Raw genomic sequence first — 220000 nt, 5'->3', positions numbered from 1 at the left:
TCATGCTGAAGAGCCACTTAAAAGTACGTTTTTGATCTCTCTCGTAAATGTAAACTAGTGTAAATGCCAACATCATAATGTCGAAATGTTTGATTTGTCACGCAAAACATGAGCTCATTGATGTCATTAAAGGAGTCTGCTTTTTTAATTAATCCGTTACTCCTGGTCAGAGGCTGCCGTAAATATTTAGTTTATATGTAGGGTTACGGCATACTTAAGTTTAATGGTGCAACGCTCAAATAGTTAGTTGTGTGTAAATTGTGACTAATGCCGAATTTGCACTACATGATTTTAGGCCCGATTTTCACTCGCCGACAGTTTTGTCGAGATCGCTGACAAACGTCCAAAATCGTAGTCAAATCGGAGCTCGCTCCCGTGAGTGACGATCGCAATGTATGAACTATCAAAGACGTGATTTGAGAGAAGCGCCGATTCCAAATCGTGCAATGTGAAATGTGTTTTGACTGAACACAACAGCAGCGTTGACCTACAGCAATGAGAGAGCAAGAAACGGGGCACGGGAAGTTTCGGTGGGAATAGTCCTGATGTGCCTGCAACAGAACATCAACTAGTATGTCTGCAGTATCAAGAAAGTCTCATTGGACCGAAGAAATGGAGGAAACCTTTGTGGAACATTGGCAGGAGCACCAGCGCCTATTTGATTTTCATCTGAACTGTACCACAACCGGGTGGAGAAAGAGATAAGACTCATCACATGTTTGGCTTAAACTCAAAAAGGCATCATAGACCTTTCCATATGTGCAGCCTACATACCTCCATCATTCTCTGTACTACAAGGACAATCATTTTGATCAGCTTCAGAAGGAAACCAGCAACTTCCAGGCCCAGGGGAATGTGATGTTATGTGGGGACCTAAATGCAAGGACAGGTTTAGAACCTGATTATAGATACCCATGGGAATAACCACATACTGAAAGCCAACACAGATCTAACCCCCACCACTACAACACGGAACAATCCGGACCGTACAGTCAACAAAAATGGTAAGGGTCTCTGTCGAGGCCTGGGTATGTATACCCAGGAACCGAGGGGACTCTTTAGGTCGATTCACATACTGCTCAGCACTTGGGGTTAGTGTAGTCGACTATGCCATTACAGACATGGATCCCTCCTACATGTGCATTCACTGTCAGACCACAGTCTTCCTTATCAGACCACTGTGAAATTAATGTGTTCCTAAAGAAAATCCAACACCATAGAACAGACCAATTTGGTTTAATAAAGAATGTAAAATTAAAAGAAAACTACTCTCTAAACAAAAACATAGAGGGCCACAAGTAGCTGAAAATTATTGTGAAGCATTCAGGGATAATAAAAATACACAAAAAGCAACAACACCTAAACCACACTCTTAATGAAATTGAAGACTCAATTAATAATAATCAGTTCTGGGAAAAATGGAACAGTCTGAGTAAACAACACAGCCATACAAAATGGAAAATGCAGATGCACAATGCAGATGCACTTAAGAAACTAAAACCCAGAAAGGCATGTGGTTTAGACAACATTAGAACAGAAATGCTGAAGCGCAGCCCTGCAGTAAAGCAGGAGGCCTTGTTAAAACTGTTCAATCTGGTTCTGCAAACTGGCTATTTTCCTGACACCTGGAGTATGGGCTTAATACACATTATATAAGAGAGGAGACAATTTCGAGCCCAATAACTACCGAGGCATTTGTGTGAGCAGCAATCTAGGGAAGACTTTCTGCTGTATCCTGAACGCCCGGATACAGGCCTTCCTTACCAAGAACAATGTCTTGATTAAGAGTCAGATTGGACTCCTACCAAACCACCAACCACATTCATACATTACACATGATAGTCAACCAACACGTTCAACAAAAAAGCAAATGTTTTGTTGATTTAAAAAAAAAAAAAAAAAAGCATTCGATTCCATTTGGCATGATGGTCTATATTATAAAATTCTACAATCCGGCATTGAGGACACTATCAAATCTATGTATTCAGACAACAGGTGCACAGTTAAAATTGGCAATAAAAGAACAGAATTTTTCACTCAAGGGTGAGGAGTGAGACAGGGCTGCAGTTTTAGTCCAACTCTTTTAAACATTTACATTAATGAGTTAGCAGTGCTACTGGAACAATCTGCAACACCCGGTCTTACTCTAAATAATTCTGAAGTTAAATTGCTTCTCTAAGCACCTGGACCTGCTGGAGAACTACTGTCAGAACAGGGCCCTGACAGTCAATCTGAAAAAACCTCAAATTATGATTTTCCAGAAAAAAGCCAGATTACAGGACACCAGATACACATTCACTCTGGTGAACACTGCAATAGAACACACCCAACACTACAACTACCTCAGTCTAAAAATGTGCTTCAGGGGGTTTTGGACTGGCAGTGAACGCACTAAAAGAGAAAGCTAGAAGAGCATTCTATGCTATTAAGGGCAAATTTACCCAAGTAGACATTCCTGTAACAATATGGTGCAAGATCTTTGATAGTATTATAATGCCTTTTGCTCTGTATGGCTGTGAGGTTTGGGGTCCACTCTGTCTGGCAGATTACTCGAGATGGGACAAACACCCCATAGAATCCCTGCAGGCAGAATTCTGTAGAAACATTCTAAGAGTTCAGAGAAGAACACCTACTAAAGCATGCCGGGCCAAACTAGGCAGATACCCCCTTATTATACATATTGAAAAACAATCCCTCAAATTTTGGACACACTTAAATTCAAGTTCCCCTAACACATTGCAACATGAAGCCCTTAAAAGGCTGGCTCTTAAACTCACAAACCCACTAACAACTAACAAACACCAGATTCAGACCAGCACTGCTGAACTAAACCAAATCAGAATAAACCAAATCATAAAAGAAAGCAAAAATTCAAATTTGGACCATTGGGAAAATGAAAGTAAAAACCAAAGCAAATTGGAATGTTATCGGGCCCTAAACAGAACATATAATCTGGCAGAATATCTGCACACTGTAAGAGATCCAAATCCTCACCAAATACAGACTCAGTGATCACAGTCTGAACATAGAAAAAGGCTGACACAGACAAACATGGCTTACAAAGGAAGAACGAGTCTGTGCTCACTGTGACAGGGGTGAGGTCGAGACAGAGACACATTTTCTCCTTCACTGTGAGAAATTTACAGAGGTGAGAGAGAAATACCTCCACAAACTCTCAAACCTCATGCCACAGTTTTCCAGTTCAGCAGAAACCGATCAGATGCTGGTGTGACTGGGGGAGGACCATCATGCATCAGTTGCAGCTAAATTCATTTTTGAGATGCACACCCTCAGAAACCAATTACTGCCTTAAATGTACTTCATTCACAGTACGTTTATTTTCTTATGCTCATTATGTCCTGTTAAATGCTTATTTTAATATTATATTGTATAATGTATATTGTTATTATAGTTTTTGTTTTATATTATTAATTACCTGGCACATTATTTTAATTCTATCTTATTATTATTTGTCTTGTCATTATCTGTTTTGTGTATTAATGCTTTGGCAATATTGTATGTAAACACAATCATGCCAATAAAGTACTTTTAAATTGAAATTGAATTGAAAAGAGAAGAGTTGGAGAGAAATTGACAATTCTCTTGGACAATCAGGTAAGCAAATAGGTAGATTTTTCAGTAGGAGGTACCTTTTCATATTGTAACCAATAAAATATATGATGCCTTTAGGCGATTAAAAACATACACATCATATTCTGAAATGCATAACATATGATCATGTGATACTCTGTTGTGAAATGCAATTAGGAGTCCATGCGGAGTCGTCGAGGATTCGTCAATAGTGAAATGTCTTGTAATATGTTCATATAATAATATGTTCTATTTCTCGTGTAATTTGAAAACGCCACGACTTCCATGAGAAGACAGACAGTTTTGTAATACGAACGGTACCACGATCTGACGTCTTTGAAAGTCGTGTAGTGTGTAGGAGGCATTAGTGCCTATTTATGCCACAACTAGGCTAAGTTGTAATGCACGTATAGCTGGTGCAACCGGCCCCAGAAGACTCGAGAGGTGAACTAGTAATTTCTGTTTCCTGTGTGAGCAATGTATAGCATATACAACAGTCACATGACAAAAGAAAGAACGACTTGGACCAAAAGAGTTGAAATGTGAACTAATAATTTCCATTTCTCATCATTTGTCTTTGGCTGCTTTATACGTTTTTCTTATTGGGACTATAATCAAAGTGTGTGTAAGTAGACGTGTAGGGGGGGATTTGGCTTTTGAAAATGTAACATTTAAATTTAATTCTGCACAAATGAACAAAATTACTTGAATAAAGTTTCGTTAATTTTGCTGAACGAGACTCAAAAATTCAAGTCAGTAAAATGATCCGATCTTCCCATCACTAGCAAGTAAACAAGCTGACCACAACACTGCTAAATGTCCAATCAACCAGCTGATTGGCTTGTGCAGGTGTCAGTCATTTACAAACAGCCATCACTTTGCTATAGTAAGAGAGCGGTATAACAGGCTGTGATCCTGCCAGCCTAACAGACCTCCATATGTGCAGTTACTGCATGCTTATGGGGTTTACAATAACAAACCCTGTCACACTTCCTACATCAAGTTTTCACAATTTTGATTATTAATTTAATAAAGCTTACTACAGTTAGACCTTACCAGAAGGTTTCAAGAATTGTTAAACTATGTAAGGGTAATACGAAAAAATATATATGCATTTTATACCATACAATTAAGTTACAGTTCTACATACTTTCCACCTAATGCCAAAAGCTCCACCAGTAACCGGCAACCCCTGCAGTGTAGAACAGATCCTAACAATACTAAGTCAGAAAGATGTGTGATTGGAGCATAAAGGGAGTTCACCCATAAATGAAAATGATCTCATCATTTATTCACCCTCATGCCATACCAGATGTGTATGACTATCTGAGGAACACAAACCATTTTTTAAACAGAATATCTCGGCGTGAATGGGGACCAAATTTTAAAGCTCCAAAAAGAAGCATAAAATGTATCCATACAACTCCAGTGTTTAAATCCAGGTCTTCAGAACAATATGATTAGCGTGGGTTAAAAAAACAGATCAATTTTTAAGTCATTTCTTTACTATAAATCTCCACTCCAACTTCAACATACTTCATCTTTTTTTTTTTTTTTTTTTTTTTTGGAGATACGCATTATTCATGTAGATCACAACCTACTGGTCGGGGCTGGTCAAAGGTGGAGATTTATAGTAAAAAACGGACCATATTGATCTGTTTCTCACCCACACCTATCATATCAGATATGAATTAAACTACTGGAGTCTTAAGGATTAATGTGCCTTAATGTGCTTTTGTGGAGCTTCACAGATTTGGTCATCATTCACTTGCATTTTGAGGACCAAAAGAGCAGAGATATTCTTCTAAAAATATGAATTTATGTTAAGTCATACACATCTGGGATGGCACGTGGGCGAGTAAATGAGAATCTTCTCATTTCCAACAACAACGGACTAAATAAACATGTCCAAGTCAGTACCACGCACCAGCACAATCAAAATGAAAACTTGTAGGGATAGTTCACCAAAAAATGACAACTATATTAATCATCCTCATGTTGTTCCAAACCCATGTGACTTCTGTGGAACACAAAAGGAGATGTTAAGCAGAATGGTGGTCTCAGTCACCATTCCTTTTCATTGTTTACAAAACAAATGCAATAAAAGTGAACGGCAAGAGGCTAACATTCTGCCTGACGTCTCCTTTTTGTGTCCCACAGAAGAAAGCCATACGGGTTTGGCACAATATGAGGGTGACTGAAAACAGAATTTTCAAAATATCACTTTAATTAAACCGAGTAGCTTAAGGCATAGGCTTTAGACCTTCATATATGTCTCTGGACATTGATTTGGCACTGCAGCCTATTGCCCTTGAAGATTAAAACCTCACAATCCACATTGTCCAGGGGCCTTAGGTCTATCCCAGCAGTCTGGCCTCAGATCGTCTCATTAGCCAGTGTCTCTGTAGAGAGCCAGATCTTGGCTCCATTGAGGAACTTGCTTAAAGGAGACCCCAGGATTCCAGGGCGACACATATTACCCACAGGAGAGAAAGGGAATGAAGAGCTGAGGTACTCTGGAGGAGCAGGGGACTGGTGAGGAGTCAAAGTTGCCTTAAAGTACATTTTGCTATGATCCACATGAGGGTTGTTAGGAGTACCTCCTGCCGTGTTATACTGCCTCAGCTGGTTCTGGAGCATCTCAATCTCGTCTGTAAGCACAGAGAGCTGGTGGAAGGCAGTGATGGGGCCACCCTGCGTGATCTGTGCTTCAGGGACCCAGCGCAAGAAGTAGAGCTTCCAGAGAGAGAGGTGAGATGGTAGGAGTTGGGGGAGCAGCAGGCCCTGTAGGTTGACAGGACGAGAGAACCAGTCGAGAACGAAGCGTTGTGAGGGTGTCTCCTGCTGCTCTCGCACCTGAGACAAATCAGAACGGAGACGCAGCACGAGTGAGCTCCGCCGTGTCAGGGTGTCATGCTGTCCCAATGATCCATTTCGGAGGGTGGAGGGCACACCTCGCAGTGTGGAACTGTAGTTTTTCTAAAGGGAAAAGCACAAAATACATCACATTCTTCTTTTTTTTCCAAGTAACTTTTAGATATCATCCGTAAATGTCAAATGCTTTGAGTTTTGATTTTATTTTATAAATTAGTTATTTGTGTATGTTGAGCTGGCAGGGATACTGTAGAGAGTTCACCTTGCTGCATCTGTGTGAGAATGTCTTTACTGTGCCGTTTTGTACGCAGGTGGCAATCTTGCCCACATACAAAGGATTGTTAAAGAGAGTCTGGTCTTTAAGACTGAACTGTTGAGACCAGTCCCACACAGGAGGAAAGCGGAGAGCCTGGTCCTGCCCCAGGTGAATACTCTTGCTACTGGCAAAATCCTGAAGAGGTAAGAAAGAAAGAAGAAGAGAGAGACAAAGAAGGATAAAATTCAGATAAAGAAGTCAAAGTGGGGAGATGGGGTATTAAAAAAAAGTTATAATACCCTCACAAAAAGGATAGCCATGGCTCTAAATTCTGATTGGATGAGCCACGTTCTAAGGAGTTCGCAAAATAGCGGATATAAACTATGACCGTAAATAAATTTCATTTTATATTATTGCACCAAGTAGTTGATAAAACCACTTTGCTTGGCAATCGTAAACAGGCAATTGTTAGGTTAATGAACAATGATTCTTGGTTGAAAATTTTTATATTTTGATTGTTATTAATAAAAAATAAAAAAAACTTACATTATTAACAGTGTTGCGAGGGTACTTTTCAAATGTATTCCACTACAGATGTAAAATGTAACTTGTAACATATTCTGTTCGATTACTCAAGGTCAGTAATCTAAGTAAATACTTTTAATTACTTCTTGAACACAGATTTTTTTTCCACTTGTTTTGAGTATAAACAAGTAAATAAGTGAAAAAATCTGCCAGTCCAGCAAGACAAAATACACTTATATTAAAAATACATTTTCAGAATAAAGCCTAAACATAAGAACATTTAGAAAGTTTAAATATTTAGATATTTTTTACTTTTAAAAAAAGTTTGTGGGAAAAAGGGCTCGAAATAGCATTTTGATTCTAAATAAAACTTAATGTCCACATGACAATTTACACAAGTAAATTTAATATTTCTGCTGCTCTAAACTTACTTCAAAACAACATAGTGTGTATACAACGACATATTTTACTGATCATACGGTTTAGATTCTCTCTATTAAGCTCCCAAAGCAAAATTTCCCTAATGATGTAATTTCCACCTTTTCACTCATAACAGTATAAAAGGCACCCTCTGTCTACACATATGGATGTAACATAAGAAAATGTTTCACCACTGTTCAAATGCTGCTCCTCAGATCCTCAATAAAATCCAAAGTAATCTCTTCTGTAATCAAAATACTTTTTGAAATGTAACTATATTCAGTTACCAACCATTTAAATTGTAACTTTAGTGGATTACAGATACTAATATTTTGTATTTTAATATACATAACGCTATTACGTGTATTCCTTACTGCCCAAGCCTGATTATTACTACATTAATAAAGTATTACAATTTTCAAACTTGAAAGCAACAAGTCTCGAATTAATAAGTCTCATGCATTAACCTGTCAAGGCTTATTGATTTAATAAACTTCCATACTATATTAGTTAGTGAATAAGGGTGTTTAAAGCACATTTAAAAAGGTGCACTCATTAATTTCTCACCATTAAAAATGTTTTACTCCTAAAGAGATCAATTGTAATTTTGAAAAATAAGTATAAAATCATGACAGCTCACATGAGATGAGGACTCTAGTATCAGTAACCTTATAAAAGCAGTTTTATTCTACATGGGGCAGGGGCGCCCTCATGGGGGCTGCTATTTTAGAAATCACATGACCAGCTGAATACAACTCACTTAATCTCAGTAACCATCTTGTTATTGGACACTTTCACTCTTGGGTTAAATGAATCATGGTTGATTATGAACAGTAAATTTCTACAATGGAAATACTATTCTGTAAATAAAAACTATTGATTTGGAATGATTCAGCAACCACACCACTAGGTGTCCCTGGAAGCCCAAGATGGCATAAACAAAAGGTTACTGAGTGGCCCTTTAAACCAAATGAACAAAATCAATAAAACTAAAATCAAAAGAAACCCAAAAAGTAAATCTAACCCTGCTGTGCTCTGCTCTCTGTTGGGGGCAGTTAAAGAGGAAGGTACTGAAGACGGGAACCCACATACTGTCACCCAGCACCGTCAGGTACACCTCAGTGAATTCAAATGCTGCTGGATACTGATTCCATAGCTGCCACACACAGTTCAGAAACAGCAGGAACAAAGGAGACTACAAAGAGCAAAAGCATGAACAATAAACAATTAAAATTCAATCACAGCCTTGAAGGAAGCCGTGGCAGTTTAGTTTCCCAAAATATTGGAATTTCATTGATAAAAGCTGCACTACCTCCTCTTTGTCATTCTTCTTAAGGTGGTTGCAGCGGTCCAGGAAAGGATGTCCAGCCATCACCCACTCCTTTTGAATCAGACCCTGAAAGCCATGCAGACTCCTGCAGTGAGGATCACACATGAGCTGCACCAGACAGGAAATCACACAACTCAGGTCCCGGTCCTCCTCCTCTGTGTACACACACACACGCACACACATGGATAAAGGTACAAGATAAATTCTGACTTTATAGAAGATTTATATATTCTGTCTAAAAATAGGAGTTTCACATTTTGACCCACATACTGTTAATGCATGTTAGTTTTTTAAGGCAAATTTTTGGTGTTAAGTGTTACAGATGACATTAACAGAAGTTAAGTAGACATTGAGTTGTACATTAACCAAAAAACTCTAATGTAAACTGCCACTTACCTAAGAGTATGACAGAGACATGTCTGCTCTCTAGCATATAGACAACCTCTACTGCATGCCTCAGAAAAGTCCTGTAAGAATACCACATACCTAACCAATCATATAAGTGTATACAACTTCTATATCGGAACAAAGTAAGTTGTGGAAATGCACAAACAAAACAAACATCAGAAAATGCACAACAAAAAACTATACTTGTTTCCAAGAATTTCTAGCACAAGTTCAAGCTGTTGTTAGCTCAAATTTTCTCAAGTCATCATACCTGACATACTCCATCCATCTTGAGCTTTCCAAAGATGACAGCCACTTCTCTTCAGACTCCTCAAAGGACTCTGGACATGCATATAAACACAAAATAAGCATTAAGACTCAAACTCAAACAGGATGCTGGAAATTACCACAAATATCTGGTCATTCCTGGCCCTACTTTCAGCCTGTTAAGAACCAGCTCCAGAGAGTCTCATTCAGTTTAGTGTCTTTTGCTAAATAATCAGAGTTTCCACCAACAAGGAGTGTCCTGGATTACCTAAAACACAGATTTGTCGTAGTTTCAGAACAGCAGCTTGAATATCTTGGATGTTTGGGAGGTTTTTGTCCAGATCTGACTTGAAGACATCACTGCACAGCGGGTGGCTTTTAGTTATGGCTCTGGAAATCCTGCAGAATCACAGAAGAATGTTTTCTTTTAATGGATTTCAATCAAAAACAACAATTTGGTAACCTCAGTGGGCTATTGTGCCAGAATATCAAGAGATTAAAAGGAACGATTCATCCAAAATGAAAATTGTCATTATTTTCTCACCCTCATGCCATACCAGATGTGTATGACTAACTTTCTTCAGCAGAACACAAATGAAGATTTTTAGAAGAATATCTCAGCTCTGAAGGTCCATACAATGCAAGTGAATTGTGGGCAGAACTTTGAATCTTAAAAAAGCACAAAGGCAGCATAAAAGCAACCCATAAGACTCTGATATGATAGGTGTTTTTTTTTTAAATAAATATCCAACTTTGACCAGCCCAGACCAGTAGGTGGCGATATGCAATAAAGAATTTGAATCACCAAAGACATAAGATGTGTTGAAGTGAAAGTGCAAGTGCAGATTTAGAGTAAAAATGGACTTAAATATACAGTAGATCGGTTTCTTACCCACACCTATCATATAGCTTCTGAAGACATGGATTGAATAATTGGAGTTGTACGGATTACTTGCTATGCTAACTTCATGTGATTTTTGGACATTCAAAGTTCTGGCCAGCATTCTCTTGCATTGTTAGGACCAACAGAGCAGAGATATTCTTCTAAAAATCTTCATTGGTGTCCAGCAGAAGAAAGAAAATCATACACATCTGGGATGGCATGAGGGTGAGTAAATGATCAAATAATTTGTGGGTGAACCATCCCTTTAAGCAGACAAGCACAAACACAACATTTCTAATACATTTAAAACAGCAATAAAAAATAAATATTTTAAGAACATAACTGCTCCACAGAAATGCAATCTTCTCTTACAAAAGTCCTTCTGATTATTGCTTCATTTAGCCAAACCAAATCTGCGTCTATTCTCTCTTTCTTACCTCTGCTCCACCTTCCTCTGTTGCTGCAGGTCACTGATGTTTGACATTCGGACCAGAGCGCTCCCGCTGGGGTGATTCCAGCACCATAACTACAAACCAAAGCACACACATTTACTCTTCAATCCAAATGTCTAACATGGGCCTACATATTACGGTGGAGCACAAGTTTTAACATACACTCTCACACCAATTACATGCAAATCCATCAACCAATTTGATGCTTTAAATGACCTAAAATTTTGGTCTCTCATTTTGCAATGTTTTAAACATGACACAATTTTATTTTATTTTTTTAGAATGAGAATAAAATAAAGTTGTAAATGTGATTTGTAGATTCCCTCCCCTCTCACTCAAAAACCAATAATCAAGTTTTTCCACAGCACTTACTGGGATACGCTGGGAGTTAAAGCAGCAGGCGTAATGCTTCAGATCCTGATCCGCAAGAGATACCGGAACCACAAAGAACTCTGGGAGACTGCAAACAGCAAGAAAAACCCATTTAATCTCAACACACAAACCGCCTCTGACGCACAACTACTGTCAAGCACAACTAAGCAAGTGTCAAGGATGTGGTTATATTATTGCTTCTTTATATCAGTATCATAACTACAATGATCCGATTCTGAACTCTGTATGTGAATCAGTGGGATCAGTACTTTCATTCCTGAGGATTATTACAGAAAGCACAACACCCCTGTCTGTTTTAGCAGATTCACACAAACCTCCCATAATTCAATCAGTTATCTCCAATCATCCTATTAAACAATTTATTAGCATGACTAGTTCACTTACGCTTCAACAATAGTCGTTTGTACTACATACACACTAATATCTGTGTGTCCATCTCACGGTCGCATTAAATATGAATTATTATCTAACTGTTTATCCTTTACACATCCTTTTGTTGCTGGCTGCTTGAAGGTAGTGAGCCTAATATGAATTCATGATTTTTAGCCTAAACTGCTCAATCCAAGCTGTTTTGAAAATTTACGATTGCACACTCACATATACACACTCACCTGGGCGAGATTAAATAACCTTGATTGATGGTACACACCCTCCATTCTGAGGCGCCGGTGCGCTTGATCTCTCTGTCCCAGTCAGAAGAACAGTCAAACAGGGGTGTTTGCAACCCACCCCCAGGGTCAACACCATTCACCCGCTCACCTAAACAAATCACACATGTACATTACATGTTTAAACTACAGTGAAGGGCTGCAAACTCATGAGGGGAGAAAAAAAAATATTGGTTAATATTTATTTATTTTTTCAGAATACCCACTTAATGTAGTTTTTATTACTAAAATCAAGAAAACATTTAAATATACACTGTCGGCCAAAAGTGTGGAATAATCTACACATTTAGCTGTTTCAGAAGGAAACTGGTACTTTAATTCACCAAAGTGCCATTCAACTGACCACCAAGTATAGTCAGGACATTACTGATGTAAAAAAAACCCAGCACCATCACTCCAACACCTCGAGTAATCATGCTAAATTGCTAATTTGGAACAAAAAAAAAAAAAAACACTTGCCATTATATGTGAAAGCTATTTGGTTTGTTAAATGAAGCTTGCTACAGTATGCAATAGACTGGCATGTCTTCAGGTCAATATCAAGAAAAAAAAAAAAAAAAAGGCAAAACAGTAACCGCTTTCTCTAGAAACTTGACATTCACTCATTGTTTTGAGGAATGAAGGCTATACAATGCTTGAAATTGCAGAAAAACTGAATATTTCATACAAAGATGTTCACTACAATCTTCAAAGACAAAGTACAACTGGCTCTAACAAGGACAGAAAGAGATGTGGAAGGCCAGATGTACAACTAAACAAGAGGATAAGTACATCAGAGTCTCTAGTTTGAGAAAAAGATGCCTCACATGTCCTCATCTGACAGCTTCATTGAATTCTACCCACTCAACACCAGTTTCATGTACAACACTAAAGATAAGACTCAGGGGTTGCAGGCCTTATGGGAAGAATTGCAAAGAAAAAGCCACTTTTGAAACAGAAAAATAAAAGAAAAAGGTTAGAGTGGGCAAAGAAACAGACATTGGACAACAGATAATTGGAAAAGAGTGTTATGGATCTTAAATCCATTGAGCTTTTGTGGGATCAGCTAGACTTTAATGTGCGTGAGAAGTGCCCGACAATACAGCCACATCTAAGATAAGTGTTACAGGAAGCGTGGGGTGAAATGTCACCGGAGTATCTGGACAAACTGACAGCTAGAATGCCAAGAATCTACAAAGCTGTCACTGCTGCACGTGGAGGATTGTTTTTTTATTATTTATCTTTTTATATATATTTATTGAATTGTCAATTTAAACAGATTACAAAACACAAACAACGTCACTTAAACAGCTTGGCAATATTCACAGTCAATTTCCTTTCAATAGTCCATCACAGTAAACACTTGCAATACAATCAGTTTAGACAGGATAATCTGCTCATTGAAAATCAGCTTGGGGTCTAGTTATGTAGGGGTACCCTTCCATAAAATAGTTAACAGACTAGTTTCCAGGATATTAATATAGGGCTTCCAGATACTATAGACATTTTCTGGCTGACCGTTGAGTACACAAGTTAAGTATTCAAGTGGTATTAGTTCCATCAAAATCTTGTGCCAGCCCAATATGGTTGGAGCCTTATCATTGATCCATCTCAATAAAATGTTCTTTCTGGCAGCAAAAGTTATTAAATTATACAATAATTATTCCCTTGATGAAATTAAAGCACTGTCTGCAAGCCCAGAATCAAAAACAAGGGGTTCAAATCAAGCTTCTTCCCTAGAACAATTCTGATTTCAGAAACTATCTTAGCCCAATATATTTGCAGTTTATGACATGACCAAAATCAATGAGTAAGGTACCAGTTTGTGTTTTAAAATTAAGGCACAGAGGTGAGAGGGAGCTATTGGAAATGACCACTGATAAAACATATTAAATATTAGGCAAATCCAGTCACCCCATAGACCCTGGTAATTGTAATACAGAGAATTTGAGCCTTGGTATACATTTGCTCCAAATAAAAGAGCTCAGCCAACTGTTCAGATCTTTCAGAACTCTTCGAGAGAACAGAATCTGGATCATTTAGATTGGAAAAAGGAGCTTGGGAAGGATAGTCATTTTCAAATGAGCTATACACCCAAACCAGGAAACAGGCAGTGTATCCTAACATTTAAGATCTGCTCTAATCCCATTAAACAAAGGTTTAAAATTATCTTTAAATATCTGCTTCAACTTAGGACTCACAAAAATTCCCAAGTAATCAAATCCTCCAGGGGACCATCTAAAATGGTAAGTAGAATTAGCAAATGGTAATGTTTTCAAAGTGCCAACATGCATAGCTTCTGAGTTACTTAAATTAACTTTATACCCTGAAAAAGCACTGAATAAATTAATAATATTAAGAAGAAGTGGCATTGAGTTCATTGGATTTGAAATACATAAGAGCACATTGTGGTATCTCTCCTCAGTCCACAAGCCCTCAATTGCTACATCGCTTCTAATTGCTTTGGTCAGAGGTTCAATCGCAAGTGTAAAGAGCAATGGCGACAGCAGACAACCCTACCTCATCCCTCTATGCAGAGAAAAAAAACTATAAATCTAGAGTTATTTGTAAGAACAAAGGCCTTTGGATCTTCGTAAATTATCCTTATTCATTTGAAGCTATGTTCTTTGCCAGTTGGGTGTAGCGCTCTCCATACATCAATAAACCCCAGATCCTCCCAAATACCTTAAATTTGATCAGCTACCTTTAAGTGGGCCATAGGTTTATGTGGAAAGCGGTCAATGAGACGGTTAAGTATGCAGTTAAAATCTCCTGTTGCAATCATATAATCCACTCTCAAATCATGAAAATCTTGACAAGAAAGTCGGCGGGATGCCCTGGAGGATAGTAAACATTAATCAGGGAAATTGTTTTACCATATAATGTACCATTTAAAATTATAAAGCGCCCTTTGTCATCCTCTGTCAATTTGACAATACTCAGTGAGATGCATTTTCTGATTAACACTGCCACCCCTCGACTATTGTATAATGTATAATGTCCTGACTACACATTATGATCAGTTGAATGCCGCTTTAGTGAATAAAAGTACCAATTTCTTTCCATAAGATTAAAATCTGTACATTATTCAAAACTTTTGGCTGCCAGTGTATAATTCTGTTAAATTAGTGACACATATAAAAGGACATCTTGCTGAGGAGCACTTGCGTTTGTTACACAAATCTTAAATCTTTAAATCTAAATCTTTATATAGGCCCTGTTATTCATAACCAGCACTCTGTCCACAGGAACACTGCATTACCTGGAAAGTCTTCTCATGTCTTGACTTGCATGCAGGTAGAATGTATGGGCAGTTTAGCTAATTTGGCAGCTCGAGGAAACAGTGAGAAACATTTGCGCCAAAGTCACAAGTGCATGTACCGTATGTGTGTTGTCATACCTGTTGAAGCATGGTATTGTTTTCCAACATAATCGAAGCCAAAGAGTAGCTGTGGGTCAGCAGGATGCGAGTAATGAGCGATGGCCAGACATACCTGAGAGAGCAAATCACATTCACATGACTGATGTGCTGACATTACATGACTAACACACAATCACCTTTACTGATAATTTCACTGCCATTTTCTCAGAAAACAGAACTGCGATACAATTACAATAATTTCCCTTCTTTCTCTTCACAAAACAACTGTGTAGACATTTACTAACAAAATGTTTTCAGCCCAATGTTACCCTCGGAAATTCCAAGCTTTTTGCAGTGACACGTCTTGTTTTGTCATTATTCATGGATTAAACAATGTTGTTTAATACAAGTCTTCTATCAGGATATAGGCATCTGGCAGAGAAAACTAGCCAATGCTTCAACGTGTGATGTCCCTCAACAGCAGAGTGCCATTCAAGAAATATTTCTGCCTTTTCTATTGCTCGTCTGCTTTCCTGCACACCTGTCAGTCAGCTTTGCGGTTTATTAATTTAAAACAACCTGGCTTAGCTGTAGGATAACAGGATAACTTTGTATGCAAAGCTTGGGCTGGGCTACTGCACAATTAATAACAAAGCAGAAGAAATGCATCATACAGCTTCTATATTTAAAACAGATGAGTCTTAACAATACGGATGCGTTTTCTGCATGACCGACGTCTCACTTGGATGGGAAACAGAACAATGTAATAGAAAGTTACACATTTTATTCTTTTGAGGATATTGACAAAACAAAAAGCAAAAGGTAGATCACTCAGAATGTGAGGAAGAGAAACATGTGCATGTTAAGTAAGCAGAACCTTTGTAATTTCCAACTGAATATTATAAAATGACTGCCTGTTTTCCATCACTTGTAAAGAAAAACATGGAGTGCCCTTGCATTAACTGTACTCACTAATTAGCCATGTTTCCCTCCCCTTACATGGCACAAACCCAAAAACTCCATGCCAGTCAAGCACTCCAAGACAGATACTTGCAAATACAGACTCTCTAATTGTATAGCAGGCCTAAAACAGGAGCAACATTAACTGACATTTACTTTAAGCAAAGAGGCCTGAGACAGAGTCAACACTGACTATGTTTACATGGACACCAAAAAGCTGTTTACTGTAAGAAAGCTGCTTAAGTATCGAAATCGGTGTATGGGTTTACATGAGCTTTCATGTTAAAGGCTTTCTCTTCACTCTGTAATCAAATATATGCGGCTCGCGGTCAGTAAGCAGCTTTCACCACATAAAATGTTTCTGTGATGCTTGTGTAAATAAAAACAAGGGATCCGAGGAAGACTTTGCTATTTTGTTTTCTGATGCTTCGCTTTATTTCCAAATATTCCAGAGTTGTTGCTGTTTTTGTTTCCTTTACTTTCTATCCTGACCTGGAGTGGAATTGCGCTGGAATAGTGGGGTTTCCCCCTTACGTAAAACTCCAAGATTCCCCCAGTGTAACGGAATGGTAAGTTAATGCTTTTTTTTTCCCCATTCTGCTCTAGTGTACTGAGGGGCTGTCGTGCCTTGTTAAAACTATATGTTTACAGTTTCAATATTGTTACGGATGTTGCCTATATGCTTATGTAAAATATAGCCTATTGCAACAGTACTTGCTAAGAGAAGAAATTATAAAGATAGTGAACAATTTCGGGTCGGGTTTATATTCTGACGGTATCATTCAGGCCAGACCACACAGTCTCGGGTATGGGTCGGGTTCGAGTTTCATTTTAAGGCCTGTGCAGACATGTAGCAGTTGCTTCTGGAACACAAGTCGGGGCCTGATCAACCCTGACTGGGTTGCCTGGTTGAGGGCGTCTTATGTTGAAAGACCCAAAACACCTGAAGACCCCAGGTTACATTACTGATGATGCATCCCAGCGGATCCACAATATGTATCTAGAACACATCATTTATGTGATTTTTCCCACTGTACTCCCAGAAATGTTTAATTCTTTAATTTTTAATTCCACTGTGTTGTTGTTGGACTCATACTATGAAGTATTTTTACGCACATGCACATTCCTCAAAAACCTGTTAGAACGCTGCTTATGCATTTACATGACCACAATAAGCCGCGGTCTTCAGGAGAAATTTAGGTCTGTTAAACTGCTTTCTCTTAATCCCTTAAACGTCATAAGGAAATCAGCGTTCTTGTTTATATGACGTTTCATAATGCCAGTTTCTTAAAAAACCCTGGTGGTTACTCGTGGGAAGCTGCCTGTATTATATTCCCTTTGGCGAGCTTATATAATCCATAACTCTTGAATCCCACTTATATATGACTATGTGGTGTGTGATTCAATGGGCATCAGTGCAATCTACAGGCCCTTCACATAAGCTCACATAGCTTAGCGTTCACTCGCACTGAGGAACAAAAGTGTCAGAGAAGCTCTGGAACGGAACTGCAGGATAAATGCATGTGTTTGGTAAGTGCTCAGAAAGTGAGAGTCGTGCTCAATGGGCTTTTTGTTTCTCTTGTTTTTTTGTGGTGCTTTTCTTGCCCCTCTTTCCCCCTTCCTTCACACATTCTCAGGAGCTGGCAGACTGTCTTGAGTTGAACTCTGGCACCTCTCTTTTCCTCCTCCCCCTTTCCTTCACTCCAGTCCTTCCCCGTTGTTCCCCTCCAGTCAGGCCTCTGTTGCTGAGAATATTAGCTGGGTAACTGCAGGTGAAACGCTGTGCTTCCCTCATACAATGAGCCATTACAATCTTACATTTCCTGTTACAGAAAGGAAACATCCCTTTTCCTCTCTCAAATACAAACATGTTTCAGTGCTGACTTCAAAGCTGGAGTGTGTGCACAACATCTTTACCACTAGCGTCACCAAACGGTATTGCAAAAATATTGTTTCAAACAAGTTTCCAGTACACTCCTCCTGTTTGCAACTGGTCAGACTAACAGATAATCCCACTAAAAAATATGCTGGTTAAACTAGTTGCTGTGTTGGGCTGGTCGGGAGCCACAGTGTTTACTCTTTTCAGGGGAATCAATGTACAAATGGCTTACTTTTTGTTGTGCATATTAAGATGGATTAAAATAAAGTTTTTACATAGAAAAAATTACACACATCAGAATCTAGTGACTATGCAATGATGACCCATAATAATTCCACAGATACTGTGGAAACCTTTCATTTGCTCTGAGTCATGCTACAGGAATGGCCAATCAGGGCCTGCTATGCTACAGGAATGACAAACAGAAGGCTGTTATCCATCTTTGACAGTCACTGAGTCAGGAGCACAATGTGGAATGTTCGTTTTACACAAAGTTCCAGGTTGCCAGGCAACAGCAGCTGTTGAGAAGCAACAGGATGGGTTTCTATGCCGGTTTGAGTCACAGAGCTTGGAGTTCATTGAATGATCATATCAGCTTGTATAATAGCTCTTTTAATCTGCTTTATGGTGCCAATTTAACAGGAGGAAGAGACATTCCTCAACAAAGCATGCTTCATTTTATAGATGGATTGAGCCTCTGATGGTTTTGTTTGGAACATCAAGCAGTCCAGTGAATTTATTTTACCTTTTAAGTCTATCTTTGGGGGAAAATAAAAAGACATAATTAAGATGCAAAATGTTTGCATGACCAGAAAAATGTAAAAGCTGAAGAGAACATTCGTTTCTCCTCAAAGGCCACTGAGGGCAAGTCAATGAGTATTTACAAGGGCAGTTATAATCAAACTAATGCAGGTTTTTGCATTGTCGAGCTACAGTCTTAATCTCTCTGTGCAAGTACACATTACACAATGTGCAATCGAATCACTGAAGAAAGGACATCAAATGAGAAAGTGATGTAGACGTTTTCTGGTTGACCATAGTAGTGCGCCGAAGTCGTCAGATACAGCGAGACCCACACATAAAATGGACAAACTTACAGCCCTGTGCATTTCTTACATTTGTTACACATTGATTTTGGTTCAGATCACATGTACGTTATACGTTGTGCTTATGTCCAAAGGCAGAAGTTGATGCAATTTTCTCCTGGATTGTTCTAACTACAAGCGCTGCTTCACTTCCATCCTTATAATCTCAGTGTAAAGCGTAATAATAATAATAATGTTCAAAATGTGGAGAGATGTCTCAAATAAATAGCCGATTAAGAAAATATACGGTTTGTCTAAAATTTCCTAGCAATTGCTGGTATTTTTATACAGTACTTGTGTTGTCTGTACTGTATGCTTCCACAGTTCTTTACCTGTCATTTGCTTCAGGCTTCATATTCAATAAAAAAAATCATGCTTTCTGCCTCATTCTATGAATGGAATCCACATTAGATCAAGCTAACCACTCGATGATAATTGCAAGTAAGTTGATTATTGAAAGTAAGATATATGCATTAGATAATGTGTATTTATTTATATTCTGCATTCATAGCGATACTGCTAGCATGCTAATCTTTGCCATAGTACACCATGCACGTTACCCTCTGTTAATGAATTAATGTGAAAAGTGTCCACATAAGATCATGAAAGTTTTTTTTAACTTATTTTATTGAAGACATTTATTGCTACAGCTAAGATCAGCGTTGGTGATAAACATTGACATGAATGATATGAGTGTTACTGTGACATACAAACAGGAGGTTTAGACAATGGACAAAAGAATACTTATTACACACTAAAGTGACACACTAAAGTGTCACAGGTGTGAATGGTTTACAGACTGATGATCCATCCAAAAAGAAATATTTCTAGCACTCGCTATGTGTCCCTGCTTTACAAACGAGCCTCTAAAACTGCACTTTGAAGGGAGAACAATCATAGTAGCCATTAGGGGTGATACATTTAGTCAATGTTACTGATAACGTCGACAATAAAAATGTGTCTATAAAAATTTAATTAACCTAGTTTCCATCTACTTTTCACGCTTTTTTGTAATCTACAAAGTGAAAATGCGTAAAAAAATGTTTGCAAAATTTGCCGTCTTCTGCCGGTTTCCATTCAAATGGCTTTTTATTGATAACAATTATGCAGTTGTGTATTTATTTTTAGTTTAAAACATTGTTGTTCACAGAAATTATATGTTTTTTTGTATTGTGGGGTAATTTCATGACTGCCATCTATTATTTTGAATGGTGTGGAAAACTTTAATAAATAAACGGATGGTTACCGTGATCCAATTAATTGCAAATATTATGGGAAAACTGCCACGGCAATAATCTGTTTCTCCTCCATTTTGTCTTCGGAACTAATGTTTGGTGGGAACCAAAGTTTACACTGTTGAGTTCTCTAGACTTCGCTAGAGCGGAGCACTTCTATACTCCAATAGGTTGCCGCTGAACTGCGTCAATGCTCATTAACATAATGTTGGCTGCACTTGAACTTTCCTCTGATGCCCACACCGCCCAAGACTCGCCACGGCGCTTCTCGCCGCTGAGAGACACTGGCTGTCATAGAAAATTAATGACTTCCGGTCGATTTGACGCTCTCGACGCCACTGGTCTGAATGCACGGTTACACTTATCTGTATGCCCCAAAATTTTATATAGTTTCTGCTGTAATGAAGAAAAAATCCAGCAGGACCCGCCAGCGCGTCCGTCGACCCCAGATGGTTAAGAGCCAATGATTAATCGTTAAAATAATTGATTATCATTCTAATAATCGTTTGATTAGTCAATTATCAAAATAATCGTTAGTTGCTGCCCTAAGTAGTCATGCAGTAAGAGTTTCTTTTATGACACTTTCAGCTCACGAATGGCTTACTTGTAGTTGTTTTTGTACATTAAACCTGTATATCAGGAAGTATCCTTTAACATCGTACAATTACACAGTTCACCTTTCAGAATGGTTATTTGTGTCCCATTTGTAAAGGAGGCAGTATAGCAGCGCATTACAGGTTTGCTGTGAGTTCAGTGTCCACCAGACAGAGGGTGAAACGCCACCTGGGTGAAGAGACAAACTATAATCCCCTCATCCTAAAACCTCTCTGTAGGGGAAAGGAGGGGGCGAGAGGAATGGCTTGTCTTCTTGAAACACCACAGGCCGAGAGTTCTAGGAAAAGTTTCTCCACAGCTTAAGTGGGGCATTGATAAAACAAAATGATGAAGGCTAAATATATAAAAACCCTACACAAACAGGCCAAGCTCAAAAAAAAAAAGATCGAAATAAAAACAATTCATAATTCCACTTAATTCCAGAACTGGATCCAAAAACATGCAGGAATTCCTCATACGTGTTTACAGTTTTACTTTGATGGGAATAAAAATAAATTAATTAATTAATAAAAAAAAAAACAGTCAGACTTCAGCAGGGGAGCTGCAGTAAAAGCCATTAGCTCTTAATGCTCTCTCAGACTAATCCACAATCGCCTAAATTGTTGTTGAGGTGTGTGGGCATGTGCATGTGTTTTTGGGAACAAGCTAATTCCTAAGTGTGTGTGTGTGTGTGTGTGTGTGTGTGTGTGGTACCTTTTTAACACTCTCAGGTCCAGCCTCATCAAAGCAGAAGCGGATGATGCGGAAGTCCTTGCAGTACAAGATGAGCTCAGTGGGGTTAAACTTCAGCTTCTGATTGGATCCTAAAACCTTCTGCTTACCCTTGGCATCATTCACTACAAAAGGCACACACAATTTCTTTTAAGTCGTTTTGTAACAAATTTTTAAAACAGGCTGTGAAATGGGATCCAGATATGACACAAGCCAGGCTTGAACTAATGACACTTGGATGTGCATCACTGCATGTCTACTACCCACTAAGCCACAGCTCCATCCAATCACAGATTTAAACTAATCTCATTATTGGATTGCACAGGTGCTAGTGAGCAGACGAGTATAATCTGTATTATGTGCATTACCTAATATTCAAACAAACTGCCTGAATGCACAAAAAAATCATGACCAGGTCCTGAAAAAAAGTAATAACGTAATAATTGACAGGAAAAGAATAAAGGCAGTTCTCTTTTTCTAAAGTAACTGACACATAATGACCTCTTTACAAAATGGACAAAAGAAGTGGCAAGTACTTTTAAAATCAAGACCACTTGTTCAGATAATAACTTTTTTTTCCCTTTTTCTCCCCAATTTGTCTAATTCCCAAAAGTCCTTGTGGTGGCGTAGTGACTCACCTCAATACGGGTGGCGGAGGACGAATCTCAGTTGACTCAATGTCTGAGACAGTCAATCTTATCACGTGGCTTGAGCGCGTTTCCGCGGAGACAAAGCATGTGTGGAGGCTTCATGCTATTCTCCGCGGCATCCACGCACAACTCGCCATACTATCTGTTTTTATTTGCAATGAAGATACTTTTGCAACATGAAGTGTAACTTTTTACAAGTCTTATAAAATCACTGTGTTTCAGATAGTTATAACTTTTAATATTAATAGAAACGTCGGCCCAAAATGTAAATTCTGTCATCATATACTCAACCTCATGTCCTTCCAAATCCATGTGACCCCCAAAAAGGTATTTTGTATTCCATATAAGGAAAGTAAATGTGAGCAAAATAGCTTGTTTTGGTCACCATCGACTTTCATTATATGGACAAAAACATTCTTTAAAATGTCATCTTTTGTCTTCCACAGAAAAAGTCATACAGGTTTGGAAGGACCTGAGGTTGAGTAAATAGCTGTGCGTAAGGTCTTAAGTTGGGGTATAAAGTTCACACTAAGGGTTTAGTTTCTACTAGTTAGTTTGTAACTAAGTCGGTGCTTAATTTGGTTGCTCCACCTGTTCTTAAGGCAAGTCTTAAATAGTAAGTCGTAAACTCTCCGTAAAGTGATGCGTAGTTGCATAATATGACGTTTACCTGCATTGATCTATTAAGCAGCGTTCATATTTGTACACAGAAGTATTAAAAAGCCATGAACTTCAATTTGATTTTGTTACGGTTGATGTACAAACCTTGTTTGCTCACGTAACAGTCACTGCGGACGTCACAAGAGCAGATCGAGAGACATATTTTGATAATTATAATATTATTTAAATTATTTAAAATTGTATACTTTTATATTTGACTGTCATTCAAATGTTTTTGAAGCCTGAAAAGGAAATCATACCCTTATTTTATTATTTATTATATGACCTAAGCTAAATTTGTATAAATGACTCATGAAACACCTAAAACAGGCAATTAATTGTCATAATCACAATTATTTGCTTGACAATTAATTGTCAGCCAAATTTCACAATCGTGACCCCTAATTTTCATTATTAGGTTCCTACCTTGTGAATTGTTTTGTTACAAATGTGTACGAAATTTCAAAAAGTGACAACAGCTTGTATCATTATTAAAAATGTGTTTTCATGACGTCATATAAATTGATAAAATGTGACATTTTTACATTTTTAAAAAGCTAAAATGATATTCAAATCACAAAGAAAATTATTTAAAAAAAATTGCAAAATACTATATTGCGTGAATATATATGAAATGTCCACCCTCAGTTTGCTTAATATATATTTTAAATTATATTATGTTTACATGTCGTCAAAACTGGTGAGTAAAAACAAAAATGTATTAGCCAATGATGCTTCTTTCAACCCTCTACGATCATGTTGGAGAAAGTGTCTACTAAATGTACTAAAACTGTAAAATTTTGCATTTTAAATACTATTATTACATGCGGTTAATGCCGACGGCACAATTTACTGATAAAACTAAAATTGCCAATCAGAATTTAGGAATTACAATGATTCATATTTTATCCATTCTCAATCTGTCTGGGAACTGCAGTGTAAAAGCACTCTTCTGTCCATGCAAACGTTTCTTGAAAGAGTGTTATTCCACAAAACAAACTCAAGCCCCTAGGCAGGGAGTTAATCCACTCTGGAGCTACACCAAATGGCTTACTCACCCATTGTTTCTATGAAGGACAGTGCTTACTTGGGACAAATAAATACTTTGCAGCCATTTGTAGTATCTATTCTCAGTTTGTCCGGAAACATCAGTGCAAAAGCAATCTTCCATTGATGTAAGAGTTTCTTACATTCATTGAATCAATCACATTTCTCTCTTGTCGAATTCGCAAAGTCAGCGAACAAGCAAATATTGTCATTCTTCCAAGAATGCTATCCTTTGCTCCTCGCCTCATGCAACAAGATCTTTATTGAATGATCTCAGAAATTTGGCCATGATTGATCAGGGTCTGTCCCCCTCAGCAGACCTGCGAGCCGGGACTGTGACCTCGCTCGATTTCCAGCTTATTGCCTATGTTGAGCAGACTCGTGAAGAGCTCTCCTTGGAATTTCACCATACCTCTGCCTTCTTCATGCTCAGGAATTCCAACAATCCGTACATTATTTCGTCGGCTCCTATTCTTCCGTTTTTCCCAAAATGTTTTCCATGTCTATTTTGGTCTCAAGCAGCTTAGCGGATAATTCCCTTTCCTATAACTCCAGATAATTGATCCATTTCTCAACATCTGCCACTCTTGTAACCAACTCAGAGAATTTTGTTTCCATCGTTGTAATCGATCGATATATTACAGCAAGATCTTCCAAGTCACCAACAACCTTCATCAGCATTACAGACATTTTGGACAGTTGATGCTAGATTTCTCCCGCTGCACCGTTAAAATAGAGTCCCTGGTTCACAGACCCATCAGAAGTTTCAGCTTGAGCACGTAAGTGGATGGATTTTGACTTCTTTGCCATGTTTACCTCAAAGAACAAATATGTAGCTGGATGTACTGAATCTCACTGGATTATAACATGAAAATAATAAAAAAACTAGCAAAGTGCACAGAGCTCGCCGTTTACACATCTGCTCCTCACATGGCGTTATATGATCCTCCAACTTTTGAGGGAATAATGTCACACAATACACATACTGTATGCGTACATCATGATTTTCAAATTAAAAATGAAAGATTTTCATATTAAACAAAACTAGAGACAATATTGATTACACCCAAACAGGTTTCAATGAAAAAACGTAGGTTTCCTACTAGATGCACTTTTGTTGGCTCTGTGCCCGTAGAAGCATTCACAGATACCGACGCCATGCTGTTGTGTCACGTGACTCGATGCATCAGAAGTATAACCCTTAAATGACAACCTAGAGTGTTGTGAAGAGTATTCAGTTGGATTAAATCAATTTAAGTGACGCACTGCATATTGCAAAGCCAAAATACAACGTCCACGCTGGGTCGCACAAGGTTATGGACTGAACCCATTCACTTCCATTGTTGTAACTGCCTTACTGCGACCATTTCTTTTAAACAAATGGGAGAGTCTTTTCTTTTTTCAAATTAATCAATATTATGCAACAACTGCTGTTGAATGAGCTTAACTTGTATTGAACCTGGAACAGTTCTTTAACATAATGTTTAAATAACTCTATATAAAAGCAATATCACATTTGCAATTGTGCGGTACTGAATATAAGCACAATTGTGATTCAACCATAGGTACGGGTTACAGACCTCGGTCTCACGGCACTCTTGCTCCTTTTTTTTTTGTTTTTTTAGGAACAATATTAACAGAAAAGCTTTGCTGGATATGACAATCTCTTATGAAAAGTACAGATTTAGATTTCAGTCCTGAAATTAACAGTATTAAAACTGTATTAGACTCCAAGGTCACTATTCCAGACTGTGGGGGACACTCTGCATACCTTACTTGACAGACTGGATCTTCAAAGCACAAGCAGTGTGTTTTTGCCAAGCCTGAAACTCTTCTGAAGGTATTCTGTTGAAGCCACACAGACAGGGTAAAAAAAGCTGGCTTCATGCTCTGTTTAGCACAACAATTCGATGCTTGGGGGGCTAAGTCAGCAATGAGGGGAGTGCAAGGATCTAACACAAACAATATTAGCCATGGCCAGGCCTGGACTGCAGTTTGGCTGGATGAGCTCATCTATAGCTATGCTAAATCCAGCCATCAAAACAAGTTCTGCAGCTACGCTACACTGTCACAATTGACCGCATTGTTGGTGGAGGAGTTACGATCATTCATTTAGGACACACAATCCTTTAGGGCTCCAACAACTAATCGACAACGAATTTCATTATCGATTATTTGGATATATGCAGCCAGCATGGAGAAGCTCTGCAAGTGACGTCACTTTACAGCCCAGTGGAAATGTGTTACATGATGAAATTCATTTGAAAAATGAAAGAGACAAATTGAAGTGGAAAAAAACCAACAAAGTTGTCCAGCGCACAAGAGCACTTTATAAACACTTCAAAAGAAGATCATAATAAGCAAAGGGAGCGCAATCATCTTGATTTAACTTGAGCAACATAATACCGCGCATTCAGTTTCAATGTGATCAATCGTCCAGCTTTCATAGATGTCATGGGCTTTAAAGTGTTTTATATTGTTTCTCATCATGTAACCGCATGTAATACAATGCACCAGGATGAGAATTTTCAGCGTGAGAGTGAATCTGCACTGTGTTTGCAGATGATTGTACTTTGTTAAACTGTATATAATACTGAATATAATTTATAATAATGTTAAGGGTCCAGATATTTGATAGTCCTGATTGTTATGGTTACCCTGTCTTGTTTCACTGTTGCCCTCTTGTTTTCCATCTTGTCACTTTTGCACTTCTTAGTTTTCACTTTAGTCCCTTATGTAACTCCATAGTCCTCTGTTAGCGTTCGTGTTCCCTGTTATTGATTTCACCTGCCCTCATTAGTTTGCCGTTTGCTTCTGTTAATCACCTTATTATCTTGTTTGAGTTCTGCTCGTTCATTGGCCCCTTTTTCCCTTGTTTGTGTATTTATACCCCGTGTCTTTGTTCAGTCTTTGTCGATCGTCGTTTGATGTCAACCTGGTGTGTGTTTCCTCCTCGAGTCCCCTGTTGCTTACCTCGTGTTTAATTCGCTATTTTATGTTTCATTTCCCCATCGTGGGTTGTTCCTTTGTGTTTCCCTGTTTGGTTCACGTAATAAAGTTCAAACTGCGTTTGGATCCGCATCTCCTCGTCTGCCTCGTTACTCAAGCATAACACTGATAGTGCCAAATGTAATGTCTAATTTCACCAGTAAATTTATACCATGGCAAATATTATTTTGCTGGATAACCATGCACTACACTATTTTGCAAAAGAATACTTTAGAAATGTAATCAGAGACAATATGGTTTTAAAACGTACAATATTATATCATATCAATATAATATAATATCAGTGACCGTGTACAAGCATATGTATATAACATAATTATGCATTTTTCAGCTGGGCAGAATTATTCATATTTCTGTCCTGTTGCCACAAATGCCTTCTGCTGGGCTGATTTTTTGTCCCACTCCATCTCCGATTCATAATTTTTTAGTAAAGGAAAGGAACTGTTTTGCATAAGTCCTAAAATAAATAATAATAATAAATCAAACATAACTATTCAGGCTTTGTTCAAAGTTTTGTGAGAGTATAGAATCATTCAGTACAGTAAACCAAACCAAATCCTTACACTCTTTATCAATTCAGTTTCTTAAAAAATATCCTTTTAATAAAATACAGGAAATGTAATTATTTATCCGATTAATCGAAGAAATAATCAAAGTTTAATCGTTTATCAAAAAAATTGTTAGTTGCAGCATTACAATCCTTTTTGTTATGCTACCACAAGTATTGTAGCAGTTTGTGAAAAAAAAGAGGAAGCAGAACAAAAAAAAGAGAGAATAAACCAATCTCTGAGGTAGAAAGAGAGGGACAGTGACCAGAATTAGCAGAGAAAGATATTAAACAGCTAAACAAAGACAGCAGAACCTTGCACATTCATGAAGGGGCAGCTGTTAAAAAAACATTTCTGGCACAGAAGATGTGGAGAGTGGAGACAGGAGAGAAGTATAGGAATAACATGTGTGGAGACATTCTATATAAAGCTATGTAGGGTTTAACCAATGAGAGGCCTCAAAATATTTTCATCCAGGCTATTAAGAGCATGAAAGCATATAGTGGATGACTGAAGTTCTGTAGAACATTTAAGTACATCCGTATTCGTGCCGTCTGTAGTGTGTACAAAAATGAGCTTATATTCTGCCCTTAAACAGCCTGTTGAATATCAGTAGACTAGATCAATAATACAAAGGCTGAATGCAGTGCAGTGTGGCAGGTGGTTGGGAAGCGTGGTGCATGATGTTCAGGTGCTGCAGAATTACCTGTCACTACCTGGTCCACACAAGCCAGTGGTATATCGTGGTCGCCCATGAGGCGGTGGGTGCACTGGAAAATCTTTAAATGAAAAACAAAAGGACAAAAATCTGTTTTAATTTTTGATTCATTTGATTTCGATCTACACTGTTTTGTCAGGTAAAGTGTGCTTCATGTGGCAACAGATAAAATTTAATTTTAAAAAGTCATATATGTACTTTAAAAAAATCAACCTGACAACCAACAAAAGTCATCTGTATGGGTTAGATGAAGTAGAAATAGATTCTGGTTGTAACAACTACAGGTTATAACATTTATCAGCATATGTGATCCGTATGGGATTTTCATATTAACTGCAATGTTTAAACTACAACATACTTTAGTAAAAATAGATCATGTTGCTGTGGATGAAGCCTGTGTAACTTTTGACCTGTATTTTGAAGGACTGTAATAATTGACCTTCTTTTCCTTGTAAATCATCTGTAATTGCCAACTGAGTGAAGCAGATGAAAAACGTGTGAAACACTAAACTGAGATACATAAGAGAAAGAAGTGACTATACAGGTTCAAATTTGCATTAGTTTTCACTGCTATGGAAAATAAATTAAATTCTTTCCATTCACATGGTCTGAAATGTCTTTTTACTTCAAAAGTAGATGTTTAAAGGTAAAGGGTTACTCATTTTCCATTCTACTGTACATTGAAAGTAGCAAAGCAAGCTAAATAAAATTTAGTCACTTGTATTTTTTGCCAAAAGTCAGTATTTTTATTTTGTTAGTAAGTCAGCAATTCCCAAAATGACTCACAAAAAGGGGCAAATAGAGACAAAAATGCTTAATAAGGGAGGATGGACTGCCATACAAACCTCATAACAAAATATTAATATTATAAACTAATGTAAATTAATGAAGTCTTGCTTATCCAAAAAATAATTACTCAATTATGCAGCCTACTTTATTCCCTGCTTATTATTGGTGCAGTGCAAAGCTACATGTATTTATCTTCAGGCTTCACAAAGTTTTGGAAAATCAATGCAGTCAGAGTACTGACTCTCAGATAAGTCTTTGCTTACCTGTCGTGGCAAGGAATTATGTGTAATGAAGGAAACCTTGAAGTTGGTACAAACAAGTTTCCCCCATAGGTCATCCTGACAGCTTTCTCCTCCTATGCATTTCCTCACAAAGTTTGCCTCATTCACGACTATTTCACCTGAAACAAGGAAGTAAGAGTCATAAAAAGGAAACATCCACAACTACATTCATCTGAGCAGAAAATTGTGTGTTCACTTTTTTACTTGTGTTAAAGTTAAACTCAAAAGCTAGACTAGGTAATGGGTCCAGGGATGCAACGATATGGAATTTCTGGGCTGATCCAATTAACTCACAGCTCACTGTGACCGATACCAATAACCGATATAAAAAATAAAAAATAAACTTTTTAAAATGTTCATCCTTCAACCTGGAACCGCTTGCTTATTCATTAGAAGCTTCTCATTTTAAAATGGGTGTAATTTAAGAGCTTGTAACTGGACTGTTATTTAAGGTTTAAGGATGTAACAAGAACAATAATGTGCCTATATTTCAGATGTATGCTGATTTAAATGAGAAATAAAAAATAATGCACTTGCATAAATGATGGTGCCCATTTACATAGGCGTTTATGGTAATCTTGTTGACTCGCTCACAGAGAAAGAATAAATAACTTCAAACAGCTGTAATAAATCCATTAAACCAAAATGAGCCAAATAAATCTGCATGTAGCGATTATTTAACAAGAAAACACACAAAAGAAAACCTAATCTCTGTATACATGGTCTATTATTAGTGCCAGCAGCTGGACTGCTAGTGCAGCATTTGTTTGTGTGTGTTATGAATGTGCTTGTTTGTGCTCATTCACAGACACTTGCTACAGCGCTCATCTGTGACATTTACATTGTATAACTTATTAATTAAATGTGCTGTTTTAGGTTTTGCTAGGACTATTAATCTCAATGCTGCAATGTAAGTAACAATTTGCCATTTCCCACATTCTGTTTATGTTTAATGAATAAGTAAAAACTATAAGCTTATGACTATAACCATGGTTCCCTGAAATAAGGGAATGAATGCTGTATCATAGCTGACACTATGGGTTTATCCCCGCAGATGTAGCCAATTTCTGAATCTCTTTTAAATCTTGCCAAGTTTAATTGGCAGATAGCGCTTTGTGCTCCCTCATGCGTGTAGCGGGCATATTAAAAGGTGGCGCATAACATTATCTCTACAGAATATTCGACTGAAGGGTGCAAGCGATGCTCGACCCTTGTAGCGAAGATTCAGCAGCACGGCCAGCTTACGCAGCATTCATTCTCTCATTTCAGGGAACCATGGTTACAGTCGAAACCTTATCATTCCTATCAATTCATTCATGAATGCTGTCCCAAAGCTGACACTACAGGGAATGAATACCATAACGCTGTGCTACTGATTCACACGCATAGCAATGTATACTAGCCAATGGGATAGCAAAAAGCACCAACAGAGCCTCTTCTTCGCATTGTAGAATGATGAATGGATGGATATACATGGCAATGACACTAACCGGTTCGGGTAGTGCAGTCATCGCAACATGAATTAAATCACTACCATGTGTGAATAAGTATAAATAAGGGTTGTGAAAACTTATATAAAGTGACCGTTAACTGCAGGTTATTATGGGATGACCATGTATAAATAAGCTGGTAGTATGCAATAGGACACATATTTTAACTCTCCTTCACAGTAAGCACCTGGGAAGAGAGACATCCAGGTAGTAAAAATCTGGCAAAAGTGCTAGGGGAAGCCTAAAATGCAGCCATGCAGATGTCTTCAAGGGAAACACCATTAGACAATGCCCATGAAGATGCCATGCCTCTAGTGGTGTGAGCTTTTACTCCAATAGGGCATCGTATGCCTTGCGAGTCATATACAAGCACAATGGCATCCACTATCCAATGTGAAAGCCTTTGTTGGAGACAGCCAACCCTTTAAAGCAACCTGTGACCCAGACAAAGATCTGATCCAAAAGCAGTATTTGCCTCGTGCAATTGCTATATGCACGGTGTACTCTTATAAGACACAGTTTGTGTAATCTCATCTGCTTCTTCCGAAGTGAACAGAGGGGGGGAGAATGCCTGGAGGGTAATAACCTGCTTAAAGAATGGCTTTTGATATGCCTGTCCAAACTCTAAGCAAGAGTCATTGACCAACAGTGCATTCAAGATCTCTACAGTTAATATATTAATTCTGGGAACAGTAACCAACAGTACCGCTTCCTCATCCTCCTGAATTTTGCAAAATACTTGAAGTAGATGGGAGGGAATTCATACTTGAGTCCCGCTGGTCAATTGTGGGCTAGAGTGTACAGGCCAAGCAGGGCATGAGTCAAGGCATGCCACAGACAACAGTGTGTTGTCTCCGGTGATGCAAATAGATATAGAAATTTTACATTCTCCTTTTATAATGCCAGGTCATGAGAGCAAATTTGTGCCGTAGTTCAGGTGACCTGGAATCACATCGCATGTTTCGATAGGAGACGTGGCTAGACAGTGCCATGTCACCAAAAGACGTGTCGCTATGAATGATGGGGTTCCTTCGATCTGAGCCAGCACTGAAGTGGTCTCACCCACAGTAGACCTAGCGGGTTGACCACTGTTGCAGAGGCCATGAGGCCCAGGGCTTGTTGAAAAATTTTCAATGGACATGTTTTTCCGAGGTTGAAAATGTTCAAATACCGGTGAATGGAATGAACTTGTTCTTCCGACAGGCGTGCCGTCATAGATTCAGAGTTGTGATTCATGCCCAGGAATTAAATCTGATGGATGGGCGTTAACATGCTCTTCAACCGGTTGACTTTCAGTCCAAAATGCTCCAAATGTGCAAGTAACAGGTCTCTGTGATTGCAAGCTTGTTCTTTTGACTGTGCTAAGAGCATTCGTCAAGGTAATTCATAATGCGAATGCCACTCAGCCTCAGTAGGGCATTACTTGAATGTGCGAAGAGCCAGGGATAAGCCGAAAGGCGGGACTTTGTAAGCAGTCCCCTCGAAGGTGAATCTCAAGAATGGCCTGCAATGAGGGGCTATGTGTACGTGAAAGTAAGCATCTTTCAGGTCGATCGATACAAACCAGCTCATAGGACGAACTTGAGACAGAATTTGTTTCGGAGTAATCATTTTGAACGGAAACCTTGCGAGTGCTCGGTTCAGGCACTCCGATCCAAAATAGGGCATAATCCTCCGTCCTTTTTGGCAATCTGAGAGGAGTGTAATTTTTGTGCATCAGCATCACCAAAAATAATTTTAAAAACATCAAACTTTAACCTCATCTTCCATTGTTCGGGAACAACAGACAACATAGTCCTGCCCCCGAGTCCTGAGTAAATAGACCTTATTCATGATTTGATTTTTAATGGGAATGACAACAAGGCTGTGAGGGATAGACACACAGTCTCTTGAATGGGCTGTAATGCAGTTTAAAGTATATTTGGATCATTCCACAGACAAAACATTGATAAAATCTGTCCAAGAACATTCAGAATACAAAGAATTCCAAACAACATGAGTAGTGGAAAATTTGATTTCCACAGCTTTATACCATTCGTGCCATTGAAGAGATGTTACGATTATCCCTCACAACATCTTTGTCATTCCAATTAAAAATCAAATATGGTGCTAGCATGAATGAGGTCTGGTCAGGATGCTCAAACAAACAGAGCAATGTTTTGACAGCACTAAAAAAGCCAGTGTTTACACTTTTTGCAAACTCAACCTACAAATGGGGCACTTAACGTTGTGCATAATAAGGTGAATAGGATGAAGTATTTAACACAGAAAACAATGGCACACTTCACACTTTAAAGAGGGTCCAATGCCATTCTAATGCTGTCTGACATCTCGAACTCCATCTCTGGTTGGGCTCCACAGAGTGCACATGTGTGACACCAGTCACACAGAAAACACACTGAAATAAGGAAACCCACATTTTGCTCAGTTCTAAACATAGCACACTTCCTCCTTGCTTCACTCTAAGAAACATCCAGACACATTAAGAGGCAAAAAATGAAGCAAGATTTGTATATGATGGACAAAGTTGCTGAGAGGAAGAGTGAGGGAGAAAAAAACAAACTCAGAACTCAAAAACAAACTGCTGTGAGCACTTTGTGTGTGAGAAAGGGATAGGAGTGTTTGTCAGTGCCTCTCTCCCTTAGAGCTCAGACTATTTTCAGAATAGATAGAGTAGGGCAGTGTGCAGGCTAATTGAGATGGAGGTTAAGTCCTGTGGCAAAACAGGCAGAGCTTTTGCAACTCAGGTGTAATATTGGTGAAAGATTCACAAAGAGATTCAAGCCAACAAACAGCTGAACTATTAAGATTTTTTTTTAATTATCCAGATTCCATGTGGGTCTTCTTGACAACTAATGTTGGCCCATTAGACCTCGGTATGAAGATCCACAATCTCTACTACCCTCTATTGTCTTCGGTTTCACAAACTCACAGATGCCTGCTCACTTATTTCACACATCTTTCTCCTCTAGTGACTCTGCCACATGCAGCCTGGCTTGCCATAGCCATGCACTGGTCTCTAATGCTCTACATGCCATGTGTGTGTCAACGTGTGTCTGTTCGCTGCTCTACAAGGATCAAGCAGCAGCTCAGACTCTCTGATCTACCAGTAAACGGCAGTAGAACTGGCTAGACTGCTGAATGCAAATAGCGGTGTAGACATTAATAATGCAGCCAAATAACAGCACAATAATGAAAAAGCCTACTTGTTTATGAGACTAACTAATAAACATTCAGTCACTTTGGATAAAATTGCCTGCTAAATATTTGTTTTGTAAATGTAAAAATGTCTTATTCTATAGATTTAATAAAAAAGTGAGTACATTTTAAAGCAATGGACAATGAATGAGAGGCTTCCTTGTACCTGAAGGCATAACCATGTAATTTGCAGTTTTCTGGATTGGTTACATGTTGCGCTGCTTGCTTGCTATATTGACAGTTAAACAGACAATATAGTGACTGTAGGCGATTGCCACAAGGCGAGTCCCACAACAAAACTACAATACAATAATTTTTAACCCTCTGCACATAGAGTTTGATTGGTTCTGCCAAGATGTCAGACTTTCTTGTCTTGTCCAACTTGTCCTTGAGCAGGTCCATTCTCCATCCATACAGTTATATAAAAATGTCAAACAAAAATATTACAAGGACAACTCTGGAATCTGACAAGTTGCATTACATAATTCCTAAAGGATGTGTGGGAACATGCTAGGGTGATTTGTGTGGTTCTTAGCATTGCTAAGTTGTAGCTTACTAGCAAAGAGCCTAAAATTAGCTCACCCCCAAGTCACTATGGTATTCTAGTCCTTGAAGATATGACTGGCTCTGGTTCCTCAAAATCTGTTTTTTTTTTTACGAAAAGTTTGGCTGTTTAGAAGTAACAGCTCTGTACAATCAACTGTAGAATCAGAATATCACTCACACTTAATATGAACACCTCTTAGGTGTTAACTTTGACCAGGAGTTATTGTGTACTGAAAGGCATAGCAAACAGTCACACGAAACCATTTGCATTTTAATGTAACGCCATCAAATATTTCTGTAGACTCATGAGGTAGGGCTTCCTGTGTTTACATCCTGTTGGGCGGGGACATTTCGGCACCTTGAGCTTGGACAAGAAGTGACACTGAGGTTGTGCCTCAATCATATCTCCTCCTACACCTGAGGATTAGCGCTAATTAGCCTGCTGCTAGCATCTTTAGTAGGGAGAGAGGATAGATAACTTGCTCAATGAAAGAGAACATTATTCTCAAAGTGCTGGATTATTTTTGAAGCATCTGTTGACAAATTGACAAATCTCGAATGATCCTTGGTCTTGAAGGATTAGGCTGTTTATGGAGGCTCCTTATATTATCCTATAACATGACTGCTTCACCTGTTTAACATCGCTTTGTTATTTGATCTCGTCAAATTGTTATTAGTCTTAAAATGCCCGTCTCAACTTTTATGGAGCGTGTTGCAATCATCTGATTTGAAATGACTGTACATAAAAAAATTAAGAAATTCACAATGTCAAACATCATATAATGCATGGTTGTGGTGTTTTCAGTTTAGCAAAGGGTGAATATAATTTACAAATCACTCCTTTTTGTTTTTATTAGAATTTTTCATACTGTCCCAACTTTTTTGTAATTGGGTGTTGTACAAAAAACACAGAAGTAACAAATTGGAAGTTTGATTTCATTTAAGAAGAGCAAGTGAAAAAAGACTTGCAGTGTGTCTATTTTGGAAACAGGGAAGGTCCGTGTTATGCAGCTTAATTATAAGGAGTGAACGTCTAAAAGCAGAGTCATCTAGAAGCAGATGCCACAGCGCTACAGTCGCCTTTCTGTTTGTTTCCCAACACTTCCAGGAACAGAAAACCCATCTGATTCCATTAAGACAACTCTTTTCAATCACAGAGTTGAAGATGATGCACCAGTTCTTCACAGTTAAGGACTGAAAACATTCTGATTCTGCCATTGCATGCATAGCAAGGCAACACAAAATAAGTCAAGGTGGCTACCAGCTGCAAGTTTGAAACTGCACATCAGAGCAAGCACTGCCTATTAAGAAGGATCTAGGATATAAGGTTTGGAGGTAGAATGTTACAGACCCAGTGCAATTGTGCTTGGTAATGGTGGTTACAACAAGATATACAAAAACAGATGTGACAACAGGTGCACATTTCTGAAACCAGGATGAGATGAAACCAAATCTTTTAAAAACAAATGTGGTCATGATAATGATCTCAATTCAGCAAACATCCAACTGTTAAAGAAGGCTGAGGAAGGCTTCTATTTAAGCATTTTCCTAAATGTTGGCAAAGAAGCACCAGATTTTGGACTCCGCACAAGAGCTTATTTGAAGAAAAAAGGGGAAATGACAATTATTTCAGCTTAGCCTCACATACTCTACCCACAGTCACATTTTAAGAAGTGTGGCACTTAAAATGTCTGCTGAAGCGGTGCACCAAAGACCCTCTGTAAACACTTCAGCTGGCATCAAAACCAAAACAGAACAAACCAGGGCAGATCACAGTCTCTTTATGTGAAGCCACATATAAAAAATTAAGAGGGAACGCAAGTGCAGAAAACAGGTTGAATAAGACTGTTTGGTATATAAGAAGGACCTGTGTAAATATCATATTCAACTGATATTCACTCAATACATCATTTCTGTCTCCTCTCCTGCAGAAAGCACAGTACACGTTCACCTCACAACAGCAGAAGCTCATTGCAGTGGTGTATGTAGGGGAAAGAGCAAAGGAACCTAATTGCTATGGAAACAACAGGAGGCCCTCTGTTAATTCTCAATGTACCAAGATGTGGTGAAGTGAAACATAAAAAGAAAACACAATGATATAACCATAATAATGGACAACAAATGTTAAAATTACATTACTAGACTTGTAATTTTGTAAGGGCAGACCCTAATCAAGGGCACTGAATCACCCCTTCTGAGGTTTGAACATTAAACTTGTACAGTAGGTGTTTACCAGACCAAATCTCAAAGAAATGGTTCACACATGAAAATTCTCTCATCGTTTACTCGCCCTCATGCAATGTTAATCTCATCAACAAAATCACTGACTAAAATGTTTGTTGACAAAGGGTTTTTTGATTCCGTCAACGATAATGAAGATGAGATGAAAAGACGCATCATGTCGATAAGTAAATGATTTGAATAAAGCATACTGTTGTCGAAAATATGATGATAAAAATTATACTGCAAGATATTAACAGAGCAAGATATAAACAGAAGGATATCTTGTGATTCTGTATGTGGAAGAATATATTAGACATGGATTCATATGGGGGACCTAGGTAGCTCAGCGAGTATTGACGCCGACTACCACCCCTGGAGTCATAGAGGGTAGAGTCACATGGGGTAACCTCCTTGTGGTCGCGATTAGGGGTACTCACTCTCAATGGGGCACGTGGATAATTGTGCATGGATCGCGGAGAGTAGCATGAGCCTCCACATGCTAAAATGCACGGATTAAGGTCTCAGAAACGGAATCAACTGAGACTTGTCCTCCGCCACCCGGATTGAGGTGAGTAACCGCGCCACCACGAGGGCCTACGAAGAAGTGGGAATTGGGCATTCCAAATTGGAAGAAAATGTGATAACAACAATAAAAAATTCATGGATTCATCTACCACATTAATCTAGTGTTAATCTAGTTTGAATATTTTATTTAAGTTTGGTCTGTTACAGTTTGACATACTTTTTGTCCATTTTGCACATCATCAACTAAAAGATATATTTTCGTTGACTAAATTTATATGTCAAGTAAAACTGACTAAAATTAATGAATATGACATGACAAAATATTGACTAATGTTAAAGGACTTTTTTGTCAAAAGACTAAAACAAAAACAAACTGTGAAAAAAACCTGCCCTCATGCCATTCCAGATGTGTATGACTTACTTTCTTCAGCAGAACAGAAATTAAGATTTTAAGAAGAATATCTCCGCTCTGTAGGCATTGACTGGACCTCCAGAGCTGAGATATTCATCTAGAAATCTTAATTTGTGTTCTGCTGAAGGAAGTATGTCATACACATCTGGGATGGCCTGGGGGTGAGTAAATGATGAGAGAATTTTCAATGTGCTATTCCTTTAAGCACTAAGCCAAGTATGTGAACTTTGTAGCCTGTGGGATCTCATCTAATTCACCTAAATTATTCCAGAGAAAATATGTTTTAAATAACTTACCTGGTAGAAGTTTCGCTTCTAGTTTCTTGATGGGCAGCTGAGGACTTTTCTTCAAATCAGTCTGCGTGAAGCAAATTTAAAACACTATCAGGACAAAACCACCTTAAACTGATCTTTATCCTAACCAAAAAGTAATGTGGTGGCATGGAACAGTGGTGGTTTCAGATGGTAATAACAAGGATTGGCGTATTAATGTACACAACATGCTCTGTATTTGCATAGTACCACCACGATAGATGTCCAAAAACATGGTACGTTTTAGTCAGCCTAAGATGAATACTTATGAATGTTTGTATTACTGCGAATAATAACCATGTCACCACCTCAATCACAAACAGAGAGATTACGTCAAACCATGTTAAAACTGGACTATGAAGTTAACATGCGTACATAATTCAAACATGAGTTGTGACGGTTTTATAAATATTAATTGAGCCCAGGGAAGTTTTTTTAATTAATCTGTCTTTGGCTGCTAGTCGTCGTTAGCATGCTACGGTCTCACAGCTGTACACTCACCTGAAGAGGAGGAAGATAAGACTTAAAAGTCGCCTTCGTTTGTTTACCAGAGAACATTATTTAGCAGCGACGATCCGATGAAAATGCGAAATACAGATCAAACTGCAAATCCATCCAAGATCCGCTTAAAAACACACATACCCACACTTCAGTCAGATTAAACTCTGTTCTGTATGACTTTAGAGCACAAGTCCAGGGTTCCTTCCGTAGAGGGTGTGTTCAAAAACATGATTTCCATAAATGCAAAAGCAGTATTTTGTCTCTAGTGTTCATGCAGCAGTCAAGTGCTCATCTGGATCGGATCTGAGACTGTCCTGCTCAAGTCTCTTCGTTAGCGGCTGTCAAACTCTCAACTTTTAGTGCTCTTGATGCGATAGTTTCCCCGCAATATAAACATTCTCGCCACGTCCAGTCTTCTCTGTGAGTCCTGTGGCGGTGTTGCTGGAGGCGGGTTCAGTCCTTTAATTCGCCGTCCGCTTCCAGTTCAGCCATCCTCATTGAAGGAGGAATGGGGAGGAGGTGCTTGAGCTCTGTCTGGACCACACAAAACAAAACAAAAAACAGGAGTGAACTGTAGGGCCCCATTTGATATTTTCCTTTAATTATTCATAATATGTTATTGTTATTTAAAATAAATCAACAACTTTCTCGTTGGATTCCCTTTAGGGTCGTTATACTTGTGTTTATATTAAGATTTGAACTTTATACGAATATAAAATATATTGGATTCATTCATAGTGAATATATAAATAATTGCGCTGCAAGGTCGAAACCTGCACAACTACATTTGCATAGACAGTTCTCATAGTTTGCTGAGCTCGCGTGTATTATTGGCTTGAGGGCGCCACCTGTTGGAGTGATTGAATTCCTGCACGTACAGACTGAATAAGGCCAGTCACACAAGCAACAACGATAAATCATCATTATTACTCAGAACGCCCTCGTTAGATTAATTTTACCCTCATATCTAATCGTTACATTTTAATTTAACATTCGTATTTTTTTGTAAGGGTGTAAGGTTTAATATCAACTGTGACGTAGGCTACTCAAAGCCTAGTTTACTGCAGATTTTTAAAGTGTCTGTAGCAAAACCTGATTCCGTACTCTTATGCGTTACAGTGGCTAAGGTGAAACTGTCAAAACTGGTTAGTCTACTGCAGATTTCAACCCCATCCCAGACTGTTGGTGGACAATCAGTGTTCCTCTCCAAATGTGGTCACAGGTTCCTCTAAAAATGTGAACTAAATGCTCTTGAAGGTTCCTCTTTAACTATGACCAATTAAACGGTGATAATATATATGTATATATATATATATATATATATATATATATATATATATATATATATATATACAGAAATTACATAAATAGTTTTCATTAATCAATTAACATCATACAAAGTCCAGAAAACAGAAAAGAGCTAAATCCACTGATATATATAGATCAGTGCTAAATCAATATTTGGTGTGAACACTTTTGCCTTCAAAACAGCACCAATTCTCCTACTTACACCTGGACACAGTTTTTCTTGGTTGTTGGGAGATAGGATGTTCCAAGCTTCTTGGAGAATTTACCACAGTTCTTCAATCTATTTAGGCTGTCTCAATTTGGGGGGGGGGGGGGTTCTGCTTTACAGTGGCTAAGGTGAAACTGTCAAAACTGGTTAGTCTACTGCAGATTTCAACCCCATCCCTAACTGTTGGTGGACAATCAGTGTTCCTCTCCAAATGTGGTCACAGGTTCCTCTAAAAATGTGAACTATGTGGTCACATGGTTCCTCTAAAAATGTGAACTAAATGCTCTTGAAGGTTCCTCTTGAACTATGACCAATTTAAAGGTGATGAGATGTTCAGTGGGGGGCTCTGTGGGGACAATTCCATCTGTTGCAGGGGTCACTGTTCTTCTATTCTAATCTTTTCTACTTGCAAAAGTAATGTTTGGGAGTATAAAATGTATATTTCCTATTGACACACTAAAGCAGCAGATATAAATAACCATCTTAAGACAAATGTTTTTTTTTAAAACATCTTAAGTGCCTAAAGCTTTTGCACAGTACTGTATATATATATAGAGAGAGAGAGAGGAGAGAGAGAGAGAGAGAGAGAGAGAGAGAGAGAGAGAGAGAGAGCTCCGTAATATTTCTGGAATGTTTTCTACCAACAGTAGCCGTTCTGAATGGTCATGTACACTCCAAAAATAGATTTGAAGTTAGAAGTTACATACCTACGGAGCCCCCGAAGTGACCTGTGCAAAAAAAAAAAAAAAATCTAAGAGACTATCGCGTGCGAACGAGATACTTTCGCGTGCGCACGCGTTACAGTTTCCGCTGTGTGTATAGCTCTTTTCCGATTGCGTCATTGCCATCATTAATTTACTCAAAGATACTGAGAGCATGGCAATTAAAACATTGAAAATTTGTAATTGCTTTAATATCTTCATATAAATTAGCAATAGCCCCTAGTGTGAAAGTTATATTTTTTGTTATATCTATGTTGTATGTCAATGATGTATACACAAGTGTTTGTACAAACTTTGTTGATAATAAAAAAAAAATTATATTTTTATGTACACAAAGCGAGGCACGCACCTTCCGGGGCAGTCTAGCTGCTAATATATAATATATAGGCCTATGTATTTGTATAGTCTAGCACTATTATATATTACAAAAAAAGATCTTATAATGTAGGACTATCTGCGTTCGCTTGGCGCTCCATTTGATCCATATTATTCTATTTTATTCAATACATTTTTAGGGTGATGACGATATAAAATATGACGACAGACATTAGAAGCTTCATTCTAAAACCTCAATAGAAGTTATGTCGGGGACATTAAGAAAGTAGTCAGGGTTCCCAACGACCCAGAACAACCCCGAGGCTGTGCACTCATTGAATACACAGCAGAGCGAACAATATCCAGACTCGACCCAGTACAACTAGGTATAGCCTGCCCTGCCCCAATGATCCAGCAGTTACATGGTGTGTCAAGACAGTCCGTGAGCTATGCCAGGAAGAACTAAGACAAGAACTCGCTCAGAAATGTTTAGCTGAGTTGAGCTCTCTTGCTGAAATTAGTAAAGCTGGCTTTTGGGAAGCACTTCAAAGTGAACTGCAGAGTGCCCATCCCCAGACAGAACTCGCCCCTCCGCAAAGCCCAGATACTCAGCTACAGCCCTCTGAAAATCCTGTTGCTGTTTCCACAAATGGTAGCAGTGCAGATGGTGATATGCAAACCAACAAAGTTATTGTTGAACAATTTAATTTGCAGTGACTCCACACTGTCTAGCTACAGTCAAAGCAAGATCCGTACATTCTCGGGGCAGCTGCCAAAACCAAATGGAGAAGTTGATTATGATTCCTGGCGTACTCAGGTAGACCTGCTTCTTAAGGACGAGTCTGTCTCTAATTCACAGAAAGTAAGGAGAATATTGGAGAGCCTCCTCAGCCCAGCAGCGGACATTGTTAAGCCACTTGGGATGGGTGCAACCCCTCAAGCTTACCTCACCCAGCTCGAGTCAGCATTTGGAGTGGTCGAAGATGGAGAGGAGCTATTTGTTACCTTCCTGGGCTCTAACCAAAACTCAGGTGAAAAACCCTCTGTCTATTTGTGCCGTCTCCAGACTCTCCTCACCAAAGCCGTAACCAGAGGGGGAGTTTCAGCTGCAGAGTCTGACAAGTACTTACTCCGGCAGTTCTGTAGGGGATGCTGGGACCAGAGTCTGATCATTGGCCTGCAGCTCGAACACAGGAAACCCAATCCCCCCTCATTCCCAGAATTGTTGTTGCTTTTGAGAACGGAGGAGGATAGGAGAGCAGCAAAGATGGATTGCATGAGAAAGCACCTTGGAAGCACGAAAGCTGCTGTACATGTTCATTCAGTTATGAGCATGCCAGTATTCGAACCTGAAGCTGCCCCCACTACAACAAAGAAACACGAGACAGATTCTAAACTAGAAAAGGAAGTTGCAGAGTTGAGGATACAGGTTGCAAAGCTAATACAGCAAGGAAAGAAAGGAGAAAGGCATGAGGGAGTGCAGAGCCGTCCAGCCCAAAGTGAACCGCCTGCTAAGACTGAAAGTTTCCAATAGAGGCTCAAACCCCCTATCTACGACACCACCTAAGCCCTGGTTCTGTTTTAAATGTGGGGGTGATGGCCACATCGCTGCAAAGTGCACTTCTGAACCCAATCCGGGCCTTGTCCGGAAAAAGAATGCAGAGCTCAAAGAAAAACGAAGTAAATGCTGGGCCAAGCAGGCAGCCAACAAAACATCTTTAAACTTCTAGAGGCTCCTGCCTTGGGGCGACCAGGAGCTGAGGACAAAGAATGTCCCATAGCAATGACTCACAATGACTGCTCTTCTGAAAGCAGTAGTTCTTCTGGCTGCAAATTGCCGCCTGGGCTTGTGGGACCTCGTTGCATTTCGAACATCTCTGTTGGAGACATGAAATGTGGCTAGCGGTCCTATCAACCTTCAGATTCAACATCAAATATTGAGCTGGACGTGCTAATGGTGATGCGGACGGACTGTCAAGGAGACCTCAAGCAGCTCCTCAAGAGGATCATGAGTATCTGCAGGAAAAAGAACGGATCAACTCAATGACAAAACGCCTTATAGAGGGGGAGATTCCATCTCATGCAGTCTCAGCTGTATGTCAACGGCATTCAGTAACCATGCACTTACCTGTCCTTGCTGAGTCCCTTGTTGTTGACGCCTCCTCCTTACCTGATCTATTCACTGATACTGGACAAGACATTGTACCTGGCATGATAAAAGAAAACTGGCATGAAGCACAAAGAAATGATCCATCAATTGAGAAAGTCATCACCTTGGTCAAAAAAAGACAAAAGCCCCACTTCAAATCTGTAAAAGCTGAGTCACCTGAAGTCAAGTTGCTCCTTCGGGAGTGGGATAAGCTTGAGCTCATTGATGATGTCCTTTACAGGAAGTGTTTTGACAGAGGAAACAAAATTCATCAGCTCGTCTGACCCGAGGAATTCAGAGAAAGAGCTCTCAAAGGCTTTCATGATGAGGTTGGTCACCTAGGGCCAGAGCGTGTGTTCAATCTTGCTCGTGCCAGATGTTATTGGCCTAAAATGAAAGAATCAGTTGAGAGGAAGTGTCACACATGTGAACGTTGTTTTAGAAGAAAAGCTCCGCCACAAAGAGCAGCACCCATGGTGAATATTAAAACAACTTACCCGCTAGAGCTTGTTTGCATGGACTATTTGTCCCTTGAACCCGACAACCATGACATCAGAAACATACTAGTCATCACTGACCATTTCACCCACTTCGCAGTAGCTGTGCCAACAAAAGACCAAAAGGCCAGAACTGTTGCTAAAGCTCTCTGGGAAAACTTCCTGGTCTACTATGGGTTCCCTAGTCGCCTACATAGTGATCAGGGACGCGACTTTGAATCCCACACAATCAAAGAGCTGTGTTCACTGATAGGGGCCGAGAAAGTGCGCACCACCCCATACCATCCTCAGGGGAATCCTGTAGAGCGCTTTAACAGGACCCTTATCAGTATGCTCGGAACCCTTGACGAGAAAGACAAACATCACTGGCGAGACTTTGTGAGGCCTGTCTTACATGCGTACAACTGCACCAGGAATGATGCAACAGGTTACTCACCGTATGAGCTGATGTTCGGCAGGCAACCGACTCTGCCAGTTGACCTCATACTTGGCCTGAAACCCCCAACTGAGACTCATACAACTCACTCAGAATATGTCCAAAACTTGCGCCAGAGACTCAAAGAAAGCTATGCACTAGCTGCAGAGAACTCCAGAAAGTCTGGGGAAAGAAATAAGCACAGATTTGATTCCAAAGTGAAAACTGCTGAATTAGAAGAAGGGGACCGTGTCTTGGTGAAGAATGTCAACATCCGTGGCAAACACAAGTTAGCCAATAAATGGGAAAGGCCCATCCACATCGTTGTGAAACGGATTGACGGTGGTCCTGTGTATGTAGTCAAGCCAGAAACAGGAAATGGGCCTCGGCGTACACTTCACAGGGACTTACTTTTACCATGTGGATTTCTGCCAGTTGAGACTACTCCTGATTCAGTGCCACACCAAAGCAAACAAACTCAAATGCGCCTGAGGAGTAGACAAAACCAAGAGATGGAATGTGAATATTCGGACAGAGAAGAAGAGGATGATGGCTACTATGTGAATGAACCTCCACAGTTTACCACATGGGGACCCTATGTGCAAGAGTTCGAAGTTATCCCTGTCAGTAGCTCTCAGTCTTCTCTGAACCCCATGGCTCCTGAGTTCAAATCCCCAGAGCCCCCACCAATTCCTGATCACTCAGTTGCACCTCTTGACACAAATACAGCTGTCCATCAGTCCCCAACCCAAAGTGACCATGTCATTATAGACATTCCAGGAAATGAAATATTGCAAAGCAGTGGTCACAGACCCGACACCAGCTCACGACACGGACAATGCTCAGAACAGGTTCCCTGTAACCCCTAAAAGGCACTTAGAAGTTACTTGTGGGGAAGAACAAGGTGAGCCCAGACGTTCACACAGAGAAAGACATCCCCCACCCAAGTTCACCTATGAAGAGCTAGGGAAACCCCTAATCCTTGCCCTTAGTCAGTTTTTTAGGAAACTCCCAGACATTATTCCTGACCGTCAGATACCTTGTCAGATTTAACACACATGCAGGGACTCATGTGTTTTAGAGGGGGAGGATGTAACCCTGTCAATTTGCCAATTTTGCCCCAATAAAGTCCTGAAATGACCTTTAATGCAAACACTTCAAACTAGAGTAAAGTACAATATCTAGTTCGCCACTAGGTGGCAGTGCACAATGAACCGTTCTTTTTCTGCTGTTTTTGGCATTCGCCTTGTCTAAAAAAAACCTGGAAAAACGGGAGCCAGAGCAGAAGTAAATTGAAATTGATTTAGAAAATTAAATATATCCTCGAGGTTCAACTACATTGAAAATTAGATGACACCTGTTGTAAAACAAAGTTATCTCGACTGTTTTTTTTTTTTTTTTTTTTGGCTTCTTCTGGTCCCGGATCCCTGGTGTTCTTTCCACCGAAGCTGGATTCCTCTCTGTTCGCCCTGGTTCCTGGTTCCCTGGTCCACTGCCTCAGCTAACAGCGCTGCAACGGTTCCATTGAGTTGTTGATATGGACGCTAAGTATTGAAGGGGTGGTTGGACAGTTAAATATCTGAGTGCACTTAAGGGTATCTAATTTTTCTTTGAAAGATTTTCCCTTTTTGTTTTTTGTTTCATGAGATCTCAAAAGTTGTGGCTGATTTGTTAACGTCAATGGTAGCCTACTAATGCTGTGTGAACTGAACTGAATATTGCATTTTTGAATAAGGAAATAAGAAAAATAATTTGAATAAGAACTACATTTAAACTTTGATCTATTGTTCTGTACTTCCTTTGGAGTGGAATCTATGAGTCTTTTGACCATATGATTAGTACATAACCAACCTCCTCATCGAATCTAGATTTAGATAACTCCGGTTCTTAGCCTGCCTATAAACAGAACTACCACCGGAGTGTTACACTTGACATCGTTTTCTGGAGTTTTCTAAGCTGCTCAAAGACACAGTTAACTTAGTGAGGAAACTTCTGCCCCACTGGAACTGTGTGATAGTCAATTAAAAGTGAAACAATCTGTGTGTAAACAATTTTTGGAAAAATTACTTGTGTCATGCACAAAAGATGTCCTAAAAGAATTGCCAAAACTATAGTTTGTTAATATTAAATATGTAGAGTGTTGATTTTTTTTTATTAATGACTTCAACCTAAGTGCATGTAAACTTCTGACTTTAGCTGTAGTCTGTTTAAGATTCACACATTTCACTAAATTCAAATGTAACCGTTTTTATTTTGATGTTTGAAAAATTGCTTAAAATTCAATTTGATGGTATTTTGTTGCGAAAATTAAATGCGTACACCATAAAATATTTTTTTTTGTGTGTATTTTACGCAGCCTCAATGCGCATACAGCACACGCTTTAACACACCCGGAATCATTTGGTGGGATTCCCTTTGGAATGACGCGCAGGGAGGCGCTCCAAAGCACCAATTGTCCATTTATGGGTTGTTTCTTGCCTGGCTCATTCCGTCAACCAGCAGCCACAAAGTTTAACTTTCTAGAGCAGTCGCTCACTGTAGTACAGTGCGCTCTGAGCGGCTTCCCGGTGCGGCGTACACTATTATGGAGCGGCGACACTGGTCCTGAGGAGACATTAACATCACCAGAAAAAAGAAAAAAAAAGGACATCGCGCCATCACCTTGATACTTCCACAAAGGTTTTCTTTATTTTAATAGACAGTTGCGAAACGGATTATAACAAAGGATCAGCTGCGGTCTGATAAAGGAATAAAAATGGTGAGTTAAAATATGTTTAATCTCAGTCGCATACAGTGTTTACAATACTTAGTAAGTGGAAAAACACCATGGAAACAGCCTCTGTTTGAAAAACGTTTTCCAGCATCAGTATTTACATGTAGGCTGTAACATGTTACTGTTGTTTTGAACTCAATTCTGTAGTCACTGAGACACATGACACCGCTCAATTATACGAGTTGAACAGCTACAACATTCATAGAATTAACTAGAAATGATCTGATCCTTATAAGTGTGACATTTAACTTAAAGTTATAGGGCTAATTTATGTAATTAACAGCAACTTCTGTGAAAAATTGCACAAGATGAACAGGAAAAAACGCTTTAGGATCATAATATCATATGTGCCCAAACAAGAACAAACTTGTAAACATTGTAAACAAAGTCATATTCTGTTGTTTTTACTCAACATCGACAAATAAAACTGGACAAGGATGTGTGACAAGGAACTATTCATATAACCTGTGTATCGTAGTTATTCCATGGCCACATTGTAATTATGAACTTTGCATGAATGTAAAAGCAGGTCTACTGTAGAAACACTCTCAGCTGTGTGTCATATTCAGCTATTGTTTGTCTTCCAACTCTTGTTCACTTAGACCGAATCAGCCTCTCCCTCCCAGGATGTACAACCGAACAGGTTGTACATCCACTGTTCCTAAAACACACATGATGTCCTGTCACTTGCTATTTAATTTTGCCACCATGTGCTTTTGTGATTATTTTTGCAGTTTATCAAGGAACAGTATCCTTGATGCAATTATAATGTTGTTTTATCATTTTTTGTTTATTTTTTTTGGTCATTCAAACTGCCTGATGGTTATAGGTATCAAAGGCTAAAATGTGTTGGCTCAAAGAGATAGATGACTATTTAGTTTTCTCTTAACCTGATCAGCATGCCCATAGTTAACAACACACAATGCAGTTGTTTTTCTTGACTCACTATGAACGTTAGATTGGTCTTGCCAACCTGGCGTTGTCTTACTATGGGGAAAAATATAAGGGGCATGCATTAGTGTCCATGGTTACAGGAAATAGAGAAATGAAGGTATAATCACATGTTCCATATTAACTTCCGTATTAATGCCCATAAAGATGGGTTGGGTTCTGCTTTGAATAAGTGTGTGTATTTTGCAAGTATGTGTGTGTGTGTGTGTGTGTGTGTGTGTGTGTGACAGAGTGTCCACAATGAGATCTTTTCCTCTTGTGGAGAAAACACACAGTTTTTAATTGCTCCTAAAGCAATATTAGGCATCTATGTTACACTTGATTGTGTTATGTTTTGTATGAGCCTTGGTTCCCATGTCAAAATAATTTTGTTGTCTCTTCCATACTGTCAAATGATAAAAAATAGATACAGATCAGGTGAAAAACAAGTAAATCCAGTTGAACCATCTCATCTGCACGCGCATATACATTCTCAGTGAGCTATGCAGCTGGTAGAACTAGTTTCCTCCTGGGCTTTGTGCATATGGAACAAACCACTTACAGTAGATGCTCCATGCTGTCTTTGGCATGTAGTATGTGTGATTGTAAATGTTTTCATTCAATCTTCTTGCCTCGTTTTATTTTGTTTCCTCAAGCCACTGAGAAGCTATATGGCTGAGCTATTTGGCAAACACATGTCATTAACAATATCACCGATATTGTAAGTGATGCATTACGATTTTAACATGCTGAAGGCTTCTAAATTAGGCTGAAACCAACGCTAGAAGATAGTCAGTGTACCAATGCTATAAGTGGTGTATGAAAGGTATTTGGAGATGGATGTGTGAGAGCAGCAATTCAGTCACTGGCAGTTTTTTCTCTGATATTGATGTGACTGTAAAGTCTTCACACATTTCTAATGATAGAATATCAGGTATGAGGCCATGCTCTGTGCGTCTCGCTGGCATTTAAAGAGCCATCTCTGAAATGAATAGACTAGGGGGAATTTTGAGATATTTTTGTTTTGACTACAGTTTTACGTCAGCGTTTGCATAAGGTGGCTGCTCATTTGGTCATGGCAGCCCAAAGGAAATGGAATGATTTCCTAAATTTCAAGTAGCGGTTAACAGTGCCTGATTTTCTGAAGTATACCAGCTGTGCAAGAGACATTTTGGTTCAGTAAGATCTGTCTAGAGATATGATTCATACAACTTTAGATTAAGCTATGCGGTATGAGAACACTTTGAGACAGCACACACCAAAAGCATTGCATTATCACTTTATGCCTTGTAGTATGTTGTTACGAAAGCAAACCCAGAGATGTTGCTGACAAACAGTGTAATGAAAATGGACTCTATTTAAGTCTAGATTTGGTGTATTAAATATCAGACATAGATATTGAGTAGCTACTTATCCTCTCTCCTTTCCACTGTGAGGTTGATCTCTGTCTTTCAGGGTTTTTACAGGTTAACTCATGCATTGCATGGTGCCTTTGCTCTCTCTCTCTCTCTCGCTCTCTCTCTTTCTCTCGCTTGCACTCTTTCTTTTTCAAATCCATCTCTCCTTTTTACTCTTTCTTTCACTGCCAGATCCTGAATCGTAGGTCAGTATGGCAGCATACATTTTGCATTAGGAGCTGCAGAGGGGCGGTGCATGCTGAGTAGGGATGTCACGATTACCCGATTTCACAATTAACCGCGATTTAAAATGGTCACGGTTATTCTTTCAGTGTGGGTCTAACTACATGCTCCGTGCGTGTGTCCTGCCCTCTGCCTGGCTGGTCTGTGAGGCTGTTACTATTGTAACAGAGTTCACAAGGTGATCGTCTAGGTAAGGTGGAGCACGCGCAGTTGTGAACTTTCAGCGCACTCGAAACTCTCAAAATGAAAACATGGCGATTTCCCGGAGTTGTATCCGCTGAAGAAGTGAATTAAATCAGCTATGTGGGAGCATTTTGGCTGTATGAAAAACGAGACCGGAGCTGTTGAAGACCTGATATCCAGTATGCAAAACGCGCAGATGAAAAGTGCCAGCAAAATGGGTGAACACATCTAATATGTTCCAGCACCTGAGGGATCACCATCCAGAGAGCCCAGATGAAGATAATTATTTTACAAACACTGTAAATATTAAATGTAGTGCACTACTTAACTTTTGGTCAAGTCAAACACTGAATTGAAACTGTAAATCCGAAGAGTTGTTTTTATTAAGTTTAAAAGAGGAGTGGTTCAGCTTTATATTGTGAATGAGATGCTTACAAATAGTTTTTCCTACTTGAATTAGATTTCAGTGAGCGTAAAAGTGCTGTGATTATCCGGCTGATCATTAGATTACTCAATAAAGAAAGAAGGTTCTCCTAGCCTGACAATGTTTTATTTTAAACATATGGTTTAAGTTATAGTTGTTTTTGGTTATTTATTTTTAATTTATAATTAATTATATTTGTATTTATTGAAAGGGTATGCATATGTATAGGTATAAATGGAAAGGAGGCGAGAACCGGCTTGACAATATAAATAAGTTTAATGAAAAACTAAACAAAAAGACAAACACACAAAGGTGACGGACAGCTGCCCGTAAACGCTCTCTCTCTCTCTGTCGCACCACCGTCCTTTACCTACTTGTTTTCAATTTAGAAGTAGGAATATATATGTTAAGTGCATGTCCTAACGAATGCTGCAATAAAACTTAAGTTGTGATATGTTTGTGGAGGGTTTTATTTATTTGCAGATAATCGAAAAATCATGAAATTTTGACTTTTTTTTTTTATCAGACAATCATACCATCCATATATCACATTGTGACATCCCTAATGCTGAGTAACTTCCCCCTGTTCAAAGCTTCTCTCTCATTCCAGCACAGGACTGCTGAGGAATCCGCACACTTTCTGAAAGATTCAGCAGCACTCATCTAAACATGAGACAGGTCTAAAAGGATTGCCGAAGTTCTACAAATATATAATCCCCTTCAGTCAGACCATTAAAGGGATCATGACATGCCTTTTTTTATTTTAATATGTTCCTTGAGGTACAATTATAATATAAGTAAAACGTTTTTCACAAAAAAAATGTCAAATACAGTATTTGTAAAACATAAAAATGTTCCACCCTTATTATGACTCAAAGTTTTGGTGCTGCTTCTCCTTTAAGACTTGACAGTAAACTCCCACTGTTATTATGACTGGTAGCTTGGTTTCAACAAATGCTCTCTTTGCTGTGAAGTTTTGAGTTCTGAAACTCACAGTATGTTTTTATATTACAATAATAAAAAAAACAACCTATAGATTTTACTCCAAAAAAATAGAGGCAGCAATTTGAATCAACTTTCTTTGAGTTAATTTTCTAAAATTTTCCATGCAATATATAGATTAAGAATATTAGGTAAAGTCTACCTTATATAACTTGGATAGTTAGTGCATTTTACCTGTGCAAAATTTACTTTTAAATATTAGGTAAAATTAACCTGAATTTTATTTAAATTTTTTATATCAATTTATTCCATTTATTGTTATTGCAGATTTTTTTAGACTACACTAAACTAAATCTATTTCAATTACGGGATTCACAAGAACACAAAAGTGGTTTGTCCAAAAGTCTTTTATGGAGAATCATCTTTGAATCAATGTTTAAATGCACAATATGTTAAAACTTTAATACATAAAAATCACATCTGATCTGGCATCCAGTTCTTTAAAAAATGTCTTATTAACAGTGCACAAGCCTTGATGCTGCATTTAATCAGAACGTCATTGTCCTCAAATTGATAGCAAAAGAAAGAAAGAAAGAAAGAAAGATTTTCATGACACAGGTGTATAACAGCTAAATCTGTGTTGAATTCAAATGAGGGCATGAGCACACGCTGCGCTGCTCCGGTGAGAGAACTGTGGTGTCCCGTTATGCTTTCGCACTGCGGCCAGCGGATGCGCTGCACGGTTTAATGCCGATGGCTTGTTCATCCTTGTATCCCAGTCCAACAGTGGCAGAACAAGTGGGTTGTTCTCAGTGGGTTGCTGGCTACTCTCCGTGATTTGTTTTTAACTGCAGGGCCAACATGATCCATAACACAATAAACATGCATTAAAATAGTCATGTCTTCAGTATCTAAACAAAAATTCCCTTTTCTACTTACCTGCGACATAAAAGCATTTAGTCTGTCAACATTTCTGGCCTTGCTTGATTTGAATTCCAAAAACCTGCAGATTCTAAATTTGCACCACACGATAAAGTAAAGCTTGGTCACACTTTAATAACAAAACAACAAATGTAATATTACTTTAGCACATTATCTTAACCCACGATAAAGGATGTCATTCAGCCCTTTGTAAAATGTTCCTGAGCTGGCAGCTGGAACTTATATGAACTTGTAAAGCTCTTCACTCATTCACTCTTACATGTGAATAGATCAAGGATAATTGAATTCCTCATGTCATGACCCCTTTAAGGGTGGGTTATTTTTGTAATATATAATAATAAAATATATATTGAGTGTCAGATGGCTTCATTGATGCAGTTTTATTTTTTGATTTGAACCAAATTGAACTCTGTTTAACTGATGATCCAGAAGTTCACTCGCAGTAGCTAACAAATAAAAGATGAATAAAGATGATAGTGCTGGAGCCTATTCCAGCTATCTCAGGCCGAAGGCAGGGAAACACCCTGGACAAGTGGCCAGTCCATCACAGGGCAGCACACACAGACATACACCTTCACACTCTCACTCACACCTACGGGCAATTTAGGGTCTACAGTTAACTTAACCTGCATGTCTTTTGGACTGTGGGAGAAACAAGCACCCAGAGGAAACCCATGCAAACACTGGGAGAACATGCAAACTCCTTACAGAAAGGCCTAGTTGACCCAGGACTCCTGTTCTGAAAGAGTTTGAAGTCATAGGCAGTCACGGAATGAGCTTCAAATAGGTAGAACTATCTTTTTTTCATAAAAGGAGGCTATGTTTTGAGAATTAGTGGTGGGATGACTAAAATAGATGATTGTGAAGCACAAGGTTTGTTTTTGTTTTTTTCATGTGAAATACTTCAAACAGCACTCAAGTTGTTGACCGCCGGTGTATATGTATGGTGTTGGATAATTATTGCTATGATGAATCTCAGTCTTGATTTAGCTTTGCTGTTGGTAGCGTGCCAACAACCGCTTATTCTGTTTATTGTGCGTACTATGAGATGAAGTTCTGCTGGCGCACCTTCGAAATTGGTACAAATTCGCCTCCTTGTACTATTGGGACAAATGATCATGAGATCAGTTTGAACAATCTATAAAAGCCATTGCAAGATAAATGTGTTTGGCATATGAGTATATGTGTGTGTGTATATGTATGTATGTATATATATATATATATATATATATTATTCATATATAATTTTAGCAATGGAAAGAAATAGTTTTCTCCGGAACATTTGCTAGGATAAATATACATCATTTCAGTGATGTCAGGCGATTATGGCCAGAGCAACTGAAGATCATTTCAGACTGTTTTTATAATTGATAACAATGAACAAAAATATTTTTTCCTTTCTGTTTTTAGCAGTGCTTTGCTAAGCCTTTGAACTCTTTGAACTTTTTTTTTTTTTTTTCATTTTCAAAGTGAGTTGAGAGATCTGAGCAAAGTCTGATAAGCAGCTGTATGGGATCTGATAGATGTCCATGATCCACATGCTCAGAGGAATGTAAATATTTGTGCTTTTGATATACCGCTGGAAGTGCTACATAAAGCTAGTGGCATGTGTTTGGGTGACTATCCTCATCAAAACCCCTTTAGCTCAGTTCATGTGACCTTCACGACAGCACACTGGCCGGTTGCCATATTGAAGCAAGAATTACGATTTGTTAGCGTATCGCCAAACAGGTCAGCAAATGTGCATTGCGTTCACTGTGTTGTTGCCATGTCATGCTTTTTCATGTATCCTGCACGTCCTTCATGGACAATATTATTAGGAAACTGTTTAAAATATATGCTTATTAAATTGAAGATTTTTTTTTTTTTTTTTATCAACATTTATGTATAGTATTTTTAAACGAACAACAGACTGCTTATTGTCTGTATGACATGTTTTCACACTTGAATGGAATTATATGAAAATAAATCTTTATTTTGAGTTTTTAATGTGCAAATATATACTATTTAGGCACACAATAAATTCATTTCAAGCAAAATAGCAAGGTTTAGCTGAGGTTAAAAATAGTTTGTCAGAGCAATGAGTCACACAATGTGACACTATGTTGAAAGTTTTAAAAAGCTATTTATTTGAATACTTTTGTGCTGATGTGGTCTTTTCTTGAAGGAAGAAGGATGTTGGAATGTCAATGTTAGAATGAGGTAAACTTTTTCATTGTCATTGGTATATTTTTAAAACATTGCAAAGATTTTGACACCAACTTAGATTTTTTTAAATTGGTATTAAAGCATTTTCCTAGAATAATTCACTTCAGTCTGTTTCTCAGTATGGCACAAATAGTATGAAGTTATAAATAAAACCAGCAACTTGGATGAAAAGGAGGTGATAAATAGATCAGTAACATTAAAAAATATTTGAATTGGTTATTATCAAAAATCATGGTTAAATTCTTAAACTCAATGTTTTAATTCTGTTTATTAACCTTTTAAACATATATATATATATATATATAATATATATATATATATATATATATATACATATATGTATATATATATATATATATATATATATATATATATATACATATATTTTTTTTTTAAACAATTTGTGTAATGAATTGTTTTTATTATCAAATGGCATGGTAAAATTAAAAAAAATGTATTCATTGGTACAAAACAGCACATTGATCATAATAATTACTAAAGATGCATGGTATTGACTTGTTTTGTGTTGTTATCGGAAAAAAAATCAACACATTCACCAGTTAATATACTTACAAATTTGTGATCTATACAGTGTCCTGAAGCAGTATTGTATTATTATATTCATGAATGCTATGGTTATTTAAATGTGTAATTATGTAAATAAATTTTTCAAAGTGTTCAAGCTGTTTGCTTGTCAGTAGCTCTAAAGTGAAACTCTCTGTTTACTGTTACTGATCAGAACCATTAACTCGGCTGGGAACTGGGGACTTTCTAATCCTCACTTGCCTACTCTCATTTCCCATTGGCTGTGAGTGAGAGCTCCTGACCCGCAACATTCATGTACTGGTTCTGTTTGCTCTTCCCAGATTCTGCCATAACGGGTAACTCAGTCACAATCCGGGTCTAAGGCGGGGGGCAGGCAGGCATTGCTCACCTAGATTTTCCTTGTGCCCCTCAGAAACTTCCCACCTCCTTGTCCAATGAAGAGACAACCACTTGCCCACCCTAAAAATCATAATGTCCCAAAATGCCCCATGGTATTTTGTCAGCTACACACTTCCACACCATAGATATTACAAAAATAGAACTGCACTAGTCTGATATTTGTCCATCATTGTCTATGAAGACCTTGACATTTTATTAATTCGATGACCGGGCTCTGTGCATCCGAAGATGATTGATCAGTCCGATTCGGGCAAGGAATGTCCTCTCACATACAGTCAGCTCTGGACTTGTGCAGGTCATGCTTTCTTTCAGCCTTAGCAGTTTGCTGTTTAGAGATATTACTATGATAACAAAGCTGTGCCATACTGGATGGTTTACAGTGAGTGTGTCCCATGTGGCTGTGTTGATCTCAAGGGACTTCAGAGAGGCCTTCAGCATTTCATTGAACCGCTTCTTCTGTCCTCCATGGGAGCACATTCCCTTGGTGAGTTCTCTGTAGAAGAGTTGTTTAGGAATGCGCTCATCTGATATTCTCACAATATGTCCAACCCATCTGGTCTGGGCTCTCATCAGCAGTGTGTAAACTGACAGCAGTCTGGCTCTGGTAAGGACTTCAGTATCAGACACGTTGTCCTGCCATCTGATTTTTAGAAACTTTCACAGACAGGTCATGTGGAAGTGATTTAGCCATCATGCATGACTCCAGTAGACAGTCCTTATTTTGCAAGCATACAGCAGGGTTGGAAGCACCACTGCTTGGTAGACCTTCAGCTTCAATGGTAGGCTGATCCCTCGACGTTCCCAGACGTTGGAGCGCAATCGAGCAAAGGCAGAGCCGGCTTTAGCAATTCTGCTGTATACTTCAGCATTGATTGATTCTGCTTGGGAAACGGTACTGCCCAGGTACATGAAGTTGTCCACTGCCTGAAGTCTCTGTCCAATTACAATGATGCGCATAGCCTTTGTCATCCTGACAGCTTGTCTGTCTCTGCTCCTGATGATGACATAGTCGATCAGATGGGGTTTGCTTGGAGCAAGTCTAAGATCAGCTTGAAAGGACAGCTCCAACAAATGCCAATGTCATAGACCTGCCCAACTGACCTGTCCATTGCCTTTCTAATGTGTGCTGTTGTATATTCAAAAGCATTCTCCTCATTGTTATGTAGATGTGTTGGAGGGTGTTGCTCAGTCCGGGAGGGATCTCGATCCTTAAAGATCAACCCAAAATAGACCACAGCTAAATGGCTTGAGGGAACTTGGGCTTTGCTGTTGTGTTTAATCAAGTTCCCACACATGTCTGACTTTGATTAATGTTCTCATTACCGGCTTGTCATTTGGGCTGGTAATGTGGCCCTGTGTTGTTTCGGATCTCTGTGAATCTGTGGAAAATTGTTTAGACATGACAGTTTTATGAGGAAACGGTTATTTATGCATTGGAACACTTGTAGTACACTAGGAACCATGAATAAATAAATTTACATTACACATATATTTAGTTTCTGACACTACTCTCAAAGAGCTTTTTACATGGTGACCAGGGGACTCTCCTAAACCACCACCACCTGTGTGCAGCATCCACCTGGATGATGCGATGGCAGACATAATGCACCAGTAACCTCACCACACACAAAGAGAGTAAATATAGCCTAGACTTTGGCTCTTAAAGCAAATATTGATTATTTTAAAAGGTGCTTTGTGTAAAGCCCAAAACAGGTGTGGAGTTGACTAGATCAATTTAATTTCCTGATCAGCTGAGACAAACCAAATTATGAGGTCACATTTGTTTATATACACAAACAAGTAGCAGGCAGCAAGAAGATGCATGAAATGGTTATACTCTGCTTGCCTCTTTATTAAATTTAGTAATTTAGCACACTTTTATCCAGAGCTACTTACAAATGAGGAATATAACAAGCAATTTGTCATACAAAGGTCAACAGTACATTCAGTATCGCACTGCTAAGTTCTCCAAGTGTTTGGAGTTGTATAGATGCTAGCACAGAAGAAATGTGGGATATATGTGGGAAATCAAACACTGTAAAAGCCCTCCTGATGAATGCTGTAGAAAGTTTGTATGTGTGTTCATAGAGAAATTGCACCTCCCTGAAAGTATAAAGCAAACCATATAACAATAAATCTGCCCTATGAACATGACCTTCAGCTTTACTAATTCATTGGCATGTATTTTTCACTCACAAGACTTCTGGGAAGACCCCTATATTCATGAATATTTTAAAAGTAGACAATGAAGACCATAAGCCATTATCTCTTGCGGAATATAAAGGTTATATATCTACAAAGCATGAGCATGTATGACCAGTTTTGCCACAGATTTGAAAACCAACCGACTTGGTAGCCATTTGAAATAACTGACAATGAAATGTCTTGCTCCAACAGCCTACATATTGGTTTCTCTGAGATGGTGTAGATTTGTTGTGTAGTTGGAAGAGCAAGGTTTTAAAATGTTGGTTTAAATATTCAATTGGTCTAATGTATGGTCGTTTATCCTGGAAAACAAACTTACACCTTGTAAAGAAGCATTTATATTATGTGTTTGCAGGGCTACTGTCTAAAGTCCAAGACCACCCAGGCTTAAAGGGTCTCACATCCAAGAAAGCAAACCCTTCCTCAATGAATATTCAAAACATGAATGGCAACACAAACTGTGCCTGCTTAAATGGTTTGAACTCTAGTGCTGCCTAGCCAGCTAGTAGATATATATATATATATAGATATATATATAAAAAAAAAATAGACCCTGTCCCAAATGTTGCAATTGACACAGATATGTTGTCTTATGGTCATTCTTGCACGAGATCGTAGTTTGTCCCATTTGTCATTTTATTGATCAAAGTAAGCTCAAACTCCCCTTATGCAGCCATGATGTGTTCTCAGTGCACATTGTGAAGCCCGAATCGGTGAAGACTCATAAGAGGACCGCCGAGGCTGAGGGTGCTATTTAGGCCAGCACCAGTATTATTTTTATTTGACTTTCAGCAATTGTCCACCTAAAAATGCCAAGTACAGTTATGCTTGTGTAACTTCTTTTTTAAAACAAATTCTGAAAGGTATATCGAACATGAAATAGAAAGTACTCCAGATGTTCTTTGCTGGATTGATTCAGGACATGAGGTGCAATGAAAACAGTTTATTCTGGCTAAAATCTGAATTCAGAGTTTTTTCTTTTTTCAATCAGAATTAAATGTCTTCCTGCAAATGTCTCCCGGCAAGGAACAGTGAACTTCAGAATAAATACTGTCACTGTGTGTGAAATTAATATAGGGGTATGGATGAAATGATCAATATGCAGTGAACTGACAGGAGAAAAGATGACCCCGTTGATCCTGAGTTAACAGCTTCCTTCTTTTTGATGATGCACTGCCACCTTGTCTTATCAACAGCTGTACTAATAGAATTTCAGCACCATTTTTAGAATACCAGTCTAAACATAATCCATTCCTATGTGTACTTCTGGGAAAATTATGGCACTCAAGACTTCTCCATTATGCAGAAAGTGCTACATTCTTTTCAACCACCTTCAAAAACGAGCAGAAATAATATGGCTGTGCTGAACTTTGAAACACTGGCACAGAGTTTGCCTGCAGTAGCCAGACGTTTCAGAGCCACTCCTTTCTCGGGTTACACAAACCCTCTGTGTCTGCTGTCTCTGGAGACACTATAGTCATCCCTGCCTCCATTGCCCTTTCTTACCCAGAAGTCTCTCTCTGCTCCACTGAGTGTTTGTAACCTGACCAACGCCCCTGGAGGTGTTTTACTGAATGCGAAATCAAGAGGGGTTTATTACACATGGATTATTATGTAATGCTTGAAAAATCGAAATCAGCAAGGATCTACAGGTACCTATTTATTTTAACATATTTAGTAATCACCTATTTAGTAAGTATTGCACAATTATGTTTACTCTCATCTCTGGGCTTGATTCAAAACCACACTTCAGTGTGATTTACTGTAGTGTTTCACAATTGATCTTGGGCAAACTTACTAGAAACAATTTGTGATCTGAGGTTTTCAATCCTGGCTTGGCTTGGCCTGCTCCTCTTTTAGTACAAAGCAGTGTTGAAGTTACTATTAGGCCCTTTCCCTACAGTCCTGGTGCTTTTCCCTTAGTAACTTTGTAGATGAGAACTCTTACGCGGAACTGAACACCCGAGGACACATTCATAAAGTAACGTAGTGATTCAGACATTATTTGCACGTGCATTTCAATAGCAACAAGACCAAAATCAACAACACCGGAGGACGACGCCAGGATCCGAGCTACACTTTTTTTGTTTGTTTACAGTTTAAACTGGGCACGTGAGCTGTGCGTGCGGTGCTCTGTGCTGCAGCATATGAGAGATGAGACGAGGCATCGAATAGTGCTCTTTAACCATGCTGCACACACTGAACTCAGCGGACGACATGTTGAAAATGCACTATAAACCTATTTATCAACACGCTCTTTTACAATAAAGGCTTTATACCGAAATACTCACTCATTGCCTTAATGCAAGTTAACCACACAGTAACAGGCACGCAATACTTCCCCCAAATAAACTAGATTTAATGATGGTTTAGTGTATCATAAAGTTAAATTACCCACTCTCGATAAACATCTGATTATTCAGCCCTCTACTTTGCAAGTAAATCACTCACATATGTGAGTAAATTTTGCACTATGCAACCAAAAAACTTCTGTAATTAGCCACTGGCAAGTAAATATTAACAATTCACTCGCCAGTGATAGAGTTGTGTAGTGTCGAAGCTCCGAGGCCCTTTTACTGCATAAAAAGCAGTTGATTAAGAAGCAAACTCCCGTAAAATATAAAAATATAAAGGTATAAATGCATTAACTTTGTGAATTCAAAGTGCGCCAGTTTCACTTAACAGCCATGTAATGTCAAATATCCTTGGTCATTGTGGGTTTATTCAAGCAGTGTTAAGATGACAGAGGAGGTGCCCTGCTCTATTTCTGTGGAGATGATCAAATGCAAGAAACAGAAAAAGTCTTCCTTCATGTGAAATAAGGTCTTGTGAGTTAATCAGAGAGCCTTAATATAATGAGTGAAAGGGAAGAATTTAAGGCAGGAATATTTTACTATTGCATAATATAATACAATATAATATATTATTGCTATACAGGTTGGCTGATTTACAAAATAAGTAAAAGAAAACAAAACATTGAAAAAGTCCAATGGATCAAATGTAAATCGGATAAAAAAGAGAGATATTTTAGTTATGTAGACATATTTTGATAATTAAAATCTTATTTTAAATGTTATACTTTTATATTTGACTGACATTCATAATTTTTGAAGCCTGAAAAGGAAATCATATACCCTTATTTTATTACATGACCCCAGCTAAATTTGTATAAATGACTTTGTTGTAAACTAAAATTTACTAGCCAATGACGATTCTTTCTCCAACATGATCATAGAGGGTTGTTATTTATTTCTGTCATCCCATGAAAAAGTTGATGTAGTTAACCAGAATTTACTTTATTTTCTGAATAGTCACACAGTACAGATGCATTGAACACTCAAAGTGCAGGGTCTCCCGATGACTGACACACACACACACACACACACACACACACACACACACACACACACACACACACACACACACACACACACACACACACACACACGTGAAATGGATGATTTTCTTTGTATACTTTGTTTATTATATGTTATTTCTGTTGAGGGAATTGTAAAATTAGCGCAATCCTCTCAGTAGCAGGCTAGCAGCTAGTTTATTTACTATAGCGGCTGTGGAGCTCCTTTCTCAATGCAGGGTTTTGTCCAGTCAAAGGCTGCAGCACCTCCCACAATGCCCCCTAAAACAGCTTTGAGGAACTAGTTCCTTAGGTGCGAAAGTGACGAAAAGCACTAGTCCCAGGGGAAAGTGGGAAAGGCCTTATTGTGTCTGGTTTATTTCCACTCAGTGCGCAGTCTTACCAGCATAAACATAGTCCAGACCATTTCTGTAAGGCATTTTCCAGGGCCACTTAAGACTGTAAGGGCTTCACAACTGTCTGCTGTGTGAAGTGTGTCTAATGAAAATGCCATTAGACACCTTTACGTTTTGTTTGCTCTGGAATTATGCTCTGGAATAATTTATAGTTCTCTTCTGGCATTAATGAAACCCAACTTTTGGGGCCACTTTCTGAAAGATCAAGACAGTTGTGCAACAGATTAAGCATAGCACAGGGCAATGAGCCAATGTTTTTGGTGACTTTGGGCCATGAATTCATTCACCTTTTTTAACGTTCTAAAATGCTGAGCACAACTGAATTATTTATTTAGTCAAATCATGCTCATTCTTGAAATTCAGTTTGGCTCTCATTAACATGCCATTCAAGTTTAATACATCAAGGTGTCAAGGGTTGTGACTTGAGGAGCTGACTGAAGGGGTTTTTCTGACCTGGTAATGACCCAGGTTTCAGAAAGGACATATGTTGCTGACTAACCCTGAGGGGTTACTGCTGTAGGCGCATTTGGACCTGTTGATGGTGGTCACATTTTGGGCTGTAAGGTTCCCTTGTTTGCTTACAGAAGTTAGTAAGAAGCCCACAGGTGAAGAACTAACACAAATTAGGCTTTGGTATGGTTAACCTCTCTTACTTTAAATGTTATGAATCATAATTGGCAATGAAAGTAATTATTTATGGCCACATCATTTTGACTTTATATGATATATCATTTTTGTTTGTTTGTTTGTTTGTTTGTTTGTTTGTTTGCTGTTCTTGATCTTCACTTGCTATTACTGATGGTTCTAAGTGCACTTTAAAGTTAATAGAAATGTTAATTTTCCCTCTAAACCTGTAACTAAATCAGAAATCTGTATCTAAATTATGTTAAAATAGATTCTTGAAATAGCTCTAGCACTTCATTATGTATTCCTCGCTTTATAAGGCTTTTAAAACTCCCGGGCCTGAGCTGGATTCTCTGCCAAACCACAGCACTCTGAAATTTATCTGGGATACATTTATTAAAAGAGACAGAACACTCCCCTTGTAGCTTTAACTGGCCTCTTATTTTATTCATACATTGAAAACATTTCGAGTTGAGTAGCATGCATTGTTTGGGGATCTGGGGCAATCAGAACCAACCTGGCTAACCTGATCCTACATAAGCACTGTCATTGCGAAAGCAGGTCCTCCAAATTGACGGAGAAGATAGTTGAAGGGGGTCAAAAAATTGCCACCTTATTGATTCAAACCCAGCCATTTCCTGTGCCTGAGCCCGTGCTGGAACGCAGCTCAGTTCCACACTCTCCATATAAGGCAAAGGTATTTGCATGAGGGAAGGCTTTTATGGATCTAAGACTGGTGCTGCTGACATTACTTCTGTAGGATTACAGCAAATTATAGGTTTAATTTCAGGTGAAAATTTTGCAAAGAGAACTATGGATTTTCCCTGTTCATTTTTATGAATGAAGCATTTTCTTTTCTTTTTTCACCATGATGTTTTTTTTTAACAACATGCAAAGGCAGTTTCCTAAAACCTGTGGTGCTACACATGTAATAAACAGGTATGATGAAAGGCAGATCTTCATCTGTGTACATGCAACAGCAGCCAGACCACTGGCATAGCCATGTGTCACCCATTGGCATTCAGGTCCACCCAATCATTGCCACTATTCCTGCAACAGCCAAAAGCTTGCTCCTAAAATCCTAAAATCCTAAAACTCTGAACTCCATCCACTTTATTTTTTAAGGTAAAATAATGTTAATTACAAATATCATATGTATAAATTGATAATTAATTGTTATTATTCTAACTTCTATTTGTTGCATCAAAAGCAACCCTTGACGGCAACTATATATATTATTACAGCATTTATTCATCTTAGTTAATGATAGTTAATGAAAATACAATTGTCCAATGTTAGATCATAATGCATTAACTAATGTCAACTTTACAACTTTTGATTTTAAATGTATTGGTATATGTTTTAATTAACATTAACAAAAATTTGTAAATGCTTAATAAGTATTGTACATCGTTAGTTCTTGTTAACAAATGGAACATTATTGTGTTACCAATGAAATTAAACAAACAAAATCTCCATTAGTTTGATACAAATGCTGTATATTAACATGTATTTAGTTGGTGTATTTTGGCTTTTTTGAGATTCTGAAATGCACCATCTTCCCACTATTTATAATAGTGAGTTTGAATGATAGTTAGGTCAGATTGAGGCATTTTTATTTAAAATGCTGCTGATTTCCCAGCCTTTTCAGGGAGTTTTTGGAGCTTGACCTTGCATGGTGCTGATGGGTACCATTTTTGTCATGGTTTAAATTATTTCTGCTATTCCTGGGTCAACCACAGCACAAGCTTATAGTGAATTTTAGCCTCCCTTGTTTCCGGTGTTCCTTTACAAAACTGAACATTTTCATCCCTAAATAAGCCTTAGGGGACCAACTATAGCTCTTTAAGAGGAGAGATGTTGCTATTTTTTAGTTGTTGGTTGACTCTTGTGTGGTCCTTCATTTTTGAGTCTTGCTTAGACTTATTCTTGTATGTAAAACTGTGGTCTTAAAGTCGAGACTAGGTATTGTGCTCTACCTAGTCAGATCTGATTATGTTTTTGATACTTTCTGCGGTCTGGGGATGAGTTTGATTGTGTACTGACAATGGTTAAGGGAGTCAACACCTTGTTGACCAATTGAGGATCAAGTCCACACTTTAGAAAGAATTAAACAAACTCCAAAGTGAGCAAATGTTGAGTGCATACCTCTTCATGGTTTGACATCAAAAGCTGAGAATAACATGATTATTCAAATGACATTTTTGATTTTTTTTTATCAGTATTTAATAGTAAATAGCCACACGTAGTTAATGGTAATTACTGTATTGGTATGCATGTAAACATGCCCAGTGATTTGAACTCAAACATGGTGAAGGAGCTGCATCTATAGAATTAGAGAAACAGCTGCAGGATAATTACATTTCTTCACTGAGCCTTGTATGTAATAATAAGCTAAACAATCTGTAGAGATCTAAAAAAAAGTGTTACTGTTTTAGTTTAGAACAATTCCTCTCTCCTTAATGACTCTTTATTTGATCTACCCCTAATGTTCAGGTTAAGTTCCTTATTGCTGTCATTGTTATTTCCTGTAATTTACCTTGGTCTTGTACTGCACTCATTTACGATGGCAAGTTAAAAGGAGAATGCAATTTTCTTCCGTACTTGGTCTGCTTGTGCTTCCCTTTACCACTTCTCTGTGAGTTTTTCAGACAGTGGAATGTAGAATATTGAGGACATTACATGTCTTTCCAGTTTACCTCATAGCATGGCATTCCTTAGCTTAGGAAAATTTGCTGTAGGAAAAGAATAGACAAAACTGGCCTTCACATCTGCACTAATGATTGAACATTACAGAGGAAAATGTTTAAAACAGCAGTGCAGTTGGATCATGTGCTCTCTCTCTGTGTCTGTCTGGCACTCTTTCTGTATCTGACTTACATACTTGAGTCATACTCTTTGTATGCATCTCCTTGATCTCCTCTCATCTGTTCTTGAGGCTTTTTGTTTTTCTGAGAGAGAATGGTTCCTTACAGTATATTGTGACCTCATAACGGTAGCCAGATGACTCACGCCCCATGATGAATGTCCCAAGCTCTCCTGAGACACACCCTCTGCAAAAACATTATCAGAGCGGAAGAAAAAGGAGACTGAAATGGGATGGGAGGTAGAGGAGGGGAAAAGAGTGAAGAGATTAAGGGTAGATCAGAAAAAAAAGATCTAAATATGTTTATGGGAGCATTAGGGAGACTCCTGACCATGCAATTTTCATTGGTTTAGAAAAACAAAATCAACATCTGCTGCGGCGAAGAAGAAAAAACTGTGTTAAATATGCCACATGAGGTGAAATGGAGTTGATGTGGTCATTTTGCTGAGTGAACAGTTTGCTCACATTAACTGTTGTCAGCAATGTAATTTCTTTATCAGCATTCATGACTGAATGAGTCTATATATCATTTGGTTCAGATTAAAGGTGATTTTAAAATGTTTGTCATTCCAGCGTTATGTAGCTGGATGTTAAATGTATTTGCAGTCCTTCCTCCAAGGAATGCTCCTATTGCCTCTTTTGCCCCACAAACCATTGGGCATTGTTAAAACTAACAAAGGGGTCAGGATTTGGCGTTTGTGTATAAGGAAACCTTCAATCTGTTGGAAAGCTCGCAACAATCACATGCAACACCCATACACTGATTATTGGTTTTATTTGGAGTTCCACAGAAACCCTACCCCTAACCCTAACTCCTAACACTTGCCTTTGTATCAGCTAATGAGACTATTTTGAGACTTTTACCAATCAAGGCATATCTTCTGGACATGACTGGGTTTAGCTGGTTAACATGGTCCAGTTAACCCCTGCTTGTAGATGCTGTAGCTACTCCATCTGGGCCCAAAAACAAGTTTTTGCAAGCAACAATCACAAATATTTCTTGACATTATAGTGGATGTTTTACGGTAGCCAATTTTGTGTTGCTCCTAAATGATTAGTCACTTATGGCTCTGGTGATTGGCTCAAAAAAACCTGTATCTGGAACTGAGTCCTCATGAGCAGAGATGGCAGAATTTGAATTGCGTACTTCTGGGAAATCATGCACCAGCTGAGCAACTGCCATTGAGATGGATGGGGAGACCTCCTTGAGACAAATGGCTTATTACAAGTAGTCCCGCACCAAACTTAAGCTTTTAGTTTAAATGTCAGATCACTCAAACTAACAGACAAAATCGAAGGCACCACAGAGTTGCAGTGTTTACAATCTTCAGAGAAATCAACCTGCCAATTACATTATTTATAGTTGCCTCTGAATATTAAAATGGAATAGGAGAAAGCATTTTAACTTTGAAAAAAAATTACTCTCTTAACTTTCCTTCAAGGAGGAATTTAGTCATTGAAAACTTTCAAGTGTCAAATAATGTCTTTGAAAATGTAATTGCTAATATATATGCTGCACAGTTTCTGACAGTTAGCCTGGTTGGTGTAGTTCCTTACACAAACACAATGGGTGTGTCTACTGTCTAACAAGAGTGTCTTGTTGATGTTTGCTTTCACAGGGGAGCCGGGGACACTACCGGTACCACTGGCAAAGCCACAATGTTAAGCAGAGTGGTGTGGATGACATGGTGCTGCTCAGCAAGATCAGCGAGGATGCCATTGTGGAAAACCTAAAGAAAAGATACATGGATGACTTCATTTTTGTATCCTTGTCACAACTATTAATAAATCATAAATCCACCAGTCTCTGATATTAGTAACTCAAATGATTATGTCTCAATTCATTATTAAAACTGGCAAAAAGTAGTTTTGTTTCTTTTTCCCAAGAAATAATTAATTATTATATTAAATCACCTACTATTTCAATATTGTGATTAGTAATAATCAGTCTATTGTAATATCAGTTTATGTTAGGGAGGCCTTGCTGTGCTAGGTACACCCCCAAACACACACACACTCCTAGTCAGGAGATTTTGCTGTGGCCCACTACAAAACTGCTCTTGGACATCATCTGCGTCAGTAGAGATTTGTGTTGTGTTTAAACTCACCAAACACTGACATTTATCAGTAATGAAAGTTGTCCTTAAAGTCTACAATTCAACTTCCGAATCCAAGCTGTCCTATTTTCCCACAGTAGCAGCGGCTGTTTTTGATCAAAGCCTTATGTCCCTGTGCTGCAGTCTTAAGAAAAGATCACCGGGAGTTGGTGCTTTGCCATACAGCCAAGGAATGCTGATTTAACTCCAATGTGCTTGGCAGGGTTCATGTCTAATTCTGAACATATTACTGGCTCTAAAAAAATGACCCAAGTTCAAAAGAACTCATATATTGCATATATTGATGAAAACCTCACAAGCTATATGTTCCTCATTTTTACCCTTATTAGGATTATAGAGTCTTAGCAGACTCTTGCCCTTTTAGACTTTTAGTCCCAAATCATTCCTGTGATTGTGGGCAGAGAATAGCAACAGTACCAAAGTGTTCCCATTCAGCAGCATATGGAACTGAGGTCACTGCCCGCCAAGCTCAATACTTCCTTTATTTGCTTTTAGAAACTACGGCCAGTCAGCCAAATACCTCCAATCACTCACACAGCACTCCTGTTCCCTTCCCATTGAATTCAAAGCAGAGAGCAACAGTATATTAATTAGGCTCTGAGCCAATAACCAAAATTTTCTCTGCTACCACATATAGACTTTTCACTAATGTCACCAGCCCATTATTCATACATGGGCCATTATTCATCAGCTAGTCAAGCAAATGAAAACCCTCTTGATTATCAACAACCACAATGAGCAAAATGGCCCATGACGTTTTCCTCTATTGTCTCTAACCTCTTAGTATTTTCAAAGGGAGGGAGCCTTAGAGTGATCTGTGTTTATAGAAATTGTCAAAGCCACTTTCTCTTTCAGAGATCTTTTGACCTTGACTCACACTCGCAGACGTACATTGGTCCTGTGCTCATCTCTATAAACCCTTTCAAGCAAATGCCTTACTTTGGGGACAAAGAAATTGAGATGTACCAAGGCGCAGTAAGTATTTAGGGCCCATTTCATGAATGCCGTTTAAGTTTTAGTACTGACTCAGGAACGGAATATTTACATTGGTGTCCAAGAAACTGAAATTCTTTAGCCTCTGTAAATCTCATTAAGCGCTCGTCTTATGTGAATTTTGAGACAAAGTTTAGTTTTCCTCGATTGTTAGTGTGACAAAGCTCTTGTTCACCCTCAAATGAGGAAGCAGGAGACAGGCAATGTTCCAGCTCAAACAGGTAATTTATTTTTATAAACTCAAACTCACTTTTCAGCACACTCTCAATGTCCAACAGAAACAGCACAGTCTCGAGTTGTGCGTGGTAACTCTTTACCGGAGCTCTGGCGTGAGCTCCTCTTATCGCTCGTCCCGAATTACTGCAACAAGAAACAGCTGTTAGACTTAATTATCACCCAGGGATGAATCCTTACCACTTCCCCTCTCCCTGAACGGATGCTCAACCACACCCTCGCTACAGTTAGGTATTCACCAAGCATACTAATTAGGCAAACTGTGTGAAATCTCTTTGTGTACTCGCCGATCTGTATTGAAATTGTCCTGAAAAAGTTCTTTATATAGTTCTATGCTTAGAGGTTTCTGTAGATTATAATTGCTCAGTTAATGATTTTAGTGGTTTAAAATAGTTTTTAAAGGGTGTAGGCGTGGTGTAAATGTTTGTAATAGTTGCATTCTTGGTCAGAAAATTACTGCACAGACCTGCCTTACCCATTGAAGCCACCTGGCTGTACCTCCAGAGAAAAGGATGTACAAGTCTATATTCTTAACCACACTTGGCCAGTGTACTGACAAGTTTCTTGACTCCTCATCAATTTTCTGGTTCATTTCAATAATGATTACCTTGAGGGGGTTACAGTAAAAAAAAAAATATCTTCTGTTTTGGCTGCCAGTAGCTTGTTCATTAATTCAACACCAGTACATGACATGAATCTTCTGGGGGGTGGGGGGTTTCTCTTTCTTCCTCTGTCCTCTCTCCCAGGCTCAGTATGAGAACCCACCTCATATCTATGCACTAGCTGATAACATGTACAGAAACATGATGATTGATCGTGAGAACCAATGTGTCATTATCAGGTGAGGACAAACTTTTTAACTTTCTCTCTTTAAATATCAAAAATTTTATCAATGTGCAATAAGTGCATTTAGTTTTAGTAATTATCATGATCTGCAGCTTTTTATACTGTACATGATCGCTTTGGACTCACTGGCCAATATGCAGCTCCTGAATGATGAATGAATATTGTTAGTACTCATTTTGTAAGTTATTTTGTATAAATTTGCTTACTAAAATATTAAATGTAAATGTGCAAAGGGTGTGTTTCTGTTATTATGGTTGGTATGATTGCAATGCAAGCTGCATTGAGAGAGTCAACTGGCTGTCAGAGTGAATAGATGTTGATAACACTGATGAGATTTTACAGTTAAATGGATGTGACTTTAGTTTTGAATAGAACAAACACAACAAGCCCAACTACCTCAGTCGGCACCTTGGGATGCCTAGAGAACAGAGTATGCATACAGTATATATGTTAATGTGTGGTTTTCAGTTACAAAAAATTATGAATATAACTTTTTACCTTTTGGTCACCTGTCGTATCAAAATATACAAAGTTATGTTATCACCTTTGTTTTTAATTTGAATCAGACAGACTGTTTAAAAAAATATTAGTCTCGACTTGAAAAAGTTGACTTGAGACTTAACTTGGACTTGTGGATTATAGACTAGTGAATAACTACGTTTTTAGGCCTACGAGAAGGAAATTGTTCTGCTTAGATTCAAGGGAGTGTTTCGTGCACTTGATGTTGCTCTCTGAAAATGTGTGCACTTGTGTTCATGTATTCCACAGCAGTGCAGTTTCTTAAATAATGCCTAGAATTAATAGTAAGAATCCCTAGAAATAATTCATTTGTCCAGCACTTTACTGAAACTTGTCATAAAAGGCTTGTGATTTGACATGGACTCTGTGTCAGAGACTTGTAAACATGTCTGATTAGTATATTTGGCCTGTGTATACTGTATGCGCTCCGTGATGTAAGAGGGAAACAAAGCACAACAGCTTTTGTAACCTGTGCTTCCTGCTTGAGCACAGAAAATGCACTTGTGTATTTGTTCAGAGGTACATCTGCTACTGTGGGCAAACTCCACTCACAATCAGTTGTTATGGAGGTAATAAGGTAAAATGCTAGAGGTTCATCATGCAGTAATCCAGTCAGTACCAATGCTAGTAGAGTTCTGGCCCAAGAGTTTTTTCACAAAGTATCCCAAGTTTAGGATATTTAGATACTGGCTAAAGCATTGATCAGTTTGATGATTCTTCTCTTTGCATCTGTTTTTTGATGTAATTGTTTTTGGTGATGAAATACTGTCTCCAATCCCAGTCTAATTTGCAGAGATGACTAAGTAAACCATTCGTAAACCATTCATATGAAGAATGTAAAACACTGTGACTTTGTTTCACTTTCAAAACATTGTCTCTTTTTGTTTGAGCGTTCTGACCAGTCAGCTTTTGCCTCAGCCAGTGGTGAGTTTGGGACTCGACTACCTTTAATACCAGTTTACCAAGAAAGTTACTAGTTGGCCAAAAGATGGAAGATTAAGTATTTGTGGATTGAGCCTGACCGATATGGGATTTTTGAGGCCAATACCGATTTTAGAGGGGGGAAATTCACCGATTACCAATATGGTGGCCGATATAGATAATTTTTGAGCTGGAATGAAAACAGACATTTTCTATGTGGTTTGTGCATTGATATGACTATGCAAAAGTACTCAAAATGCTGCTTTCTTAAAACATTTTTTTTATCAAAGAATAATTTACATTATTATTATTATTATTATTATTATTATTATTAAAAATGATCAACAAATTCTAGAAATGAACACTGAGAAAATAAAGAATAAATAAAATACAATAAATAGCTAAATAAACATCAGTACTGTATGTTTAATATCAGTCAAATGCTGACTATTTTAATACTGCCAGTCAATTATTGGCAGGTTGTAAAACAAGAAGCATTTCTACCTGCCGAGACAAGAGATAAACAGCGCCAGCGGCGTTACACCGTATTCTGCTACACAAGTTCAGGGGAAACTTTCAATTGTGGAAAACCAGACTTTTGTAAACGCAACGACTGGAATTGTTTGCTTGAAGGGGGTACCAAACTGTGTACATGTACATGTCTACATGTTTACACATTAGCTTCCAATCAGCTGACAAGCTATGAAAGTAGCTACGTGGTTAGCTAGTTAGCTATAAGCTTGTTGTCACAGAGAGTAAAAGATGGATGTTGTTTATTTTACTTTCTAGCATTGTGTCTCACCAACTAGGTAACAGCATAGCGTGAAATCAACACTCAACAGACACAATCCACCACTGCCCGGTTGTCTGCTGAGCTGCAAAAATATGCTCTAATGGTTTCCTTTCAATCTGCTATGTTATTTAATGCACTGACAAACTATAGCTAGCTAACATAGCAAACCGATGTGATAAACATGAGTGACATGGTAGTCAGGGACAGGGTTAATGTTATATTAGTTATATTGAAAAGAGAAAATGATGGCTACAAACTAGTTAGCAACCTTCCATGTAGACACCTCTTAACACTGCACTGTTTACCTCTGCACCGTTTACAGAGCCACATCATCTAAGCTCTGTAAACAACAGCTCGCTCTGCTGGACAAGCTACATTTATGACACCAATTCAAGCATGTTTTCTGCATTATATGCTCTGAAAAAAGTTTTCATATCTGCACGTATCGGTAAACATATATGGCATACATATACGATAATATCGGTGGACTGATAAATCGGTTGTGTACTATTTGTGGAAACCTGTTTTTAAACAATAATTTTTAGCTATCCTGTTTGTTGATGCCAAAATTGCACACTTCACATTTAAGGTTGAAAAAACTTCACATTTGTCCTATCTGATTGGAAAATATATACTTCCCTATAGTATGCCAAAAATCAGTATGCAAGTGTACTATGTCTGAATCCGTAGTACCCATAGACATACCCGGATGACCTACTACTTATGGCAGGAATCTGAAGTGTGAGTCGTTGAACACTTTCCTATCCCACAATGCATTGGGAGCTGAGGAGACGTCACGTTCAAATGCTGGATTTTAAACAAATGGCGGAGAACCGTGAGGCGGAAGCCGGTTTTCAACAATAAGTGCTGTATACACTTATTATATTAATTTCATGGTTGTTGTTGCCACGTCATATATTCTAGTCATGGGACCATGAGTACATTCCCAGATGCATTCAAATACAGTACATACTGTGACAGTACGCGATTTTGGATGCAGAAAGAAAGGAGGTTTTTAATGCCGAGTCTGGGTTCTTTCCTTCAGATGTGATTGTCACCTGTGGGTTGGACAGTGACTCTAGTGCTTACTGCATAGCAAAATTTTCTGTTCAGCTTTTTCCTCACACATTTGTTTGCATAGCAAGTTGCTTCCAGTACAGTTAGACCACAAAAAGAGACTGGAAGTGAAATTTTGATGAACCAGATTAATAAACAAAGCCTTCCATGAAGTTGTTGCCCTGGCAGTGTGTGGTCAGTGGATTATGGTTAGGACATGCATAGGCTTTCCAAAAGGCAATTACTCATCAAGAAAAGATCCATTTCACATGTTTTTTTTTTTTTTGCAAACTTGTCTGAAAATCTTTTGAACGCCTTTTTCTCTTTGTCAGGTCAGGACATCATCTGTAGTTTTCAAAGCTGTTTCCAGGCTGAATATTGTGGTTGTCTGTTTGGTGTTACAATGTCTTATGATTTCTGATTTGGTTGCAGTGAAAAGATTGTCCATTTCCATTCACGTGGAAACTGGCAAACTGGGGGAAAATTGGCTTGAAATTGAGAGCATTAAATATCGCAACATCCTTGGGCTTCGTTCTTTTTTTCCATTTTTGGAGCGTTTTTGATCTTCATTGTGTTTAATGGCATAGAGGTACATTAGATCAGTATTGTTTAATGGGAACAATGAGGAAGGATGTGGGGGTATCAGTTGTTTCAGAGCAATCTCTCTTCCCCAGCAGAGGAAGCCAATTACTGACCAAATTAGGCTTTTCCATTACTGTACAAAAGAAGATAATTCATGAACAATTCAGCTGAGATCATTAAAATGTCATCATCTTGTTTGTTTGGCTGTGTATGGCAGATGGTGCATTCTCACACACACCTTTGCCCATACTGTGTTTGCTGAGCTGCTGTTTCTGCTGCTGAATAATCAGTCTCATGACTCGTCACTTACTGGACATTGAATGGGACTGAATGGCTGATACATCTCTCTGTCTCTCACTCATTCACTCACTCACTGTGTCCATGTTTGGACTCTAAATGCATGTAGGTATTTAAAAAAAAAATTGTGTCACGTATTACATCATACAAATTACAAATCCCCCTGATTCAGAAATAGCTACGGACCAGTTAAATGGAGTGTAAAATGTGTACAGCAGTGGACAATAAGAATGGGTTCTCAGAGTTTTCATCGCCTGTAGAGCAGGGACATTTCCTTTAAGGTGGAGACTAGCCTATAAACTCGCAAGACAATGGAATGAGAACCACATGACAGACTAAAGGCAAATTTAAACTTACTGGGCGAACAGGCTTCTTTTAGCTCGCCTAAATATTATGACTAAATGCACTGACATTCTTGTTCTGCTAAGGTCTTTGTTTGGGGACTGTTCGCGCACGCACCTGAAATGTTTTACTTACAAGAACTCCACTAGTCTAAGAGCGTTGAGAATTGGTTAAAACTAATTGTGGGTTTGGATTGAACGTGACTTGTTTTTTTTTTATTTACAATTATAAAGTGGATAGTTCTGTTCCTGGATGTTGATTTGTCAATATCTGTACTTTATTCTCAATAAAGCACAGATATGAACTCTTCACTGAGCTAGTCGTGTCTCTGTGCATCTCTCATATCTGACCTAACAATGGCTTTCAGCCCTGACTATATTACCAATATAGCACAGCATTTAAGTCTCATACTTAATTGCTTAATTGTGCATGCCAGCTGAGGAGATTGTTGATAGCTAGGTTACTGCCTTAACGTTAAATATTGATAATTTCCAAGACTATTGTAAAATGTGTTGTCTGACCGAGGGGTGATAAGAAAAACTTCAGTGAAGTCACCCTCAACAAACCAATTTTAAAACGACTGTGCACATAGTATAACACAGGTTTCATTCACCTAGACCACTGTAGTTTGTTCAGAAGGTAAAGTTTGGCTTCTTCTATTGTATAAATTAGGCTTAAAGCTTTTATAAGAAGTCTTGGAACTTGAGCAAGAAAGTGTTTCTGAATATATCGTGAGACTATATATTGCAAGACTAGTTGGATGCATTACATTACATAGCAGATAACTTGTCATGATGAGAGCGAAGTGAAATTAAAGGTGTATAACTTTAATGCCATTTGACGTAATGGAGTTCTTGCTGCTGACTCAGAACTCTTTTAATGCTCCGCAGCTGTTCCTTCTCAAAATGGCATTACTGACATGGGCAAGAGACAAAGTAAAGAAAAATAAACCAGCTTCTTCTGTCATCATCTGCCAAACCGCATAAATCTCAATGTGTATGACCCTGCCAAATATAAAGGGCAGGCAAAAGGAGACAAGTAGAGGCTTGAGAGAAAATTGAGCCAATGTTACCAAACAGGATTAATTAATGGCATTCTCGCCCACTTCATTGAGAGTAGGGCTGCACCTAACGATTATTTTTTTTTTTATCGATTAATCTAACGGTTGTTTTTTTTTTATTATTATTATTAATCTAACGATTGTTTTGTTTTTTTATTATTATTAATCTAACGATTATTTGTTCTATTAGTTGCTTAATCTAATGTCTGATTTGCCGATTTTTTTTTTTTATGATTTTTTTTTATTAATATAACAATTAATTCACCCAAAATAAATATAAAAAACTTGTCTCATTAATATTTCAATATTTTAATAAATGATCTTCTCTTAAACACAAACAAATGTACAAGAAACAAAGTGTGCACTGCAGGGCATTATTCTGCAACAAAAATAGCCCTGTTTTAACTGGTTATCTCCATTTTACAGTCCAACATTAATTTTATTTTGGAGAGGTTTTATGTTGGACTGCTAAACTCGAGGTTGCACAATGTTTTAATATTCCTCCTGAAAGTGACTTGAATTTTACATTTGTTTCATTTATTTTGCTGTAGATTACTTTAATTACATTTTGGAGTGATTTTAACTAAGAACTTGTTCAATTCGAGTAAAAGGAAAGCGCAATCTACATTTAGCAATCCAACAACAAAATAAATTAAACAAAATGTAAAATTCAAGTCACTTTCAGGGGGAATATCAAAACATTGTGCAACCTCGAGTTTAAAAGTCCAACATAAAATTATTTTACAGTAAAATTTGTACAATTTGAGTAACACTTTGTTTTTCTTACAGGAATAACTAAAACTTGTGCATGCTTAATCAACTCTCAGTAAAAGAAACATTTGTAACAAAACAATTCACAAAGTAGGAACCTAATAATTGAAAATAGGGTCACGATTGTGAAATTTGGCTGACAATTAATTGTGATTATGACTATGATTACTGTTTTAGGAATATGATGATTAATTGTCTGTTTTAGGTGTTTCACGAATATGACGATTATTTATCATACAAACTCACTATGTGTGCTTCATGCACACAACAAAGACATTTATACAAATTTAGCTTGGGTCATATAATAAAATAAGGGTATATGATTTCCTTTTCAGGCTTCAAAAACTTATGAATATAAAATTATGAAATAATTAAAGTAATATTTTAATTATCAAAATGTGTCTAAATATCTCAAATATATCTCTCTTATTTGTCTGATTTACTTCTGATCCATTGGACTTTCAATGTTTTGTTTTCTTTTACTTATTTTGTAACCCAGCCAACCTGTATAGCTAATATTACATTATATTATATTATATTATATTATATTATATTATGCAATAGTAAAATATTCCTGCCTTAAATTCTTCACTTTCACACATTATATTAAGGCTCTCTGATTAACTCACAAGACCTTATTTCACATGAAGGAAGACTTTTTCTGTTTCTTGCATTTGATCATCTCCACAGAAATAGAGCAGGGCACCTCCTCTGTCTCACTGCATCTTAACACTGCTTGAATAAACCCACAATGACCAAGGATATTTGACATTACATGGCCGTAAAGTGAAACTGGAGTGCTTTGCGTTCAGAAAATGAATCCGTTTATACCATGTTATATTTTCGCGGGAGTTTTGTACACTGAGAAGTGGTTCATCTTCACATACTCTCAAGAGAGCTACTCTTGTGACGTCAGTGGTGCGGTCCGCTGAGATGTTTGGAGTTCAAGTGAATGAGACACAAGTGCGTTTACCTCCGCGCTGTCTGGTGAGTTAAATGTTAAAATGTATTTGCCAGTGGCTAATAACAGACGTTTTGGGCTGCATGGCCGTCAAAGTAAACAGAAAATATAAAACGGCCAAATAACAAAATTATGTTAATTAATTATATGCATGGTGTAAAGTTACATTAGCAGCAGTACAAAAATTACTTTTAACATGGGGGTGATAAGGAAACATTTAGAAAATCTATTTTAAGTGACTACTACTAACAGAAACACGTGTTGTAATACTATATCATGTTTGGGTGGGGACAAAAAGTAAACCGGACTTACGGTGCTGCCATCTTGACAAGCGCTCCGGGATGCTTTCGCTTCAAGTGTGTCGTTCATGGCGGTTGTATGGTTGTGATAAGCCATTTCCAATTTGCATATCTTACACAGCACCACATCCTTGGTTCTCCGACTAAAATACTCCCATGCTTTAGATCACCTTGGGCAAGTTTTTTTTAGCTGCAGTTAGTTCTTTGGGAAATCCATGCTTAAACCGGTCACTGCCATTTTAATTATTCCATTGCGACGCACGTTATGCAAATCGACATATTTCTGTAATCGATGATGCCGATTACGTAGATGAATCGTCCCAACCCTAATTGAGAGTTTGCAAAGCTTTTCGCAAATGTTTCTGCCCAATTGGCTGTTTTGCATTTGATCCTTATTGTAAAAAATATTAATGTTGTGTAGTATAGCATACTGTATATTATAGTATTAGTTTTATAAGTTGTGTAAAAGTGTTGTGTGTTCGATATAAGGTCTGTTCAAGAAGGCATTCATCTGCATTTTCGATGAGAGGGTTTCTTCTGGTAATTTAGGAAGGTGAAGAATGCTTTCCCTTTACTGAGTGCAGTTAAATGCACAATCCGATTATGCTTAATAAGCTGATATGTAGGTCATGTTAATGCCTTAAATGGTGTTCTTTTTGCAATTGTCATAAAGTTTCAACCAAAACCTGACTGACACACCTACATAGTTCCTCGTTACCCCAAATTTGATTTGCATGCTGATCTGTCAGCTTATTCAATGTATGCCATGTATCTGAAATTGTAATCGATTTGATGCCAACCGGTGAAAAATCTGAGAATTTCAAAATCTCATGTAAATATTACTTTTTTGTATTTTGGATTGATTTGCATGCAAATATGCTGATTTTTGATCATTAGCTGTTGGTGTTTGTGTGAAGTGAAGGTCAGAGCGGGTGTGGGGTGTGAGATTGGGCCTTTCAAATCTACAGTTGAACACATTCAGGTTGTCAGCCAGTTGTTGGTCCATCACGGGGTTGGGGGCAGGAGTAAGTTGCTACATGCCACTTCATACTGATGCGGGGTCCTTAGCTGAAAACTTGTTTTCATAAAATACTGATACATAAAACACATCTTTATTTCATCATTGCTTTTCCATTTTTTTCAAACAAAACAAGGTTGTACAAACTAGAGAATCAAAAAGAAGTTCACAATATATTATTTATTTTACAAAAAAGAAGATATATCAGTAGGATATATCAGTGCTTTTATTCTTAAGGAAATTGGTTCATCAAACATTTCTTTGCATTAATGTACATTGTGAATGTAGCCCTCTATGACCCACTGAAGATGTTTAGACAACTCTCTCTCTCTCTCTCTCTCTCTCTCTCTCTCTCTCTCTCTCTCTCTCTCTCTCTCTCTCTCTATATATATATATATATATATATATATATATATATATATATATATATATATATATATATATATATATATATATATATATATATATATACATTGATCAGCCGTAACATTAAAAACATTAACCGGTTAAGTGAATAACATCAATTATTTCATTACAATTGCACCTGTCAAGGGGTGGGATATATTAGGCAGCAAGTTCTTGAATTTTATGTGTTGGAAGCAGGAAAAATGGACAAGCGTGAGGATCTGAGCGACTTTGACAAGGACCAAATTGTGATGGCTTTATTACTGGGTCAGAGCATCTCCAAAATGGCAGGTCTTGTGGGGTGTTCCCATATTCAGTGGTTAGTACCGACCAAAAGTGGTCCAAGGAAGGACAACCGGTGAACTGGTGACAGGGTCATGTGTGGCAAGGCTCATTGATGCGTATGGGGAGCGAAGGCTAGCCCGTCTGGTCTGAACCCGCAGAAGAGCTACTGTAGCACAAATTGCTGATAGAAAGGTGTCAGAACACAGTGCATCACAGCTTGTAGCCGCAGACTGGTCACAGTGCCATTCTGGCCATTGCCCACTGACAAAAGTGCCTACAATGGGACGCGAGTGTCAGAACTGGACCATGGAGCAATGGAAGAAGGTGGCCTGGTCTGATGAATCACGTTTTCTTTAAAGATCATGTGGATGGCTGGGTGTGTGTGCGTCATTTACCTGGGGAAGAGATGGCAGCAGGATGCACCATGGGAAGAAGGCAGGCCGGCGGAGGCATTGTGATGCTCTGGGCAATGTTCTGTGGGAAACCTTGAGTCCTGGCATTCATGTGGATGTTACTTTGACACGTACCACCTACCTAAAGATTGTTACAGACCACGTACACCACTTCATGGCAACGGTATTCCCTGATGACAGTGACCTCTTTCAGCAAGATAATGCACCCTGACACACTGCAAAACATTTTCAGGAATGGTTTGACAAACATGACAAAGAGTTCAAGGTGTTGACTTGGCCTCCAAATTCCCCAGATCTCAATCCAATTGAGCATCTATGGGATGTGCTGGACCAACAAGTCCGATCCATGGAGGACCCACCTTGCAACTTACAGGACTTGAAGGATCTGCTGCTAACGTCTTGTTGCCAGATACCACAGGACACCTTCAGAGGTCTTGTGGAGTCCATACCTTGACAGGTCAGAGCTGTTTTGGTGGCACGAGGGGGATCTACACAAAATTAGGGAGGTTGTTTTAGTGTTGTGGCTGAACGGTGTAATTACTAATGCATACATGCACGGTTATTCCAGATACAAGTAAAATATTAAGGTAAAAAGTAAATTTCTCAGCTGTTTCCAAGTCTTGACTGCATTATTGTTAGATATGATGATGTATTAAAACATGTTTGATGCTGCCTGGTTCTGACCGAGAAGCAAATCTGTAATTAATTATAATAAATAAAATAATTATTCAATATTTAAAATAAACGTTTTGTCCAAACCCCCCGAAGCAGTATGTGCATGCATGCAAGAGAGATAGATTTTTGCTATTAATTGATTTTAGATGGCCAGATGAATGTTTTAAATATTTCTGGGGCTATATTTAATATTAAGAATACAATTGTTGAAAATACGTTATTTTATATCGGCTTCTGTATACTTGGCGTGTTATGATTTCTATGCTGATAATTCACCCACATGCTTATTTTCACTTATTTTGGTTAAGGAAAGTCCCTTATTTTTAGCTTCTTTTTTTTCCAGACTGGTCCCTTTTTTCTTGAGAGATCTGCTAGCACTGTAACTAGTATATCACCCACCATTAGCACAGATTACTGTCATTTTATTAAAAGAATGTTATTAACTGTTCTTTTACTTGTTCTATCCATTTACCATTTGGAAAGGAGGCTGCGAATCACCGTATCTGGAACGAAAAAATGCAGTATCTGCTCAGAATGAACCAAAATGAAAAACCTTTTGTTTATAGTTGAATTTGTAAAGTATGAGCAATATAAATATTGATACTTGCCTTTGTAAGAACCACAAATTAAAGGAATTCCCCACTCAACAGCATAGTTCTACTTGATCTGTATTAGTTGGGGATAAGAGTCTTCAAATATGGCCACATTAAGCCTTCTCTGAGCCTCTTAAAAACCGGCTAAGCAGATTTTAGTATTGTGTTGTGGGGTACACTGGGGTCTGCTGTTGTTTGTTAACACCCTCATGTGCTTGTTTATGTTGTATGTGGGAAATATTTAGTCTGGTTTATAATTTAACCAATAAAAAGTCCACATTTCGACTAAGTGTTATAGATCTATTATATCAATAATTTTTGTCCTTAAGATTAAAAACGTAATTTTGTTGCTATAAAATCCTGTTTTCTATAATAATGTGCTTCCTATGTTTCCGATGACCAAAGAAAGTTTTTGCTTATCATTTTTTTAAATGTAAATTTGTGTCATGCAGTCATTTTATTCTTCAGAAATATTAAGGATGTTTTATTTGGAAAGCAATACATATTTGTGCATGTGTGTTGGTATTTGTGCAGTAGAGTTTATGTACCCATTACATTATGAATATTAATGAAGCTTATTATTGTCATTTCTGGTGTTTTTCTTAGTGGTGAGAGTGGAGCAGGAAAGACAGTAGCAGCAAAGTACATCATGAGCTACATCTCCAAAGTTTCCGGTGGAGGTCCTAGAGTACAGGTGAGATGGGCAGAATGAACAGGCATAAAACTCTTTAACATGCACAGACGCTATCAAATTTAGTCAAGGCATAAAGTGGCTTCTGACTGTTTGGATTAAACCAGAATCCTGATCTATTATAAACTTTACCTCATCCCACATCATTCTTCTATCCCCCATCTCTCATGGTCATCCCTTTATCCCCCAAACCCCTCCAGCAGCCATCTGTCCCTCACAACAGCCACTAATTGATTGCATTAACCCTTTGTTGATAAGTATATACAGTACTTTGTTTGGCAAAGAATAAAAACTATGATTCCATGTGTATCAAATCTAATGAATCTAGCTGAGCCTTGTGTTTTGATGGTATTAAGGTATACCTCATCCCTGCTAAAAAGATCACACTCGACTAGCATGAGTTTGCTTGCTGGTTTAGGCTGTTTTATGCTAGTCAGTGCTGGTTTGGTACTGGTCTAGCTAATTTACCTATTTTCAAACAAGAAATGCTGGTCAACCCAACCTTTCAGTCTTTCAGATGAAGGTGGTTGAGCAAGGAAGTCTTTCTGGCTAAGCTAGTTAACAAACCTGATGGGGACATGCTGGTGACAGCATCCAAATAACAGTGTAAGCTGGTGACCCATGTTAGTCTTTTCAACAGGGATGTGTGTTGTGCTCTTGAACAAAGCAGAGTATTGTAGTGGAACAGTAGGCCTATCTTTCATGCCTACTCTGTTTCTTTGCTTTGTCAGATGCCTCTAATGTCGTAGTGCCTCATGACCATATGACCGCCATTGCTGTATGGTGCATCCTGATACCTATGATGTGTTACTTGGGCATTCCTCCATCTTTCTATCTGATTGTCTGTCTCCCTCTTGCGTCTGTTTTTGCCTTTTATGCCTCTATCTCTCTTTTTCTGTCTGGCTCTATTTTTGCTCTTGTAGTCCACACAGAAGTTTTCATTTGGTACCCCCGCAGTACTTCTGCCCATATGCAAAGTATTCATGCCTGTTTTTCCTGGTTTGCAAATGCAAACAAACCCTTGGCTGTTGTTTGTTCACACTAGCAATGTGACTGCATTGTAACATTCTTGAAATATTTGTATGTGGCTTGTATGTGTTGGCAGGTACCCTCTTAAAAATAAAGGTTCTTCTTTGGCTCTTTGTAATAAGTTAGGTTCAACAAAAACCCTCTTCTTATCAAGAACCATATTTTACTGAATAGGGTTTTTGAGTCGACTTAATACTGTAGTTCCTTGTCGATTTAAAAAGCTCTTGATGTTACATCATAACAAAGTCTTTATTGGAATAAGCCAGTTCACTCTACTGCCTTTTTGGCATGCAAGTACAGCTCCTAGCTACTTGTATGGAGAAAGACAGAAATCTCCAAAACTGTGAACCAAGCTAATGTTTCAATAACATACATCAAATAAAATCTTTATAAAAAGATATGTGTGACAACTCTAAATAAATTGTTATGCTTATCAATATTATGCCGCAAATGCTTTCAATTGAGTTGTACTGTACTAACTAACTTGTACTGAACCCAGAATATTCCTTTAAAACTAGGGAAACACATATTTTGCTGGGTTGACTTGTGGCCCTATAATATGTATTAACTTCCAGGACTCCAAGTCTTTTGTGTGTTTGGAATGTATGAGCATACTGATATTTGATGTGTGTATGTGTAGGTTATGTGTTTATTTTCATTGCATAATGACACTTGTTGAATGTTATGACTGATCTTATTCAGTTCTAGATCTGCCAAGGTGCTGTACTCAATGCAACTCTCACAGTCTTTCTCTCATGTTTATATCCTCACAGCATGTTAAAGACATCATTCTGCAGTCCAATCCTCTGCTGGAAGCCTTTGGAAATGCTAAGACCGTGAGGAACAACAACTCCAGTCGATTTGTAAGCAGTGAACATCCTTCTGTAGATATATTTTATTGAGGAAAGCAGACAGCAGAGTACTTGTTGTGTGCTGCATCTTGTCCCCAGCATATAAAAAGACTGTTCCACAATTATTCTGAAAAAAAGAGCCATCACCCAGTTTAAATACACAGACAGGAAAGCAAGAAAGAAAAACCATGCAAGCAAACAAGAAATAAAAAAGGGTTAAAAGGCTTTTAGAATGGGTAAGAGAAGAGCCCATGTCCAGCCACTATGGCCACTGGTAAAATAAAGATAGACAGTTAAATATTATGTAATTTTAGGGCTTTGACCAAAACTTAATTTAACTTTAGACTTAATTGAGAATAGTTTTTGGCTGCTTTCCACAAGTCCAGAACACACTTAGAAAGCATCACACACCGAAGCAGCCATTACAAAATATTATATATGCCACATTTACATTTGGTTCTGCCACATTATTCCCAGACATAGACATATCAGTCTTGTTTTTGTTCTTTTGGGTTTGGTGTAGTTAATGTTATAAGAATGGATTAGACAAGACGCAAATGGATTATGTAGAGGACGGTAGAGTTTGTAGATGAATAACATATCTGTAAGTTTAGTGGTCTTAAAGGGTCTGGTTGTGTGTGCGTGCGGAACATATTTCCTCTTGCTGCTGTTGGCTCTGGGCATACACATACACCTGCAGTCCATCATGTGTGTGCATTTGAACATTAATCTCCCCTGACAGGGGAAATACTTTGAGATTCAGTTCAGTTCCGGCGGTGAGCCAGATGGTGGGAAAATCTCCAACTTCCTTTTGGAAAAGTCACGTGTTGTTATGCGGAATCCTGGAGAGAGAAGCTTTCACATCTTCTACCAGGTGAGAACCAGGAACTAAGAGCTCAGGGCTGCATTTCCCAAAGCATCGTAAGCCTAAGTAGATCATATAAACCATTGGCGGCAATCAACTTAAGCTTGTGATGCTTTTGGGAAACGCAGCCCTGGTGGAATTCTTCCAATTGTCACTGTGACCAGCAGTAGTATAAGTTTGTTATGAGGAAAAATTGAATGAATACTAACAGCAATGAAGTCCGGGAAAGGGAAGGTGGAGACATTTGGCTCTGAAAAGCAGGTCATGTTGTTCTCAGTTTACCATCTGAAGACTTTGGAAGAGGTAGAGTCTGTCTGATCTCTTTCTGTCTGGTTTCAAAAGTTTGGGGAGTTTTGAAGTTTTGACTGTTTTCAGCTAATGATTGTTGTTTAGAACTTAAAAAGATAGTTCACCCAAAAATGCTAATTCTGTCTTCATTTACTCACCTGCATGAATTTCCACATCCCTTTGACTTACGTACATGGAACACAAATAGAGATGCTATGCAGAATGTTAGCCTCGCTCACCATTCTCTTTCATTGCACCTTTTTTTCCCCCATACAATGAAAGTGAATGGTGACTTAGGCTAACTCTCTGCCTAACATTCCTTTTGTGCTCCACAGAAGAGAGAAAGCCATATGAGTTGAACAACATATAACTTATTAAATTTATGATTAACTATCTCTTAAATGTTTTAATGAAACTTTTTAAATGTATTGGCCTTTTCTTGTATTGTTGTATTTCTGTATGCAGTTAATAGAGGGAGCAGGTGCAGACCAGAAAAGCAGTTTGGGCATCACCAACTTGGATTACTACTCTTACCTCAACCAGTCAGGTTCCTACAAGGTTGAAGATATTAATGACAAGCACGATTTCCAGGAAACCATGGTATGACTTCGGTATCTCGGTATTTGAGTTAGACTGTTTTCCTGGGAGTCTCATTTAGCTGTGAAAATTTTGCCTGATCAAATATGACATCTATTTTCCATATTCACACACAGTGTTGTTATAACGTCTCTCTCCTCTCTCTCTGTCTCTCTCTCTCTTTGACCCCAGCATGCTATGGATGTGATCGGTATCTCAGGGATGGATCGCAACATGGTGCTGCAGATTGTGGCAGGAATTCTTCACCTTGGCAACATTGCCTTCAGGGAGGCAGGGAATTATGCTGCTGTTGAAAATGATGAGTGTATGTACCCTCAAAAGACCCTCAAAACCGCACATCTGAACCCTGACATCCTGTTCAGTGTAATTTTGTGTATTTGTAGCTGTGTTTGTTGTTCAATTTTACTTGAACAACAAGTGGTGTCCCCATTTTAATTACTGTATAATGTGAAACTGTACATTAGATACTTTCATTGCTTCAATTTAGGGCTCATGCCTGGCTGTCTTGCCACACTATATTACCCTAGAAAAAAAAAGCTCATTTTATGTGCCTGATATCTGCTTATTACATCATAGCCTAAAATTACACAGAGAAATGCAGAACTTCCTATTGCCCTGCCCACCCCTCTAGTTCCTCTCTCTCTCTTTCCCTGAGAGTGTCCCAAAGCTCCTAGGTGGAGTAATGCATTTGAATGACAGGGGCTGTTTGCTGTGGCATGAAGCCACGATATGCTGGGAGCAGACAAAGCTAATCTGTGCTTTTCCTGTTCTGCCCCCCAACCAGCCCCCAACCCCACTTCCTGTCTGCCGCCAGTGACTTTCACACATTTAAAGTTGACTAGCCAATGTAAAAACCATACGCAGCACAACAAAAAGCCGCCTTCATTTGGCAAATCCATCTTTGCGACCATTGCATTGTGTTCGTTGAGCAATAAGGGTCCATGTAGAGCCTGAAATTATGAGTGAAATAAATGCAGTTGCGATCACATTCTGTTGCAAATTTAAAAATGAGTTTTAATAGAAGTCTTTGATTACGTCTTGTAGTTATACTGAGAGCCATAGAAACTTCCAGATCTTTTTATAGTTGAGTTGTTTTGGAAGGCTGGTTAGTGTGCTTTGTTCTACCACACCCGTTTGTCTGAATAATTAGGGATATTTTAGCACTATGACGAACTACATTGCTGTCTGATGCTGAATGAGGGCAGTTCCTTTTTTGAAAAGATGATTTAGTGATGATGACTCAGGTAGGGGTGCTTCAGACATTAAAAGAGATGCTGTGCTTCCATTTGAAGGAAACCACAAATAAAAGAAAAAAATGCACATGAGTCATATGTTTTTAGATTTGGTAGTATGTACCCAGAAAACGTCTAGAGTTTTCTGTTTTCGAAAAGAGGTGTAATACAAGGATCGGTATCAGACATGTCTGGATTCGGTTTTTTTTTTACGTGAAGCTCAGTGTTTAAAGGGGTAGTTCACCCCAATATGAACATTCTGTCATCATTTACTCACCCTTATTAGTTGTTCCAAATCCTGTTGATTTTCTTTCTTCCATGGAACACAAAAGATGTTAGGCAGAATATTAGCCTCAGTCACCATTCACTTTCAGTGTATGGTTAAAATAAAAAATGCAATGAACGTGAATGGTGACTTTAGGCTATACTTCTGCCTAACATCTCCTTTTGTGTTCCATGGAAGGAAGAAAGAAAGAAAGCCATTGGTGTTTGGAACAATATGAGGGTGAGTAAATGATTTTGACCCATATTTAGGATGAACAATCCCTTTTTTAAATTACTCTAACTAATTCTAATTCTAACTATTAAATCTTTGTTTTGGCTCTTTTCTCATAGTTCTGGCATTTCCTGCCTTTCTTTTGGGCATCGATCAGCACCGTCTGAAAGAAAAACTCACCAGCCGTAAGATGGATGGCAAGTGGGGGGGCAAATCAGAGTCCATAGACGTGACGTTGAATGTGGAACAGGCTTGTTTCACACGAGATGCTCTCTCTAAAGCTTTGCACTCTCATGTTTTCGACTACCTGGTAGAGGTACAAGCCATGTGCATCTAGATCCCTTTCAAAAACAGGAATGCTAATGTTGTTAATAAAGGAATACACACTTAACTGAATGAGTTCTTGTTTTTTTTTTTTCAGTCAATTAATAAAGCTATGGTGAAGGACCATCAAGAGCTGAACGTTGGAGTATTGGATATCTATGGTTTTGAGATATTCCAGGTGAGTGTATTATCTTATTTAAATTACAATGTAATATTATTTAGTCAGTAATCACCTTATTATTTTAGATGTAGTTATGTAAACACAGGATGTGTTGCTATCTTAATCTTGAGATGATTAGATTGACTAATCTGATGGTTTAGCATGTAGTATTAAGGCCTTTCAGATAAGTAACTGCATTGTCTACTAAATGAAGGATGAAACTGGATAACAGGGCTTTTAATTTGAGCCTGTTTATGTCTCTTCCAATTAACCACGGAAGAGCAGAATTCCTGAGCAGCAAATGGTTGTTTTTTGGGCTACTGTTGATGAATAATTATGATGAGTCATTGTTTGTGTTTTCTACTTCGTCCACTATTTGTTTCATATTTGTCAACACTATAATTAAATTTTTTCACAAGTAGAGCCTGACCGATATGGGATTTTTGAGACGATACCGATTTTAGAGGTGGGAAATTCACAGATTACCGATATGGTGGCCGATATAGTTAATTTTTGAGCTGGAATGAAAACGGACATTTTCTATGTGGATTGTTCACCGGTTTTGCACCGATTTGACTATGCAAATGTACTCAGTAGGCTGCTTTCTTAAACAAATAGATTTATCAGAGAATATTTGACATTATTATTATAATACATTGTCAACAAATTTGAGAAATGAACACTGAGAAGATAAAGAATAAATAAAAATAAAATAAATAGCTAAATAAACATCAGTACTCTATGTTTAATATCAGTCAAATGCTGACTATTTTTAATACTGCCAGTCAATTATTGGCAGGTTGTAAAACAAGAAGCATTTATACCTGCCGAGACAAGAGATAAGCAGCGCCAGCGGCGTTACACCGTATTCTGCTACACAAGTTCAGGGGAAACTTTCAACGGTGCAAAAGCAGACTTTTACATATTACATTTTATAAATGCAACGACTGGAATCGTTCAGTTGTAGGGGGTACCAAACTGTGAATCCTGAACAAAACAGTGGTGAATACATGTTTACACATTAGCTTCCACTCAGCTGACAAGCAATGAAAGTAGCTAAGTGGTTAGCTAGTTATCTATAAGCTCTTTGTCACAGAGAGTAAAAGATGGACCAGCATTGTGTCTCACCAACTAGGTAACAACATAGCATGAAATCAACACTCAACAGACACAATCCACCACAACACTGTTGTCTACTGAGCTACAAAAGATGCTTTAATGTTCTTTCCTTTCAATCTGTTACATTACTTACTGCACTGACAAACTATAGCTGGCTAACAGAAAAGACAAGAGTGACATGGTTGTCAGGGACAGGGTCAACTTGTTAGTTTTATTGAAAAGGCAAAATTATGGGGGTTTTATTAATTCATTTTCCAGTATGTATTTCACAAACTAGTTTGCAATTTACTGAGAAGACACCGCTTAACACTGCACTGTCTGCAGTGCCACCATCAGCTCAGAGTCAGCTCTGTAAACAATGGATTCGGAGCACACTCTGCTGGACAAACTACTTAATGACACCAATTCTAAAGCATTGTTTTCTGCATTATATGTTCTGAAAAAATTGTCATAGCTGCGCATATCAGTAAACATATACGCTGATACCGATATATCGGTGAAAATGTGATGATATGGGCTGACAATATATCGGTCAGGCACTAGTCACAAGAATAGTATTTGTGTTGAGTTCATAATTATATACTCTATATTAGTGTTGTTGTGCTATGGTTTGTTTTTTTCAGAAAAATGGATTTGAACAGTTCTGTATCAACTTTGTGAATGAAAAACTGCAGCAGATTTTCATTGAGTTGACTCTTAAAGCTGAACAGGTAACACTTCTTTAATCCATCCTCAGTGGCATTATTTTTGCTCTTGTGTGGATTTGCACATCTACTGTTTTTGAATAGGTGACAGTGATTCTTATAATTTAAGTATAACATTTCCATTAACCTCATTCTTGAAAGATAAAATGTAAATTTCTGCTCCACCCAAGTATATTAATCATCAGTTTTAATTTCTCTTCTTTTATTTTTTTCCTCTCTTCAGGATGAATATGTACAGGAAGGAATCCGATGGACTCCTATAGAGTACTTCAACAACAAGATCGTCTGTGACCTCATTGAGAGTAAAATTGTAAGTTTTGCTAACTAAACAAAAAACTGTACGTGATATGTCCATCCTAAATGCATTTCAATTTTGTCTTCTGGCCAAAATGAAGCGATTCATATCCACATAAGCCTCTGTTCTCTTTCCATGACTCTTTGTCTTAAGGCCTCAAACAGGCTGATATGCCCCTAATTCAATTTGCTTCTCCCATGAAATTTACAACAAGGGACCATTTGAATCATACATATCGGTGTGACAGCGTGTGAGAAAGTGCTTCTTTATGAAAGGCCTTTGTCCCACATACCTCTATGAGCCACACTACTAAAAGATAAAGGCTTTGAGAAATTTACAAGTTGTTTTCTATGCAGTGGGAGATGTTCACTCCCTTCGGTTTGGTCTCTGGGTGGATAGAAAGATAATGAGTAAATTTTCTCAGCTGGGTCAGAAAGTCAGTAAAACAAGATAAATCAAATTGATCTTGTTTTAAGGATTTTTAGATATTTTTACAGAGTAACTCACAAATGACTCGAAGTATGCCTGCTGTCATCATTCCACATTAAAAACAATGTTTTCGAATATTATTATGACATCAAACTTTTAAAAAGGGATCACTTGTGGATCTATTTTAATAATATCACTTTTTATTATAATAATATAATAATAATAATAATATCACTTCTTAATATTACTATATCATAAACATTATAATATTGACATTGACCTTTAAAAAAAGGTATCATCTAAATCGGGGTGTTTTCATTATTGCAAAATTAGTTAGAGATACTTTAGAGTGAACCGAAACAAGCCAATTACACCTGAGATAAGTTTTGACAACGTTGCACTCTCTTGCCACAGGCAAAGGGAAACTGTATAGTGCAGATGAATTGGGAATTTATGGAATTTATCTGCAATATCATTTATTAAACTATAAATGCCTTCTCCCAACCGCACATCGTCCGACAACTCGCAGTGTTTGCTTTCCTGTGGATGTGCGCTTGCTGCAGAGAAAAAAGCCAACATTCACGGCCATCGCGGGGCTACACATTGTAGTTGATGCAGATGGCACGCACACTTGTTTCATTGCACCAACACAGAATGAAGAAATATTCATCAACCGAAAAACAATCTTAATCAATTAATCTATCAATCAATCTATTTATCAATCATATATCTGTTCTATATATATATATATATATATATATATATATATATATATATACCCACTTACTCTTACATTAAGATTTCCTTAGTAAAACTTACTCAGTTTTGCGAATAGATTTTAAGCAAAGCCTCTTAGCTAGGAAGTCTTTGGTGAACTCCTGTAGATAAGATACAAATCTTTATGAATACAGGCCCTGATTTTAGTCATAACTAAATTTTGGCAAAATTTTTTAAATACAATTGTGTTACGTTATATATTAGTCATTGACAGATGTGTGTTTTTCAATGACCTTACTCAGAATCCTCCAGGGATCATGAGTATACTGGATGATGTTTGTGCTACGATGCATGCGAAGGTTGAAGGCGCAGATCAGACTATGCTGCAGAAGCTCAGAATGCAGATCAATAACCACGAGCACTTTAACAGCTGGAATCAGGGCTTCATCATCCACCATTATGCTGGCAAGGTATTTATGCCTCTCTCCGGCTCTCACACTATCTCAATCTTCTCTTTATCCACCTCCCTCCCACTCTTCTGCAGTTAAGTTAAACGTTTTGCTTTTCCTTATTTTTCCTCATAGATTTTAACATTTCCTTCTTTGTGTTTCTTCTGTGTCTTGCTGTTTCTTTCAACACATTTCTCATTTTCAGTCTCTCATTTAATCTTTGTAGCCCAGAGGTAGTTCAGTATGTGTGGTACCAAACCACATACCCCATGCTTAATGTGGCATGCTTTGAGGGGAGGCAGGGAGGTCCTATCCACATCATGGACAACCATTAGATTTACAATAAGCTTGCTCCAAAGACAAGGGATTAAAAAATTGAAATCTAAATCTTCAACGACTCAGCATTTCACTCACTCATTGCACTAATACACAGAATACAGGCCAATATGTCAGTTTGATCTGTATGGAAGGACCTTTCTTTTTCATTGTCTTTTTAAGTATGTGAAAGATAAGAATGTGATATTTAGATCATTGGTTCTTAACTGGTTTTGCTTCATGATCCAGAGTTTTACTTTGGACATAAATTGGCGACCAATTAACACTTTACCAAACATTTTATCAAACAGAAGTAAATGAAAAATGTCCTCAACAATGCCCTTTCTTTCATCTTGCATAGTTTTGTTTGTTTTTGAGGTTTCTGGGATGAGGTCATGCCACACAGTCTATCTATGTTGGCATTTGTTTAGTTTGGCTAGCGTCGTGCAAGTGAGATGAATTTACATAAAATTGCATCTGGACGCACAGCCTTTGACGTCAACATTTTTTCAAACGTTTTCTTCTACATTTCCTAACTTATATTAGTTGCATTTTATTTAGCATTATTTTTACCCTGTTTAGAATAAACAAGAAACAATTGTTTTGGTTATGACCCACCAGTTGAGAACCACTGATTTAGATTATGCTTGAAGACAATTGGTAATTGTTTTTTTGCTTGAGTTTCAGTTTTCTAAATTTACATCAACACAAAAAGAGACTGTTGTGTGCTTTAATTGTCTAAAATGTGTGTGTGTATGTTTAGGCAATGTTTAATTGCTTAAAAATACTAAACAATGTTTTTTTGTTTGTTTGTTTTTTAATGCATGAAGTTTTTTAGGAGGGTTAGGTTTAAGGGTAGGGTTAGTGTTAGGGCATAGAATCTATAATTTGTACAGTGTAAAAATCATAAGGATAGCCGCACCAACATGTGTGTGTGTGTGTACGCACTCTCTCTCCAGGTGTCCTATGATGCAGAAGGCTTCTGTGAGAGGAACAGGGATGTGCTGTTTACGGACCTGATCGAGCTGATGCAGAGCAGTGAAATGTAAGTGTTACTCCTCCATCATAAGTGCAGCCAGTCGGTCTGAGTTTCCAACAGCTGCCATTAACAGACACTTCCAGCACCCTGGAACATCTTAATATATGTAAATCATAGACTTAATCAGTCCAACTAAAGGCAGAGGGCCCGTTATTGAAGTGTGCTGGGGGTTGTTATCATTTCTCTGACCAAAAGGCCATCTATCTCTCAGGGGAGTTGGGCTGGAGAGAGTTACCCCTGCTCTTCTGAGTTCTTGGGCCTCTTTTGGGCCCCAGAAGCCATCTGTGCAAATGTGTCTTTTCTGTCTCTTTGCAACCTTGTTGTATGCAGCCCTTTAGTAAACCTTTGGGGGTTGGCATTCAGACTGGGTTTAGACACATGCTGTCATGCATAGACTTACATGCACCCACACAAGCTCAGAGGGAAACATCCTTTGCATCCAGCAGGTCTTATATGAAGAACAGAAGAAAAAAAAAGGAAAGCAAAATCTTAATTGTCAGTTGTGTGACAAAGCAGGGCTTTCTGTCCATCTGCGCAGACATAGCCCTGCAGTTTCACCCCTGACCCTTGACCCTATTAAAGGGTTTAAGAACAAAGCATGCTACTGTTGTGGTGATTTGAAATTGCAAGTTGATTCTTTACATCAGAAATGTACTGATGGCATCTGATTACTACTGTTGCAACAGTTGGATTTGTTCTGATATTATACTATATGGAAATGCCATCACATGTAACTTGTGTAGCTTTTTAAGAGGTGGAAGCAGTATAAATAGCATTTTAGCAAAGAAAAGTAACTTAAAAGGGATAATTCTTCACCACTATTTTCAACATTCTTTTTACTGACATCACTGTGCTTATCCCTAAGGAATTGTTCAGGTACACATGTCCTTCCAAACTCGTATTACTTTTTTCTTCTGCAAAATACAAAAGTATATATTAAAAGAATGTTGCACTGATTTAAATACAAACTATGCTAACAAACATGCACTAAAATCCACAAAACTCTAACCCAATTTTAATTTAATTGGGACTTTACGCACAGTAAAAAGTTAATTCAGGAGCTAACGGTTATTGAGTGCCAAAGATTAAAACCACACGTATTTAAACTCTTGACACTGTCCAAGTGATGATGAACTCCAAAACGATGTGCATTGTGGCTAACTGGAATTCAAGTGACCCTGATTTACTGTGGAGAGAGCCAAGTTCAAAACATTCCTGTCTGTTACACTGTATTTCATCTGTTATGTTATTCTCGCTCTGTCCCCATTATACCACCCCTGAATAATTTCTGTCTGTTTGGTTCTCTTCAATAGACCTTTCATCCGTTCCCTGTTCGTGGAAAACCTCAATGCTGAGAAGAAAGGCAGGCCCACTACTGCAGGGAGTAAAATCAAGGTGAGTTAAGCTGAGACACTTAAGCACTCTCCACCAGGTGTATCTCCCAATTCAAGACTCATTGTAGACTCTCTGCTTCTACTCATATTCTACACAGCTTCTTACACAGTTCAACACAGAAGGACTAATTAGGCCAAATAATGCAATATTGTGGTTGTCGATTAAATTATGTTTGCCAATCTTGCACAAATGCATTATGTCTGTTAATACGATTTTAGCTGTTTCACATCCTTTCTCTGTCTCACTTATGGTAGAAACAAGCGAACGATCTGGTGAGTACGCTAATGAAGTGTACACCTCACTACATCCGCTGTATCAAACCCAATGAGTCTAAGAAGCCCAAAGACTGGGAGGAGAGCAGGTGAGTGGCTACTGTCAATGCAAGGTTCATTTCTCACAATTTCACAAGGATAAATGTGTATTTATTTATTCAATGTTAAAATACCTTTTCTTATCCCAGTTCAATGTGAACAGACAACTAGGCCTCATTTATACCTTGATATATGTATTTCATATTCAGATCTGGATATTCTTTAGCTAGATTACATTTAAACCTTGCAGTCAAATGTGCCTCCACTGTGATCGGATATAGATCCAACAATAGTTACCCGCACAAAATGAAAAACGCTACACACATTTTACATCAGAGGCTGTGGTAATTGAAAATTCTTCGACTTATAGTGAATTTTAATGGCTGCCAAAGCTAAATTTCAGGCTGCCGAAGCAAATGTAATGATATTCATCTAGCGTTTAGGGCTTAATAGGCTTCTCATCTGAAACCCGCAAGTGATGCCTGGTTTCATGTGAGTGTTTCGTAAGCCACATTGTGGTTAGAAGGCAGGAGGGAGATGCGAGAGAGTGGGATTTGAGGAGAGAGACAAGATATTCCAAGAGTATTCCATTGGAATAATTCATGAAAAAAAAATAATAAATTGTTCGTGTGACAAGATTGCATGATTGCAGAGTCCGTTGTGCTCTTCACATTGCAATGGCAAAATAAGCAGACAAATGCAAGAAACCGAAACACAGCAATTTAACAATGGATGATTGTTGTGTAATCTCATCACTTTATTAATTACTAACATAGTTGTATCCGGATAATGAAATCACTTTGAATGTGATCAGAATCCATCCCTGACCACCTCAGAATGTGGTTTTAGTGACCTGATCTTGATCCGACCACAATGCATCTTTGGTGCATTTACACCTGTCATTTAATGTGGTCAAGCGCTACCCCATAGGAATCCGATCACTGAAAACAAGGTGTTAATGGGGCTTAAGTGAGCCATTTGTTGGTTGATTTCCCTGAAAATAAAACTGCAGCTCTGTGACATTACAATAGTTGGTTTGAGCATCTCGACCTGCCTGACATACCAACATTGCCTTAAGCAGTGGTTTGAATTTAAGGCGGGGTTATCAGTTTGTCCGACCGTGGCAGATGGGGGGAGTGTTCGAAAAACCTGTCTGAAAGCCTGTCATTATTTTTTCAGTTCCCTTAAGTGCCACTACTGAAGTGCACACAGTCTCATTTAACTTTGTCTATAATTGTGTTACAACAGCCAATATATTTCAAAATAAATCTTCTTAGAAGCTTGCGCAAATAGAAGCAGATTGTATTTCTCATGCAGTTTGGAGTTTTTTTCATTTTTTTTTTTCACTTCTCCTGCCCTTTTTCCTCCTTGAATCGGATTGTTCAGGCTATAATGGTCTACCTGTTATGTGAGCATTGTTCATATTGAGCAGTATAATTAGCACTCACACATTAACCTTCTCTCTCTCTCTCTCTCTCTCTCTCTCTCTCTGTAGAATGAAGCACCAGGTGGAGTATCTTGGTCTGAAGGAGAATATTAGAGTGAGGCGTGCCGGTTATGCATACAGAAGAGTCTTTTGCAAGTTCTTGAACAGGTAAAGACCAAATTCATCCTCAAAAGCTCACAGGGAGCTCTTGAATATAATCGGGACAAGAACACATCTGGCAATTTAGTTGTCCAATGAGAAGAAATATTCTCAAGGAATGGCTTCAAAGGAGAAAGTGACAGAATCAGAGAGTCACAGGACCCAAATGCAGAGTAAAAAACAAGAATTTTTATACAAAAATAAAGGGAAAAAACTCACTTCCACAAGGGGGAAAAACAAACATAAACTACCCCGAAGGGGAAAAAGGTAATCCAGGCTGGGTCTAGTCTGAGACTAAAATAGGGAGAGAAATCAACAGGTTAACAAGACAGGGCGGGTGTTACTAATAAACTAATAATGGGCAAACAAGTTGGCGGGGTATGATGTAAGAAAGGGAAATGGCCTTTGTGGCCATGATCACTGGCAGAGACTGAGGAATGGCTTCCATGGACGTGAGCACAGGCAGAGACTGGGATACGGCCTCCATGGCTGTGAAAACTGTCAGGGAAGGGGGAACGGCCTCCGTAGCCGAGATCACTGGCAGCGGCAAGGGAGCGACCTCGTGGGTACTGGCAAGGAAACAGGAAACAGCCTCCGTGGGTGTGAGAACTGGCAATGACAGGAGAATGGCCTCCATGTCCGTGGACTCTGGCAGCTGGAAGGGAATAGCCTCTGTTGCCATTGGTGCTGGCAGTGACAGGTGAACGGCCTCCATGGTCATCGGCGCTGGCAGCGGCAGGAGAACGGCCTCCATGGCTCTGGCAGCGGGAGTCCCCTGTGTCCTTGCATTTAAGGGCAAGCCTGACTGCCTCGGGAAACTGCATCCTCACCCCATTCTGGGACAATGGATCTAATGGGCTCATTCAGACCTGCCCAAAAGAGATCGGATCTGATTGTATCCCAGACCCAAGGACAATGACACAAATTCAAGGGCATACCCCAACAAGGACTTATTCGTAATGTCAGGATCAAAGAGGATCAGGACCCAAATGCAGAGTAAAAAATAAGAATTTATTCAATACAAAAATAAAGGGAAAAAACTCACTCACACAAGGGGGAAAAACAAACATAAACTACCCTGAAGGGGAAAAAGGTAATCCAGGTTGGGTTAGGGGAAACGGGGAACAACAGGACTGACTAGACCAAGTAAGGAAGGGATTGTGAACAGACGGTAAAAAGGACCAAACAACAAAACTGGAAACGTACAAGACCAACTTGAAAACAAGACGAACTGGCACTGGAGTGCAAACACGAGGAGACTAAAATAAGGAGAGAAATCAACAGGTTAACAAGACAGGGTAGGTGTGACTAATAAACTAATAATGGGCAAACAAGGAGGCAGGGTATGATGTAAGACAGAGAGACATGCGGCAATGCAGAAACAAAACAAAGCCACATGCTCTCACAAGACACAAAACACCTGAATTGCATGAGTGCAAATAGCTAGACAATAAGGCAGTATACGCTCATGGCAACTGACAAACAAGACGAGGGAATGCATAGTAATACCAAACAATGCGATGCCACACATTCTCACACTAAACAAAACCTGAGCGTACATCGTGAGACTAACATCACGTGATGCACGCAACAGGCGACAAAAACAAGAAAGGACACCTGAGAGAGTTCAGCCACACACAAACCCGAAACCTCAGACCAAAGTGACCAAACCTCAGCACAACGTGAAGACAGCTCATTAACCGGGCACATAGCGCGTGCGATAAGCGCGTGCAATATGCGTCTGCAGTCGCGAGAGACAGGCATAGATTATTGACGAAAGTGCATGCTGCCAAGATGACAAGCACAATGCACTCACGGCAATACAATACAATACAAGACAAGACAAGACATAGAACATGAGTGTCCGGATCCCGACACCAAAACTGAAACTGAACCAGACAGAAGGGTCAGGATCCAGACACAATGCTCCAGACATGAAACAAGACCGACCGAAGAGCGCACAGCATGGAAATCAACCGAAGCCATACACTCACTCCAAGATAGACAACAAAACACAAGACATACATGGTACTATGATGTCACAGTCCTGTCAGACAGAAACCCAGATTGACAGGACTGTGACTGAAAGAAGATAGATCAGAGAGGTGAAAGTGTGTTTTTATGTAGATAAATTAGGTTGCTCTTCCGCTGTGAGGATAATAGTTGGCTTAAAAAGATCTGAAGCAGTTTCCTCGGTGCATTCTCTTTTTCTGTGTGGTGGACAGGAGCCATTGCTTGGCACGTTAGAAGAGCTCTGATGAGATGTGCAAGTACAACTGACAGACTCTGAGAACTGAGCTCAATGCTTGAAGCACTGTATGCTAAACCCCAGGAGATATAAAAGAGATGATGTTCCTGATGTCCTAGAGAGTTAATGAAGCTCAAGTTACTTCTTTTTGCCATATTATTACATTTATCTGAGGTGCTAATTTTAAAGAGCAGACCTATTTATGGGTGGTTGGTTTATGTGTCCATAGACATAGAATTGCACTTAAATCTGTTTTGTATACTATTATGATGATAGTGAAACTTTGTAATAACTTTTTGTACCACTGTCTCACTAAGATGATTCGCTGATGTTCTTCCTCTTTTGTAAGTCGCTTTGGATAAAAGCGTCTGCCAAATGAATAAATGTAAATGTAAGTTGATGTCAGCACACCTTGTTGGTTTAAGGGTTCAACTCCAATATTGTTTCACATGCTTCAGTGGGTTATTAACCTTTTTCTTAAAGTAATCAGAATCGTCCTTTGGTGCATTACATTTATTGGCGTGAGAGTTATTTTTTTTTACTCCACCCTGCTAGTGTTTATCTTGCACACACGCACACAAACACACATTCTCTCTTACATATATTTACACAGGGCTTGCAGGGCATTTTGTAGATGAGTTAAAATTTTATGTTTTATTAAAATATATGCTTTCAGTGACTCGTTCTAAGACTATTTGAGCTTTCCACATAATTTGGTCTCCAGAATTGATTCAACGTATTTTATAAGTTGATAGCTATATATCTTCCTCTCTCATGGGTGTGATGTGTATTTGTCTCACTGATCAGCAGACTGATGAAACCTTCCCTCACCCTCCACTCTCTGTTCGGTGTCTCAGGTATGCCATTCTGACTAAGGAGTCCTGGCCAACGTGGCGCGGGGATGAGAAGCAGGGTGTGCTGCACCTCCTGCGCTCTGTAAACATGGAACAGGACCAGTATCAGCTTGGACACACCAAAGTTTTCATCAAAGCCCCAGAGTCGGTAAGGCCTGACAAGGGTCTCTCGCAGTGCTCCTCTGTTTGCTAACTCCCACATTAGTTATTTTTTCTCAAATCCTATTTCAATTCAGCTGTTTGTAGTGACAAGTACTTGAAGCAGTGGACAATGAAAATACAAATTCTAAAGTACCTAAAAACACTTTTTTACAAAAATGTTCATTAATTGAAAAATGTGATGTTGATTTACTAAAAAAAAGTCTATGGACACATAAACCAACCACCCATAAATAGGTCTGCTCTTTAAAATTAGCACCTCAGATAAATGTAATAATATGGCAAAAAGAAGTAATACTGTGTTTGGACACTTGATGCATTAAATTCAACTCGGAAAGTTGGATTTCCAACTTTCTACTAGGAAAAGGGCAATGGAACACCACTTGAAGTAGGTGCATGATGTCACACAACCATGTCGGCACCCAGAGAGATGTACAAAGTAAATGATAAACATTCACTTTTATTAAATAATATTGATAAATGAGTCAAAGTTCCTACATTACGAGATATTAAAGCCTGCTTAACAAACATTTTTAAATAAACATGGTAAATTATACTCTCTTTTGATAATCGTACACCTGTAGCATCAACGCTAGCGTTGAAGCATTGTTTATCAATTGGGTTGCTAGGAGACATTCCAGGTGACAGTCAAACACCTACTAAGATAACGTAAGTGTTGCAGTTTTGTTTCCTTAAGCATCATCATCTGAGCATCTGGAAATGGAATGCCTTTTATGATCTGAAATATCAAGTAGAAATATCCCAAATCCGACTTGAATGGAACATCTTTGCATTAGATAAAATAAAAATGCCATTTATTTTAAAGAAAGATAGCACAAGCAAACATTTCACAAAAAGAAGTTTGTTCGATTTTAAAACGAGAAAGCAAGAAATATACTTAAGACAAAAAGTATTAGTGGAAGATGTCATATCCACAGTTAATGTGATTAACTCTCTTTAGTGAGTTTTCTAGGGCACCTATGTGAACTTGAGGGGAACTGATGTCATGTATCCATTAAAAATTATCAGTTGGTTAAAAGTAATTGCAAAAATATCTAAGAACATTGAATGTTGTTCCTTACACTCTCCTTGCTCTCTATGTTGTTCAGTCTCTGTGTATATCACCCTCCAGCTGTAATGGCAGTAAGGTTAAATGGCAGAAGTGCATGCTAAGAGTGCTAATGAATAATGGGCAGTCAGCAGGGCAAGAGAGGGACTCTGGGTCAAGCCCACGTCAGCACTGTTAGGTCAACATTACACTGGTCAAGCAACTACCGTAATATATAAGAGACTTTTGCTTTTTCCATTGCTCTTTTTTTCTTATATTGCTTATGAAAGCACTGCTTGTGGCTTTTCAGTAATCTCACTGGTGACATTTACATGCAAACACGTATGCACAGAATGTGGCTCGGCATGTATTTACCAGATTATCCAAAGATGTGTGACTTTGGCATGTAAATGTTCAAATGTGGCCTTTCGCGTGTGTGGGTGTGTGGAGATAAGGTCCTGACACTAATTACTTCTTGGTTCATAACTAAAGGAATTTTTTTGAATTCTTTAGTGACAGAGCAAGAGAGAGAGAAAGTAAGAGTGACAGAAAGTATGTTCAGTTGTTGCTCTGCCAAAATGAACCCTGTGATCCCAATGAGAGGTAATGAACGGCTCTTTCGCACTGTTTGCACGAGACATCCTAGCAATCTCTAAATTAAAAGAAAAAATATAATTATATAAAGATGTCTATTTTTAAGATGGTAATGAGTAATCATATTTTTGTAGGAAAATGTGCTGAATAAAAAATATTTTCACAATGCAAACAAATATTAATGGTGCAATACAAGCTTCATTTTCTGAATAAATGGTATTTTATTATTTTGATTTTGGGGTGAAATATGATGTGGACATTTCTTTGTGAGATTCACCCAAAAGCAGAAAACTGTGTGCCAGTGGGTGGTTTGAGTGTACTGTATGTTGGCACATGTGTATATATTTGCTTGTGTCTGTGGGTGAGACAGAGAAGGGGTTTCATTGTACATTTGCCCATAATATCTCATCAGTCCTGTGCCAACAGTGTGTGAGAGATAGAGTCTGTGCCAGACCTTTGTAAAAATGATAGAATCTGATGTTTATTCTGGAAAGCAGCAGAGCTGTGGCAGTGTTTTCTGAGGACACACTAGAAACTGAATGGAGACTGCTGTTTTAAAGCTACACCAGTCGCTCATAGTGCTCACAGCTAAATTTTAGGATGCCCACAGGACATTTTACTGGCATAGCTGCTTGCAGAGAAAGAGAGACATGCAATCTGGAGAAAGAGAGAGGCTGCAGGGAGTGACAGGCAGGACAGACTGAACCAGCGATATGCCATGATGGGCCATGTCTTTCTTCGACTGTGTAATATGTGTAATACAGCCTGTGAAGAGTGAACTTCAGTGTAATGGACAGGAATAATTAAGCTCTATTCACTTTTGTTATTTGCACTATTAGCTACCTCTATTACTCTTTTGTGTAGTTAAAATGAGTGTTTTTAATTTGAATTAGTAATTGAATTATTATTTTACTGTTCACTGCTTCCTACAGAATTCCTACCCCATACAATTTGTCCTAACTAGTTACTAAACAAAATAATAACTATTTTTTTAAACTATTTCTATTTTTATGATTAGTATGATTAGAAATTAGTATTTTTTAAATACTATTTATTTAAACATAACACTTAAAGGATTAGTTCACCCCAAAATTTAAATTCTCTCTTGATTTACTCACCCTCATGCCATCTTCTGCAAAACACAAATTATGATATTTAGAAGAATATCTCAGCTCTGTAGGTTCATACAATTAAAGTGAATGGGTGTCAAAATGTTAAGCTCCAAAAAGCTCATGAGGGCAACATAAAAGTACTCCAGACAACTCTGTTGTGTAAATCCATATCTTCTGAAGCAATATGAAAGGTGTGAGTAAGAAACAAATCAATATTTATGTTCTGTGGATTCTGGAGCTTCAAAATGTTGGCACCCATTCATTTGCTTTGTATGGACCTACAGAGCTGAGATATTTCTCTAAAATCTTCATTTGTTTTCAGCAAAAGAAATAAAGTCATACACATCTGGGATGCCAGGAGTGTGAGTAAATCATAAGAGAATGTTTTTTTTTGGGTGAATATACCTTTGTGAATTTTTATATTTAAATCATTGTTTACTCATTATATCACTCATTGCAATAGATTAAGTGCAATATAAAGACATGCTGTCTATTTATTTTTTTGGTACCGGTACCCGTTCTTTTTCACTCATCTTGAGAAAATCTTCTCTTGTAGGAAGCACTTCATTTATTTACTTCCTTGTGTTTTGTATGTGCTACACACAAAATACAAGATTAATTTTGGTACATCTACTGTATCCTTTCTGTAATATCAATGTCCTGGGTCTGACCTTGACTGTGATATGTTCAACTTGTTGTCTACAGTGTGCATTATATTTTGTTTTGTGGCCTTACAGCTCTTCCTGCTGGAGGAGACGAGAGATCGTAAATTCGATGGTTATGCCAGAGCCATTCAGACAGCATGGCGAAAATATTGTGCCCGCAAGAAATATGTTCAGATGAGAGAGGAGGGTGAGTTCTCTTTACAGCTGACTTGTTTTAGTGAGGTTAAAGTGTTTAGTTTACATAAATGCACTCACATGCAATGACAAATGCATTATGAGAAAAAGGAAAACCAAAGTTATTTTACATGGAAGAATGTGTCCTAGGCAGAAAGGGGAATTCAGTGTTTTCCCCGAATGTGTTTGGAGTCTGACCTCATCTGCTGTATTGAGTTGAATTATTTTTATTAATATAGAGTACAAAAACCTCACACGCTGTCTGATTTTTCATGTTTGTAGAGTTGTTTATATTTTTATGGCTTACTTTATTCTGAGTATGGTACTGTGGTAATACCATGGTTTTGAGACATGCACTTTGCTGATACCGTAATCATAGATCATTCTGCCATGATATATGAATATGTTAATAAAGTCAGTAGTCAGTACCATGGGATTATAATGTGAAACTGTCACTGCACCATGGTACCACCACAGTACATTTTCTATGTACATCCCATAAGAACTGAAGCCCGTTAAGTAAAGCACTGAATATTCATTCTGTCTTCCAGCCTCTGATCTGCTGCTGAACAGGAAGGAGAGGAGAAGAAACAGCCTGAACAGGAACTTTGTGGGTGATTATATTGGTATGGATGACCGGCCCGAGCTGAGGCAATTTTTGGGCAAGAGGGAGAAGATTGATTTTTCGGACAAAGTCACCAAATATGACAGGCGATTTAAGGTGAGGATTCCAAAAAATGCTCTCAGATGTGTGTCCCATGTAGTAATATGTCCTAGACATTTTGCCCTCTAGGCAAGAGAAGCATAAGGGTACAAAATGAACACTTGCCAACCACCAAAAATGAGTTACTTGGCAGCTGGCAGGCAACTTTAGTTGTATAGAAGTACAAGTATAGAAACTCCAACATTACATGGTATAAGTCTTTTGTAAAAAAAAAAATCAGACCCTCACTGATGTAAGTGACATGAGATATTAAAATCAAATTGTTTACTAAAGAAATCATTAGTGACTGTTAATGAAATTGGGTGACTTTTTCTTCTTTGGAAATTTTACCATCAGATATTTTTGTTAGATGGCAATTTTTTTCCCTCACACATATGTGGAATACTGCTCTCATTTATCCAACAAAACTCAAATAATAGGGGAAAAAACATAATGGGTCATATTTATTGTAATGCAGTTTTACCATGAGATTGAAATTTGGTCTTCTCATATATGATGCAGCGAGAGACAATAACATGCACACAATAACAAAAAATGTATTCCATTGCAATATATATATATATATATATATATATACACACACACTATTTTATTATTCAGAAAACTATTTCATTGCTGTTAAGAAATACTTTCGACTGGTAAATTGGCAGATGTGGCAAAAAGTGTATTTTGGACCCTGCATTTATATTAATGTATGGATGTCTAACTCTGTATCTTCATATGTTTATCAGGGCATTAAGAGAGACCTGATCCTCACCCCTAAATCAATTTACCTGATTGGAAGAGAAAAAGTAAAACAGGGGCCGGAGAAGGGACTGGTGAAAGAGGTCCTGAAGCGTAAAATTGATGTTGAGAAGATTCTGGCTGTTTCTCTGAGGTAAGGCAGGTTTTGTGACAGACACATCAAATCAGTAACCCCAATATATCAGTGAGTTCACTGCAGAATAGCAGAAAGCAAATACAGACAAACTCCACATCCGAACATGCACACTTCCCTATTAAACAGTTTGCCAAAAACAATGTCAACTTAGATATTTGAATACACATTATTAATAAAACAGTAGGCAAAAAAAAAAATACCAGAATGTCCTAATGCATCTGCTGAGGGTTTTAAAGTGCTCATCCAATGGACACATTTCCATCCCAAAAAGGGGAGTTTAGGAGCCATCAGATTTGAAAAGTAACATTTTGTTGAGTGTCTGTTTTCAAGTCCAAGTGCTATATGTAAAGAAAGTTGTTCCTTGTGGTTAAACTGTACTTGTTTAACAATACTCCAGTCTATTATTTACGTTGTTAGGTCCAGGAACATAAAGGTCAAAGGATGTCCAGGTTTGTATTTATACTACACACCTGTGTAACTAAAGAACATACTTAAATAAAGGTTGAGAAATGTGTTCTTCCTCCAATTCAGAACATATGTCCAGTAATTTGGATGCAACTTAAACATTTTCACAGGCAGCACTCACAGTGATACGACACACATCATGAATCATGTGAATAAGAGGCAGACCTGTATATTCAGCAACATGCAGTCAAATGAACTGCAGTCCCCCCTTCCACGTGCAAAACAGATCCTGTAATGTCCAACTCTACATGCGGTCCCATCATGCCTTGCATAGCCATCTGCAGAATTATAGTCTTGGAAACATCAAAGCTCCAGTCTGCATCTTCAAGCCCTTGTCTGCCCTGTGTTACTTAACACATGTTGAATCCAGGATTGATTATGTGATATAAAAAGCCTCATTCTCATTTATGGTTTTTTTGGTGCTCCATGGAAAGGTTGTTTATAGTGAAATGATCAAACATCCAGCACTCTCTTAAAGAAACCAAATGATTACCATAGTAATAATACGATTCCATAGCCTAAAATAGCATTAAAATATGTGTATTGTAAATAATATAATGATATATTCTTAAAATAATTGTTTAAGAAATAAAAGAATACAAATGCAAATGGGGCAACAACAAAAAAACCCTTTTGAGAATTGCTATTGAGAATTGTTATGTTTATTGTCCCCCCCAACATTTTGATGAAATTTTCGCCCCTGATGATTACTGATCTTCTTATAAATAAGCACCAAGAAAAGGTGTTCCAAATTACCCAGTCCTGCCTTGAATTCAACCTTGAATTTAGCTATAGGTCTGTTCTGTGAATGGGGTGTTGTCAATAATGTGAACCAGGTGTTACTGGGAAGGGAGAGTACACCTTGTAAAAAACTAATTAGAAAAGGCTTATGTTTATTGGGCACTCCAGGGCATCTCTGTATGTGTCTCAGTCACGGAAACTCAAACAGCCCCGATATCACTTGCCATTTTTGTGACCTGCCAACCAGTGGAAACCAAAGTCCCAAAAGTGCATCCACACATGTGACTATTGTAACCTAAAGCGAAAGACTGTTCTAATGTTGAATGAACAAACAAAGGAGAATATTTCATGCCTTGAAATTACTTTTATCTCCCCTACAGCATAATGCAGGATGACTTTATGATCCTACACGAGGAGGAGTATGACAGCCTCCTGGAGTGTGTATTTAAGACGGAGTTCATCAGTTTACTGGCACGCAGATATGAAGAGAGAACACAGAAAAAACTACCTCTTAAATTTAGCACCACGTAAGTTAACACGTAGAATAGGCGTAATTGTTTTCAGATGTATAATGACACTGTAATACTTCTGTAAGAGGACTAACAAAAGAGAATCTCTGAAACAGATAATTAAACATTTGTTCGTCTTGTAAATTCATCTTGATTTAAATTTCAGTATAATCATTTCAGGTAAAAACTGTTATAAGTGGGCCTGTGAAATATGTATGTCTGGTCATACAGTACAGTGGCTCTTAAAGGGATAATGCACACAAAAAAGGAATATTCTCATCATATCCCACACTCAAGCTCCACCAATATACTCATCCCAGATGTGTAGGACTTTCTTTCTTCTGCAGAACACAAATTAAGATATTCACTAATATCTCAGCTCTGTTGGTCCATACAATGCAAGTGAAAGGTGACAAAAGCTTAAAAGCTCCAAAAAGCACATAGGCAGCATAAAGTCCATACTACTCCAGTGGTTAAAGCAGTGTCTTCAGAAGCGATATGATAGGCATGGATGATCAATACAGAAACAGATCAATATTTAAATAATTTTTTCCTACAAATCTTCAACTTTGACCAGCCCCGACCAGTAGGTGGTGATATGCTCAAAGAATCACCAAAAAACAAAAGATGAAGAATGTGGAAGTGAAAGTGGATATTTATAGTAAAAAGGACTTAAATGTTGATCTGTTTCTCAACCGCTCCTATTATAGTATGGATTACTTTTATTTTAAGTGGCATCTGCATAGAAATGTTGCTATACCTTTTCTTAGATATAACTTTAGATACTATTGCAATTACTTTTATCCAACTCATCCCAAAATAATTTAGTTTACACAGGTAACATATATTTATACACACACACACACACAACCTAACACACATAATTTGTGAGAATTTCAAAGTGCTTAAAGTTCATTCTTTAAAATACATTAAATGCCTCTTGGCTTGACATTTTGTTATCTAATGCAGTGACTTTATACCTATTTAAATGTGTATGGCTTAAGTGTCCAAATACATTTTGGGGTCACTGCATGCTTCTAAAAGAATGATTGTGATTTGATCTGTTCTTCCTCCAGGCTGGAAATGAAAGTGAAGAAAGAAGGATGGGGACCCTGGAATGCAGGAGGATCCAGACAGGTGCAGTTCATCCAGGGACAGGGGGATGTAGCTGTGCTGCGACCCTCTAACAAAATGCTGCAGGTCAGCATTGGACAAGGTCTGCCCAAGAACTCACGTAAGTGTTGACCCAAGCCTTTCATTTGTTATACCCACAATGATTCACTGCAAAAAATGTTTGATTTTCTTACTTTGTATTTTTATCTTGTTTGCCAGTAAAATATCTAAACAAGATGCATTTACTTGAGAAGCAAAATTGCATAAGATATTCCATAAGATCTCAGAGAAATCTAACAAATTTAGTGAGATTTACACCTAAAGGGGCCATGACATGCCTTTTTCATTATTTACGATGTTCCTTGTGGTTCACTTCTTAAACTAGTAAAGTTTTTTTTTTTTTGCACAAAAAAATAAATCATATTTTACATATATATGTAAAATATGATTCTTTTCCAACCACATTCTGACCTGCTCTCTCTCCTTGCCATCTCACTGCACACCACTACAGGTCAGGGCTTCGGAGGTGATAAGGTAAAGTAGGCGTTGATGTGTTGTTGTGGATGCAGTCAGATGCAAATGTTTACCACAGTGTGACATCACAGTGTAGAGGAAGTGAAGAACGAGTCATTTTGGCAGCTTGGTTTTTGGAAGCCAACGTCGCCTTGTCATACCAAAACAAAGAGGCACCAAAACACTTTCCCGGACTTTCAGTTTCATCATACCACGTTGGTGGAATGACCTTCCCAACTCAATCCGTGAAGCTAACTCACTCTCTATCTTCAAAAAACGGCTAAAAACACATCTTTTCCAAAAGCACTTAACCGGTCACAAAAAAAATAAATATATATATATATATATATATATATATATATATATATATATATATTACAATTCTTGTTGCACTTAAATCTGTTTTGTATACTATTCTGATGATAGTGAAACTTTGTAATATGGCAATTTTCGTACCACTGTCTCCTTAAGATGATTCTCTTATGTTTTCCTCTTTTGTAAGTCGCTTTGGATAAAAGCGTCTGCCAAATGAATTAATGTAAATGTTTCAACAAATGCACTTTTTGCAGTGAGGACTGTTTTGAGGTGGAGGTTTTGAGTTCTGAAACAGTATGTTTTTATAGTGCAATGAACTCCTACCTGTGAAAAGATCAAGGAAAAAATGATTCCTCATGTCATTACCCCTTTAAAACAAGAAAATAAACTATTTGCCAATGGGGTAAGAAAAGTAACCTCTATTACTCAAATACATTTTTACTGAAAAACAAGACAGAAATTCTGATTAAGAAAATGTTTTGTTTGATATGGTACTGTAACCCATGCAAGATTTCTACACCCTCACAATTTCTTTGAATTGAGTTTCCTCATGTTTTAAGAAATCATATGATACAAGCATTACATCACTGTGTCCTGTAAAGTGAGTCTTGATGTTGACCATATCAAAACTGACAACCCCCATCCAGGTCCTACAAAGAAAGGCATCATCACTCAAAACCGCTCCAACATGTCCAGGTCGCACCACCACACCCCAACACGCTTCGCACCTGCCCCCCCAGGTACGTCACTATGCAGTTCAACAAGTACTCCCTGGAGACTCAGGAATCGACTATCTAATGAACTTTTTATTTTATTCAGTATGCATAAGCTGAAAAGATCTTATACTTGTGTTTGGTTTCCTGCAGTTGCTCACCAGAATGGAGCACCAAAGAATGCCAATCACACCGCCAATCAAAGGAACTCACAACATCACAGCAATCAGAGGCCGACATCAGGAAATACAGCCCGCCCCTTCCTGCCTTCTAATGTCAGTCAGCGCAAGGACAGGGGCAGCAGACAGGCACCCCAGCAACACAACCTGGATTTCCTTAAAGTACCAGATCAAGGGGCTGCAGGGTGAGAGGAAACAGGCGTTCACTCTGACATTTTGAAATAATACAGCATTTGTTAACTACAAATGTATTTTAGTGAGAAGCTCACAACTATTGTTCCAATGCATACATAATAAGGAATAGTAGTTTGTGTAATTGATCCTTCACTAAGCTCCGTCCACCTTGGCTATCGTTGCTTCCTCAAACAGGCTTTGCTAAATGTCACATAGCAATGAATGGGAGATTGCCGTAAATGGTACAATTTTCTTTTTGCATCAGTCTCTGCTATGGCCTAAAGCATTAACGTTACGTTATTAGCATAAATTTACCTTGCAGTAAATGTAGGTGTCCTTACTGATTTTATGTATACCCATTTTGAAATGATGGCTGACACATAGTTTATTCCATAGCATGTTCTTCTCAACATTTTTACAAGCTAAAACACAAAAGCGGTTTGTGTTTCCTCTCTGGTACCTTATGTCACGTATATAAGTGACTCGACAACAGATATTTTTGCCATAATTTGGGGTATTTTCTGTAAAATTCTGCTTAAAACTACCAAAAACACACATGACTCCATTTGGCTCTCTGAAAAAATCAAAAGCTTGTCTGAAAATAGCGAAAGGCAACAGTTGCTAAGGTAGGTGTTGTCAATAAATGTTTAAGGTCGGGGCTTAGAGAAGGGTCTGTTGCTTGATGCATTGTTGATTCTTAGATCTACTAGACATCATCCACACAGGCAAAACGCAGAGCTGTTTTTGAGTGTAACACACATGTATTTCTTTACCATAGCAGAAATCGGCAAGCATCTGGAAATGGAGGAATGTGAGTCTGAGCATGTGTAGTTTCTGTTAGGTGGCAGTGGTTGTGGTAAAGTGATAGATAGACAACAAAGATGCCCAACTCTAAATCCACCCTTGCATCCTCTCTCTGTCATATATAGTTTCTTGTCCCTGGTCTCTATTTCCTTTCATTAAAGTAATTGTTCTGCAAAAAATATATATTCTGCCATAATTTACCCTTCCCCCTAAACCCCTCACCCCAATGTTGTTTCAAACATGTATAATGTGTAAAAGGAGATGTTAGGTAGAATGTTCAGATACTGATAGTCTTGGTCATCATTCACCTTCATTGTATTGCAATGAAAGTGAATTGTAACTCGTTTCACTGAAGAAAGAAATTCATAGGGTTTGGAAAAACATTAGGGAAAGTAAATGATTACAGAATTTTCTTTTGGGTGAACTATACCTTTAAACAATTAAATTGCATGGATTTACAAGATTTCTATCTTATTACTGAATGAAGACTAGATTGTCGTTTCCATGAAACTTCAGCAAAAGTCAAGGGATTTGGATTGGGCATTTTCTCTGTTGTAGTCATGATGAGGATCTCTTTAGACTGCATCATGAAGGTTAAATGGGTAATAATTAGGGATGCACCGAAATGAAAATTCTGGGCCGAAACCGAAACCGAAAATCCAGGATGCACTTGGCCGAAAACCGAAACCGAAATTTTTACCTATTTAAAAAAAAAAAAAAAATGTTGTCTATAATTGTATTAATTTTATACTTTTTCATTAATTTCATGAATTTAATTAATCTGAATTGAAAAACTACAAACCAATAAAATAAATCACACTTTTATTGAAAGTAGCACAACAAAATTGGACAAAAAAATATATTAAAACTATATTAAATATAATTCTTCTTTCAGTTCTGTAAAAATCTAATTTTACAGATTTTATTTACAATTATCCAAATTATGTAAAGTTTTAGAAAACTATTATATGCACAACAACAGTCAAGAAATGAACTTGGCTAGCATCTTTCAAAAAGTTTAAATATGCAACAGTAATTTTAATTAAAACAACAGGCAGAACACCGAATGGCAGAGGGCCTCTATTCCACTGATCTATATAAAACTATAATATATAATTATATATATAGATCAGTGCTCTATTCTGTTTATCTAAACGTATGTACACTTTAAGTGAAAATGATTGTGCAAAACAGCAGTAATTGAACTAAATCCAACCTCAACTGTAAATGACAGATGTATCCTCAAGTGAAGAACAAGTGTAATGTAATTGCTATACACATCATATTGGACCGCTTTCTGTTTAACTACAAGTGACAGGTTTCTCTTCAAGAACAAAAGTTGCTAAACTTTCTGACAGGAGCTCATCAAGAACATGAGATGCTGCACTGAACAGTTTCTCACTCTCTGTGCTTGGGCAGATAAATAAATACCTGTGCGCAATCCGCGCAAGCAAAGGAAAGCGGTCGCTTCTGGCGTAGTTCAGATAAATACGTCTCAAGTTGTGGTGTAGCTGCGCTAGTTGTGACATTTTCCTGTAGAATCTCTTGCTGTATTATGTATATATATATCTTGAAAGTTCTGCTGAATAAACACGGCAGATCGCAAATTTGATGTCCTTATCAGAAACTTTGAAGAATTTCCACACCGCTGACATGATCGGCCTTTGTTTGGAAGCGCCGTTGTGGAATTATCTAACAGCTGTGATAAGGGCTACATCGATCCAGATTGAAATCTGAGCACTGAGGGGAAGGGCGAGGAGGTATATATTTTCGGCTCGTATTTTCGGCTTTTTTCTCTTTCGGCCGAAAACCGAAAGTGCCATTTTCGGCCGAAAATTTTCGGCGGCCGAAATTTCGGTGCATCCCTAGTAATAATTGGTCTTTCTTTACAACAGCTGAAAAAGACAATGTTCAATAAATTGATCTGGGCTTCAGGTGGAGAATCAATCGAATTGGGGCGCTTCGCACACTAGAGAAAGTTCTGACATACGTTTGAAATACAGCGAATCTCTGTTAGAGATTCTAATTTGTTACCTGTAGCATACTTCAGAGTGCATTTCAGCAAAGGATACATTTCTTTCAACTTTTAGCAATGAGCGTCCTGTCTTGTGTGTTTTCCTCTACACATTTGCAATGCACCACACCCATTTAAATCAATGGATTTGTAGCGTTCTTTGATGCAGCGTAAAATCTAGTGTGCAAGCATCCTTAAACATCTGATTTATTGAATTTGCCCTCTGTATACTTGTTCAGGCAGGCAGCACCTCTGTAAATAAACATGTATATCTGTTGCCTTGTGGGAAAATCATAAACTAACTAAACAAAATCGGGCAGCTAACCCTCTCACAGCAGCAATGTACTCATCCTCATGCCATCCCATATGTGTATGACTTTCTTCAGCAGAAAACAATCAAAGATTTTTAGAAGAAATCTTGTCTCTGTTGGTTCATACAATGCAAGTGAATGGTGATCAGACCTTTTGTAGCCCCAAAAATCACATAAAGGAAGTTTGAAGTAATCCATAAGACTTTTAAATCCATATCTTCATAATAATGCATCTTGTTTAGATTTAGAGTAAAAAATAACTTAAATATTGTTCTGTTTCTCACCCACACCTATTATATTTCTTCTGAAGATATGAATTTAACCACTGGAGTAATTTGGATGACTTTTTTTTGAAGATTTTTGGATCTACAAAGGTCTGATAACCATTCCCTTGCATTGTATGGAGCTACACAGAGGCGTTTCCAGCATTGAAGGACATCCGGGGCTTAGCCCAGACAATTTTATTTTCACACTAGCAACCACTTCTCTGTAGTCCAAAGCTGGTGAGAGGGTATTCTTTGAGTTTTGCTCTGGCTGGGCCTGTTTCTACAGTTCCTAAATCTTCCACTCTAGTACTATCCTCGACTAACTCATCCTCTCTCCTCCCTGAATCATCTGTGATGCAAAAGAACAGATACAGCACATAACTTATTGCAAATCAACTTCAAACAACTAATTCATCAAGTGCTACATACACTCACCTAAAGGATTATTAGGAACACCATACTAATACTGTGTTTGACCCCCTTTCGCCTTCAGAACTGCCTTAATTCTACGTGGCATTGATTCAACAAGGTGCTGAAAGCATTCTTTAGAAATGTTGGCCCATATTGATAGGATAGCATCTTGCAGTTGATGGAGATTTGTGGGATGCACATCCAGGGCACGAAGCTCCCGTTCCACCACATCCCAAAGATGCTCTGTTGGGTTGAGATCTGGTGACTGTGGGGGCCATTTTAGTACAGTGAACTCATTGTCATGTTCAAGAAACCAATTTGAAATGATTCAAGCTTTGTGACATGGTGCATTATCCTGCTGGAAGTAGCCATCAGAGGATGGGTACATGGTGGCCATAAAGGGATGGACATGGTCAGAAACAATGCTCAGGTAGGCCGTGGCATTTAAACGATGCCCAATTGGCACTAAGGGGCCTAAAGTGTGCCAAGAAAACATCCCCCACACCATTACACCACCACCACCAGCCTGCACAGTGGTAACAAGGCATGATGGATCCATGTTCTCATTCTGTTTACGCCAAATTCTGACTCTACCATCTGAATGTCTCAACAGAAATCGAGACTCATCAGACCAGGCAACATTTTTCCAGTCTTCAACTGTCCAATTTTGGTGAGCTCTTGCAAATTGTAGCCTCTTTTTCCTATTTGTAGTGGAGATGAGTGGTACCAGGTGGGATCTTCTGCTGTTGTAGCCCATCCGCCTCAAGGTTGTGCGTGCTGTGGCTTCACAAATGCTTTGCTGCATACCTCGGTTGTAACGAGTGGTTATTTCAGGCAAAGTTGCTCTTCTATCAGCTTGAATCAGTCGGCCCATTCTCCTCTGACCTCTAGCATCAACAAGGCATTTTCGCCCACAGGACTGCCGCATACTGGATGTTTTTCCCTTTTCACACCATTCTTTGTAAACCCTAGAAATGGTTGTGCGTGAAAATCCCAGTAACTGAGCAGATTGTGAAATACTCCGACCGGCCCGTCTGGCACCAACAACCATGCGACGCTCAAAATTGCTTAAATCACATTTCTTTCCCATTCTGACATTCAGTTTGGAGTTCAGGAGATTGTCTTGACCAGGACCACACCCCTAAATGCATTGAAGCAACTGCCATGTGATTGGTTGATTAGATAATTGCATTAATGAGAAATTGAACAGGTGTTCCTAATAATCCTTTAGGTGAGTGTATGTCAAATTGTGGACCAATACCATTGAAGAAAATGTATTGGGAAGAGCAGATCAGTGGGATTGCCCTAATATCTATCATGATTCTTGTATTTTCATGTACATTAACAAAGTCATCACAAAAGAGTTATATTATAGTGAGTCAAGTGAAGTAAAAAAAAAAACATTTTTATATAAATAATTTATATTTTTTGACATAAATAGTCAAAATGATGTATGAGAACCTAAATTAAAGCAATACATGAATGACTTTAGTCTAAGTTCATTGACACACCATGGCATCAAACTGTATATAATTCTCAATGTTCATCTGTCAAAATCCTTTCATTAGGATCATTGAGATAAACAATGTTTCACTTTTAACTTTCTCTAAAGTAAAGTGACTGATTAATTGTTACCATTTTCCATGCCTGATTCTGGCACAGCTGCTGCTGCTGCTCCTCAGTCTGTTGCTCATCTTTGCTACACTCTACAAAACCATTTAATTAAATCAAAGTGTATATTTACTACAAACTAATATCACAAAACAAGTCACACATACATTTTATGCTAATGATTATTGGTTATCCTTAGAGAAAAAAAAACACCTGATAAACAAGAAAAGTATACTCCGAACTGGACTCGAACCGACGTCTCCGGCGTGAGAGGAGGATGCGCTAACAAGGAGGCTAGAGGCTACAACATGTAATGACAGTCGGTAGTGGACCTCTTGAGATTTATCCTACTGTGGGTGAAACTCAGCCAGATGATGATCTTCAGACTTTAAGGACAAAAGCAAATGTGAATTCTTACCCACTGACTTATTTCGGAAAAATCCCCAAAGCCTCATTTGCTTCATTTTTGCTGTCTTTCCTGCTAACTGGTGTTAACTCGCCACTAAGTAACGTTAGTTGATGTCAACGACTGTGCAAGCTCCTCCCCTACCTGCTGCATATTCAACAGAGAGGAAGAAACGGAGTCGCCCATAGGCTACCGACAGCAAAGGAATGTATTATATAGGCTAGATTATGCCTATGTCTATTTTTGCAGGCTGTATGCAGTATGTGCAAAGCCAAAGCACAATGAAATAAGGCAACGTATGATTTTGGGGGTTTACATAGGCTTTTGTCCGGTTTCATATTTGTCAGTCAACTTTTCAAAATACATTCGGGGCTACACTCAAAACATTCTGCCGCCGCGTCTGGAGCTACACAACTGAAATATTGTTCTAAAATTCTTCATTTGTGTTACGTCATACATACAGTATCTGGGATGCAGTGGGGATTTCTTTAAGACTGCAAGGGAAGCTCAGCTTCCCCTATAATGTCAAAAAAATAATGGTCAAATATGTACTATTGTGTAAACAATTTATTGACTAAAAATGCGTTAGAACACGTTCATCTCGAAGACGAGTTCGTTCAGAATCAGCTACATGACATATAGCAGGTCAGCTGACTCGATTTACTTCTCATACATTCCCGTAGCGTCAGTGCATTTCCCTGTTGAAGCCGAGCGTCCATTGACTTCAATGGGGCTGCTCTGAACAGTTTTTTTCAGTGCTCCGAAAATAGACGGTCATTGGATAAATGCTGCGATTATGTCCCGCCCATGGACGCTCAGCGTCTCTGGGGGTGAATGAGGAGTGGGCTGGCCCGGACTCCGGGCTTCCGCGTGATGATTGGAGGATCTGTCGAAAGACTGCATCTCCTTTTGATTGACAGTGAATCTGTACTATAAGAAGTCACTGAAGCTATTTCGCGCTCAGTCCCATCGCGGATTTCTCAAGTGTAGTCGAAAGACAAACTGCTGCAACCTATTTCTTTATATTTGTTTGGCGAAATTGCTAGTCAGTTTGCATAATGCATTTCACACAATTATACACCACATTCCTTGTTTCAGTTTTACCAAGTTTAATATATTTTGTTTTAGAGCGTTCGTTCATTCATTCATTCATACAGTAGGCTAGGCTAGCGTCGTACGGGTGAAACTGCGCACGATGGCAGACGGTGCTAATATTGTCCACCTGATTTTGGCGAAGCCATTTGAAAGTCTTCCTTACGAGGAAAAAATTAGAATTAAACTGCAGGGTAGATCAACACCTAAGATTGATTTAGTGCAAAAAATAGGGTAAATAAGTTTATAATGTAGGCCGAAAATGAGCTTCCCCTCTTTGAAAGACCAGCAGCCACCACTGCTGGGATGGCATGAGGGTGAGTAAATGATGTGAGAATTTTCATTTTTGGGTGATCTATCCCTTTAAAGAATGTAGTTCATAGTTGACTTCACACTTAATTTCACTTGCAGCTTATGAAGCATGTTCCCCTAAGCATTTTTAACATTGGTGCAATGTTTAAATGTTATATGTGATTCCAGAAGCACCCTGACTCTATCATGTTAAAGTCATCTGCGCTTTTCTCCAAGGGCCCACAGACAGTCCACCTCCAGGCCCACTCCAGGAGGTGGCCGTCCCAAACCTGCCCCCAAGCCCAAGCCCCAGGTGCCTCAGTGTAAGGCTCTTTATGCTTATGATGCCCAAGATACAGATGAGCTCAGTTTCAACGCAGATGACATCATTGAAATTGTTAAAGAAGGTGAGCAGGGAGTAGAGGTTGTGTGCAAACATTAGTTCGTAGATGTACATTGGTTTACTTTATTTTGTAAGAACATATGGCCTTATTTTCACATTTAAATAGTGTTTATTCTTGTGTTTCTAGATGCCTCTGGTTGGTGGACTGGTAGACTCAGAGGTAAACAAGGCCTTTTTCCAAACAACTACGTGACCAAGATCTAACCTCTTCTGATGTTGACAAGGGACCAGAGTTTTTGAATCTCAGCAGACTCATTAAAGGAAAAGGACCAATAAAAGAAGGAAATTCAGAAGATGAAGGACAGTGGTGTGCCATGGCTGTGGTTGACTCCTTGTAAGCTCTGCATTCTGTTGGCATGGACACTTAAGAAAGGTACAGACGTGTAGTGTGCGGCTGTATTCTGAAGAGCAGGCCATGACCGCCACAACTATTCTCCAGGGCACTAATACCCTGTGGGCACTGATCAAAGCTATTTATTGTATTTATAGCATTCTACAGTTTATTTCTGATGTGGTTAGTTCATCTGTCATTGATATTTAAGGTGATCTTATTTCACTTGAAGAGATGAAGTAGCCATTTTATGTGGGAACTGGCCTTTTATTTAATTTCGCTTTTGAAATTGATGTTATATGTAAATGAAAGTGCTTGCATTTAGTCACCTGCTGTTTGTGATTTTATTTTTCCAAGCTCTTGAAGTCATGTCCAAATCAATCATTTTAGTGGAGAGTGTATTGCTGCTAATGACCATTTTATCATGTTATTGCCTTCCAGGTTCTAGATTAGAGAATCCCAAATGCATAAAATACATAGAAACTCTTAAAATCCATGGACTATTTGTATAAAATTGTTAATCTTGGTTGCATGCTGAATGTAAAATTGTCCAAGAAATGCAAGTTTTGTAAAACTAAATTTTATAGAACAAAGTTATTTCCATGTATTATTTTGTTTAAAGACCCATACTTGCATATTCTGAAGTTACCGTATGTAGTTTAAAGCACTTTCAGCATAACCTTACAAATGTTACAATCAGGTCATCCAAACCAATACTTGGTTAAGTGCTAGTTAGTGAAAAACAATTTGGAAACGGTTTACATAAATTATCAGCTTAGGCTGGAGTGGATGAGCTTTATTTTGCAATTGGTGGAGTTAGTTGAGCAAAAACAATATTCTTAAAGTTGCTTATTTTTCATTTGTAGGTAGCACTAGTCAGATTCTAAAAAAAAGCAACTGTGCAATATCCTTGACAGCAGGGAGAAAATATTTTGGGGCTTTAATTTTAATGAATGGAGCAATTTTATTTTTGGTTATCTTTCACATTTTAGAAGTTCCCTTATGTCCTGCAAGTATGACTCATGGTACACATTCAATTTAAAACCAGATTAACTGTAAAGCACAACTCATTTAGGACCCTGACAAAAGTCAGTCAACATGACTTGAAGTCTTAAGCACTGCATCCAAGTTGCCCACATGGCACCAAATTAAGCATAAAAATACAGTACCAGCACTTTAGATGAAAAACAGTAAACACAAAGTTGAACCGTCATCTTAAAATGTAATCTTTATAAAAGTAGAGACATACAGACATTCCAAGAGTATGTACATCAGTCTAAATGCAGCAGTCCATCTCCCAAAATGGCTGACCAATGCGTAAAGTGCAGGTTTATGGTCCATTCCTATTCTAAAAAACAAATAAAATAAACTTAAGAACCAGAGAGTACTGGTGCAGCCAGTTCCTTTACAAGTGAAGACATCAACTGGGGAATGAGGCTGATCTTCATGAGTTTACTGCTGGAATACTTTTTCTTCACAGTCTGTAAGGAGTGATAGACAATTAGTTAATTGTACCAAATGCTTAGAGTTAAATACACACAAGCTTACCACATGCTTTGAGAGTCCCTCACTGACAGCAATAACATTTTTGGCAATGTGCTGCATGATCAACTTCAAGTGGGCCTCATCATATGAAGAGTAGTGTTGTTGGGTTGATGACTTGGGCAGCAAAAATAAATTATTTTTCATTGGAGTCATAATGATGAATTGGAGTAGCAATTGAGTGGGCAGTGAGGAATGTTTATTATACAGACATAAGTAAAATAAATTCAAATTAATAAAAACACTTTTAAAAAGTCCTCACCCATTTTTGCCCATCAAGCACAAGTTGAGAGAGGCAGAGAGCAGCAGCAGCAGTTTCAGAAGGGAGATAGTGAACCATGTCATAGTCAAGAAGTGTCAGCTCCAGAAAATATTTAGCAAGAGTGTGTTTCTCAGCATCAGCCTACAAAGCATGTGGAAAGACACTTAATGAAGGCTCGTTAGTATATAAAAAAAAAAATAAATAAAAAATAATAATTATATATATCACACCACAGAAAGGATAAATTGCACTAAAAGCTGTACATACATTTCCAGCCTTTGAAGCCCTCCGTAGAAAGTGCAGGGGTAAAGGCCGTCCAAATTCAAAGTTTAGTTCACTTAGAATCAGCATCTCCATCTCTCGAATCTGGGCTTTTGTGAAAGCATCATCAGCGATGTAGACAAAGTCCCCAACCATTGGCACATGCCTTTCCTCATATTTACAAGCAATCAACATTGCAGTAACACCCACAAGCTGGAGCTTCTTGCGGGTCACTGGTTGAACCTGACGGGAAAGAAAAATGGGGGGGAAACTGCATGAAACAAGACATTAAGTTATGGGAGAAAAAAACATATTGTACAGCACTTACCTGGAGAAAACGATCAAGGATGGCAACGGTCATGTAAAGGGTTTCCTGCATTAGCTGAAATCTTGAGTGCACCTGAATCAGCCAGTCAACCAGAAGTGCTCGCATTCGCCCATTGATATCGTAACCATGCATATAACGGGGACGGATCGACTGTTGAGCCTGTCACAAGAGAACAGCAGCTACAGGACCCGGGTGGTAAATTTTCTAAGAAAGTTCATAGTCGAACGTACCTCAAGGTGTCGCAGATACACATAGATGTCCTTCACATATTCAGAACATAACTGAGGCATGTCAGCATCACCTTCATCAATATCTTCGACTGGGAAAAGGCTATTGGAAAAGGCTTGGCAGAGCTCCTCTTCCTTCACGCAGACATCAGCTCGAGCTGTGGGTAAAACTGGTGCAGGGTGGGGGACCTGGGCATGCTTTGGTTGCACAACAGCTGGCTTAACAGATGTTTTCATAGGTAGCACAGGTTTAACTTTCTGAAAGGCAAGAGAAGAAATTCACATACAGTTGTGGGGACATCAATTGTTAAAATGCATTCATTGAATGAAGTGAATTATAAACACACCTTGGTCCGAGAAGGTTTGAGAGCAAAGTTAGACAGTTCACAAAACACTGCCCTTTTTGCTCCACCATTTACAGGCCTGGCTTTGCCACTGATGAAAGCAGGGTTGTCTGCATTGTGCTGCATGGGAAATGGAAGGTAAAAATTGGGCCAAAACACAAATTCTCTTAAAAGCACATGCAGATCAATAACAGTAGCAACCATTTAACAGTTACCTATAGAAAACACACTTTAAATAAGGTTACATTTGTTGACACATTTAACAACACCTTTACAGCATTTAATCATCTTGATTCAATGTGAATTAACACTTTAGACAAATGTTGTGTTAACATTAGCTAATGCACTATTAGCAAAGACCAACTGTCTTATCAACATTAACGAAGATAAACTTATATATACATGTCGTTTATTGTTGGTTCATGACACCTAACGTTAACAAATGTAACCGTATTTTAAAGAACTACCACAATGAGCATCTACGCCCAATTTATCCATACATTAAGTAAAACTTAAAATAATTGAATGTGCTAAAATAAATTTAACGGACGTAAAGCTGCTGCGTGGCTACACTGGTCTTGCGAGTGCAAACCAGTAGCTAATGCAGAGAAATAAATACATTTTCTGCGTATAATACTTACCAAAGCGTGCATTTCCATAGTGGATCTCCCTCTCGGGTTAATAAATAACTCAAATAAAATATAAACGCTTGAAAAGCGCTGTTAAGCCTTGCTGAGTGTTCCTCGTCCAACTAAAAACAAGTCGCTTAAATAACGGCCTTTCCGTGATTCAAATACCACTCCGTGCTATGTGACTGGTCACTGCATCAGGAAATACTCGTCTCCTATTGGTCGGAAGAAGACTGGACACCAATCAATCATTTCTCATCTCCTATTACACTGTAAAATAGACCCCTTTTCAGTTAGTAAATATTTTGACGTTTTCTGTGGGCGGAGCTTAGGTGGAGGCAGAACGATCCCCCTGACCACTTCACTAACGCTAGCTAGCAAGTATTGTTAGCTTATTTTTTTAACAATGTCTGGAGAAAATCCGATTTGATCTGAACATGTAAGGTCACACATTGTCCGTGACCGCGATTGTTATTTGAAAAAGTTAACTTTAACGGACGGAACCAGATTGTCGGTCCGGGTATCGTTCGTTCATTTGTTTTTGCTTTCATATATAAAAAACGAGAAAACAACTCCTTTTTCGTTTTTTTTGAAAAACGAAAAAACTAAATTATGACTTGATTTTTGGTTTTCCCGTTCTTGCACGGAAATCAGAAAAACGACTTGATATTCCGATTTTCCCCTGTGGGTGGGGCTAATTCTGATTGGCAGGATATGCATTCATTGATTTTCAAATTAAGAGTTTTCCAAACACTGTATTTGTTAGCCTGTAAAATTAATAGTCTATATGCATGCTATTTGTCACCCAATTATTTGGCTTCACTGACTGAAAAAATCTATTGAAATAGCCTAAATGTAAACTTAGAGGACAAAAATGTGTCAAAAACTGCCATAAAAATATTATATATTAATATTTCCACTTTCACTGGCTTAGAATTTAACCAACATTAGTCCTGATCATAACTTCCAAGTATTCATTCATTTTCAGGATTTTAACCCTTTAAATGCCAGTTTGTTTATTTAATGCCACTGTTGTTTTTACACACACACACACCACACACACACACACACTCTGACACTGACATAAATACCAACACACATACACAATTTTTGCTTAATCATTTATTTAATTGGCCTGCAGTGCTCTATAATACAGCAAATAGGAAAAAAACATGTACTTGCTCTTTAGGCGAAACATGGCGTCATCTGGTGGATAATATAACAAATTTACATTTTGAAGCCAGGGCTCCTGAATGAAAGCATAATTTTTGAGATCACACATTACGTTTTTAATGGGTTTCAATGGGGACATTGTCCTGAAGGTCCTGAGTGTGACTTTTGTGTACACAGTGAATTATAGATGTATTATTGGACCTGATGTAGAAATATAAACATTCCCACCAAAAATGTATGTCGTTGGCATTAACACAAAATTCAATTATTGATATCAAGAATTAGGGTTTATACGAGTGGAAAAGTAATTCTTGATATCAAGAATGTAATTTCCTCTCCCCATGTCTCTTAGTTGATTTTATCCCCAAGGATACAAACAACCTTTTTAGGGTTAAATCAACTTCAACCAAAGGTAAAGGAGATACAGGTCTATCTAAACGTTTCACTGACTACCATTCATCTCAATCACTACCACTATGTTTAAGTATTTGGCTCTAAACATCAATAATAATGATTTTAATTACTTTGTAATTAAAGCTTTAAAGCTGTAACGCTTGAGCAACGAGGCAGACGAGGAGATGCGGATCCAAACGCAGTTTAAACTTTATTTAATTAACAAAACAGGTAAACACAAAGGAACAACCCACAATGGGGAAATCAAACATAAAAAACTGCTAACTAAACACGATGTAAACAAACAAAGGACTCGGGAAGGAAACACACACCAGGCTGACATCAAACAACGATAGACAAGGACTGAACAAAGAAACAGGGTAATACATAAACATGGAAAAAAGGGGCCAATGAACAAACAGAACTCAAACAAGATAACAAGGTGATTAACAGAAGCAAAAGGCAAACTAATGAGGACAGGTGAAAACAATGACAGAAAACACGAACGCTAACAAAGAGACTATGGAGTTACATAAGGGACTAAAGTGAAAAGTAAGAAATGCAAAAGTGACAAAAATGGCAAACAAAAGGGCAACAGTGAAACAAGACAGGGTATACATAACAAAAGCAATGTGTACATTAATATGGTACTACGCACGTTATTATAAGCAAGGCTTAAAATACAAATTTGTTTGATTACATTTGTAACAGGAGTGCCTGACCGTCTCTCTATCTGGGGTCATGTTGTAGATGCTGGTCAAAGCCTGGACAAAGTGAAGAAGTATGAAGTATTAGTAATAAAAAGGGTACAACTGAAATGGTATTCAAAATTAATTTTTGAGCTGCACAATCTCAGAAACCAAACACTGCCTTGATCAACATAATCAAGGGGTATAATTTACATTTATTCATTTGGTAGACGCTTTTATACAAAGTGATTTACAAAAGAGGAACACATAAGTGAATCATCTTGAAGACAGTGGTACGAAAAATTTGCATGTTACAAAGTTTCACTATCATCAGAATAGTAGTATTCAAAATAGATTAAAGTGCAACAAGGTTTTTTTTGTTTTTTTAGTGACTGGTTCATGGAAAAGAGGTGTTTTTAGCCGTTTTTTGAAGACAGAAAGTGAGTCAGCTTCATTCCACCAATGTGGTTTGATGAAGCCGAAAGTCTGGGAAAGTGCTTTGGTGCCTCTTTCTGTTGGTAAAACAAGGCGATGTTCCTTAGCCGACGCAGGCTTCTAGTGGGTGTGTAGCTCTGCAGAAATGATTTTAGGTATGTTGGAGCAGACCCAGTGACTGTTCTGTATTCGCTATGTGCACAGGTGACGCGACGAACGTTCGAAATCTGTGTGGTGGGCGGGGTGACTTCCGGTTTAGGTTACTACCGGTATTTCCGATGTAGATGTTGTTGAAGAGTGAGTGGCAAGCTATCAGTGAGTACCGTATGTAAAATGTTAACAGTAAATAAGAAACGTCTTACATATCAGTTTACATTGTAGAGTTCCTCGATGTGCCGTTTCATCGAGGTATAATTCTGAAGTAAGTTTTCATCGTTTTCCGCATCAGCCTGAGGTACGAGCTCAGTGGCTAGTCAAGATAAGACGCGAGAACTTCACTCCTACCGATAACACCCGGGTCTGCAGTCGACATTTTAAGCTAGAAGATTTCATCATAACAACCACAGGACGCCGAAAACTTGTTCAAGGAGCTGTGGCATGTCTTTTTGAGTGGAACAATTTTTGTTTACCAGCGCCAAGGACTGTATTTTTCTCTATGAGCTTCCATATACTGCTTATATATTTTGTAATTTACTATGCTGTTTGTTTTTTTGTATCTTGTGATATACCTTTCAGAAAATTGTCTGAAATATTGACAATGTTTACATGTCATTTATTGTCTTTTACACTGCCAGGAGGAACACAAATACATGAGTTTATTCAGACATTTATTATACAAAGACACAAGCTGTCATACTACACTCAACAATAACATGGCTCCTATAATTGTAACATTACAAATCTATACAATGATGAACTATGTAAATAAACATTGTGGTGCAACGTTTGACATTTTGTATGAGTTAGCAGATAACTAGTCCACATAACTGCACATAATTTAGTACTTTAATGCTTCTTTGCACTTCTGGTTGGATGTCAACTGCATTTCATTGGCTCTGTACCTGTACTCTGCTAAATGACAATACAATTTAATGTAATCTAATAACTACTAACACTGAATTCATAATAACAAAAGGTACCTTGTATAGGTTTGTTGTTTATGTACATACATGTGCATTTCTTAAAGAGAACTATTTACATTGATTTTCACACAAACACATGTTTTGTACAGTCTGATACAGTAATGCAACATTATGATTAAGGCTCTGCCAGCCACACAGGAGCACTCGACCTCATAGAGCTGAACAGGAGTGGAGTCTTCTAGGACAATCTTTTAAAAAACAAAAAAGTGTGTTATAATCAGCAGAGATCACAAACTGATCAGATATCTCAAAGTCAAAAGTGCATTTTGCATTATTTTTCAAGTTAGCTACTATGAGTTAGAGAATGAGGTTACTTAAGGGTTAGTAAGAAAGTAAGTAAGTTAAACACAACACAATATAAACAGCAAAGCAACTGTCTCAACAACCAGCTTCTGGGGTTTCATATAAGAATGGTAGGTCTACTAGAACACTAATAGGGCAGGCAAGTGTCATCATAGTGTTACCTACTTCAAACGTTTGGCTAGCTAGATAGTTGTCTAAGATGTTCAACTTGTTTAGGTAATTATACATTTGTTTGCCAGTTTAACCCATCATTGCCAAATTGAAGCCCCAGAACATAACTGGAACAGAACTGGTTAGATCAGACGAACAACTGAACTGTCTTTCATCCTACTCTGATGGTGTGAGGTTTCTCATGTTTCCTCAAAGATCTATGACAGGTAGCACGGATGCTGACTCTCCCTGTCTGTCTTTACTTGATACTGGGGATAACCAAATACTGTCAATACATGTAACTGAACAACACAAGTCATTATTATATGGGTGATTCTTAGACTATGGGCACTTTTATGTACTTTGTAACCATAAATGTCATTTTTAAAAATATGACCAAAGTACAATTGATATGGATTGCAAGAGTAGATTTGTGTAATACTTTTTACATTATAATATTATAATAAATTACAATACTTTTTATATTTAGATTATAATATTATTTTTATTTCTAAATTATACTTTTATATTAATTGATTTCATTTAGATGAATGAAAATTCAATTTTGTTGCATCATTTATTGCTTATATTTTTGCCTTGCCATAAGTTGTGTCAGTTATTTACAGTATGCACTGTAACCGTTCATCTGTGAGACAAATCAGTTGTATACATCAAACTCAGCACTACACTAAAAACAGTTGTGGTCATGTTTAATGGCTTTGTGAATTGAGTTTACTGAGTGTGATGAGTTTAATTGTTTTTCTAATAAACATCTCCACTGTTTCTCTACATTCACGTTAATTCATTGTCATTTCCATCACCACCCACATTTTTAAAAAATATTTAAAAAGTTCTCATCACACATTAAAAATGTATCCACAATTTACGAGATCATGCTCTACTTAATATAAAAATGCAAGTCATTTATTTTCTAATAAGCTCTTGCCCAAACCAGTATTAAATTTCAGAGTGTGACAGGTGTACAGTTCACCGTTTGGTCCTTAGGGCAGTTAATTTATCTCATTGACAAATGTATAATTATTGTACATTGTGGAAAAACTGATAAAACTAGTTACAAAAATGATCTTAGACAATTCTTGACTGACATAAGTTATTCTGTTTTTAAATAACAGCATTGAGATGGTGGAAATTACATTTCAATGCTGTTATCTAAAAACAGAATAACTCATAACTTCTTAGTTATGAGACTAACACAGCCTCATAACTTCTCTTGTTATCAGTTTGTCCTCTTACAGACCTTAAAACTAGACAAATTATTTAAACTTATGAGACTGTGTTACGCGACTTTTGAACAAGTTTATTTATTCAACTTCACAAGCCTAAAAGTGCCCCTTGTTGAAGAAACGCCCATACATTTATTCAATGTCAGATAGTAAAATGAACATATAATAAACCACATGTGACCAACAACTAAAATTAATCATTTAATAAGTATTTTGTAAAGGTTACTTTCTAGCCTAACGTCACCTAGCATCATCGCTAATGTTAGGGCTACAGCTAGCTAAAGACATAGCATAACTTACCCTCATAATTGTCAATGAATGAAGAGACGTATATCTTGAAACCTTTTTCCCTCTTGCTCTTGGGAGCCGATGATGACGCTTGAATTATTCGGTGTACGTCATTTATCGTTATCCTTGGCAGATGCTGAAGGGATCTGGTGTAGAAAGCCATGTTTATCTGGTCCTAGTCTTACCTGACAGTTACCGGCGTCGTCGATGAAGCTAACGTAACGTTAGACCGGAAATACCATCGCCCACCAGTGACGTCTGACAATCATGGAACGTTCGTAAAATCAACTAGCCAATACCAGCATCCGAGCCTTGAATTTGATACGTGCATCAATCGGCAGCCAGTGGAGAGAGACAAGGATTGGTATAACATGTGCTCTCTTTTGGTTCATTAAAGACCATTCTGGATCATTTGCAGAGGTCTAATTGCACATGCAGGGAGGCTTGTAATGAGAATGTTACAGTAGTCCAGTCTGGTTATGACAAGTGACTGAACAAGAAGATGTATGGCATGTTCAGATAGCAAGGGTCTTATCTTCCTGATATTGTAGAGAGTAAATCTATGTTCTTGCAGTCTTTGAGATGTGGTCTGAGAAATTGTGTTTTTTATTGTTTGTTAACTACTGTTTTTGAAGGCATCAATCGAACCCAGCTGCACGGTGATGTAGTGTTCAACAGCAGGGTTGGCTGGGTTAAGTTGCAGGTGGTGTTCCTTCATCCATGTCTGCCAAATAGGCAATCAATGTTATCTGATTCAGTATTTGTTTTCATGTTTATAATTTATAGTTTAATGCTTATTTGATTTAATATTGTACAGTGAATATTGTTATTATTGTATTCTTTTTATTTGATTCATACACCTTATTTTAATTATATTTTATTGTTACTTCCTATTGATTTGTTATTACTTTTCTTTTTCTTGGAATAATTGTTTGTGTATTAATGCATGTGAAGTAAGTAAAACAATCATGCCAATAAAGTACTTTTCAACTGAAAATTGGTAGCTATAGCAGAAACAGTAAGCTGATATTATTTTTAAAACCTGGATTTATTGGGTTTCATCAACATGTTAAACACGATATCTGATATGATACACCGTTTGTTATTGTAGGTATGAGCGCTGCCACATTCTGCCACTAGAGAGCATGAGGGAGCCAATAACGTCATTTAAAACATTAAGTCACTTTTGATTTATTAAGATTCACAAACCACAGATTAATGTATGTATGTATGTATACACAAGAGAGAGTGGGATATGAACATTCATGTAATATTATTCACGATAGGCCTACATCTATTGATTATTTTTATCAAGCATTTTAGATAATGTAGGGGTTTCGGAGAGTCGTCAAAGATGCAAGAATGTCGTAAAGTGTCGAAACGCAATTGTGTGTGATGATGGAACAACGGCAGTAGTGCTGCTTACACACAAACACTCACACGCGCGCATAGCATCGCTCTAATGGACGCCGCGGATCAGCAGGAATGAGTATTTGCACCCGAGGGCGAACGGGGTGGAATTCGCGGCACATATGACCATTAAATAAACCGTTCTCTCTTTAAGTTTACCCCGTTCACACGTATACCGTGTGATATTCTGACTCGCTTGCTTTTTCCGCCATATTTAAGGCAGAATCGTCGAAAAAAACGTCAGTTAGCGGTGAGGCTAAAGCGCTGTTTCTCTCTCTCTCTCTCTCTCTCTCTCTCTCTCTCTCTCTCTCTCACTCTCTCTCTCTCTCACTCTCTCTCTCTCTCACTCACTCACTCACTCACTCACACACACACACATACATACATACACACACACACACAGGTCTGTCAGTTTCACTCGCTTCCCCAACACTTTCCCACTTCTGTTGACAAAAATGCATCGGAAAGGCCGTTAGGTCTAGGAACGACAGTTCTCTGAAGTGTATAGAGGTAAGTGGTGCTGATAAGTTTTGTTTTAGTGGTGTATATATAAATGGAGAAGAGCTATTGTTTGATTAAGTGGATAGGCTAATAGCCCGCCGCTAGCAGTTTCATGAGAGAGTGTTTGTCCCAGCAAACACAGGCCCATTGCCAAAAACACCGTTAGTCTTATGCGTCTTTTGGCTGTACTTTATTGAATTAAATGTTTTCATTTGATTAGAAATGGTAGTTTTTTTATTTTTTAAATGAAGTTATTTTGAGACAGAATTGGTCAGCAGCTCCTGTTTTGTTGTTGACCAGACAGCTGAATCAGATTTTATTTTTTTGTCAAAAGATTGTAATTGCAATGCTATTTTTTTAAAATGTCTGCCATCTCTGGAAGCATAACATTTGTATTGATGTGTGACATTTTATTTCAAATAGGAATGCTTGGATTATAAATGTCAACATGACAAACTGCTGCTGTTCATAACATCATCTCTTGCACTCTGCATATTGGTAATGTTTTTATGAGGAGCTATAACGGCCAAGTTTTCAGGGTTTTTTGATGTAATGCTCTCTGAGCACGATCTCTGTTTGAACGTTTATTCATGGTATTTTACATCTATGGCAACATAGATTTTTTTTGTTTTTTTATATTATTATTTTTCTTGGATGGATGATAATCTTTGATGAATTCACTTGAATATAATGTAGTCCCATCCTGCCATAGTAGGTATTAATGGGAAGTCCTATTGGAAAATGTGCAGCTGAATGTTGATAGCTCTTGATGACTCTTTTTCAGAGTCTGACATTAACCAGGGCATTAATTATGTTTAATTTATTATTTATGTTTAATGTTAATTTTAGGTAGCTACCATAATGGTTCGAATTGAATATACTGTTCTCTATTGGAGTGTAGTTCTAAATTAGTCGATTCAATTTAAGTATTTGTCAAAAATTGCCATCCCGGTAAGTTTTAATTGGTTAGGAAAAAAAACTTTCTTAAAGGAATAAAAAATCCTTGAAATTAATTTCAGGAGGCAAATGTTGCCCACTTTCACTACAAAAGTTGTTCTGTTTTCCTTTTAGGCATTTGGCCTCTCTAATCTCAATCATGTCTTGAAAACATGCTAAAACCTGTGTTTCACAAACGTAAACCATGTGGTGCGTTTCTAGTGAAATTAACAGATTCTCCCAAGTTGAGGCCTGTGTCCTGCTATTGCCAATGGCAGAGCAACTCAACATAGATATACACAATCCTCGGGGAAGAGATTAAAAGTCCCCCATAATGCCCTATCTTCTGAGATGTGTATCTACCTTGGCGTCAAGGGGCACTGCAGCAATGGGCCCCTCTGGGACAGCCTCGTATGGAAATGCTGTGGTGCACTTTGCTCCATTGCACTGTGGCATATCACAGGTTGACAGGATCAGCTTCAGACTCAGAGGAGACTGGGAAGTCTAGCTCTGAGACATCAGTGAACAAAGTTTAAGCTCTGATTTCTTTGAAAATTGTGCTGCTGTATTGTGTTGCAAGCCTTGGTTTAAGCTTCTGGTCTTGTCTTATTCAAGTCTTGCAGACACTGTCTTTATTTACTGCAGAAATTAATTTAAGCCCCCTTTCTCAGTGGTCATCTTACTTCCATTGGTCCATGTCATCAGTAGGTGTGACTTGTAGCTCCACCAACCTTGAAATCAGAGAAATAGCCCAGAATCTCATAGCAGACATAGTGCACATGCGGCAACCGTCTGTGTACATGTACAGGGCCTTTATGGGGCCCTAAGCAGAATTTGATTTGAGGGCCCCTCGGTGCCACCAATACGATTGACTATTTGTCAAAGCTTGATTATTCGCACACTATAAATCAAACACACCCATTATCAATTTTATTAGTTGTAGCTGTGTTGCTTCCATCATACCAATGTCTGCCTGGCATGTTTTTACCCTTCTGCGGTTTTTAATTGTAACAGTAGCAAACCCACAAGGGTGATCAGGTGTTAATTTGCACGTATATATTCAAAGTCTTACAGTACTAAGTGGCATACTTAATGTGGTGTACTGAAAGGTAGCAAAATAAACCAGCAGACGATGCATTTACTGTAAACAAGTTAACCACTTTAATTGCTTTTGGTTAAAAAAATGTGCAACGTGCAAAAGTGCAGAACAATAATCTACAAATAAAATAACTTATGAAGATAAACAGCATTACATTAATAATTATAATTCAAAATATCTCAGGATATTCTACAGTAAACTGAGAAAATACAAAGGCTGCTGTGCTATTTACTTGCCTGCCACATCCGCTGATGTTGAAACAGACATGGAAGGAACAGTAGGATCAGTGGATGGAGATGCTGGTAAGTGCTCCTCACCTGCAGAGGATGGACCTGATGAAAGATAATAATAATATTAATAATAAAAGCTAGCCATGTTAGATGTCATATTAGAAATGCAACTGTCTGTCAAAAAAATAAAAAATATCACAAAAGGCATGGTTTATCCATATAAATATATTGATCTGGGATTGTTGAAATCTCACCTGCTGTATCATCAGCTGTAGCACTGGCATTTGGGGCAGGTGGCGTTGGTTATGCCCCACCTCCAAAATATTTCAACAGTGCTCCCAGGGAAGTTTCATAAGAGTACATATTTGATGGAACAGAATGTTATTTTAACAACATAAATTATTATACACAGCAGCAGCAAGCCATCTGTACACCTAAAACAACATCTCTTAATCTATAACTAGCTAACTGAGGCATAATGATATTGGAATATAATAGCAAAGACTCCAAAATTGTAGGCTAATATAAATAATGTTAAGCTGTTATCAGTGCCAAGTTTATGGAACAGAAGCTTATTTAAGCTTAGTCAAACGTGAACTTTCCTAAAAACAAACAATTCTACATAGGCTACGCTAACTAACTAGCCAGCTAACGTTAGTTCGCAACATAACCTGGCTGATACCTTTTATATTGCTGTTTTTTTTTTCTTCTTTTTCCTTTTCTCTGCACCAAGGGATATGTCCCTTTTTGTGTCATTGCTGTTTTGCTGCAATGCTGCTGCCTCTTCAATCAACTAACTGTCTGAATAGGCTTTCATCCTGCAGCCCATTAACAGATTGCGTTTAATATTGCATTTTTATATAATTACCATTGTCCATTTACATATATATATTAGGGCTGCACGATTTGGGGAAAATATCGTATTTCGATTATTGAGGTTAATATTGCGATATGCGATTGCGATATAATAAACAAGTTATAGTTTATTATAACAAGATGGTATCATGAGTCAACTTGCTTGGTTAACAAGGACAATACACAAATGGTTTACTGATAATGCTGAAATGTGTATTTCTCAACTAAAACATACAAACTAGCCACAACAACTATAAATGCACTGTGTTTTCAAATTAAATAATATATGTGCATTACTGAAAAGGAAACTGGATATAAAAGTGTGGTTCACTCAATCAAACCACTAAAACTGTTGTTGTGGTTTAAAAAAAAAATAAATTAATTACTTATTTCCAAATCCTCTTTCTAAAAAGTTCTACTTATCACTGGTACCTCTTGTCCAGTGTGTGGATCATTTTCTAACTTTGCTAACGGTGCATCATGTCTCTTGCCAAGCAGTGCATCATGGAGTCAGTGATTTCTTTATATCTCTGTGAAGACTTGTCATATAGTAATAATCTGGGCTTTCACCATCATGCATTCATAATACTTTTCTCTGTGCTGTTTCAGGTGCTGATATAAATTTGTCATGTTGCCATGTGATGTAGCAACTTTAATTTTGCACAGTACCTCTCTCTGCTCAGCGTCGGTTATCTTAAAGCCAAAATATCGCCATATAACCAGGGTTTTTCCTGGCTCAAAATGAGGCGGAGGTGGTACCATACTGATAAAACGTTGGCTTTGTGTTAATACACTGCTAATAACCTGTCAACTGAATGCTATTGTTAATTTAGTCAGCTGTTTTTTTTATTTAGTCTTAAAAAAGGACATTTGACACAAATTTTAACATTTAGTCAACCTTATCCTATTTGTATTTTTTTTTTAGTCAAGTTTTAGTTGACAAAGTCTGGGCTTTTTAATGTAGTTTTAGTCAATGAAAACTGTGTATGTATATATGTTTTTATATACATACATACACAGCTGCAGAAAGCGGGAGTGAGAGATGAGCATCTCCGTGTTAGCATGTGCATCAGCCGGTGGAACTTTAAAACTCCCGGTCTAAAAGAGTTTTGTTTAAAAATGTTATCTAATGCAAGATTAATGTGGAAATCTTGTGATAGAACTTGAAAGCCCCTAGAATATATATATATATATATATTTTTTTTTATAGGGATATGTAGAGATGACTGTTTTACTTTAAAGCCAAAACCAAATTTCAGATAGGACCCCGCCAGACAGAGAAGTTGACTAAAGAACAGCGACTATATGCTTTCTGAAATAGTTGGTTGCTTTCATAATTCAAAGGTAAGGGAATTATAAGTTTGCAGTGGTTTCTGTGAATTGCAAGACATTTGGGGCATGGTGCCACACTAGGTGCAGGCATGTTACTGTAATTATTGAGGGTTGAAGAAATGCTAAAGTGTAATGGAATTCTAGTGAATGGAACATATAATGAGATTTTGAATAAAGAGGGAAAGATGGTTGTGGGATCAGATGTTGGTAATGAATAAAATGGGTGAATCGTTAATGTTCATAATGAGAGGAGGAATAGGCTTTGTGGACATTGGTAATCATCTTGAACATTATGGTCAGTGATGGATAAATACAGATTATGCAAGCAGGCAGTACCCTAATTTATTAGTGATTTTATTGTGTTGCTTCAGCCTAAATCCAAAAAACTGCATTATATAAGGATCATGATTGAGGAGCTCTTCTTATACACCTGTTTTGAATGCAATTTCATGCTAAACGAAAAACAGCTGTCTCCTATCACAGTTGTTTGAGAGATTTGGGCTGCTCACAGGAATATGCATTTATGATATAAATAATGGAAAAATAGAGGAGTGGGGGAAATAATGACCCCAGCCCCATTATCCTGTGTATGGTAGATTTATTTGTAGTCATGCAGGAAGTGTTGAGCTGCTCCCAAAACGTGCACTTGTTCAGTTCTGTCTGTATATTTGTTACAAGGTATGACCTTTCTTTAGTCACCATTTCTTTTATTACTGCTTGAACAGGGCTGCTTGGATCCTGTTTGACTCATGCTCGGTCAGAAATGGCCGCTTAAACAAATTCTCACTATTAAATCAGCACAAGATTTTGCATTGGAATCTCAGTGGAATGCTGTAAACCAGTGGTTCTCATCCTTCTTGACTCCAAGGCTCACTGCTGTCCAAGACCATTTTTGAAGGCCCCCTCCAACTGGAAACTAGGAGTGTCAATTGATTAATTCAGGGCTTAAAGTATTCCGGCACCCTGCCGGATCTCCGGCGTGCAGCCGTGAGGGAAAAAAATAAAATAATATTTGGGAACCTGCGCATGTGGTTTAATATTTTCTAGTCAATTTATTCCACCTACCAATCATATGAGAGGAACGCAGCTCTAACAAACGTTACAAGCCTATCAGAAGCAGAGAAGGGCGGGTCCTGGCAACACAGTATGATTGACACCCATACGTCAATCTCACGTTAGCGTTGTCGGTGAAATGGAGCGTAAGTTTATGAAGCCTGGGCATGATGTCCTAGCAATAGATAAAGGACTCAAAAATAAATGGCGCTGGGTGTGGATTGAAGAAAGTAGAGATGGCGAGCCTTTTGGCAGTTGGTGCCAGAAACTGAGAGAGTCCGATTTGCTCGAGGAAGCTACTGTGTGCCAGCAGCGGTAAGAAAGTGCTTGCTCTTCATGATTTAGACTCCGGTCATAGAGCCGCTGCCCGTGCACTCAAACTTACCACGACGTTGCCGGAGCAACTGTTACAGCTGACACACCGTTGTCTATGACTAACCGTATCTGCGATTTAAAAATACGTGCAGAACATGATTTGTCATTCAGAATTTCGCAGCCACTGGTCACCCTGTGTAGAAAACTAGCAGAAGACAAAAAAGCGTTAACTAACCTGTCGGTTTCAAATCAACATGCGAGTTACATGAACACTCCATCTTCTGGTCCAAATGTCTTAAAAAGAACGAGTTTGCAGGACTTTGCTTACAACCCGGAAAAAAAGAAAAAATAAGTGATAATGGCCTTGATTTTCACTTCTAATCTTCAGTTTAGCAGTTCAGTTCTTTAGCACTTTTTAGAACTTGTTATTTAAGCACTTGTTATTGTTCAGGAAAAAACACTTTATTTGACATATTACTTTTAAATAAATGGTGCAAAGCATAATCATTGAAGAGAAGTGAATCTGTCCATCTCAGTTTACCAGTTTTTTTAAGCACTTTAAGCTCTTGTTACTGTATTTTTGTTATTATCGTCAATATTTGAAGATAAGTCTGTCTGCAGTCCCCCCCCCCACCACCACCACCAAAAAAAAGTTCAGGCTAAGGATTTTTTTTCACTTTAACCCCTGTTAATTAAATACGATTGATTTTGAGATTCCAGAAGTTTCAGTGACTGTCAGTTTATAAGTTGTAAGCCTACATCATAATTTTTAGCAACTTGTTTTAATGCAACTTAAAATAAATAATTTTAGTCAACTTGTGGCCCCCTTAGAAATTTGTTGAGGCCCCCTAGTGGCCACTTGCCTCCTGGTTGAGAATAACCAATGCTCTACATCTTGTTTTTCTTTCTCCCTTATGTTTTTTTTTTATGCTTTTTGTAATTTAGGTTGGTCTTTTGGGGTCATTATTCTCACACTGTGTCTTTTTCTTTTTACAGTTGTAGGATCATTGTGTCTCCTATGGAACCATAGAATTCATCGCTGTGAGCCTTGGTGGCGCTTGCATGTGTGCTAGTCACAATGAAGAGTGAGATTCCGTCTGAGGGACGACGTAAGCAAGAGGCCCTGAAGGGGCCTCTGGCTAACCCTGAACCCATGGATACGGCTAAGAGCTTTCCCTCTGAGATGGGGGTGATAGGCAAGGCAGGAAGTGATTTCTCTAATCAGATGTGTGCAGAGACCAGGCACCGACCTTCCCGAGAAGCTGGAGTTCGCAGAGACTTTGACAGAGGATTGTCGGGACGCAAAAAGCGCAAGAGCCAGCAGCCTGGGCCATCGTATTGTTCCCTGAAGGAAGGTCAAGTGAGTGAGGCAGCCCTCACTCCTCCCCACCATAGGTCGATGCTGCTAGAGACCCATAGTGAGGATGAGAGAAACCCGGAATCCTCGTTGAGTGACTGTGCCTCATCGTCATCCTCTAGCCTTCGGTTTGGTGACTCAGACACTCTTAGCTCAGAGGAGGACTGTAGGCCCACCAGTGGCCTGATTTCAGTCAGGCAACAGCTCAAGGTGCCCGGGTCAGCCTCTACTGGCAGTACAGAAGCTGGGATTGGCACGGCAGTAGGCATGCGGCCCCTACTGGCACGTACTCGTGCCAGCAGATCACGTAAGTGGGCGCGGCTTGAACCAGAGACAAATCACGTGAAACGGCCGTGTCTCAGCTCACGCAGGCCGTTACACAGGAAACGTTTTGTGAAGGATGGGGCAGGGGGTGGGGCCCAGCGGACTCCAAAGCAAAAGGAGCGATTGCTGCTGCAGAGAAAGAAGCGAGAGGTGATCGCACGGAAGAAGTACGCCCTTCTGCACAGTACTAGCAGCTCCAGTGAGGAGCTGACCTCTGAATCTTCATCCCCTTCTTCTACTGAGGCAGAGGATGAGCTGTACGTAGATGTCAGCAGCAGTAGCAGCCAAGCCAGCAATGCAGCTGTGGCCTCAGGTAAATTACTTTTATTCTACCCTCACCATAAAATGACTTCATATTGTTTTAGAGGAAGTGCTTAGAGACAAAGAACCTGTTTCCACCTGGTATTCCATGCATCTCAAATGTGTCTTCTGTGACCACTTTTGTCTAGATTTCGAGGGGAGGTTCTCTGATTTCATTAATTACATCAGTTATGTCAGTGTATTACTGTATTATAATAAACTGCAAAAAATGAATCCAAGACAAAGCACAAAACACTGCACATTTTTTCCCAGATGAAATTTGATATAAGCACAACTGAAACATTTTGAGCAGAATTCTGTTATTTTAGTACTAACCTGAGCTTCATATGTCTGAAGAAGTTCTGTCAAGTTCTCGTGCTTGTATATGTGTTTTCTTTTCCATTTTGATTTTAATTAGATGTTTATTTCCTTTTTAAGCTGTTGTAACCGGCAAAGTTGAAACTTGTTGTAGTGCAGCAGTTTATTGACAGGTCACTCACCGTCTGTGACGCATTTATGATGGATTTAGTTTCACACCTCAAATGCGATGTGGTCGCATTAATTTTTAATTTTGCTCTGACCACTTGTGATCAGATCACCAAAACACATCTTATGTGGTAACAGGGCCAATAAAAAGCATTTTTAAACTTTAATGTTAAGGTCTACTAAATAATTTGATTAACTCATTTGTCTCCCTAAATAGCCAATATTGACATTTGTCTTATAATTTATACTGAAACCCAGCGGTGTGGCTGATAATAGGATAAGTAAATGTTAGATACATTTCACCTCATGTGATGGTCACCATTTGGCACTGCTAAGTAGAATAAAATAGCTTTTTATGCCTCTTACATTACTGGAATTCCTCTTGTATGATTGTGCATGTGGTTTTTTTTTTTTTTCAAGAGTATTTCTTTTTGGTGCTATTAGTTGAAACTAAATAGAAGACATTTTAGAAGGAGGGTATTGTGGTCAGTGTTGGCTAAGCTCTTTCTAGGGATGCACCGATACCACTTTCTCTTCTGACCTGATTCCGATATCGGAAATCTCAGGTCAGAAGAGCCGATGGCGATCCCAAGCAAAAATTTACAGTAATTCCAATCTTCAAGTTTTTAGTACAAAAGAAACCAATGTTTTATTTTTGCCTTTTTTATTTTTTATTTTTGGTTCAATTTAGTTGTAAGACATCAGTCCACTTTCCATTCACACAGTTATTTTTTGGAACCCATTCAACTTGCATATTGTTATAAATTGTAAACAAACATTAATGACAATAATATTAATAATAATATCAAATTGTCATTAATATTATTATTATTCACTTCTAATTTTAGTAATATAACAACAGTAATATATTTAAATCGTGCACTTTTTAAACACTCACCCTTCTATTTTGACATTCTAAACTCTCCATGAAGTCCTGTATGTGTCTGTTTGTAGGCAAGTTCACAGTAGTATAATTAACTTCTTATTCAATTTCTGGTAAAATGCACCTCCGGTGCCGTTCTAAATGCATATTATAAGTGAGCCGAACTATTGAGCATTTACATCTGAGATTATGTTCTTGAGTAGCGCTCAAATATTGCGCACCCCTGTGAAAGCTAAAAATAGCCACGAGTGCATCACCAGCCTATGCGTGAGTTTGTGTCATCAGCGCAACGCTGCGCATACTATATATTTATTTATTAAACACAGCCTTTTGTGATTCACAGAACGGTCGCACGTCTTCAAGTGGCTTTAAATACAATGCACGAGTCATATAAACTGCTTTAATGGTGTTTTTATGGTTCTTTTATATCATTTTGGAGCTTGACAGTAACAAACATGACTAACACACAATATTGGATTTGGATCGGGCTTGTCGGACCAATACCCAATCCGTCTTGGAGCCGATACTTATCCAGGTATTGGATCGGTGCATCCCTAGTCACATTATAAGGTAATTCTAACTTTATATGAGCATTCAAGTGGCAATTCTTGCATTCCAATACATGTGTTGTCCCTTGCTAGCTTGGGCTTCAAATGCTTTTTAAAATTGATGCAGTGACAAGGCTTAAAATGTATGTATTCAAGTGCAATACCAGCCCTCTACATTGCGAGTAAATCACTCACATATGAGACTAAGGTTTGTGCTATGTGATCAAAATATGTCAGTTGTTAGCCACTGGCTAGTAAATATTCCGATTTTACAATCCTCCTATTTAGAGATTGAGTTGTGTAGTGTTGAAGAAGAACTTATGCACTGCTGTCTTTTTGGTGAATAAGAAGCTGGCGATTAATAAGCTGGATTCAGCACGTTATGCCAATTAACCTAGTAATGCTAACTTTAATTTACGTTAATCATCATGATTGTAACTTTTTTGCTTTTGTAACCCAGCCAACCTGTATAGATATATTGTATTGCATTATATTGTATTATATTAATTATGCAATAGTAAAATATTTCTGCTTTAATTCTTCACTTTCACACATTATATTTAGGGCTGTGCTAATAAATCTATTTGGCAATATATCGCGATATTTATTTTCACGATATACTACATCGATTTCCAGCTTTTTTTTTTTTTTTTTTAAACAAGCTCCATTCCTGTTGATGTTGCAGTACGTCTAGCTGCCCAGAATTGCCGGGTGACATTTTCGGTAGAGTGAAAAGCTGGAAGCAGCATGGCAGACGCAGCTGACAAAATGACAGCGGCCCCTTCAAAATATAAAGCCTATTTCTTCGATTTTAAAAACAAACCTTGGAGCATGGACTTGGATAAACCAATGCAATATGCAAGCTTTGTCACGCTGCTGTAAAATATTCAGGTAACACAATCAACTTGCGAGGGCACCTTGTCAGACGCCATGCAGATATAACATTACAGCAGCCTGGATAACACCACTAACAAACTTCCATTTACATCAGCTCGAGCTCTAAAAATAACAGAGTCGTTGGTGCATTTAATTTGTCATGATTTGCGCCCCTATAGTGTCGTTGAAAACACCAGCTTTTGGTATATGGTTAAGATCATGGAGCCGCGCTATGTGATCCCGACTCGCAAACACATTACTGAGGTAGCTGTGACCAGGATGTATGAAGTGGTGAAGCAAGTAGTAAAAACATCTCTTGGTGCAGCAGAAAGAGTGGCCCTTACGTGCGATGGCTGGACATCGAGAGCCACTGAATCTTATGACCAGCGCAGCTAGTTGGTTTGCTACATTTGCAGCTAAAACCTGTCGCCCGATTGCTGGGAAGTGTGAGAAGAATACCCAGCTGTGTACTGCGTGAAAAACAAAAGCTGCTAAATCTGCCTCAACACATTGCTCATTGACATCGTTACCAGATGGAATAGTGCTCATGACATGCTGCACCACTTCTTAGAACAGCAGCCAGCCATCCATGCTGCCCTCCTCTCAGCTGAGGTGAGGAAGACAGAGAAGGAGATCTGCACCCTCAGTGAGTCAGACACAACAGCTGCTGAAGAAGTGGTCACTGCTATGAAGCCAATGAAGGTAGCTACACTTGTTATGTCAGAGGAAACCACTCCAACACTATCATTTGTATTTAATTTATCATTGTGATGTATTAAGTCTACCTAGATCGTACTTAGTTAACTTTTGTTTTTAAATTTTTAAACTCAGTTTTTAAATTTTCAGTGAACTGCAATATCGCAATATGTATCGTATCGTGACCCACGTATCGTGATATCGTATCGTGAATTACTTGCCAATACCCACCCCTAATTATATTAAGGCTCTCTGATTAACTCACAAGACCTTATTTCACATGAATGAAGACTTTGAGATTCTGTTTCTTGGATGTTATCATCTCCACAGAAATAGAGCAGGGCATCTCCTTTGTCTCACTGCCTGTTATTAACACCACAATGACCACTGATATTTGACATTAAATGGCTGTTAAGTGAAACTGTTTATACCTTGTTTATATTTTCGTGGGAGTTTGGCGGAAGTCTCTGTAGATGGCGTGCACCTCAGAGCGTTTGAGAAGTGGTTCATCTTCACACGACGTCCGCCTTGCAGTTCCCAGAGATGCTCTGAGTTCAACTGAATGAGACCCAAGTATTATTTTCCTGCTTGCATGAGACATCATGCAGGGAAATACAAGGCTGAATCCAGCGTCTTAACTGCTTTTTATTTAGTAAAATAGACTCGGTGCTTTGAAACTACAAAACTCTATCACTGGCGAGTGAAATGTTAATATTTACTTGTTGCCAGTGGCTAATACAGACATTTTTTGGTCTCATAATGCGATCTAGAAGGCTGTTTAACGTTATTTACCACAAAAATGTGTCCTCCTCCTCAACCAAATAACATTAGACGGATCCAGGGATACTCTAGTACAGATCTGCGAGTGTGAGCATGTGAGTTTACAGCAGAGGGGGAGGGGCTGACTGAACTGACTGGCACATGAGAGAGGGCGCAAAACATAACCTTTTATTTTATGTTATTATGAGACAGAAAAGTGCAAAAATATTTTAGATGAGAAGTGTAAAAATGTTTTCGGTTCATTACGAAACCTTGGAGGGGCAAATTAGACTGTGGCAGGCCACCATAATCTATTCAGTTAATGGGAAACACTGGTGTGTCCAAAGACGAAAGCCACACTCTACATTTAAATTTCATGTCTCTTTAATGTCCTTTCTGTTATTTACAATCAGTTGGTAGTCAAAAAGAAAAGAAAGAAACATGAATTCTTATCATGCATGGCATGAATGAACATATGCAACATATCTCTTGTTAATCCTTCTATCTCTGTTAATGTGCACAGCAATCATTCTACCAACATTTGCTCATGGAGCATCCGTTCTCTTAAAGAGACAGTACCAATTTAGTACTTGTACATAGCAAAGTAAATCACACAAATGCATATAAACAAACATGTAACGAAATGTGGTAATGTTGTATGTGTAATAAATGTGTGAGTACATAAATATTTTAAGCCACAATCATACATTGTCAAATATTTTAACTTCAGAACTTCACTGTGAATATTAAAGGTGCAATATGTAACTATTTTTATTAATTTTTATTTATTTTTTGCCAATGTGTGAACGGCTTGTAACGCATCTTAAAAAAATTAGCCCTTCCTGGACTTCATAGGTTGCATATTAAAGCCTGTAGACTGATTTTCATGCGAAGGGAGCGGGTTGTTTTGCCGGGAAAATCCAAAGGATTTGACATTTATACGCGCTCCCGAGAGCCTTAAGAGGGAATGCGTTCATGGTCGAGCGAAAACTAAGTGAACATCGGCTGGACATTTGATTCCTGGAGAGACCTTCATTTGGTTTTGGGGATCAAAACAGACCCTGAATTGGCATTCTTCTTATTGGACAGGTAAGCTTACATAACTGCAAAGCATGTGAAATATAGTGCCTTAAGGATTGAATCTGTGTTATTATAGCTAACTTGATCTTGCCTGCTAACACTGACGAATTGCAAGCTACCTTTGTTACTTTCAAATAATTTCAACGATTTTCTCTTTGTACTAAAAGTCAGGTATATAGGATACATTTAAGCAAATATGCTGGCTTCTTAATTGTAGTACCTCAATGACAGACAAAACATACAATAGTGCAACATAACTGCAGTGCAACAGTAAACTGTCTTGCATAGTTCGGTAGTATGTAGTATGTGTGTATCAGTATACTATGTTAGCTGATAAGTAGTTTTAGTTTAGTCTCAAAGATTGTAGTAAAACAATCATAACTGTGTAATTTTAATTATGCTACCTCATCTGTCAGCATGATGCCGGTGAATCATGTTCAGTCTCTTAGTATGTTACGTCTTTGTTTTGGCCGATCCTCGCTTGTGTCCCTATGCATTGTGTGCACAAGCAAAAGGTTGCTGGCTGCAGTTCACTTAATGGCCACAGTTGCCATTAATAACAAGGGTTTCTGAAATCTTACATACTGCACCTTTAAAGACTTTAACGAATAGTCTTGCATGCATAAAAAAATGCCTACAACCAATTGGGCACTGTTCTAATGGCTGGCCATGTTTTATCATTCTCATGAAGCAGAGCTAAATTCATTGGTCAATACTGTGCATATTTTAATGCAATTATAGGTATGCCCACAACTGATGTTTTCAAAAGATAGCTACAGAGCATAAAAGGAAAAACTGCATCAGTGTTACATCCCGTGCACATTACATGCCGCACGCAGAATGTGCATGTGTCTGAGTTTCCTGTTGAGCAACAGCAAGTCCTCACCCACCATTCTGCCACTGTTCTCTGTACATTACATAGAACAGTTACTTAACCTCACACATTCTGCTCTCACAGAGATCCAAAACTCTCTTAAATGTACACATGCACTATCCACAGAACCACTCAAATGTGTGAAAATGTTTGCAGCTAAACATGCATCACTTTAAAGGGGGAGGAATTGAAGGACATAGGTGAACTCGAAACCAGCCTAGCTCTACTGGGCTGCTTTAAGAGCGATTGGTCTACTAGTCGGTTAATCAACTCGTCAGTTTTTAAAATATAGTTTTGCATATCCCTGAAAGATACTCTGTTCTACTCATTAATCGGACAAGATTAAGACAAGATTAAGGCTGCAACTAATAATTATTTTTGTAAAGTATCTAAGATTTTTTTTTCTTGATTAATCAGATAACAAAATGTTATTAAAAATGGGATTTTTATTAAACAGAAATGATAAAGGATGTAAGGATTTTGCTTGATATGCAATACCATATTCATGATTTAATTTCACAATGCTGATTACATTTGAAGTATTTTAAATGAATATTGTAATATTTAAATTACATTAATACAGTAATTTTATTGTCGCTGATTACATGTTTCTAAACTCTTCTTTTAAAAAATGAAATTTAACTGTAGTGTATGATTAATCAGTAAAATAATATTTGCTATAGTATAAATGTATTGGTGAAATCAGACTTAACATGGCATCTCAGTGAAGTTAAGCACAACTAAGGCAACAAACTCTCAATGTTCATTCTTTACACTGTCAAACAGACAAGTAATAGCCAGTGCTGAAGAATTTTACCAATCAGAAACTAGCAAAAATTATTCTGATTCAAAGTAATGGCCAGCATCATCCAATCACTGTCAACCATGTTATAATCAAATTATACATTACAAATTCTGAAATTATATACTGATTATCATTGTCCCATGTCTGCCAAACATGTTGAGCGGTCCAAACATAATTTGCAACTTTTGGTCGGATGTTAGGAGTGAATGCACCTAGCTGTATAGGAAAGCTCTTGAATGCTCACTTGCTCCCTATGTAGTGAATGACTTAATTTCCTGTGTGCTGTCTGTCTGATCTGATCTCAGAACATTTCAAATTGCACCTAACTCCATATTAAGCCTCTGAAAGCAGTTTTTTTTTTTGTTAATGTGATAATGCACATTAAGGATTTCTAATGATAAATTAAAACTTGTTAACCTCACACATTCTGCTGTCACAGAGATCCAAAACTCTCTTAAATGTACACATGCACTATCCACAGAACCACTCAAATGTGTGAAAATGTTTGCAGCTAAACATGCATCACTTTAAAGGGGGAGGACTTGAAGGGTACAATGTGTTTTGCAACATGCCGTTCCGTGATAAATTGCATAAATGTTAAAAATTCCATATTGGATGAAACTACAGATTCTAATCTTTTGTCTCAAACAGCTTTCAGTGTAAAAACTTAACTGGGTTTCTTACCAGATGTAGTTTTGTTGGCATTTCTCCCAAAGATAAAATCCCCTGCACTCTCTGAGAAAAAAAGAACAAAACTGTACTTTTTAGGGTACAAGTGTCCATCACTGGGGTGTACCTTTTAAGGGAACCTTTTTTTGTACCTCTAATTGAAGAACAAATTTGTACCTTATAACGTTGTACCATTGAAGAGGCGATTTTGTACCCTAAGGTGCAATCGTGCACTCTACGTAGATGGTGCAAAAATTGACGTTATTAAAAGGCACAACTTTGTATCTTTGGGGTACCACCCCAGTGACAGCCATTTTGATTCTTTCGGTGGCAAAAAAGTACCTTATTTACACAGGTTTGCGGATATTCAAATTCTAACTTTTAACAAAAAGAACTACATTAAATTCATAGCTTTGCACATCTCTCAACAGAAGGTGTGGATCAATAAGTATTATAACATACATTAAAAAGCAAATACACTTCATACAATGCAATATAAAGCAGACATTTAAAATGTGCATTAAATGACAAACATTATAACATTGTAAGAGTTATGTTAAAATGTGTAGAACACAAACATTGTAATATAATGAATTCAATTCCATAGTCAAATTCAAAATTTAAATCTCAAACATACAGAAAATAAAAACCAATGTTTAATATTGACACATATAGCTTATTAAAAAGGCTACATTGGGGGCCTGGGTCACAAGTAAAGACACTGACTACCACACCTGGAGTCGCAAGTTTGAATCCAGGGTGTGCTGTGTAATTCCAGTCAGGCTTCCTAAGCCACCTATTGGCCCGGTTGCTAGGGTGGGTAGAGTATAGGGCTGCACGATTTGGGGAAAATGTCATATTGCGATTATTGAGGTTAATATTGCCATATGATTAATTGTGCAGCACTTGAAGAGTCAGTTTGGGTAACCTCCTTGTGGTCGTTATAATGTGGTTCTTACTCTCGGTGGGACACGTGGTGAGTTGTGCATAGATGCAGTGGAGAATAGCGTGAAGCCTCCACGCGCGCTATGTCTCCATGGTAAGACGCTCAACAAGCCACGTGATAAGATGCGCGGATTGACTGTCTCAGATGCACAACTTGAGGCAACTGAGATTTGTCCTCCGCCACCTGGATTGAGTCACTACGCCACCATGAGGATTTGGAGCACATTGGCATTCCAAATTAGGGACAAAAAAAAAGGCTACAATAATACATGTACTGCACCTTTCTATGGTTACAGTATAGTGCACTTTTTTTCTTCAGCAAGAATACCAAGTGCTAACAAACAATTTGTCATCAACAACATATGTATCTAGTGCCTGGTAATCTGCCTCCTCACCTTGTGAGAGAATAGTCCAGACTTCCTCACATTTCATACAGTATGACAAATAATTACTGAAAAAGTAACTAATTGGCATGAACAAGACCTATGTGTTTGATAAATGTAACAAGTGTGAATGTTCTCAGAACATTTTGGACAACAGAATGGGCGAGGCATTTTTGATAGAAGTTATTATAAGCTGTTAATGACTCTGGTCACAGAAGTAGGCAGAGGCTTGTCACCATCCAAAGCAAGTTTCAGAACAGACCGCTGAAGAAATATCAGAGTATTCTTTAAGTGAAATGGATATGGATATGACAAAGTAAGAAAAAAATTCAGCAAGAGCCCCTTCATCAACACCACTAGCCCTGCAGATCTCCAACCCATTAGCGGCTTTGCTAAGGGAGATTTCTCTTGAGCGAGACGTAGCACTCTTGATGCAATGTTTCCAAAACCTTCTTGAAAGCAGCGGCACACATTAAGAGATTTATACAGGAAACAAATTTCTTGATAAAGCTGCAAATAGTTAAGACACAAAAAGCATAATCAATTTCCTGTCAAATTATGTAATTTTATACAGTTTCAATGTCCCATAAGTTAATGCTAAGGCTACGTCTACATTAAAGGAAAAGTTCACCCAAAAATGCAAATTCTCTGATGGTTTACTCACCCTCATGCCATCCAACACGGCATCCTCTTCTCCTCTCACATCAAAATCCAACGACATCTTTGTTTACAACTGTTTTTGCTTGTAAAAGGCGCTTGGTCTGTGTATATTCCCCTTATATCATATGAACATCTCATATCACTGTATCACCAGAAATGATTAGATGGATACCTGTCAAAATATTTTAATGTTAGTTTAGCATTATATGTGATATAAATACCTAATTTATTGTAAAACTTGAATACTTTGGCACTGTTATTAAGAATATTTGCATCTTAAACTTAGGATTTTGATTCGATCTGATGCAGAAATATTACATCCTTTTCTGTCCAGCTTAGTCTGAACATCTACAGGGAACTTGGGATTTTCAAAAACTCACTCATACATGCATACACACACACACACACACACACACACACACTCTCACAAACACACACACACTCTCACAAACACACACACTCTCTATAACCTGTATAACCACATTACAAGACTATGAAATAAAGTAGAAATACATTGCCTATATTAAGAAATACAGTTGTAAATGTACTATAATGGCTAGATAAGCATAAACGTACCAAACTTAACCTTCATGGGACCCACTAGCCCGCCAAAACACCAAAGTGCAATTAAACAACCCTTTCATTTCATTTGATGAATGAAGTCATTTTATTTGAGACCAAAATTGTCATAACTGATTTTTTTTTCCGTTGGCCTTTTGTTATAAGTTCAAGGTTATGTGTCGTTAACTATTTGGTTGAATAAACAGCGGTCAATATCCAAGGACATTTCAGCGTGTAACCTTTATACTCATCATCAAATTTCTTCCTCTCCTCTTCCGTGCCATCTATTCCGAACCAAAGTAGTTGCTTCATTGAGTGAGCTGTAGACATCTTCCCCAGCTCCATTGTAGAGAGATAAAGATATACCGGTGCTATGAATTGCGAATCTCTGACTGAAAGGACAGGCGCGAGCCAGCGACATTTTCTTAAAAGAGACCACAACCATATTAATATTACCTGTACGTGTTCAATATAAATGAATTGTTATTTTAGTCCTTTTTATATTCATACTGTTGGCTATTTATGTACTTTATTTCATTCAAAAAAAAATTGTAAAGGTTGTATAAATAAAATATACTTTATGATATATTCTAGATAGGCCAATAGATATGTACATATTATATACAAATATGGACCTTTAACATTGAAAACTAAAGTGTACATTTAAACCTCATCTTGGTACATAATTGTACCCTAAGGACTTAAAGTGTACCTTTTTATAGGCATAATTATTTATTTTGTTCCTCTGGAAACTAAAATGTACCTTTCTTTCTGACCGTGTGTGATCACAAGTTTAACCCTTTACTGACAGCCCAGAGCGTTCTGAACTGAGATTTGTCAGTTAAAATGAATTTAAATTATGCATTGCGTATAATGAAGTCTAAATACAACGTACAGTATGCTTATTAAACTGCTGTAGGGGTAAGAATCAGATATTTTGTCTGGATATCAGTGGATCAGGTGGTCAGAGCAGCTCCCTACACTAGAGTTTCTGCTTGGTCATCCCCTGCTTAAAGGGATAGTTCACCCAAAAATGAAAATGATCTCATCATTTACTCACTCTCATGCAATCCCAGATGTGTATGACTTTCAGTACAGCTCAATTTGTTTACAACAGAATGCTGTTCACACTGGTTTTGCTTTAATTTGTATATGCCTGGGTGCTTGTGTCAAGCGAGAGGCAGCATTGACTGATGCATTAAAGAGTGACCGGAAGTAAATAATTATATTGAAAAGGACTTAAATATTGATGTTTCTCACCCAAAGCAATCATACTGCTTTAGAAGACATTAAACACTTGAGTCAAATGGATTACTTTTTCTATGATTGTCTGTGCTTTTTGGAGCTTAAATATGCTAATCACCATCCACTTGCATTGTATGGACTTCCAGAGCTGAGATATTCTTCAAAAAATAGTTGTTTGTGTTCTCCTGAATAAAGAAAGTCAAACACATCTGGAGTAAGTAAATGATGAGAGAATTTTCGTTTTTGGGTGAACTATCCCTTTAAGTTCTGCAAAACAAGTTTAAGTTATTACATAATTTCCACTAAAACATCATGGGTTGGAATATGATTGGAAAAATATCACATCTCCAAGTTCAAGGTATTGGAAGTAATATTCTCAGAAGTCTGTACTTGTTAAAATATAGCTTATTATACTAGCTTATACTAGGCATGCCCTTAAAATTTATTTGACATATATTGATAATCTGGTTACCTTCATGTATATGCTAACAAAGACATTATTAAAAAGTGTGTGTTGTATTTAATGTCTACTAGATTGTGACATTTTCACTAGCAAAAGTTAGCATCTTTTGACCATGTGACAACATAATATCTGTGTTTACTTCTTTAAGTTGTAGTTATGTTTGGAAGTGTGATCATTTCTTGTGGGCAGCATGGGGAATGGGGTAAGAGCAGGGTGCTAGGCAGCAGCACTCAGTGGGAGTGCCAACCTTAACGACACACCCCAGAGGATGAGGATGAATCTCTCGAAGCTTCTGCCTCAATGCACAAACATGCCTAACACAGATAGATCCTACAACAAAGATTGTACAACACAACGACCTTACAGAGGACTGCTATAGAAAATGGCAAAAAGGACAACAATTGAATTAAATAAATCAGTTGGAGACCTAATCTTTGTTCTCATGTTTTACTGAAACATCACTTTTATCTTATTTTCCATAAAATGAAAATGGTGGTGATTGAGGTTTTCATAATGTATGTTTTATTGTTCCACTAAGAAAGTCTTACTGGTTCAAAACAACACGAGGGTGATTAAATGATGATAGAACTTTTAGTTTTGGATTAACTATCCCTTTTAATACATTTTTTATTTTTTTTTCCTCTTATGTACAATATGTTGTTTTCTGGAAAATATTGAGAATGCATGTAAGTTCCCTGTCAGTAGTACTTATACATGTAACAAATATGTTTGTGAGTGTGATGTTGAACACACCCTGGTCCTCTTGACACCAAATCCAGGCATAGCTGGAGTTAAAGGAATGATAAGTCAAGCTGGTAAGCCAATCAGAAAAGAGATGAGTGATTGTACTACAAAAGCCTGTGCGGCACACTGCAAAGCAAAGACTGACCTACATTTACTGTAGTTTCCTTGGCGCGCACACACATACACTCTCACACTAACACATTTGCCTGAAGCATTGGCTGGCTACGTTGCTGTTCCAAACTACCATCAATTTAAACAGCTGTAGCTACTGAGGGTAATATTTATTTTGCTCTTGATTAAAAACAGAACCCTGGTACAGTAGCTTTACTGGAATAAAGGAATATTCTGGGTTCAATACATGTTAAGTTCAATCACCAGCATTTGTGGCATAAAGTTGATTACCACCAAAATTAGTTTAAAAACTCCTGTTGTATAAAACAAATTAAAATCTGGGGTACAGTGTGGCACTTACAATCTGAAACCATTATAATACCCACTGTTACAAAAGTATAGCCACAAAATCTAAGAAATATGCATTAACATGATTTTAGTGTGATACAATTGCTTACATTTCTGTGTAAAGTTATATCAAACTTTACAACTTTGTTGCCTTGACATAACATTGTAAATCTTAAAACTACATGAACGACAAGCCGAAGGATTAATGTTCGTTGCTTCAGATTTTTGCCTTTAAACCCTCCAAAATTGGACCCTTCACTTTCATTGTGTAACCTTGATGTTTTTATTCTATTTAAAAATAATTAAAGTGCCCTCAATTCAGCATAATTTATAAAGAGCCCGGAATATTCCTTTAAGAGATTGTAAGAGAGTTTAGAAAACGCAAAAAGAAAAGTATAAGATAACCACATAGATCCCTTTGGTGTTTGTGTGTGTATATGTTAATACTATATTGTTGGGACCAGATGTCCCCACAAGGATGGTCAAACCTGAAATCACCTACATTGTGGGGCCCAGCCAGCATCCCCAAGAGGGTAATGGCTTATTAAACATATTAAATTATGATTTTTTTGAAAATGCAAAAAGGTTTGTTTGAGGGGTAGGGTTAGGGAATATAAATTATCTTTAGGTCTGTCTAGAATCCATAAAATGCATGGAAGTCTATGGAGAGTCCCCACAATGATATAAAAACGTGTGTGTGTGTGTGATGATTTTCAGTGGCTGCAGTTTATAAGTAGATAAGTGCATCTCTTTTTAAGCTCTGGAGATGTCAAGTCCTTTTTATGTAAATGGACAATAGAAATAGTCTTACAAGCTACCCTGTGTAAAATATATTTTATAACTACTTATTGTGAATCCCATGCTGTAGTCTAATCATGTAGCTTTGTCGGGTGAAGCTGCATAATATAATATGAATATGTAGTTTAAATATCATAGAGAGTACACCTGGAAATAAGCAAAAACTGTTAGTTTCTTGATTGCTCGTTTAAAATATCTTCCAGTATCAGTAAGGACAATCCATAAATTGTGCCTTGAAATATGTGATTTGCTTGGTACATCCACATGGTTTAAAGGTTTCAGTGCTGTATGGTTTGAATGTTACCATAATGAGCTTCATTTCCATGTAACATGTGCTCAGGTGTGCTGGATGAGGACGTGGTTGTGATAGAAACAACTCCTGCTCCTGCAGTGCCTGCCAGTGAGGAGATCAACGTCACCTCCACAGACAGTGAAGTGGAGATCGTAACCATTGGAGATGCCTTCAGGTGAGCTTTCCCCTTAATGTATTTTTAGTAGGGCTGTCGATTTAACGCGTTAATTCAGTGCGATTAATTTGACAAAAAAATAACGTGTTAAATTTACACAATCGCACCATAATAAGGAATATTCCTGAGAAATGCAAGCTTGTAGTACCACCTGTTTACTTCTGAGGGCAGTAAGTGAAATTGCAGCTATATGAGCAATGCGCAGTTTATACAGAGAAGAAAACAACACAGACATGCGTTACGGTCTTGTGTTCAAAACACTTGAAGGAGCGCAAATGTGAACTAAGGGATCTCAAGGTGTGTTTAAAGATTAAACTATATTTAACTTGAATCAGTGACCTAAACATTTTATGTTTATGATGCAACTCACCCGAGACGCTACACAATGTCTGACACAGGTGTAAATTGACGGGCTCTTAAACAAGCCCTCATAGTAAATCTCCAACTGATTGACAAATTCACTTGTGAAATGGATTGCTGTGAACTGTATGCCAATGATTATATTGATAATGATTACTTATGATCAATAATATGGTAGTAAACAATACATTGTATTCTAAAGCCGCTTTTTGTATTGTCTCATCAATTATGAACTCTTCTGCTACAAGAATGTAATGCATTTTAATTATCTTAATTTTTGTAATTTTTTTATATATATATATATATATATATATATATATATGTATGTATATATATATATGTATATATATGTATGTATGTATATGTATAATTTTTAAATATTTAAAGATAACTATGTATAATTATATATTGATATAAATATGTATAATCTTTATATATTGAATTATTGTTAATTGAGTGCCTTTCTCAGCAAATATTTGTACATGCGATTAATCGGGATTAATCCACCATGTAATTAATTCGATTAAAAATGTTAATCGATTGACAGCCCTAATTTTTAGGTTTATTTGTATTTAAGCTAAAATTGTAACATTGGCACAGTACAGTGGCACTGTTTAACCTCATGAGAACCCACATGACTGCCGTGTGCATGTTTCAATTACCTTTTTGATTTGTAACTAGTAGCACCTAATAAACAAGCAAAACCAAAATAAAATCTAGAGCAAATAGTTTTACTAAATATGTTATGTCCACATATGTGGACAGTGGGACTAAATTATGAAATTTTAAATACCAAGCTATAGAAAGTCAGAATTTTTTCATCAAATAGATTGTGTCCAGTAGGTTTGGTTATTCATGGTTTTGAGACATAGATATTACAGCTGATTTTCTATAAACCTGAATAAATAATTCTGAATAAAAGTTGTGGCCAGCATCATCAAATCACTACCAACTATGTTAAAATAATATTTTGCTTTGTTAAATTCAGAATTTATGTACTGATTATCATTGTCCCATGTCTGCCAAACATGTTGAGCGGTCCAAACATCATCTACAGCCTGAAACTGAACTTTTGGTTAGATTTTAGTAATGAATGCTGCATAGGAAGTTATAGGATGCACCCTTGCTCCCTATTTAGTGAATGATTTAACCTCCAGTATACTGTCTGTCTGCACTGGTCTCAGAACAGTTCGAAAGGCACCTTATTGTCATCCTAACTCAATATAAAGCCTCTGAAGGCAACATTTTGCCGCTTTTGCATGAATACATTTATTCCCAATGTGAAAATTTACAGTAAATGTATAGGAATGCATTTAATGAATAGAACTAAATTGAACAGTGATAACAAAATAAAATATAACAAAATTGACATTAAAATGAATCAAAAAGACCCACAGATTTGTTTCTGTGAAAAGTTATTCAAAATTACAAACATGTTTTTGTAACATATTTTTAAGGGCCCCCTTGTAAACGAGATGGTACATACATGGGAATCTCCAACAATATCTGTCAGAAAACCACTCCACAGCACTCATCTCAGTACTTCATGTTTACCAGTACGCCAAAGCAAGAAAAATTAAGGAAAATGTAAAGCAGCATATCAAAAGAAACTAGAGACACTACTTTTTACAACCAAACAGGTTTCAGTAAAAACAATTTGAAGAGGTTTAAATTAATTTAAATTGTGTTGTGTATAGCAGATCCTAAATAGCGAATCCTCACATGTGGCAACGGGGTCGCACGAGGTCAAGTATTGGTGAAACAAACCTAAAGATCTTCACATGAGGATGTCTGAATCTTGTCTGAACTGCAGTATCATTTTCATGGTTGTTAAAGTTTCTGTAAAGTCCTCAGTGAGAAGCTGTTGGTATCACAGTCCAGATGAGATGGCGCATCTGGGTTTGGACATAAAGCTGGCAGTCTCCAGTGTTATGAAGGAATTCCACAGAGCTCCCAGCTGTTACTGTGCACTTTGAGGACAAGCCCCATTTCAGTGCTTATGCCCTTTCCTCTTTCAATGGAACAAAATCCAACAAGACCCTCTTCTTGCCCTCTAGAATTGGACATTCCCACATTCTTCCTAAAGGAATACAGTACAGTGTTGATTGAGTGTTGTAAAGACTTCCTTTAAGGAAGTTTAAACAACATCAGAAACCATTGTCACCACTGTCTTTAACATGCAGATTAATTAAATAGAAAACAAAATGCATTAATCTTGCGCTGTTGTGTGAAAGACATCGAATGAAAAAATCATATTAGCACAGAAATTCAATCTTTTAAGAATTAGCCTTTTTTTTTTTTTCAACCATTAATATTTGTTGCACAGGGGACTGTCTAATAGTGTGTGAGTGATATGCTGCATGCCGTTTCCATTTTCAAATGCTACAACCTCCAGTATTTTGGCTTGATTCACCCAAACTGTCAGAAGGAGCTCTCCACAGACCTCCAATTTAAAATCTGATAGAAGCTCTAAACTCAGTCAGATATGATTTGGTTTTGTCTGAAATGTGTCCCTTCCTCCCGTCGCTTGATTTGGTTTCTGTGTCCCGCTTTTCTCTTAATTGTTATTGAGGCAGCTGTTCCCAAGTTGAGAATCATTTCTTGATTCCATTACTCTTATCTGCTGCCAGAAATAATGCCGGCCACCATTTCACGCCTGCCAGCAAAGTCATTCAGTCGAGCCAGATGAACACTGTCCTCATCGTGGGCTGTGCATTGGAGGTTGATCAGCAGTGTGATGGTCTGTTCTGTTTTTTTCACTGGACATAAAACATTTAGTTAGACATGTAACTCTGTAGGCTGTTTATGTACTGGTGTATATGTGCATGTTTTGCCTAGTGTTCATCAAAGCTCATAAACTTCTGTGACATGTTGTAGTTGCCAGTTGTAATGAGTGCTGTCCTAACTTGTGGAGGTTCTGGATGTGCTAGTCCCAGGACAGCTGGCGGGTCTGTCGAGGAACTACTGAGCAGCCCAATCTGTTCATTTGCTGCTGGGGAGAGAGAGGGACAGGTTGTGTTCGGAATAGGGATGCACCTATACCGCTTTATATCTTGATAACTGAACTTTAGGTATTGTCTGGTCCCGACCCTATGCCAGTGTTGTTTTTCTTAATCAGTTTAGAAAATGTATACCTCAATTTGTGAAACTGATTGGAAGTACTCTACACAAACCTCCTACTATAAATTTGCTCAAACTATTTCATAAAAAAGAAATATACAGATATAAAATCATAAATACATTGTATTAACCTCAGCCGTCCTGCCATTTACACGTGTTTTTAAACTAAGAGTTCTGTGGAGGAGATTATGGGTTTCGGTCATCTGTTTAGTCATGCTGTCATGCAACTTTTGCCAGTGTGTAGTGTTTTCACAAGAAGGATCAGAGATTTATTCGCTGAGTTAAATATTTCATTATTGGCTGAAGAACTGGCTTTCTACTAAATCGGTTGTGATGAATAATATACAGTAGGTAGATATTAGGCCTAATATATGAATTAACAATATACCCAATATAACATGAAATCAGACAACCCAAACAAGAGCAACACTGACTGATATACAAAAAACAAAACACCTATATGTAAATACCTGTATGGTCCAGAAATGAGACATGTAACAGGTGTTTTATGAGAATGATATGAAGTAGACTATTTCAAATGTTCATCTTCACCCTGCAGCTGAACAGCTCTGATGGTAATAACCTAATAGCCATAGTGATCTTGCTTTTTTCATGTCAAACGCCATTATCACGTCGAATTAATGTTTACGTTTTGAAACATTACCTAATTAAGTGTATACTTTTGGGATATTGAGCAGCTCATGATTTCCAGACACGTGTATAACTGGGGTTTAACAAAGTTTATTACGTCTCATTCAGTGCTTAATCACTAAAGGCAAATTAATGAGAGAAAATATGTTTGCTTTTTTACAGTGGGAATAAAACTAGCTCTCTGTCCCTTTACGAGAGCATGCATGTTAAACAGACTACGCTGCATGGAGAGAGATGATGATGAGACATATGCACAGAGATTTTCATTCATATAGAAAGAAACTGTTGATTTCTTGTGTTCCAATGTGTGGATTACTAAGTTTCACGAACGTGTAAAAACAAAAAATGTGGGGATTTCGCGCACTGTGAACATGGAATGTGCGGGGATACTTAAAATGTTGCAAAAACATGTTAAATCCCACTACGAAATTCATTAAGCATTTTTTTTCTTCTATTTTCTACACATTGGTAATAGCTGCTGCGAGGATAGTGCCAGGCGAGTGCGCTCGGTGTCTGCACAATCTTGACGTGTCCAGTATATTATGCATTTGCACATCTTTGTGAGTTAAATATACTCGCGCTCACTCCTTGGTTAGAAGACTTTGTTAAGCTCAAATTTTTGTGCTCTCTTGCTTGTTGTTTGCCCAATCGGGCAAATGACATTTCTAGCAACTGGCCCGAATCATTCTCACAGTGGACCCGGGCCATCGGGCAGTCCTTATTGTTGTCCCCTTGCATAGTAACATTCAGCAGCATGCATACTGTGCACATTACGTCAAATTTCAGTCTGCATGAAATACCTAGATGACTTGCTACATTTGCCAAAATTTGCAGTATCGTGCAGAGCAAACTTAGTGTAAAACTGTATCCCACAATGCACAACTGATCTTCAATTTTCAGTGTGATGAATAAACCATAAGCAATATCAAGTGTGATCTTTAACCAAAAGTGTTCACAAAATTGGCCTTAAAATAACTAGATATATCTGTGAGGATGTGCTGCTCAGTAGGCAATGTATGCTGCTCAGTATACAGTACACAGAAGGCAATATAGAGTATTTCAAGAATGTAAAATAAAACCCAAAGAAATTAGAACGGTCCAAACGTATTTCCTGATCGTTTCAACAAAGTCTCTTTTTCAAGGTTAGTCTGTCCACTCGCGGCCATCCTTGGAACGCTCCTGGGCAGATTGTGCAACAATTTTTCTATGTAAATGAGCGTCATGAATGTATAGCTCCTATCTACTTGAACGGGGAAATACGAAATCTCCAAAACGGGTGGTCAAGATTCCTATAAAAGAATATATTTCAAATAAGCAATAAAATCTGACAACACTGTGAAGGGAGGTGAGCAAGAGATGGACACAATGGGTGTGGCGTCAGGCCTTGGAGAGGCTTTTATTAAAATGTCCAAAACAAAAGGGAATCTGGGGCCTTTGTGGTGGAAACGGCGATGTGAATGAAAATAGTGAAGACGGGAAGGTCCAGGTGATAGTGGGTGGTGTCCCATTGAATGGTGTCCCATTCTCCTGTCATTGGTCCTTGGCACATGGGGCAATGGATTCACTCGAGCAGGCCGGCTTCCCTGGGCCCCAGTACTTGAGGGGAATAGTGGCCCGACAAAAGGGAGAATATGTTTCTCAGTACACAATAGGCACAGTATATGCTGCTTAGTATGTAGTAAGCAGTACACTAAAATTCCCCTCTCAACATAATCAGTGTACAAATTCATGTGAATATGGTTCTTCATTGGTTAATGACATGACAGATGCCAGTGCTCCCTATGTCCCTGCTGGTGATGGAAGCTGTGTGTTGGTCAATGCCCTGGCTGCTGGCCTTGTGCTTGTGTCTGGGTGTTGAAGCATGTCCTGTTGGAGGAGCTTGAGGCGGACTTGTGCCCATTATCGCCTTCAAACTTCATAAACTCGCTGACTCACCTGCTGATATTGCCTTGTCGGTATGAGGTTGCTCAGTTGTATAGCAAGAGAGCCAGAGATAACAGCACATATCCTAGACACAGGCACTACCTGTATCCAAGCTTTATGTGAATGACATCCACCATAGGATCAATTATGTTTTATTAGATTTCCATTCCTCCACTTGCACACGTTTTCTATTTTTCCTATGTTATCTCTTTTATTTTCCTAAAGGTCATGTAGACTAGTATCCGTCTTTACACAGCTGGACTGGAATGCTGCTGAAATCACGCAATTCTGCAATTGGATGGCTTTATTGTTGAAAGTGAGGATGGGAAATCAAACGTGTGCGTGTTAAGAGAGAGAGTGTGTGTGCTTGAGATAGTATGCCTGCATGTGTGAGAGTATGGGTATGCAGGAATGTGGGGTTGTGTGTTTGTGAATGTGAATGCTGATCTGCAGTCAGTGTGTCTGCTGTGGAGCATTTTGGATTGGACTTCAGTGATGGGGGAGGGAAAGGCTTTACAGCTCAGGAAAACATCACGTGGCCAAGGTCAGAGGAAAATGGTGGTCTTTTGTGTGTGCCCATTTGAGCAGTTAGAATAGGTGTAGTTTGTAGTCAGTGGTAGTCGGAGATATTGTACAGTGAAGTATTTTAGATTGAATGGTTTTTATATGTTTTGGGCAGTATTGATTGCAGTGAAGCCTTTCATATATTGAAGTCAAAGCGTGACTTTTACATTTTCCAAATTGTAAACACTTGCTCTTGTTGTACTTTTCAGCATTTGGAGTTTGGCATGAGGAAAGGGGAGTGTTTGGGAACCCTATGTGGATTATTTTTTGTTGCAATTCCATTTGGTGCCACTAGTGGTGCAGAAAATACACAATGCTCCTTCAAGGATTCAGTATTGAATTATGCATGCTTGTATTAAGAAAAATTAATATGTATACTTTTTGACCGTATTTTTTTTTTTTTACTGTCTTTATGCTGATTTAAATATAAAAAAAAACACAGTGAGAATCACCATTGTGGATAATTAGAAAAAAAGAGTGCATGAATGATCTAGAATAGATGTAAACTTGGCCAGTGTCTCTTTTCAAACTCTCTCTGTGGGATGGATGCAGGTACCAGGTTGTTTTTAGCTGTGCCTGCCCTTCTCATTTCTATACCCTGATTCTGCCCCTGATCATGTTTCAAACCTGTTGGTCTGTTCACCTCTAATGTTCTGTTTTCCTATATTCACCCTTTCTCCTGTTTCTAGTTTAAACCCATGCCAATGGAAAGCATTTGCAGTAACTGGATGTGTGTTATATAGTGAGCTCGATCTCATATAATCTTCCTGAGGTGTCTGGGCTTGCAGCAGAATGCTGAGAGGTTTTTTCAGCTGGAGGAGGGGCTTTGGGTGTCTAAGGTCAGCAGGATGAGCAATGAAGGTTTTCCACTCAAATATCCTTTGTTTACAGTGAAGAGAGGATACTGACAAGGGAAAGCTTGAGTGTAAGAAATTCTATAGATAAACAAACTATTAATTCCAAAGGGGAAATTCAGTTGAATGGACAATACACATGAGTGCTGCTGTGGCAGAGATCCATTATCCACACTAGCACTGAAGGAGCAGTCAATAAATATCTGTACATTAGCATTGTGCATTTTAATAGGAGGCCTCCGTTTGTCTGTTTAAATATTGTAGTGCCGTCTTTTATTTGCATTTTTTCTGCCATCCAGTTGTGGTTGATCAATTGTTTGGTTGATTAAGCTGGCATCACACTAGCTGATTTTTTGGGGGGATGATTTTCAGGTGTAAGCATATTCATAACTGCCGCCCAGTAGGTGAGAGACAGAGCTGCCAACTTTTTATTTTACTGAAGGACTGACAAGACGTTATGCTGATCTGGACCCCTTCATCAGTGATCAAACTCAACCATGTACCATCACAAACACTGATTTAATCCTTGGCCTGAATTAAGTTGTTATGAGTCTACTATCGTGATGTTGCTCTTGACTCTTGAAACTGTAAAGTTGTTTTGTTTTTGTGGTCTTTTTAGGGTTTAGAGAATTGGATGTAATTTTACACAGAAAAAACTAAAATCAACAGGGTTCCCACGCATCCTGGAAAACCTGTAATTTTGCAAGGTAGTTTTCCAGTCATGGAAAATTAGAAAAATACTTCAATGTCCTGGAAAATTATTATTTGTCCTGGAAAATACTAATTTAACCATTTCACTGTGTTGCTAGCAAGGTTTCCTTTACATGCAGAAAAACATGGTAATGATCAGACTCTGTATAGAAGTCAAATACACAAATGTTTCAGTTTTCAAATAATTTTGTCACTGCTGGTGGCTGCGCATTGTGAAACAACATCAACGGTAAAGGCCGCTTACACCCTCATGATTGATTACAACAGCAGCCAATGGTGTGCTTGGCAATCACAGACCAACCGAGGCAGATCTCTTGATTGGTTACAGCTACAGCCAATTGTGTGGTTTGCGTGCGCAGTGAGAAGCGGCATTCATGAAACTTTTCATTCATAAACAAACTGAATGACTTGGTACATGTACCAACTGAATGAGAGGGGCATGTTTTTGGTTTACTTAAGCATTGGCATGTGAGTCTACCTTGTTCATCATGGAGAGAAAAGGGCAGAAGAGCTATTAATGTGAAAAAGCAACTGATGTTTATACACTGTGAGGGGCTTTCACATGAGTCACATATGTGCTGCCGAATACGTTAAAGACTGAAGTGACGCGTCAGCGCAAGCTCAGCTCCAACTTCACACCAAAGTGTTTTTGACCCTTTATTTTTGCAGCTAATGCTATACAATTGTGTAGATAATTTACTATACTTGAATCATTAAATAGATTAAGTTGGTGCTTTTACCTTATTCTTTAAAAAAATAACCCCAGAAAACATGTCCGTGGATCAGTGATTGTCTCAGATTTTTCGGCCCTCATGAGTTTGCATCCCTGTGAGTTATAAACTTTAGACATGATGACAGTCGGAACACTGATATAAAACATTATAAAATAAAATACACACTGAGTTTGTAGCATGGCGATTCGCCCTTAATACCTAGGGATGTGAATTAATTTTAAATAATTGAGCGATCAGAGTCATCTTATACCGCTGTTACAACATGTAGTATGCAGAAAACACGGAATCTGGAATATATATCCGCTCTGTGAACTCCTTTGAACTGTCCCTTTAAGAAAGGACTGCACACTACAGACAAAGCAGCTCACATAAGCACAGTGAGCGCAGCATATTCAGACTATTTATTTAGTTAATTAATCACAGCACAAGGTTTGATAATCACACTGGGTCATATCACGATTGCGTTTTTATATTGATTAATCGTTTAGCCCTACTCTGAGCCCTTCCACTGTTATGCTGAGTATACACTACACGATTTTAATCCCAAAGTTTGCTCGTCAACAGTTTTGTGGAGATCACTGACAAAAGCCTGAAATCGTGGGCAAATCAGAGCTCGCTCCCGTGAGCAATGATCACAATATATGAACTATCAAAGAAACGATTTGAGAGAATCGTTGATCGCAGATGTCAGCGAGATATTTAGAATGTTAAATATCTGGACGCGTCTGCGATTCCAAATCGTGCAATGTGAAATATGTTTTGACTGAACACAACAGCAGCGTTGACCAACAGCAATGAGAGCAAGAAACGGGGCACGGGAAGTTTCGGTGGGAATAGTCCTGATGTGCCTGCAACAGAACATCGACTACCATGTCTGCGATATCAAGAAATTCTAATTGGACCGAAGAAATAGGGGAAAAATTTGTGGAACATTGACAGGAGCACCAGCACCTATTTGATGTTTCCTCTGAACTGTACCACAACCGGGTGGAGAAAAAGAAGAGTTGGAGAGAAATTGACAATTCTCTTGGACAATCAGGTAAGCAAATAGGTAGATATTTCTGTAGAAGGTACTTTTTCATATTGTAACCAAATAAAATATATGATGCCTTTAGGCGATTAAAAACATACACATCATATTCTGAAATGCATAACATATGATCATGCATTTGTTTTCGTATCTCGTATCACTTCTCACGTGTACTCTGTTGGGAAACGCAATTTGGAGTCCAGGCAGAGTCGTCGGGGATTCGTCAGTAGTGAAATGTCTTGTAATGTGTTCACACCTGTCACTGATTCATCGTGTAATTTGAAAAGGCCACGACTTCAGTGACAAGACAGACAGTTTTGTAATATGAACGGTACCACGATCCGACGTCTTTGAAAGTCGTGTAGTGTGTAGGAGGCATTAGATGTTTTGAAACTTTCAAGTGGAAGAATTCCAACAAAATGTTTGCAAATAAGTTATTGTGTACAAAGACCTAAAATTCCAAAATAATCCCACCTCCTCTCCCTCTTGGGTATCTCCCTATCAGTTCCTATGTTCACAGGGCCTGTTACTGCCATTGACTCCACAGGTCACACTGGTGTAATTTACGAAATAATCCATGGCTGCTTGTGGATAATCCGATGCAGGTCCCAAGAGTTTTCTCTCACCCAGACTATGCCAGTTAAAGAGCAGAGCAGTGTCACATACAAACTCAGTTATTCCCCTGCACTTATGTCTGAATCTACATGAAGAGTGTCTCTACACTGTCAAAGCTTTCTTAAGAACTTGGTCCTTGGGTGTTTTGGACACGATTTTATCTGTGCAGTTTTTTATAAGTTTTTTTTTTTTACAGATATTGAATGAACTGTTATCAGTTTACCTTTTAACCTTATGATACAAAGCAGTGTGTGTTGTTTTTCGTGTATTTTATAACACTGAGTTCTCACTGAAATGTAAATGTACTGTATACATTACCGCATATCAGTTGAATATTATATTAATGCGACTGGCCGATCCTGGTATACCGCCCCTACACATAGCTCTAAGACATACTCTCCACTTTTCTGTTGCTCATTGGTTTTACACCCAATTTAGTTTGACACCTCATTGAAAATAAGTTAACTTTTTCCAGGCAGTTCCCTATGCTATGCTGTTCTCCCTGCCCTTTATGCCCTCCCAGTTCTGTTACTGTGTGTCTGCCCTGTAAGAAGCCAAAAGTGTGGTAGGGATGGTTATGTTAATAACGCTGTACAGTGCTGGTTAATCAAGTTAAATCACTGAACATTATTGTACATTTGTGTATTTATTAAATTGCTCTTTCTGGCCTCTTTTATAAAAGCAATGAGCCACTTAAGGCTGTTTGTAACAAAGATTTTACAAAGGCAGAAAGTGTTATGCACAATGTGAAAGATTATAATTTATACTTTTTTACATATTTTATAGAAGATCTACTGATTTTGACTTTTTAATAGTCAATTATTTATAGCGATTATGTCTATATAGCTTAAAAAGATAGGAGTTTCAGATCTCAAAACATCCTCCTTACTGCAGAAAGAGTATTTGTTGAAACCAAGCTGCCAAAACTCATTTTCTGTTCCCTCCACATTGTGGTAGACATTTGCATCTCACCAACTCTACAACAACTACTTTCCTTTTAATTTCCGTAGCCCTGCCCAGTAGTGGTATGCCAGTCAGTCAGTCAAGAGCAGAGAGCCAATCATAACTGTCAAGTCTTAAATAAGCAGCAGCAGCACCAAAACTGAGTGTTTCTGAATGAGGGTGGAAAAGTATTGTATTGTAATTATATCATAATTGTTTTGTGCAAAAAATGTCATGACCCCTTTTAATATGGATTTTATTGAAGTATGCACTTGAATGTGCTTTATTGGTCCCAATGGGTAATTAAGGGAGCTGTGATGTGGGTTGTGTCCTTTTTAGAGTGTTTGTACTGACTTTTCTTTTCTGTTTGCTTGTTTTGTTTAAATTAATATATTCCTTAGGGTGTTTTCACTCATAGTCAGTCCTTTTTGCACTGAACTACCGAGGTGAGCTGCTTCTCTAAATTCTCATGAATTTGGCACAATAACATTTTTATTTTTGCTGGACACAGTAAAAATGGGGAGATGACTAACATGTCAAGAAAACTGCGTTCTGGAGTCTCACTCCCTTGCTCTCAGGAGAGTCACTTTGCCCTCCATGCCTGTTGATAATCATTTTGTTTTGATGTTTTAATGATGCAATCTGTGGTTAACAGACTCAAAAGTGTTGTGTTGGGAGGCAGGGGGCTTCCCTGTTCTCCAGACACAGGGGCCTGGGGCTTCCAAATCCCAGTCTGGAGAACAGCTCTATTCCCAGTCACACTCTGCTTTGCGGCAGCATGGGCCGCTGTGCCCCTCCTATGGAATCAAATCCTCACAGAAGAGCAGAATTCCAAGAGTGATTGCAGAATTCCAGAATAATTTATTTGGAAAATTGTCATGTTTTATTTTTGTCATAACTAAACCACTAAAGTGATTTTCACAAAACCTTTCAAGGAAACATCCTGTTCATATTTAACCCAAATGATAATAAATATGAAATTATATTTTGTATGAAGTCACTAAAACCTAAATTTTATACCATTTAAGAATTTTTGTATTGTCACATTATTTCAGGACACTTAAGCACATTTTACCTCCAAGTTGTCATTACCATTCCACAGCCAGATGTTTTACATTTTCTATTCCCATTGTTTTCAATGATGGTCCTCATTTCCGTAACACTGTAGCATTCTTTTTTATTCAAATTGTTTTTATATATTTATTTACTTAATTACAGTAAAAAAAAAAGATTACCAAGGTACCAGCTCGGCTTTGTTTGATGGCTAACTAAGAAAACCTCTGTTTTATTTTGAAAAGAGCTGCATTGTTTTGAAATGGAAAGGCTGGCTAAGGGAAAAGTCCACCTGTTTTAGCAGAGGAGAAAAAAAATGATGTTTGGGGGAGAGTCTTGCTTGTAGTGGTCTTCTAGTTAGTGCTCAAATTTTTATGTAATGCCTTTGGTGTGACTTTAATGAAAGCTAATGGCAGCAGCCCTTGGCAGGGTTGCTTTTTTAGATCATTCCACACACATGCCACTCACCCTCACTTCACACACAAGCTCCTCCCCTCCATTTAAAATGTTTACTCCAGAGTACAGCCTTGAGGAGTGGCACCTCTTGCAAACAAAAACAAAATAGCTTTCATGTTCACATTTTCTCTTCAAGGATAGTTAATAAAAAATATTCAGATTCATTTATAAAAATGTTACAGATTCAAGGTATTGACAAAACCCGGCATGTTTTTTGTTGTTGGCTTAGGAGATTGTTTATCTGGTGATTGTGTGGTCTGTCTCATGTTATGGTGTAGAAAAACCTTGTGTGTGTGTGTGTGTGTTGATTATTTTGCTGTGGTTGGCAGTTTGCACCAGTCATGGTTGTGTATATGAGTGTGTGAAATACATATAGTTCTGCTCTCACAGCACTATAGAGTGTAATGTGTCCTCTCTTCAGTTTATTAAGTGTGCGTGTGAAAGAAACGGCTCTAGCTCGCATGTCATCTGGCTCTTATTTACGTTCCAGCTGATCATTCCAGTAGCTGCCGAAGTAACTGCTTCTAATGCCCTGCTCTAACTCGCTGGGAACAGCAAAAATACAGGCCTGCACCTCTAGCAGATTTGCTCTGTCATTACATGTCTTATTAAAGAATCCAGGCCAGATTAAGTTTGGGTGTTGTTTTCTAATTGTAACAAAGTTGTTTTCATGTTAAGAATCATCTGTGTTGTGATCTGTGTGTTTTGCAGGCCACGTTTGTTGGGGAGCCATGCCAGGATGCACTGGGGGCCCAGCTGTTCCCAGAGTCGGGCTCAAGAGGGACGTGTCCGTCATCGCCTGTCCACAGTCATCCAGCCACTCAGACAGAGTGCTGGAGAGGTGGTGGACCTCACAGTGGATGAGGATGGTAAGGAGATCTCTTCTGTTAATTTTAGATTAAGCAAGCCCAGGCCATCTAGGGATAAACCAATCCAATACCTGGATCGGTATCGACTCCGATACTGAAGCTTTCAGACGGATCGAGTATCAGTCCGACGAGCCCGATCCAAATACGATACTGTGTGTTAGTCACATTCGTTACTGTCAAGCTCATAAAATGACATAAAAGAACAATAAAAACACAAAGTAGTTCATATGACTCATGCATTTAATTTAAAACCACTTGAAGACGTCCAATAGCTCTGTGAATCACAAAAGGCTGTGTTTAATATGTAAATATATAAAATGCACGCGCAGCTCAAGCGCGTTATTGAATGGCGTTGCTCTGTTTATACACACACACACACACACGACTATTTTTAGCACTCACGCAGTGCGCAATATTTGAGCGCTACTCATAAACAACATCGCAGATGTAGATGCTCAGTAGTTTGGTTCACTTATAATATGCATTCTTTTTACCTGAATTTGAATAAGAAGTTAATTTAACTACTGTGAACTTGCCTGCAAACAGACACATACAGGACTTCCTGGAGAGTTTAGAATGTCAAAATAAAAGCATGAGGGTTTAAAAGTTGAAGGTGCATTATTGAGATATATTACTATATATTACTATTATAATATATCATTATTATTATCAATTGTTTACAAATTATAACAATATTTAAGTTGAATGGGTTCCTAAAAACAACTGTGAATGAAAAGTAAGATGATATCTTACAACTAAATTGAAAAAAAGAGATCTAGATTAGAGTTTGTTAAAACAATAATGTTATGATGGACAAAGTATTTAAACTGTTTGCATAAAGCAGTGGTTCTCAACTAGGGGGCCTCCTATAGGGCCTCAGCACACTTTTTATTTTTTAAATAATTTAAGATACTAAAACTTCATTAACTCTTTCCCCGCCAAACACAGAATTTTCCGTGTTTTATGAAAAAACGCTTCCCCGCCAAACACTGAATTTTCCGGGTTTCCGTGTTTTAGGTGTTATACGGTAAGGAAGACCCCTGCGCATGTTTTGAAAGAGTACGCAACTCTTTGATCAAAGAAACAGACTGTGATCGTCTCAAACATGAAGAAGTGGAGTATTGAGAAGCTCAAAATATCAGACATAAACATGCCTTTTTCTCAGCTTTTTGTCTGAAATGTTGTTTTTTGACAAAACCTACCTCTGTTCAAGTCGCAATAAAAAAAGAACAAATGAAGATAAAATAAAATAGTTTTTTTTGCCTAAAAGCAGAGGCTCAGATCTTTATTGTGATATATAGCATCTTCATATATTCATGGAAGAAAATATTCTGCGGGCCATTAAAGTTTAGCGAAAATCGTCAAAAACCCTGGCGGTGGCTGGCAACTTTTTTTTTTAAAACGCTGGCAGGGAAAGAGTTAAATTAAAAACTGATATAAATATTCAGATGTAGGAATACAATATGTAAACTGACATCATATTTGTAACTCTGAAAATGTACTGCTGAGTTCCCATTTGACTTTTTTTTTTCTCTGTAGGGTAGAGGTCTGCACAGACTAAAATTTTCCATTTCACTACTGCAAGTTTCATTTCACACCCGCCCTCTTGTAACAAATTTTACTCATAAAAAATCTATACATCGGGGCAACAGGGGCCTGCGATTAGGGACTTGGAGTCAAAAAGGTTGAGAACCACTGGCATAAAGTACTTTGTAAAGGCAAAATATTCTGAATTGGCAACTTTAATACGCTTCTACCATCTCTGACTGATGTTTTCATCTGTTTTGGTGCACATGTGTTTGACCAGCCGACATCAGTTACGTATAAATTATGAATATAAGTCGCTTAGGACTGCAAGTCGAAGGGCTTTTCAGATGATGAAAAAAACCATGACATATTCCAGGCAATACAGTACCTGGTACTAGAGAGCTTTTTCGAAAGTCCCCGTAAATGTATTGAAGTCATTGCATTTTCAACAGAAAACGAATTCTGTGGCTTACTCAAACATTCATATCTACTACTTATACTTTCTCTCTGATGGTCTCTCTCTCTCTCAGTCTGTGCCTCATCTGTCATTTTGTTGTGCACTTTAAACATACAAGATGTAGACGAACATTAAAAGTGTATGGCTCCATTTGCTTTTTCAAGCACTGGCTGCATTCAATTTAGAACAACACTGCTCAAGCTTCCCATCCGGTGTAGCCTCAGAAATTTCAGAGTGTTGAAAGACAAAAGCAACAGGAACTCAACATTAATATAGGATCCCCTCATTGCAGAACATGAAAAGGCCTGTTTCAATTATGTTCCATTCGTGACCTTTTCTCTTGCTAAATTCAAGTGCTTGATATACAAGCGCTGTAACTGCAACTTCTAAAATCACAGATGTGCATTGCATAACCTAAACATGTAAAAACACTCTCTACTGTCCACTTTTGCTGAGCCCTGATATGGAGGGAGAGATTATTTGATGTGTGTCAGACATTATTTAAAATGTGTATTTGATGAGCTTTTTCCCGACTCACTGCTGTAGTGATGGTCTTCAGGTCTGGAATATAGAAGGGAGAATGAGAGTTAGATCACCCAGCTCAACACAGCGTGGGTTTGGGAAATATTGCATGTCACATCTAATCTACTCATCTTTCACTGTGAACAGTCCTCCCTCTCTCTCTGAGCTGTATCTGTGTGTTTGTGTTTGTGTGAGGAGGAGGAATGAATCCTGTAGATTCCATTAGTATTGTTCAGTGCTGTGGATTGCAGCCTGCCTGTGTTCAGGCCATGTTAATAATGATTAATCTATATGATTTCAGCATGCACAGCAGCATAAGCCTCTGCAGCTGCACAGCATTCGCTCTGTGTAACAACCACAGGTTAATGGACACAAAGTATCCCTTTACTTGTGCGTTTAAATTAGACAAATTCTGATTTCATTTGGAGGCAAAGTAATGAAGTCTCTCTGTTACGCAAGATGTATCAAAGGTCAAACAGATTCAGAGAGAACGCTGTTAAACTGCCATGCTGGAGAAGGAATTTCAATCTATCTATTGTTATGCCAGTAATCTGTTAAAGGTTTCTAAATCTCAAGGTTTGTCAAAGAAAAACTAATTTACAAAGTTTCAGTTTGATTTAATCTCAAAAAGTGTCTGTTTTTTTTCCCTGTAGCTGTTGGGGAGGGAACAGAGCAGGCAAAGATATGATTGTATTTGCATTTCTTTTGGAGTTAGAAATTAATTTGCAACTATGAAAAACAGATTGATTACTCACAATGGAATGTTAATAATGGGTAGATATCCTCATGGGCCACTTGGGGAATAAAGTCTCTGAGTGTGAAAATACACACACATATTCGCATTGAAAGACCCTTTGAAGTATTACTAAAGGTTTTTGTTGCAACTGAGCACTGGTTCATCGAGTAGTTGTCAGGAGTCTTACGTGTGCGTGTGTGCGTGTGCATGTGTGAATTTATCTTCCGGTCTCTCAGTTGTGCCAACCACATCTGACAGCACACACCCACAGCTGGTCAGTTCCTCCTCCTCTTCCTCTTGCCGTAATGCGTGTACCTCAGAATCGCCACAGGATGGTCCAGGGCCCTCCAGTTTCTGCTCAGCGGCTGCCCGTGATAGCACACTTGCTGCTCTGAGCCACAGTGGAGTCCCAAGACCCACCACTGCCACCGAAGGTACTATTTATATGCTGCTATAAAAGCAAAATTAGAATGGCATTGTTTGCGTAGACATTACCTTGTCTATAGATAGTTTTTTTTTTTAGATTCTTCTATCCCTCAATCAGATGGCAACAGAAGGAGTATGTCTGGTGAGAATGGGGGTGTTGCGATGCCCAGGTTACCCTCATGTTGTTCCCAGCACTCCCCTTGCAGTGGGCCCTCTTCAAGGCACCTCTCTCTCGGGAACACACACTCAGGGTGCCTACAGGGCGGGACGACGCAGCAGTCTAGTCCCCCACAGTCTGGTGCCCACAGTCATTCTCACCACTTCCACCACCACCACCACGCCACACCGGTCCCCTCTTCTCTGGCCTTCCCAGAGTCTAGCTGCCATCTGGAAAGGCCCACTGCCATGCCTGCCCCCTGTGGAGGGGTGAGCAGCAACCAGTTCCATGACCAGGTAACCTAACACCTGCACGACTCTTCTCAAAGAATATTGTTTGGTAAACATTGTAGTCAAAGAGACAAGGATATTATAACCCATTTTAGCCATTGATGCTGAAAGTTATTATTTTATTTCTCATCTTTCTTGGCTAGTATGTGCATTGTGCTTTTTATTGAAAGTCTTTATACTTTATATGCTGAGAAAAAAAATCTAAATAAGACTTTGATTATGCGAAGCATAATGTCTGCGTTGTTGGCAATGCCATCTGTTTTCCATATCACCGAATGTTTGCATTGAATAGCATATGTTTTTATTTGGAATGCTATCTTAAATTGCTAAAATGCCCTTTATGTTTTTATAATGAAAAGGCAAAGCACCTTTTATGAAAAATTATTTTTGTGGAGCTGAGCTTTTTCACAGGGAGTTTTGTTTGAGACCAGCCGAACAGTGTTATTGAGTAATTCACACTGAGCTAATTGTCTTGGCTGCTGAATTGTATTATTTACCTGCAGAGAAGAGTTGTGTATGTGTTGTGCACAAGAATTTATATTAAGTGTGTGAAAAAGAGTATGGAAATTAATTAAGTGTTAAATTAAGTAACAGGGTCACCAAAACTGGGCTGTCGGGGTGTTTTTCATGAAAAGGATGTTGTTACCATGCTGAATGCATTTGGCAAAAGTCTGTGGCCTTTGATGTGGGCAATGAGTTGTAAGTGCGTTAGCTAGTCATCAGATATGCACAGACAGGAGGCTCTAGTGAAATGAGGTAATGTCAGCCATGTTTTATACATCAAAGGATGTAAAGGATTAGATTTGGGGTGAAACAATTTACAGTTTGTTTGTGTTTATACATGCACTTTCTTGGATTAGTATATATTTCTTTTTAATTGTGTGCCCGTTTTGAGATATGCAGCTCATATTTGGTCAAGCTTACAACTGCTAATATTTAAACCCCTAACTTCAGCCAATTGAAATGAAAAATGTAGTAAAGTATTTATCATTTACATTTACATTTATGCATTTGGCAGACGCTTTTATCCAAAGCGACTTACAGTGCACTTATTACAGGGACAATCCCCCCAGAGCAACCTGGAGTTAAGTGCCTTGCTCAAGGGCCCAACAGTGGCTTCTTGGTGGTGCTGGGGCTTGAACCCCTGACCTTCTGGTCAGTAACCCTGAGCCTCAACCACTGAGCCACTGCCTCCACATTTATCAGCCATACACACATGGGGCAGCTGTAGCACTGTTTGTTTACATGCGTAACTTTTGCTGCTTGATTAACTTTTTTTTGTTTTCCTGCTGCTTCTCTCTCTGTTTTTTTCTTTCTCTGTTTCGCTTTGTCTCAGCAGACTCTACCGGTGGATCTCAGTAGCAATGCACTGCGTAGCAGTGGATCCAGTAGCACAGGGTTCCATGGTACATCTGCCTTCGACCCCTGCTGTCCGGGCACTGCCTCCCGGCCTCCTGCTTACGTTTCCCAGGCTGCACCTGGACCCAGCCAGCAGACTGTGGTCGACTCATTCAGCTCAGCCATAGTGGCCCAACCTCAGCCCCAACCTGCTCAGCTTTCCTCCTGCAGGCACTACATCCATCCCCCCTGTACGCCATTTCATCTAAATATGATAATTAAAAATCTAGTACAAAATTGGTATAGAGGTGAAAGTCCACTTTATTAAAAAATAATTTTTCATTTTACTCATTAAAAACTGTTTTCCCATAACAAATTATATTATCATAATAAGAGTCTGAGTGAAAAATATATATATATTTTGAATAAAGTAATATTTTTTTATGTCCCCATTTTGCATTAATGACAACATGCACTTGAGCTGGCATCCATGCATGATTTGAGAATTCCAAAAAGCCTTTTGTGTGTCTTTTACAATCAATCAGTAAAAAAGTCTGACTTTCTTACAAAGGTGTTATCAAAAATATTTCTGGTTCATTTTGAGCCAAAATATCCCTTTGTTTTACCTTTTTCTCAATCCTTAATCCTATTAGTGCCACTGAACAGAATTGCAAAAATAAACATCGTTTTCGAACAGCTTTCCGATTACACACCCTGTCCTGTGGTGATCAAACAAACAGAGTCCCGCCCCCAACTCACACCATTGGTTGAGTCAATGTCGTTCTGTTGGGCTAGAGGAATTTTGTAGCACCACAGAGAGAGTGTTTACAGTTTTTGCGAAAATTAACGCATGAATGGCTTAATTGTCTCTTGATATTAAGCTGTGAAAGGGAAAGTAATTTAACACTGAAATAGTTACATGCTTTATCTTCATATTAGATTTTTAATCCCAGATTTTCAATGTGGACTAGAGCAAATTGATAAATACATGTAAAAATGAGGTACAATATGCTCTTTGGTGGTAAAATAAAGACAATTATATTGTACAAGCAAAGTATTCAAATATTTGTTATCGCATTGGCTCCAAATTAATCTAGTGGGTGCACACTAAATAGCAAGTTTTTAACAAATACTAAAAGTATTTACCAAACCAACCTGAAACTGTGACCAGAGAACTGTAATACAAACCAAACAGTGATACATTTAAATCATTAAACCTCTAATTCAGTAGCTGTAATGGAAAGGTGGTGTAAATGTATAGTTTGATGTGAGAAGTGTGTTCAGTGAGAATTTGAAGATGCTGAAATGCTGGTGCTTTTGCTTTATGGTAATTAGATGAAACACCTGAGGTTTAATGTGTTAAGTGCTGCAGGTAGTGTGCCCAGCAGTCCTTCTTAATTGCCAGTTCGCTTCACAATAGTGGTGTGTGGAATATAAATGAGCATGGCGGGGCTCCCTGGTGGGCCTGAATTTAGAAGAGTAATTGCCACTCACAGCTCACTGGTGCACCTGTTTGCACATTTTTCCTTTCTCTCAGTATTTATCTCCTCAATCTTTTGGTCTTGTACACTCAGACTTGACAATCAGTAAAAATCGTCCTTTCCATGATAATCAAATTTTCCTGGGTAGTAACCAGATTGGCCATCCTGCAGCCCTCATGATCTTGATTGATCAGATAACCCCCGAATCCCATGCCACATTTCCCATCCAACCAGATGTTACATTGACCATCAGTTAATTTTGTGGCACAGTTGCTAGATTTTTAAGGTATAAGTACCAATCAGGAATAAATTGTACTGTTCTTTTAAAAACAAAAAATTTTTTTTCTTTTTCAGATGGCCCCCTGCCACGCCCCCTGCATCACCAGTCCACCTCCTCCTGCCCACACTCTCACAGCAATGCCCCTCTCCCTCAACAGTCTCCTCCACAGGGCGACTATGTCATCCCACACCCTGTCCTACCCTTCCACACCCCACTGCCTTCTCATGGCCCGGCCCACTCTGTGCCACCTGCCCCTCCACCCTCCCTGCCTGCCCACCATCTGCAAGGCTCCAGTGCCCCTCTGCCGCAGCATCTTCCCCCTGAGCACCAGGTATTGCAGGACCACATGCCCCTTCTGCTCCACCAGTGTGATTTACTTCAGAGGATGGAGGATCAGAGACGCAGAATGATGCAGCACCCAACGTGAGTCATAGGGCTGGATGGTATGATATTAGAAATGTGTCAACTGGTAGAGATTTTGCCATACCGATACATCATTAAACTGGGCTACTTTGTTATTTACATGTGAGCATGATAAAGAAACATGGAGTAATGTGAAAATACAGAGCAGGTCTCAAGGCGAGGAAGGATTTGTTATTATGGATTGTTGGGCATCACGTGAAGTGGAGTTGAGTTGTTTATGGTAATCGCACAATATGACTCATTAATACTATACAATTAATTAGGGATAACCTGGTGTCAGAGTGGGGTTCGGTACTGCACTCATGTGCTTGTAATAGTTCTCGTAAAAATGCTCCTGTCCCAAAAAATTATACTGTTTGACAAATGAATGTCCTAGTGTGGTATTGAAATGCAAAGGCTGCGATTGAATGAAATAAATATTCAGTCTGCATGTGCAGCGCACATCAAAGTGAATGTGTGAAACCAGCTGCTCATGCACTAAAAACAGCACATCATGAGCACAGACTACATATTAATAGTCACACTGGGTCATGTAGCGGCCCGAGGTGTGAAGCTGTTGTCAAAAACATACAAACCAAAAGGGCTTTACTCTGTTTCTGCCTAAATAAAAGCTCCATTGAAATGAGAAAAAAAGAACAACAACAAATATCACTACTGTATAGTTATGTAATATTCACTGTAATACTACTATTAATAATAAATCAATAATAATTGTACTTAAGCAATATCTCACATCTGTGATTCTCTGTTGTGGATATATAATTCATTTGATGTACTGTCTCAGATGTGTTTATATTGACTATTTTAGAATGACTTCAAATGAAGCTCATCCGGTCAGAATTATGGAATCTGAACTGTTTGGAATCATTTATACAATTATAAGATTAACTTTTAAGAGTCCTGTTTTTTAACTCATGTTTTACATAATGTGAAGTGATATTATGATATATACCGTAATTTCCGGACTATTGAGCGCACCTGAATATAAGCCGCACCCACTGATTTTTAAATACAATATTATTTTAAACATAAATAAGCCGCACCTGTCTATAAGCCGCAGGTGCCTACCAGTACATTGAAACAAATTAACTTTACTCAGGCTTTAACGAAACACGGCTTGTAACAAAAATAAATAGGCTTTAACAAAACACGGTGTGGCAGCGGGGGCGTGGTCAAGCGCCCGTCCGGGAGAGAAAAGCGGTAAGGGCGCTTACACCTGAGCTAAATTATGTCTAACACCGGTGTCTAATTTCAGTAAGCATGGGGAGAGCGGCATAAAAAGGCAGCAGCCACAGAGCTGAGAGAGTGACACACGTCAGTCTAGTGTTGGCGCATAGAAGAATTGAGAAACTTTATAAAATTGATTGTAAACATTGCTGTGGCCATTAAAAGCCTTACCTGGAACGTCAAGTGCCCTGCTGAAAACTGTCACACTGGTGCCCGTGTGACAGTTTTCCCAAGAAGGACACGTGAAGCAGGGCACTTGAAATTAGACACCGGTGTTAGACATAATTTAGTGCAGGTGTAAGCGTCCTTACAGCTTTTCTCTCCGGACGGGCACTTGACCACGCCCGCTGCCACACACGGCTTGTAATAAAACATTTGCAGTAAACAGTAGCCTACCAAGAAAGTCATTGGTCACTATCTTCCTCGTCCTGTGCACTGAAACCACTGAAGTCATCTCCTTCGGTGTCGGAGTTGAATAGCCTCAGATTTAGTTGTGTTTTTGCACTGAGTCAATTCCTCACGCTGCTGTTTCCAACGTCTTATCATCGACTCATTAAGACCAAGCTCCCGTGCAGCAGCTCTATTTCCTTTTCAACAGCCAGGTCAACTTGAAAGCTGCATCATATGCGTTTCTCCATGTCTTTGCCATGGTGAGGGTGACAAAATTACTACCGTAATCAGAATGATGGGAAGTTTGAGCGCGCTCGATTTAATCTAAACAGTAAACAAAAAAAGTTGTTTTGACCTTAACCCGTTCGGCAATTTCATTGGTCTAATGAAAGCTTCACGCCGCCAAAAAACTGAGCACGTCACAGAATGTTTTTTTTTTGTATAAAATTTGAAAGCGGGAAAAATCCATATATTAGCCGTGTCATTGTATAAGCCACGAGGTTCAAAGCGTGGGAAAAACGTTGCGGCTTATAGTCCGGAAATTACGGTACCATAACTATGATGTAAAATGACTCATACTGTGATTTAAGATTTTGGTCATACTACCTACCTCTCATCTCAAAGCATAATGTTTTGAGAGGCTCTCTGCTGCAGAGGAACTGTGTGCTTTAGTGCTTAATGTAATGCGCCTGCAAACAGAGTCCAGAGCATTAACCTAAGAAATGGTACAAGGTCTGTGGGTTATGTCTCTCACTCTCTCTAAAAAAAGATATTTCTTTTCAAGGCGAGCACACGAGAGGCCTCCGCCACATCCCCATAGAATGCACCCTAACTACGGTCACGGACATCATATCCACGTCCCACAAACTATGTCTTCACACCCTCGACAGGCTGACCAGAGAACAACATGGTAGAGTGCATTTAAAGTAGAAAGTTTCTTTAAATGAATGGTTCAAATGGTTTAAGCAACATTATATTGTTTGCAATATGTGATATGCTGTATTTTGGACTTCTTGCTGTTTAGGGAGCTGGGCATCGAGGCTGGTGTTACTGTAGCTCCCTACCCTTCAGGGCACCTGCACCCCCATCTGTCTCACTATCATCCTCCACCCAGACTGCACCATTTTCCCATCCAACTGATGGTGAGTCCCCCTCTCCCCTCCATCAGCTGCTTGCAGCAGAAATATATGCATACATTAGCATGAATAAAAAAGGCCTGATTTGTTCTCAGGTATGCTGCAGACTAATGGCGGCAGCCCCAAGCCGTCCTATCCGTAACATCGGTTATTTCAGGAGTGATTTGTATGGATGCATGAATTATGCATTGCAAGTTATAATGGAGGCTCATTAGACATTTCAAGTGTGGATTTTGAATTTAATGTATTTGAAAGTTTAAAATTATATTTGAACCATACAATGCATGCACAAACATGTGAATAATGTCTGATGCCTCTGAATAATCTGGCCAATTTTGGGGAGTCCTTTACTGAGCTGGTTATTTGTGTTAATACTTAGCAATTTCTCCATGTGGATCTTTCTATCTGTTTCTTTCTCCTACTCTGTGCCCTCATGTTCTCTGTATCTCCGTTTCCTTCAGCACACTGGCATGTCTGAGGTGACATATCCACACATTCGCTACATCTCCTCCAGAATGACTTTTGGACGCACCTATGAGGTAAAGCACAGAGACCGAAATCGTTAGTGATCAAAAGATGCTGTTAACTGGCAAAAAATTAAAATAAAACATGGCACAAATACCTTAAATTAAACTGGTTCTGGACCGTATTGTCTTGTAATCCTGTGATAAATGATTCAGTCATTCAATACTGACATTACTCTCACTGACCTCAAGATTAACATTTCTTTTTGTAAACTGATATATTAGTCCAAATGTTTTTAAAAAATGTTTTACAATATATATTACAATATACACATTTTTATGGAAAGTGATTAAAAAAATAGGGTCCAAATTAATGGTAGAATTTTCACAAATGTAAATAATGTATTTTTTATTTGAATGGTCATGTACAGTGCAATGAAACAATTATCAATAAATAAGATATTTATTGCTTTTTCAATCCAAGCAATATATATACCCCCTCAGCACACATTCGTTTGTCCAATTCCACAAATTGGATTTAGCCTTCCATTACTGATACTGAAAACCTTTTGGCAACTATATACTTACATATAAATGTACAGATGATAAAGGTGTTATTTGAGGTGGTAATTTACTCTCCATGTTAGATAGTGGCAGAATAGTCGCAGATAGGAAGCTTGATGGTGTCAGCAGCAATAAGGGGAGCAGGACTTAGAGAATAATTTTCACACTACAGAGGATGCTTCTTACTAACAAGCTCGTCCTCACTTTCTAAATGTAAAGTGATTGGAACACATTTTCCCTAGCATGCGATGGTATTTTGTATAACTGCAGTACACAGACATTACAATACAATATTACTGGTTGATGCAATGTGCACAAATATTGTTTTAACTGGTAAATTGTCCAAACCAGTATAGGCATACTTGAATTTTTTGATGCCATTAGTTGTATTAATACCAGTTGCAGCCACTATTGAATGCACTAGTAACAGGTAATGTGTTTTAACAGGATCTGCTGCATTTAGAAGAACGGCTGGGGACTGTGAATCGAGGGGCCTCTCAGGGAACCATAGAGAGGTGCACCTACCCACACAAGTATAAAAAGGTGAGCACACATTCGCGTACAAACATAATTGTGTTGCGTGAGGTGGTAAGGAGTGTGTCATGTCTGGTTTGGTGATAATGGACAGACAGTCTACAAAAAGACTTTATCTGAGGAAATGATAAAGGAGCTTCCGGTTAGAAACAAAAAACTCAACCAGGAGCTGTCATTTAAAACATTTTCATCAAATACCTCACAAATCCTCATCAAGTCCTTTATTGCTAAAAAAGTCACTGATATGTAGGAAAAGGTTCCATGCAGATGTCAGAATGCATTAAATATTTGAATGACAGTAATCTAAAACCCTGCCGCCCTGATACAGAAGGTGGTGGAGAGAGACACTGAGGAACAGTTAGCACCTGAAGCATGGGCATCTGTTGGGAAAAATATGCACTCAACCTCAAACTCGGTGAGAAAAAAAGTGTACAAATAGTTTGGGAGAATATGTTTTAGCTCAATATTTTGTAGATGTTTACAGTGGCAGGAATAGTCAACAATGGCCAATGTAGTTGAGGAGCACATTGAGAACAAATATTTTAATTTTTTATATATTATGTGGGTTGTCTGAAGTTATGGTTTTGTTGCTGCTTGACATGCTGTTTAAATGATAAGCACAAGTTCATGGCAAAGAGACTATTTTCTTGTCCATGTTTTCACATGTGTTGAAGCAATCTCAAGTTTGTGTAACATTGCACAGCAACATTGAACATGTTGCTCTTATGTTGCTCTTATGCTGCTCTTAATAGTTATAATATTTTATAATTTTTTTTACATTTACTTATTTTTTGTAATAGCAACATCAGCTGCATCACATGATATTGAAATATACCAAATTGAAAACATTCAGATCATCTATTTATATTTGGGGGGAGCAGTTTATCAGGATTAAGGTGCAGTGATACTACTCATAATGGTTGTTCTGCTTCTATCATATGCACAGAGGAAGCTGCATGATAAGCAAGAGGAAGAGGAGGGGGCAGAGGAAGACACGGAGGAGAAATGCACCATTTGTCTGTCTATACTGGAGGAAGGGGAGGATGTCAGGTAAGCTCTCAGGTCGCTGTGTGTGATATTGTAGAATTTCAAATAGTTTGAGAATAATTTCTTCACTAAGAAACTTCACGAAGACTCAAGGTTTCAGTTTTTAATTTTATTTGTAACATTATAACAGACGTGTATAGAAAGAAAACCCCCTAAAAACTCTTGCATGCTACATTCATATAATGTTTATTTGGAGTCCCACAGAAACCCCATACCACAACCCTACCTTAGTCGTTGTAAATGTGACTCTCATACGACTTTGTCAGATCAAGGCATACCTTCTAGACATGACCCATTAGCTTATTAGCCACTTGATTGTTACGAATACTTACACTTCATATTCTCTGCTGCCCTCTGTTGCTGGAACATGTGAATTACTCAGTGTTCAGTTATATCAAAGGGGTCTTGTCATGCCTTTTTTATGATTTTAATATGTTCCTTGAGGTTTACCACAATGTGGAGAAAGTAGAGACCAAAGCTATTCTTGCAGTGATGGGCAAATTTTGAGTTCTGTAACTTACAGTATGTTTTTAATGGTACAATTAACTTTTACATGTTAGAAGGAAACATATATCATATATCCACCCTCATATCATGACCCTTTAAAGACAATGTTATCTGTATAATCTTACAATCTTTGAGCATTTTTTTATTTTATTTTTAAAGCAAGTAATTTGATGCATTTCTTTTTTCAATTATCAAAATGCTTGTTGTTTTGCAGGCGCCTTCCATGTATGCACCTCTTCCATCAGCTATGTGTGGACCAATGGCTCCTCACTAACAAGAAATGCCCCATCTGCAGAGTGGACATCGAGGCTCAGTTATCTCCAGAGAGTTGATGCTATTTTTCTTGCAACCCTTTTGTCGGACGTTTATATGTTGTTTTCCTTTTGAATATTTGTCAATAATGCATTCAACCAAAGATGGCATGAAATACCTGCGCAACTATGGTAAATTAATGAAAAACAACAGTCCACACACCACACACACAAAAAGTATTGAGCCTAGCGTGCCAGAAATCATTTAGTATCAGTACATCTAGAAATAACATCATCTTCATTAAGGGGTTTGAATTGTATTGTATTTATAAAGGTTTATGTAGCTTTTGTCTTCATAATTGTTATTGTATTTTATTTTTGCATGGTTCCTTGCAATGCATTTCTTTGCACATATAATGAAATCGGCCACATAAGGCCTGAGAACTTGCAGACGAGGATTACTGCTCTAGTAAAGAAGCATTTTTACATACCTGATGCCTTGCTTTACTGGAATAGAATGTCAACCTCCATTTTAAAACATTGCAGGACTCAATTTATTGATCAGTATATTGATTAGTTTTGTTTTAGACAATGTGATCTGAAATAGATTTTTTTTTTAAAGTGAATCAAGACATTCCTTAAATAGGAAACAAGATCATGCTTAAGAGATCAGCTGCTGTAACAGTGTTCACCCTCACACAAATTCACTCTCGGCACGGGAAACTGGGGCTGAAGTCTGTTCCATTTCTCTCCAGCTCGTTATCTGTACTAACTGAATTCAGGTAGTTTCATAAAAATACATGTTTCACTTCACTTTCTTGAACGTTCACATGGTTGTGTTGTATTAGTCCCCTCTCAGCACCTCAATCGGCTGTCACATGTAACACACTTTACTTAATGTATTTTCAAAGAGATAGAAAAAAAATGAATGTCACCATTCTGTATTCTGATTGTTGTTTTTGATGGTATAATGAGGTTTGATTAGGTAATTGAGAAAGTGTATTTCCTCAGACAAGCTCAATATGTTGACTTCTGTTGGGAGGAAACACTGCGACCGCAAATCTGGAGTACTGGGCGACAGCGAATTTCTCCTAGCTGTGTTCATTTATCTCTCTATCAACAAATTAGAAAGTGACTCTTGTTAGCTGATTGTTCTTTCACATATATTGTCATTAACACGCATTTGTTCTGCAACTGTGCAGCAAAATGTTTTTTTTTTTTTGTTTTTTTTTCTTTTTTCATTTTCTTCCCTTCTTTTTTACGCTGCTGTGAAAACCTAACACTAATATTAATCTCTACTAGCTAACTTGCATATACTTGCACATGAGAGACAAAAGACAGGAGTGATGTGAGAATGAGTGCACTGAGGCTGTGTATTTCCACTCTGATTGCCGAATTTTGAGAAAAACTGTAATTATTTTGAATGGAGTGTTGGAATGCAGTACTTAATGCAGGAGTACATGCATTCATAGATTTAATGGCCCCAGGATGATATTCCATGGGATTTATATTAGTTTTAAAATAATGAAATTAATAAAGCTAGGTAATTCTTTCATGTGTCCATTTTTTTGTCTCCTTGAACATTACATCCTATACAAATATTTACCTTGAAAACCATAGACAGACACCATTGCCAAAAAAAAAAAAACATTGTTATTCTTCAGTATATATAAACAACTGGTTTCAGTTTACAGTATACCTTGATAATAATTATAAAAAATTAAACCTGTCATAAATATATATGTTTATATACACTGGCAGCCAAAAGTTTTGAATAATGTACGGTTTTTGCACTTATGGAAAGAAATTGGTAATTGGAAATTCACCAAAGTGGCATTCAACTGATCACAATGTATAGTCAGGAATTAATAACATGAAAAAAAAAATCAGAACTTCTTAAACTACTTCAATAAAGTTCTCATCAAAAAATCCTCCACATGCATCAATGACAGCTTTGCTTTGTCTTTGAAGACTGTAGTGAACACCTTTGTATGAAATCTTCCATTTTTTGGCAATTTCAAGCATTGTATAGCCTTCATTCCTCAAAACAATGATTGTCTGGCGAGTTTCTAGAGAAACCTTTTTTGCCATTTTTTACCTAATATTGACCTTAAGACATGCCAGTCTATTGCATACTGTGGCAATTCAGAAACAAACACAAAGACAAAGTTAAGCTTCATTTAATGAATCCAATATCTTTCAACTGTGTTTGATATAATGGCAAGTGCTTTTCTATGACCAAATTAGCCATTTATCATGATTACTCAAGTATAAGGTGATGGAGTGGTGGCTGCTGTAAATGGGGCCTGTCTATATTTGATAAATAATTACTTTTTTCAAATTTGACATTGTGATGGTGCTGTTTTTTACATCAGTAATGTCCTGACTATACTTAGTGGTCAGCTGAATGCCACTTTGGTGAATTAAAGTACCAATTTCCTTCTGAAACAGCAAAATCTGTAAATTATTAAAAGCTTTTGGCCGCCAGTGTGTGTGAGTATATATATATATATATATATATACACAAACACACACACACACACTACAATTCAAAAGATTGGGGTCACTTGCCTGAAAGTTTTCTCATGATCTTAAAAGCCTTTGTAACTGATGGTGTATGCTTAAATGTTTGAAATTAGTTTTGTAGACAAAAATATAATTGTGCCACCATATACATTTATTTAAATACAAAACTAAATTTTATATATATATATATATATATATATATATATATATATATATATATTTTTTTTTTTTTAATTAATGACTTGGACCGAATAATTAAGAAAAGCAGCCACTAAGTGCCCAAAATAGATGTGAACTCCTTAAATACTGTTTAAAAAGCATCCCAGGGTGAAACCACAAGAAGTTGGTTGAGAAAGTGTCAAGAGTACATGTCTGCAAATTCTAGGCAAAGGATGACTACATTGAAGATGCTACAATATAACACAGTTTTGATTTATTTTGGATTTTGTTTAGTCTCCACATAATTCCCATATTTCCATAGTTTTGATGACATTACTATTATTCTAAAATGTGTACAAAAAGGACACCCTTGGGCCCACCACCCATTGGAGGAACCGCAGGAGTCGGGTGCGCTGTCATATGGGCGGCAGTGAAGGCCGTGGGCCACGACGGACCAGACCCGGGCAGCAAAGGCTTGCTCTGGGGACGTGGAATGTCACCTCACTGGGGGGGGAAGGAGCCGGAACTAGTGAGGGAGGTGGAGCGTTACCAGTTGGATCTGGTGGGGCTTACATCGACGCACAGTTTTGGCTCTGGATCCATACTCCTGGATAGGGGATGGACTCTATTCTTCTCTGGAGTTTCCCAGGGTGTGATGCAACGGGCGGGTGTGGGAATACTCACGAGTCCCCGGCTGAGCGCCACTACGTTGGAGTTTACCCCGGTGGACGAGAGGGTCGCCTCCCTACGCCTACGGGTTGTGGGGAAAACTCTGACCGTTGTCTGTGAATATGCACCGAACAGCAGTTCAGAGTATTCTGCCTTCTTGGAGACCCTGAATGGAGTCCTGAATAGGGCCCCAGTAGGGGACTCCATAGTGATGCTGGGTGACTTCAACGCACACGTGGGAAATGACAGGGACACCTGGAAAGGCGTGATTGGGAGGAACGGCCTCCCTGATCTGAACTCAAGTGGATGTTTGTTATATGCTTCTGTGCTAGTCATGGATTATCTATAACAAACACCATGTTCGAACATAAGGATGCTCATAAGTGTACGTGGTACCAGAGCACCCTAGGCCGAAGGTCGATGATCAATTTTGTAATCGTGTCGTCGGATCTGAGGCCATATGTTTTGGACACTCGGGTAAAGAGAGGGGCAGAGCTGTCAACCGATCACCATCTGGTGGTGAGTTGGGTCAGGGGGTGGGGAAAGACTCTGGACAGACCTGGGAAGCCCAAGCGAGTAGTGCGGGTGAACTGGGAACGTTTGGAGGAGGTCCCTGTCCGCGAGATCTTCAACTCACACCTCCGGCGGAGCTTTTCAGGCATCCCTGCGGAGGTTGGGGACATTGAACCGGAGTGGGCAATGTTCAAAGCTTCCATTGCCGAAGCCGCGGTGGAAAGCTGCGGCCTCAAGGTTTTAGGTGCCGCAAGGGATGGTAACCCTCGAACACCATGGTGGACACTGGTGGTCAGGGAAGCCGTCCGACTGAAGAAAGAGGCCTTCCGGGATTTGTTGTCCCGGAGGTCTCCGGAGGCAGTTGCAAGGTACCGACAGGCCCGAAGGGCTGCGGCCTCGGCCGTGAGGGAGGCAAAGCAGTGGGTGTGGGAAAAGTTCGGAGAAGCCATGGAGAAGGACTTTCGGTCTGCACCAAAGTGCTTCTGGAAAACCGTCCGCCACCTTAGGAGGGGGAAACGGGGAACCATTCAAGATGTATACAGCAAAGATGGGACGCTGTTGACCTCAACTGAGGAGGTTATTGGGCAGTGGAAGGAACACTTTGAAGAACTCCTAAATCCCAACACGCCCTCTATGGTAGAGGCAGAGCCGGAGGATGATGGGGGATCAGATTCTATTTCCCTGGGGGAGGTCACTGAGGTAGTCAAACAACTCCGCAGTGGCAAAGCCCCGGGGATTGATGAGATCCGACCAGAAATGCTGAAAGCTTTGGATGTGGAGGGGGTGTCATGGATGACACGCCTCTTCAACATTGTGTGGAAATCTGAGACAGTGCCTAAGGAGTGGCAGAACGGGGTGGTGGTTCCCACTTCAATAAGGGGGATCAGAGAGTGTGTGCCAACTACAGGGGTATCACACTTCTCAGCCTCCCTGGTAAAGTTTACTCCAAGGTGCTGGAGAGGAGGGTTCGGCCGATTGTCGAACCTCGGATTGAAGAGGAACAATGTGGTTTTCGTCCTGGCCGTGGAACAACGGACCAGATCTTTACTCTTGCAAGGATCCTGGAGGGGGCCTGGGAGTATGCCCATCCGGTCTACATGTGTTTTGTGGATCTGGAGAAGGCGTATGACCGGGTCCCCCAGGAGATACTGTGGGAGGTGCTGCGGGAGTACGGGGTGGGGGGATCCCTTCTTAGGGCGATCCAATCCCTGTACGTCCAAAGCGAGAGCTGTGTCCGGGTCCTCGGCACGAAGTCGAGTTCATTCCATGTGGGGGTTGGTCTCCGCCAAGGCTGCGCTTTGTCACCAATCCTGTTTGTGATATTCATGGACAGGATATCGAGGCGTAGTCGGGGTGGGGAAGGTGTGCGGTTCGGTGGGCTGGGGATCTCATCGCTGCTTTTTGCAGATGATGTTGTCTTCATGTGATCATCGGTCCGTGACCTTCAGCTCTCACTGGATCAGCTGGCAGTCGAGTGTGAAGCAGCTGGGATGAGGATTAGCACCTCTAAATCTGAGGCCATGGTTCTCAGCAGGAAACCGATGGAGTGCATACTCCAGGTAGGGAATGAGGTTTTGCCCCAAGTGAAGGAGTTCAAGTACCTCGGGGTCTTGTTCACGAGTGAGGGGACAATGGAGCGGGAGGTTGGCCGGAGAATCGGGGCAGCGGGGGCGGTATTGCACCCGCTCTATCGCACCTTTGTCACGAAAAGAGAGCTGAGCCGAAAGGCAAAGCTGTCGATCTACCGGTCAATTTTTGTTCCTACCCTCACCTATGGTCATGAAGGTTGGGTCATGACCGAAAGAACTAGGTCGCGAGTACAAGCGGCCGAAATGGGCTTCCTCAGAAGGGTGGCGGGCTTCTCCCTTAGAGATAGGGTGAGGAGCTCAGTCATCCGTGAGGAGCTCGGAGTAGAGCCGCTGCTCCTTTGCATTGAAAGGAGTCAGTTGAGGTGGTTTGGGCATCTGGTAAGGATGCCCCCTGGCCGCCTCCCTAGGGAGGTGTTTCAGGCACGTTCAGCTGGGAGGAGGCCTCGGGAAAGACCCAGGACTAGGTGGAGAGATTACATCTCCACACTGGCCTGGGAACGCCTCGGGGTCCCCCAGTCAGAGTTGGTTAATGTGGCTCGGGATAGGGAAGTTTGGGGCCCCCTGCTGGAGCAGCTGCCCCCGCGACCCGACTTCGGATAAGCAGTTGAAGATGGATGGATGGATGGATGGTGTACAAAAAGGAAAGGAAAGAATGAGTAAGTTACCCTAAACTTTTGAGTATATAGACTTGAGATATATATATATATATATATCATAAAGAAAATGAAGCCTAGCCAACATTTATATTTTATCATTAGTCCCTTTCACACTTACAGCCTTTTCCAAATATTGTACTGTATTTTTCAGGTTTGAGGTCATGTATGAACATGACTTTTTTGAAAATACTGGTAAATTTTGCTCTGGCAATTTGCCTTAATGATAATTTGTATCATTACCTATACATTTACATGATAGATGGTATGTGTGAACAGCACATATTTACCTTTAAAGGCAACACAATGATTTCCCTGTAATTTACATGGTTGCATGTGTGAACGGGGCTATAGTAACATTATATTACACTTTGGCAACCAGTTGACCCTTTGCTATGCCCTGCCTTAAAAAGCGCTTCTAACCAATCCTTTCTAAGCAACTATTGTCCTGCCGTCATTACGCTGACACGCGTTTGCTCTTTTCCAGTGACCGCACATGGGAGTAATGAGTGTTTGAATAATTTTAAGCTGGATTTTATCAAAATTATCCAAAAAATGCAAAACATTTTTGATGAAATGAGGGACTTAGATATATATATATATATATATATATATATATATATATATATATATATATATATATATATATATATATATATATATATATATATTCTAGAATAAATCTTATGGACTGATGAAAAAAAATTGAAGCCCCTACAGGATGGGTTCAAACGTCTCCAAATATCTGTAAGACAGAGATTTTTACACATCCTGTGAAGCGTCAATGTTGCTCTAGGGGGCTTACACAATTTTGTTTCACTATGATCAAGGATTGAGTCCATCATAAGATTAAAGTCTCCTCCCAATATTATATCATGAGGGGTACCAGCGGCTTGCAGCATCCTTTCAAGATCTATAAAAAAGCCCTGATCTTCGGCGTTAGGTGCATAAATATCAGCCAATATCAACCTTTGCCCCTGAATTTCTGTTAAAACAATAATGACTCTCCTTAATTTATCTTTAATCTGTTTGAGACATTTGAATTGTAGATGTTTATTTATCAGTGTAATGACTCTTACTTGAGCCATTACTAAATAAAACGGGCGGAATGGGACTATCTTTTTAAGAGAGTTCACAAGCATGAGTGTGTTGAATGTAAAAATAAACATGCTCCCTGTGCATCCAGGTAGTGGGTCGACGGCACAGAACATTATCAAAATAAACACAAAAGAAAACAAATAAAAAATATCACAATCAGATCTGCAACTCCCAGCTCCGCCACTAGAGGCCATTACCCCATCAGTGAGCTGTTCGGGTGGAGACCTGGTACACATGCACATTCCAGTCCACAACTGTGTACTGTCCACGATAGTTAGGTGTTATCGGCTGCAATTTGCTGCCGATAACAGTGTGTTAACAGTGTGTTTCAACAGTGTGTTAATGTCAACAGCGTAAAGGGAATCAGCTCTGATTTTAGAGGTAGAAATAGCCTGACACTCGATTGGTTTACATCAGTGGATCTCAAGGACGCATATTTCCATACAGACATTTATACAGCTCACAGGAAATTACTGAGGTTTGCCTATCAGGGCATAGCCTATGAATTTTTGAGAATTTTCAGCAAATGTGTGGATGTGGCTCTGACTCCATTGAGGAGAGCGGGGCTCAGAGTCAATGCATATTTGGACGATCTGCTCCTATTGTGCCGTCAAGGCAACAAGCAGAGACAGACATGAACATGTTCGTGTCTTATATGGAAAACTAGGATTTCGATATAAACCTCACAAAGAGCTGTCTGGTACCATCTCAGGAAATAAATTATCTGGGTCTCAGACTGAACTCTGATCTGTTTCAAGCCTTTCTTTTAGTGGAATGCCTCAGATCATTTCACAGTTGTCTATCTGTTTTTCAGAGGGGGAAGCTCCACCCACAGGTGGTGAGTCAGCTGTGGAAGAGATTCGGGAAGGCTGCCGTAGATCCCTTCGCATCACACGAAAACACTCATTGTCCTCGGTTCTTTTCTCTAGTGAGTGAAGATGCACCTATGTGTGTGGATGCGCTGACACACCCATGGCCAAATGAGCTTTTATACGTGCTCCCCCCTCTGAGCCTGATTGGCCCAACTCTAAACAGTAAGGGAGCACGGTCACTCAGTAATACTGATCACCCCATACTGGCCGGGGAAACTTTGTTTGGCAGAGATAATTCAGCTCCTTTACAACCAGCCTTGGCCAGTTGTAATCTTCTATCTCTAGCAAAAACATTTCACCACAGAGAAATGTTTCACCCGCACCCAGACTGAGTAGCTCTTTGGGCCTACCCTGTGAGAGGATTTAAAAGCCACTGGGTTGCCTCCTAGGGTGATTGAAGTGATTCAGAGCACAAGGGCAGCCTCTACACAATCATTATATGATTTCAAATGGGGTGTGTTTAAACAGTGGTGCACTCCAAAACATATATTTCCCTTTTTTGTTCTGTAGCAGACATGTTGAGCTTTCTGCAAGACCTTTTGGATAAGGGTAGAACATTCTCTACTGTTAAGGTATATCTTGCAGTGATATCAGCCTGCCATGTTGGGTTTGACTTGGGAACAATTGGTCAACACCCTCTGGTGTGTAAGTTCATGAAAGGTGCGCAGAAGTTACATCCGGTCACAAAACCCCTAATTCCACCATGGGATCCACACTCTCTTAGCTCCCATTTGAACCCATAGAGAGAATTAGTATGAAGAATCTTTCACTAAAGGCTGCTTTATTGTTAGCTCTCTCTACTGCAAAGCGTGTAAGTGAACTACATGCTTTGTCAGTTCATCAATCTTGAATGTGCTTCAGTGTGGTTTTCGAGAGTATTCCTCGAGACAAACCCTGCATTTGTGCTGATGTTGAGTGATTCACCATTAAATTGCCAATCAGTGGACTTGTTGGCTTATACTGTCAGAGGAAGAAAGGCTTCATTGTTTATGTCCAGTTCACACTCTGCGTGTATACGTAGAAAGGATACGGATGCTGAGAAAGAGTAATCAGCTCTTTACATTTTGGGCTGACTCTTATAAGGGTAAACCCATATGATGCCAGCGTTTGTCTTATTGGGTGGTGGAGGCTATTATATTAAGTTATAATATCACTGGTTTGCATTTTCCGAAGGGCTTGAGAGTTCATTCCACCACTAGCACGGCCACCTCGTGGGTGCTGTTTAAGGGCATTACAGTCCAGGACATTTGTGGTACAGTGAGCTAGGTGTCGACTTCCACATTTGTGAGATATTGCAGACTGGATGTTACCGAGCTCAGTTTTAATAGAGGTTTAAAGTATCTCATTCCATAACTGTTCCCTGGTGGCAATATAGTTTGGAGATGTTTCATACAATATTCTGAGTCAGTCTGCTTCGGACAGCATATCAGTAATCTGGGAGTTGTCCATATCCCATAGAGAGATACCGAAATTAATGTTAATAAGATTCACAAATTAACCCTGGTTCTCTGATAACAGAAGTGAGGTACCTCACAACACTTCGCTCTTTGCAGCAGCACAGGAAGAGATAAGCTGAGAATGACATAAAGGCAGGGTGACAGCGACTTATATCAAGAAGGCAGGGCTTCATGGTCACTGCTGTAACTTGTCTGTCATTGGACAGACATGATGCTATAAAATTGCTTCCACGATTTCATGCATGGTTTTTAAATGTAAGGTATAACATTTGCAGAAAATGTCACAAAAATATGTGGCTGTATAGTGCCAATACTTCAGAGTTGAGATGACTGTTTTTTTATTGACAGTGCCTCACCTGAGTGTGTAGATGACATGAAGCAATGGTCCGAGTTTAGTTATGTTGATATTACTAATTTAAAATTGCACTCAGTAATTGTTTAATGCAAAATAAATTAATTGTAATATTGAAACATATGTATTTATATCATGACCACTCACATGAGATGAGGACTGTAGTCATATCAGTAACCTTATAAAAGCAGTTTTATTATATATGGGGGAGGGGCACCCTCATGGGGGCTGACATTTTAGAGTAACATGAATCTGAATAATACTACTCGCTTAATCTCAGTAACCATCTTGTTATTGGACACGTTCAATCTTGGATTAAATTAGTCATAGCTGATTGTGAATAGTGAATCTCTACAATGTATCTGTTACTGAAAACTATTGATTTTGAATGATGCTGCATCCACACCACTAGGTGCAGTACTTGAATATTACGCAGTCTGCTTAGGGCACCAACTCCCTAGGGGGACACCAGAAACTCCACCGGCTGCACTTACTTGCACGTTTTAAGTCATTCAAGGACCCGATAGCAGTCGCAGAACAACATATTCAAGTCTGTGTCTTTTCACCCTTAAAGGGACAGTTCACCCAAAAATGAAAGTTCTCTCATCATTTTCTCACCCTCATGCCATCCCAGATGTGTATGACTTTCTGTCATCTACTGAACACACAAACAAAGATTTTTAGAAGAATATCTTAGAGCAATACTAGTGGTACTGGCGGAGGGTAGCCAGCAGGGGTTATACTCCCGATATTTTGTCATCCCCAAAAATGGGGAGGTCTCTGCAGAACCTCAACAAACATCTTTAAAACACTTAGCTGTTGGTCCATAAAATGTAAGTGGATGGTGATCAGCACTTTAAAGCACCAAAAAGCATAGACAATCATAGTATAAGTAATCCATTCGATCAGGGGTTCAATTATTTTCAATTATTTTCAATTATATTCAATTATCCATTCGATCAGGGGTTCAATTATCTTCTGAAGCGATACGGTCACTTTTGGTGAGAAACAGTCTTTTCACAAAATTGTTTAGGCCTACTTCCAGTCACTCTCCAATGGGCATCCATGAGGGGAATCAGTTCATGCTGTCTCTCACGTGGCATAAGTGTGCTGGCATGTTCAAATGACAGCAAAACCAATGAACCTTTGAACAGCTTTCTGTTGTAAATAAATCAAGCTGCACTTCCAGTTGTATCGCGTCAGTTCTTGCGTAAACATGCTAACGTGGGTAAGCAGGGGTGTAGGAACACATTCTAACATCCTGTCTACACTGGATGCGAGCATCACGCCAAAAGCAATATAGAATCCATTATTATCAATGCTGCTCTCTACACTGGAAGCGTATGGTGTGGTGTGTCGCATCATGCCTACAGTAAATGGTTGTCCCATTCTGCTGCCAACAACACAATTTAACAGTTTGAATGCTTGAGTCGACGAGTCCAGTGTAAACAGCCTCAAGCCCTTGCATCACGTAAACAGAGGTTTTTTTTTTTTTTAGAAAATGTTTTGTTTTTAAGAATATGTGACGTAATTTTAAAGAAATCATATCAACTGAACGTTTAAGAAACCATTTTTTATCATATAACTTTAATAATTAGAACTAAAATGTAGAAACCATGTATGAATTAAAATTTTCTTATTAACAAACGAATTATGATATAATTTAATGACTGCTGTCAAACATTTCAAACACTGGTCCAGTCTGCCAGATATGCCACAAACATCACCACTACCGCTAATCTAAATTCAATATAATTTGTCAAACAAAAAGTGGAAAAGTCAAAGGACAATATATAATTTAGAAGTATACTATGATATCAGACCAATGTTGTCAAACACATCACTCTATGAAAGAAATCCCAAATGTCTGTCCACTCCAGTTTTTTGGCTGGTGGATGTTCATGAAACATTATTGGTCATTCAGTGTTTCAGTGAAAACAATAAAGAGGTCAGAGATTTAAAACTTGCTGAAAGTTACCAAAATGTAAAAGTTTTAATCTTTTCAACAACATTAACTAACAATTGTCAATGAAGACTAAGCTGTTTGCTCACATCTTTGAGGTGTACATTGCAGCTCTGTGTTTGCTGAATGCTGGCAGGCTGTTGGGCTCATTAATATTAATATGTTGTCTGTGTTCACTCGAACTGATTTGCTGAATCAAAACGTGGAATATGAGTGCTAGCCAATGGCATTGCTGATTTTGAGTTAGTTCCACCTACTGCCAAGACAACCCCCTCTTAAAGGATTCGGGTTAGGCGAACGGATGCGTTTTTCCCCCTTGCACTACAATTAAGCAAAATAAAGGTATTAAAATGTCATTATTTTTTCCAGAAAAAGTAAATTATAACCCAATTATAATCCCTCAGTTATAATGGTTCCTTTGACCTTGCGCTTAAGTCACGTAAGAGCAGGGCTGGACTGGGAAGAGAAATCGCACGGGATTTTGCACCACACTGTCCTTTTCTGCAAATCGCGTGCCGTTTTGTTGTCCGTTCTGCATAACGAGGCTCATTTTAGCTTATTTTGGCCCATTTCGATGGTTGACCCACCGGCCAGCTCGGTTCTCCCGATGGCCAGTCCGCCCAAAGTATGTCGGCCCACCGAGAAAATGCCCAGTATGCCAGATTGCCAGTCCAGCCCTGCGCGAGAGGCAGCATGAACTGATTCCCCTCATGGACGTAGATTGGTAAACTACACATAGTAAACCATTTTAGTGAAAAGGACTTAAATATTTATCTGCCTCTCACCCAAAGCATTCACAAAGCATACTAATTTAACCACTGGAGTCATATGGATTACTTTACTACAACTGTCTGTGCTTGGTGCTTGAAAGTGCTGATCACCATCCACTTACATTGTATGGACCAACAGAGCTGGGATATTCTTCAAAAAATCTTCATTTGTGTTCTGCTGAAGACAGAAAGTATTAAACATTGGGTATGGCATGAGAGCGAGTAAATGATGAGTGAATTTTTGTTTATGTGTGAACTATTTGAACTACTATTTGTAGATATCAGAATATTGTAATAAACCTAAAATATATTGTTTCTATTCGTAAAATCAACAACCTAAAATAGCTTACAACTGTTTTACGAGGAATTTTATGAAAAGTCGATTGATGAAAATAATACTTCCGGATCCCAGATGGCTGAATAAGGGGGTGAGCAGTTAAGTTGATTAAAATAAGGGGGGAAAACGAACTTTAAAATATTTAATGGTATATATTCTTTAAGTTAATTTTTAAGATTTCGATTTAACTTTGACTACAATGCTTGTACTTTTTTGTCAAATTGACATAGAGACAACTGATCACCTCTTTTTTGCAGTCAAATATTTTCTGGGAAAATATGTCCTATTGGTTGGAGCCAAAAATCCAATCACTGCCGTATCACTGTTGTATTTGGAATGTTAAAGTTGAATGGGTGGAAGTTAAAGGATGACAAAAAAGTTGAATTCTTTATTAATTTAATGTTCTTTATGCATAAATGAAAATGTATAATGAAAAAAATCTTATTTCTCTGTATTTAAAAGTGATTTATTTTGTAACTATTTTCCATCACTGAAATGTATGTAGACTAAACAAGCCTGCAAACTCCTTAAGATCATAAAAGATTTTGGTTTATTGGAAGATGAATGAAGAGACACTCCCCCTCTCCATTTTTTTTATTTCTTAATTTTATCTCTGCGCTCTGTTATTTGTTGTATTGTTTTCATTTATGAATATAATGCCGTTATAGATGTACATTTGGTTTATGTTCAATAAATAAAAAATAATAAAAATATATATATATACAGTAGGCCTATATATATATATATATATATATATATATATATATATATATATATATATATATATATATATATATATATATTCGTATTGTCGGTGCTCTCGAGAATATGTTCGTTCGATTAATCCTCTCAGTTTTATACAATCAATTAAAGCCTGCGACATCAATATAAGGGTCGTGTCCAGTGTTGCCAACTTAGCGACATTGTCACTCTATAGTGTCTTTTTGAACCCCTTAGCGAATAAAAGAGCCATCTAGAGATTAGTGATAATTTTAGCAACTTTTGTAGTCTGCTTTAGCGATATTCTTCCACATGTGGCGACATAAAAAACATCAGCTGAGCTCTATCGTAAATTATGTCTATTTTTTCTCCATGTTCTAGCGCCCCTCTGTGTTTCAAGTAATATGACGGACCTGCATGCCATCAGGAGCATATGGAGAAGGATGTTTTTTCGAGTGACTGACGACCTGACGTGTTGTATTTGTTACAACAATCTCAACCTCATTTCACGTGCATGCTCTCCCTTAAGAAAAGACAAGTCAGTCTACAGTGATAGAAGAGCATTGAGAAATTATCTAGTAGGTCGAGAGAGAGAGAGAGAGAGAGAGAGAGAGAGAGAGAGAGAGTAATAGTAATACGTTTCATATCCCATCGATGCTCCACCCTCCAGTTCAGTTGGTGGCGGTAATGCACCAAAAGCTGGTTTGCCACCCACCAATAAACAGAAAAGAATGAGAAATATTTGGCAACAGTGACGCGCGCTGGCGTTTGTGTCGCTGTCGAGCTCGCGCACACAGTTAAAATGTCGGCGGTGGCCATTTCAGCGGAGACTAAGAAGATTACAGATTTACGAGTTGTAGATCTCAAATCAGAGCTCAAACGAAGAAATTTGGATATAACGGGTGTGAAAAATAACCTAATCGCAAGATTGAAGCAGGTAAAACTCTTTTAAAAGATTTAATCACGCAGGCGTGTGGTGGAAAATCTTGCAAGTTAGCTTGATGGCTAGTCTATTAGCAAAGCCGTTTACACGATGCAAATGTTTGCTAAAACACTAAATTAAAAACGTTGTTGCAATGCAGGTATTTATGCACAGTATGAGATGCCGTCGTAAACTATATTTCAGTGGGTTCAGAAACGGATCTGAGCAGGTTAATTTCTGTTAGCGAACTGTGAGACAATGCAGCTTCACGCGCTCGGGTCAGACGCTGCAACTTTAAACCAATTCACCATATGTATTTACTATCCTTATATGCATTCATTGGAGAGTTGAAGAATCTAATGAGTGTGTTATAATAATATTGCTTTTTACATTAATACGTGCTGCTAGATCGCAAATAAGTCACGAGGTTTTGTGTTTGGTCTGCAAGCTTTATGGTAATTTCTGTGAACGTTCGGTTCATTGCCTGTTAATCACACTTTATTTAATCAGAAATGGCGCAGCTACTGATCTCATACCTTCTGCAGGCTGTGTGATTAACTGCAGCATCACATGCGATGCACTCACGTTCTGAGAATTTCTGACCTGAATATGCAGTTTTCCATTTATCTAAAACTCTCATAATCAATATTTGAAATTAATTATTGTGTCCCCTTGGGTGCAGGCGATAGAAGATGAAGGTGGCGATCCAGACAACGTTGAGTTCCCCGTGTCAGTTGAGACACCCACGAGAAAACAAGCCAAAGTCAAAGGTGAACCCAAGACTGATAATTTCACTCTCTGTACTCAACCCATATATTTCACCATATCTGTGTGTTTGTTTATATATATATATATATATATATATATGACCAGTGTTTCCTACAGAATTCAGCTCTCACAGCAGGGGAATAACATCTATCATAATAAATAATAACAACCCTATTATTATTTTTGCAACTAATATTTTCCAAAGAGTTTCTTAATTTGTATGTGGCATTGCTATTGGATCTGGTATATAAAAAAAATCATTTGAGCGCCTGTGAATTCCAATATGGCAAAATGCTGTTGTCATCTGTCCACAAAAAACCCTGGTGTGATAAGATTTTCAATATGTAATTTTATAGTAACTTATAGTGGCCATTTAAAGTAAATTTATAGCACTGTAAATACAATTGAATTCAACACATCCTTAATTCAATGCATGAGATGAGATTTGTGGAGGGAGCACAGACAGAACCACCTCACGTGCGTTCAAGACAGCGCTCCACAGAGCAGCATGTGGCACGTGCGGACTAGAGGTCGACCGATATAGGGTTTTGCCGATACCAATAACCAAGCTGGGAAGACAAATGGATAACCAATTAATTGTCCGATAGTTGTTAAAATTGATACTGAATGAAAAAACATTTCAAATAGGGATGCACCGATACCACTTTATCTCCTCCGATTCTGATAATGGAAATCTCAGTATCGGCTGATACCGATCCCAATCTGATACCAGTGTTGTTTTTTTGCATAAACAGTTTAGAATATCTTCACATCGTGTTAGCTATTAAGCAGAGCCATTCATTGACACGCTGCAGCTGTGCATGTATTTTATATATTTACTTATTAAACACAGCCTTTTGTGATTCACAGAGCTATCACACGTCTTAAAGTGGCTGATCACTTCTGGTGAGGGGTCTTTAATGTGAAACTAGAGCAAACTAGTGAATTGCAATGTCTTATGATTTCTTTTTAACGCTTCAATAAGGTTCAGTGATAATTTTGTTTGTATTTTGCGCTGTTATGCTCGTTTAAACTCGTAACACACTGATGACTATCTAATCAAATTGACAAAAATGCGTATTACTGTGAGAATAAAAAATACATTAAAATCGGATGTGTTTCTGATTTGTTTATATGTTTCTCTTGACTGCATGGAAGATATTTTTCTCATCTCTCGCTACCTATAAATATACAACTGGCTAAAGTATAAACGTGACTGGATATAAACTAATGCAAATAAATGGTAATGTATTTTATTTACACATTTGGGTAGAAATTGCATGTTTAGCTTTTTAGTTTTAGCTTGCGGATAGCTTTAATGTTAGCATCCTCTCAGCCTTATCTGCAAACATACTGCTGTTCTATTAATGCAGCATCTGTTCAAGAAATTAATTACTTTATAATGATATGACAACGTTTACTTTTAGTTGTCTGTGTTTTAAATCTGCATTGTTCAGTCTCACGTGTCAAAACCACCACGAGGCATCAGTGACAGTTTTTATTTCGCCTCTAGAGGCCACTCTCATACTGTATAACGATAGCACGCCCTTCCCAGCCGCTCCAGCACCGGAGACAATGGGACACAACGGGTGGAAATTATCGGTGTGGATTTTTGCCGATAACAGATCGTTCCAGAAATTGTTATCGGTGCCGATTAATTGGCAACACCGATATATCGGTCAACCTCTGGTGCAGACTGTTTGCTTGATAAGATCACAGCCCTTTGCAGTTTAGTATTCATAAGGGCATATCTTGATTTAGATTTTATTTAGATGGATCGCTCAGCCCTTCAAGATGCAATAGAAAGACGTGTTGTTTTTGCATTATTTTGCGGAACGCATTCTTATCTCATCACATTGAATCCAAACTGCAAGCTCACAACTTGAGTATCATTATATTGCCATGGTGCTGGAGATTTAGGAGCGGTGCAGCAAACACTGAATCTGACCAAATTGCAATATTGCACATATTCAGGAAAGAAGACCGACCTGGACAAAGACACTACAATGGAAGAGGAATCCTTCTCAAAGGTAAACACTAGGAATTGCTGCTTTTAGTAAAATTGATTTATTGTATAATTCAAAGGGTCATTAATAACAAATTAACATGTTTGTATGCATTTTGGGGTACCTTAATAACACTAATTAATAATAAAAATAAACATAAGTAATCCATTTTTTTGTTGTATTAGTTGGATTACACTGCTGGACGTGCCCTAATAAACATGTATTTATTCGTTTTTTCGTAACTTTGCATTTGAATGTTTGTGCACCTGATCTGTTAATTATATAATTTTTATGTTATAAATGTCCCTGAATGAAAAACTTTTTTTTTTTATCTACTCAAAACAGCTTAGTTTCAAAGCTGAAATCTGCTACAATTGCAATGAATTAGAATTCCAACAGTTTATGTTGAAAGTGAATGGAAGTGAATTCGTGCTGTCGTGTTATATAATCAGAAAAAGTTACAAACAGGATAATGTTTACACATTGAGTTTATGGTTTGGGCAAAACGGAAGATCTCTGAAAATTAGTTTGAATCATGTAGTGTTCAAGTCTCTGGCAAAATAATTATTTTCAGGTGCTATTTGAAGAATTTCTAAAACCAAGGGCATGTACACCCAAAAATGGAAAAAAGAGATTAAAATATACTTCTAATACTTATAAAAATTTTATATTTATATATGCACTCACTGAGCACTTTATTAGGAACATTGTACTACTGATAGCAGTACTGCCTTCCTAGGGCAACTGTCTTGGGTGGCACCATGTGTAGGGCATCGATTTGGACAGCGACAGCCCTGCTGGGTAGAGCCTCTCTTTGCTCTCAAAACTGCCTCAGTTCTTCATGGCATAGATTCCATAAGATGTTGGAAACATTCCTTTTGAGATTCTGGTCAGTGTTGATATGATTGCATCATGCAATTTCTGCAGATTTGTCAGCTGCACATTCATGCTGCAAATCTCCCGTTCTACCACATCCCAAAGGTGTTCTATTGGATTCAGATCCGGTGAATGGGAAGGCCACAGAAGAACATTGTCATGTTCAAGAAACCAGTTGGAGATGACTCTTGCTTTTTTAACTTGGTGCATTATCATGCTGGAAGTAGCCATTACAAGATGGGTAAATTGAGGCCTTAAAGGGATGCACATGGTCAGCAACAATACTCAAATAGTCTGTGGCATTCAAGCGATGATTGATTGGTATTAACTGGCCAAGAAAACATTCCCCACACCATTACACCACTGACACCAGTCTGGGCTGTTGAAACAAGGCAGGTTGGGTCTATGGATTCATGCTGTTGGCGCCAAATTCTGACCATACCATCTGTGTGTCTCAGCAGAAATCTAGATTCATCCAGAGCAAGGTTTGACGTGTTGTGCATTGAGATGCTATTCTGCTCTTTGCAATTGTAAATACTGAGTGTTTAACATGAGTTATCGTAGCCTTTCTGTTAGCTCAAACCAGTCTGGCCAGTCTCTTTCTATCTGCAGAATTGCTGCTCACTAGATGTTTTTTTTTGTTTGTTTTTGGAACCATTCTGAGTAAACTCTAGAGACTGTTGTGCATGTAAATCCCAGGAGATCAGCAGTTACAGAAACTCAAACCAGCCCATCTGTCACCAAAAATCATGCCACGGTTGAAATCACTGGAATCAATAGCTCTTGCGCCTCATGGTAAATGCAGTAATTTTTATGTTTTGTTTGACAACTTAATGTGTGTTTCCACCTAGTTTTCACACAGGATTTCAGCTCAATACTGAAAAAAAAAAAAGAACATTCACGTTTAATCCATTCATTTAGCTCTAATACATGAAATCTCTAGGTTTTCCCACACATCTTTGAGTCTGCGTGCTCTCCGGATGTTTTTTCCGTCTGCGCAGGAGTAATATCAGATGGTATGTGCGCGCAGCTTAGAGGGAATAGTGACTGATCACATTTTGTCCCCCATTCTGATGGTTGATGTGAACATTAATTGAAGTTCCTGACCTGTATCTGATTATTTTATGCATTCCATGGATGCCACTTGATTGGCAGATTAGATAATCTGAATAAGTATGTGTACAGGTGTTCTTAATAAAGTGCTTGTTTTAAAAAAAATTACAAATTTATTCATTGGTTACAATGGCTGAAGAATATTGATGTTGTATATTTTTCAAAATTCCTGTATATTTGTTTCATTTCAGGAAACCGAGGAGGAGGAATCAGAAAAAGGTATGTCTGGTCACCCTTTGGGACGGAGGTTTAAATTAGTTTCAGGCTTTGCAGGTTCTTTGGTTAAAAGCTTGGACTTCTTGTCCTCTTTTGTTTGTTGAGCTCAACGTGCTCTGGTCACAAATATTAAAAACAAGTCTTGCAACAAATCGTGGACCCAAAACGTCACATCCAGCACATGTGCTGCATTAAAGGACAGATATTGCTTCACCATTTGTCTTAACATGAGTAATTCACCTCATTTCATCTAATTTGTTGAAGAACATATTACCCTGTTACCACAATATATCAGCTGAGGATGCCTTTCATCAACACATTCTCAAGTTAGGTCTGTTCAGAACACCGTCATTAGCCAAAGCTTCAGCAGGCCTCTATTTTTTTGTTGAAAAAGGACTTCCCCTGAAATGTAGAAGGCTGGAGGCAGCATGCCTTTGACTGTTCAGAGCTTGACACAAGTGAACCTCATTCTCCATATGCTTGACACTTCTTTTTGACTGCAATATATCCCACATGGCTAACGTGGACTTCAACTTCAGTGGTTCATCACTGCTTGTCAAGACTGGACAGCTCATTGGACATCCATTTCATAGTGTTACATGACAGGCTGCATTTTTCCAACAGTTCAAGGAAGATTTGGCACCCTGTTTTTGATTCTACTCTATCAGCTGTAAAATGAGATGGACAGTCAAATGGAGTGTTTGAAAGAAGACTGTGGATGTGACCACGTGGCACCTCATGGTCTAAGAGTGATGTCTGGTTGGAGGACTTATTTTATGGGACAGAAATGCAGTTTTACTCTGACTGAATCCGTGGCCCTGAAGCAGAGATGTGTATGTCAATCTCACCCAAATAAATTGGAACCCAAAGTTTGGATGAAGAGTGCCATTAGAGCTGGAATTCATCAAATTGAGAAGTGAATATGGCCATGATTGCACAGAAGATTGTTCCTCTACGTTTTCTCTAAGGAATGTGTATTTTGTGTATACCTGTGGTTTCCTCACCCAAGATGACGACTAACACTAAACTTGCTCTCTATTCTACTTTTTAGGTCACAGCACAGAGATGTGAATGTTAAACAATGTGTTTTTGCCATGTTTTATGCTTGTTAAATCCCTCAGATGTAACTGATACTGATGATGCTACTCATGAAAATTCTAAAACCTTCTCCTGTGAAGACGGCCTTGCAGAGCACGAGGCTGAGGCAGGGGCAGAGCCTGACCTTGATGCAGAGGTGGACCCTGAACCCGAGCCTGATGCAGAGGTTGAGGCAGAGAGAGAAGCTGAGACTGAAGTCCCAGTGATGGAGGCCTTTGAGTGCGAACATACTCCTGAACCCGTAAAAGAAGTTGATGATGACAATATATCCGTCACCATCCAGGCTGAAGATGCCATCACACTGGATGTGGATGGCGACGACCTCCTGGAAACAGGTAAACATGTGAAACTTCCAGATTCTGAGGCAGACAAGTGCTGCGAAGAAGCTGAGTCCTCTGCTGAGATGGGGCAGGAGACCGACTCGCTGGCCAAATCAGTAGATGTCCACAAAGATGGTAAGAGTGAGGACAGCCTGAAGTCTGACTCCACCAAGAAGGAAAGCAGAGAGGCCTTGAAGAAAGGAGAAATGGGAGACAAGGAAAAGGATTCTGGGAAGAAAGGCCCCTCTTCAACTGGGGCAACAGGTCAAGCAATGAGGTTTGTCTTTCTATGTCAGTTCTTTAAGATACTACTACAAAGTTCCAGCTCACTCAGAACTCAGCATTGTGGGTAGCGGCAAGAGTTTTTTCATAACGAGTTGTTCGTTGTACGTAATCCATGCATTTGGTTGTCTTTTGGTTTGGTTTGCCCTTTTTTGAAGTTTGGTAGTTGGTGGCATTAAACGAGGAGCTGAAAACACGTCTGTTATGCACACATTTCCAGCACTTGCTTTTCCAGTCTCTACTTGTGGGTTAAAAAAAGAGCAATAGTTCCAGTGATGTCAGAGGGGTTGTCAGTCCAATGAAGAGATTCTCTCTCAAGTTGAACACACTCCCGAGGATTTCATTGGTCAGGGGAATAAATTGGCAGAGATCCTGATTCACCATGCTCCTTTGGAAAAGCAAGAGAAAGAAGCCATATTGGAGTTTTGTCCAAGTCCAAGCTGTGCCTTTTGGGGATTTGTTTCTTGTTTTGTTTTTCCTTTTTCTGTAATGCACCATAAATGTGTATAACCTTTTGTTGATTGTTTGTAGATGTACCTCGGTGCCCACAGTCCTATCTCATGTTCTGGTTCTCATTACATTATTTCTTCTTGCTCTCTAAATATTCACACTTTAGCGCTTCAAAAGACAGAGATGGAAAGACTACGAAAGATGAGAAAGGTGAGAGTTGAGATTTTGTCTTGACTTTTTTCTTAATTTAATTTTTTCATCTAAATCCAATAGTGTCTGATTGATAAGCCAAATTTTTTTGTGACATGATAAAATGGACTTGCTATAGTTTGATCTTACTATGTTCTTCATTAATCATACTTTCTAAATCGCAAATGTTATTACACACAACAGCATGCCTATATAATGAAACGGCATTATTACAATACCAAAAACCTGCATTACTTTGTTAAAAGCTGAATAATTTGGAAAGTTATTCTACTTTGATTCTTTAGATAACTTCAGTTGGCAGATGTCAGATAAAGTGGGTATGAATGAGTAGTTGAATGTCTCATCTAAACTCCAACTATTTGTTTTAGGAGGCAGCACCAGCTCTTCTCGTAATCTGTGGGTGAGTGGCCTGTCCTCCAACACTAAAGCAGCTGATCTCAAAAACCTCTTTGGCAAATTTGGCAAGGTAAGACTTTTTTATGGCTCCGTGTTTCTCCATTTATGAAAATGTTGCCAATGCCTTGTCTTTGAACTTGGCTCTAAGGTAATTAAATTAACATTGTTGTGATTGCATGTTCCAGTCTATGAAATAATTATCTGCTTTTCAAATAGGTTTTTAGTGCTAAAGTGGTCACTAACGCTCGTAGTCCAGGAGCCAAATGTTATGGGTTAGTCACCATGTCGTCCAGTGCAGAAGTGGCAAGGTGCATCTCCCACCTGGACCGCACAGAGCTTCATGGACAGCAGATATCTGTGGACCGGGTAAGAGCCATACCACTGTGCCATATGAGTAGTATATTGAACTAATTTGTCTCTGTGGATTCTCATTTTGTAAGGAAGGGTTTTTGAACAAAAAAGAGGCGGGAGATTCTGTTAATTGTGAGAATTTATAGGCTTTAGATATAGACTGCAGTCATCAGTATGTGCTTTTCTGAAAACAAGTGGTTCTGTCATGCTTGATCTCTGATCTCACAATGCCTTTCTCACAGGTGAAAACTGACCCCTTCAAAAAGGAAGGGGAGGAGAAGACCTGTTCCAGTAAAGCTCCTGGAGAAAAGCGAACTCCAACTGGAACAAAAACCTTAAGCAAGTAAGTGCTCGTGAATCCATGCTTTCAATGCTTTTGGAGAAGACAAGCCTTTAGCACATAATTTCACTGTTATACAATATATTTTTTTTATATAGGTCTCCAGCTTCATCCAAGAAGGAGGAGAAAAAATCAGACAAACCCTCTGAGAAAGACACCAAAAAGCAAGACTTAAAAAGCAACAAATCTGATGCACCATCTTCCAACTCGGGAGCCGACGTATCCAAGAAAGATGAAAAGAAATATGGAAGTATGTTACTTTATGATTTCTGTTCTTGTGCTGAGAAACTGACATGACTTCATAGTTACATTTTGTGTGATATCTGCATCCCTCCCTCCCCAACCACAGGAAAGAGTCCAGGCAAGATGATGGGGATTGACCATGCTAGAAGAGGGCAAAACTTTAAGTCTCGACCTCCTTTCAGAAGGGGTGGGAGATTTGAGAAGGTAACGCAGACAACCTCAATGTGTACTGTGATAATGGGGTATAAAGATTGGGTTATGTAATTCTCTATTTCTTTGCAGCCCAGCGCACCCAATACAATGGGCAGACGGCCCAGATGGTTCATACCACCTAATGAGGTTGGTTTTCTTTAATCTTAGAATACACAGACTGTGAACATTTTACATAAATTATCTCCTAAGTCGGCATACACTCACTCTAATATTGTGTTTGGCCTATTTCTTGTTACATGTTTACAGATGGAGATGATGAAAAAAGGGAGGCCCCTGCCTAACAAAGGTGGCAACAAGGAAATCCTACCTTTTGAGAAGATGAAGGAGCAGCGGATGCGGGAGCGCATGGTCAGGATGGAACATGTTCGTAGGGCTGTGGAACTGCGCAGGTAAGTGTACACACACTTGTTCAATTTCCAGCTTTCTCGCTTATGTTGATTCTTACAAAGTGCTGAAATGCAGTGTGTAATACTGTTTTGGTGTGACATTCAGGCGGCGTGAAGTAGCGGAGCGAGATCGGAAGGAGAGGGAGCGGATCCGTCTTCTTCGTGAGCGGGAGGAAAGGGAGAACCTGATGAGAGAGCGGCAGAGGCTGGAGATGGAAAGACAGAAACTTGAACGTGAGCGCATGGAAAGAGAGAGACTGGAGCGGGAGAGAATCCGCATTGAGCAGGTACAGCCACTATACACCAGCCTGTGGATCTCAGAGATGGATTGTGTCTGTCTGTAAGTTGATGTGCTGAAAATGTGTGTGTGCGTGCAGGAGCGTCGCAAGGAAGCGGATCGTTTGGCTCGTGAACGTGAGGAATTGAGACGGCAGCATGAGCAGCTGCGTTTTGAGCAGGAGAAGCGAAACTTAAAGAGGGGCCGTGATGTCGACCAAAGGTGTGATCATAATTCTGTTGATGTTTGACTAATTTTCTTAGGAATTGCTTCAGTTTATTGGTGTAACAAATATTAAGAGATAAGATATTCTTTAAAAGTATCAATAAATCTGCTCTTTGGGAAAAAAGTGCATGTTTATGTTACTTATATGCTCTGCAAACTATGTAGGCTTTGGATTTATTGGACACCGGTATTTCAGAATTACCAGGACAACAATTCAGTTGTGATGATTGGTCCACTGGTTCGTCCAGTTATGAATGAATTCTTCAGTTTTTGGTGCACATCTTGTATTCCTGTTAAATTCAATAGGGGTTTATTTGGTAAATGTGTTTCCATCATGGTTTATCCACATTTCTTATCGAAAAACAAATATATCCACCAAAAGTGTAAGTTTTCCAGTTTTTGGAGATTTTATTTGCATCTTGCCATATCCATCCAGCAGTGGATCCTAAATATCCTAAAATGCGCATAAAGCAATGATGGAAAAATAGCTATTGATTACTTTTTTGTCTGTTCTTAAAAATATAAGTCACGTGATGCCATGCAGAGATCGGATATGTGAACATCGAGCTCTGCACACTTAGCTTGTTAATACTTTTAATGACATAAACCGGTGAGATTCGATACCCTCTGTTCCATAACTGTTCTAGGAGGAAAATGTTGAAGAATTAATACTCTTCGGGCTCTGGAGACATTAAAAGACACGTTCTGTGCTCAAGCTGACTCCCCCTAGCAGGCTCCCAGCCTGGGATTCGATTTTGTCAGAGAGGTGTTGGAAATGCGGCTCGAGATGCTGAACATGTCGGCAATGCTGGCGAAGGTCGTTGCTGACTTGGAGGATCTTGCTTTGATACGTCGATCGATCATTGCCATGGAGGCGAAGTTCACTGATGTGGATACTAGAGAGGGGGATGTCGAGATCAGTCAGATCAAGTTACCTGGAGTCATTGGAGAGTGAATTATCTGCTAATCCGTTAGCAACTAATGTGGATTTGGAGCATATCTGGTAGAAGTTGGAGGACATGTAGAATCGTGGCCGGCGGAATGATATCCATTTCCTTGGAATCTCTGAGGGAGCAGAGAGACAGGATACGTTGAAGTTCCTGGATGGGCTCTTTCCGAATCTGCTCGACATAGCAGGCCATAAGCTGGAAATTGAGGGAGCTCAGAGTGTTCCTGCTCATTGATCTGCAGAGGGTGACAGGCCCTGATAAATTCTGGTCAAATTTCTGAGATCGTCTGATAAAGATCTCGTGTTACGCAAGGCGAGGAGTAAAAGAAGTCTTTATTGGAAGAACCACAGCATTTTCTTGCTCCAGACTTTGCGATTTTGACGAGAAGCGTGGTCGATTCAGGGAATGCAAGAAACCTTTACAAAAACAAGGTCGCTTTTGCACTGATATTACTGGCGAAATTGAGAACATATGCCAAGGATGTCTGTAAAACATTCACATGCCCACAGCAAGCGATGTTCTTCATAAAGTCAATGGAGTGAGCAAGTCATCGCGTAGAACTAACATTGTTGCCGAGTGGACCGTCTCACTGAACATTTACTGACTGTTTGAGGATTCCACATGCTCTCTTTGTGCTTATTCTGTTTATTGGCTGGAGTTTGTTTTATAGGTTATCTTTTGCAGTGTAATTCTGTCTCACAAAATTTGTGAGGCAAATTTGTCACTGGGGTTCTTGTAGGTGTACATGGGTTTGTTTGGAGGAATGTGCGCCAGTTGGTGCTGTCGTGCGTGGGGTTAATGTGCACATTTTCTTTTTTCGGTTTGTTTGGTTCTGGGGGATGTTTGGGTTTTGATTGTCGCACTAATGTTGGAATGTGGTCTTTTATAATCTTGTTTTTGCCAAATTACATTGTCATGAAATACATTTGGAAGAGGAGCGTGTGAACTGGATTCAGCCTCGTCGCATTGGGCGGGTGGCGGGTGCTAGTTTCACACCCTGGTCACGATTTAATATATTTGGTGACTTGCCAGATCCATTGTTTTGCCATTTCCCGATATTGTTGATCATGTCTGTTCGGAATCCCAGGCCTACTGTTGAAGTGAGTTTTCATATAGTCATATAGTATTTTATATAGTTTTTTTTTTGCATGCCTGGCTTCAATTTGGCACACTTATCTGATAAAAAAAATCGAAATGTGCATTGACAATATTCATCCCTATTTTTATGCTCCCTTCAATGATGATCAATTTAGATACAGCCAATCGGTGTCAGTGACCCCCATGAGGTGTCAGTCATTGTTTCCATTTACCTCTAGGGGCTGCTGTTATATTGTAGAACCAAGCCATTCTAAATGTAGTATCTTCTAGTGTCGGCCACAGAGGAATAATAAATAAACTAAAACAACTGTCTGCATAGATTTTTGCCGATAACAGAGTTCCAGTAGTTCCGAAAAGCAACTATTGCCACCGATAAATCGTAAATCCGAAATATCGGCTTCGCTCTAGATTATGTATATATATAAGGGCTGTGTTACTCAAAGGTTTTTATATTTTGGTGTGTTTAGAAGGGAGGACCCTTACTGGAATGGTGGTAAAAAGATGCAGACTGTGCCAGAGGGGAGAATTAGTCAAGGCTCTGCCTACAACAGCCGCCAGCAGAATCGCTTCAACAACTTTAATCCCAGAGACCGTACCCGCTACCCTCAGACATCAGCAGTGCAATCTAACAACTTTGATAGGTAGGCATTCTTGTACATTCATGTATTTCCCAAACACAATAGGAGTGGAATAGTAGGAGAAAGATTTTGGCCTGCATTGAGCACTTTTCCACAACTGGAGGTGACCAATGCAAATGTGTGCAAAAGAAAAGTCTTTTGAATCTTTCTCTGCAGACGGAACCGTTTTGAGAATGAAGCTGATTCAAAGAAGAATCGATCTGCTCCACGTCGTGAAGGATCAGGATTCGACCGTTTTCCTAAAGACTTTGAAACTGTGCGTAGAACGGAACCACCACCTCCTCCCCGCACTGAACTGCGGGACAGTGACCGCCGAGAGATCCGCGATCGTGATGAGCGCAGACAGGTGGCTATGCCTGAACGAGCAGCTGTAGGCAGAGCAGCACCTCCAGTCATTGCTCACTCCAGGACTCCCAGAGACACAAGCCACACTGGCTGGAAGACTGATGGGGGAATAAATACTAAACAAGATGTCAGGTAAGGGTGAGCATCTGTATGTGCTCCTTCTCTTGCAAAAAAATGTGTATGTGCATATATATAGATATGTACTGAAATTTCGGCTACTGAAAATGGCATAATATTCTATTTTCAGTTTTTGCCCGAAAGAGAAGCAAAGGATGAGCATTTTTAACAGATATTTAAACTTTAAAATCTTGTAAAAAAAAAAACTTGCATGGAAAAAAAGCATTGTTAAAGTTTATGAAGATTAAAGTTCACATTCCCGTAAGCGAAGTGATCACTCTGTAATTTAGGACAGTTAGAGTTTTGTAGTGCTCCAATATTGTTCTTGTTGTCATGGTTGTAAAGGGCATATAAAAGGCGTTGCTATTATGAGAGGCGAATCATTAAGGGAATGGCACATTGCACATAGAAAGCGATGTGAATTATTACTGTAAACATTCACACCTTTACAAAAGGTGGTGCTAATCAACAAGCAGTTTTACCCCAGTACAGTAGGTGGCACAAAGCAACTTTGAGCTGATCTGCCCTCCATCAATGACTGCTGAGAAGAACCACTTGACAAGCAGATAGAATAAAGAACTGAATTCTCTACAAGCTGCAGCAGCAATGATGAGTTTGTTGTTGATTTGAGAGACCATTCAAGACACTTTCACAAACTATTTCAGTTCACCTTCTGCAAGTTGCCTGGCAGTATTATCATGTATACACAGTCTAAGGGGTGATTAGAATTAAATGTGTTAATTAAAAATATGAATGCACATTTTTGGTATACAAAAGCATTTTGATACAAAGACATGTATACAGTGCACTGCAAGTCACAACATTAGAATTAATGATTATATTTGGCAAAGAAAAACATCACAAGATCATTAAAGATGTTTATGAAAAAAGGTGATACAAAGGCAAATTGCTGCAATGTTTTATTAGAGATATAAGAGAACTGGTGTTAGATTAAATGCAAAAGCAAATATTGCAGTAATGGAATGTAGTATGGGATATATTATGAAGACAATCCATGTAGATCAGAGTTTTTTTTTTAAAGGGTATGCAAGGCAGTGATGCAGCAATATAATTTCATGCAAATGAAATACACATCCTCTCTAGTGGTCGACTGATAAATATCGCCGGGTCTGATAAATCGGCCGATAATCTGGATCTGCCGATAACATTTTCTGTTTGGCTTATGCTTCTTGGGGGCTCTGAGAATTGCCTGCTTCCATGTGAAGCGACTGAGACATGTAAAGGACCAGTCACGGTTCATTTTGTTGTTACAGGCTTTTGTGTTACTACAATAATAGACCTCTGTGCAACAGTGTCATTTAAATGGTCCTCATATCAGAGCCACGGCAGACGCGTTTGAGCTCATAGTTAAAGTGCTTGCCTGTTTCATTCTCCCTCTCCTCAACAGTTACCTGTTAATGTTAACTTTCTTTGAATGATAAAAGGCAAATATCAATAAAACTTCTATTATATACCATCTGCAAATATGCAGATCTTGTTAAAACGGATGTAATTCACGAACCACATGAAAGTCCAGCGTTTTCTTCCCGTTGAGCGCTCATCTACGGTAATTTCTTCCTCTATCAGCCAGAATCAAAACTTCAGTATCAGGATCAAAAGTTGACGGTCAGTCCGTGACAATCCAAGCAGGCGATCCAGGCCATATAAACTGTCAGGATATTGCTGATCGCGTTGGATCCGCATGAGCGCTTCACATGTGCTTTGAGTAAATGTCTTATGCACTGTATGTACAATTTGTTTCATTCCGTATTGTTTGAGAAAATGCGATTGCTAATTTGGACATGCCATCCATGGTTGCTGGACTACTGTGTGTGATGTTATTTCCTTCCTAATATATAAACAATTTCTTCATGGGCAAATAAATTAACAACATTGGAAGAATATGCTGTCTTCCATTTAAAATGCAATATAATATTTTGGGTTAAAGTCTTATGTGAAATTTAGAAAATATAGTGCTAAATAAGAGTATATTAATTTGAGCAATTTTATGTTTATTAGTTACTAAATTGCGTGATATATCAACTTGTTCTTTCGGTGCTTAATGTGTGCTTTTGCACCACCTGTTGTGCTGGGTTTTTAACTGTAATGTCTCCTGACACATGATCCAAAGCTCATATTTTATTGGTCAGGGCATTTCATTGTTCGGCGAAGAAAAAACATGCCGTAAAAAGAAAAGCTAATCTTTTTTTCGATGTTTATGGTCAATGTGCAATATGACATTTAAAGAAGCAAAGTCGCACCATTAAAGTGACCCCCTAGGACTCATGTATTATATTCCAAGTCTCTTGAAGCAATACAGTAGTGTTGTAAATTTCAAAGGATACGTTTCGTTTGTAATTATACAGTTTGCATGCGCAGAGCACTTCAGTGAACTAGTGCTGCTACGTGGCACTGCTGCTACTGTTTATGACGGGCTGCTTCCTTGAGTGTTCTGCAAAAATTAAAGGCAGAGTGTTTTAAAGTTAAAAGTACAACTGATTGTATTATTCTATAATGTAACAATATTAAGAGATTCAATAAAGAATCCATTGTACATACCAGGTCAACATACAATGTGAAAAAATAGAGCTGGCTTTGTTCATCTTCAAGATTTTCACTCAAATTAGTGTTGATTTTGCTTCTGCATTATTCAGTAGAGTATTGTATACTTTTTATTGTCTGTCTACTCTACTAAAATATGTAGTTATAGATTATATGGTTTTAGTGCATCCCAAAAATAACATTTAGGAATTGTTTCATTATTCAAAACGAAGTCTAATTTAAAATGATAATTCTTTTTGTTTGTTTTCTGCCAAAGTCTCGGTTTCAGCAAAGAATTTAGATTTTTAATTTTTCCAAACAATAAAATATAATTTTTATAAATATTATACATAATGGTGTTGTTGGGTCCATTATATTTAGAGACCCACCAAATGGTGCAATTTATCGGCAGACCCGGAATATTAAAGAATCGATAACTGGTTATGTAGATTGCGTATATCGGTTATAAAATTTCACTCTTATCTCTACTCGTGAATCTGTCGTGAACTCATGAGTTGTCACATTCTTGTCTGACTCACTGAACCTTAATTATTATTATTTTCAAAAATTAACCATGATCTGTTGGTGTTTGATTTGTAGAGGAGCAGTGCGGATGCGTCCAGAGCGACCAGGAAGAGAGGGACCCAGTCCTGCCTTGAGAGGAACTTCCACAGCTAGCCGTGGCAGGACAAGCTTCAACAGCCGAGATAGAGGCAGACCTGTGGTTATTGGACAGCAGGTAAGAAGAAAATATACATCTGACCCTCATTCAGCATTCTTTTATCTCCAGTTTATTATATAATAAAATGAAAGTTGTTTCCCCCAAAATTTCATTTAATTTACAGCCCTATGCTGATCTATGTGCATATTTGCAAATCTAACATTAATTAACCACTCGTCCTTTTTTTTTTTTTAACCACATCAGCACTTTGGCAGTGGCAGGCAGGTGGTGGTGGAAAGGCATGGGCGTGATCAGGGCCCCAGAAAAGATTGGCATGGTCCAGCAGGTTCACAGAGAGGAGGATTCCCAGATAATCGTCGAATGGGGGAGAGTCGGCCTGGCTTGATGGCACCACACTCCAGGTTTGTTCTGATCTGTAGTGCACATTTCAGTGGCTATGTTTGGAATGGAATACTAGCTTAATAATTACTGCGCTATACACTGAATACTGCCTACTATATATATTGCTACAAATACCGTTGAAGTAGTTTTACATACACCTTAGCCAAATACATTTAAATAACTTTTTCACAAGTCATGACATTTAGGATCACTATTTTATTTTAAGAATGTGAAATGTCAGAATAATAGTTGAGAGAATGATTTATTTCATCTTTCATTCCTATAATCACATTTCCAGTGGGTAAGAAATGTACATTCACTTTGTTAATATTTGGTAGCATTGCCTTTTAAATTGTTTAACATGGGTCAAACGTTTTGGGTAGCCTTCCACAAGCTTCTCACATTAAGTTGCTGGAATTTTGGCCCATTCCTCCAGACAGAACTGGTGTAACTGAGTCAGGTTTGTAGGCCTCCTTGCTCGCACTTATTTTTTCAGTTCTGCCCAAAAATAGTCTATCAGATTGATGTCAAGGCTTTGTGATGGGCCACTCCAATACCTTGACTTTGTTGTCCTTAAACCATTTTGCCACAACTTTGGAGGTCTGCTTGGGGTCATTGTCCATTTGGAAGACACATTTGCAACCGAGCTTTAACTTCCTGGTTAAGATTTTGCTTCAATATATCCACATAATTTCCTTCCTCATGATACCATCTATTTTGTGAAGTGCACCAGTCAATCCTGCAGAAAAGCACCCCCACAATATGATGCTGCCACCTCCATGCTTCACGGCTGGGATGGTGTTCTTCGGCTTGCAAGCCTCACCCTTTTTCCTCCAAACATAACGATGGTTATTATGGCCAAACAGTTAGATTTTTGTGTCATCAGACCAGAGGACATTTCTCCAGAAAGTAAGGTATTTGTCCCCATGTGCACTTGCAAACTGTAGTCTGGCTTTATGCCAGTTTTGGCTTCTTCCTTGCTGTGCAGCCTTTCAGGTTATATCGATATAGGACTTGATTTACTGTGGATATAGATACTTGGCTACCTGTTTCCTCCAACATCTTAACAAGGACATTTGCTTGTGTTCTGGGATTGATTTGCACTTCACACCAAACTGTGTTCCTCTCTAGTGCCAGGACCATCTCTAGCTATGCAATCGTGTCACCATTAGTGCAGAGCTTGCTCAATATTGGCAGCAGGTTGGTGTGAATGCAGAGGCAAAAACTTTTGGACAATGGCCTGGTGTCAAGAAGGGCAGCAAAGAAGCCACTTCTCTCCAAGAAAAACTTCAAGGACAGACTGAAATTCTGCAGGAAGTACAAGGATTGGATGGCAGAAGACTGGTGCAAAGAAATTTTCTCTGTTGAAGCCCCCTTCCGACTGTTGTGACATCTGGAAAATCAATAGTCCGGAGAAGAAAATGTGAAAGCTACCATGAGTCCTGTGTCGTGCCAACAGTGAAGCATCCTGAGACAATCCATGTGTGGGGTTGCTTTTCTTCCAAGGGAGTGGGCTCTCTCGCAATTCTGCCCAAAAACACTGCCATGAATTAAGAAAGGTATCAAAACGTCCTGAAAGAACAACTTCTCCCAATGGTCCAGGAGCAATTTGGTGAGGATCAGTGCATTTTCCAGCATGATGGAGCACCATGTTACAAGGCAAGAATGATAATAAAGTGGCTTGGAGATCGTTACATTGAAATTTTGGATCCATGGCCAGGCAACTCCCCGGATCTTAATTCGATAGAGCAGTGGTTCTCATTTTTTCCCCAGTTTTTTTTCCCTTCCATCGTAGCCTACTCGGGGGGGCGCGAGTAGGCTACGATGGAAGGGAAAAAAAACTGGGAAAAAAATCACTAAACTACGGTCATAAAGTTATCATTTTGTATATACATAACTCCTGAATAAAAATTAAAATGTGTTTGGACTGATTTAAAAAAAAAAAAAGTTTTGAACAAATTTGATTGGTTTGTCGATAGTGAGCGCAAATGCAGGTGATAAGCGGTTTCATTAAGCGAGTCATTGAGTCATTCATTCAAACGATTAGTTCAAATGGCCGATTCATCAAGAATGAGACATGTTTGTGAATGGGTCATTGAATCTTTGACTCAACCGATTCGTTCACAACACTGAATCATTCAAAACACGATTGAGTATTGCTGTGAGATGCGCTGTGGCTATGCTGTGATCTTTGTTTGGATTCATCGGATCTATTTTCGCTGCTAAAATAGACCAAAACAGTCATTATTTCGTCTAAAATGTAAGTGACTTAATATTATTAACTTGTCTGTTGAACTGTCATATGAAATCAGTGTCACATTTTCAATCGTGAGGGGATGGTAAATTAAGTGATGGTCAATTGTCAGCTCTCTTGGTCGTCAGGTCGTGTGATGTATGTTGCTGAACTGTATTCAAATGTTATAAATATAAAAACACCACATTTTGAAATTTAACTGCAGTATGTCAATTTAGTTTATTTGTGTGTGCTGCGCTCATAGACTTTAGAAAACGGCGCTCATTCGTTTGATTTCAACCTGTCTTTGCAAGGCCGCGAAACTCATATTTTGCTCCTTGCAGACAAAGTGGACGCCTTCACACAAAAACTAGACCTCTGGCATGGCCGCATCAGTCGAGGGAACTGCGACATGTTCCCCAGCCTTGCAGACTTTATCACTGATGCAGGCACGTCACACGATTTCTCCTCCCTATTTCAATCAGCGTCTGAGCACCTGTCAGCAATGAGAAAACAATTTGCGGCGTACTTTAAAGAGGATTATCGCCCAGCTTGCAAAAGGTTGAGAACCCCTGCCATAGAGAACCTGTGGTCAATCCTCAAAAGGCAAGTGGACAAACAAAAGCCCACAAATTGTGATCGACTCCGCACTAATAAGGCAAGATTGTATCGCCATCAGTCAGGATTTGGCACAGAAGCTGATATCCAGCATACCAGAGTGAAATGTAGAGGTTATGAAGAACAAGGTTCAACACTGTAAATATTGACTCTTTGCATAAATTGAGTGTTTTTGTCAATAAAAGCCTTTAAAACATATGAAACGCTTATCATTCCAGTATACTATAGAAACGTAAAACTAATTATCTACAAATACTGAAGCAGCAAACCATGCAAAACACAATTTATGTCACTGCCAATGCTTTTGGCCACAGCTGTACATCCACAGGTACACTTCCAATTGACTGCAGTTAGCCTATCAGAAGCTAACTGTCTAAAGGCTTGAAATCATTCTCTGAAATTATCCAAGCTGCTTAAAGTCACCATTGACTTGGTGTATGTAAACTTCTGACCCACTGGAATTGTGATAGTCAATTAAAAGTGTTAGAATTAAAATTATCTGTCTGTAAACAATTGTTGGAAAAATTACTCATGACATGCACAAAGTAGATGTCCTAAACGACTTGCCAAACTATAGTTTGCTAATATGAAATGTGTGGAGTGGTTAAAAAATATGTTTTAATGACTTCAACCTAAGTGTATGTAAACTTCTGACTTCAACTGGATATAAATGACTATATTCCATAATAAACATTAGTAAACTGCATTTACTAGCATTAACATTGCATACTGCGTACATTTGAAATATACTGTCATTTTGGGAAATGCAGTGGGTCATCTGGGTATTCTGTGCGTACAGAAAATTTGCGTACTGTACACAATATAAATACTTTAACAATATTAATAGTAGTATGTTAGTATGCTATTCGGAGCATAGCCAGTGATCGCTTTAATTTCATTTAAAAGTTTAATATTTTAGACTTGTATGTCTTTGCTTCACATGTTGGTTTTGTACAAGTGTAATGTAACATCATAAGTCATACTGTCTTTCTGTCTTTCTGCAGCCATTCCTCCACTGGAATTAACAGAATTGTGCAGATCACTAATGTTCCCATGGCCGGCGGCAGTGGAGGATTCAAACCTTTTAAAGGGAGGTTCTAGCATCTGAAAAATTATATAGATTTTTTTTTGGCAACAAAAAAAAAAAAAGAGCTTTGTTAGCCTAAATTTTTGCCCTGAACTGTTCTCTGTTGACCTGTAAACGCCCTCTGTGCACATACACGTTATCCTGTTATAGTGTAGGTGCAACCTGTACAATTTATTTCTTAACCAGTGGTTGTGTACTGTTGAAATTTCCTGTCCAAGACACTTCTGCTTTTGGCAGACTGTGTTTGTAGCACTGGACATGTCTCTTAATTCCATTAACGTTTCAGTTGTTTTTTTATTATTATTATTATAATTTTTTTATTATCATTCTACAAGTTATTAAATTATGAGGATTATAACTGTCTCTGTATAATCTGATTCTGTGTATGGAGCCACACAAGAAAAGCCTTGTGTGATGTACTTGGCAAGTTTTGAAGACTGAATGAATGTTAAGGACAACACAAACCAACTGACTTCTCTGACCAGATTTACTTTTATTCAGACATATTGCCCCTCGCCTAAGGCATTTGTAAGAAAAATGTCCATCTACTCTTTGACATGGTTGGGCTGCACATGAATCTTGCCCACAATGGTAGGTTGACCCTTATAATATCCAATATTTTGTACGATGTTTTTGTTTGTTTTTCCAAGTAAAAATGACTTGTGTAAATATACAAGTATAAAGGATAAAAAATAGAAATTGTAATGGAACTTTTACCTCCGATCACTAGTAGTATTTGGATGTTAAACATGCAATGCAACTGCATTTCCATTCTGGACTAACCTAGTAAATTCCCATTCAAAGACCGAACCCACCAAGTAAAACCTTTTCAGTATTCATCCATTTGTGGCAGAACCCATTGTGTCAACCAGAGGCATTTTAATATCAGTAAAATATAATTACCCTCCCTGGTCAAACGTTATGATCAACCAAGGATGTCCTGCCACTGTGGTCTGTCTAAAAGCTCAGCTCAGAGTGCTCTCTCTCTCTCTCTCTCTCTCTCTCTCTCTCATATTGTAAATCAGGTTTTTTTTTTTTTTTTTTTATGTAACCAGATACTTTGGTGATTTCTACATTTGTATAAAAAGAGGTATCTAGTGTATTCATTGTAACAGTGCATAGCAAATGACTAAAATGGTATAGGGTATCTTTTCCCACTATAAATGTGACATTGCAGTATTTACCCTGCCAACACATTGCAATTTCTACATGTATACTCTGGAATTTCCACACATCTGTCATGAACAAGATTATTTTTAGAAGCAAAGGTTTAAGCCGAAGCACAAAACAGAATAGATAAAAAATGCATTGTGTTATTTCAGCACACCACATCCAGTACAACACCTGCAAGACATCATTCTCCCATCTCTATAATGCCTATCTTGTGTTCCCTACTGTATGCCACCAGTCAGAGGTGATGCAAGCTCACTAACATTTATGAATCCATATTTATGGTTCTTGTTGTAGGAAATGAAATTACAAAAATGGCACGACTAACACTGTTTTTCACCCTTCGTATCTAAACCAACACTGGCTAAATACAATATTGCACACCAGCTAGTACACGTCAAAATAGCATCATTTCAGTGCTTTAAACCTACTTCTGAAACCATTGGGCCCTTTAAGGTATTTAGAAAAAAATGACTTAAATGCAGCCATGTTTTATTTTAAAAGCCTATTTCCTTGGGTTGAAATGGTGCTGTTACAGCAATAATGTACTATAGCCCTTGAAAAAGGACCTTTTCAAATTTAACCCTGTGTTTGAATATATATGATTTACTAAGGCAGATAATTCACATCCCACTGTATGCAAGACACTCATGGATATGTTCGTCAGTAAAGGCCTTTGCAGTTTTCTGTCTATGGTAAGGTCTACAGATTGTCTCGCACCTATTTTATTTTCCAGTATAAAAAATACTCTAAATATTGTAAGACTTCTTGTATACATAGAGTATTTGCCACTGAGGGACCAAACGTTAAAGGATCACCTGCAGACCACAACTCTGTCCAACAACTATTCTGTCATTTTCAATGAGCTTGGAACTTGTATATTCTTGCATTGTGAGAGCAGATAAATGGTTTGCTCACAGAAAGGTTAGTGTTTCTGAGATTCACACTGCTCAGATCAAGGCATATAGCTGGAATGTTTTATATAGAAATGGACATTGTCTTTGAGGAGGCAGCACAATAAAGGATGGGCTTCAGTTATCCTTTTCTTGCTCTACCATAAATCTGTGAATGTGTGTATATATATATATATATATACACACACACACACACACAGATGTAGAGCAAGAAAAAAAAAAGATACATTTATATACATATTCCGATTCACACAATTGAAACAGAAAACCAAAACATATATTCGCAGAATCAACTTTTAACCCCCATTATTCCCTTTCCCCCTCCCAATCCCCAACAACACCCTGACCCTCAGCAAATGTCCCTGTGTTCACAACGAGTATACACACACACAAACCATTTTTCTTGTACTGGAGCAAGGTTTGAAATGGATAGACTTAAAGTGGTTCAGAACTACCTAAAGAATACATATGAACAAATGGTACATGAAATATAGCACTGCACAAAGGCAAATATGAAGACTTTTGGCTGGAAAGTAACATTCAAGGGGTGAGGAGAATCATTGGCCACATATATTTTTATAATGATCATGTCGTTTAAAGCTATGGGCATTAATGCTAGTGTCAGTTGTTTGCTGAAATATACAGCAAAATCCTTTTCCAGTTACATACTGGTCCAATGTAACCAAATGGACTTCTGTCTGCCTTAAGTGTACTAAGGGAAACATATTTGAACTCAGTCAGTTTAATAAGGATTTTTAGAGAGGTCACTCCTGCGAATTTGCTCAATATTAATTATATGGCATCACACTGCCAGGCAAAGAACCAGTGGACTGCATCATGTATTGAGACACTACTTTGCCGAGCAACCTGTTGGCCTGCTACATGCTCATTTGGATGGCATTTCTCTGATATCCTTCAGTCAAATAACATAAATTGAATAATACAACAAGTCTATATATGCATATGTTTAGATACAGTTGAAGTCAGAAGTTTACATACACTTAGGTAGAAGTCATAAACTAATTTTTTAACCACTCCACAGATGTAATAATCGAAAACTATAGTTTTGTGAAGTCGTTTAGGACATCTACTTTGTGCATGACATGAGTAATATTTCCAGCAACTGTTTACAGACAGATTATTTCACTTTTAATGGACTTTATCACAATTCCAGTGGGTCAGAAGTTTGCATACACTAAGTTAACTGTGCCTTTAAGAAACTTGGAAAATTCCAGAAAATGATGTCAATTTTTAGCCAATTAGCTTCTGATAGGTGGTGTACCCATGGATGTATTTTAAGGCCTACCTTCAAACTCAGTGCCTCTTTGCTTATTTATTATTATTTCATGGAGAAATAAAAATGGTCAAGACCTCAGAAAAACTTTTGTGGACCTCAACATTTCTGGTTCGGAGCAATTTCTAAATGCCTGAAGTTACCATGTTCATCTGTACAAACAATAGTACACAAGTATAAACACCATGGGACCACACAGCCATCATAACACTCAGGAAGGAGATGCATTCTGTCTCCTAGAGATTAATGTAGTTTGGTGCGAAAAGTGAAAATCAATCCCAGAACAAAAGTAAAGAACCTTGAGAAGATGCTGGAGGAAGCATGAAGAAAAGTATCTATATCCACAGTGATATAGATTTGTGCCTGTTGATACAGACCAGCTCCACTTCCCCTAAGATAAGCGTGAGAGGCTTTACAACCAGTTTGTTGTTATGCAGTCACCATTTAAAATAGTTAAAATTCCTTATTCATGATTACTGACTCTCAGATACCCCTAGGTTTGGCCCTGATACAGCACATTCATATGAGGGAATTAAAAGTCAAAATGAAATGACATACTATCCATTTTACTTCCATATTTTGATTAATTTCAGGGTGAAACAGGACACTTATCACCAGCACCCATTTTTCAGGAGGTTTTTTGACTGGGAAACGGAGACTGAATGTCAAGTTAATTGTCAAAAGCATTTCGACATATATAATAGTATCGTTTCTTATTCAAATCTACTGTTACTTGCTATTCTTGCCATAACCTTTATTACATTAATGCTAACTTTCATTAAATAAGTACATTACTATTAATATTTAGAAATACTGCATTGCCTACAACAGTATTCTAAAACAAAAATAGCTATTTGGGAAAAATTAACCAATAGTTTGAGGCAGACTAAGTTATTACTTTTTGAGGAAAGATTAGTAAGACAAACTATAACCTACATTGATGAATCATGCACTTTAAGACCACCAATGTGTATAAAAAAATATGGTCAATTTTGAAGTCCACTTTAAATCTATTCATAGAGCATGTAGAGAAGACAGGTCTTCACAGTAGCATTTTGAAAATTCTGCTTTCAGCCACCTGAGGTCACCAACATTCAGCATCCCTCCAAAAACAAACCACAGAACCATCACCTCAAATGACTGCAAAAGTAAGTACTAAAAGCCTCAAAACAAACATCAAACCAAAACACATTACATTGTTAATGACATTAGGCAAACACTATCTGAAACTGACACAAAACTCACTTAGCCTCACATACAGAGACAGTATGTCAGGCTAAGGGCAAAGAAATCAGGCAAAAGGTGCGGAGAGAGAGACAGTATACAGTATTTAGACACAAAAGGACTGACAGATAAGTCTGTAAACAGGAGCAAGACAAGAGTTTCAAACAGCTAGAAAAGACAGCATATAAATTCAGATGAATTGAGCTATCCTTTACCCATTGTATCTTAACTGAGTCACACCACTGTGATAGATGTTTATTGCATGATGCAATGGGAAAATGAACAATTCAGGACAGGGAGAAAGGTGTGCACGCGTGACATAAATGCATCTAAATGCACAGAAACTTTACAATGCGTGAACTCACAACTTTCTAACAAAGTGAACTTTAGGTTTAAAGTAAGTGTGCAGGTGTAAATCTTTACTGGCCTCAAGATTTAAAGGGTAACGATTCGATTAAAAAAAATGTCTTGATGCAACACAATACAATTTCTCCTCCAATTCTTTTAATAATACACATAATCCATATGAAATAGTATTAAATTAATAATTTAGAATTAATCTATTCCTATCCTACAGTTGTAACCACAACCATTGGTTGCTCGTCCAGGATGGTCACATGACATAGTATCTGTATCTGCTTCTGTGAGCATGCAGATGTCAGCTTCTGGCTTAACCAATGGCTTGTATTTGGGATGGGACTATCTGTTCAAACAGTGGGAGACAGAGGGACTGGGGAAACCAGTAATTTGCTAGTTGTAGAAATTACACCATAACACATGCATACACTTCACCTATTTTTAACTTTAAAAAAACACACAAAATTAACTACCTCCAATAAGGTTCATACTTAAGTATATTGCAGGCTATTTGTCACAAAACCCAGCAACTCAGCAGTCAATTTACAGCTGCAGATTCATAAACACAAGCTACTTATGTGAGCCATTACCTATACCTAAAGTGACAAACATATGTATGTATGTTCTTTATTTGGTATTCAGATCTAAAATACCAAATATTAATCCTAATATTTAGTCCATCTCTCACTTTTAAAGGACTCAATATTAGACCATCTGTTATGCTGATTGTTTACAGCTCATTGAGAGTGTGTGTGGACAGTTGTTGAGATTAGAGCTTGTAACACATTTTCACTGCATGATATATCATACATCACAACCCAGTGAGATTACTGTATCTCTGCTCATCTGTAGAGGATTTCACTAACGCTGGGGAATTCTCCCCGGGTCATTTCTGATGTTACAGGGGATTTCCTTGCACTTTCATGCAGTTAAGCTCCATTCAGTTCACTCAGATGCAGTTTGAGCATAAAAATATATGGAATTCTATTTTACAGCCCTCTACAAGTAAAACACTTGCATATGCAACTAAATGTCACGCACTATGTGACTAAAATATGTCTGGTTAGCCAAATATTAAGATTTCACTTGCTAGTTATTTTTTCCAGTTAACATGTTTTATTGATTTGTACATATAACAAGAAAAACAAAACATATGTACACTGAATCAACATTACCCACTATTACCCTTCCCCTATCACCATCCCACGATAACCATCAACGAACATCCCTGTGTCACATATAAGTATACAAAAAAAATACATAAATATATATATAATAATAATCATACACATTTAAAACTATACTTCTCTCTCCACAGCCCCTCCCCAAGAGTCCTCCTCGAAGCTGCCACCCTCCCCATCTCAGCACACCACTCCTGAAATGAGGGCACTCCAGCTGACTTCCATCCCCTTAAAATAATCTGTCTACCTATCATCACACTGGTCAGGACCCATTTTTTATGTGTTTATCCCCTATATTGATGACTGCCCATCGCCTAAAATACAAATATACAATAAAATGTGAGTGCCAATACATCATACATAATATTCTGAACCTGAACCTTAACATATCACCAAAAAACATGGGTTGTGTCTCCATCTTCTGATTGCATTGCCAGCAGATGGGTGTGTCTTTAAGACCAAGCTTATACAATATAGAGGGGGTCCAATAGAATCTGTCAAATCTTGAATTGCGTAATGCGCACCCGTGTATCTCTAGATGCAGACTTGATGTTTTTTAGAATCCTAGCCCATAGTCCCTCCTCCAATACCAATTTAAAATCTTTTCCCCATAATCTCTTGATAGAAGTTAAAGCTCTGTCCCCCAGACTCTGAATTAGCAGGGAGTAATACACTGATGCTTCATGACCTTTTCCAAAAGTAGTAATCACCTCTCCCAGAGTATCTGCCACTTTAGAGGGGTGTGAGCTACTCCCAAAAATATTACAGTGCAGGTGGCGCAGCTGTAAATACCTAAAGAACTGAGACCTGGGAATCCCAAAATGTTGAACCATATTTTCAAAGGATCTCAACACTCCACTCTCATATAGGTTACCGTGCGTACTAACCTCCCTCACAATCCAGTCTGACCAGCAGAAATGGGACTTATTAATACAGAATTTGGGGTTCCTCCATATGCTCATTTAAATAAATGTCTGAATTAAACACTCTGGACACAAGAACATATCACTCCATCTTTGATCGCTCTACATTGGCTTCCTGTACAATATAGAATTGATTTTAAACTTCTTTTATTGGTGTATAAATCACTCCATGACCTTACACCGACTTATTTATCAGCTCTGTTAATAGAGTATCAATCAGGAAGAACCTTGAGATCATCAACTCAAAAGTTGCTGAAAATTCCACGGACTAAGTTAAGCCAGAAAGGGGATCGGGTTTTTGCAGTAGTAGCGCCAAGACTTTGGAATAGTTTGCCATCATATGTTAGGGATGCTGACTCTGTACATGTTTTTAAAGTACAACTTAAGACATATCTGTTTGCCATGGCTTATTCTTAAATGTTTATATTTTTATTTTTTATTCTATTACTATTGTAGTATGTTTCTCTTTCTATTTTTAAGTGAGAATGTAAAGCACATTGGTCAACTTGTGTTGTTTTAATAGTGCTATATAAATAAAGGTGACATTGACATTGACATTTTGTCCATACCGCATGCTAATGCGAGATAACGGGGTGTAACTTAACTTCTACGATTAGTTTGATAGAAAGGCTTTGCAATGGTGAAATAGGGGAAAGAACTTCCAGTTCAATACAAAAC

At 38.4% G+C, this 220000-nt stretch overlaps 5 protein-coding genes across 18 annotated transcripts; 3 read left to right on the top strand and 2 right to left on the bottom strand.

The window, feature by feature from the left end:
- Window positions 1-5735: 5735 nt before the first annotated feature.
- Window positions 5736-39146, bottom strand: LOC127646506 (myotubularin-related protein 10-like). Its single transcript, XM_052130217.1, has 16 exons — window positions 38780-39146; window positions 38264-38324; window positions 29556-29692; window positions 28492-28564; window positions 21854-21996; window positions 15426-15519; window positions 11990-12137; window positions 11358-11445; window positions 10971-11059; window positions 9919-10049; window positions 9655-9724; window positions 9393-9463; window positions 8979-9151; window positions 8691-8861; window positions 6728-6916; window positions 5736-6570 (listed from the first exon to the last, which is right to left on the bottom strand). The coding sequence occupies exons 1-16, from the start codon at window positions 38834-38836 to the stop codon at window positions 5968-5970; spliced, it is 2298 nt and encodes a 765-aa protein (XP_051986177.1). The 5' UTR covers window positions 38837-39146; the 3' UTR covers window positions 5736-5967.
- A 7651-nt stretch (window positions 39147-46797) lies between these two features.
- Window positions 46798-115976, top strand: LOC127646338 (unconventional myosin-Ie-like). Of its 5 annotated transcripts, none has more exons than XM_052129907.1 (29): window positions 46798-47151; window positions 66466-66609; window positions 67849-67938; window positions 68937-69031; window positions 80633-80720; window positions 82520-82609; window positions 83340-83471; window positions 84216-84350; window positions 84519-84651; window positions 86195-86391; window positions 86497-86577; window positions 88302-88388; window positions 88606-88692; window positions 90126-90293; window positions 91547-91632; window positions 92940-93021; window positions 93276-93382; window positions 94828-94926; window positions 98023-98167; window positions 101670-101784; window positions 102323-102492; window positions 103227-103372; window positions 104962-105108; window positions 106167-106324; window positions 107679-107771; window positions 107898-108108; window positions 108879-108908; window positions 115541-115710; window positions 115834-115976. In XM_052129907.1, exons 1-29 carry the CDS (start codon window positions 47149-47151, stop codon window positions 115908-115910), a joined length of 3366 nt encoding a protein of 1121 aa, XP_051985867.1. In that variant the 5' UTR covers window positions 46798-47148; the 3' UTR covers window positions 115911-115976. The 5 variants fall into 5 exon arrangements, with proteins under 5 accessions (XP_051985867.1, XP_051985859.1, XP_051985872.1 ...); XM_052129899.1 differs by having other exon boundaries at window positions 108876-108908; XM_052129916.1 differs by lacking the exon at window positions 46798-47151 and adding an exon at window positions 59079-59237 and having other exon boundaries at window positions 108876-108908.
- A 1401-nt stretch (window positions 115977-117377) lies between these two features.
- On the bottom strand, window positions 117378-120308 carry LOC127646472 (G2/mitotic-specific cyclin-B2-like). Of its 2 annotated transcripts, XM_052130167.1 has the most exons (8): window positions 119643-120308; window positions 119005-119121; window positions 118661-118915; window positions 118431-118589; window positions 118109-118345; window positions 117842-117982; window positions 117586-117696; window positions 117386-117518 (listed from the first exon to the last, which is right to left on the bottom strand). In XM_052130167.1, the coding sequence occupies exons 1-8, from the start codon at window positions 119658-119660 to the stop codon at window positions 117408-117410; spliced, it is 1149 nt and encodes a 382-aa protein (XP_051986127.1). In that variant the 5' UTR covers window positions 119661-120308; the 3' UTR covers window positions 117386-117407. The 2 variants fall into 2 exon arrangements, with proteins under 2 accessions (XP_051986134.1, XP_051986127.1); XM_052130174.1 differs by lacking the exon at window positions 117586-117696 and having other exon boundaries at window positions 117378-117518; window positions 119643-120307.
- A 6581-nt stretch (window positions 120309-126889) lies between these two features.
- On the top strand, window positions 126890-178745 carry LOC127646365 (E3 ubiquitin-protein ligase Arkadia-like). Of its 8 annotated transcripts, none has more exons than XM_052129969.1 (15): window positions 126890-127367; window positions 134175-135172; window positions 149434-149560; window positions 163285-163442; window positions 166921-167118; window positions 167229-167563; window positions 168897-169146; window positions 170731-171079; window positions 173481-173606; window positions 173721-173838; window positions 174294-174371; window positions 175308-175403; window positions 175723-175809; window positions 176341-176444; window positions 177163-178745. In XM_052129969.1, exons 2-15 carry the CDS (start codon window positions 134257-134259, stop codon window positions 177278-177280), a joined length of 3060 nt encoding a protein of 1019 aa, XP_051985929.1. In that variant the 5' UTR covers window positions 126890-127367; window positions 134175-134256; the 3' UTR covers window positions 177281-178745. The 8 variants fall into 8 exon arrangements, with proteins under 8 accessions (XP_051985929.1, XP_051985920.1, XP_051985903.1 ...); XM_052129960.1 differs by having other exon boundaries at window positions 168894-169146; XM_052129943.1 differs by having other exon boundaries at window positions 167208-167563.
- Window positions 178746-191661: 12916 nt separating this feature from the next.
- LOC127646401 (SAFB-like transcription modulator) lies at window positions 191662-214451 on the top strand. 2 transcript variants are annotated; one of them, XM_052130018.1, is made up of 20 exons: window positions 191662-191814; window positions 192482-192569; window positions 194542-194597; window positions 196754-196781; window positions 197957-198473; window positions 199095-199138; window positions 199507-199604; window positions 199751-199900; window positions 200128-200228; window positions 200324-200475; window positions 200575-200672; window positions 200751-200807; window positions 200928-201070; window positions 201174-201354; window positions 201445-201566; window positions 204085-204258; window positions 204412-204732; window positions 207859-207997; window positions 208184-208341; window positions 212177-214451. In XM_052130018.1, the coding sequence occupies exons 1-20, from the start codon at window positions 191680-191682 to the stop codon at window positions 212271-212273; spliced, it is 2859 nt and encodes a 952-aa protein (XP_051985978.1). In that variant the 5' UTR covers window positions 191662-191679; the 3' UTR covers window positions 212274-214451. The 2 variants fall into 2 exon arrangements, with proteins under 2 accessions (XP_051985978.1, XP_051985969.1); XM_052130009.1 differs by having other exon boundaries at window positions 197900-198473.
- The last annotated feature ends 5549 nt before the right edge of the window (window positions 214452-220000 follow it).

This window comes from Xyrauchen texanus, chromosome 1 (assembly GCF_025860055.1).
Source record: "Xyrauchen texanus isolate HMW12.3.18 chromosome 1, RBS_HiC_50CHRs, whole genome shotgun sequence".
Taxonomy (NCBI): Eukaryota; Metazoa; Chordata; class Actinopteri; order Cypriniformes; family Catostomidae; genus Xyrauchen; species Xyrauchen texanus.
This window is presented reverse-complemented; position numbering and strand designations above follow the sequence as displayed.

Coding starts and splice junctions, on each gene's coding strand:
- LOC127646472 (XM_052130167.1), bottom strand. Junction 118,590..118,660: donor TGTATCTGCGACACCTTGAG/GTACGTTCGACT, acceptor CTCTTGTGACAG/GCTCAACAGTCGATCCGTCC. Junction 118,346..118,430: donor TCCTTGATCGTTTTCTCCAG/GTAAGTGCTGTA, acceptor CTTTCCCGTCAG/GTTCAACCAGTGACCCGCAA.
- LOC127646365 (XM_052129934.1), top strand. CDS start 134,257: ATGAAGAGTGAGATTCCGTCTGAGGGACGACGTAAGCAAGAGGCCCTG. Junction 163,443..166,920: donor CCTCACAGTGGATGAGGATG/GTAAGGAGATCT, acceptor CCGGTCTCTCAG/TTGTGCCAACCACATCTGAC. Junction 173,607..173,720: donor GCTGACCAGAGAACAACATG/GTAGAGTGCATT, acceptor CTTGCTGTTTAG/GGAGCTGGGCATCGAGGCTG.
- LOC127646506 (XM_052130217.1), bottom strand. CDS start 38,836: ATGTTCTCTGGTAAACAAACGAAGGCGACTTTTAAGTCTTATCTTCCT. Junction 9,464..9,654: donor AGATGGATGGAGTATGTCAG/GTATGATGACTT, acceptor GTATTCTTACAG/GACTTTTCTGAGGCATGCAG. Junction 6,917..8,690: donor AGAGAGCAGAGCACAGCAGG/GTTAGATTTACT, acceptor TTACCTCTTCAG/GATTTTGCCAGTAGCAAGAG.
- LOC127646338 (XM_052129899.1), top strand. Junction 105,109..106,166: donor CCTCTTAAATTTAGCACCAC/GTAAGTTAACAC, acceptor TTCTTCCTCCAG/GCTGGAAATGAAAGTGAAGA. Junction 115,711..115,833: donor CATTGAAATTGTTAAAGAAG/GTGAGCAGGGAG, acceptor TTGTGTTTCTAG/ATGCCTCTGGTTGGTGGACT.
- LOC127646401 (XM_052130009.1), top strand. CDS start 191,680: ATGTCGGCGGTGGCCATTTCAGCGGAGACTAAGAAGATTACAGATTTA. Junction 191,815..192,481: donor TAATCGCAAGATTGAAGCAG/GTAAAACTCTTT, acceptor CCTTGGGTGCAG/GCGATAGAAGATGAAGGTGG. Junction 204,733..207,858: donor AATACTAAACAAGATGTCAG/GTAAGGGTGAGC, acceptor TTTGATTTGTAG/AGGAGCAGTGCGGATGCGTC.